At 44.9% G+C, this 244820-nt stretch overlaps 1 protein-coding gene across 1 annotated transcript; it reads left to right on the forward strand.

The window, feature by feature from the left end:
* Positions 1–73498: 73498 nt before the first annotated feature.
* On the forward strand, positions 73499–235017 carry TCTN2 (tectonic family member 2). Its single transcript, XM_069215013.1, has 18 exons — positions 73499–73659; positions 88735–88842; positions 91822–91901; positions 102986–103169; positions 109223–109323; positions 120591–120787; positions 126369–126492; positions 137510–137642; positions 141472–141540; positions 154793–154924; positions 160599–160679; positions 163034–163114; positions 166163–166274; positions 179278–179381; positions 221662–221812; positions 222591–222704; positions 225130–225218; positions 234617–235017. The coding sequence occupies exons 1-18, from the start codon at positions 73587–73589 to the stop codon at positions 234736–234738; spliced, it is 2055 nt and encodes a 684-aa protein (XP_069071114.1). The 5' UTR covers positions 73499–73586; the 3' UTR covers positions 234739–235017.
* Positions 235018–244820: the final 9803 nt, after the last annotated feature.

The following is a 244820-nucleotide window of genomic DNA, read 5'->3' on the forward strand; positions in this document are numbered from 1 at the left end:
AGCCCTCACTAAGTGTGGACTACTCTGCTATGACCCCAGAGAGATATCAACACCAACTATATGGAGGAAGGGGATTCCCCCTTCCCGTTCCAACTCCAACACAGACTTGGAAAAGGACAGCATGAAAATTAGGATGGCGGGATTAAGGTGACACTATGAACCCCACTCTGGGACTCAAACTTACTTCACGGGCTAAGAGACAATGAAGGACATTGAAAACGGGATCTGTTGGGAATTTCCCAAATGGGGGATGTCTTGGGGGGAAGTAGAAATAATATCTTTTGAAGAAATGCAAGCAGAATATGACTTATCCGGGAGCCAATTCCTCAGATAACAACAAATGAGATTCTAACTCACAAAGTGCACAGCATGACAAGGTGAGGTTGAGGAAGAAACCCCATTGGAATATAGAGTAATGGGTTCCCCCCGATGAGTCATGCAGTGTCGTGAATCTACTCCACATTATTGCAAAAGAGTCCTCCCTACATGGACCCATTGTGGGAAAAGTGGAAGGGGGATCTGGGCAGATTAGAGGATGATGAATGGACTCAGACATAAGGGTACTTTAGAGACGCTGCAATCCGAGCGGGTTTTCGACTGATCCAGTTAAAATCCTACATAAGGCATGTTATACCCAGACTCGCCTGTTTCACATGGGTCAGGCACAGAATGACTCAGGGGATGCCATATGAGAGGCACCCTAGTCCACACACTATGGGACTGTCCAAAACTGGTGACCTACTGGGAAAGGGTGAGTGAATGAATATCGGAGATATTGGGCAAAGAAGTGAAGCTTACACCCCAATCGGTCACACTTGGAATATGGAGCAACCAAGCAATGAATTTGATGGTGGCCCCTAGGGACTTATTGAAATGCTGGGGCCACCCAACCCACCCATACTACGGGAATGGGAGGAGTGTTTGAAATGGTACATGGGAGTTGAAAATGTTGCATAACAGGCAAGAGAGAGAATTTGAAAAAAATCCCGGGCCCATGGAGCGCTTGGAGGGAAGAGGCGGGTGGTGAAGGAGAAAGAGGTCTACTTGGATATGGGAATGGCCATATACCCCTCAAATATGAAGGGAACAGAGTATCAAACTTCGGGCCTCATACCAAAGGAGGAACAGTGTCTGATTTGCTGACGCCTGGTCCTGACCGGACCCGAAATAATTTTTTTAATATATGTGGTGTTTTTTCCTATACGCCCATGGATGGTGTAGGAAGTTTTCAAAGTTTTAAGTTTTTCAAAACAAATAAATAGATTTATATAAAATAAAGAAGATGTACCTCATCACAACATGCTCTGCCTCTCCACTAACTCTTAAGTGGCTCATTATCAAATCGACCTTTTATCACTTAGTGAGACCCTTCAAGAAATGTGTATGTTTCCCCTTTCTCAAATGAACTCTTACTTCTCCTGAAATATTTTACTGACCTAGGTATATCCAGGGATTTATGGCAACAACATGTTGCCTTGGAATTTGATACAAATCGAAAGCTGGTTGATGTGGAAAAGAACACGTATTTTAATAAAAAAACAATTTTCAACAGTAACAATGCCGTAGAAATTCTACAATTTATGTTGTTGATCTAAACTCTACAGACAGCAGGTAGTCATTAAAACAGGCTTGAGCCCACGATGAATGCATGTGTTTTTTCGTACGTTGAATTCGTATGTTGAATTTAACTTCCATATCTCAAAAAAATGCCATTCTTTTGTCTCAAATCACGCAAGATATTATTTCCAGTTGCGTAATTCCATCCAGTATTATGGCCTATATAAAATATTTCATTTCGCGTCTGTGACAGAACTGTTTGTAAAAGGGACTCTGATGACGCAGGGTGTTTTCGAAACAGTAAACCGGACACGCTCTAATGTGACTAGGAAAAGCATCAGGCAGCTTTCTCGCGCCAAAGAAGTCTCAGAACACGAGCTGGAGAACCGGGCATGGAGGGAATTTGAAAGTGAGGTCTTCGGACTATAACCCAGGAAAGCAGCTGACGCTTCTTGAGAGCAATTTGGTGGTTTGACCACACTCGCATTTCTTCTTGGCTACAGTGGCGGTGAAACAAGGGCGAGGCACCTAAAAACAAAATAAAGTTTTGTAAGATCAGTAATAATGCTATTTAGTGTATTCTCACAGCTGCAAACTTCACTCACATTTTTGTACTGAAGGGAATATGTACAACACACATTTTATTCTGCATGATGAACGACTTTTTTGTAAGAAATGCCCATACCCTGCCCAAAACTCCATTAGAGCAGCTGCAGATAGGGCAGAGCAATAAACACAGCTGCCTTTAGAATTCATATAATAAAGCAGATGGTCACCGATGGTGTCTGTGGAAAAAAAGATGAGTCGCTCAAGATACCACTAGCCGTCCCTAATGCCAATCTACATCTCTTTGGTCACCCACCAGGTACCGGTGCCATCAGCCGCAGCAATCATGCCTCTGTAGAAATCAAGGTTGAAAACAGCAAAATCCTGCAGAATTTAGTTCATAATAATCAGATCATCGGGCATCACCAACAAGGATCATTTAGAGATCTTTCATCTCCTACATAGTACTAATCACCTTGGGTCATTGGAAGTGCACTCCGTAACCCCAGGATTTCCCACCTTCTACTGCACAGGCGCAAGATCTACTCAAAGTGCCCCATGGAAAAAAATGAGCCTAATGTATATCTTTCGTGCATGCAGTGCAATAGCCGTATTAGTTTCTGAGCCGTCATTGGCTCTGACTCTTACGCATTCACTCATGCGATTTATGATATCAGTAATCAATGGAATCAAGCCTGAACCGTAAGATACAGTGGGCGTATTTCCTGGGGCGACTTAGTAGAAGTAGAATGTGTGACTAAAGACACTTATTCACAAAGGAAACAATAGCTTGAAAAGTTTATGATGCAAAATGCAACATACTGCAACACCTAAGTGCATTTATAGTAGCAATGCAGCTTAATTAAAATAAGCATCCATAATTATTATCAAAAACCTTGTGCTGAGGTGTGAGACTTTTGTGTGGCACACTGTAGAATTGAGTGTCTCTAAAATCACAGAGTAGTACACTGAGTGAGAGAGAGACGGATGAGTCTTGATTGAGAGCAAGTCATTGAAATGAAAACTTTGCACTTGTATAGTGCACTACTCACCCGTTAGGGTCTCAAGGCACTCTACGCATACCACTGTGGAACCCCTCCTGGCTTTTCCATGTGAGGCACCCACTCCTGGACAGCCCCAGGGTGAAGCCAGGCATCCAAGCACTGTGAGGGCCGTTGTGGAGATTAAGCAAGCTATTGCCCAGAGTTATAGAGTGGGACCCGTTAATTAGATTAGGCACCAAGGCGAGAATTATCTGGTCCAAGGGAATTGAACCCAAGACCCACTGTGGTAGGAATTGAACCCTGGTCCCGGGCCAGATCTCTGCACCAGGGTCTGCCGCTCTAACCATTGTGCCACACTTTCATTGAAATGAAACTCCAGATCATCTATTTTTATAGCCTCACTGAGGCTTAATCATTTGATTTGAATAAATATCTCTGGTCAGGTCACCATATTAAGCACTTTGTTTAGACCCATGATGGCGCTGAATGACAGCCCCTGGGCTGCCAGGTTTCCATCTCCATATTGTAGGGGATGATTGATGGTGAGCTCATTCACTGAAGCCCTCTGGTGCACCATCAGAATATATCCCGCTTTCAAGGAGATGGATGTGAGATGCTGTGTGTGGTACTTTATCCCTGGGTCAAAGCTGAAAGGTTGTGCTAAGGCTGGGTGGTGGGGGCAGAGGCATTTCTGAAGACCAGTCAACTTTTAACCAAGTGAGGTGGCGTAGGGCTTTTATGGGCAGGGCACTGTGCCAAGTACAGCCTGAGGCACTTCTACCTGCTTCTCACCCCTCCCCCCCCACCATACCAAAAAAAAAACAATAGGTTCTAAGGCTGCTGCCAATGTCCTGTGGAGGTTTCAAACTCTGTAATGAACATCAGCTGTGCAGTCTCAAAATAAGAGCTGGAAACCCACTCTCTTTACCCAGTGACAGTGTGAAGGGAGGCAAAATTAAGTGACACACAGTGACATCATGTGAGTTGAAAGGTCCACTCCTGACAGAAATATACAAACAAAACTCCAGAAATACAAATACATTATTCCCTATTAATACAAGAATCCAAAATTATCATTGGTTTGTCAAAAAATCAAGCCATGGTGAGAGCCCCATTCACTGGTGCAGCAAATGTGTCAAAAACCCTAGTGCAAGGATAGGACTGCCTCCCTGGATGTTGTTAAAACTATGAAACACAACAACAATCAGGAGTCAGAGGACCCCTCAGGTGCCTGGATCCTGGTGCCACTGCACCAGCTGCACCAATGGAAGCTACACCCCACATCATTCAGAATATTACTACTTTTTCGTACTGAGTACTATCGTGCAGACAGAATTGCCTCTTGCCTCTTTCATAACACGTATCCACTTTACTCAATAGCTCTAATTTTATCAGCCTTGGCAGGATGATCTCAGTGGGTGCTGTTGCATGTCTTACCTGTGATATGCAATCTACACATACATTTCAGGAGTAGTGGCTCACCTAAATGAGCTAGCTGATCCAATCAACAGTGTTTCTGCAGTTTGTGGCACATTAGCAAAGAAAGATATTGTGGCCCAGCTTCACTCAAGAGGGCTTGATTACGACCTCGGCAAATGGGATACTCTGTCACACACGTGACGGATACCCCGCATGCCATTTTACAAGTTCCATAGGATAGAATGTAACTTGTAATACACCGGACGGGATATCCGTCACATTTCTGACAGAGTATCCCATCCGCCAAGGTCGTAATCAGGCCCTAAGTCTGAGTGTCCACTATCACAGAACTGCTTACCTTTCCATGATTAGTTTTGGGAGCTGAGGATGTCATAGAAGATGCTGACTGGGTCTGTGGAACGGACTTTGTTGAAGTCCCTATGTCATAGCTCCTCATGCTACTTGTTGTAGACGTAAGACCTGAGAAGCTGGTCGCTGAGTAAGCTCTTCTGAATGGTTTGTCTCCAGTACAGGAAGAGGGCCTTATATTCCTCGGCACCAACTTTCTTTTCATCAGAAGAGCAAATTGCTTCTTCTCTTCATTCAGCTGCCTCATTCGACTCAGTTGCTGATGCTCCAATTTTTTTAGAGTCTGAAACAATATTAAAGATCACATTTTTACCAACTGAAGGAAAACTATTTAAAAATACGTCAAATTGGAGTAATGTTATTACGCAATACAGTTGATGCTGCATGATACATTTACATTCTAAGAATGAAAAGCACAAACAAAATATTATTACAAAACTGAAAGTACCTAACTAAGTGGGCTTTGCTGACTTCGTGGGGATTTTCCTATCACACAAGATCAACAGACCATAAGGTTTTACAATTAAATTTTTAAGGTTTTACAATTAAATTTCGGTCATGCATGTCTGAAAATGCATTGATCTAATGGGTGCTTATTGTTATACTGTGCTCACAAATTGTTGTGATATATCTCAGCGTTTGACATAATTACATTTAACCAAGGGAGGCAATGAAGTGTATATTTGGCATTCAAAAAATATTATCTTACTTTATAACTCAAGCGAAAGGAGTAGGGGAAATGCTGTATAAGAGAAAATACATTATTTCCTCAATAGTTACAGAACATGCAATGTGTCAAGAAATTTCGACCACTAAATTAATATGTTTTACATTCATCAGGAAATAAAATTGTTAGTTTACTCTCAGGTCAATTATATTCTGTTTAGCATTCGGTGGTATAATATTTATGTATTTTTACTTGTCTGTGTCAATATATCGTTGAATGCACAATTGATAGCTGAAAAATTATTTGAAAAGGCATGTGTTATTTTTCTATTCAAAAACAAATATCTGGAAAACCCACAGGAATCTCTATCATTTTATTATTATTAATGTGAGAAAGTGGATTATAATATGGTGTGGTTGTGCAACCTCACCTTGCAATAATGTCTGAATTATGTACCAGGTTCCAGTTAGGTGTGTTGTAAAACTAGATCAGTCCTGGGTAGCTGTGGCAGAGAGCAGTCAGGCTTTATCAAAGGAATGGTGTAAAGCAGTAGGAAGTACCAAAAAAGTAAATAAGAAAACATGTCACAATAAAAATCTGACAATAAATACATTCCTTGCAGGGCAACTTTAGTGCTCCAGCGTACTCGGGGGCACGTTGTGAGGGTCAGGACTCAGTCTTCCAGGCTGCGCTTTGGCCTTCAGCAGCAGTCAACGCTCTCGGTGCTGGGCTCACAAGAGTGCCTGCTTTTCAGCTTTTATGGCCAAATTTTGCTAAACATGGTGAGATCCTCTCATGGTGTACGGATCTTCCTAGCCCAACCCATTGGTGTGTCTCCAGGGGACTACACTCCCCTTCAAAAAACAGTTTGACAGAGGCCTTTTCCTCTCTGCTCGAGATGCCAGGCTGTCTGCTTAAAGAAAAAACCATCCCATCCTAGTGTGACTACCATTTGCCCATCAAGTGATGCTTCCACTTTGAAGGTCACCACCTGGGCTCACACCCACTCTGGCCATCCTGCCGGGAGGCGGTCATAACACTTCCCTCTGCAGGTCCTTTGTTTCTCTTTCTTCAAGCCATTGTCCCCTCTTCCTGGGTGAGCAGGAGGCTGTCTCTAGGAAAGCAGGTATTTGCAACAGAAAACGGCTACTGGAAAACTTGGGCAACAAAGTCGCCATTTTTTAAAGTTGTAATTTATAAAATAGTTACAATAAAATTGGTCTTGGGCAACAAGTTGGCTGTAATGCAACTATTCTTTTGCTACCTTGAAGTATCAGATTTAGTAGTCCCATCTGGAAGTTAGCACTGCTGAGTTGTCAGCGTGTAACTCCATACTAGCCAATGGGGCTCTTATCCTCACTACAGTAAACATGCCAATGTGTTTTTTTTCACTGTCAGGACATGTAAAGTCATTTGAACATATGTCCTTCTTTTTTATATAAAGCACCCTGCCTTTAGGGGATGTTAGGCCTACCTTAAGGGTGACTTGTAAACATTAAAAATTGAGTTTTGAAGTTAGACAAGGGTTTTAATGGCAAAGCCAAGGTAGCAATTTAAAACCCGGTCTACCAGTCTGCAATGAGAGCATGGGAGTCAGGCTCTACTTTGTCACAGTTTGTTGGAACAATAAGTGCTTCAGGCCATGAAGGGCACTTTATTTACAGGCCAAAGGTATGCCTGGTACCATATACTAGAGACTTATAAGCAAGTTAAGTCACTTGTAGCTCGCACTGGGGCCTGGCTGACAGGCCCTACTGCACTTTCAGAGTCGAAAAAACATTAGCATCAGTCCAAAAGTTTGGGTGTGATCATACACAAAAGTGGTAGTTGCTTGCAATTTACATTTACTGCTGGGCACACCTCATGCACTCCTTCAAGAGTATCCCCCTACTAGGGTCTCTTTACAGGAAAGCCCAATCTTTATAAAGTTGGGTTGGTGTCATTAACTCTTTGTTCACTGCCTTTGTGCATGCTGAAACGACTAAGGCTCTTAATTTGAAACCACCTATTTATTCCATGGTTACCAGACCCCAGAGGGTGCCCGTACATTTATGAGCTGCTCATTTAATTTCATTTTTTCATGTGTTCTCACTCTCTATTTGTTGCACACGTGGGCACCCCGTTCCCTTACCCTGTGCCCTGTGCTCAGAGATAGAAAATTCCTTGTGAGACTTGTCCTAAAATGTTTGCACCTGGTGCAGGTTTTGGATATGATATGGACAGAGAAGGAAGGGGGTGAAGATGTTCTATGGATAATCTCATTCCTATAAGAAGGTCCCATTAGTCACTGGTAAAGTCATCTGTGAAAGGCAGGTTACAATTTCAAATACATAGCCAGCGCCTACTTACATCAAAGTTGTGTTGTTAGTGGAAAGTACTTGTGGACAGGGGAATGCGCTTTTCGTTAACTCAAACAGGGCTCACAGTGGAGTACAGTTTGCCAACGTGAAATTCTGACTTCTCAATCCCTAAATACACCATGCACTTATAGGCAGTCTGTTTGTATATGTCTGGTACATTTTCTCTTCGTAAAAAGCACTCTTTTATTTTACATCCATTCACTTTGCCGGGGCATCCAGACAACGAAAGTGCCATGGGCTACAGGCAGTGCTTAATTAGTGCTTTTTGAGGGCGGAGCCAAGTGCCGAGGAAGATGGCGGCTCAATTCTAGAGCCGGACAGAACGGAGAGAAGGAAGGGGACTAAACATGCTTTTTCCCCGTCAAACTACATAAAAAAGCCAAAAATAGATCATCGGAACCCCACAGGAAACTACTGAAGCTGGAAAATTTAAATAAGACTCACCTTATCTTCACTTTGATCGAAGTCTGCATGCACAGCCTTTACTGCTGTGGAGTTTATTGACGCTCCCTTGGAAACAAAGATAAGGAAATCGGAGCACCAAGACAGGAGCACCAAGACAAAACGGTATTTCTTTCTTTGCATTCTTCAATAACAATAATGCTTGCCATCTAGCTATCATCGGTTGTGCACTCCACGCTAACCCCATAATGCAAAAAATCTTAAAATATACAGTGCACAGTATACAATAGGGGGAAATGTGGACTTGAACGACGCTCCCTTCAAATCGAAAGTCACGAAAGGAAATTCAGACATGCAATGTAACTTTCCGAGCCATAACTTTTGGATAATGCAACTACGATGCACCAGATATCGTTAAATAAGTAAGAAGCACACACTCTGAACTTGTTTATTTGTATGACAATACTACTTCACTTTTTTAAAAAAGGAAGGAGAAGAAGGAAGAAAGAAAAAAGAGAAAAACAAGGAGATGAGGATAGAAACGAAGGAACAAGGGGAAAAGATATAATTTAAAGCTTATAAAAACGAAACGAATAACGTGGACTTATATGCCTGAGACTTTCTCTCTCACCCTGGAAGGTTACTAAAATGTTCGGACATTGAATATAAGTGCTCTTCTTAATTTCAGCATCTGCAGTCGACATCTACTTGGGTGATTGTATAAAGGATTCAGTTTTTCCCATTTTTTTTTTTTTTTTCCTTCATTGATCTCTTCTCCAGAGAAAAAGTGTACTAAGACTGCATTAAAAATCAACAAAGTTACTTGTTCAGTTTCTACAATTTAAACAATACTACTGTAGTGTAGTAAATCATAAAATCTACATGACGATTAAACTTTGCAAAAATAAAATCCACTCCAGACTCGTTATCAACAAATGATATATCGGTTCTTTATTCAAACGTGACACAAAGCGTTGCCCAAGCAACCTCGTATTTTTTTTTTTTTTTCTCCCTTCCCAACAGTAATGCTCCGTCAAATATATGGGGCTACACATCAAAAGTACAACTCATATTGAACTTACAAACTCAATCTGGAAAAATCTTGCTCTCCTTTCTCATTGAAGACACTACACAGTGGGCTTTACCTTTTCAAGGCAACTTTGATACCAATCATAAATACGTTTCTGGAACGTAATAGTTATCATACATGTCAGACCCTAAAGTTGTGCGTCAACTATCATATAGCGCAGCCTTACAAGCTGTACCAGAGATTGCAAACTCACAGCACATAATGGCTGAACCCGCTGCTGCATCTACAACGAATATGGATGCTATCCTGAAAGAACTTCTAGCCATAAGATCGTCCATTTCCTCTTTGGAACACACAGTATCCACTAATACCATGGAAGTCCAAGGACTGAGGAATGAAGTTGTAAAATTCCAGATTAATATGCAATCAACGGATGCTCGCCTCTCGGCTGTTGAAAACCTCATCGACAAGATACCTGACAATAGTCAAGATATTGGATACCTGCAACAAAAAGTGATTGAGTTAGAAGACCGAAGCAGAAGGAATAATCTACGTATCATTGGTCTTCCGGAACAAATAGAAAAGGACAATATTTTGGACTTCTTGACCACTTTTCTTCCAACCTTAACGAAAATTACCTTTTCACAGCCACTTGACTTTCAAAGAGCGCACCGTGTACGTTCACGTGGAATCACATCATCTACGAGACCTAGACATGTTTTGGCATGCTGTTTACATTATCAACAGGCTCGTCAAATCATAATGGCCGCCAAAAAACATGGTCCTTATGAATATGACTCATCCCAGATAATAATTACAGCTGATTTTTCTGCACCTACAAATTTCAAAAGGAAACAATTTCTAAATTTACGTACTAGGTTAAAGAAAAGAGAGATCAAATATGGCCTTTTGGAACCTGCCACCATGATTGTGACTTTTCAAGGGAAAACTAAAGAATATTTTGACCCTCACGATCTAGAATCCTTTTTGAATGACCTTGATGATAAAGAAACTGAAATGGAACACAAATCTACCTCAAATACAGACATTATAGAACCTACACCTTCTATCTCTGCAGAGGATACAGATCAAGGTGAATGGATACCTGTGCAGCGACAGTGGACACATGGTGGTAAATTTAAGGCATGGAAAAAAAATCACCCAAGAGACAAATCCAGATCTCCCATCAAACCATGAGTAAAGTTCAGTATATTAATCGTAGAGGGGTGATATGCTATATCTATGACGTAGGAAAATATACTCTGTGTCCTAACAATAGTGTTCCCTCTCCTTTTTTCCTCTTCTCTATCTTCCCTTCACAGCTTCCAGGCTTCTATCCCCTGACTAAAGTTCAATCACTCAGTGTATATACTGTCTTATCTATTAAGTTGGACAGTTCAGTAATAAACAACTCTTCTGATAAGTGATACTTTCCTGTTACTACATTTTCAACGAATCCATATTGGGTTTAAGATTCAAATCTCATATAATTACATAACTATAATCCTAATATTCTAAAAAAAAATTCTTCTCTTCTCATATTCTGTTCTCTCAACTTTTCTACTTCTTTTATTCACTTTCATAGATTGGCATTATATATTTCAATTTTTTTTTATTTTATTTTTTTATATTTTTTGATATCGCTATAATATGTCTTCTAACAAGTTAAAACCTCTGAATGTTGTATCTTTAAATGTTAACAGTTTGACGCACTTTATTAAGAGAAAAAAAAAAAATTGTTACCTTGGCCAACAAAAAACAGATATTGCTTTATTACAAGAAACACATCTTACTGAATCAGAAAGTGAGAAACTGCAGAGAGAATGGATAGGTCAAGTAATACACGCCAATATAACTCATAAAAATCCTATGGATACCGCCACACCCATCCGGAAATGTGGAGTGGCTATCCTTTTCAATAAAAACCTACCATATAAAATCTTACAAACCTGGACAGATGATGAAGGCAGATATGCATTCGTTAAAATACGTGTCAGAAACTGCCATATGATTATAGGGTCAATATATGCACCTACTGATTCCAAAACGATATTTATTTCAAAAATTACTAGATTACTTTCATCTTTTGGACCCACCAAAGTACTGATTGGTGGAGACTGGAATGTTACAATAGACCCATTTATTGACAAATCTGGTAAACCAGATACCCATCATTCCACCGACAGATATATCCTGAAAGATCTTATGGTTGACTTTGCTCTACAAGAACCTTGGCGTTTACTGCATCCGCATGACAGAGACTATACTTTTACATCCAGTGCACACTCCATTCGTTCTAGAATAGATTATTTTTTAACATCACCAACATTGATACAGTCAATTTCACATGCAGGAATTACTCCTTGTAGTATATCTGATCATGATTTAATAGATCTGCACATCAATATTGGACTTACTCAATCACCTAGAACTCATTGGAGATTTAATACTTCAATGTATAAAACACCACAAGCTGAACTAGATCTATGTCAACACGTGGATCAGTTTCTAGATGAGAATAAAGATTCCGTCACAGATGCAAGCGTATTATCGGGTGCAGGCAAGGCTGTATTAGAGGAATGATTATGAGGGATTCTTATCTACTTAAAAAAAAATTGAACGCAGAGAGGATTTCATTGGAACAAGAAGCTCAATCGCTTACGAAAGATTATAATAAATCAGAATCACCTATCCTTCTAAAAAAATTATTATCAGTTAAGTTTAGACTTAATAATTTATATACCTCTCAAGCTGAAAAATGCTTATTCCTGATACGACAACGTCATTATGAAAGGGGGGAGAAAGCAGGACGTCTTTTAGCTTATCAATTACGCCAACAAGAATCGTCTAGAACGATTTCTGCGATTAGGAACTCTTCAAATGACTTACTTACCCTACCTACGGATATAATAACTTAATTTCAACAATACTATGAAACACTCTATACCTCCTTGAACTGTGAAGATACATTAGTGGAAGATGAATTCTTTAAAAAATTAAAAATCCCAAGATTGTCTCAAGAACAGAAGCAAAGATTAGAAGAACATATATCAATAGAAGAGATAGCTAAAGCTATTGAATGTCTAGCTACAAATAAAGCCCCGGGAGAAGATGGCTTCCCCATAGAATTCTATAAAATCACAAAAACTCAAATTATTCCAATTCTACACTCCTTTTTTAATGAATCTCTAATCAAAGGCCACTTCCCACCTGAATTTCTAAGAGCGCGCATTATAGTACTTCTTAAACCCGATAAAGACCCTTTGGAATGCTCCAGCTATAGACCCATATCTTTAATAAATTCTGATATTAAAATCTTGGCCAAAATATTAGCGACAAGATTAAATTCAGTCATCACGTCTCTCATACATCCCTCACAAGTAGGATTTGTTCCATCGCGTTCCTCCTCTAACCATCTACGAACCATCCTGCACCTGTTATGGCAACAACGTAATAAACTAGACAAAAATATCCTTTTATCCTTAGACGCTGAAAAGGCATTTGATAGAGTAGAATGGGGATATTTATTCCGTACCATGGATAGAATGGGTATAGGTCCAGATTTTATTACGCTTGCTAAAGGAATGTATAACTCCCCTACAGCTGCGATTACTTGCAATGGCTTCACTTCCCCCTACTTTAAAATCTCACGTGGAACCCGTCAAGGATGTCCTCTCTCTCCCTTGTTATTCCTCATAGCATTAGAACCCTTAGCTATTGCAATCAGGCAAAATATCAATATACACGGTATCGCTACTTTATCCGGTGAGATAAAAGCTTTTTATTATGCTGATGATATTCTACTCACATTATCCAACCCAAATACCTCAATTAACGCTCTGATTGATTTATTAACACACTTCTCGGCATTCTCTGGATATAAGATCAACTGGTCTAAATGTGAAGCTTTGCCAATGAACACCTGTACCACTTCAACAACTTTAGGGGATCTACCTTTCAATTGGAAATCATCTCAACTGAAATATCTTGGGATCCTTCTCAATACAGGACTAAAACATATTGCGATGGATAATTTGAACCCCATTATAGACAAACTTAAAAGAGACTTTGTTAGATGGTCTCAACTGAATCTGTCATTATGGGGAAGAGTGCAGATTATTAAAATGAACACAATTCCGAAATTTTATTATGTTTTTAACATGCTATCACTCCCCCTTACTTCATTTTTTTTTTAAGAATACAACCTCTCTAATAAGCCGTTTCATTTGGGGAGGGAAAACCCCCCGTATAAGTGGTGCGAAATTACACTCATCCTCCCTAAAAGGTGGTCTTAGACTCCCACACCTGGAAACTTACTGGATAGCACAACAATTATCTCACTCGACCTCCATGATATCTGAGAAAGATAAGATACCTATATGGGTCAAATTGGAACAACATTTATTGAAAACTACCACTTCTTTGGCGATTTATTATACTAAAAGTCCTAAATTCTCCCCATCCTCCAATCCAATTATATATTCATCCCAATTAGCATGGCAAAAAGCACATAAAATTATAAACTGTAATGTCCATATACATTTAAATGCTCCGTTATGGAATAACTCAGTGATTATACATAAAGGAAAAGAGCTAAATTGGTTTATCTGGAAAAAATGTAAAGTCAACAACATATCAGACTTATATAATCAAAACAATTCTTTGAAATCATTTACACAACTTCAAGAAACACATCGACTCCCGACCTCACAACTTCATAACTATATACTACTAACATCGATTTTAAACACTATAACATCCTTGAATTCAGACCTTTTGATTCACTCATCCATTGCACGCCATATTTATATATGGAGAAATTTTAAAGGCACGGTATCTGGCCTGTATTCTTTACTAATTGATAAATCTTTTTCAGATAATACATCCAAAGACCTACAATCTTGGTGGTCTACACGACTTAACATTACCTATACAGATAAAGATTGGGCTAAACTTTTAGAGAATTATAATAAAGGGATTCGTGATGCAAGGATGAAACTTAATTACTTCAAAATTTTACACAGATGGCATTGGTCACCTTCGAAACTCTACTCTGCTAAACTTAGTAATGATTCCAATTGCTGGAGATGTGACCAAACCAATTGTGATATCGTTCACATCCTATGGGACTGTACTGCACTCCAACCATTCTGGATACAAATATCACAATATTTAAGGAAAGTATTGCCCAATATCTCCCCACAATCACCTCGCCTATTTTTACTACATGATACCCAAGGTCTAGGTACACTTTCCTCACATCTATATAGATGGCTTTCTACTGCAATTAGTGTAGCCAAAGTTAATATATTGCGTTTTTGGAAATCTAATGTTTTACCATCTACTCAAATGTGGTTAAAGGATATGTTTGATATTGCACAGTTTGAAAGAATGCTATATAAATTAAACGATAACTTATATGGAATGTATTCTTGACTAGCTAATATTTTCACTTCTCTTGTGTATTTCTTTAAATGTTCAATAATTCACAAACAATATCTCATGCCATTATTATATTTTCAACATTATTGACAATAATTTTTTTCTATTTCTTCTCTAGTTAGGTTGTAGACAAGTGTAACTTTGTAATAATATATTTTATCGTTTTTACATAATATATATTTGCTTATTATTTCTCTGTCAGGAATATCAGATATAATATAATTAACAATGTTTTATTTATGGAAAATATCTAAACATCTCAATGTACACTGGAATCTCTTTAATGTGAATCTAAGTTCTTTCTTTATCTTTTTGTACAATCTATAATTATTTGTTCACTTATAAAAGTTTAATAAAGAATTGAAAAACAAAAAAAAAAATGAGTGCTTTTTGTTTCCGGTGCTTTGCACCGGAACTTATTTTTGAGGGCGGGGCTTATTCTTCTGCCTCAAGCATTTGCTGCGAGCAAAAGACACAAATGGGAAAGACGGATGAAGAGAAAAACGAAAAAGCTTCACAAAGAGTAGAAAGCTGCAAGAGTGAGCTGAAGAAGCAGGGAGTGGCTTTATATGGATTGAAGAGGCCCGCGATGGCTTCAGGATTGTGCCGCCTCAGTATTCCGTGTTCACACATTTAATTGCAGCAGCTGCGTGTTTAAGAGGAGGGCTTTGGGCACCGGCACCTTTTTATTTACAAATTAAGCACTGGCTACAGGGGTGGTAAAAGTGTGCAACGCTAAATACTAATTACACGTGATTGGAAAGATAATGAGAAAACGTGCCAAACCTACGTAATCGAGGTGTCTGGGATCGCTTACGTTCCCTTGCAGGCAAAACCTACCAGTTCGAGCTAGACTGTCCCTATTGAAGCAGGGCCACGGCTCATTTGCTTATAGCCATGTCTCGAGGGGAGCAAAAACGCTGGATTGGAATGCAGCCCAAAGTTCTTGCAGTTGTCTGACATTAATTCAAGGCTTCCATCCATCGCTGTTTGTTTGCCCTCTATAACCTGTCTGAAGCTTGTTTCTTGCGGTTCTTGTGGTTTCTCGATGACTACAGCCATAGTGTCAAGGGATCGTCAGTGTGTCTAGTGTGTAATGGTGGGATTGTTCAGTGAAGGTTTCTATTGGTTTAAAGCAGTGACCAGTGGTTACAGAGGTGTGACAAGAACAGCAGCTCTGTAAATAATCTCTGGGATGTCATAAATCTCTGGGCCTTCTCAGTCTGGGTGTTGCAGCGCATAGCAGGGTGGTGTGTTTCCTACCCCCTGCCAAGAAAGGGAGATTTGTTCCCACTTTAAAATAAACAGTTCTGGTCACGCTCCAGCGAGGACACCCTCTTTTGGCTTATAATTATACTCAAGTTTCACGCATCAGAATATCTATTAGGATTTCGAAAGCAGCCAGCAAATTGAGCAAAATTGAAAACATCCAAGGAAAGACTGAAATGGCGCAGAGAAACGTGCTGCTCTCCACAAAGCGCCTCGATGCCTCTTTAGGAGTAGTGAGCGCTATAAAAATGCAATCGCAATAACTGCTAAAGGCAAGAATAGCCTGCTATTGTGATCATAATCAGCAGAGGATGCCAGAGTGGCGAGCAGAGGACAGCTGGGTGTAGGCCAGCAAAAGCCTTGCACAGACTCACTTGATAAATATTGGGATTAATAAACAAAAGAAGCAGGTGATTATTTAAAAAGTAAATTTATTTAGGAAACAGAATCTCACTTTTAAAACATGAAAGGGAATGCAGTCAAAGATTCCTAGGTGACTGTGTAGGGGGAAGTAAATAAAACTGATTTCCCTACACTAACCCAGATTTGATCTTGCTGCAACAACATGAGGTCAGTTGTCAGCACAGCTCTTGCCCACCAGGCAACCCCTCCATCACAGCATCCTGTGAATCCTTGCAAGAGTCTCATGCTGCAGATTCTTGAAAGCATCTCCTAGCTCTTGACAACGCCATCCTTACCTCACTAGCCTAGCTGTCTATAGTAAGGGCTCTCAGTTTTTAACAGATAACAGTTAACAGATAAATACAGACAAATTCGGTAAATAGGCCTTCTTTGAATAATTTTTTGTACTGTCAGTCATGCGTGCTAGGTTTGTGGGTGTACAGACTGAGGCTAGGGGAGATGGAAAAAAAACAATAACTTTGCTAATTAAAATTAATTAAGTGCTTAGCTACAGTTATTTATGCTATTCTACAATACAAGTGTTTTCACATAAGGCTATTGCACTGTATACTGCTGAACCCTTTTGGAAATTCAAATGTGAGTATACATTTATCAGTTAAATGTGGAAAAATACCTAATGCTGTTTCAATTATACAATAAGCAAAAAATAAAATTGAATAAATACAGAAAAAAATGAGTAAACCATAAATATGGCTAAATTCAGACGGAAATGTTAGAAAAATAAATACCATAAAACCTGGAGCCCTGTGACTATAATTGATGCTGAACTCTTCCCAGGCAGATGGATCCTCGACCTCAGTGGTGCACCTGAGAGTCTTCAGTTTATACACTTGAATACCGTTTTCCTTTAGTTTATTTTTAATGTGGGTGATGTGTGAGAGTCTATTACAGACATTTTGCAGAAACATATTATGCTTGTGTTCCATACAACATCCAGAAAAAACTTAGATCAAAAAAGGACCTCACATATGAGACAGGGGAGGGTGTTGCAGAGATTATTTGCAGTCATATTAGTGAGCTGCTGCTGAGTTACAATATTAAAAACACATGCTTATCCCTGAATATTTGATGTAAACACATTTAGAATTTGGACAAGTGTGCTTATGCACTGTCAGTGAACTGACCAAAGAGGGCATGCCGAGATGAAATTGGAACATAAATTCAAAGCTGTTCCAAATATGGGACCCCAGAATACGTTTGGCCCAGGGCCCCTAAAATCCTTTAAGATGTCCCTGCAAACATGTGATCATTCGATGTACTTTTGAAATATAGAATAATCTCTGTCTATGCTTCATTAATTGCAATGGAAGCACTTGTGTGGAATGATACACCAATTGTATGGGGTGAGGTAGAAACACCTTTTTAGAAAAGTAACAACAAATACCTCTGGCAGACAGCTAAAGCTAACACTTACAACATTGAAAATAATTACATTTGGTTATTTATTTTTCGTCATAATCTTTAAGAACCGGTTGAGACCTTGGTTACAAGGGATGAGGGTTTAAAATAGGGTTAGCTTTGTGGCAACAGTGTCAGTTCACAGATACTAAAAACTAACACCTCTCAGCAGGAAACGTCATGTATAAGTCTATATATTGCAATAACAGTAAACCAAATAAAAGTTTATTCATGCTATGTAAGTTTGCAGGTTGGTTGATGGTGCTGGGTAGGCGCATACCTATGTATTCAGAAAATTGACGATTGACAAACTTTTTAGCATCAAGACGTAAAACTACATATTTCATACTGAACATAAGCTTACAGAGGAAGGAAATCACGAAGATGCACTGAATCCATTTTTCTTTTGCAGCCTACGCAAATATTGCTCGTGTCATATCCCCATGGGAGTGTCAGAAGAGTACTAGGGACATACACTGCAAATTTGGGGACCAGCTACACAACTGTCAATGTTCAGAAGGTTTGGGAGTGCACTTGCACTTATTGAAGCGGCTAACTTAGTTCCAAACGGTCTTTGCATTGTTGTACCACTGAAAATCGACACCAACAATATTGTGGTGCAGGGATATCGAGGACAGAATATCAAGGGAAAAAATATCAAGCGGTAAGTGCACATACGGAAGTATACGTTTACTATTCCTAACTCCACATGTATGTACCTTGAAGATATGCATACTTTGTACGTTCATAAATGTAGAGTTAGGTATAGAAAACTAGACTTACCTGTCCATATTTGTTTTCAACATTTTGTCCTCGATATTCTGTCCCACTGATATTGCAGTTTCAATATTCAGGGGGCAGCCCCTTGCGTAGGTTGTACAGGAAAGTGCAGCTAGCCATGCAGGTTTTGTAAGGTGCGACGAGGTAAAGGAAGAATGTGTTGAAAGTGTTATTTATTTATTTGTTTTAGGTCTTTGGTAAAGCACAACATATCTCCAAGGATAAGCATAGCGCTTTGTTGACAACATTTCTTTATTGAAGCAGAAACTTCTCAAAAGGGAAACACTCTAGCACTATTGTGTGGTTGGGCAGAAGCAGAATGTGGTTTGTGATAGGAAAAATATTAGACAATGCACCCCTTTTATCACTTTATACCTATATAACAGTACATATATTTACAATGTAAGGCATGAGGAATAAAATTGATTTGGACTGAACCTGGATATCTTTTCTCAAGTGCCTAAGGTAGGATTAGAACACATGTCTTTGAGGTGGGAGGCAAACAATTTACAAATGAAATACAATCTCCTGTCGAAAAATGATTATCCTAAAAAGAAATAATCAATTGCAAGGAAGTGGCACACCGTGGTGATGTGCCAAAATTGGCAGCGCTGTGCCACTTCAGAAACGCAGGAATGTGCCATATTTATGAAAATAAAGTTCACCCCTGTGTTTCCCCTAGCGCTGGTGCTAAAATTAGCTGCCTAGCACCAACGCAGGCACCCTTGCACCATAGTGCTAGGGTGCCTGTGCTACAGGGAATTATTGTGTGAAGGAAGGTGTCCCTTCCTGCACATAAACAATCAATAATGGTGATTTGTTACTTCGATGTGTGCTGCATTCTGCAGCACACATCGAAGTAACACATCATCATTATTTAATGATTGTTTATGTGCAGGAAGGGACCCCTTCCTGAACATAACCAAACATTCATGGCGTTTTGCTCTTTCTATGTGTGCTGCAAAATGTAGCACAAATAGAAAGAGCAAAAAAGGAGGAGAAATAAAAGTATTTTTCCGACTTATGCCATGCTAAAAACACCACCCCTGGGCTGTCGTTACTTTTTGGTGCTCCCTCAGATTTACAATTTATCGTACATCTGGTGCAGCATCAAAATGCAATGGGTGTTGCTAAGTGATGCATCTAAATGGGACAAATTTACAAGGAAGTGTTAAGCCACAAAAAGTGGCTTAATGCCACCTTGTAAATATGGTGCAGGGCATTGCACCACCGGAGTGTCGCTAAAAGTGGCGCTCGAGTGGCGCAAGTGCCTCGTAAATGAGGCCCAAAGTATCTGCTCCAGGATTACTGATTTTGCATAAAATATCTGCTCTAGGATTACTGACTACTCACACGGTTCTTGCTGTAGGATTTCTGACTAACCACAAAGTATCTGCTCCAGGATTACTGACAACACACACAGTATCTGCTCCAGGATTGCTGACAACACACACAGTATCTGCTCTAGGATTTCCGACTACACACAAAATATCTGCTCCAGGATTACTAACAACACACAAAGTATCTTCTCCAGAATTACTGACAACACACAAAGTATCTGCTTCAGGATTACTGACTACCCATACAGTATCTGTTCTAGGATTACTGACTACGCACACATTGCCTGCTCTAGAATTTCTGACTACACAACTAGTACCTGCTCTAGGATTTCTGACTACACACACAGTACCTGCTCTAGTATTACTGACTACACACAACGTATCTGCTCTAGGATTACAGACTATGCATATAGTGCCTGCTCTAAGACTACTAACTTGTTCTGGGGGTGATAAATGTCTGGTTTGGGTGTAATAGCAACAGGTCCACAACTTACTCTGTAGGTAGTGACCACATTGGCTCTGGGACAAATGATTTGGTCTAATGTCAGCATATACATAACTGGCTCTGTAGGTAGTGACTACAGGCGTCGTGCCTGCTCTGGGCCCAAATAATTCAGGACTAGCACCTGCCCTAAGTCTAAATCACAGTGAAGGTGTTTTTTTCAATTTCACACAGTGTTGGAAAAAGGGTATTTTGTATATGTAAAATTCTTCACATTCCAAAAGAAATACAAGCAAGCCTTGGGGATTACGAAATGATTAAGACAATGTTAAGCATTTTATATTAATGCATATTTGAATATGGCAAGCATGACTCGTGTACAAGGTCAAGAGGGTTTCCAAGTGGCCAGTTTTTCCGCATGCTAAAACCTTAAATTGCTATGATGGCATTCTGAGATATTTTGTGTAACAATTGCACGTTTTACCTCATCAATATTTTCAAAATCAGCTTCCCTGGACAAAATGCACATATTAGTCTAAACTCTACTAAACAAGCAAGAAATCAAGAGCATAAACCTAATAAAACGAATGCACAAAAGGAAAAAAAGTATTACTAATCTAATAACTATTAACCATTGACCTCTGACCTTGGGTTCCGGCGTAGCATGCTACTCGCTGCAAAGCGCTTTCATGTCTTGTCACGGGTGAAGCACTATATAAATACCATTTACAATTCTTATATTTTTTTATCTAATTATTTCAGAACCGGAAATATACTGTTTTTGAAGCGCTCACATGAGGACAATAAATTACCCTTACATTCATACCACAAAGAATTAAAGTGCTCACCGCTGTTAGATGCCTTTGTTCTTTCAGAAATTGATTAGTGACTGATTGTGATGCTGTCATCAGATCTGACATGCAGAGGCCGTAGAAAGGGTCACTCTTGTAGAGGAAGGACAGCGCGATTCCAGGACTGGCGTCCATCTTGGAAGAGAGATTGTCACCCATTACCACCTGAAGCCAAAGTGGAGCTGAAATTTGTTCCTACAGAGCATCCCACTCACGAATAAACACAGCAGGTCCTCCCCTTTTCTCCTTGGTTGACCAAACTGAGTGACTTTTGAACTGATGAACAAATGAGGTGTCTTCTCACGGAGAGATGGGCTTGAGACTTCCCCTCGGTTGGTTTGAGCCAGCTGGAGGGCCCAGCACCTCCCTGGGAAGTCCGCTGGGATTTCACAGTCGAGCTAAACATTTACCCACTCTTTGGGGGGTCGCGCTATCAAAGAAGCAATTGTCTAGAACAATGGTCTGATTGCATTAAACTTTCACATCAGTTCTTCAGTGCTTTCGAAAGTACCGATTGAGAAGGGGCTGCGCTCGTGAAATAGATTAGACGCACGTGCAAGCACTGTCTGCTTGTTTGTGAAGTGAGTAAACTTTGAAAACATGACAAGTGTCTTTCCATTAGCCTGAGTAAACATTAATCAGGCCTTACACACGGCTTCATCTCCGACGCTGGCTTAGCTACAGAAAACACAACATCACCTGGTTGCTATGGACACGGTATGATGCTGCCTGAAAGGGTGCACTGAGGATGCTTGGAAGGCGTGAGAATAATATTTTTGTAGTTTGACATTTTATCGAGAGTTCCTAGAGCAGCAATGTCATTGTACCAAAGCCAATTCTGAGTGCATCGGTGGCCGTGCAGACAGAAGTATTTCTCCTTTGTGCATTTGTCGCTGGACATCCAGAAGCGTTTCCTTCTGTGTACTAGCAGCAGTACAGACACAGATTGTGTCATATTTTGCATTAGTTGCAGCACATCCATAAGAAGTGCTCCTTTGTGCGTCAAAGTACACACACACACACATTGCTGTTTCGTGCATTAGCTGCAGTTTAGACATGTCATTTTGTGCATTAAATACTGTACAGCTACATAGTGAATCGTTCCGTGCATTTGTAATTGTAATTGTGTTAATATAGCGGTTACTACCCCTGACGAGGCGTTGAAGCGCTTTTCGGCGAGTAGCATGCTACTCTGAAACCCAAAGTAAATTAATGGTGGATTAATATAGGGAAATCCAAGTTGTTAATTCGAGCAGAGGACATGTGAGTCTTTTAGTTGGAGTGAACAGGATTAAGGAAGGATAGAGAAAGGAAGAGTCTGGCCCCTCCCACAGCCCTGGGGTCCATCACCTCCCTGGGGCATTTACTAAATTTGGTGTGTGGAGGCCACACAGCCCCCCTCGGGGACCACCATCCCCCCAGGGCAAAATGATTTTCTGTTGTGGGAGGCCCACTGGCCTCCCCCACCGCCCCATAGACAACCACCTCCCCCGGGATTTTAAGTAATATGGTGCAGGGGGCCGCACAGCCCCCCTGCAGCCCCAGAGACCTCCACTTCCCCGGGGCTTTTAAATAATATGATGCAGGGCCGGCTCTTGTTATGCCCAGGGTGCCCACCCCCAGGACAAACAGGTCCTGCTGTCAGAAAGCGGAGTTTGAACACATTGCTCCAGCAGGCAGGGAGCTGCTATTAAAAGCAGCTTCTTGCTTGCTGGAGCAATGCCTGCTCACACAGGAGGTGGGAGCCATCTGGGACCGTGAGGGAGGCCTTGAGGCTCCCCCCACAGTCCCAGATAGCCCGTAAAGGGCAAAAGATGAAAAAAACAATTAGGTGGGACCACAAGAGAGTGCTTGAGGGTCCCTTCCATGGTCCCAGTTAGCCCGTAAAGGGCAAATATATATATATATATATATAGTGAAGGTCCCAGACCTTCACACTGAGAGTTGAGGGTTCAACTCCAGATTTCTCTGTAGTTTAAGGCTCACACTGAAAGGTGATCTTTTTCTTTTTAATTGACAAATACATTTTTCTTTTTAATTTGTGCAGAAATATGTCATTCTAAGTGTTGCATAGGTTCTCAGTATCCTAATGAGACTACTGGATTTGGGGGGCAGAATCACCTGTGGGGTACTGAGTACAATTCCACACCATCTGACACCTGTCGGTCCAATCTGGGTTTTCCAGCCAACTAGCAGTGCCTCATGTCCACCCGAGAGCGGGGATGATTGTGGCGACCAGATGCATGACAGAGAGGACTCCTCAGGGGAATCGTGGTCGATAAGATCTCATCCCTTTCTCTCAGTTACATTAGTCTCACACAAGCAAAGACAAACAGAAGCAGAGTATAGTTCAATAAGATTTATTGAAGTAACTGAATCGTAGATAAAATGGCATGTAATGCAATACCTAAGATGATAAAAATGCTAGAAGCAAAATTGTGACAAGAAGAGTGAAACTCAAAAACAGTCCTACCATACTGTCACTCGGAATATGCTAATTTGAAAAACAAAAACAGAGCACAGCGTGATAAACCCTAATCTGCCCATCTGGTTTCTTCCCTGGGAAGACATCCCTCATACCTGAGCACGGAAGCCTGTTGTCTAAAAATACACCATCCCCATATAAGCCAGGAATCCAGCAGTCTAAGCAAGCAGCTGTAGCAATGACACTCAGTGGTTAGCATGCAGTCGTGGTCATCAGGCTGGAATTTCTCTCTAAGGTTTAGGGGACAGAGAAGTGTTTTTATTATAAAACAGCTGATGTTCTAAGAAAAGATCCCCACGTAAGGATATGTATGTTTCTGTGAATGTCGGTGACACAATGTACCATTTTTGCCAGCAACCCTATCTGACTGCATTCTTGAGGCAAGCACAAAGTGAAATGCTAAGAACGCAATGCTTTCCTAAGCAAAAGAACAACCAGATGGAGAAAATAAAATAACACCGCAAATGTGACCAATGCTGGAAAAACAAAGCAATGCTGAATAAAATGTAACTGGACTAAAGTGCACACCGGCAGGCCTAGTCTGCTAAAATAACGTGTCTAAAATATGGCTACAATAGCTATATAACACCCTCCCCTTGCCAGTTCGAAGGTGGTTAAAAAAGCCTAAAATAAAATAGAAAAGCTACTAAAACCTATTCAGAAAGGTATATAAACATGAATGTCAATAATGACAAGTTAAAAAGATAGCCAAGCATGGGTTAAAAGGGGGCAATTTAAAACACCATCATAGACAGCTTCCCGTAGCAAATGCACCCTCAACGCGCATGTCTGGTAATGAGCCCTCAGCAAGAACATCAACAGATCAGCATCCAATGAAAATAAACTCCGCATAGAAATAGGCACCGAAGGCATCGAAACACAGGATGCACATAATCCAAAACTGGTCTAAATGACTGAGACCAGTCGCACTCCAGTTCTTCCAGGAGTGGTGCTCCGAAATACTGCATCAAGCGTTCATGGCACATTTGCGCTGGTGGAATTGCTTTCAGTCCTCCTTGTTGTGAAGGGACAGCCATTATGCAGAAAAAATGGCAACAGCAGAATGCCACTTATTATAGCCAAAGTAATAAGAAATCCCCCGAAAATACTCAAAAATATTGAGTGTATGGCTGAAGGTATTAAGCCAAATATAGAGGAAAAGGTGTGAACGAAGCCAGAACCAAGAGCCCTAAGGAAATGTGTGACCCCAGTAGTACTGGATGCATTACATATTCGCCCAATGAGTTCACCAAAGTGTCTCTGAGAGTTTGTACTTAAAAGGGACTGAATCTCTGCAGATGACCTCGCAACTTGAAGCGCATAGGTCTCATGTGCAGATGTATGCACCACATGTTTCTGAAGCAATAAAGCCTTGAGTCTGCTCAACTTATCAAAATTCACATCTGAAGTAGCAATATGAGGCCAAATCTCTGCCACTTCCCTTTGCTGTGTAGGGGGAAAAAAGACATTCCCGCAATAGGTGACAATTTGGGAGACCGAAAACGACACAAGCTATTCAAGCTCCCATTCCACAACAACTCTCACTGTTAAGGAGCACATATCTTCCATTTGAGAGTACCTGGAACACAGGTCTAATGAAGGGGACTAGAAATCCCTTCAGATAGCAAGCCAAGTTTGCTGCCGAGGCATTACATGCCCTGTGCAAAGACTGCTGGTTACAAACCATCGAATGACTCACAGAAGTCTCTCATTTACTGCCGCTAAGAATGACCTCTTTCATGCCATTGAAACATTTGTACGAAAAGGGAAGCTCCCACACCTCGTGTATATCTCCCACCCTTTCATATCTGCCTGCTGGAAAGTGTCTCAAGCAGGATGTGAACTGAAGTGTTGAAATTGGCAGATTAATAACCCCGTGTATTAACTATTCAGCAGATGGCATTTCAGGCACAGTAAAAGGCAAATTTTCTAATTTCTCAATGTTTAGCATGACATAAGTTGCTTCCTTCTTAGCCATTATTTGTTGCTGCCACGTTAAGCTAAATGTTGAAAATATGCCCCTTGCGCTAACGAGTTGCCTGGGAACGCAACCTGCTTTCAATGTTTGTAGTGTCCAACCTAACTGCATAATTGACCTTAGTTGACTCTGGCCATGTTGTCAAGATGAAATGTCACTCTGTACCATGTCTATTGCAGAAGAGACAATGTTATTTAAAGTGTATATCCGGTCAGACAAGGTATTAATCTCATAATCTACAACGGCAAATGCTTTCTGTACATTTTCCTGATCTATTTGCCTTAACCGGGCAGCAGCTTCTAGTTGGGAAAGTTTTCAAGTTTCCTTATATACTGCATATAAGAAACACTTTCTGCGTTTTCTTCTGGTGCCTAACAGGAAATCCTGCAAATTGGTATCGTTAGACAGGAAACTGAGGTCTTCCTTAATAGCACCAAGTGAGGAACCTTTCAACAATTGCTGGCATAATTTCCCTACACTAGACGTTGCCACTATACCCAAGTGTTCCGATGACACATACAGAGGGTCTGGCATATTTGTTCTAAAAACCCCGGTGGAGTTTACAAAACATGTATGCACCCATTGGGGTCTACTGGCCACAATAACCTCCCACCAGGATGTGAAAGTGATGTGTTAAATGTTCCATTCTGGATCCATTCATCAAGCTGATCTTCAGTTGTATTTATGTACGTTTGCCATCTGTAAACTTTTGCAGGGGCAGGAATGCTGGGCACATTCAAATCCTCAATTTTTGCGTAGCCTAAACAACTTGTCTGTTGTACAGTTTCATTTAAAAATATAATTTGAACAGGTATGAGGCATGCTCTAAATAAAGCTCCCTTTCTCCTTATTTGCCAATTCTTAGTTCCCTACATACTTTGTAAGTCTATCGACATCAACCAATATTCATAGCCTTCTATAGCTAACCGGGAAACAAAGAAATCAGAATAAATCAATTTAGTATCATTCAGTAAAATGTGTTGACTTTCCATTACTGGCAATTTAAAATAATACGACTCAGCATTTTTAACATCGTGCCCAGAGAAATATGCAATCTTTTCAGTATACGTTTTGGAACTCCCCACTAGCAGAGTCAGACAGTGTTCCCACTGCGTATAATTAAGAATACTCTTTGGGGTACTTGCTCTGTGAATGAAATAATGTCCATAATAATTATAACAGAACATATCTCCATAATTTTCTTTGGATCGATAAACATCCTTACTTTCAAATACAGTGAAATATTGCATATCAGACATCATAGAATCAACTGTTTTCACAACTACTCTGGGTGTTATAACATCGTTCATGGAAAGTTTAACTAGTTCTGTGGCGCAGAAGTAATGGTTACGTCCCGCGGCACAGTGCTCCTTTGCTGAGGACCTAACCATTACGTCCGTGTACTGGAGCATGGAGGAAGCGTTAACACTCCCTCCCACCACCGCCAGGGCAGGGATGGAAGGGGAATCGCTTCCCCTTCCACCCCGATCCCCTCCCTGTACCCCCCTGACCTCATCAGAGGTCGCCTCCCATCGTGCACGAAATATGGCTTCCAGTGCGACCGAGAAGAAACAGATTAGTTTCTCCTTGGTACTGGGGCAGGGGAGGTCAGGGAGGCATGAAAAGGAAAGGCTTTTCCTTTCCTTTTCATGTCTCTCTGAGCATTCCTGCAGCACAATCACATAGCGATCGTGTTGCAGGAATGCCACTAGACACCAGGGATGTTTTTTTTTCAAATTGGCACAAGGGGAGCGACCCCTTTGGCAAGGGTTGCTCCCCAACGGGGAGCATTTTTTCTAAGGCCATTTCTGACCCCCTGGGGGCAGATCGGCCTATATTAATTAGGCCGATCTGCGGGGCAGAAGCCATTAGACACCAGGGATGTATTTTTTTGTAATTACGTTTCTGAGGGGAGCGACCCCTTAGGCAAGGGTCGCTTCCAGGGGGCAGTTTTATTATTAGGCCTTTTCTGGCCTCCCTGAGGGCAGATTGGCCTATATTAATTAGGCGGATCTGCCCCCAGGAGGGCAGAAGCCACTAAACACCAGGGATTATTTTATTTTTTAAATTGGTATAAGGGGAGCGACCCCTTTGGCAAGGGTCGCTCCCGAAGGGGGGACATTTTTTCCAAGGCCATTTTTGCCGCCCCTGGGGCAGATCGGCCTATTTTAATTAGGCCGATCTGCCCCCGGGGGCAAAAGCCTTTAGATACCAGGGATGTTTTGTTTTTTAAATAATGTTTATAAGGGGAGCGACCCCTTAGGCAAGGGTCGCTCCCCAGGGGCAATTTTATTATTAGGCCTTTTCCGGCCCCACTTGGGGGCAGATCAGCCTAGATTAATTAGGCCGGTCCGCCCCCAGGGGGGCAGAAATGGCCTTAGAAAAAATGCCCCCTTATGCCAATTCAAAAAAAAAGTCCCTGGTGTCTAGTGGCTATATTATTTAGACCAATCCACCCCAGGGGGAGGGGGGCACAAACCACTAGACACCGTGGATTTTTTGTGCAAATTTCACGCAAGGGGAGTGACCCCTTAGGCAAGGGTCACTCCCCTGGGGGCAAATTTATTTTAGGCCATTTCTGCCCCTCTTGTGGGCAGATCTGCCTATTTTTATAAGGCCCACCTGCCCCCAAGGGGGGCAGAAAGTCCATCAGAGACCAGGGAAGATTTTGTTTCAAAAGAAGACGGTGGGGTATGGCCAAACCCCCATCCCAAATCAATGGGGACAAAGGTGTTCTGCCCACCTGTGGGCAGATGGGGCAATTACCCCCGATCCACTCCCCGGAGGGGCCGAAAACCTACTAGATGCCAGGGAATTAAAAAAAATAAAAATAGTGGGGTGGTGGCTACCAACCAGTATGGGCATGGTAATGCCCCCACCACAACTGGAGGGGCTAACAATCATTCAGCTCTCCCCTGTACACTAAAACATCTTATCCCACGGCAAGCCATAGGGCATTTGATTATTTTGGGTTTTGATTTTACATTTGGGCCATGAGAGCTTGTCTAACTCTCAAAATCGTCCCACTTGGAATGGCGAAGGCTGCACTTTTTGGACTTTGGGACGCTGCCATCTAGAAAAATCTACAAGATATAGACACATCTGAAAATTAAACATCTGGGGGTGTCCAGGGTGGTGTGCTTCACATGCACCACACACCGTTTTCTTACCCACAATGCCCTGCAAACCTGTAAACCTGCAACTTTGCTTGACATCACACATTTTCCCCACATTTGTGTGATGGAACCGTCCGGAATCTGCAGGAATCCTCAAAATTCCGAACACCCAGCATTGTCGCATCTATAACGATAAAAATTCTGCCCCACTTGTCAGTCTAAAAATTTCTTTTTTCAAACTGCTCGTTTGGACCTACTTTGGATCCCCCTAATTTTCGACCTGTTTTTGTCTCTTCCCTGTCACAGGTACTTGGCCTACCTACACAAGTAAGGTATCAGTTTTATCGGGAGACTGGAGGGAACGTTTGTGGGAGGAAATTTGTGCCGGTGCAGTGATCCCACACAGAAATGTGAGAAAAATGTGATTTTGTTAGCTAAATTTGAGATTTGCTGAGGATTCTGGGCAAGAAAACCCTGGGGGATCCGCGCAAGTCACACCTCCCTGGACTCCCTCAGGTGTCTAGTTTTCAGAAATGTCTGGGTTTAGTAGGTTTCCTTACATGGCTGCTGAGCCCAGGACCAAAATTGCAGGTGTCCCTCCCTCCGCAAAAACAGGTAGAGTAAAAAAAAATTCTAGCTTACGCGTCTAGAATTTTCAATTCTATTAAGGACACGGAGGCGAGGATTATGCTTTCTCTTTCTTTTACTGAAATTCACAGCAGCCAATCAAACTACAATAAACTAAAGAACTACATTTCCCATGGTGCTAAAGTCCAGTATCACATGTACCAATCACTGCTTGTGACCTATTCCACAACCTGAATGAACTCACACGTTACTTCCTCTTTCTTTGCGAAAATAAAACGATAACCTTGAATCTTCTGCATCGAAAAAGTCCTAAAGAACTGAAGAACTCGACACCTTCCATTGTTCTCCAACATAACCGAACTCCATGGAAACTGGAAGATGAATAATATTCAAAGATCCATGGGAAAAGATATCTCCACTGATATCCAAAATCCAGATAATCAAGTATTCTTCTGATCAGAGCCTAAAAATAATAATAATAAAAGGTAATATCTTATAATTTTGATATATCTATACAAATATAAACATCTTATTTAATAACACAGGGTGGGCATCATAATAACATCTGAAATAACTTTACATTTATAATTATTCTATAACATGTCTAAAAACATTTCCAGGTGGGATAATCCTCGCCTCGGTGTCCTTAATAGAATTGAAAATTCTAGACGAGTAAGCTAGAATTTTTTTAATTCTATTTCAGGACCGGAGGCTCGGATTATGCTCGTTCAAAGCTGATCAATAACAACAGAATCAACATCCAGTACTGGTTTATGATAGAATATTTTAAAAGTAGACTCAGAAGACCAATCTGCCGCTTTCATAATGTCCTCTAGTCTCGAACCCAAAGCAAAGGTTTTTGATGCCATAGCTCCTCTAACAGAGTGAGCTCCAAAGATATTTATATATATACCCACTTCACTCATCAACCATCTCAACCACCTAGCAAGAGTGGCTGATGAAACAGGTTTAAAGGGTTTCTGTAAGGAAATGATTAGTTGACCATTTAAATTCTTTCTAAATTCTTCAGTAACTGCCTCATAATCTTTTAAGCATTGAACAACACACAATTTAGAATTGTCTGGAAATTTAGGATACGTTACTGACCTGCAATTTGTCTTAGTTCTTTTAGTAATGTTAAATGATACTCCGTCAGGAGAGTATACTCTACCTGCAAGGTCTAAGGCCTTAACATCTGAGACCCTCTTACAAGATATCAAACAAAGTAACATAGTTAATTTTGCAGAAATCTGTTTACGGGATAAATACCTATTGGATGGCCATTCTTCCAGGAACTTTAATATAATACTCACATCCCACAATTTGGAATATTTAGCCTGTGGAGGATTACTCAAGCGACTACCTCTCAAAAGTTTACACACTAATGGATGTTCACCCACTGGTTTACCATCAACATTGGAATGTCCAGCTGAAATAGCAGATCTAAACTTGTTGATGGTCCTGTAAGCTAAACCTGAAGAAGCCAACTCAGCCAGAAAGTTAACTATCAAGTCATTGCCCGACTCCACAGGATTACAATTTCTTCCACTGCACCAACTATTCCATCTACGCCAGGCTGACGTATATCTTTTGTGAGTGCTAGGGGCCCAAGCCTGTTTGATAAAATTCATAGCTTGTTGTGAAAGGCCTGAGGAATCCCATCTCGCCCTGAAACTAACCACGCCATCAACGTCAACTTCCCTGAAAGTATCAGTGGATGTTGATGGCCCTCTGGGCTCAAAAGAAGATTCAGACGAGGAGGAATGAGAAGGGGACTGGAACACGCCAGTTGTAGACCAATTGGGAACCAGGGTTGTGACCTCCAACATAGTGTCACTAGAATCAAATCTGTTTTCTGTCTCTGTATTTGGGCTAAAACTCTGGATATTAACAGAAACGGAGGAAACGCATAACTCTGAAACAGGGACCAATCCTGTAGGAAGGCATCTGTTGCTAGAGCAAGAGGGTCTGGACGCCAACTGAAGAAGTTTGGCATCTGAGAATTGAGTCGAGATGCAAATAGGTCAACATCGCAAGTACCTCATTCTTTGATTATCTGGGAAAAAATGACTGGGTCCACTTTCCAGTCGCTGGAATCCGTCAGGTATCTGGAGTTCCAATCCGCAATAGTGTTCAGAGTCCCCGGAAGGTACTCCGCCACCACCATTAATCGATGTTCCAGACAATAGTGCCAAAATTCCTTGGCTATCTCCGCTAGAACTCGTTTGTTGACATACCAAACTGCTGAAATATTGTCCATTCGCAGTAGTATGCAACAATTCGTCTTTTGAGGAGAAAGACTCCTTATAGCAAACGACCCTGCTAGGAGTTCCAGACAATTGATAGGGAGGGAACTTTCCGTCTATGACCATCTGCCCCCTGTCACTAGGGATCCGCACCGCGCTCCCCAACCCCATTGACTGGCATCCGATTCGATCACTACTTCCGGATGCGTCCCAAAAATGGCTCTTCCATTCCACAGGGTCTACTGGGAAGATGGACTCCTTTACACTGAGGCAAGAGATCCCAAACCTGGTGCCACTAGGAGAGTGGTAGTGCCTCAGGAGTTTAGGGAGTTCATTCTGACCTTAGCCCATGGTATTCCCCTTGCTGGGCATTTGGGACAAACCAAGACTTGGGAGAGATTAGTCAACCATTTCTATTGGCCCAATATGTCCCAGAAGATTAAGGAGTTTTGCACCTCCTGTGTCACCTATCGAGCCAGTGTTAATACAGGTGGCCATCCAAAGGCCCCCCTCATTCCACTTCTAGTGGTGTGGGTCCCCTTCGAGAGAGTGGGAGTGGATACAGTGGGTCCACTTGAATCTCCAACAACATCAGGGAACCAATATATCCTGGTAGTAGTGGATCATGCTACTAGGTACCCTGAGGCAATTCCCCTTAGTCCACTACTGCTCCTGCAATAGCTAAAGCACTCATTGGTATGTTTACCAGAGTGGGATTTCCTAAGGAGGTGGTTTCTGACAGAGGTACCAACTTCATGTCAGCTTACCTAAAACACATGCGGAATGAGTGTGGGGTGACTTACAAATTCACCACACCATACCATCCACAAACCAATGGTCTTGTAGAGAGATTTAACAAGACGTTGAAGGGCATGATCAGGGGACTCCCTGAAAAACTCGAAAGGAGATGGGATGTCCACTTACCATGCCTGCTTTTCGCCTACAGAGAAGTGCCACAGAAGGGAGTAGGGTTTTCCCCCTTTGAGTTTCTGTTTGGCCATCCTGTAAGGGGACCATTGGCACTTGTACAAGAAGGCTGGGAGAGACCTCTCCATGAGCCTAAACAAGATGTGGTGGACTATGTACTAGGCCTACGTTCAAGGATGGCAGAGTACATGGAAAAGGCAAGCAAAAACCTTGAGGCCAGCCAACAACTCCAGAAGTTGTGGTATGACCAAAAGGCTGCTATGGTTGAGTTTCAGCCAGGGCAGAAAGTCTGGGCTCTGGAGATTGTGGCTGCCAGGGCTCATCAGGATAAATGGAGTGGCCCTTACCCAGTGCTAGAGAAAGAGTCAGGTCACCTACCTGGTGGATCTGGGCACTAGCAGGAACCCCAAGAGGGTGATTCATGTTAATCGCCTTAAACTCTTTTATGATGGGGCAGAGGTAAACATGTTAATGGTTACAGATGAGGACCAGGAAGCAGAGAGTGAACCTCTCACTGATCTCCTCTCCACTGACCCTAAGGATGGCTCAGTGGATGGAGTGATCTATTCAGATGACCTCTCTGGCCAACAGCAGGTTGACTGCAGGGAAGTCCTCCAGCTGTTTGCTGAGCACTTTTCCTTGACCCCTGATCAGACACACCTCTGTACCCAAGATGTGGACACAGGAGACAGTATGTCTGTCAAGAATAAAATATTCAGACAGTGTGACCAAGTCAAAGAAAGCATCAAAGTGGAAGTCCACAAGATGCTGGAGTTGAGAGTGATTGACCACACGGACAGTCCCTGGGCTAGCCCAGTGGTCTTGGTCTCCAAACCTCACACCAAAGATGGCAAGAAAGAGATGAGGTTATGTGTGGACTATAGAGGGCTCAACTCTGTCACCAAGACAGATGCTCACCCCATCCCAAAGGCAGATGAGCTCATAGACAAATTAGGTGCAGCCACATTTTTAACTACCTTTGACTTGACAGCGGGGTACTGGCAAATCAGAATGGCACCTGGAGCAAAAGAAAAGACAGCATTCTCTACACCTGATGGGCATTATCAGTTTACTGTTATGCCCTTTGGCTTAAAGAATGCTCCTGCCACCTTCCAAAGGTTGGTGAATCAAGTCCTTGCTGTCTTGGAGTCCTTTAGTGAAGTATATCTAGATGATATTGGTGTCTTTAGCTCTAACTGGCAGGATCACCTGGTCCACATGAAGAAGGTTTTGCAGGCCCTGCAAGCAGCAGGCCTCTCTATCAAGGCATCTAAATGTCAGATAGGGCAGAGAACTGTGGTTGACTTGGGACACCTTGTAGGTGGATGCAAAGTTCAGCCACTTCAACCCAAGATCCAGACTATTCTGGACTGGGAAGCTCCAAAAACCCAGACTCAAGTCAGGGCATTCCTTGGCTTGACTGGGTACTACAGGAGGTTTGTGATGGGATATGGATCCATAGCGACACCCCTCACAGAACAGACCTCAAAGAAAATGCCCAAGAAAGTTAACTGGACCTTGGACTGTCAAAATGCCTTTGACACCCTGAAGCAAGCTATGTGTACAGCACCAGTTTTGAAGCTCCAGATTATTCAAAGCAGTTCATTGTGCAGACTGATGCCTCTGAGCATTGGATAGGAGCAGTCCTATCCCAAACAAATGATGATGGCCTTGACCAACCTGTTGCTTTTATTAGCAGGAAGTTACTCCCCAGGGAGCAGCGTTGGAGTGCCATTGAGAGGGAGGCCTTTGCTGTGGTTTGGTCCCTGAAGAAGTTGAGACCATACCTTTTTGGTACTCACTTCACAGTTCAAACTGACCACAGACCTCTCAGATGGCTGATGCAAATGAAAGGAGAAAACCCTAAACTGTTGAGGTGGTCCATATCCCTACAGGGAATGGACTGTGTAGTGGAACACAGACCTGGGACTGCCCATGCCAATGTCGATGGCCTTTCCAGGTTCTTCCACTTAGAAAATTAAGACTCTCTTGGGAAAGGTTAGTCTCATCCTCTTTAGTTTTTTTTTGGGGGGGGGGGTTGTGTAAGGAAATGCCTTCCTTGGCATGGTTACCACTTAACTTTTTGTCTTTTGTTGATGCCAGTTATGATTGAAAGTGTGCTGGGACCCTGCTACCCAGGCCCCAGCACCAGTGTTCTTTCCCTAAACTGTACCTTTGTTCCCACAATTGGCACAGCCCTAGCGCACAGATAAGTCCCTTGTAAATTGTACCCCTGGTACCAAGGGCCCTTGTAGTGCTTTCCTCTTAGCTAGTTTCTAAGCACATACATAAAACACCAGAAATGCACTTCTGAGGTCAAAGAAGACTTTTATTGTTGTTAATTCTTCCCCAACCACAATATTTATGAATGACCAATTAGTAGCTTTCAAGCCTGCGTTAATCAAACAAAATATATCAGTTTGCAATATACACAGCAGGTTATATTTATAAGATATTGAATGCAAAGCAAAACAAATACTTCACCGTGTGGGAAACTATTTACAGCTTCATCTTTCTAAGGTCTGCAAGCTGATGACCCCTGTCAGCCGCGAGAAAGAGATTCATCTACCCACACGGGATTGCTGGCAGCTGGCACCTAGCTCCAACACGAGGTCCGGCAGATTCGAATCTGAATCTCTGCAGCCTGTGTCATTCGTTACAAAGGTGTGCCCCCTCCTCTCAGACCTGGGAAACTGAGCCAGCCTTTTGGAGACTGGCCAGGTCTCCAAGACTACTCCTGTTCCCAAGCTCAAGCGAAGAAAAACAACACCCATGTACTCTGTAGGAAGTTGGCTCTGTATGTGCTATTTCAAAGTAAGGAATAGCATGCACAGAGTCCAAGGGTTCCCCTTAGAGGTAAAATAGTGGTAAAAATAGATAATACTAATGCTCTATTTTGTGGTAGTGTGGTCGAGCAGTAGGCTTATCCAAGGAGTAGTGTTAAGCATTTGTTGTACATACACATAGACAATAAATGAGGTACACACACTCAGAGACAAATCCAGCCAATAGGTTTTGTTATAGAAAAATATCTTTTCTTAGTTTATTTTAAGAACCACAGGTTCAAATTTAACATGTAATATCTTGTTTGAAAGGTATTGCAGGTAAGTACATTAGGAACTTTGAATCATTTCAATTGCATGTATACTTTTCAAGTTATTGACAAATAGCTATTTCAAAAGTGGACACAGTGCAATTTTCACAGTTCCTGGGGGAGGTAAGTTTTTGTTAGTTTTACCAGGTAAGTAAGACACTTACAGGGTTCAGTTCTTGGTCCAAGGTAGCCCACCGTTGGGGGTTCAGAGCAACCCCAAAGTCACCACACCAGCAGCTCAGGGCCGGTCAGGTGCAGAGTTCAAAGTGGTGTCCAAAACGCATAGGCTAGAATGGAGAGAAGGGGGTGCCCCGGTTCCGGTCTGCTTGTAGGTAAGTACCCGCGTCTTCGGAGGGCAGACCAGGGGGGTTTTGTAGGGCACCGGGGGGGACACAAGCCCACACAGAAATTTCACCCTCAGCAGCGCGGGGGCGGCCGGGTGCAGTGTAGAAACAAGCGTCGGGTTTGCAATGTTAGTCTATGAGAGATCAACGGATCTCTTCAGCGCTGCAGGCAGGCAAGGGGGGGCTTCCTCGGGGAAACCTCCACTTGGGCAAGGGAGAGGGACTCCTGGGGGTCACTTCTCCAGTGAAAGTCCGGTCCTTCAGGTCCTGGGGGCTGCGGGTGCAGGGTCTTTTCCAGGCGTCGGGACTTAGGTTTCAGAGAGTCGCGGTCAGGGGAAGCCTCGGGATTCCCTCTGCAGGCGGCGCTGTGGGGGCTCAGGGGGGACGGGTTTTGGTACTCACAGTCGGAGAGTAGTCCGGGGGTCCTCCCTGAGGTGTTGGTTCTCCACCAGCCGAGTCGGGGTCGCCGGGTGCAGTGTTGCAAGTCTCACGCTTCTTGCGGGGAGTTGCAGGGTTCTTTAAAGCTGCTTCTTGAAACAAAGTTGCAGTCTTTTTGGAGCAGGTCCGCTGTCCTCGGGAGTTTCTTGTCGTCGTCGAAGCAGGGCAGTCCTCAGAGGATTCAGAGGTCGCTGGTCCCTTTGGAAGGCGTCGCTGGAGCAGAGTTCTTTGGAAGGCAGGAGACAGGCCGGTGAGTTTCTGGAGCCAAGGCAGTTGTTGTCTTCTGGTCTTCCTCTGCAGGGGTTTTCAGCTAGGCAGTCCTTCTTCTTGTTGTTGCAGGAATCTAATTTTCTAGGGTTCAGGGTAGCCCTTAAATACTAAATTTAAGGGCGTGTTTAGGTCTGGGGGGTTAGTAGCCAATGGCTACTAGCCCTGAGGGTGGGTACACCCTCTTTGTGCCTCCTCCCAAGGGGAGGGGGTCACAATCCTAACCCTATTGGGGGAATCCTCCATCTGCAAGATGGAGGATTTCTAAAAGTTAGAGTCACCTCAGCTCAGGACACCTTAGGGGCTGTCCTGACTGGCCAGTGACTCCTCCTTGTTGCTTTCTTTGTTCCCTCCAGCCTTGCCGCCAAAAGTGGGGGCCGTGGCCGGAGGGGGCGGGCAACTCCATTAAGCTGGAGTGCCCTGCTGGGCTGTGACAAAGGGGTGAGCCTTTGAGGCTCACCGCCAGGTGTCACAGCTCCTGCCTGGGGGAGGTGTTAGCATCTCCACCCAGTGCAGGCTTTGTTACTGGCCTCAGAGTGACAAAGGCACTCTCCCCATGGGGCCAGCAACATGTCTCTGGTGTGGCAGGCTGCTGGAACTAGTCAGCCTACACAGACAGTCGGTTAAGTTTCAGGGGGCACCTCTAAGGTGCCCTCTGGGGTGTATTTTGCAATAAAATGCACACTGGCATCAGTGTGCATTTATTGTGCTGAGAAGTTTGATACCAAACTTCCCAGTTTTCAGTGTAGCCATTATGGTGCTGTGGAGTTCGTGTTTGACAGACTCCCAGACCATATACTCTTATGGCTACCCTGCACTTACAATGTCTAAGGTTTTGTTTAGACACTGTAGGGGTACCATGCTCATGCACTGGTACCCTCACCTATGGTATAGTGCACCCTGCCTTAGGGCTGTAAGGCCTGCTAGAGGGGTGTCTTACCTATACTGCATAGGCAGTGAGAGGCTGGCATGGCACCCTGAGGGGAGTGCCATGTCGACTTACTCGTTTTGTCCTCACTAGCACACACAAGCTGGCAAGCAGTGTGTCTGTGCTGAGTGAGAGGTCTCCAGGGTGGCATAAGACATGCTGCAGCCCTTAGAGACCTTCCTTGGCATCAGGGCCCTTGGTACTAGAAGTACCAGTTACAAGGGACTTATCTGGATGCCAGGGTCTGCCAATTGTGGATACAAAAGTACAGGTTAGGGAAAGAACACTGGTGCTGGGGCCTGGTTAGCAGGCCTCAGCACACTTTCAATTGTAAACATAGCATCAGCAAAGGCAAAAAGTCAGGGGGCAACCATGCCAAGGAGGCATTTCCTTACACAACCCCCCCCCCAAACGAAAGAGGATGAGACTAACCTTTCCCAAGAGAGTCTTCATTTTCTAAGTGGAAGAACCTGGAAAGGCCATCTGCATTGGCATGGGCAGTCCCAGGTCTGTGTTCCACTATAAAGTCCATTCCCTGTAGGGAGATGGACCACCTCAACAGTTTAGGATTTTCACCTTTCATTTGCATCAGCCATTTGAGAGGTCTGTGGTCAGTTTGAACTAGGAAGTGAGTCCCAAAGAGGTATGGTCTCAGCTTCTTCAGGGACCAAACCACAGCAAAGGCCTCCCTCTCAATGGCACTCCAACGCTGCTCCCTGGGGAGTAACCTCCTGCTAATGAAAGCAACAGGCTGGTCAAGGCCATCATCATTTGTTTGGGACAAAACTGCCCCTATCCCATGTTCAGAGGCATCTGTCTGCACAATGAACTGCTTAGAATAATCTGGAGCTTTTAGAACTGGTGCTGAGCACATTGCTTGTTTCAGGGTGTCAAAGGCCTGTTGGCATTCCACAGTCCAGTTCAATTTCTTGGGCATTTTCTTGGAGGTGAGTTCAGTGAGGGCTGTCACAATGGATCCATATCCCTTCACAAACCTCCTGTAATACCCAGTCAAGCCAAAGAATGCCCTGACTTGAGTCTGGGTTTTTGGAGCTACCCAGTCCAGAATAGTCTGGATCTTGGGTTGGAGTGGCTGAACTTGGCCTCCACCTACAAGGTGGCCCAAGTAAACCACAGTTCCCTGCCCTATCTGGCATTTGGATGCCTTGATAGAGAGGCCTGCAGATTGCAGAGCCTTCAAAACCTTCTTCAGGTGGACCAGGTGATCCTGCCAGGTGGAGCTAAAGACAGCAATATCATCAAGATAAGCTGTGCTAAAGGACTCCAAGCCAGCAAGGACTTGATTCACCAACCTTTGGAAGGTGGCAGGGGCATTCTTTAAACCAAAGGGCATAACAGTAAACTGATAATGCCCATCAGGTGTGGAGAATGCTGTTTTCTCTTTTGCTCCAGGTGCCATTTTTATTTGCCAGTACCCTGCTGTCAAGTCAAAGGTACTTAAGAATTTGGCAGCACCTAATTTATCTATGAGCTCATCAGCTCTAGGAATTGGATGAGCATCTGTCTTGGTGACAGAATTGAGCCCTCTGTAATCCACACAAAACCTCATCTCTTTCTTTCCATCTTTGGTGTGAGGTTTGGGGACTAAGACCACTGGGCTAGCCCAGGGGCTGTCAGAGCGCTCAATTACTCCCAATTCCAGCATCTTGTGGACTTCCACCTTGATGCTTTCCTTAACATGGTCAGACTGTCTAAAGATTTTGTTTTTGACAGGCATGCTGTCTCCTGTGTCCACATCATGGGTACACAGGTGTGTCTGACCAGGGGTTAAGGAGAAGAGTTCAGGAAACTGTTGTAGGACTCTCCTACAATCAGCTTGCTGTTGGCCAGAGAGGGTGTCTGAGTAGATCACTCCATCTACTGAGCCATCTTTTGGGTCTGATGACAGAAGATCAGGGAGAGGTTCACTCTCTGCCTCCTGATCCTCATCTGTTACCATCAACAGATTCACATCAGCCCTGTCGTGGAAGAGCTTAAGGCGGTTCACATGGATCACCCTCTTGGGGCTCCTGCTTGTGCCCAGGTCCACCAGGTAGGTGACCTGACTCTTCCTTTCTAGCACTGGGTAAGGGCCACTCCATTTGTCCTGGAGTGCCCTGGGAGCCACAGGCTCCAGAACCCAGACTTTCTGCCCTGGTTGGAACTCAACCAGTGCAGCCTTTTGGTCATACCAAAACTTCTGGAGCTGTTGGCTGGCCTCAAGGTTTTTGGTTGCCTTTTCCATGTACTCTGCCATTCTAGAGCGAAGGCCAAGTACATAGTCCACTATGTCTTGTTTAGGCTCATGAAGAGGTCTCTCCCAGCCTTCTTTAACAAGAGCAAGTGGTCCCCTTACAGGGTGGCCAAACAGAAGTTCAAAGGGTGAGAATCCTACTCCCTTCTGTGGCACCTCTCTGTAAGCAAAAAGCAGACATGGCAAGAGGACATCCCATCTCCTTTTGAGTTTTTCTGGGAGCCCCATGATCATGCCTTTTAATGTCTTGTTGAATCTCTCAACTAAGCCATTAGTTTGTGGATGGTATGGTGTAGTGAATTTGTAAGTCACCCCACACTCATTCCACATGTGTTTCAGGTATGCTGACATGAAGTTGGTACCTCTGTCAGACACCACCTCCTTAGGGAAACCCACTCTGGTAAAGATACCAATGAGGGCCTTGGCTACTGCAGGGGCAGTAGTCGACCTAAGGGGAATAGCTTCAGGATACCTAGTAGCATGATCCACTACTACTAGGATGTACATATTTCCTGAGGCTGTGGGAGGTTCCAGTGGACCAACTATGTCCACACCCACTCTTTCAAAGGGGACCCCCACCACTTGAAGTGGAATGAGGGGGGCCTTTGGGTGCCCACCTGTCTTACCACTGGATTGACAGGTGGGGCAGGAGAGGCAAAACTCCTTAACCTTCTGGGACATATTGGGCCAGTAGAAGTGGTTGACTAACCTCTCCCACATCTTGGTTTGTCCCAAATGCCCAGCAAGGGGAATGTCATGGGCTAAGGTCAGAATAAACTCTCTGAACGACTGAGGCACTACCACTCTCCTAGTGGCACCAGGTTTGGGGTCTCTGGCCTCAGTGTACAGGAGTCCATCTTCCCAATAGACCCTATGTGTTCCATTTTTCTTGCCCTTGGACTCTTCAGCAGCTTGCTGCCTAAGGCCTTCAAGAGAGGGACAGGTTTCTTGTCCCTTACACAGCTCCTCCCTTGAGGGTCCCCCTGGGCCTAAGAGCTCAACCTGATAAGGTTCAAGCTCCAAAGGCTCAGTTCCCTCAGAGGGCAGAACTTCTTCCTGAGAAGAGAGGTTCCCTTTTTCTGACTGTGTTGCAGTTGGTTTCCCAACTGACTTTCCTTTTCTCTTGGTAGGCTGGGCCATTTTTCCAGACTCCAGCTCTACTTTTTCACCCTGTGCCTTGCATTGTGCTCTTGTTTTTACACACACCAGTTCAGGGATACCCAGCATGGCTGCATGGGTTTTTAGTTCTACCTCAGCCCATGCTGAGGACTCCAGGTCATTTCCAAGCAGACAGTCTACTGGGATGTTTGAGGAGACCACCACCTGTTTCAGGCCATTGACCCCTCCCCATTCTAAAGTTACCATTGCCATGGGATGTGCTTTAGTTTGATTGTCAGCATTGGTGACTGTATAAGTTTTTCCAGTCAGGTATTGGCCAGGGGAAACCAGTTTCTCTGTCACCATGGTGACACTGGCACCTGTATCCCTCAGGCCTTCTACACTTGTCCCATTAATAAAGAGCTGCTGCCTGTATTTTTGCATGTTAGGAGGCCAGGCAGCTAGTGTGGCTAAATCCACCCCACCCTCAGAGACTAGAGTAGCTTCAGTGTGGACCCTGATTTGCTCTGGGCACACTGTTGATCCCACTTGGAGACTAGCCATTCCAGTGTTACCTGGATTGGAGTTTGGAGTGGAACCTTTCTTGGGACAGGCCTTGTCTCCAGTTTGGTGTCCAGACTGACTACAGTTTCGACACCAGGCCTTTTTGGGATCAAAGTTTTTACCCTTGTACCCAGGATTGTTTTGTGAAGAGGCTCTGGGCCCACCCTCCTGTGCAGGTTTTTGGGGGCCTTTAGAAGACTCTTGACTATTTTTATTTTTGGTTGTCTCACCACCCTTCCCCTGGGGAGGTTTTGTGACCCCTTTCTTTTGGTCACCCCCTGTGGAAGTTTTGGACACCCTTGTCTTGACCCAATGGTCCGCCTTCTTTCCCAATTCTTGGGGAGAAATTGGTCCTAGGTCTACCAGATGCTGATGCAGTTTATCATTGAAACAATTACTTAACAGGTGTTCTTTCACAAATAAATTGTACAGCCCATCATAATTACTTACACCACTGCCTTGAATCCAACCATCTAGTGTTTTTACTGAGTAGTCTACAAAGTCAACCCAGGTCTGGCTCGAGGATTTTTGAGCCCCCCTGAATCTAATCCTATACTCCTCAGTGGAGAATCCAAAGCCCTCAATCAGGGTACCCTTCATGAGGTCATAAGATTCTGCATCTTGTCCAGAGAGTGTGAGGAGTCTATCCCTACACTTTCCTGTGAACATTTCCCAAAGGAGAGCACCCCAGTGAGATTTGTTCACTTTTCTGGTTACACAAGCCCTCTCAAAAGCTGTGAACCATTTGGTGATGTCATCACCATCTTCATATTTAGTTACAATCCCTTTAGGGATTTTCAACATGTCAGGAGAATCTCTGACCCTATTTATGTTGCTGCCACCATTGATGGGTCCTAGGCCCATCTCTTGTCTTTCCCTCTCTATGGCTAGAATCTGTCTTTCCAAAGCCAATCTTTTGGCCATCCTGGCTAACTGGATGTCCTCTTCACTGGAGTTATCCTCAGTGATTTCAGAGGTGTTGGTCTCTCCTGTGAGGGAACCAGCATCTCTGACTATTATTTTTGGAGTCAGGGTTTGAGAGACCCTGTTCTCCCTAGATAGGACTGGTAGGGGGGAATTTTCCTCCAAGTCACTATCCTCTTCCTCTGAGTTGCCACCCTCAGAGGGGTTGGCCTTTTCAAACTCTGCCAAAAGCTCCTGGAGCTGTATTTTGGTAGGTTTGGGGCCCATTGTTATTTTCTTTATTTTACAGAGTGACCTTAGCTCCCTCATCTTAAGATGGAGGTAAGGTGTGGTGTCGAGTTCCACCACAGTCACATCTGTGCTAGACATTTTGCTTCTAAAAGTTGGAATACTTTTTAAGAATCTACAACTGGTTCTAGAATCTAATTCAAACTTTTACAAACTTTTAAACTCTAAAAGAAATGCTAAACAGGATCTAACACAAGGCCCTAGCAGGTCTTTTAAGAATTTAGAAAACTTTTCAAATAGCAAAAATCAATTTCTAATGACAATTTTGGAATTTGTCGTGTGATCAGGTATTGGCTGAGTAGTCCAGCAAATGCAAAGTCTTGTACCCCACCGCTGATCCACCAATGTAGGAAGTTGGCTCTGTATGTGCTATTTCAAAGTAAGGAATAGCATGCACAGAGTCCAAGGGTTCCCCTTAGAGGTAAAATAGTGGTAAAAATAGATAATACTAATGCTCTATTTTGTGGTAGTGTGGTCGAGCAGTAGGCTTATCCAAGGAGTAGTGTTAAGCATTTGTTGTACATACACATAGACAATAAATGAGGTACACACACTCAGAGACAAATCCAGCCAATAGGTTTTGTTATAGAAAAATATCTTTTCTTAGTTTATTTTAAGAACCACAGGTTCAAATTTAACATGTAATATCTTGTTTGAAAGGTATTGCAGGTAAGTACATTAGGAACTTTGAATCATTTCAATTGCATGTATACTTTTCAAGTTATTGACAAATAGCTATTTCAAAAGTGGACACAGTGCAATTTTCACAGTTCCTGGGGGAAGTTTTTGTTAGTTTTACCAGGTAAGTAAGACACTTACAGGGTTCAGTTCTTGGTCCAAGGTAGCCCACCGTTGGGGGTTCAGAGCAACCCCAAAGTCACCACACCAGCAGCTCAGGGCCGGTCAGGTGCAGAGTTCAAAGTGGTGTCCAAAACGCATAGGCTAGAATGGAGAGAAGGGGGTGCCCCGGTTCCGGTCTGCTTGTAGGTAAGTACCCGCGTCTTCGGAGGGCAGACCAGGGGGGTTTTGTAGGGCACCGGGGGGGACACAAGCCCACACAGAAATTTCACCCTCAGCAGCGCGGGGGCGGCCGGGTGCAGTGTAGAAACAAGCGTCGGGTTTGCAATGTTAGTCTATGAGAGATCAACGGATCTCTTCAGCGCTGCAGGCAGGCAAGGGGGGGCTTCCTCGGGGAAACCTCCACTTGGGCAAGGGAGAGGGACTCCTGGGGGTCACTTCTCCAGTGAAAGTCCGGTCCTTCAGGTCCTGGGGGCTGCGGGTGCAGGGTCTTTTCCAGGCGTCGGGACTTAGGTTTCAGAGAGTCGCGGTCAGGGGAAGCCTCGGGATTCCCTCTGCAGGCGGCGCTGTGGGGGCTCAGGGGGGACGGGTTTTGGTACTCACAGTCGGAGAGTAGTCCGGGGGTCCTCCCTGAGGTGTTGGTTCTCCACCAGCCGAGTCGGGGTCGCCGGGTGCAGTGTTGCAAGTCTCACGCTTCTTGCGGGGAGTTGCAGGGTTCTTTAAAGCTGCTTCTTGAAACAAAGTTGCAGTCTTTTTGGAGCAGGTCCGCTGTCCTCGGGAGTTTCTTGTCGTCGTCGAAGCAGGGCAGTCCTCAGAGGATTCAGAGGTCGCTGGTCCCTTTGGAAGGCGTCGCTGGAGCAGAGTTCTTTGGAAGGCAGGAGACAGGCCGGTGAGTTTCTGGAGCCAAGGCAGTTGTTGTCTTCTGGTCTTCCTCTGCAGGGGTTTTCAGCTAGGCAGTCCTTCTTCTTGTTGTTGCAGGAATCTAATTTTCTAGGGTTCAGGGTAGCCCTTAAATACTAAATTTAAGGGCGTGTTTAGGTCTGGGGGGTTAGTAGCCAATGGCTACTAGCCCTGAGGGTGGGTACACCCTCTTTGTGCCTCCTCCCAAGGGGAGGGGGTCACAATCCTAACCCTATTGGGGGAATCCTCCATCTGCAAGATGGAGGATTTCTAAAAGTTAGAGTCACCTCAGCTCAGGACACCTTAGGGGCTGTCCTGACTGGCCAGTGACTCCTCCTTGTTGCTTTCTTTGTTCCCTCCAGCCTTGCCGCCAAAAGTGGGGGCCGTGGCCGGAGGGGGCGGGCAACTCCATTAAGCTGGAGTGCCCTGCTGGGCTGTGACAAAGGGGTGAGCCTTTGAGGCTCACCGCCAGGTGTCACAGCTCCTGCCTGGGGGAGGTGTTAGCATCTCCACCCAGTGCAGGCTTTGTTACTGGCCTCAGAGTGACAAAGGCACTCTCCCCATGGGGCCAGCAACATGTCTCTGGTGTGGCAGGCTGCTGGAACTAGTCAGCCTACACAGACAGTCGGTTAAGTTTCAGGGGGCACCTCTAAGGTGCCCTCTGGGGTGTATTTTGCAATAAAATGCACACTGGCATCAGTGTGCATTTATTGTGCTGAGAAGTTTGATACCAAACTTCCCAGTTTTCAGTGTAGCCATTATGGTGCTGTGGAGTTCGTGTTTGACAGACTCCCAGACCATATACTCTTATGGCTACCCTGCACTTACAATGTCTAAGGTTTTGTTTAGACACTGTAGGGGTACCATGCTCATGCACTGGTACCCTCACCTATGGTATAGTGCACCCTGCCTTAGGGCTGTAAGGCCTGCTAGAGGGGTGTCTTACCTATACTGCATAGGCAGTGAGAGGCTGGCATGGCACCCTGAGGGGAGTGCCATGTCGACTTACTCGTTTTGTCCTCACTAGCACACACAAGCTGGCAAGCAGTGTGTCTGTGCTGAGTGAGAGGTCTCCAGGGTGGCATAAGACATGCTGCAGCCCTTAGAGACCTTCCTTGGCATCAGGGCCCTTGGTACTAGAAGTACCAGTTACAAGGGACTTATCTGGATGCCAGGGTCTGCCAATTGTGGATACAAAAGTACAGGTTAGGGAAAGAACACTGGTGCTGGGGCCTGGTTAGCAGGCCTCAGCACACTTTCAATTGTAAACATAGCATCAGCAAAGGCAAAAAGTCAGGGGGCAACCATGCCAAGGAGGCATTTCCTTACACAACCCCCCCCCCAAACGAAAGAGGATGAGACTAACCTTTCCCAAGAGAGTCTTCATTTTCTAAGTGGAAGAACCTGGAAAGGCCATCTGCATTGGCATGGGCAGTCCCAGGTCTGTGTTCCACTATAAAGTCCATTCCCTGTAGGGAGATGGACCACCTCAACAGTTTAGGATTTTCACCTTTCATTTGCATCAGCCATTTGAGAGGTCTGTGGTCAGTTTGAACTAGGAAGTGAGTCCCAAAGAGGTATGGTCTCAGCTTCTTCAGGGACCAAACCACAGCAAAGGCCTCCCTCTCAATGGCACTCCAACGCTGCTCCCTGGGGAGTAACCTCCTGCTAATGAAAGCAACAGGCTGGTCAAGGCCATCATCATTTGTTTGGGACAAAACTGCCCCTATCCCATGTTCAGAGGCATCTGTCTGCACAATGAACTGCTTAGAATAATCTGGAGCTTTTAGAACTGGTGCTGAGCACATTGCTTGTTTCAGGGTGTCAAAGGCCTGTTGGCATTCCACAGTCCAGTTCAATTTCTTGGGCATTTTCTTGGAGGTGAGTTCAGTGAGGGCTGTCACAATGGATCCATATCCCTTCACAAACCTCCTGTAATACCCAGTCAAGCCAAAGAATGCCCTGACTTGAGTCTGGGTTTTTGGAGCTACCCAGTCCAGAATAGTCTGGATCTTGGGTTGGAGTGGCTGAACTTGGCCTCCACCTACAAGGTGGCCCAAGTAAACCACAGTTCCCTGCCCTATCTGGCATTTGGATGCCTTGATAGAGAGGCCTGCAGATTGCAGAGCCTTCAAAACCTTCTTCAGGTGGACCAGGTGATCCTGCCAGGTGGAGCTAAAGACAGCAATATCATCAAGATAAGCTGTGCTAAAGGACTCCAAGCCAGCAAGGACTTGATTCACCAACCTTTGGAAGGTGGCAGGGGCATTCTTTAAACCAAAGGGCATAACAGTAAACTGATAATGCCCATCAGGTGTGGAGAATGCTGTTTTCTCTTTTGCTCCAGGTGCCATTTTTATTTGCCAGTACCCTGCTGTCAAGTCAAAGGTACTTAAGAATTTGGCAGCACCTAATTTATCTATGAGCTCATCAGCTCTAGGAATTGGATGAGCATCTGTCTTGGTGACAGAATTGAGCCCTCTGTAATCCACACAAAACCTCATCTCTTTCTTTCCATCTTTGGTGTGAGGTTTGGGGACTAAGACCACTGGGCTAGCCCAGGGGCTGTCAGAGCGCTCAATTACTCCCAATTCCAGCATCTTGTGGACTTCCACCTTGATGCTTTCCTTAACATGGTCAGACTGTCTAAAGATTTTGTTTTTGACAGGCATGCTGTCTCCTGTGTCCACATCATGGGTACACAGGTGTGTCTGACCAGGGGTTAAGGAGAAGAGTTCAGGAAACTGTTGTAGGACTCTCCTACAATCAGCTTGCTGTTGGCCAGAGAGGGTGTCTGAGTAGATCACTCCATCTACTGAGCCATCTTTTGGGTCTGATGACAGAAGATCAGGGAGAGGTTCACTCTCTGCCTCCTGATCCTCATCTGTTACCATCAACAGATTCACATCAGCCCTGTCGTGGAAGAGCTTAAGGCGGTTCACATGGATCACCCTCTTGGGGCTCCTGCTTGTGCCCAGGTCCACCAGGTAGGTGACCTGACTCTTCCTTTCTAGCACTGGGTAAGGGCCACTCCATTTGTCCTGGAGTGCCCTGGGAGCCACAGGCTCCAGAACCCAGACTTTCTGCCCTGGTTGGAACTCAACCAGTGCAGCCTTTTGGTCATACCAAATCTTCTGGAGCTGTTGGCTGGCCTCAAGGTTTTTGGTTGCCTTTTCCATGTACTCTGCCATTCTAGAGCGAAGGCCAAGTACATAGTCCACTATGTCTTGTTTAGGCTCATGAAGAGGTCTCTCCCAGCCTTCTTTAACAAGAGCAAGTGGTCCCCTTACAGGGTGGCCAAACAGAAGTTCAAAGGGTGAGAATCCTACTCCCTTCTGTGGCACCTCTCTGTAAGCAAAAAGCAGACATGGCAAGAGGACATCCCATCTCCTTTTGAGTTTTTCTGGGAGCCCCATGATCATGCCTTTTAATGTCTTGTTGAATCTCTCAACTAAGCCATTAGTTTGTGGATGGTATGGTGTAGTGAATTTGTAAGTCACCCCACACTCATTCCACATGTGTTTCAGGTATGCTGACATGAAGTTGGTACCTCTGTCAGACACCACCTCCTTAGGGAAACCCACTCTGGTAAAGATACCAATGAGGGCCTTGGCTACTGCAGGGGCAGTAGTCGACCTAAGGGGAATAGCTTCAGGATACCTAGTAGCATGATCCACTACTACTAGGATGTACATATTTCCTGAGGCTGTGGGAGGTTCCAGTGGACCAACTATGTCCACACCCACTCTTTCAAAGGGGACCCCCACCACTTGAAGTGGAATGAGGGGGGCCTTTGGGTGCCCACCTGTCTTACCACTGGATTGACAGGTGGGGCAGGAGAGGCAAAACTCCTTAACCTTCTGGGACATATTGGGCCAGTAGAAGTGGTTGACTAACCTCTCCCACATCTTGGTTTGTCCCAAATGCCCAGCAAGGGGAATGTCATGGGCTAAGGTCAGAATAAACTCTCTGAACGACTGAGGCACTACCACTCTCCTAGTGGCACCAGGTTTGGGGTCTCTGGCCTCAGTGTACAGGAGTCCATCTTCCCAATAGACCCTATGTGTTCCATTTTTCTTGCCCTTGGACTCTTCAGCAGCTTGCTGCCTAAGGCCTTCAAGAGAGGGACAGGTTTCTTGTCCCTTACACAGCTCCTCCCTTGAGGGTCCCCCTGGGCCTAAGAGCTCAACCTGATAAGGTTCAAGCTCCAAAGGCTCAGTTCCCTCAGAGGGCAGAACTTCTTCCTGAGAAGAGAGGTTCCCTTTTTCTGACTGTGTTGCAGTTGGTTTCCCAACTGACTTTCCTTTTCTCTTGGTAGGCTGGGCCATTTTTCCAGACTCCAGCTCTACTTTTTCACCCTGTGCCTTGCATTGTGCTCTTGTTTTTACACACACCAGTTCAGGGATACCCAGCATGGCTGCATGGGTTTTTAGTTCTACCTCAGCCCATGCTGAGGACTCCAGGTCATTTCCAAGCAGACAGTCTACTGGGATGTTTGAGGAGACCACCACCTGTTTCAGGCCATTGACCCCTCCCCATTCTAAAGTTACCATTGCCATGGGATGTGCTTTAGTTTGATTGTCAGCATTGGTGACTGTATAAGTTTTTCCAGTCAGGTATTGGCCAGGGGAAACCAGTTTCTCTGTCACCATGGTGACACTGGCACCTGTATCCCTCAGGCCTTCTACACTTGTCCCATTAATAAAGAGCTGCTGCCTGTATTTTTGCATGTTAGGAGGCCAGGCAGCTAGTGTGGCTAAATCCACCCCACCCTCAGAGACTAGAGTAGCTTCAGTGTGGACCCTGATTTGCTCTGGGCACACTGTTGATCCCACTTGGAGACTAGCCATTCCAGTGTTACCTGGATTGGAGTTTGGAGTGGAACCTTTCTTGGGACAGGCCTTGTCTCCAGTTTGGTGTCCAGACTGACTACAGTTTCGACACCAGGCCTTTTTGGGATCAAAGTTTTTACCCTTGTACCCAGGATTGTTTTGTGAAGAGGCTCTGGGCCCACCCTCCTGTGCAGGTTTTTGGGGGCCTTTAGAAGACTCTTGACTATTTTTATTTTTGGTTGTCTCACCACCCTTCCCCTGGGGAGGTTTTGTGACCCCTTTCTTTTGGTCACCCCCTGTGGAAGTTTTGGACACCCTTGTCTTGACCCAATGGTCCGCCTTCTTTCCCAATTCTTGGGGAGAAATTGGTCCTAGGTCTACCAGATGCTGATGCAGTTTATCATTGAAACAATTACTTAACAGGTGTTCTTTCACAAATAAATTGTACAGCCCATCATAATTACTTACACCACTGCCTTGAATCCAACCATCTAGTGTTTTTACTGAGTAGTCTACAAAGTCAACCCAGGTCTGGCTCGAGGATTTTTGAGCCCCCCTGAATCTAATCCTATACTCCTCAGTGGAGAATCCAAAGCCCTCAATCAGGGTACCCTTCATGAGGTCATAAGATTCTGCATCTTGTCCAGAGAGTGTGAGGAGTCTATCCCTACACTTTCCTGTGAACATTTCCCAAAGGAGAGCACCCCAGTGAGATTTGTTCACTTTTCTGGTTACACAAGCCCTCTCAAAAGCTGTGAACCATTTGGTGATGTCATCACCATCTTCATATTTAGTTACAATCCCTTTAGGGATTTTCAACATGTCAGGAGAATCTCTGACCCTATTTATGTTGCTGCCACCATTGATGGGTCCTAGGCCCATCTCTTGTCTTTCCCTCTCTATGGCTAGAATCTGTCTTTCCAAAGCCAATCTTTTGGCCATCCTGGCTAACTGGATGTCCTCTTCACTGGAGTTATCCTCAGTGATTTCAGAGGTGTTGGTCTCTCCTGTGAGGGAACCAGCATCTCTGACTATTATTTTTGGAGTCAGGGTTTGAGAGACCCTGTTCTCCCTAGATAGGACTGGTAGGGGGGAATTTTCCTCCAAGTCACTATCCTCTTCCTCTGAGTTGCCACCCTCAGAGGGGTTGGCCTTTTCAAACTCTGCCAAAAGCTCCTGGAGCTGTATTTTGGTAGGTTTGGGGCCCATTGTTATTTTCTTTATTTTACAGAGTGACCTTAGCTCCCTCATCTTAAGATGGAGGTAAGGTGTGGTGTCGAGTTCCACCACAGTCACATCTGTGCTAGACATTTTGCTTCTAAAAGTTGGAATACTTTTTAAGAATCTACAACTGGTTCTAGAATCTAATTCAAACTTTTACAAACTTTTAAACTCTAAAAGAAATGCTAAACAGGATCTAACACAAGGCCCTAGCAGGTCTTTTAAGAATTTAGAAAACTTTTCAAATAGCAAAAATCAATTTCTAATGACAATTTTGGAATTTGTCGTGTGATCAGGTATTGGCTGAGTAGTCCAGCAAATGCAAAGTCTTGTACCCCACCGCTGATCCACCAATGTAGGAAGTTGGCTCTGTATGTGCTATTTCAAAGTAAGGAATAGCATGCACAGAGTCCAAGGGTTCCCCTTAGAGGTAAAATAGTGGTAAAAATAGATAATACTAATGCTCTATTTTGTGGTAGTGTGGTCGAGCAGTAGGCTTATCCAAGGAGTAGTGTTAAGCATTTGTTGTACATACACATAGACAATAAATGAGGTACACACACTCAGAGACAAATCCAGCCAATAGGTTTTGTTATAGAAAAATATCTTTTCTTAGTTTATTTTAAGAACCACAGGTTCAAATTTAACATGTAATATCTTGTTTGAAAGGTATTGCAGGTAAGTACATTAGGAACTTTGAATCATTTCAATTGCATGTATACTTTTCAAGTTATTGACAAATAGCTATTTCAAAAGTGGACACAGTGCAATTTTCACAGTTCCTGGGGGAAGTTTTTGTTAGTTTTACCAGGTAAGTAAGACACTTACAGGGTTCAGTTCTTGGTCCAAGGTAGCCCACCGTTGGGGGTTCAGAGCAACCCCAAAGTCACCACACCAGCAGCTCAGGGCCGGTCAGGTGCAGAGTTCAAAGTGGTGTCCAAAACGCATAGGCTAGAATGGAGAGAAGGGGGTGCCCCGGTTCCGGTCTGCTTGTAGGTAAGTACCCGCGTCTTCGGAGGGCAGACCAGGGGGGTTTTGTAGGGCACCGGGGGGGACACAAGCCCACACAGAAATTTCACCCTCAGCAGCGCGGGGGCGGCCGGGTGCAGTGTAGAAACAAGCGTCGGGTTTGCAATGTTAGTCTATGAGAGATCAACGGATCTCTTCAGCGCTGCAGGCAGGCAAGGGGGGGCTTCCTCGGGGAAACCTCCACTTGGGCAAGGGAGAGGGACTCCTGGGGGTCACTTCTCCAGTGAAAGTCCGGTCCTTCAGGTCCTGGGGGCTGCGGGTGCAGGGTCTTTTCCAGGCGTCGGGACTTAGGTTTCAGAGAGTCGCGGTCAGGGGAAGCCTCGGGATTCCCTCTGCAGGCGGCGCTGTGGGGGCTCAGGGGGGACGGGTTTTGGTACTCACAGTCGGAGAGTAGTCCGGGGGTCCTCCCTGAGGTGTTGGTTCTCCACCAGCCGAGTCGGGGTCGCCGGGTGCAGTGTTGCAAGTCTCACGCTTCTTGCGGGGAGTTGCAGGGTTCTTTAAAGCTGCTTCTTGAAACAAAGTTGCAGTCTTTTTGGAGCAGGTCCGCTGTCCTCGGGAGTTTCTTGTCGTCGTCGAAGCAGGGCAGTCCTCAGAGGATTCAGAGGTCGCTGGTCCCTTTGGAAGGCGTCGCTGGAGCAGAGTTCTTTGGAAGGCAGGAGACAGGCCGGTGAGTTTCTGGAGCCAAGGCAGTTGTTGTCTTCTGGTCTTCCTCTGCAGGGGTTTTCAGCTAGGCAGTCCTTCTTCTTGTTGTTGCAGGAATCTAATTTTCTAGGGTTCAGGGTAGCCCTTAAATACTAAATTTAAGGGCGTGTTTAGGTCTGGGGGGTTAGTAGCCAATGGCTACTAGCCCTGAGGGTGGGTACACCCTCTTTGTGCCTCCTCCCAAGGGGAGGGGGTCACAATCCTAACCCTATTGGGGGAATCCTCCATCTGCAAGATGGAGGATTTCTAAAAGTTAGAGTCACCTCAGCTCAGGACACCTTAGGGGCTGTCCTGACTGGCCAGTGACTCCTCCTTGTTGCTTTCTTTGTTCCCTCCAGCCTTGCCGCCAAAAGTGGGGGCCGTGGCCGGAGGGGGCGGGCAACTCCATTAAGCTGGAGTGCCCTGCTGGGCTGTGACAAAGGGGTGAGCCTTTGAGGCTCACCGCCAGGTGTCACAGCTCCTGCCTGGGGGAGGTGTTAGCATCTCCACCCAGTGCAGGCTTTGTTACTGGCCTCAGAGTGACAAAGGCACTCTCCCCATGGGGCCAGCAACATGTCTCTGGTGTGGCAGGCTGCTGGAACTAGTCAGCCTACACAGACAGTCGGTTAAGTTTCAGGGGGCACCTCTAAGGTGCCCTCTGGGGTGTATTTTGCAATAAAATGCACACTGGCATCAGTGTGCATTTATTGTGCTGAGAAGTTTGATACCAAACTTCCCAGTTTTCAGTGTAGCCATTATGGTGCTGTGGAGTTCGTGTTTGACAGACTCCCAGACCATATACTCTTATGGCTACCCTGCACTTACAATGTCTAAGGTTTTGTTTAGACACTGTAGGGGTACCATGCTCATGCACTGGTACCCTCACCTATGGTATAGTGCACCCTGCCTTAGGGCTGTAAGGCCTGCTAGAGGGGTGTCTTACCTATACTGCATAGGCAGTGAGAGGCTGGCATGGCACCCTGAGGGGAGTGCCATGTCGACTTACTCGTTTTGTCCTCACTAGCACACACAAGCTGACAAGCAGTGTGTCTGTGCTGAGTGAGAGGTCTCCAGGGTGGCATAAGACATGCTGCAGCCCTTAGAGACCTTCCTTGGCATCAGGGCCCTTGGTACTAGAAGTACCAGTTACAAGGGACTTATCTGGATGCCAGGGTCTGCCAATTGTGGATACAAAAGTACAGGTTAGGGAAAGAACACTGGTGCTGGGGCCTGGTTAGCAGGCCTCAGCACACTTTCAATTGTAAACATAGCATCAGCAAAGGCAAAAAGTCAGGGGGCAACCATGCCAAGGAGGCATTTCCTTACATACTCTCTCTTATCATGTCTAGTCTACTGTGAGAAAAACATCTTGGTTCTCTGGTGCAAAAACACAGCTTGGAAAAATACAGCTTGGATTCTCAACTGCAATGTCTAACTCCACGTTAAAGGCAATGGGCAGCTAACCTAAATATCAAATGCAATGTCTAGTGTCATGTCAAAGCCAATAAGCATCTAAGCTGAATACAAAATGCAATGTCTTATATCATGTCAAAGCCCATAGGCAGCTGAGCTGAATACAAAATGCAATGTATAATATCATGTCAAAGCCAATAGGCAGCTGAGCTGAATATAAAATGCAATGTATAATATCATGTCAAAGCCAATAGGCAGCGGAGCTGAATACAAAATGTAATGTATAATATCATGTTAAAGCCAATAGGCAGTTAAGCTGAATACAAAATGCAATATATAATATCATGTCAAAGCCCATAGGCAGAATATCTAATAGCATGTCAAAGTCAATAGGCAGCTAAATTGAATACATCATGTCAAAGCCAATAGGAATGCAATGTCAAAGCCAATAGGCGGTTAGACTGGATACAGCATGTCAAAGCCAATAGGCAGAATACAGAATGTAATGGCTAATGCAATGTCAAAGCCCATAGGCGGCTCAACGGAATACAGAAAGTAATGGCTAATGCCATGTCAAAGCCAATAGGCAGAATACAGAATGTAATGACTAATGCAATGTCAAAGCCCATAGGCGGCTAAACTGAACAAAACATACCATGTGCTACTGGTGAACATTGAGCAACTAATATGCGCAGTGGTGAAACACAAAGTCATTGGTCAAAACAAAATTTAACAAATGGCAGTACATTCCGCCCTTTGACCAATGAATTTTTGTTTCACATATCTCTTGTTTCAAACAAAAAAAAAAAAACATCAGCACAAAAAAAAAAACATTATCAGCAAGTCAGATTTGAATGATCAAAGCAATCCCTGTAAAGCAATAGAAGTGAATTAACACATTGATTTCATAACCTTTCACATCAGATACATCTACACAGAAAAGACTGGGCAATTTTTATACTCTGAGTGAGTCTCTAATTCAACAGTGTTAGCAATTTGATGTGGCATGAGTTCTGCTCATGTAAAGGTGCACGGTCCACCTGAAAGGTTTTCTGGAAGATAAGCAAAAGTCAGAGTTCCATACGAGAAGGGAAAAAAAACCCACAGCTTTGTTCCAGTGGAAGAATGCAATCAAACAAGTTGAACTTGAACTGAAGGCGCAGTTTGCGCAAAATGGATCCATGGTGCTGGCACTTTACTCAGCCAGGTTCAGGTTGGGGGTTCGGACCCTTCCCCGACCCCACACGCACACACCGGAAGGGGGACCACACAGCACACTCAGGGACAGTGGCGAAACGTGGTAGGATCTGCAAAAGAAACAAGTATGACTTTTCTTGCAAATAACATTTTTCATTTAAACTGCACCCTTCCTCTTTCTTTCCCTGTTTTATAATCAGCAGGACGTTTTTGGGGCCCTTTGTTACATTCGCTGCAGGTTCTGGAGGATCACTTGGGGCTTCAGCCCACACATCAGCACTGAGGTTTTTATCTGCTGCACCACAGCTTCCCTTTTCTTGCACTGTCAGAAGGGCTGGGGCAGACTCCTTCTTTAACAAACCTCCATTCACTGCACTTTTGTCAATTTGGGCCATTCTGTCTCCAATTTGTTTGAATGAATCAGATTCTTTTCTAGGTATCAGCATAATTTCGATTTTTCCTTGGTAATTTGCAGCAATCACTTTCCCTAAAACCTGATCAATTTGCCATTTCTGTTCTGGTAACTTTCCTCTCCCCAACTGCTCTGTGACTGCTTGCATGACAGATTGCTTTTGTGCGTGCTGCACAGTTTTTATCAAAACTAGGGGAATGTGCATCTCTCTCATCTCTGCCCACCTGTAAGTGGCTTTTTCTCTCAGCTGTTCACATTTCTGGGGCACCCACTTAGCCATCCCCACTAAGGCAGAATTCTGGGTGAACACTTCTCTCTCAGAATTTTTCTCATTAACATCTGCAAGGTAATTGAACCAGTTAGGTGCTAAAACATTAGCAATGAACCAAAAATCAGCGTAAAAATTACACATCTCACGTAGCTCTTGCTTTAAAATCTGACACACATTATACAACGCTGTTCCTTCTACTGTGTCAGAAAACAACATTTCAGTCTATGAATCATTAGTAAAACAAACATGCTTTTTATCTTCAGTGGACACGAATTCAAATGGTGCACTCAACTTCATTGGTAACTCTTTTACCTGTGGTACTCTAGCCCTGTCTTGCAAGTACCAGATCCATTGTATGATTCTAGCTAGGGGCACTATTTTCTTTCCTTGTTCTTGATTTACATGTACATAAGTATTTCCTTCTTGCACTGCGCAGAAACCTGAAGTCTGCATTATTTCATTTGCCAAAACACAAGCGCGCAACTGCATATAATTTTTCACAGTGACCATATACAAAAGTGTTAGGATTTCACTCAAATGAGGGCTATTCTTTTTCCAAAAATCAAACAAGCTAATGAAAGTCGGGGTCTCTTCCTTTAAAACCTTTCTTTTTACTTCATTCTGCAACGGTAACTTGTAAATCACATTCTGGTCTCTCTCGTCCGTGTTATCAGTTAAGGAATGCATTTTGTCTGCCAAAAACCCTGGCTCACACGAAAACTCAGTGCAGCTCGGAGCTGTCTTAACCCCCTCATTACTGGAATGGGAAAAGAAAAATTCTTCTAAAACAGCCTTTTTATAACTTTCAGTCGGGCTAATTTGCTCACGTAAATTCCTATTTTCATGTTCCAACTTCCTACATTTCTCCTGCATTTCTCTGTAAGCAGATAAAGGTATCCAGACCTTTCTGTCATCATTACTTCCAAAAGACACGCTTTCTACATATGTACAACAGAAATTATTTCTCAAAACACTATCAGGCATTTTAGCTACACATGCATTTTCAGACATGGTCTGTCGTGCTTCTGTAATTCCCCAAACAGAAAACAATTCACAGTTTTTCCGAGCACCATCGGGCAGTTTAACAACACATGCATTCTCAGACATGGTCTGCCGTGCTACTGTGATTCTCCAAACAAAAAAAAACAATTTCTGTAATTCTCCAAACAACAAAAACAATTACACTTTTAAAGTGTGCACTTAGAAATCTACCAACTCGTCAACACCCTCTTAATCACCTCTTAATGACCGACCCCACTCCTGGTACCAATTGTAGTGCTTTCCTCTTAGCTAGTTTCTAAGCACATACATAAAACACCAGAAATGCACTTCTGAGGTCAAAGAAGACTTTTATTGTTGTTAATTCTTCCACAACCACAATATTTATGAATGACGAATTAGTAGCTTTCAAGCCCGCGTTAATCAAACAAAATATATCAGTTTGCAATATACACAGCAGGTTATATTTATAAGATATTGAATGCAAAGCAAAACAAATACTTCACCGTGTGGGAAACTATTTACAGCTTTATCTTTCTAAGGTCTGCAAGCTGATGACCCCTGTCAGCCGCGAGAAAGAGATTCATCTACCCACACGGGATTGCTGGCAGCTGGCGCCTAGCTCCAGCACGAGGTCCGGCAGATTCGAATCTGAATCTCTGCAGCCTGTGTCATTCGTTACAAAGGTGTGCCCCCTCCTCTCAGACCTGGGAAACTGAGCCAGCCTTTTGGAGACTGGCCAGGTCTCCAAGACTACTCCTGTTCCCAAGCTCAAGCGAAGAAAAACAACACCCATGTACTCTCTCTTATCATGTCTAGTCTACTGTGAGAAAAACATCTTGGTTCTCTGGTGCAAAAACACAGCTTGGAAAAATACAGCTTGGATTCTCAACTGCAATGTCTAACTCCACGTTAAAGGCAATGGGCAGCTAACCTAAATATCAAATGCAATGTCTAGTGTCATGTCAAAGCCAATAAGCATCTAAGCTGAATACAAAATGCAATGTCTTATATCATGTCAAAGCCCATAGGCAGCTGAGCTGAATACAAAATGCAATGTATAATATCATGTCAAAGCCAATAGGCAGCTGAGCTGAATATAAAATGCAATGTATAATATCATGTCAAAGCCAATAGGCAGCGGAGCTGAATACAAAATGTAATGTATAATATCATGTCAAAGCCAATAGGCAGTTAAGCTGAATACAAAATGCAATATATAATATCATGTCAAAGCCCATAGGCAGAATATCTAATAGCATGTCAAAGTCAATAGGCAGCTAAATTGAATACATCATGTCAAAGCCAATAGGAATGCAATGTCAAAGCCAATAGGCGGCTAGACTGGATACAGCATGTCAAAGCCAATAGGCAGAATACAGAATGTAATGGCTAATGCAATGTCAAAGCCCATAGGCGGCTCAACTGAATACAGAAAGTAATGGCTAATGCCATGTCAAAGCCAATAGGCAGAATACAGAATGTAATGACTAATGCAATGTCAAAGCCCATAGGCGGCTAAACTGAACAAAACATACCATGTGCTACTGGTGAACATTGAGCAACTAATATGCGCAGTGGTGAAACACAAAGTCATTGGTCAAAACAAAATTTAACAAATGGCAGTACAGCCCTGTGGCCAGGGAAGGACTCTAAGGGCTGCAGCATGTATTATGCCACCCCGGGGACCCCTCACTCAGCACATCCACACTGCCTCACAGCTTGTGTGTGCTGGTGGGGAGAAAATGACTAAGTCGACATGGCACTCCCCTCAGAGTGCCATGCCCCTACCCCACTACCTGTGGCATAAGCAAGTCGCCCCTCTAGCAGGCCTTACAGCCCTTAGGCAGGGTGCACTATATCACAGGTGAGGGCAAAGTTGCATGAGCACTATGCGCCTACAGTGTCTAAGCAAAACCTTAGACATTGTAAGTGCAGGGTAGCCATAAAGAGTATATGGTCTGGAAGTCTGTCAATTACGAAATCCACAGTTCCATAATGGCTACACTGAAATCTGGGAAGTTTGGTATCAAACTTCTCAGCACAATAAATGCACACTGATGCCAGTGTGGAATTTTTTGTAAAATACACCCAGAGGGCATCTTAGAGATGCCCCCTGAATACCAGTCCAACTCCTAGTGGTAGGCTGCCCAGTTTCTACCAGCCTGCCACAGCCAGACGAGTTTCTGGCCACCTGGGGTGAGTGCTTTTGTCACTCTGTGGCCAAGAACAAAGCCTGCACTGAGTGGAGGTGCTTCTCAACTCCCCTTGCAGGAAGTGTAACACCTGGCGGTAAACCTCAAAGGCTTCTGCCTGTTGTTACAGCACCCCAGGACATCCCAGCTAGTGAAGATACCCGCCCCTCCGGACACAGCCCCCACTTTTGGCGGCAAGTCTGGAGGAGATAATGAGAAAAACAAGGAGGAGTCACCTACCAGTCAGGACAGCCCCTAAGGTGCTTTGAGCTGAGGTGACCCCTGCCTTTAGAAATCTTCCATCTTGAGTTTGGAGGATTCCCCCAATAGGAATAGGGATGTGCCCCCCTCCCCTCAGGGAGGAGGCACAAAGAGGGTGTAGCCACCCTCAAGGACAGCAGCCATTGGCTACTACCCCCCTGACCTAAACACACCCCTAAATGTAGTACTTAGGGGCGACCCTGAACCCAGGAAATCAGATTCCTGCAAGCTGAAGAAAGAAGAAGGACTCCTGAGCTGAAAGCCCCGCAGAGACGATGGAGACCCCAACTGACTTGGCCCCAGCCTATTGGCCTGTCTCCAGACTCAAAGAACCTGCACAGCAACGCATCCAGCGGGACCAGCGACCTCTGAGGATGCAGAGGACTGCCCTGCACCTAAAGGACCAGGAAACTCCAGAGATTAGCGGCACTGTTTAGAAACTGCAACAACTTTGCAACTTTGAAACAACTCTTAAAGAGACTCTCACTTCCCGCCAGAAGTGTGAGTCTGCACACTCTGCATCCGACGCCCCAAGCTTGAGTCCAGGACAACAAATACCACAGAGAGGACTCACAGGCAACTCCAAAGACGTGGACACCCTGAGTCGACTCCCCTGCAGCCCCACAGCGATGCCTGCAGAGAGGATCCAGAGGCTCCCCCTGACCACGACTGCCTGGTAATAAAGGAACCCGACGCCTGGACCAAGCATTGCACCCCGCAGCCCCCAGGACTGAGAGGAACCACCTACCAGGACAGGAGTGACCAGCAGACGGCCCTTATGCGAGCCCAGTTGGTGGCTGGGCGAGAAGCCCCCCTGTGCCCTGTCTGCATCGCTTAAGTGACCCCCAGGTCCCTCCATTGCTTTCTATAGCAAACCCGGCTGCCCCTGTGCCGCCGAAGGTGTGTTTGTGGGCTTGTGTGTGTCCCCCCCAGTGCTCCTCAAACCCCCCCCGGTCTGCTCCCCGAGGACGCAGGTACTTACCTGTAATACTAGGACCGGAGCACCCCTGTTCTTCATAGGTGCCTATGTGTTTTTGGCCCTCCTTTGACCTCTGCACCTGACCGGCCCTGTGTTGCTGGTGCTGTGGATTTGGAGTTGCCTTGAACCCCCAACGGTGGGCTGCCTATGCCCAGGAGACTGACTGTGTAAGTGCTTTACTTACTTGAGAAACCTAACCAATCTTACCTCCCCCAGGAACTGTTGATTTTTGCACTCTGTCCAGTTTTAAAATAGCTTATTGACATTTTAACCAAAACTGTGTGTACTGCTGTTTTAAATCAAAGTTCTATATTTACCTTTGTGAAGTACCTGCCATTTTATGTACATACCTCAAAACTTGAATCTTGTGGTTCTAAAATGAATTAAGAAAATATATTTTTCTATATAATAACTATTGGCCTGGAGTTAAGTCTTTGAGTGTGTGTTCCTCATTTATTGCCTGTGTGTGTGTACAACAAATTCTTAACACCACCCTCTGATGAGCATACTGCCCGACCACACTACCACAAAATAGAGCATTAGTATTATCTAATTTTGCCACTATCAACCTCTAAGGGGAACCCTTGGACTCTGTGCACACTATCTCTCACTTTGAGATAGTATATAGAGTCAACTTCCTACACCCACCCACTCTAGTCTGCTGTGCTTCAAACCAAAGCAATCTGTCCAACTCCAATAAAGCAATCCAAACAATCTTCCCCACTCCAATCCAAAACAATCTGTCCCACTCCAGTCCAAAACAATCTTCTCCACTCCAAAACAATCTGCCCCACTCCAATACAACAATCCAAAACAATGTGCCCCACCCCAACCTCAAACAATCTACCCACTCCAATCCAAAACAATCTGCCTCTCCCCAAACTGCCCCACTCCAATCCAAAACAATCCACCCCACTTCAGTCCAAACAAATCTGCCCCACTCCAATCCAAAACAACCTACCACACTCCAATCTAGAACAATCTGCCCCACTCCAATGTAAAACAATCTGCCCGACACTATTCTGCCCCACTCCAATCTAAAAACAACCTGCCCCACTCTAATCCAAAACAATCGGCCCCACTCCAATCCAATCCACCCACTCCAATTTAGTCCAATTTACCTGGATCCACCCCACTCATCCCAATCTGACCCACTCAAATCTGCAGTACTTCAATGTGCCCCATTTCAGTCTGCCCCACTCCAATCCACAATAATGCGCCACACTCTGATCTGCCCCACTCCAATCTAAAAGAATCTGCACCACTCCAATCTGTTCCACTCCAATCCAAAACAATCTCCCCTACTCCAATCCCAAACAGTCTGCCCCACTCCAATCTGAAACAATCTGCCCTACTCCAATCTGTCCCACTCCAATCCAAAACATTCTGCCCCACTCTAGTCCAAAACAATATGCCCCACTCCAGTCTGCCCCACTACAATCACAATCAGCCCAACTACAATCCAAACAATCTGCTCCGCTTGAGTCTGTCCAGTACAACCCAAAACAATCTGCCCACTCTAATCTTCCCCACTCCAATCCAGAACACTCTGCCCCACTCCAATCTAAAACAATCAGCCCACTCCAACCCAAACCAATCTGCTCACTCCAAACCAAAACAATCTTCCCACTCCAATCCAAACCAATCTGCCCCACTCCAATCTAAAACAATCACCCCACTCCAGTCAAACACAATCTGCCCACTCCGGTGTAAAACAATCTGCACCACTTGAATCTACCCAATCAAATCAAATCAAATCATAAACATTTGTAAAGCACGCTACTCACCCGTGCGGGTCTCAAGGCGCTAGGGGGAAGGGGGTTACTGCTGCTCAAAGAGCCAGGTCTTGAGGAGTCTCCGGAATACGGAGTGGTCCTGGGTGGTCCTGAGGCTGGTGGGGAGGGTGTTCCAAGTCTTGGCCACCAGGTAGAAGAAGGACCTCCCACCCGCCGTGGAGCGGCGGATGCGAGGGACGGCGGCGAGAGCGAGGCCGGTGGAACGGAGGAGACGGGTGGGGGCGTAGAAGCTGAGGCGTCGGTTGAGGTATTCTGGTCCCTTGTCGTGGAGGGCTTTGTGTGCGTGGGTGAGAAGTCAGAAGGTGATCCTTTTGCTGACTGGGAGCCAATGCAGGTGTCTCAGGTGGGCGGAGATGTGGCTGTTGCGGGGTACGTCGAGGATGAGGCGGGAAGAGGCGTTTTGAATACGTTGCAGACATTTTTGGAGTTTAGCGGTGGTCCCAGCATACAGGGTGTTGCCGTAATCCAGGCGGCTAGTGACGAGGGCGTGGGTCACGGTTCTTCTGGTGTCGGCGGGGATCCAGCGGAAGATCTTGCGGAGCATGCGGAGGGTGAGGAAGCAGGCGGAGGACACGGCGTTGACTTGTTTGGTCATGGTGAGAAGAGGGTCCAAGATGAAGCTGAGGTTGCGGGTGTGGTCAGAGGGGGTCGGTGCGGTGCCAAGGGCCGTGGGCCACCAGGAGTCGTCCCATGCGGTCGGGGTGTTGTCGAGGATGAGGACTTCCGTTTTGTCTGAGTTCAGTTTCAGACGGCTGAGCCTCATCCAATCTGCGACGTCCTTAATACCATCTTGTAGGTTGGTCTTTGCGCTGGCGGGGTCCTTGGTGAGGGAGAGTATAAGTTGGGTGTCGTCGGCGTAGGAGGTGATGATGATGTTATGCTTGCGTACGATGTCGGCGAGGGGGCTCATGTAGACATTGAAGAGTGTCGGGCTGAGCGAGGAGCCTTGAGGGACGCCGCAGATGATCTCGGTGGGGTCTGAGCGAAAAGGTGGGAGGTAGACTCTTTGGGAGCGGTTGGAGAGGAAGGAGGCGATCCAGTCCAGGGCCTGGCCTTGGATCCCGGTGGAGCGGAGGCGGGTTATCAGGGTGCGGTGACAGACGGTGTCGAAGGCAGCCGAGAGGTCGAGGAGGATGAGGGCGACTGTTTCACTGTTGTCCATCAGGGTTCTGATGTCGTCTGTGACTGAGATGAGGGCGGTTTCAGTGCTGTGGTTGGCTCAGAATCCGGATTGTGAGGGGTCGAGAAGGTTGTTGACTTCCAGGAAGTTGGTAAGCTGTTTGTTGATGGTCTTCTCTATTACTTTGGCAGGGAACGGGAGGAGCGAGATGGGGCGGAAGTTCTTCAGGTCGCTTGAGTCAGCCGTAGGTTTCTTTAGTAGGGCGTTGACTTCGGCATGTTTCCAGCTTTCGGGGAAGGTAGCCGATGAAAAAGAGGAGTTGATGATGGTCTGGAGGTGCGGGGCGATGATGTCGTCGGCTTTATTGAAGATGAAGTGTGGGCAGGGGTCCGAAGGGGCGCCGGAGTGGATTGAGTTCATGGTGGTTTTGGTCTCTTCAGTGTTGACGTGGGTCCAGGCGTTGAGGGTGATGGCTGGGGGTGTGGGTTCCGTGTTGCTCGGCTGAGTCTGGTGTCCGAAGCTGTCGTGGAGGTCGGTGATCTTGCGATGGAAGAAGGTGGCGAGGGAGTAGCACAGGTCTTGTGAGGGCGTGATGGCGTTGGGGTTGGAGAACTCTTTAACGATGCTGAAGAGTTCTCTGCTGTTGTGGCTGTTTTTGTCCAGTCTATCAGTGAAGAAATTCAGTTTGGCTGCGCGGATCAGGTGGTGGTGTTCGCGGGTTGCGTTCTTGAGGGCGGTCATGTTGTCAGCGGTGTGGTCCTTGTGCCAGGCTTTCTCGAGGGCGCGACAGGTTTTCTTCTATTCCTTAAGGGTGTCAGAGAACCAGAGAGGTTTTTTGGTGTTGGCCTGTCGTGGAGGGCGTCTGAGGGGAGCAAGGTTGTCTGTGCAGTTGGTGATCCAGTTCGTGAGGTTGAGGGCTGCGTCGTTGGGGTCGGTGGTGAAGGTAGGTTGGTTGTCGATGAGCGTGGAGAAGAGCTGTTCTTCGGGGATTTTGTTCCACTGTCGACGAGGGATGGGTTGAGTGCGGAGGTGGCGGGTCTCGCGTTGGAAGGTGAAGTGGACACAACTGTGGTCGGTCCAGTGTAGAGCAGAGGCGTGGCTGAAGGAAACGTGTTTGTTGGCGGAGAAGAGGGGGTCAAGCGTGTGTCCGGCGATGTGGGTGGGGGTGTTCACCAGTTGCTTGAGGCTGAGGTTGGCGAGGTTGTCGAGCAGGGCGGTGGTGTTGGGGTCGTTGTTCTGTTCCAGATGGAAGTTGAGGTCGCCGAAGAGGATGTAGTCCGGCGAGGCGAGGGCGTGCGGGGAGACGAAGTCGGTGATGGAGTCGCTGAAAAGGGTGCGCCGTCCGGGGGGACGGTAGATGAGGGATCCTCTGAGGGTGGTCCTGGGGACGGTGCGAATCTGGAAGTGCAGGTGTTCTGCGGCGAGGGGGGTGTCTTCGGTGGAGGTGGTGACGCTGATGGAGTCTTTGAAGACCTACTTGCTTGGTGCGGTCTTTCCTGGAAATCTTGTAGCCAATCCAATCCAAAAGCATCTGCCCACTCCAACCCAAAACAATCTGCCCCACTCCAATCCATAATAATCTACTCCACTCCAGTCTGCCCCACTCCAATCCAAAACAATCTACCCTAGTCCAATCCACCTCACCCCACTCTGCCTCAGTTCACCCCACGCCACTCCCGTCCACCCACTACACTCCAATCCACCCTAATCCAAACCACACTGCCCCAGTTCAGTCCACCCTAGTGCAGTCCATTCCACTCCACTACAATACATCCTATTCCAGTCCAAATCACCTTAACCCACCCCACTCAAGTCTAATACAATCCACCTTAATCCACCCCACTCTTGTCCAATCCACCCCAATCTACCCCACTCCAAACCACCTTAATTTACCCACATTAATCAAATCCACACCACAGCAATCCAATCTACCACACACCAATCCAACCCACCCCACTCAATCCAATCCAAAACACGCAATCCAATCCAAGTTAAACTTGGTTCTATCTCAAAGCCTCATCTAAATAGGATCTTTCTGTGCAGATGTAGTTTGTTTGTTTCCTTCTGGAAAGAAGATTCAAGCTTGTGTACAGATTGTTAGATCTTTTACATAAGGACTTGACTTCAACAAGGGAATTCCGACTAGTCCGGGGGGATATGGTAGGACTATCTTGCTTGAGTCTTTAGAGGTTAAGGTTGATCTTTATATTCTAAGTGGAAATTTTATATTATTTTGTCTTATTTTTTAGGCAACATGTTTGTTTGTGGTCCCATAAGCTCAGTGACATCTGGGCCCTTTTTTCTCCAGTCAATGCAACACTGGGTCCCAGTTTCAAACAAATACAATTTCCACTTTCCAGTTTCATGTAGTTTGAAACATCTCCAGTTGTGGCTGGTTCCTGCCAGTCTGGTAAAGAAAGATCCCCTCTCGTCACAGGCTACTATAGTGGTAACTACAGATGCCAGCAGAATGGACTGGGGAGTGATGTTTAACTCAAGAACTGCTCAGGGACATTGATTAAGCCACGAGAGTGATCACTCCTCCAATTGGATAAAGCTCATGGCGGTTTGGAAGGCTCTTCAGGTGTTTTGCAGCAAGAGCCTACATTCAAGCGCAGTAGTAGGAATGGACAATTCACCAGAACCAGGCATTTGGAACAGGGTCATCTTCTCTATATCAACTGGTTTAGACAATAGTAAAATGGGTCAAACAAAATCTCTTGTCTCTCAGGGCAATACATATTAAATGAAGAAGCAATATATTGACAGACACCCTGAGCAGAGTGTTTCCTTCTTCACAGAATTTGAGGATTTCAGAGTAAACATTTCATAAAATGTATGCGATGTATAAGATTAGGAAAACTGTTCCACCTGTCAAGCATATGTTAATCGTTGGGCTTTGTTTTCAAGATGATGTAAGAATAATAGTTTTCTCTAGTTATTCGTACCCCAGAAAATATATTGCAATTTTTGCAGGATGGCTTTGATAAAGGTTGATCGGTCTCCACTTTGAAAATGCAATAGGCAGCTTTTAAGTCTTTTTGTCTTCTTGGGGTTCTCTGGTTGAAGGTGAAAACTGATTTCATAACTCTTTAAGGGCTTTGAACTTTTGAGATCTTGAGTAAGAATCATGTTTCCAGTTTGGGACCTTCTTTTGGTTTTGGAATCTTTACAAAAATCTCCTTTTGAGGTTTTGGAGGAGATTCCTCTTAAAGCTAAGCCTTTTAACATGGTTTAGTGGTAGCTAAAGTTACATCCAGGAGATTGGGAGAATTGACTACGTTGGTATCTAATGTTCCTTATCTCAGCAGTTTAATGACTGAATAGTTTTGAGATTTGGCCCCCTGTTTGTGCCATAGGTAAACTGATGCCAGAAAATAATCCTTCAAGTATTTTCCTGTTCTATTATTTCTGATGTAGTAACTCTCATGAATGGAGTAACAGCAGACAACATTTAACTTTCCTGGTCAGCTGATTAATTGAAAAGTAATGCACTCTTGTGAGTTTTTGGCCAAGCTAATAAAGGTGAGAAATCTTCCCTCTCTACCCAGGATGAAGGAGGTGATTTCATTTTCTTATACTAGTTCTGTACTTGGGCTAACAGGTGCTGTACAAGCATGTTTAGCAATGGGGATGGCAGTCTCTTGGGTAGAATGGAATGGAGTCTCTACTGATGATTTGTTCTGTAGAAACGTAGGCAGCGCAATCCACATTTGTTTATCATTTTAGGGTAAATGTATCCCAGGGTTCTGAGTGGAAATTTGATATGGCTGTTTTAAGCTCAAGAAGTGTAACATATGTTGCAGTAGATTGGACAGATTTCTGTGTCTTGCTATATTAAATGTTTTGTTTTGCATGAAAATTGCAAATAGGCTGCTCCTTCTAGAGACAACAGTGTCCCTGCTTCTGGACCTGTACTTGGCCCTGGATCCTCTGTGCCCACCTTGTCTGTGTACTCCACCACCACCACGCCACTGAAGCCTCACATCGTTACCACCTCTGTAAATGTAAGCTGCTCCCTACTGGATACAATCTGTGGGTCTGGGCTACTATCTTTGCTGCTGCCTCGAGTGTCTGTTTGGTGTTGCTGTATATACTTGCTGTAGAAGGAAAATAATTCAAGGCCAAAGTATACTGAACTTGTCCTTGCATGGGGTCACTTCTTCTCCTCTGGGAACTACTCCTATGTGCAGTTGCTGAAAAAGTACAAACAATTATTCTTTCTATTTGGTGGATTTGCATGCACTTACCTTTGGAAGTGGGGCATAGTTTCCCTTTGATTAATGCACTCATCATTTAAACTGGTATTTGCCTTTATCTCGTCTTCCTTGGGTATGGACTGCCAGAGTATGCCAGGATATTCCCCACTTCTTATCGGGCCATGAAAAGGCTAACACTCCTTTTAGCATAACATGCTAGATGTGACTCATCTTGCATTGACGGAGCCAGGATTTATTTATGGGTATCATGAAACAAATGTAGAGAACATTCCTTTCGAGCTGCCTCCTCATGAGATCTGTCTTCCTCATGGAGTGTTGTTTCACACGCGCCATCAGCAACGGGGTTATAAATACTTTATTTGTAGATTCCAAACCTATCCATAGCTGTCCTTAGATTGAACTGGGACTTGTCTGGGATATATTATTCCTTGTATGAGACACTTTGGTAACCAACCTTTGCAAAGGAGGAGAGGCAACTTATACTACTTCTAGTTTGTTCCCAACCTATGGAATAACAATTCCTTTAGATGAAATAAGAGGAAATACAGAGATCATGAAAGGGATTGCTAATTCCACCACATTAGCATTAGTTGTAGACCAACGAGATATCCATACCAAGACCCTGGTTTCGAACAGGGTGGTTTTAGATTACATTTTAGCAGGCATGGGGGTGTGGGCTTTGTGTTACTGGAGGTTCTGAAAGCTGCACTCCACATCCAAACACCTCCCTCAGCATAAGATCAGGGATAGTTCTGGAAAATGACACAAGTTACACAGCAGGCTAAATTCTAATCTCAGTGGCATCTGGATGTGGCTAGGTGGAAGATATGAACACTAGGGAATGAAAATATTTGAAATAATCATTGAAATTGCTTCAATTGTGGTGGTATTGATATTGATATTGAGCAAATAAACATAATTACTAACTACTCATTATGCCGACTTGGCATGTAGGGCAGCAACAAAGATCTTCAGCTTCTGTCTTCGCCACATTACTGTACTGTGCCCCAGCTGTGGTTCAGGGTCTTCATTTCTGTTTCCATAGTTCACCTCCAGGTGTTCTTTAGCTTGCATCTCTTCTGTTTGCCTTCTGGGGTCTAGTGGACATCTATCCTTGTGACAGAGACGTGTCTCTTCTGATAGTGTGTCCTATCCATCTCCATCTTTTTCTCATAATGAAAGTGTCCATGCTGTCTTGCTTAAATTGGGTCAGCAGTTCCAGTCTGGTGATGTTACTTTTTGTCATCCATCAGCAATCTGATACATATAAGAGTGTAGCCAGAATGCAGCTCTGGTAAATCCTCAATTTGGAGATTGGTGCTATACTGAGATTACCTTCATACATTGTTAAGCAACCTGAAGGCATTCCTGGCCTTATTCAGTCTGCCCTTGTTATTACCTGCCCCTCCATAATGTCTGACAGTACTGCCTAAGTAGATGAACTCTTCAGTCACAGCTCAGTCCTCTCCATCCACCTTGATTGGTGAAGGGTTTCGGATGTTGAGTGGAATGAGCTGTGAGTTTTTCATATTGATCTTCAAGCCTACTTGCTGTGGATAGCTATTGAGGCAAGTCATCTTTTCTTCCATATACCGGTGTGTGTTAGAGAGCAAAGCTATGTCATGTCCATAGTCAAGGCCTTCCAGTGTAGAGAATAAGGCCCATGTGATGCCTCTAGCTTGGTCTTCTGTTATGTGCTGCATCACCCAATCGATGACTAAGTTGAAAAGCAACACTGACATCACACATTCCTGCCTCACAACAGTCTTGACTTCGAAACTATATTCACTGTCTCCTAACTTGCACATAAAATTATCATAGATGCTCTTGATGAGGAGAACTGTAAGCTGCAGTATGCCATTAGCTCTTAGCTTACGCCATAGGCTGTCACTGTGGATATTGTCAAAGGCTTTCTCACAATCATTCAAGTTGATGTATAGCTGTCTCTGCCACTCCGTGCACTCCTATATTTTGCATAGCATAAGGGTCTTTATCAACACACCCTCTTCCCTTGCAGAACCTGGATGTTTTTTTCTTAATTGTTAAAACACTGCATCAGAAATGCGCTGTATAATGATTTTAGTCAAGAATTTACTCTGGATTAACAGAAGGGTGAATGCACGTCAGTGGTTATTGCTCCCTTCTTTGGAATCTTGACAATGATGGCCTGGTTCCAGTTGTCTGGTACTTTATTTCCCTCTCAAATCGATGGAAACAGTGGTTGGAGGACCCTGGTTTATATTTCAGGGTCTGCTTTTAACACTTCACCATTCAGGTTGACTTGGCCAGGAGCAAATAAAGGCACTTTCAGTACTTTCCTGCTTGCTACTTTGGAGGAGGATGGGGATAGTGACAATGAAGATGTGAAAGGAGATGTTTTGAGACTATTTGCGATTTAATTATTGTAAAGAAATGTTGTCTCCCAGCAAAACAGGGGGGTTATGAAAATCTTGTATTGCTATAGCTTGTCTATTACAATGTCCACTAATATTTTTTAATCAAATATGAATGTTGTTTTCTTAATAATTTGAAGTGCCATTTAGCCTCAATATGCTTGTGACGTTTCATAACTGTAGTAAGCCTAAAAGCCGTTTATTCAAAGTAGTTGATATGCACCTTACCTGGATCTCATAGTAAAGTGTAACCTTGTTTTCAATATTTGGCAACCATTAGCATGATTTCAAAACACAAATGAAGTCAACAGTGTGTTCATGTATTGTATCGCACATTTTCTCCATGAGACGATCTTCCCACCTGCTCATCAGATATATTTTGCTGAAAGTAACGTTTCTATCACGTTTTTGCTCCATACACTTGTATTTAGGGAACAATGTATAAAAAACGTTCAAATTTGCATGCGTGTTAACATTGTGTGCTGGCTATTTTAGGTGAGAGCTCTGGTCGGTTGAAATGACAATTGCCTCTTTTTTGTTGTGCTTCCCACTATTTTTGCATTAAACTGATTGGACGTTTGACTTCCTGATGTATTGTGTTTTTATTTTAACACTATAATCTCAGAGCATATCTTTAAACTCATAATAGGGCCTGAGAGGTCTGCACCTGCCAACTTCATTTCTTGCCATATCTGGGCTGCCTTGCTGCTGTTTTCTCCAGTCTGCCACTGCAATTCCAGCATTAAATAAAGTATTTTGGCCAGCTTGCTAACTGATACTTTTATAGCCAGAGTTAACAGCACGCAAAGGTCTTATCTCAAATCAATGCTACTTTATAAAACAAAACCTTGTCAGAACTGATGTTTATTTACTGTTGAAATGAACACAAAGAATAACTAACTCAGCAGTACCTGTAAAAAATGTTTATGAAATCCCAGTGAGCTCAAAAATGTAAAATAATGCCATTTGTGTGTACCAAAAAGAAAAAATAATCAGGAACCTCCCAATAAAGTGAGTAACGACATGCATGACACCATACCTTGAAATATCACCAGCAAAGAAGTTGCTTTTGTTAACTTTAGTTCTAAGTTAGGGTTCATTAGAGCAGCTGTAGAACATTTTAAAGGGTTTTCTTCTAACCTTTTCTGCTTGGAGTATGTACTGATAAGAGGAAAAATACCTGCTTTAGGCGATTTGTTTTACTTTTGTACTGGCAGAGAAATTACATTTCCAGCCATAATGGTATTAAACCAGCCAGGTGGCAACTTAGGGAGGCATGTGGCAATGTCTGAGAAGCAGAGAGTTCTTAAAGAACACAATATGATCCCTGCTCATGTCTTTATGAGACAAATCTTTTACCTTTTCTTTGCTTTTTTTTAATACAGTGCAAACTTAACCCAAAGTAACTGGAGCTATTTATATGAGTGCCAGTGATATCACACAAGGTCACATTCAATTTTCTAGTAATGGGGGATATGTGAATTGCCCAAAATCACAGGCTAAGCCAACGCAGAGACTCCAGCCTGGTTACGCATTTCTAAAGTCTGCAGCTCTGGCCATAACGCCACATCCTTTCCCCTTGCGGCGATGTCAGAAACTCTCTCATATGCATTACTCTAACCCGACACTTGATAAGACTAACTGCAGAATTTGGAAACACTACCGTTATAGGCTCAAAGCAATACAACACATTTCCATACGTGCCAACAGACCTGATTCAGGGCGGAGTCTTACTGTTTGAGGCCAAAAATGGCTTATTTTAGCGGTCTCCGGCCTGTAGTTGTCTCTGCTTCAATAGAAGTAAATGGGTAAAATTAATTGCCCTAATTTCTTTTCAGAATCCTACTTTCTTGTTTAGGTCGCACTCTACCAGAAAGCACAGATCTCTGGTTTGCTAAAGACATTTTGCAGGCATTCAGCAACTGACCTAGGAATGCATTATGCCAGTTGATTGCCATTGGCTTTTGGGTTTGTAACTCACATATACTTACTTTCCATTTGCTGGCTTTATTTGTTTAGTCTGTTGAGCTTGAGTTTGTACCTTCCGTTGGCCAACCCTTATTTACAGTATTCTCCTGAGTGCTACCTTTCTGTAAATTGTCCCGTAAGTCTTGTTCTTATGTCGTCCCATTTGGTTTGCATTCAAAGAATGAGGTCAAATGTCAGGCTCTGTCTTCCGAAGACACCTGTTTATTTTTCTTTCTCAGATTTCAAAGTGGGATGATTTATTTGATAACCATGCTGGATACAGGGGGGGAAGGGGTAGAAAAATAGTTTTTTCTAGCACACACCAACATTTAAATGAACTGTGTGAGCATTTCAGAATATAGTAAAATTAACAACAGAAATTAAGCACAATTTTTATTTCTGAATTATGTTGGAAACAAAAACTTTAATATGATCAATCGACTCTACCCTGTGCCACTCTGCACTGCACCACTCTATTCTGCATCACTCAACTCTGCACCACTGCACTCTACTATGCACCACTCTAATCTATGCCACTGCACTGTACGAGGCTGCATTGTCGGCCGTTGAATGTACTGCCACTACAATCTACGCCACTATACTGTGCAACACTGTATACCAGTCTACTCTGCTCAATGCCACTTGTTTATGCCGCTCTATACGACTCCACACTATCGGAATCCAATACACAACACTCTCTGCCACTCCACTCTTCAACACTCTACTTCACTCTTCGCCATTCCACTTTACCACACTCCACGCCATTCTCACCTGCACCACCAACTTTTAACCATGCTGGTCTACAACATCACTAAAGCACATTGGCAAAGCCAATAGTTCTTGCATAGGCGAGACCTATTGACTTTGCCAATGGTTGTCTAAAATATTGGCACGTACGTGCTTCCAAACATACACCCACACGTGTAACATGCTGAGAGCTGACCTCACTACTGCTGATGACTAAATGAGGCATCAGGTGCCTCTTTTGTCTTCAATCGACTGACATCAAATCAGTAACTGGCCTCTGAACACCAACATCTCTGCACCTCCCCCAACACAGCTGAAACACTTACTGTCCAAGTCCACCACACTGGTGCCAAGTCATTTGTTGAGGGTAGTGTTACTCTGTGGTGGAGGGCAGTGTGTGAAAGCGAATGAAAAGGGCTGATGGGGTGTTAAAAATATATATCTGTGGCACATTAACAAGTGAATCAAAAGCACGCTAGACTGCATCAACTGAGCCACTGGGCGCAGCTAATTGCACGATTTTAACGCTGACAGCTCTGTGCGCTGTCTGAAGATTGACGGCCTGTGCCCAGGTCGCCCATACCAAAAGCCGTCCCTAAGCATGCCATTTGGGCCGATTAAACGCGCCAGCACTCATACATAGTGATTTCTAAGAAAAATCTACTACTAAAAATTGTTCGAATCTATTTCCGGGTCGAACGGCCAAATTACGCCCTTTTCTGACACATTCACTGATGTAACCTAACGCTCTAGTTCTTTATCAGAACTCTGCCATTGCCAGCCAGACAAAAACCTACGGCAACGCATTACGTTCATAGTAAATATGGCGGCCGTTTCACCAAGAACAACATTCTTCAGTAAACTGAAGAAATAATTGCTTTGAACCCGCTGAAAAGCACCAAACGCTAATTGTTCAGCTAAACGTTGAACAATTTTTCTAAATTGCAAAATATTTTAAATAACGTTACCGGCTTAAAATGAGTAAGATTGCTAAATGATTACATCTGAAAATAAGTTAATTGGGAATACGTCTCCAGAAAAATTACTCAGCACAAACAAATCTTTAAATTACTTAATTTTAGACTGCTCACACTAGATTTAGGTTGTCGCTCCCATCCTTCAAGTGCTGCACCTTGGAAGATGGCCGTCAAATGCCATCAAATTCCGAACAGGCGACTATTTTAGTCCTATGTCGATGTCTCTTGATCGTTTGACCCCAGGAAATGAACGGTCCTTGGTGCGTTCAGCGTTCAAGTCAACACTGTATGGATACGGCGTCCTAGCAACGTGGCCTCCTCGAGGCTACAGCCTTCAGCATGGCCCCGGTTCTTGGACCGCAAGTGACACTGCTCTGGTCGGCTGTGCTCATAGCACTAACATGGGGGCAAGGTATGTATGAACTTTCTGTGTCCTGCCGTGCTGAGCTGTGCTTATTATGGGGGCATGGATAGTGCATACATGTCAACATTTCAGAACTGGAAAGTAGGAGATGAAAACAAAAAGTCGGTCGAATGCTCAGATTTCTTTAAAGTGTGTTAAACCCAGAAGAATCCATTGGTGCATTCCATTTGCAATACTATCCATATGGCGAAGTACAATAAACTAGTGTATTCTTCACCAGGTTTAGCACTTTGTTCAGGAAACTGAAGATTCTGCATTAATAGCCACCACTAAATCTTATTTCTATAATATTGGATCGCAACAGAGCTAAGGTGTGAGGCACAAGCTAGACCTCCCATTTTTGTTACCTTTAGGACTCTGTTAACATTAGCTCATCTGTCTCTTTTGGTCCCATCTTTCAATTTCCCATTCGTTCCTCTCTGTTTCTCTTCTTTTGTTGTCTCCCACCCTTCATCCTTCACTCTCACTCTACAAACCTCTCACTTTCCCCTAACCCCATACTCCTTCTTTCCTCTCACTTCTTCTCCCTCTTGTGTCTTCTTCATTCTCCCTGTATCCTTCCCCTTTCAGTCTTTCTGCTTATATAGCTTATGTTTGCTCTCTCTTTTCTTCTCCTGTTGTCTGTCCCTAGCTTCACATTTTATAACTCTTTCTTGTCTCCCTTCCCTTCTTTCCGTCTTCCTAATTACGGTGTCTCTTTTCTCCCATCATATTCCCCTCATTCCTCATTCTTCTATTTTCCTCTAACACGGTCCTTTTTGAACATTGAGAGTTTCCACGCAGTTTTTATCTCTCTCTTTCTCCAATCTCATACTTCATTTTTCTTCTGTCCTCACTCATCCCACCCTTCTTATGTATCTCATCACCCTATGCCTCCTCAGTGTGTCTATATCCTCTTCAGCAGTGTTTTCTTGCAAGGTTCTTTTTCAATAACTTCTTGTAACCCAAAAACTTTCACTGATTTTCTTTTTCCCTTACGGAAACCACAATATGTTAACGTTCCTGATAGCTGCATACGTGGCCAACAATTACCAGTTTAATCCATTGCCACTCTCAAGACCAAGAAAGTAACTGGATTGAGCTAAGAATGTCATTAAAGCTAAAAAAAAAATATGGCTTCTCACATCCCGAGCTACAGACGTTCGGGGAGCCACTGTGAACATATCTAATCAATTTGAATACACAACACTGAGTTATGATATGATACAGTGGATGGATTGTAAGGGAAATGAGGGCTTACAATAAACTGTCAATTGTGTATTCTGGTATTTGGGCCTGCGTGTATTATGCCTCGCCTCACTTTCTTGTCTGTATGCCTTGCCTCACTTTCTTATCTGTATGCCTTGTAAAAGAAGCAATCATGTCATTCAAAGCGTCACCTTGTTTACATTTTAAAACTATGAATACAAAATAAAAACAGATAATTATGTGGACAAACAAAGGATGAAGAATATACCTCAAATCAAACACAGTGCTGGTCTTTGGTATATGGTTAACTTTTACAAACCTGGTTATTAGTGCCCCAGGATGCCAGCTGTTCCCAGGGCTCACTTTTGCTGCTGGCGATGCTGAATGAGGATAGTGTGAAGTCTAACTTTTTCCATTTTGTGGATGGTAGGCAGTATGTGCATGGGACCTCCCCCTTTTTTTTTTTTTTTTTTAGGAACCATTTTTATTGAGAATGCGGTACTGTAACACATTACAGAAAACCGAACAGGGTCGTTATTTATATTGACATACATGAATCCCATCATTCATTATCAGGATGTACAGGAAGAATTGTAGGAATAAACGGTTCATATTTTTCACCCGCATAAACAACATAACAACAAATAAACCACCATGTGATAAGCTTTTGTCACGCGGTGTACAGTTACAATTACCCCTCATTCTGGTCTGGGTCACGGGCTTCGTCTAAGATCACGTTGTTACCTCAGCTTGCGGTGGTAGACAGGGTGGGTCCTAACATGCAGTGTTCTAGAGTATAGAGTGATCTATCAAACAATAAATGTCCCTCAGGAATCGTCCGGAGGGTCATCAGGCGTCGTTGGGCGAGTGTGTAGGTCGAGTAGCAGTGTTTCCCAGCCTGTGGCCATAGGTTATTTTCAAAGCACCCTAATCTCTTCTTGCCTTAAGGCTACAGTTTCCACTCGGCCCCACTCGGAAAATGCATTGCATCTCTTCTTGTGCCTCTACAGAGGTGAGAGGGCCTAATTCTTTCATTCATCGTCCCACCAACCAATATGTCAGCCACTGTAGCTGCGCTGCCAAATAGCAATATTTAAAGGTGGGAGTTGTAATTTACGGAGTTTACACAGCGTCTGCCCCTGTTCTAGACAAAGGACTCTAGGGTGGAATGCAAGGCATGGAAGGTAGATCTGGATATGCTGAGCAGTAGATTCTGGAAGAAATATAACGGGGGTGGGGGGGCAGCACAATTTTTTCCACAGCCACTCTACCTTGAACTGTGAGAGGTAATCTGCTCCAGATGGCCATTCGTGAAATTACCATCTAATAAATCCTTCTGGTCATGGTAGATGTTGATGCCCAAGTATCTGAACATGTGGATTTTCCATTTCATCTGATGCCCTCCTATAAGGAAGTCTGGTTGGGGGCAGTGTGGGTGCCGGGGAACAAGCAGGACTTTGCTCATCGCACCGTAGCCCATACACATGTGAGTAGTATAAGAAATCAATCATGTTCAGGTATAAGGATCTCCAGCAGTCTAGAAGTGACCAATGCTGAAGCCACTGGGAGAATAATGTAGCAGTCAACACGACTGGGGAACTTGGGAGTAGGGGGGTTGTGAGCAGTCCTATTGCGGATCAGGTGTGCAGTTAAAGTTGCCCCTAATATCCAAGTAATGTGAGCCCAGTGTGTTAATACTGCAGAGAGTTTAGAGAAGAATACTGCTTGTGCTGCATTAGGGGTGTATATACTGTCTCATAAAACTTCGTTACCGTCTAGGAGGCCTTCGATTAACACATATATGCCCTCAGGGTCAATGTTTGTTGACAGGAGATGGAAGGGGACTCCTGGACATATTCAGATTAGGGCGCAGTGTGCAAAGCCCAAATATGTGGTGCAATGGCATTGTCCCCTCCATCACTTCTGTAATCGTACTTCCTCAACTTTTGCCACATGTGTCTCCTGTAGGAAGGCTATTTGCACCCCTCTCCTTCTCAAGAATTGCCGCACTGAGTGCCTCTTCCTAATGGTACCCCCCACCTCGGACGTTCCATGTAATTATCTTGAACCTAGCCATCTGCCCAGTAAAAACAAGGGACGCCCGAGCCCACCCTTCTGCTTTGGCGACTTGCACCCACGCTGTAAAGCCCATGTAAGACCTGAGAAGAAAAGGGGCAGTTGTTAGCACATCACATAACATAACTGTTAGCATAACTTTAACTCCCACCCTAGGGCAACTCCCGAACATGGGGTCACCCAAACTAGTAAAAGTGTAACTCATAGATGGGGTGCTCCCGCGCCAGCCTCCAAGGGCATGGCTGAGACTAAGAGTCGAACTGTGAAGGGGGGTGTCCAGTTCCGCTATGAACGTGCATCACCGCAGTTATTGCAGGTTGCAGCTAACCAGCGAACTACCAGCCAAGGGACCCATGTTGTCAAGTTGTCCATTCATGCTAGGCTTATAATATTTCTCCACCCTAAGTATATTTCAATTTTGACACATTTGTAAACATAGCTGTCTCCACAGGCTGTGTATCACAGAATCTCATCTGCCATTTGGGGCGTCTCAATCGTGACTTGTTGTGAAACCATACTGTCCTCGGAGTTAATTGAGACAGATTCAGCTGCATTGTTGTCCATGGTAACATCCGATGGTAAGCATATATCTGCCTATATGGTGATCGCAGTGGTCAGCGATTGGGCCTTTTCTTCTTTGGCTTGCTCCGGTGTAGGAGCCTCCAGTAGTGGGGCTTTCAGGCATTGGTGTGGCACTTGTCTTTTTTTGTTTGAATCATTGTTGCCGCGTGTTAGCGCTCAGGGATGGAAGGCGATGAGGCCACATGACAGTGCTGCTTCACCCAATCCCAGGCATCTGTTTGTTCTGTAAAGAAGAAGGTCTTATTGCCAGCTATTACCTTCAACTTCGCTGGGAAGAGTAGTGAGTAGCGTAGGTCTGCTTGTTGTAATTTGCACTTCACTCCAAGGAAGGAGGCCCTATGGCACTGTACTGACAGGGTGTAATCTGGAAAGAAGTACACCCTGACATTGTCATGGTGGAGTCGAGCTGGCATCCTAGATGTTCGTAGGAGGGTCTCTTTGTCTATATAATTCTGAATGCATGCAACCCCAGATCTCGCAGCGGACTCCTGGGCGGGGGGTGAGGGTGTAGAGCTGATACTCTGTGGGCATGTTCCACTAGCAAGTATGTAGACAATTGGGCCATGGTTACCTTTTGTGATAGTCATTGCTCAAAGTAATATGTAGGGTCAGTGCCCTCTGCACCTTCCAGTAACCCCACAATGTGGATATTGTTTCGGCTGGACCTCCCTTCAAAGTCCTCAGCCCAGGCCTCCAGCTCCCACACTTAGGTTGTGAGGGAACGCACTTTTCCTTACAGTTCTTTAACAGTCTTCAGGTTTCTGCCACATCAAGTTCCACTTGGGTTTCTGTTAGTCAGCTTGCAAGAGTCCAAGTTCTATTGCTACTGCGTCCACCTTTGTATTCAGCTCTTTGCTGATGGTCGTTATGGCTCTTAGTATTTGGTCTAGCTTGTCTTCTGCGGTGGACACCATTCCCTGTACCGGGAGGTAAGGGCCAGTTGCTCCGAGTCCCAGGATGGTCACGCTGCCAAGTTGCTGTGATGGAGGCCCCTGTCCACCCCTATAACCCATCCTTGATGCAGCAGTCAGTACACTGCACTTCTGCTCAGTATCCTATTCCGCAATGATGCTGGTGTGTAGGATTCAGGGGCAGCTGGCACTACTTCTCGCCGTGGTTACTGTTGGGTCACGTAATGTCTGGGGGGATTGAGGGCAGTGCTATGTGGCTTTTATGCTTAAGCGGTTCCTGTGCGCTGCGTGCCCAACTCAACACTGTGAGGCGTAATGGCCTGGATCTGGTGCGGGACTGGCCACACCCCTGCTTCTGGGTGCGTAGGGGGTCCGAGCAGTCCCAGGCGCCTCTTTGGGTTGGTGGGGAGGACTCTCCCGACGCCCCCCAGTGCTGTGCACAGTGCTGAGGCAACACCAGTGTTAGCGTGGTGTGCAGGCCTCTAGAACCATGCAGTAGTCATGCAGTGCCGTTAATCCGGGGTGTCCCTATTGGAGTTACAGGTATGACATTTATTTTCTTGGTCACTGTGCAGAGGGGAGGGGGACGAAATAAGTAATGCCTCCCCGTGACGTCGCTTCTCAGGAGAGCACTGACTGCATTAGTCACAATGAGGGGGGAAGGAGGAGGAAGGCCCCCCCGCCCACCTCCTGGGCTCTGGAGACTGTCCACTACACAGTGTGGAGGCTCAGGCGGAAGGTCCAAGGAGGGAAAGCAAGTTGTCTGGGGGTGAGGGGCGAGTTAAAGATGATGAAGTGGATTGTAAAGCGTCCCTCTTGTTTGCATGTGGCACCTTCACCCACGTGTTTCGGCCGATATTGATGCCACGTTCGGCAGCCATACCTCCATCCCCTGGGCCCCATTCTCCCCTTTACCATCCTCAGTCGCTGCTCACCGAGCTATCCAGGCTCCAGCTATTGTCCGGCCCTCTGGTGCGTAGATTTGCGTTGGCAGACTAGCTTACTGTCACAGGGTCCTGTACTGTGCGGCTCAAAATATTGTGTCTAGGTTTGCTTTAGTTAGCACGATTAGGCCATACTAGGCAGTGGCATTTTAAAGAGCGCTTGTTTATTTGTGTGCACGAGCCCTTCGCATTCATTCTTTTTCAGAAAATCAGCTGCAGTTTATGGTGTTTTTCTCTCTGCTTCCAAATGCAACATTCCTCCAGCTTCTCTGGTTGAAAGGGGAACTTTGCAACATGCATGGTTATGTTTGTTGTTATGAAACGTTTAGAAGCAGCATATTGTGTGAAATTTCAAATTTGTGCTTATTTCGTATTAGAAGAAAGAGTGCATTTCATATGGAAGAAAGTGTTAATAATAGTTTAATTGGTTGCTGTGCAAGTAACATTTCAGTACTCCCCAGTCCCATAGCGTCATGCTATGCAAATTTTGTGCTTTCTTTGTCCAGATTTCCATAAGTAAGATGTGCAGTTTGGGGAGCAGCCTGATTTGTCGGAGACTCTATAAAACTATTTTTCATTCTGCTCCGTTCATGCATTGCATGCAGTTGATTAGCTTTCGATTACAGTTACGTAGAGATTCTGTCAGATCCTTTTAGAGGAGCCAAACTTTTCATGCATTTTACTTTTATATTCAGAGCAGTGAGGCTTGTAGCTTAGATGTCCTTAGCTTTGAAATTTAAATGAGGTTGATATTAGGTAAGTCTGCATAATAGGGGCTATCAACTGGTAGGACCACTGCCTGCTCTTTAAAAAATGTTTGCACCCCCATTCGCAAAGGGGAAGGGGTCCCTTGGGGACCACTTGCCGTTTGAGAATAGGTTACCATCATCTTGAAGTTGGTAGTAACTGAGATTGTTTTGTGTCTGCATTCATGGTCGGAAAATAATCATACATTTCACTGCTACTCGCAATTAGGAAGGGACCCCTTAGCACGCCCCTTCCTAATTGTGACTTCCTAATTGTGACTCGCAAATCTCTTTTCCGATTCAGTAAATAGATTACTGAATTGCAAAAAAGCATTTATACATACCAAAATGCTTTTTTTTCTGTGTTTAAATGGCCAGATTCTGCAAATTGGGCCTTTTGCGCACAGAAAAAACCTTTGTACAGCTGATCCAAAGTCACTAACCTATTATGTCAAAGCAAAATGTTCACTAATTTAAACCTTAGCACAACCCCTGGTGTCTACAGCACAAAGCAGACATGCTTAACTTAAAATGTTTAAAGTATTTAGAAGTACCAAAACAGCTATAAGATACAAAACACAACAAAATAAAAATCTGACTCCAATTTATACAAATGGAGAAGAATTTAATAAACAAAATAACAGAAATCAAGTAAGGGGGATTGGAGGTATGAATTTTGAAATATGTAAGATAAAAAGCACCAAGACCAAGAAAAAGTGTAGAGGCAATAACAAAATACTGTTATACTGTTGAATAGGTCCTTCTTATCACCAGAAAAGCGTCCAGGATCTCAGAGACAGCAGGTAAGGGTCAGTACTCACTCCAGCAGAGCCCAACAGTAGGGTCCAGTTTTCTTCCATTTGTAACTGGTCACTGGTCGCTTCAGGAAAAATGCTTCTTGCAGCTTGTGATGTCCCTATAGCCACCCATGAGTTCAGGCAACTGATCCTTGGAGTCCACTTCTTTGTCCTGGGACATGTCTCAAACAGCAGGTGCAGCCCTTCTGTTCTTCTACAGGTCCAAAAAGTGCTTCTAGGGAGCTGTGGGTGAAGTACTAGCTTTGTAGGTTTCCCTAGTCAACCTGTGGGGGTAAGGGGAATGACTCCTGTACACTCTCTACCCGATGCAGAAAAAGTTAAAAGGGGCAACCCTACCTATGTTTGTAGCACATCCTGTTTGTTTTACTGCAAACTGCCCCAGAATGTACTGTTCTGGGGAAATCCAAAATGGCACAGGCCTTTTGCCCTTGCTGATGCTTGTGTGCCAGGCAGGGGTGTGTCTATGGACATGAGCAGTCCCTTCCGCCTAAACCACACAAAACTGATTCTGGGGACCACCTCATTGTGACATGGTCACAAATATGTTATGTCATGCCCAACACCAAGTTTGTAGGAGAAGCAAGAGTAAGGGGCATTACACAAGAGTTTGCAAAGCTCAGTGGCAGAGAGGGGATATGACTGGTAGTATTGCATGTGTAAGTGATGTATAGAATAGTGATGAACAAGATGAAGTGTTTATAGTTGAAGTTCTAGAAAAGTGGGGACTACAGGTAAAAAGGCCGTTATGAACTTATGAAATACATGATGTTTACGTACCAGTCATGACAGATTCACGGGCAGGATATACACTCATATGATATTATCAAATGGTAAAATTGGGTAATGGAAAATAATATAGTTGGATATATCCACTATATAAAGCTAAGAGGATGTGACAAAAAAGCATTTGGTGTACCCAACCGATGTACCCAGTTATTTCAACCTTAGAATATAGAAGGAAAAGCATCCAATCCAAAATTTACACAGCTAAGCTGGGAGTCACGTCTATTGGATTGGCCTTATCAAGGAGACTTAATGATCAGGGTAGACCACAAGCATTCCAAACATGTGTGGGGATACGAAGATAACTTAAAATTAGTCTGGAAAAACTAGAGTATGGGTGAATGGCAAAAAGAATATCCAGAGATATTTAATGATGTTTTGGTCTGCTAGGAGGTTTTTCTCTTAAAATTGTACTTAAGGATGGAGTTGTTCCCAAAATTCATAAGGCTCAAAGTGTTCCTTTACTAATAACGAGGGAACGTCTAAGGGTGCTGCTGGATTTAATATGTAGAGATGGTGTCATAGAAGCAACAGTGTCACCAGAATTATCATCTCTAAAAGTTTAAGCCTATGAACCGTGTAAAAAAATCAGACTTTGTGTTGCTCTGCACAACTTAAATAAGTGTCTGTACTGATCGTCACCCGTTGCCACACATTGGTTAAAACAAGTGGTGTGAAGATTTATAGTACCTGAGACCTATTATCTGCATACCATCGGCTAGGTCTCCTTGAGGAATCAAAAGCTTTTACATCATTCATCAAGCCAGAAGGTGATTATAGATACAGGCAGCAGATGCCCTTTAGTTTGATTTTGGCATCTATCATATTTCAAAGGGTAATGTACCAGTTGTTGTGAGATGTATGTAATGTAACATTTTCAGGATGACCTTTTGGTCTACAGGAAGAACGGAGAAGTGCTTAATGTCACTTTGAATAAAGTGTTACACATTTTGGGTGAGAAAGGTTTAAGGATTAAGAAGGATAAATGTAAGATAGAAACAGATTGTGTAGAATACCTGGGACACACACTCATTGGTAAGGGAGTGGCTCCAAAAGCAAGTTTGATTGAAGTGACTGTAGAGGTGCCTAGTCCCAAAAATAAGGATCAGCTAAAGTCTGCCATAGGACTAGAGGAATAATATGTGAAATACGTTTCAAAGATTGCAAATAAAACTCAGAAAATCAGGAGGTTACTAAAAAAAAGTGCGGTTTGTGTGGGGCAAGTTATGTAAGGAGTAATTCGGTGTAGTTAAATGAGAAATAGTGAATGCACCTGCTTTAAAGTGGTAGAATACTCATTGTAAAAGTGTAATTAAGACAGATGCCAGTAATGTTGGGCTTGAAGCTGTTTTGTTGCAAAATCATGAAGGGCGTTTGGAAACTCTAGCTTATGCGTCAAGACCACTGACAGGAGCAGAGCAAATGTGCCCCCCCCCCATCCAAAAAGAGACACTGATGTTATTGTGGTTGGAATATTATCCCCATTTAGTCAGTATTTTATTGCTCTTTGACTCTTGTTTGGAGAGCATTTGAGTCGGACTGGCGACATGGAGCACTGTTTTATGTAACCTTACCGCTAGCGCCGGGACACCTCTTCAAAGTCAGCGGTGCACTTTACAAATGGCTTTGTATTGTTTTGTAAGTGGCTATGTGTCTGAAATAGCGCTAAGATGCTCTGTTCTAAGTAGCAGTGCTAGTTATAGGAAACATAGCATTCATTAATTCAGTGAGTGCAGCACCCAGTTTCTGTGCATACAGATCTTAGGCCATTAGTAGAGCTTTTGGGGTAGAGCAACTCTGAGATTTGCTAAATGACAATTTAACTTGCAAGACTATAATTTTGACTTGCAGTACCTGCCCAGATGCAAGAATGTGATAGCAGATTGTTTACCACAGTTGCCTGTAATTATAGAGACTGAGAGAAGTGGAGAGGATGAATTGTATTTCATGGTTGCATGTTTTTCCAAGGTGACTTCAAACGGTATTTCTAGAGAAGAGAATGAGGTTCTCAAAACCGTGGTGTCTTACATTGAGAAGGGATGGCCAAGTATGAGATGTTTACATGAAGAGGCTAGTAAATTCCATAGACTAATACATACGTTAAATAAGTTAAATATTCATAATGGTATATTGTGTAGAGGGGAATTATTAGTAGTGACTACTGTATTGAGACTGCTGCATTGAGGAAAAAAAGTGTTTAATTTGGTTCATAAGGGGCATCCTAGACTGAGTGATGGGAAATGTATACTGTAGATTGATTTTTGATGGCTAGGGTTAGACAGGAGTTCAGGGGGAAAGGTTTGTGTGTGGAGTGATAAGTGGCAACAGACAACTGTATATCCCAAAAAGGAAGTGCCGAGAACTATCAAAGTCCTTTGATATTTCTTGCCCTTATCAAGTGAAGGGAAGTAGTAATGGGCATGCTGCAGAATTACTGGACCACTATTCACAGTGGCCTGAAATTAAATTTGTAAGTCAAGCAACTACAAGTGAGGTTATACCACTTTAAAATAAAGTGTTTAATAAAGGATGAGTTAGCCAGTGGATTGGCAACAAATTGCTGCGTACAACTAGTATGTAATTACATGAAACAGTTCTTGGAGAGATTGGGGATCACGCTTAAATGTACATTGGTTATTTTCCACAGAGTAATGGTGGAATAGAATGTTAAAAGATGTTAAAAGAGAATCCAATTGGCATTGAATGAAGAGAGAAATTGGAAAGAAGCAACTGAAGATTTGTTATGAATATAAAGGGTAATACCTCTTAAGGATGATGGAAAATCCATGTTTGGAAACATGAAAGATGAAAATCGTGCACTTTATGTGAGTTATGGCAACCATGGATATCTGAGAGCAAAGATAAGAAGGCTGGAAAAGGTGTACTATGTGAAGAATGATTTCTATGATAGAGAAAAAATGATGGGTGGAGTGAGTAAGAAAATAGGAAGGGATTCAAAGTGGGTGATGTAAGAGTAAAAGGGAGTAAACCAAGGAAGATAGATTTGTTCTGATTTTCAGATTGTTTGATAATATGAGTAGATAGATTCATTGTGGAATTGAGCTCTGGAAACTTATGGAATAAAGGTAGGGTATTGTTGGTTCCTGAATGTGTGATTAGACAGTGGCCCCGTGGGGTCTGAAGCTGGTGAAAGTTGAGAAGAAAGCAAGTGGTGTGTCTAGTAAAAGAACTAGGAACAAAGCTATTTGGTTGAAAGAATGTGTAGATTAGTGTAAGGATTTTTTCCTATGGGTGCACTTTTGTTACAGAATTCAACTGTTATTTGACACATAATCAATTGCAATACAACATATTGGCTCATGAATTATACATAAATCTGTTGTTTTATATTGTATTGTGTATATTTTCAACTCTGACCTACTTGTTTATTTGAGTATTATTACTATCCAGAGGAGACACACTGTATTGTATTCTTCAAGTATTACTAACAGAAGAAATCTATATCATGTCACCTATACCGTCTGTATGTGTTTACCTCAGGGGAAGTTTCAATTTGGAAATAGTTGCCTAATGGTCCCTTTCCAGTATAGATGCAACATATAATGTTCTTCATTAAACAACTTTCATCTCGCCTGGATATATGGAAATTATTCAGTCCAGTTTTGCAATGGTGTTGCTCCTCTGCTGGGATCTGTCTGGCACTATTGCATGTTTTTTTTATTTTTTTAAAATAAAAGTACAGAAGTGCCCTTATGTCTAAATATTGGTCATCTTAATTGTTCTAAAAATCTTGAAACATTTCCAGAAGATATGATTTTGTTTGTGTAGTATATAATACTTGCAGTTACACCAGCAGACTTGCATGTTATCAACGTTTGTAAATCGAATTTCCACCATTTGTATGGCTTTGTAGACTTTCAGATTCTAGACACATTTTCGATGCAGCTCTGCTGTTTCTTATTGACCAGAGTCAAGCTGGTCTGGTGCCATGTTGGGAAATGAAGATTGATCTGTCCAGTTCATAGTTCTGTAATGGTTAGTAGTGTTATTTGGTCTTGCCAGTGTAGTGTTTCTAGTGTCTTAGGACTTTGCCATTAATTTTGTTCTGCGTGGTGAACAGTTGTCTACTGCCTCTTTCATTAGTGTGCTTTGTACAATTAGTTGAAAAAATCATTGTGTTTTTGGCTCAAAGGTTATAGAAAATTTGCACTGTTCAGACACTGGCTACCTTCATTCTTAGTTGAAGTATTTTACCTAAGTATTAGAGAAAAATTGAAATGGCACTACTGTGTTCTGAAAGGCAACTATAATTCAACTTCAGGTTGCAAGATAGTAAGGGCCAAATGCATCAACATTAGGAATACGATTTCCTCATTGTGGTTATCTTGAATCTCAATTAGGAAATCTGCATTTTGTAATGTGTGAACCTTTTTATTTCCAAATAGTGAGTTTTAGTAGGTTGCAAATAGGATTACCTCATGAATATTAATGGAGTGGGTCACGATTTGCAAGCCATTAGTAATCGCAGCCATCACAGGGATGGTTAGCCTGCTGTGGTCAGCAGATCACCATGGCTGTGATTGTTTTTTAATAAAGCAATCTTTTTTTAATGCAGCATGTCTTCCTTAAAGAATAACTTGTTGCATTTAAACAGAAAACATTGACATTTTAATGTTTCATTGTTTTAAGAGTAGACAGTGGTCCATGGGAGGACTGCTTGTTCTTAAAAACATTTTTTTGTAACATTCTGAAAGGGGTATGGGTCTCAAGACCTCTTCCATTTGCGAATGGGTTACCACCACTTTTAAAATAGTGATAAAGTGTTACTGTTTTGCGACCTTAATTCTGTTGCAAAATAATAATACCATATTGATCATGTATTTGGAAGGGATGCCCAAAACATGCCCCTTCCAAATACCATAATCACAAATGTGAATTGCGATTCAGTATTGTGTTACAGAACCACATTTGAAAAAGCATTTTTCCGGTCGCAAACGACCCATTTGCAACCGGAAAAATGCTTTGTACACCTTCCTGTAGATTTACATACTACTCCATTTCTTGTGTGTGAGTACATACTGTTATGTATGGGGAGGGGGGTATCTGCTTCATGAGTAAGCAGCAACTCCATCATGTCACAGAACACACAATACTCTTACATTCCCGATAAAATCCATGTCCCTCTTATAAACTCTTTGTACTACATATACTCTTTACTACAAGATAAAATATATTTTGATGCTAACAACCTATATTAGCAAGTGTATCTATGTAACCGCTACTAAATCAGATATTTCCACCTGGATGACTTTTATATTTTTGTCATTCCCATGTTTAACTGTTATGTCTCCTTTGAAGCTATACTCTTTATTTTGGCTCCACTGGAATAGTGATTATGTCTAACTTTTTTTTCTTACCAAACCTCCCACTTGAAGATTTAGAACAGTGATACACAAAGTATGGTCCAGGAGCTGCATAGAGCCCTCCTGACCTTTCCATACCGCCCTCTGGTGAACAGCAGCACCGGGTTGCTGCGTACTGGACTCAGCACTAACATTGAAAAGAAGTTAAACAGGCACGCATTTGTTTAAAGGTTAATTGAAGATAAATAAAGGAGGCAACTAGGCTATCCTGCATCACTTAACTTTACAAACACCTTCAGTTGTAAAGACATTTTGCAGCAAAAGTTTAACAATATGATAACATCTCGTAAAAATTCAAAAAGTGTGTTTCATTACTATGCAGAAGAACCATTTCACCTTAGTACATCAGATTATATCAGTGCACTGAGAAGTATTTTTTGAAAGTGATAGTTTTCAGACATGAATGTAGAAACATATCTTCCCCACCCTGAAAACAATGCCAGCAGTGAACTAAGAGGCACGTTAGTTGTTATTTGCACTCTTTGGGTGGCCTGGGGTCCTATAATGCACAAGCAGTTTATTAAATGTATTTTTTTATTACTAATCAAACACAGAAAAAGGTTTTTTAGAGTACGCATCCTGAAGTCATGCATATTGAGATCCTCTTAGATATGATAATAAAGAAAAGGGAGGGGAGGTGAAATAAAACGATTGCCTAAAATCATACAATTGGGTAAAGTGGGAAAGCCGGGATTAATCACATTGTGCAATTCAGCCACTAGATGCATATGCTTTGCTTCCCTTACACTCACCTTACTGCCAACCCCCCTTCACCCAACCACCACCCTGCTGGCATCAAAGCCCCCCTCTGTCACATTACAGACTAAACATTTTGACCCTTGCAAAATTGTTTACGAGTACCCATGGTTTAAAATATTGGGTGGTATGCCTGATTTATGGGTAACCCTTTAAATCTTTCCTTTTGGAAAGTTTTGTTGACTTCTCCCTTTCGTTGCCATATAAGTCCCTCTTTATTTTCTTTTACATTTTAATTTATATAGGCACATTGATTTTTTTTTTTTTTAATGTTACTTTTTAAGCTGCCTTCTCTCCCTACTTGACCTATGCTTTAGTCCCTCGCTCTGTTACCAGTTGTACCTATGTATAAGTGTCTTCTTGCTTGTTTTACTTGCAGCATTTTAATATTATTTTCTGTTTATTGAAAGTCATAATTTGTCTCTCAAATTTGCCATCTTATGAATTGGTTTGTTTTATTGGAAAACATAACCATTAAAATTATAGTATGGTGGATGGTCAGTCCGTTGTTAATTTTAGAGTAGTCTCTCCCACTTTGTAGCCCAACACATTTTGTTAGTTAGTTTGCGCAACTTAAATATTTATTATACTTGCTTGAGATGTGTCTGTCAACATGTGGCTTAATCTCCTGAGTGCTTCTGGTTAATTTAGTTCTGGGTGGCGTTTCTCAACCAAGACCAAATATGGGAGAAAGGTTTTTTTTCTGTCCTATTACGCTAAATGTGGTTTTGGTTCAAGGTCATGTGTCTGCTAAACGTGGTTGCCGCTGATAGTTCTGCCTCTTCATGTTGGTGAAATGCACCTTTCTTTATGTTTTGCAAAGCTAGTCGGTATTCAAAGCAAACTGTTTTTTTTTTTAAATGTTCTCCTTTTAGTTTTTCAGCCTTCTTTCATCCTAATGACCAGCCGCACAGCAAGTTCATTTCTTGTAGCAAAAGAATTTAACATCACTCATTTCACTGCGATTGAGGTGGATAATGCAGGTAAGCCTATTCGTTTTTCTTCATTGTAATCTACTTTGATAGGGACGGTGCAACAGCTGTTGAGGATTATGCAGAAGATAGAAAATACTGTGCAATCTTAGCATGGCGACCATAAAAACAAAAATATATAAATAAATAAATATTAAATAAATATGTTGCCTTTATCATAGCAGACAGTGGCATTATCCTTTAGGTTACTTTGGCAATCAGGTTTTCAGGTTAGTCCGTACTCTGATGTAGCCCCTTGTAACTGTGGGTTAAATAAGTATAATTGTTTTCTCTCTTTTGTGGTGCACCCATTTTCAACATACCAGCCAATAGTATGTTGTTGAGCTTTTGCCTTTCTTTTCAGTTGAAAGAAGCTCTGTTCGTGTTTGCATTATCATTACTGAGGGCAGTTATGTCAGTATTGGTTAGATATTGGGTCTCTAGTTGGCAGAGGTACACACCCTGACAAGTAGGGACCACAATCCCAGTCTGGGTAAGTCAATTACATGACCTAAATTAACCAGTGGTCACCCTCTGGTAGCTTGGTGCAGAGCAGGCAAGCTTAACTTAGAAGGCAGTGTGTAAAGTATATGTGCAACACACACACAGTAATCACAGTGAAAAAAACACAAAAAGACTCCACACAGGTTTATAAGAATAGAGATTATTTATCTAAGTCAATCAAGACCACAACGACAAAAAATCCAATCAATAATTGTGCCATTAGAAATAATTTAGGTCAGAAAGCAGAATTAGACTAAAACGTCAAAAATCAAATCTATACTTCTGATTTAATATTTTGTGGAGTCCTTCAGATAGTAGAGGAATGATTGATCTTGTGAGGTTCAAGTTAGCAGCGCTAGCGTGTGCAAAAGCTTCCCTTACTCGGTCCCATGCTGTGCTTCTATAATATCGGTGCCTGGGAAAACAAGAATGTGGACAGGTTTACGGACTGAGGAGTCGCTGTATGTTGGAAGAGCCTGTGCACATCTACACAAAGTCTAATGGTGGTGACGTCACATACTTGGGTTGAGTTGTGCTGATGCTCAGCTCCCTGAGCTGTGGACGAAGCTGACGACTCGAGTCTGGGATATCAGTGGCTGCGCACACAGAACCCCGCACCTCTGAGTGAGTTGCGCTGGCGCACGGTTCCCCCCAAGGGAGGTGAACAGAAGGTGTGGCAATGTTGGGCAGCTCCTTATTCGTGGAAAGAGGACTTGGCAAGTGTGCACCCAGTGCGCTGGCAATATTGACGCAAGAAAAGGAAGCCGTCGTAGCACCTCAGGACCCCAGCGTGTCTCACCATATCAGTGCAGCACTCTTGCCCCCAGGACAGGCTCACAGTAGCAGGAATCATGATATAAACCCCACACGCAGTCTGTTAGAAATGTGAGGTTCCGATGGTGATCTCACGGGGTGACAAGGTTTTTGATGTCCATGAGACCTTGGAGAAGAACAGGGGCAAGCCCTTTGAGAGACTCGGGAGGTGGTTTTTAGTCCTTGGGATGCAACGCAGAGATCAGCATAAAGAAGGGTAGAGCAGCAGTTCCTGAGAACAGTCAGGTCTGGCAGAGTGTTGATCCTGGCACACAGAAGTCTTTACTCCAGCAGAGTATCCTTGAGTCCAGAAGTGTAGTGATTTGAGTGGGTCAGAGACCCAGTACTTATGTGAGGGATTACTTCAAAAGATGTCTGTGAAGTGCACAGGTCCCCCTTTCAGCTTAGCCCTGGCTCTAGACTATTAGTGGGAGATAATCAGCCCCTTTGTGTAGACTCTGGTCACTACCCTTTGAAGTGTAAGTGTGAGCCCTTCCCAACCTTCGCCCCAGGAAGACCCATCAGTTTGCAGATGCAGTTGAATATCCTGTGTTGTGGGTGTCTTGAGGGAATGCATAAGTGTAGCTGTCACCTAGCCCAGGTCAGATGTGTATTGAATACAGGCTGTAGACACACTGGGCAGTGAGAGCAGAGAAATTCCCACTTTCTAAAAGTGGCATTTCTAGAATTGTAATAATAAATCTGATTTTGTCAGTAAAGAGGATTTATCATTACAATTCTAATGATACTAAACATAATGCGGCTACTCCTCTTAGATCAGGAATTACAGCTTAAAAGTTTTTTTGTTTTTTTTAGGAATTCCCAATATTGGCCTATTAGAGAGGCAGGCCTCCCAGTAATGACAAACGACTTTGGGACATGAAAAACTTAAAAGTACATGTCCTGCCTTTCACTCACATGGCACCTTGCCCCATAGTCTACAAAGGTCCTAGTTTAGGGGGGTGACATATGTAAGAAAAGTGGAGTCGAAAGCTTGGCAAGAGGTTTTAAATGTCAAGTCGGGGTGGGAGTGAGACTGCACACACCGGCTTTGCAGTGGCAAGCCTGAGACATGTCTGTAGGGCTACTTGAGTAGGTGGTACAATCAGTGCTGCAGGCCCGCAAGCAGGATTTAATTTTTAGGCCCTGGGTATATGGCATACCATTTTAAAAGGGACTTACATGTAAATTAAATGTGCCATCAACGTTACCATGTTTAGGGGAGAAGCACATGAACTTTCGCACTGGTTAGCAGTGGTAAAGTGCACAGAGTTCTAAGGCCAAAACAATAATAGAGCATCAAAACAGCAGGTAAAAGGCAGAAAGTCCGGGGTAAGACCACTCTAAGGATGCCAGGTCTAACAGTATTCTTGACCATTTACATTAAATCCTCCTAGTGGTGCTCTAGAACTCATTACAAACCTAATTAATTTGTCACCAAAACACATTGGCGCTATCCAATAAGTAAATAGTTGGGGGGTATACCATAGTCCTATTTTATATAATGGAACTATACCCAACTTTTGATTTTGATGAAGTTGTAAGCATGTTGTTGTAAGTTATCCTGTGCAAAATGTACAAAGGTGCTACAATACTTAAATAATTGTTTAATGAGACACTTGTTTTTCTTGATATTTTATTTCCTGCTTTTTGTGCCTATGTTGATGTTTGCAGTTGGATTACCATCCCCAAATTGCAGTGGTATTAATCAAACGAAGGACTGGCATTTGGACTCAAATAAACTTCAAACCGAGGTAGGCAAGAGTTTATTAAGCCTATCATGTATTTGTTCAGCGGAAGGTTAGCTGTGTAGCAGTGGAGTATTGTCCTACTCCCCGTGCAGCGGTCTTCTGTTAGACTGTAAGAAGGAAGTGTTTTTTTATTTTTATTGTTGGACTGTTGGCTGTCATCTGTGCAATTTTGAGATCTGAAATTCATCAGAATGTGCCACTTGCTCGAGAAAAGGATATGCCTCAATTTGTTCAGCAGCTTATTTAGGACTAGTTGTTATATATTCCTTAATAGTGGTTTTTGGTATCTCTCTAAAAACTACAGGTAAAAGGACTTAGGTCCATGGATTTCAAGGGATTTTCCAGGCTCACCCAATATAATTAAATGTGGACAGCAGAGACTGAAAATCAGAGCTCCTTGTTCCACAGGCAACATCTGTCCATAAAATAGTCATATGTGAAACAAAAGTCATGTTCCGTTTATTTGATCTTTTTATTGTAAATCTTCGTAACCTTTAACATTCTTAAACAGTAACTATGCACCAAACTTAGTAAATTCAGCTGTTCCATGCTGGAATGTTTTAACTTGAAATATATTAGATGCATTAAAAAAGGCTACAAGAAAATGAACTGCATCATGTAATATAAGAATCCATTTGTAAATTAGCAAATCTTCTTCCAAACTATATTAGTATCTTAATAACACAGCAGTAGGCAGAGGCCAAATATTAGGGAGCCAGGCATAGTAAGGCATCAATAAGTAAGTGCACCACACTATCAGACTTACTGAACCCTTAGTTTTAGAAAGTTTTCCTTATTCATTTGAAGATCTACTTATTGTTTCAAAGTGTATGAGATTTGTTCCTGTAACATTCACACCAATCAGGAATCTATTTAAAGATTAAAACACTTCTCCCAGTTAAATATATGAATTGTTTTGCAATTCTAAATCATAGGCAATTCAAATTTAGTTTATCGTACTTGGCAAGTTTAGGACAAACTGAATTGTGATAGAATCAAATAGAATGTTTTGTGAGTTTCACTCACTTTGTATTGGTCCCTAAAACTCTTAATATTTTTGCAGTTTGCAAACATTTGCAGTAAGTCTACTTTTAGTGCTGAGCATCACCAAGAAATTCAGTACACTTTTAGATTCAGATTCTTAATTTTGAATGGGTGAGAGTTCAGTTGAAGTAGCTTTTGTTGTGTGTACACTGTTCACAGATATGTAGGTCTCTTTTCTTAGATCTTTCAACCACTGATGATCGGTAGTGGAAACACTAGCTCTATTTTCCTACTCATTTAAAAAAATCTTTTTATTGGCTTTTCAAAGTATCATAACTTTAATAACATACCATAGATATCACTTCTAAAAAGCTCAAAAGTGAGCTGCCTTTTGATCAGCCACCAAATTTGTTGTGACCTAGAACTATCACCCCAGGAACAGTCCTCACATTGGTCTCTTTCATTTCAAATAACTGTTTCATGGGGTATCAAGTGTATCCTACAGGAGAATGTTTTCTTAATTATTTCCTCCCTCTTGACATTACCTCCAACACCAGCAAGGAGGTTGTAGGTAGTCAGAATGTGCTGGATAGCTTTACATCTTTCACTAAGGAGAGAACCATCGGATTTCTTGAGACGACTAAATCAGGCTCCCCAGCCGACCTATGTCCATCTTTTGTTTTACATATGGTCTCTAAGATAGTCGCTAGGCAACTTATGCACTCCTCAATAGGATATTGTCCATAAGTCAATATCCAGCAGAATGGAAGAGGGTATCCATTTGCCCACTACAGAAAAACCATCTTTGGATCCTGAGGACACTAAAAGCTATCGCCCTGTATCCAGACTACCTTTTCCCGCTAATCGTCTGGGGAAGGTGCTCAGTGAGGATCTTATATTATTCTTAGATACCCATAATATTCTTGATCCCTCTCAGCATGGATTCAGGCTGCTGCACTGCACAGATTCTGAATTAGTAGTGGCCACTGAAGAGATTCATAGGCAGGTGGACTCGGGGGTTAGGGCTGCGCTGATTCTTTTCGATCTCTGTGCTGCGTTTGACACAGTGAACCATTCTCTGCGTGTCATCGGGCTAGAGAGTATCTGGATTGGGAGTGCAGCCCTTACCACCCTCAGTTCTTTTCTCTCAGGTAGAGAACAAAGGGTGGCTCTTGGAGATTTTGTCTCAAATCCTTTCTTTCCACCTTGTGGGATGTCCCAGGGTTCATCATTGTTCCCCACCTTATTTAACATTTATGTCATGTCTTTGGATAAACTTATCAGGTCCTATGGCTTTGAGGCAGTGGCCTATGCTGCCTACGGCACACAAATAGTGGTATCAATCTCATCAGTTGTGGCCGAAGTAGCTAGTAAATTTAGAAGCTGTCAAGCTAATATTGTTCTTTGGATGCAAGATAATTGTTTAAAACTAAACTCGGAAAAGACAGAGGTCATCTTTTGGCTGCGTACCTCGTTTCGAAGCATGTCTTGGTGTCCCTCTAACATCGGACCTCTTCCATGTCCTGTGCAGAAAGTAAAAAACGTAGGAGTGTTGTTCGATGGACAGCTCTGTTTCTCCAATCAAATAAATAAGGTTACATCTTCCTGTTTCCATCTTCTTAGAGTACTAAGGAAAGTGTTTCAATTCATCCCCTTTGAAATGCAAAAAAGGTAATTGTAGATTTAGTATTATCTGGAATAAACTGTTGCAGTTCACTCTATCTGGGGATTCAGAAACAAATTAAATTAAAGCTCCAATCCCTTCAAAATTTGGCTGCTCGTTTGTGCTTAAAGTACCCAAATATAATTCGATATCTAAAGATTTGCAGGACTTACATTGGTTGCCAAACAGTGAACATGTGAAATTTAAGGCCCTCTGCCTTCCCCATGCAGAGCCTTACGGACCATACATTCTTACTTCCAAAAAATCTTTATTGGCATGTATCCTCTTGTAAATTAAGGTCAAGCACCGCCAGTCTGGTGGCTATTCCCAAAATAAAGAGAGCTAGATGGGAAGGGAGAAGTTTCTCTTTTTTTAACATGCAGACTCTGGCACACCATGCCCTTTGCTCTCATATCTTAATCTAATAGAGCATCTTTAAGAAAAATGCTTAAAACATGGCTTTTTTTCTAAGTTCAGTAATAAGTTAACTGCTCACTACATGGAGAACGCTAGCACTAAGATGTCTCAGCAATTGCACGCTTTTTAAGAGTTTTTCTTATTTACTATATTACATATTTGCATTCTTTGTCAAACAGTCTGAAAGCCCTAAGCCTCAGTGGACAAGTCACTTTCAGTTTTTCCTGACCACATAGGTTACCAGTGGCTGCCACAGATCAAAGAACTTTGCTCACAAGTTGTGTTTCCCAGTAGTACTTTATTACATTTTAAGAGTTTGTAGGGTACACTACGCAATGACAGAGCCCTAGACATGTTTATACAATATGACTAAGTACTTACAGCCCGTTTAACACATTGTGTAAGTATGGGTTGCTCTACATCTCACAGGGCTCTTGGTAGGTAATATTATATACAAATTTAACATGGTCATAGAATGGTAATAGCCATAACAAGCAAGCACAGTCAGTTATCATGTAGTTTAGGCAGTGTATATGGGCCACAGGTACCTTGCACCAACCTTATATTATGTCTACCTCTTTTAAGAACCCATGCACTCAAGTCTTTATTACAGGTCAGCGCAGGATCATTCATATCTGAGGATCTTCCACGGCATCCACAGGGGAATAGTTTACATCACTACAGCAATACCTACAAGATATGTCTCAAGGAGGTCTCTCATCCATTTTAGCTTCCAGCTTTGGTAAAAAGTCATCCTATTTTTGAGAGTGAGTGCTTCCCCCACTTGCCAAATTTGTTCCAGATAGTAAGGTCACCCCTGCATACGCCCATTTCCTCAAGTTCCGCAGCCACTCCATTATAGCTGGGGCAGACAGAGACGTCCGTAGCACGGTAATGCGCATCTTCTCTAACATCATGGCCAGATCCATAAATTTAAATACATGTTTTGTTTTCTTTGTGCAGGTGGGTCAGATTCAGAAGACATTGACATGGCTCCCAAGGTAGCAGTCTACTGGTCACATCTACCAAATTTCCCAGGACGCCCTCCCAAAACTGAGACACAACAGGCCACAACCACACCATATAACAGTCTGCCTCATTTTTCATGCACCTGAGGCAAACTTCCTGGGCTCCATGGAACATATTTCCAATCTGCTTAGGGGACAGATATGTGCGGTGCAGATAACTGAATTGGGTGTATTTCAACCTAGTGCTCCAGGAAATCAATATCACTGTGTCTAAACACTTTGCCCACAAGTGTCTGTCAGCTCCTGCCCAAAGCGGACCTGCAACTATTCTCTAAGGTCACCCAGCTTTGTGCTCCTTGTTTGAGCAGAGTGTTATATAAACATGTGATTGCTTTCCTGTCATACCCGTGAGTCAATAAATTGTGCACAAGCAGAGAATCAATGGGCATCTCATGGACAGTGCCCCATATGTGGGATAGTTTCCTGACCAAGGAAAGGCACATAAGGTCCTAATGTATAAATCTCCCTCAGAGTATCAGAGGGTCTAAGAGTCCCATTTTTTAATATATCACCCCATACCGTGATCAGCCATACCCCCCAAAAGCCACTCAAGTAGAGTGTGTCATTCTAGCTTTGTAAGGACAGCCTTACATTTAGGGTATGGATTAACATCCAACCAGCATTAGCCACTGTAATTTTGTTGCCGTGTATAATTAGGAGCCCACCTTCAAACAAGGGAGCATATACATTTGTAATTACCACTGTTTGACTGCCCGAGCCCCTTATCAAGGAGTAAAGGAATGACTGTTTGTTCCTGAAGACTGACCTTGCTATCACCACCGGAACAACCACGAAAAGTAGAAAAAGCCAGGGGCGCCACCATCTTAAAAATACTTACTGTTCATGAAAGCAGCAGCACGCACCAAAAGAGGAGAGATTGTCATGTTGCTGTCAGTGCTCTCCCCAAATTCCCTTTCACCAGATCTTTTTCAGTTAGTTAAATATTTGCGCCACGGTATTTAATAGTGTCCAGTTGCCACTGCAGTCTTACAGTAGGCTGTGCTACCCTATGATCTTCAGGTAATTTACCCATAGGTAACAGACAGGACTTTTCCTAATTCACTTTCAATCATTATGTCTTCCCTAACTCATTCAGCTCAGCAGCTCTATCAGACCTTGAACAATGGTACTATCTGCCTGGAGAAAGACCAGCCCGTCATCAGCATATATAGACATAATATGTCACCTTCTTTCTACATTTATCCCCCTTTCCAGTCCCTTAGTTTGCAATAAGCACACCAGTGGCTCAATGGCGAGTGCAAATATAATATGTGACAAGGGGCACCTGTATTATGTCAAGTATCCTACGAGTATGAACCATGGCCACGGGTGCCGCATATAGTAATCAAACCCACCACAGACTTTTTCCGGTCCTAGGCCCATTTTGCGGAAGACAGCGAACTGGTAAGACCACCCCTGGCTGTTTCCCTTCTAAAGCGACCCAATGCCTCCGGCTGGACTTTTGACCCTCGATGAGCACTGAGAATGTGAAAGTAGCTCGAGTTGTGCGCTATCTGGGGGTTTATGTGGATGACAAGCTCACCATGGAAGTACACATCAACACAACAGCAAGCACCAGCTTCGGTCTCTGACTCAGGAAGATTCTTCCGCTATTACCCCATCCTGCAAAGAAACTAGTGGTTTATTGTGCGATTCTAAGCAGAATCGATTATTGTAATGCGCTTTTCCTTGGAACCCTGGCGTATCTAATCAGAAGACGATAGCGGCAAAGTTGGCATTGAATAAATCCCTGTATGATTCTTCCTCGGGAGTTCTGAAAGAACTTCATTGGCTCTCAGTTAAAGAGAGGCTAATGTTCAAATCTACGGTTATGGTCTACAAGGTCTTAAAGAGGACAAGTCCATTTGCATTGCAAAAACTCTTTGAACACTACTGACTGCAGAGACACTTACGATCTGCCTCTGCTAACAAGGTTGGCATTCCAAAATTTGGGAAAGTAAGATCAGGAGGGAGAACAAACGGACCCATTATATATATAATAGAATCATGACATGGTCACAGATTACAGGATATGCTGTTGGGAACAGGAACTATGTGTAGACCTATTGATATCTATAGAGTCTGATTGGTTGGATGGAACCTCTCTTTTTATATACTTTTAACTACCTTTGGATACTACATTCGTGCCCTGAGGAAGGTGTGTGGCCTTCTGGCCACTGGACACTGAAACGTACGTCGGCATGGGTGGCAAGGATGAAGAACTTGATTCTCTGAATGGAGATTAACAGCACTTGATGTCTATGACTGATTTAATTAAAGACTGTCCAAGGAGGATTTATCATTATATATTTTTTCCAACTATTTGTTTGATCTAGAGAACTATTTTTGACATTACAAGTAAATAGATTGAGTAGGAACTGATTTTATGTAACATTGACGTGATCAATACAATATGTACAAAGAATGACTATATGGATAGAGACCTGTACTGTATTCAATTATTGGTCCTTGCTATTTATTTATTTTTTATTGTTCTTTGTATGGTTGAGTGAGGTATATCTGAGTATGAGTGGTGTTTGAAAGAGAGATCTCCAGTCTGTACTGAACATGTATATTAATATTTATATATTTACATATGTTATCATTTAAGAGATATTATAATAAAGGGATATTGTTTCATATCATAGATAGACTGGAATTTTTTGTTGCAGCTCAACTGTAGATTAATCGTTATTTGGATTCCTGTTGGAACCAAGGAAGGAGGTGGGTTTTTCGTGTTTCTTTTGGCCATTAATGTATCAATCACCTTCAGGAGGCGGTTGGCCAGGGCTTTTGCCAGAATTTTCAAATCAACCTTCAGGAGTGATAGGAGGTGGTAAGTGCCTCACTTGTCTCTAGGCTTCTCCTGTTTGCCTTCCTTGGTGCCAGCTTCATATCATTCTACCTGCCTTTTCCGGTAGAGTGCCCTAGCATCCTGGTGGTGTAGGCGTCTCCGCTCCTCCCTCCCTGTCTATCTGGCGCACCTTGGCTTGACTGGGAACCTGGATGTAATCCTTCTCCCATTGAGCCAGTTTTGCCTCTAGAGCCGACACCTCCTTATCCCTATCTTTCCTTTTGCCTGTCATGTGTGTTATAAGGGAGCCCTTGTAAGCTTCCCAAAGATTAATTTCTGAGTTGACTGACCTTGAGTTTTCAGTAAAGTACTGGGTTGTGGTCTCCATCACTAACTTTCCGGTCTCCCAGGCCGTCAAGTCCCAAGGGTACAATTTCCATTACCCCCTAGTTCGTGGTATGTCTGTATGTATTGTATTATATTGTAATAGTATTTATATAGCGCTTACTACCCCTGATGAGGTACGAATATTGTCTGTGGTGAGTGTTCAGAGATTCCCTGTGCATGTATCTCTGAATACTGAAATCTTCCCACTTGGTGTTTCGGGGTGATGAGATAATCTAGTCGGGACCCGGAGCGCAACTGATTGGTGGAATATGTGTACTGGCGAGCCTCTGGGTGTTCCGCCGCCATAGGGCTACCCACCCCAATGTATTAGAAAGATCTCTAGATGCAGGTCCCGTCTAGGTCTGTTCTCAGATATTGTTGTTCTGTCCCAGTCGCTGTGGCATGTTAAGTTGATCAACAGGAGTGATTCAGGCACTTCCGCCAACCATGCTCCCATCTTTTACAGGGACTAATTCCAAGTGGCGATTGTTGGGGACTTCCCATTCCACTGTCTGCTCAGTGCGACTTGGCATCCCATTTCAGCTGTCCACTTATCAGTCACCCTAAGGGGAAGTGATTGGTGAGCCAGGATGCCCACCCCTCATGGCCCCGTTGAGTAGCCTGCATGTACCAGTGGAGGTACCTGCCATGATGCAGTATTCCACAAGTGTTTCCTGTGAGATGTGTCTCTTGGAGTAGAACAATATCTTGGTTCAGTCGCGTCAGGTCCTTCCACATTAACCCCACTCTTCAGTTTGCATCCTAGCCCACTTATGTTCCAGGATAGTACTTTAAAGGCAAGACCCAGGTGCGTTAGGTGGTGTGTGGCCATTGTTCATGTTGTTGTGGCTGTGCCTGTGGTGTGACGTCCTGTGGGTTTTTCAATATACCTCTAGCTGTTTCTCGAATTCCACCCTAACCCCACCCAACCTCCTTGCCATGCGGATTCAAAACTACCCTCCTCCCCAATGCCTGCTGTGTCTGTAGCCCTCCCACAACAACCCAGGCATTCTTCTTATACCTTACAAGTTTGAGCTCAGGAAATTAGTCCAAGACAGTAGAAAGGGCAGGCAAGCCTGGCCCCGTGGTATGTTTACTTTCACTGTCTTACCAGTCGGAAGCCTTTTCCATGTCTAACAAGGCCACCAAATGCTGGATTTCTGTACCCAGTCCATGACCCGGAACAGTCTTTGTAGATTCCAAAAAGTGTTTCTGCCTGGTATAAATCTATTTTGATCTGGATCCACCACTGCGTGCACTACAGTTGAGAGAAGACATGCAAAGACATCGCCAAGCACTTTGTAATCAAGGTTTAAGAGACAAAGGACAATAAAAGCCCACGTTCCAAGGGTCCCTGCCATGTTTTGGAAGGACCACCAGTAAAACCTCCCTCATGGAGGATGGCAGGGTCCCCTTTTCCCTATCCACATTATATACCTCTAGAAGGCAGAGAGCTAGGCAGAAGCTGAAGGTGGAGAAACAGTTGCGGGTGAAGCTCTCTGTGCCAGGGGTTTTGCCTCTTGCTAATTAAGTGCTAATTTAATCTCCTCCAGCGTTATTGTATCTCCCAGTTCCTGACACTGTAATGCATCACTATGTGACATCAGGATATGTCGTAGGTAAGTCACAATTCAGAGCTTTGGAATGCCAATATGCTCTGTATAGCTCTTTGTAGTATTCCTCAAATGCCTGAATAATCCAACTTTGAATATTCACTACATCGATAGGTTATCATTTGTTGGCTTTCTTGTCAGTCTCGTTTGCTTGCTTCTTATTCAGTGTCTTTCATTTCCCTTCTTGCGTTTACCACTCCAGTGGAGCATACCTTCTCCCCTCCTATGTTCTTTATCTATCCTCACCCTCTGTTTTCCGTGTTACTTACAAGCTTGTCCTAAAAAGCAAAGCAGCTGGTAAATATTTTCCAGGTTTGGCTTACAAGCAGACTTTATTGGGTTATCACGTGACTTCCACATGTTGCATGAAATCTCAGGGATGGCACACAAATGCAGCATTTCTGGTGCTGGGAGGAGGAAAATGCTGCACGCAGGCAGTCTGCATTTGAGACGGAAGGTTTACTTACGATGCTTATCCGTATTTATCCCGGAGACCCATACATCTGATCTCAGAGCTGCTGCAGAGAGCCAAATGACATCTGTGCCAGTACCAATTTGTGGGGAAAGGACATGGCAAGCATTTTTCTTTAAATACTGACACTTCATCTTACTTCTGTTATGTTCTTTCAAATACCTACTACTAGTCCCCTGTATTATTTTTAAGCTGGGTCATTTGCAACAGGCTTTTTAAATTCTGTTTGGAGTGTCCTATGTTAAATTTGAAAAATAAACTATGCTGTTTATAAAGATTGAAAATACTGAATTCATTGTTCACTTTTGAGATACCTTAAGACACATCCTTATTTCACCCCCAGAGTTTTCAATGTTTTTCTTTAACTTTTGTTTGTAATCAATAGGTATTGGCAAAGGCAGTAGCTAAGCACACAGGGTTTAAACGTGGCACCCATTGCCTTTTGTTTATTATTCAGTTTTTTAAACCGCTTATCTATACCACAACTTGGCCAGCCCTGCAACAGAAATTATTTTTGGTACTGCCACCATAGATGCAGAAAGTTGCTCAATCTGTTGAATTTTATGCAGTTCTGTTGAACACAAACTGCTCCAGAAAAACAGATAAAGGTAGCCTTGCATATTGGGTTGTTGTGATACTTCTTCACGTGTGCCAGTACAATTTCATTAGAGTAAGTCAAATATCAGGTTGGACACCGAATTGGAGCAGACTAGGGTGGAGCTTCCCAAATAGTGTGTGAATTAAACGACATAGCTAGCAGTTGCGGCTCGCAGGGATTGCCGCACCTCTCCTTCGTCGCTGGATGCTGCAGGCACAGGCTCCCAGCCTGCCCTGTGGCCAATCCTGAGGCTGCTCAAAGCAGTGTCAGGATTGGCCGGGCACGCCCAGCTAGGGAGCACCTAGGCAGACTGGGAGCCTGTGCAGACTCTCTCCACCCCTGCAACTGTGTTGCTGGGCTGGAGAGAGCCCTGTGCGCATGTGTCTTTGGCGGGCCCGAGACGGCCGACCAAACACACGTGCTCTGAGGGGAGTGCACAGTGCACTCCCCTCTGCTAGTCACCTCCAATGCCCCACCCCTTTCACAAGGAAGGGATAATAAACACAGTTTATCATCCCTTTTTTGTGAAAGGATTTGCAGCGGTTGCTGCTGACGGGGGCGACGCTCCTCTGCCCTTATGGAGGAGCCGCCCCTGATAGCTAGGCTAGACAGGCTAGCATGGAGCTTCTAAAATAGTGTGTGAATTAAATGAGATACATGTCTGCTTATTCAAGTTCAATATTCTGAACATGAGTGAGTCAAGGACAGCAAGGAGAGAGGTAAACCTTTCACGTAGACTGTCCTCTTCATGAAGGTAATAAACATTTTACTATGTTCTGAAACGTTTTTCAGTGGAAGCACACTCTGAGATCTGAGATGTAGAATGGCAGACTGTGGGAAGAGCTGCTTGGAAGGAACACCGGAATATACTTTTTCTGAGAAAAAGTACAGAGAGCGTTGAAACCTAAAATGGCAAATGAAACTACAGTGAATTAGTGGGAATGGAAAATTCAAGAGTAAAATGACAGATAATAAAGTGATTTTAGTGTTGAGAAAAGGCACAGATCTGGTCTGACTGCAGGAGCCTTGTGATCCTAATCTGACTTCAAGTTATACGCTTCATTTTACAGTCCTATGCAAAGGATTTTGACATTTCCAAACTAAACAATGTTCCTTTTTCCCCTCACTTAGAATATCTTCAAAGTGACATTGACGTGGAGTAGCCCCCTATGCTCCATCAATGAGACGAACTGCTGCACGCTCTGTGTGGTCCGAACCTTTCTTCTCGTGGCTTGCCAGAGTTCTACAGTTGTTGCAAGTCTGGTAATTCAAGCAGAGATCTATTCCAATTCCACTTTCACAGGGACAGTGTCAGGTAAGAGAGTTAGATAAGAGTCACAACACATATTTTTTTCATTTCAGTATATATGGGTTCCATTATCTCATGTTACCATCTGTGCACAGAACATCAATTATGAAAAAAAAACACTGCTGTATGCTAGTACAGGAATTTTGTAAACTGTTTCAGTTATTTAAGTATGTCATTTATGGGTATAAATTAGTAAATGCTTACTTCTTGTCTTTGTATTCAGATTGATGATATTAGTTAGACATTCATGGCAACAGTCAATTACATTTACATTTCTATGGGTTCTATCCATGCTCATGTTTATGTAATCGGGCATAGTTATTAAACTGTTTTTTAACGTCAAGGTTGTTCCATCCAGTGTAAAGTACATGAGGCTCAGCCTCACGCAGCCCCTATTTCCTTACATAATCCAATGAATATCAGTTAACTGTAGTTATGTAAGATGTACCATTGTTTATTTTGAGCAAACAGCCACCCAAAAAGTGTGCTCTTTTACAGGTAAACATTTAGGAGGTGCTTACAATTTTGGCGGTCCGACTGTAGGACCTCCAGTACGGCAGTTGGGACGACGCTGCCAAGCTGGCGGCCTCCCGACCGCTGTATTACGATGCTCCTGCGAGGCTAGGCCAATGCCCTGCACTGTCTGCGCCGCCAGCACAGTTGGAATGCGCACTGGTCCCATTGCAAACAGTGCACATTCCGATTTTGCTGACAGAGGGGCCACTGCACTGCCCATGACATGGGCATGGGCGGCGCAGGGGCCCCATCCCTGCCTGCCCGCCGACCTTTTAATGGTGGTGTCCCTGCCATAAAAAGGTCGGCAGAAAGGTAAGTCCTGATCAGCACTGCTGTGCCAACATTGGCACCGCCGTGATTGACCACGGCTTTTAGCACCGCGGTAACCGCGGGATCTCTGAACCTGCCGGTTGCGGTGGTCTTGTGGCGGTCTGACCGCCATCCTCCAAAACTTGTGGTTAGACCGCCACTGTGGGTACTGTGGTCCCACACCGCTGTATTCGTAATCAGGCCCTTAATCTACTTGCATGACAGCTTTCCAGGTATGTTATTCTGGACAGTTGTACATTGTGCAGTATGAAACATGTTTGATTTGTCCTGGCAGTTCATCAAGTTTGAGTGTGCCTCCGACATAAAAAGTAAACACTTATGGCATTTATGGTTTGGAGTTAAAAGGGGTTCACAAGAAACACCTTCCCACTGCACTGTTTGTCCATTAGTTGCAGTGCGAAGAGTAATAACCTCTACAGAATGCAAGGCAGAGGTGAACTTTCCAGATTTCAACCTGTAACTTGCAGGTTACAGAAATTTCCCAGCCGCTAGCATTTAAATCACTAAACTATGTCCCCCATGTCTCTATTTTCAATGCTTGTTCTGCTGATAATCAGTGGTGGCTGCTGTGTTATATTAATGCATTTTATGGTCATAATAGATGAATGATCCCCCAGCCCAGCTGACTGAGGTGCCCAGCTAAACGGCCTGTAGATGGGACTGCGTTCATCATGCAGGCTGCACCCTGCCATCTGTGCCTTGTAACTCTCTGCAACTTTCTGGTCAGCAGGGCCTTTGTGGTGGAGGTCCTTCAACAATTATTGGCCGTCCACAGCCAATCATAATGGATGAAACTGAGGACACATATTATCTAAAATACCAGTTTGTTTAAGCCAGTATGATTGCCAACCTTATGACCAGTCAGATCTGACCCCGGTGTTTAAGCGATTCTAAGGACCACCCAGCATATTAGACGCACAATGCTCTTTCCTACATCCCCGTGAAATTCAGACAGGCAAATGTTGTCTTCCCAAAAGGAGTAAGGCAGTAGGGCACTGGAAAAACATTTGTGGTCATTATCCCAGAGCAAGACTCTGCCTGCCATGGTGCCTATCCCTGTATTAACATCTTGAAAATGAGTGGCCTATCTGGCAATCCACAACCACGATTCACTGACAGGCAACACATTTTTCCACCCACCAGTATTAGTACATATGAGAAAGAGCACCAAAATTCAAGATTTTCTCAGATATTTGTGGGAGGAAAGCTAAATGACTGAAAATCATTTGCTAACAAAAGGAGAAAAGGACAGACATATTTTCACCATATTTCTAATTTCCTAACCCAAAGCAAAGCTTTAGAAAATTAGAGATACAGAAATATATTTGTTCCTTGTTTCGTTTCATGGATGATAGTTTTCCATTGAAATCCTTTTTATCTTTTAAACCTCCTGTGATATTGGTGATTTTTTTGTGCTTTTCCCACTCTTTCCTGCGCCACTTAAACACAAACTTGGGAGTAAAGGGTAAATGCGAAAAATGCATTGTAAATGCCTGTGACCACCATCAAAATTACAGCTACATTTGCTAGGACCTCTCATCTCTCCCGTGCCTTGGAATACCCACGATATATCCCATATACAAATTTCTGCACCCCTGCAAAGTTGAATTTGCGGAACTGTACGGACACTGGTTTTGTGAATTAAATTCTGTAATTTACAGAGAGAGATTACACTTTTTATGTGCAAAAATGTGGTTTGTTTGTAGAGACATTGTGAAATAGGTTCACTATTGGCACAAAGGTCCTTTGCTAAAATACACCTGTAATGCGCTATGATGAGTTGTTTAGCTGCCCTCATAAGTTAACTAGAGGAGTGCAAAATGTTATCTTCTCTGGCCAAGGTTTGTGTAAATCCGAATTACTTAGTTACATTTGAACTTTTCAACATGTTTGTATTCATTTTTTTTGGGACGTTTGTCTTTGCAGGTTAATCTCCTGTATATATGTGCCTAAAACCTGATTACTTTGGGAAACTATTTGCAAATGTATTTTATGGCTAAATTGCAGTCATCCAATAAGTGCATTTTTTCAAAGAAAATAATTCTATAATTGTTTTAATTTTTGGGGGCTACTTATGAAAAATAATCTAGCATAAGAATGTCGCTCAAATCTTCTGTTTTTGTTATTTTTTCTGCTCGATACATTTTCAGTCATTTCTTCAGCCGTAAAACATTTTATTTTTGTGAATATTTGATTTTTGCAAAAACATAAAGAACACAATGTGGTACAACAGCGCACCTGTACCAGTGACAGTATAACTCTAGGAAGAGGAAAGGCCATCAACCGTCTATTACAGCTCGCAATATAGCCCAGCCAGCGGTACACCAGACACCATCTAAAGATCCACACCAAGCAGTACATCACCGAGGCATTATTGTATAGATGAGTGCAGTTCATTTCCCATATCCCCATCCAGCAGTCCAAGATCAAATTATTCATCAATTTTCCCCACACTTTATAGAATTTCTGGGGGGCATTCTCTGCTTTTATAGGTCACTTTTTCTGCTGCCATACGCATGTCCATTCCATTTCTCTACATCTGCACTGTCAGAATCACCAGATTCGTGAAACCTCTCTCTTAAGCCATAAAACATTTTTGTGCCCTTTATACAATCAAATTCTGAAGTTTCGAACAGTTTTTGAGAGCACCAGAGCTCATAACAGAGCAAGGTCTATGAATACAGCTGTATAAGATTTTTTTTTGTCCTCTTCTTGTAGTTTATTTATTCCCTTCTCCCTTCATTGATTGAAAACAGACAGAGATAGTTAGGATAGATTTGAGATATAGATTTGAAGCAAATTGTATTAAGGCCAACTTTCCCCAGTGATGTGTGATTGCGGGTATAGCCACTTGAGGACTGCAGCAGGCGCACTGCCTCCTGAGCATCAGGCAAGCCTATGCGGGTGCTGGGGAGGAAGCTGAATTGTAGCACCTCCAGAAAGGTGGTATGTTGATAAAGATAAGAAGGTAATGGGAACTTGGTTGACTGCAGGGTAGAGTTGTCATTAGAGTAGCTGGCCATTTGTATATGAGAGAGAGGTTTTTCTTTTCCGAAGTTAGGAGTTTACGATTTAGAACCTTGAGAGAGGGTCTCTGAGAGAATAGAGTGAGACTGCCTAGCACTGTTTGTTCAGGAACCCTGCTAGATCGCTGCCCTGCTTTACATGGGCACCACTGACGTATCAGTATCCCTGGAGGGCAGGACCCTGACAGACCAGGGCACGCTACCTAACAGAATTGGCTGGAACCATAGGTTTGATAGCCAGTTACTATTTCATCTCAAGCCACCAATGGACAGATAACCTAAGGCCCTCCATGTTGAGGAGCTTATCCTTGTCAAAAATGGAGATATGTTGGAGGATCCAGACCTGCAGTTACTTTGTGGGGGACTCAAAGTGAATCTTGAAACTGTTTCTTCCCACAGGCATGGGCCCATAGCCATTGTCACTCACTATCCCTGCCAGAGGGCATAGGCACAGCCCGGTACTTATGTTGGATTGATAAAGACACAGGAAAGATTGGACCCACACCAGCTAAAGATCATTGTTGCTTCACAGTTTATTGAGTCACTACTCAGAGTAGTGACTCAAGCCCTGATTGAGTTTGGCAAGTGGAAAAGCCCGCCCGCCATATTCCTGTGGTCGGGTTACCACCTATGCGGCAGCCCTCCCATGGCACCTATTCTGAGTTTCCGCTCGCTGGCCCAGCGGGAAACAGCCCACAACATTGATGCAGGTTCGTAATCGAGCCGGCAGAAAAGTTGCGGTGCGTCGGGTGCAATAGCACCCGCCACGCTTTTCACTGTCTGCTAAGCAGACCGTGGAAAGCGCAATGGGGTTGTCCATGGGGGCCCCTGCCCATGCCCAGTGCATGGGCAATGCAGGGGCCTTTTTGGGGCCCCTGGCACTCCATCTCTGCCAGCTTTTACATGGCGGTACAATCGCCATGTAGAAGCCGGTGGAGAGGGGACTTGTAATCCCAGGCCCTGACAGATTAAGACCACCAGCACCACCAGGCTGTCGGCTGGTGAAAAAGTGGCGATGATAGCGGTCCAACTGTGGCGCGTTCGCCATGAGAAGGCCAGACCGCCGCATTGGCGGCAGTCCAACTGCCACCGCGAGTCTGGCAGTCCTAGGACCGCCAGACCCGTAATGAGGGCCTCAGTGCTGACATCATGGAGGGAATAATGTCACCTGCCCACCATTACACAGAAGAGACAGTACGTCACTACTGTGTGTCAGCCATTACGGCTAAGAGAGTGAGGGACAGTTTAATTGCATATTTGTACTCTGAATGGATTCTTCACCCATCTCTCCTTAGAGAGGATTTATTCTCTTACATTTTCTCCCTTCTGCGAACATCCACTGTGAATAAACTCTCTCGAGTATGTCACTCAATTTGTGAGTTTGGTTCTTTCATGGAGTAATTGACAGATCTGCAACAAGAACAGAGGCACTTCTTTGTACAAAGCATGGTATTTCCCTGTATGTGGACTATGAAGGGTGCCTGTATGTTTTTTTGTTGGTTCTGCAAAAGTACCATCTTTGCTTCAAGAGTCCGGTTGGAATTTTGAAAAGGTTTTCAGGTGCTCAAGTAGTGGATAGAGTGGAATGGGTTTTACCCAGGTGAATTAGCAACCTTGGCTTTTGATAGTTTGGTGGAAGGGTCATCTTCTTTGCACCATGGACGTGGCCTGGAAGCTGAGAGTTGTATCCACTGCATTACTAGGTGAATAAGACTGGTGGTATGGTTTGTTTCTTCCTTCATCTCAATCAAGTTCAGATTTTCCTTGATTAATCCCTCTAGATCTGATTGGATCCACTCAATGCTGGGTGTTGCTTGATTACCCTTATAGGTGGTGTTGTATATGTATGTATTTTGTGGCTTGTTCGTGTCTACCTTGGGTCAGTTAATCATCTAGCCCTGACAATATTGCTTGCGCAGCAAGCTCCTGAAGCTAGCATATATGATTGAGCCACTGTAAGGTGTTTTTGTATGGCCAGTGTGTAACTGATTCGGACACACACAACCTCAGATATTTTCACTGGCAAGTGTATTATTGCATACAAATTGTAACATTTGAATAGTTAAAGACTTTGTGAGGCTTAGCTGGTTTGTAAGTTGACTAATGCTTTGAAGAATGTGTGTGTGCTATTAATTTAGTTAATAGTCTAATGATTTTATAAACACACTTTGGTCTACATTGTTACAGAAAACGCAACAGTGATTCCTAACCAAGTGTACCACCCTCTTGGAGCTTGTCCTTGTAACCTGACAGCTGGAGCATGTGACATCGGTTGCTGCTGTGATCAGGTATTTGAGCACTGTTTACATTGCTTTGTTGTCTTCCAGCCAAGCAGTTTATTTGTTTGGAAAGAGCTGCCTTATTCAAGAGCTTAACATGTCTTTTTCTTGTTATGTTCGAGCATGGTTTATACAATATTTCTTCACTTTGTCTAAACTGAAAAAACAACAGTACATTAATTACATTTGTTGAATGCTCATTGAAGCCATTTGTGTGTACAGACCATATAACAGACTATGTTGGTAGCAGTTCAACCGAGTGCTTTGTTCCTCTGAGGTCTGTGAACTAAGTACCATTTAGCTTGGCATTGTAACATGGATTGTTACACGAGCTAAAAAAGTAGTTTTTTTTTTTTTTTTTTTTTAGTGTTCAGCCACATCCATTTGTGACTTATCCCATTTCGGACTTATCCCATTTCCCAGTCACATAAAGTTCTCATGTAGGAGCCGGTGACGTTGATAGCCACATCCTTTATAATCTCTTTCTTGCCAGAGGATACTTTTAGAAGCATCCATTTCCACTTGTCAAATATGCTAGGTGTCTTGTTTATTCTAACATCCATCTGGTTTGCAAGTGAGATATGTTACCCTGGAATCACGATTAAACAGTAGCACCAGTTGTGAATCCATGGCAGTAGATCACCTAATGTAATATTTAGGCTTAGATCCTTTTTTTTAAATTAAGGATAAACACAAATACCACTATGGAATAAAACACGATGCACATAGAACTACAGGTACTACTTCTGTCATACAAAACATAACCCCATTATCAACATTTCTAAATGAAAAAGAAAAAAAATACTTTCAAACCAGGCCTAAGTGGATTGAAGAAGCAGAGGGGCCAATACAGGCCAGAAAAAGAAAGGTGAGTCCACGGCCACTGCCATTGGAGAAAGTAATATATGGTCTGCTCACTGATGACACAATCGCTCCACCTTGTGCGTTAAACCACCCCTGCCCCTACAGGATAGTCCCTACGCACACCATGCGGACCAGGAATGTTCATCCTCAACCCCACTGCTAGTAAAACAAACCTCAGAGGAACAGTTCAAGGCTTGTACTGCGACCCAGACAGGCTGACGACTCACGGATAAAACTAAGCACTAACCATGATAATCTATTTCTTGTGGGGAGATGAATGGTAGCTCTGACACCAAGAAAATCCATATAGCAGGGTCTGCACTGAGACGGTTACCACTGACACTGGTGCCACTTCTCTGACATATCCATCAAAGCAGCAGACCTACTGCTCGTCTGTTTTTCTCCTTTGCCAACTTCCTCGCCAGAGGTCTGCTGAGCAGCAAATAAAGGAGCTGAGGTTGGGAGTATGCGAGAAAAGCTGCTATCACAGTCTCCACCCAGCTCTGCCCCATTAGTATTTTTTTTTGTGGTCAGGCAAATTAAGAACAATGTGAGTATATGTTTTTCAATAGAGAACCCAATAAAACAGTAACAATATAAATTATATATCAGGGAAGATAGTAATCTGCTCCATGATGTACCTCTTGTGCCTCATATGAATATTGCTTTCCCTCTTTTTTAATGAACACCTCAAAAGGAGCCTGTTCAGTTCTCTAAGGCTGTGCCTCCTGTGCTGCACATCTTCTTAAATTGTGATAAAATGCTATTTGTTGTAGTAAGACACACACTTTAGAAAAAGCAATGTTCCTATGTTTTGAAAAAAATAACATCTGCGTCCCAGCTTCAAACATGGCTGTCTTATTCCACTGTTTATATTCAATATCTGTTGACCATTTGCCATCATGACTGTTTTTTTTTTGTCACCCATGTCAAACTGTGCTGTTCAGATCCTCCAGCCCTCCCAACCCCTGCCCCAGTTGCTTTTCTCTCAACTAATGATCCTTGCAGAAACATTACCCACATATATTACTTGGACTTGACCCAGTGTACTTGTTTAACAGAGGCATGGCTAAAGGATTCTTCCGCAAACAAAAACCATCCTGGCTATACCCTTAGGCACCAGGGCTGACTACATAAGCAATGCATCTTTCTGGAATCGACTGAATTCTGAAACTCAGAATGCCTACTTTTTCCCCTTAAGACTAGTCTTACTTTTATCTTCCCAGAGGCACTTATATATCATCATCATCATCACCTTCCAGCCCCCCACCCCTTCCCCTCTCCAGAACCAGTTTTGGTATGGAACTGGAGGGCAGTCTAGGCCCTTACATACTTAACATTGCCAAATTAACCATAATAGGATACTTTAATTTTCATCTGGATAATTTGGGAGACTTAGACTCGTTCACACTAATAGATTCATGAGATGCTCGAAATATGGAAAGTCACATCACCTGTTCACCTGACTTGCCACATTCTGGACCCTATTTTTAAGAACATAGAAGCGCTCTCCATAGGTGTTCCTATACCTCTAATCTGTACTGACCCTTTATTTGTCTCATTTCTATTACCTTCTCCCTGCCCCGAAGGCTTTCCAAGGCTATTCTCACTCCTCTGGCCTCCCGGCCTTAGTTCAGAGTTAAGCAAGAGAACCTTTTGGCTATACTAGAAGCAGCACCTTCATGACTCACTGACAACATTTTGTGCACTACAGAGAATGTAAATTACTGGATCTCGTCTACTCTTGATCTTACAGCCCCATCAAACATCCTATTGCCCAATGATTTTCTACCACATTGCGTGAAGCTAAGTAACACTGCATAACCTCAGAACAGGCCTGCAAGAAATCCTATATCCCCAATACAGTAATACAATAAATAGCTGCAGAGCTAAAATGGCTTATACACAAAGTTCACGTTTCCTATTATTCCTGTAGAAATTGATACTACCAAGAACTCTTCAAAACAAAATGCTTTTTATTGATAAAGATGTTTTAAAATCCAAGGCTTGCAGCAACTATATTGTGTAATTGCAGGAACTCTGTGATAACTAACACAACCTTCTTCCAGGTCAAAATCTCAAGTTCAGTCTGGTTTCGTGAAACAACTTTCCCTAAATTCTTTAGATATTTATGAACATTTGTGTCTCTCCAACCCTGCTCCCTCTTTCTCGACTTTTTACTGCTCTCCAATGAAATGAGTACATCTGTCCTCTTTTCTACAAAATTGGATTTGCCTTTAGACCCTTGCCCTTTTTATATCTAGTCCTAAGCAGAGGACATCTGACCTCCAATAGTCATTGAACTTTGTAATCTTTCTGTATCCACCACACAGGGGCCTTCCAGTGGGAAGTGCACAATGTTTCTGCTACTTCTAAAGAAGCCCACAACTGGCCCCAGTCCACATCTCCCTTCTTTTGCTGCCTTCTAGGATTTTAGAAAAAGAGGGCAACCTTGAACTCTTACATTTTTATAGAGATACAAAGTTTACTTAATTGTATACAATCAGGCTTTTGACCACATTACAGAAGAGAAACTGTGCTTCTATTGGTGCCTGAGAATTTCAGAGCCATCTTAGATCATAGTAACTCAGGCTGTCTGGTATACTCAACCTTTCTGTATCCTTTTATACCATCTCACACTATCCACATCAAGCATCCTTTTGAAAAAGATCTGTCTAAGGTCCTCAGTTTTTGAGTTTATTCATTTATAACACATAGTTTACTGTGCTTCTCTCTCCTTTCTATTCCACCTCATCTGCAGGAAACGTAGGTGCACCCAAGGATCTTCAGTTAGCCCACCACTATTTAATATCTACATTACTCCATTTTTCACTTTGTTTAGATCCTATGGGTTGGAAATTATGTCATATGCCAACAATACACAAATCGTGATATCTATTCCTGGTAGTTCCGCACTCACTAAAAATCACTTTTGTGATTCTGTGTCAACTGTGGCAATTTGGATGAGTACAAATTATCTCAAACTCTGTAATGACAAATTAGAAATTCTAATGTTTGGCAACCAATCCTTAATTTGGTCTTCTTCCTGGTGCCTATCTGTACTATGAACTCGCCCTGCACCAACCACTGCTGCAACAATCTTGGTTTTGATTTTGCTGGCAACCTTTCTCATTTGAGGTCAGTCCAGGTGAGGACACCTGCATTCTGATACTACACATATTTAGAAAGAGTATTCTTTTTTATTTTACCCACTGATTCTTGCAAAACAGTAACTCATTCCCTTATTAGTCATGCCTTGATTAAGCCCCGTCCCCCACCACCCTCACTTTCTCATCAGTTGCTGAGGTGCAAAATGCTTCAGCCAGCCTCATTTTAAATTGGCTACATCACTAATCAGTATTGACCGACTTCAAAAACCTATATTGCCTTCCCATCTGTAAGCCATCCATCTCAAAAACAATTTGCTTGGTCCACATAGCCTTAGAAAATTGTTGTTTCTCCTACTTAAAGAACAGATTCCAGAAACCTCCTGTAGCCCATTTCAAGACACCACTTAAAACGTGACAATGTTTATGAATCTAGCTTTGCTACACAATATTCTGATCTCTGTGCCAGGATGCCCTTTTTGGGTAACAATTTAGGCGTTTCAACAAACGTTAATAATTACTACAACAACAATAATAATAGGTTGATTGTATTACTATTAGAGAAAGGTACTAATTGTAGTCACTAGATCTGCAAGTGTGGCAACATTTTAAAGATTTTCTAAGGACTACAGGAATTAGCATACTCCGCATTGATCACTATAAGTATAGAATGGTTAGCGAGCATGTGCCCTAAGTGTTAACTATAATTTTCAATCTTTTTATTCAGTGAATCAACAATACTGGAAGCATACTGTAGCACTGACTCAAGTAAAGAGCCATAGATACAGCCTTTCCCCGGTAGATGAACGAAATATTACATCACAAACTGAACAATATTCATACTGTTGACCATCTTGGGTATATACAAGAAAAACAGGCATTTGCAATGCAACGGGTCTCGCATTTCCAAGTTAGAGCTCTTAGCAGTTGTAAACTCCCAACCGGATTATTCTTGCTTCATTAAATGGAAAAAAAATAGCAAGATCGCGCTGCTACAGTTTACTCGTAGTGAAACCTATCGGCAAAAGTGCAATTATCTACGTAACCAGCAAAAGTGCAATTAACTATGTAACAGGGTCGATGTCATGCAAAGCGCTCAACTTCTGCCAAGCGAGATCGGGCTGTGAGAAAAGATTAAGAAGTAGTCCACAGACCGGACGGAAAACAGCAAGCCTCATATGTTTTCAGTACCACCAGAAAAGGCATGACATATGCATGCCTTCCACTAATGAAAGGAAGCAGAATTTAAATGGCAAGCGAACCAATAAAAGACACTGATGTGTCATGGATGGGGCTCCGAGCCCTTTTCTAACTACTAAAGCGTCTCGCAAGTGATGCGCGTGCGACGCAGACTCAACCCTAAAAAGGGGAACATACAGAGACTGCATCAAAATCAGAACATCTCAAATACTACAAACCTAACATCAATTAATATTTGTGCTGTTTTCACATGATAAATCCCCAGGATGCACCTGACATTGTTCTTATACAGGATACTAAATCAGACAAGACAGGGCTGTTAAAGCATAGTAACTGACTGATATAAACAACATTTTTGGCCTCAACCCAGGTGTGCCACTCTCCTTTGGGGTGACGTTTTCTTTTATAAAGTAAAAAACATTTTTTTTTTACCCCTCAACTTACTTGTAGTCTGGCTGGACACCAAAGGGAAGCACCCATTCCCTGGGTGAGCAAATTTGTTTTCACAATCTTAATTGTATATCTTCTCACCAAGGTCTCTAGTCATAAGCTTGGGAAATTGTGGAACTTTGAGATCTTGAACTGCAGATTTTTCTTCTTCCCTGCAACTCTGAAAATAAGTTCACGTTGTTTAGAGAGAGAAAAGCGCATTTCTTGAAACTGTGCAAACTCTGGAGACTTTCTTCTGTTAACTATGTGTACCAAAAGTGGTTCTGTCCATTTAACCTGCCCGGATTTTTCAGTTTTAGATCACCTGAATTTAGACTGTTTACTGTGGGTGAGGCTCACAACTGGTGACTCACCCACAGCAAACGGACTGTACTTGTTAATCACCAATGTCCACCTTTTTAGATAAAGCCGCTGTGATGCAGCAAGAGTAAGGGGCACTTGGCTGGTTAAATGTGAGCATGTGTGCACACGTGAGGGCTGCACATGTAAGACTAACAGTGTGCGATGGCTCAGTATCTGCACATGCGTAGTCTGGTGCAGAGGGTTAAATATTGATCTGGGCAGGCCTTATAGTATTACTGGACACTGATAGGGAATGTCATTGTGGTTTACTGTCTTTTTGCAGTGATACTTTATTATATACATGGGAGTAATCTGCCTCCGAGTGCAGTTTTGCTTCCCTTTGGCCTACAAAGTCCAGTGAGGTATCGAAGTGTGGTGAAAGATATACACCAAGATCAAATCTGCAACTTCCAATGAGGTATCTGTACATCTTATGAGTCCTCCAGAATTGTCATATTTCTCTGACAAAGCTCAGGATCAGAGCCCAGTCCTTTTGTCACCCTTCTGGGCCAGGTTAATTACACTGCTCTCCAGCAGAAGGAACAAAGACCTCCCCACACAAAGGGAGCTATTTCCAGTGCCTCACTCAGCTTCTGAGGAGGAAGGGGTTGGGAAGAAAATCTAAAGCCATTAATTAGATGTCACATTGCAACAGGGTTGGGACAGACCAAGCCTACTAAACAAAGGAGGGAACCCAGACCCCTGGAGGGTGCTCCTCTTTGAGGTTATGGTGGGAAAGGCCCTGGCACTGATGTCAGCAAGGTGTGGAGCTGAGGCACCTCAAGAAGATGAGACCAGTAACTCCTGAGTTGCGCCATCTGGAATTGTCCCAACATGCTGTGCAGTGGGTTGGAACAGAAGTGGAAAGGTGATTTGACACCATAGGTTTGGCCAGGGGTGCCTGGCTTCTAGAACGTCCCACCCCCACTAAAAACTCTTGCACAAGGGGGAGAGAGTGCTTTTTGTTGGAGCTGGAGACTGGGACTGGACTGCAGCAGCCATGGGCAACTGGAAGGAGGAACCCCCCCGACGCCCTTTTGGACTAACAACTTTGACTACAGTTGACCCCAGGGCCAATGGATCTCACTCCAGGACCAGGGAAGCTGGTCTCCCTAGAGTCCTTAAGGACTAGTTGGGGGTAGAACTGGACTTTTGCACCTAGGAGAGAAGCACCAGAGGTTAATAAGGAGAATGGCTGGTGCAGGGAGCCAGTGGAGTCAATGGCACTAGCTCCCTTCAAAGTGTGCCACCAAAGATGCCAGGAGGCCTAAGGTAAAGGATTCAGGTGGCTAGGAAGTGGCACAGAAGCAACATGAGCCAAAGATTGTGAGAACCAGCCCAACGGGGCTCGACATATTGAAGGGAGAAGGAATTTACATTTAACACGCGTCTCCCCCAACCCAGTCCATCCGCCAACGAGGGCACAGAGTGCCTGGAGCTACGCTGCATGCCCAGTAAAACCCCTGGCCGGGCCAGTGCCTGGGTGTGGAGGCAAGAAGCCTTCTTATAAATTACTATCCCTCAGAGGAGGTGTCCGTGGGGCTCCCTCTTCAGAGCTCTGGAGGCCTGGGTACCCCAACCCCTGGGCCAGTTCATGTTCTGGGGGTCTGTGACCTAATCTTTGGTCCCTGGCCATCAAGCAATCATGGGAACGCTGTTGCGCCCCTAACCCCCTCCACTCCCCCCAAGAAAAGGAAGGAAGAGGAGCATCCCGCACTCTATGGAGTCAGGGTAGTGCTGCAGTGCACCCCCACCCATCCCTCATTCCCCCCCCCCCCCCTCCCACCCCCCAGTGGAAGTGGGCTGGTCCCCCACTCTCTGGTGCCTGACACCATGAAGACACTGTGCCCCCAGGAGCAGGGAGGGGAGAAGAGCTGTCTGCTTCTGTGGCAGCAAGGAAGAGGCTGCTTGGGCAGGTAACCAGCTGGAGGTGGGCTTCCCATGGTGTCCCCCAACTAAGGGAGCATGTGTGGTGCCTGGGTGGGACTAGGCACAACCAGGAAGAAAAGAAAAGAAAAGAAAAGGAAAAAGGAAAGCTACACGGCATCCACAAAAGAATGCACCCGGAGCTGCTAATTATTCATGCACGGTAGCAGGGGAGGGTGCCTAATAATGCACTGCGGGCTGTTTTCAGCCCAAAGGTTCAGCACCTTTAGCAAGAGATCATGTGGGAGGCTGCAGGAGAGCAGCACCTCTTCCCCCCGCCTCCTCCCCATAGAAAGTTACAAGAAGCACCAACCATACGTTAAAAGGGTTAGAGGAAGAACGACCACCCTAGACTTGACATGAAGTTTTAAGCATTCTCTAGGCTGAAGCTTTAGGTACACAACTGGTAGTGCAGCGTCCTTTGGGGCTGATTCTATGGCTGCAGTGTGTGGCCTAAGGCTGTTTCACAAAGGCACAGACAGATGCTTTATGTTTGAAAAATGCTTTATGTACAAATAATATTCACAGTTCTTTTAACGTGTATAGATAGCTGAGTTCTGGTTGCAATACCACCCTCCCCACTTTTTGCCTGGTTTTTAGATGCAACTTCGACCGAAGTGCACTGGGTTCTTGCTAGTGTTCAGTGCCAGTGTTCCTTCCCTAAAACAAGATACCGGGGGGCCAGATGTAAGAAGCGTTTTGCATGGCGCAAACTGCGAAAATTGCAGTTTGCGCCATGCAAAATGCGCATTGCGATGCACAATCCCATTTTGCGAGTCTGTTCCGACTCGCAAAATGGGAATGTGACTCGCAAATAGGAAGGGGTGTTCCCTTCCTATTTGCGACTCCCACCGCGATGCAGAATTGCTTTGTGACCACGAAAGCGGTCGCAAAGCAGTTCGCACTTAGCACCCACGTGAAGTGGGTGCTAACTCATTCGCAAAAGGGAAGGGGTCCCCATGGGACCCCTTCCCCTTTGTGAATGTCACAAAAAATATTTTTTCAGAGCAGGCAGTGGTCAAATGGACCACTGCCTACTCTGAAAAAACGAAACCAAATGGTTTAATTTTTTAGTTTGTATTGCAACTCGTTTTTCCTTTAAGGAAAACGTTGCCATACAAAAAAAAAAAAAAAAACTGCTTTATTGAAAAAGCAGTCACAGACCTGGAGGTCTGCAGTCTCTAGCAGGCCACCATCCCTGTGAGTGCAGGGAATCGCAAGGGGGTCGCAAATTGCGACCCACCTCATTAATATTAATGAGGTGGGTCTTTGCAACCCCCTCGCGATTCGCAGAAGGTGTCTGAAACACCATTCTGGATATGATTTTGCGAATCGGAAATTGCGAGTTGCACAGACTCGCAATTTCCGATTCACAAAATCCTTTCTTGCTACGTCTGGCCCCTAGTCACTAGATCCCCAAATGACCAGGCCCTTCAGCCCCTCTATATGTTCTTAGTAAATGGTACACCTGGTACCTAGAGCATGAGTACTTAAGAGGGCCCCTCAGAGTTGCAGCACAACTTGTGCCACTCTGAGGGACCCAGCACCAACCTTGTGCAGACTGCCATTGCAGGCTGCATGACAAGGTCCTCCCAAAAATGAAAACACGCCATGGCACACACTTTAAATACATGAGCTGGTCACTAGGTGTTCCCCAGCTACTTGATGGCTTTGAACCTAGGTATGTTTGGTATCAAACATCTCATATTAATAAACCCTCACCAAGTCCAGTGATGGATTTATTAATACATGTACCCATAGGGCCCCTTAGAGGTGTCCCCTGAAAAACCTACCAACTGCTGATGAGCTCACTGACCGGTTCTGGCCAGCCTGCCACCAACAGATGGGAATCTGGGGCCAGATGTAGCAAAGTATTTGCATGTCGCAAACGGCGTAAATCGCCGTTTGCGAGGTGCAAATGCCTCTTTGCTATGCAGAAATGCATATTGCGATTCGGTACCGACTCGCAATATGCATTTCCGACTCGCAAATAGGAAGGGGTGTTCCCTTCCTATTTGCGAGTCTGAGTGGTATGCAATACCATTTGCGACCGCGTACGCGGTCGCAAATGGCATCGCAGTTACCATCCACTTCAAGTGGATGGTAACCCACTCGCAAATTGGAAGGGGTCCCCATGGGACCCCTTCCAGTTTGTGACTGGACCCACAAATATTTTTTCAGGGCAGGGAGTGGTCCAAGGGACCACTCCCTGCCCTGAAAAAATACCGAAACTAAAGGTTTCGTTTTTTTTTTTTTAAGTGCAGCTCGTTTTCCTGTAAGGAAAACGGGCTACACTAAAAAAAAAAAAAAAAACTGCTTTATTTAAAAGCAGTCACGAACATGGAGGTCTGCTGACGACAGCAGGCCTCCATGTTTGCGAGTGCCTATACTCGCTATGGGCCGCAATTTGCGACCCACCTCATGAATATTCATGAGGTGGGTCATTGCGACCCCATAGCGAGTTGCAGTCGGTGTCTGAGACACCGTACTGCATACCAATTTGCGAGGTGCAAAGTGCGAGTCGCATGGACTCGCACTTTGCACCTCGCAAATTTTAAATTTGCTACATCTGGCCCCTGATCTCTTAGGGGGAGAGCCTCTGCTCTCGAGAGGTCAGACACAAAAGCCTGTCCGGTCTGGGGTGTTACTCACCCCTCCCTAAAGGATGACCTGCATTCCAAGGCAGGAGCTTCCAAGAAGCCCCCCGCCTTTGATATGCCGAATTGGCCTTCCTCAGAGGAAGATGCCAACCTCCCTGCCCCGTGGCCTATCTGGCCCCTGGACAGGCGGGAAAATTAGCTATGCAGGAAACGTGTCACACTTCCAGACTGGGAACACCCCTAAGGTAGCCAGCCTGAAGTGGACACCACTTTAGAAATTCTGCCATCTTGCGTATTGTAGAATTTAGGAACTCTAGTTAGGCTGATGCCCACTCCCCACAGGAAGTGGTCATCTAAGTGGTGAATGACCCCAAGAGTAAGTAGCCCATTGGCTACTACCCTTCACTCCCTGTGTGGGTACCTCGGCTGCAAAAAGCCCGTCAGTCTCTGAGTTAAGAAAACATAATCGGAAACATGTGGGGGAACTGACACAGAAACAGATTCCTGTGAAGTATGCCCCAAAAACATGGAATAAGGAGTGTTTCCACCCCTCCCAGAATTACCAACGCCCTCTTTATCGTTAACTTCAGTGTAAAGGGAACATAACCATCCTAACTCTGTCCAACTTTTAATCTGACCTGTGTCTCTCAACTTCCAGTGCGATTCATTAAAAAACGCTGGTCTTTTCCTTGTATTTTAGTGATGATCATATTAGGGCATTGTGAAGAAGTATTGTAAACATAGAAGTAAATATGTACTGAAACAACTGCTTCTTTTTTTCTTTTAGGAATGCAAAAATTTATCGAGGTTGTTCAATGGATTCTGCTACGCTGGAGTTTTTGGTGGGAACGTAACTCCATCGTTTGACCAGCTGTGCACTGTTCAGACTGACAACAACTCTCCTGATTGGTTCCCCTTCTTGTGTGTACAGTCCACTTTGGAAAACTCTCCTTTTTTGGGTTATTTCTATCAAGGTTCTACAGTGTAAGTTTAAAACTGTCCAACATCTGTAGAGAATCGCACATTTATGTTCTGAGATATAAGAATTTTGTCTCATGCTGTAAGGCTCTGAAATTATTATCTAGCTAATCCATGCAATGTATCGCAATGGTTTCTAGCTTAATCCATGTTGTGTATCATGATGATTTCAAGGTGTTCAGCAGGAGAAACAAAGCTTCCACTGAAGAGTAGTGCAGGCTTCAGCCTTCGAGATACTTTGCCATCATTTTACCTGTTAGATCTGTCAGCTCTTGGTGTGGTTCACCCTTTCTCTTTGGCTTCTGACCTTCTGTTTTTGATCCTATGCGGAATTTAGTTTTAGTTGGCTTTAGTACTCTGGGCACTTAATCACTGCTGACCAGTGCTAAAGTGCAAGTGCTCTCTATACGGTATTGGTTTATCCATGATTGGCATGTTTGATTTACTAGTAAGTCCCTAGTATACAGGGAGTGCAGAATTATTAGGCAAGTTGTATTTTTGAGGATTAATTTTATTATTGAACAACAACCATGTTCTCAATGAACCCAAAAAACTCATTAATATCAAAGCTGAATATTTTTGGAAGTAGTTTTTAGTTTGTTTTTAGTTTTAGCTATGTTAGGGGGATATCTGTGTGTGCAGGTGACTATTACTGTGCATAATTATTAGGCAACTTAACAAAAAAAAAATATATACCCATTTCAATTATTTATTATTACCAGTGAAACCAATATAACATCTCAACATTCACAAATATACATTTCTGACATTCAAAAACAAAACAAAAACAAATCAGTGACCAATATAGCCACCTTTCTTTGCAAGGACACTCAAAAGCCTGCCATCCATGGATTCTGTCAGTGTTTTGATCTGTTCACCATCAACATTGCGTGCAGCAGCAACCACAGCCTCCCAGACACTGTTCAGAGAGGTGTACTGTTTTCCCTCCTTGTAAATCTCACATTTGATGATGGACCACAGGTTCTCAATGGGGTTCAGATCAGGTGAACAAGGAGGCCATGTCATTAGATTTCCTTCTTTTATACCCTTTCTTGCCAGCCACGCTGTGGAGTACTTGGACGCGTGTGATGGAGCATTGTCCTGCATGAAAATCATGTTTTTCTTGAAGGATGCAGACTTCTTCCTGTACCACTGCTTGAAGAAGGTGTCTTCCAGGAACTGGCAGTAGGACTGGGAGTTGAGCTTGACTCCATCCTCAACCCGAAAAGGCCCCACAAGCTCATCTTTGATGATACCAGCCCAAACCGGTACTCCACCTCCACCTTGCTGGCGTCTGAGTCGGACTGGAGCTCTCTGCCCTTTACCAATCCAGCCACGGGCCCATCCATCTGGCCCATCAAGACTCACTCTCATTTCATCAGTCCATAAAACCTTAGAAAAATCAGTCTTGAGATATTTCTTGGCCCAGTCTTGACGTTTCAGCTTGTGTGTCTTGTTCAGTGGTGGTCGTCTTTCAGCCTTTCTTACCTTGGCCATGTCTCTGAGTATTGCACACCTTGTGCTTTTGGGCACTCCAGTGATGTTGCAGCTCTGAAATATGGCCAAACTGGTGGCAAGTGGCATCGTGGCAGCTGCACGCTTGACTTTTCTCAGTTCATGGGCAGTTATTTTGCGCCTTGGTTTTTCCACACGCTTCTTGCGACCCTGTTGACTATTTTGAATGAAACGCTTGATTGTTCGATGATCACGCTTCAGAAGCTTTGCAATTTTAAGAGTGCTGCATCCCTCTGCAAGATATCTCACTATTTTTGACTTTTCTGAGCCTGTCAAGTCCTTCTTTTGACCCATTTTGCCAAAGGAAAGGAAGTTGCCTAATAATTATGCACACCTGATATAGGGTGTTGATGTCATTAGACCACACCCCTTCTCATTACAGAGATGCACATCACCTAATATGCTTAATTGGTAGTAGGCTTTCGAGCCTATACAGCTTGGAGTAAGACAACATGCATAAAGAGGATGATGTGGTCAAAATACTCATTTGCCTAATAATTCTGCACTCCCTGTAGTGCACCATGTGTGCCCAGGGCCTGTAAACCAAATGCTAATAGTGGGCCTGCAACACTGATTGTGCCACCCACATGAGTAGTCTGGTAAACATGTCTCAGACCTTACACTGCAGCGTCTGTATGGGAAGTTTTAAACTGCCATTTTGACCTGGCAAGCACACCCACTTGCCAAGCCCAAACCTTCCCTTTTATTACATGTAAGTCACCCCTAAGGAAGGCCAAAGGTAGCCCCATGGGCAGGATGCAGTGTGTTTAAAAGGTAGGACATGAACTGGTGTGGTTTACATGTCCTGATAGTGAAATACTGCTAAATTCAGTTTCCTCTATTGCAAGGACTAGAAATATCTTAAGTGTAATTTCCCATTGGGTGCAGATAGAGATATGGAGTTTGGGGGTCTCTAAACTCCAATTTAAAAATACATCTGTTGATGGAGTTGTTTTTTAAATTGTAGTTTGAAAATGGCACTTAGAAAGTGGGCATTTTCTTGCTTAACCATTCTGTGCCTCTGCTTATCCATGGAATACACGTCTGGGTCAGGATGGCAGTTCGGCTGTTTGTGAATTCACTCTAGACAGTCACACAAAGGGAGCTGAGGTGTGCCCTGCATATCCTGATGGGTCTTCCGGGGCTAGAGTGGTGAGCGGAGGTGCCACTTGAATAGGGCTGTGCCTGTCCTTATACAAAGCAGTCTCCAACCCTTGGAGTGTGTCTGGGGCCAGGGCAGGAAAAGCAGGGTCTTGTGCACTACAAAAGACTTCTTTTTGAAGTTTGCCTACTTCAAAGACAGAAATGGTTATAAGTACTGGACCTCTGACCCCACAAAGTTAGAATCCTTCAGGACTGAGGACATTCTGCCAGGAAAAGGAGCTGGATGCTGTTGGAGGGACTGCCACTGTGCCTGTTGCTTTGCTGTGCTGGCTTGCTGCTTCTGTCCTGGGAGTGAAAGGACTGGACTTTGCTTTCTACATCCTGCTTTTGAAGGTTCTTCAAAGGTTTGAACTGAGCTTACCACCTGTTAAGAAGTCCCCGGGACATCAAAGACCTCATCTGCCAGCACCTGGGTTCTCTTTCTGAGAGTCCTGACTTGCCAAGTCGTACTAAATCCAGTTCCTGGGCCCTTGGGAGTCAGGTATGGTGTAACCGAGAAGAATCAAGCACATTGACTCCAGAGCGATTTTGGAACCGTCCTGAGTGCTGTGTCACGACATCCGTGACACCCGACTCCGCTACAGCACCTGTGGTGTGATTGCGACACCGAGAAATCGATGCCCCGCTTCTTAGCCTGCTGAATTCATTAACCGGATCGGAAGGAACCGTTCCTTACCTCCCCTGCTTCGCTGTAAGGAACCAATGCCTCACCTCCCTGATAGTACTGACACTGCACTGGCTCTCGCGGCGCCTCACCTCCCAGACTTCGTTCACCGTCTTTGTTTCCTCATTTTCAAGGTACTGTACCTGAGGTTCGTGCGACTCCGTGACTGGGCCGCACACCCTCGCAAGTGGCGTCAGACTGGTGGAAACGACTCTTTCAAGACTTCGTGATAGTCCCAGTTGGAGCTATTGTGTTTCTAAGCACTACACTAAGATTACATCTTTAAACATTCGTATCTTTGCATGTGTATGTTGGATTGTTGTCATTTTAGTCTTCCTGTATTCAGATAAATATTGGCTATTTGTCTAAACTGGTGTGGAGTACTTTTGTCTTTTTTTCCATGTGTTACTGTGTATGTGTGTACAAATACTTTACACATTGCCTCTGAGATAAGCCTGACTGCGGCTAAGTGTATCATGACTTGCTTTATTCCAGAACAATGTGGTGCCCAAACAAGGTATACACTAGAGTCTCGGTGCAAGTCATCTCACAGTTCAGAATTTGTGGAGGAGAGCTGCATGTCCTTCACAAGGTCAATTCTGCATGTGGAAGTATCACCTTAACATTAACACATTTTACTACTCCTCCAAAATTTGTGCTTTGGTTGTTGTGGATTTTCACACTGGTTTGGCAAGGTGCATCTGGAAAGTAGAATGCCAACATGATGAACAGCTCTACAACTGCATCTAAATCTGCACATTCAAATCGGGCCATCCTCATACATGTTACATGGTACTGCAAAGATGGGAAAGTGCACTAGTATTTTCTATTATCTCAGGGGATGTGAAAAGAAGGAAAGAAGTTTGAAGGAAACTAACTTTTATAGACAAATGAAAAAATATATTTAATTCCCTAACTTGATTCATGTGGAATCACTGCAGTGCAGTCACCCTCCATGCATAAAGCCTTGATTCTGAGTGTGTTGTAGGCGTAGGCTCTTTTTCGCCCCTGATAACATTGAACACCATTGGGTTTGGAATTTATCAGGTGTGATAAATGACACCTATTACAAGTTTTCGGGCAATAAAATTCTGATTTTGGTACTTAACGCACCAAAACCCGCATGCTATATTAAATACCATATTTAGTTTTCCTGCTGAATTTCGGTAGGTTTGACCTTCGGAAATCTAACGAAGGGTTGAAGTATTTAACACACTTAGGAATTATCAGCTTTGGTGAATATCACCAAACTCAGTAGTCTGCTAGAGGGTCAGTAATCTCCCACCAACTCAGAATTAGGGCCATAATGGGAGGAAAAATAGGCAATTTCCAGAAATGTATGTGAAAGGCATAGATTACAAGTGTTTGTTTAGTATCTCTTAGGGAATGGTCCTGAGTCTGTTCTTTGTGAGTCAAGGCCAATTTAAGACTAGAAACACAACTTCAGATTATTTTAACACAGCATGGTCCGTGTGAGGCACCAATTACTGATAGTCCTTCTAGGAACTACATGATATCTTCATAGATCACAATTTGGGACCCGTCATAAAATGGTATGAATTATAATGGAGCACTAACTGGTGGCAAAAATCTGGATAGCTGCCCCCATTGATAACAAAAGAATCGTCGGATTGCTTCCAGAGGAACCAGATGGAAGTTTTTATTTCCCATCTGAGTTTGTTTTACTTACCTAATTTGTACAGTGTGGTTATTTGTATATATGCCCCTTTGCCTGGGTGTATTGATGCATGGTAGTGTTGATCTTCAGTTTATATATTTGGCTCAAGTTATAACATTGACGGGAAGGTTAATTGACCCTTCACATAAACTTGTATTCCTTGAATGAATGTGACTGCTTTGCTGTACAAAAATCTTGTTTACTACTCTTATGCCAGCATCTTACTCCTCTCCCACTCCTTAGCGAGTTCGTTTTCTGTCCAGTCTATAGATCTCCTGTTTTTTGCCATGACAAAGCTCCATCAGTAATATATTTTGCTATGTTTTGAAACCTAATACAACATGTTTTTAAATATTAGAGATGTTTTCTTTAATTTGTGTTTTTTTGTGTGTGAAATGTTTTGTGTATTCTGCAGTGTTCAATGCTTGTGCAGAGTTTGTAATAACCTGCTGTATGCTTCCTTTTCTTTTATTGATTCTGCTTGAGCAGTATTGCTTCTTGAAGTAACTACATTTTGGTATGCACTTTATTTAGTTTACAATTACCTATACTGTATGTGTTTGCAGATCTCCTTCACAGCTTTCCTCATTTAAGGCTCCTTTCCAAGCGAACATACAAGAATCCACTGTTGGCTATAGACAAGGAGACCCAATTTTAACGGACACCAATGAGTATTTTACAATTCCACAGGTGATAGTTTTTGTTTCTAATTAATACTCTATATGCAAGTCATATTATTTGCTGCTTCCTTCTTGTTTGATAAAATGTGTTTCTTTCTGATTACCACCTATGTATCTTGCTTCAGTTGGTCTTTAACAAACTTCCATCCTTTGGTCACTTAAAAGTTGTTGTCAGAGTAGCTTACCTTGCTGTCTTACATAGTATGTTCTTGCACGCTCCTACAGAAATGCTATATGGTTTCCTTCAAGATCATCATCAAGAAGCATGTGGTTTGGTTCTGAAAATTCAGTGGGTCGTAAGAAAGGTCCCCTTGAAGCATAACTGCAGTAATGCACACTTTGGAGGGTATATTGATGTTGTACCGCACTTGCTAGCTTCATCCGCAGCAGGATTTTGATGGCTGTCTCTGGAAGTGGGGAGATCACTGGGAGGCTAAGATACCCTGCTAAGTGTCCACTGGAAAGGAATTAAAGCTCCATGTATGACTTATAAGAACTTCACTGAGCTTCGTCCATTACAGGTATATAGCCGTCTTCTAGCCGTATTGCTGAAATTTGAAATCTGGCCTAAAGTCATATGTTACTTTGCAAATCACTTTAGGTCTGTCCCTCGTATTGTAAAAATATGTAAAGCTCCATAATATGCTAATACAAGCAATTGCATGTTCCCATCACTCGTCATCCCTCCAGCACATCCTGTTTTCTGAATTATGTCTCTACTGGTCAACACTCACGGAAGACGTGCTCTATGTATGCTGCGTGTACCTCATGCTTGAGTTGCTTTTCTATAATTATATTCTCAAAAACAGCGTTCCCTGCTTCTTGGAGCTAATCTGCCCTACACTAACTTCTAAAAAATAAATAAAATAATTTAAGCCAACTAAATTGGCAATCCTTGCATAATGATGTTTAGACCTCAAGATTGATCTTCTCCGAAAGAGATTATAAAAAGGGTACCATCCTCTGGTTTCATGAGACTTTGTTGGTGTTATTTCAAATTTTGCTTGCAGTATTTAACTAGAAAGTGAGTTTTAGAGTTTTGTTTGCATTTGAAACTGTGAGCTTAATGTGTCTGGTAAAATGCACAGGACTTGGAACATAGTGTTCGTCCTCTCACCCACGGGAACACTTTGGGGGTCATTCTGACCTCGGCGGTAAAAGGCTCTTACCGCCGGTCAGAAGACCGCCATAACACCGCCGCGGCCGCGGGAAACCGCCACGGTCATTCTGACCCGCAACAGGCAAACCGCCAAAAACCCGACATTCACAAAAGTCCGCCACACCAACGGCCAGCGAAAAACTGGCGATGACCCAAACCTCCACCGTCACGCCAACAGAAATACGCCCATTCCATTCCGACCCACGAATCCACGCGGCGGTCTTTCAACCGCGGTATTCCATTGCCGGTACACACCGCCGCGGTCAAAATACACACACAGCTCCAAAACACTGCCACATTGGACATTTTGAAATACACACACCTGATACACATACAAACACCACTCCCTCACACCCAACACAATATAAAACACACCCCCACATCACCCACAAACCCCTACGACCACCATTTATTGACTAAGGCCAGAGAGAGACACCACCAGCTAGTACAGAGCATTCACAGGCACATAACACCATCACTCACACAACATCCACGCACAAAACACCACACACCACCACACTCACCACACTCATCACCACAAACACCACCCCACACCTCATCCACACCACCCCATGGCACCCCAAAGACACCCCAGGTTTTCAGACGCTGAACTCAGGGTCATGGTGGAGGAAATAGTTCGGGTAGAGCCCCAGCTCTTCGGGACACAGGTGCAGCACACCACCATTGCCAGGAAGATGGAGCTATGGCAAAGAATAGTGGACAGGGTCAGCGCTGTGGGTCAGCATCCACGAAATCGGGACGACATCAGGAAGCGGTTGAACGACCTACGGGGGAAGGTGCGTTCCATGGTATCCAGACACAACATCGCGGTGCAGAAGACTGGCGGCGGACCCCCACCTCAACCCCCAGAATTTACAACATGGGAGGAACAGGTCTTGGCGATCCTGCATCCTGAGGGCCTCGCAGGAGTAGGCAGAGGAATGGACTCTGGTAAGTCTAATCTCAACTACTTCATCCCCCCCCCCCACCCACCGGCATGCCAAATCATACCCCCACCCTCCCCCCACACCCCCATCACACATCCTCCTTGCTAATGTCTCACCATCACAACCCACCCATCCCAACACCAAGCCCTGCATGCGACCACAAACCGTGGACACCCATCACCTAAGCATGCCCACTGCACATACCCATCCCCCCCAAACCACCGTCACAACAGCCCCCACAAGGGAATGCCAGCACTGGGGTACACGGGCAGCCACCCATTGCACGCTATGGCACACACAGAAGCAATAACCATACTCTTATACCCCGGCAGGACCCGAACGCCACAACACCGCCCAGGAGGGTCCAGAAATGTCCATTCCAACCCCAGAAGAGGCCCACAGTGATGACAGCAGCTCTGTCTCCCTGGACCCAGATGACCAGCCCGGCCCATCGGGGACCTCGGGACAGTCGGTTCCCCTCAGACAGCCACAGGCCACAGCAGACCTACCCCCCTCTGGGAACACCAGCACAGTACAGCACCCACCCAGCGGGCCCATGCCTCTGTCTCCAGGACACGTCAAGCAGCGCTGTGTCCACCACTACAGGGCACCCAGGTTAACCCACCACCCCAACAACAACAGGGACCTGGGGGCAGTGGTAGTGGGCACACGGTCCAGGGGACAGAGGCCCAGGGAAACAGGGGAACTGGGAGGGCTACTGTGCAACAGGGGGGGGACAGGCCCAGGGAACCTTTCCTCCATCATTGGAGCATACCACCACTCCCAGGAGACGATGGTGACGGTCCTGGCCAGGTTCCAGGAGATCCAGGTACTGCAGGAGGAACAGTTTATGGGGTTCAGGGAAGAACTCAGAAACATCAGTTCCGCAATGGGCACCATCGTTGTGGCTCTCAATCAGATTGTCAGCACATTGCAGGACCATGTGGCACCACAAAGGGCCCCTGTCACTAGCATGGACCAAGAACAGGCTACCACCTCCGCCGGCGCTAGTGGACAGGAGGCCCTGACACAAGAACAACAGGCCACCAGAACCCCACCCCCTGCAGAAGGAGAACCACCCCGCAAGCGGGGCCTGAGATCTAGGAAGAAGACAGAGTAAGATGCCAAGACCCCAAGACCCCCGCCAGGAAAGGATACCCCATGATTGTCATCCCACTGTCCAACATTGTCACCCTGTCCAACCTTAAACTGCCCCTGCTCCACCTTCCACAGGCATATGGACAATGCACCTGTGAGACTGAAAATATGGACTCTGCCATGGACATTCCTCCACCATCACCCATCACCGAATTGCAACCATTACCCAAAATTGAGCACTTTAATAAACACACTTATTGCACAAAAATAATCTGGAGTCTGCCTGTATTTTTGAACAAATGTATTACACAGAACCGTGCCAAAATGTCCAGTTACATTGTGATAACAACATACCACTGTCACACAGCTGTAGTCCATGGGGAAACAAAGCAGAGGTCACGGAGTGGGGCCCACATCTCTGAAATTGGAAGGGAAAGTCACAACTCAGTTAAAATACACTGGGGGGAAACTCAGACAGTAGAGAGTCAGGAGACTTTAAGTAAATGTAAAATGCCGGTGTTGATTCTTACCTGTATGTCATTGAAAATACTGCTGTATTACTCTGTCCCTGTTGTCTGTGTCGTCCTCTTCGTCTTCCTCCTCTTCACTCTCCGCAGGCTCCACAGCTGCCACAACACCACCATCTGGACCATCCTCCTGCAGGAAAGGCACCTGGCGTCGCAAAGCCAGGTTGTGAAGCATACAGCAGGCCACGATGATATGGCACACCTTCTTTGGTGAGTACATTAGGGATCCACCTGTCATATGGAGGCACCTAAACCTGGCCTTCAGGAGGCCGAAGGTCCGCTCGATCACCCTCCTAGTACGCCCAAGGGCCTCATTGTACCGTTCCTCTGCCCTGGTCCTGGGATTCCTCACTGGGGTCAATAGCCAGGACAGGTTGGGGTAACCAGAGTCACCAATTAGCCACACACGGTGTCTCTGAAGTAGTTCCATCACGTAAGGGATGCTGCTATTTCGCATGATGTACGCGTCATGCACTGACCCAGGGAACTTGGCATTTACATGGGAGATGTACTGGTCAGCCAAATAGACCACCTGGACATTCATGGAATGATAACTTTTTCTGTTCCTGTACACCTGTTCACTCGTGCTGGGGGGGACCAAAGCAACATGTGTCCCATCAGTTGCACCAATGATGTTGGGAATATGTCCAAGCGCATAGAAATCACCCTTCACTGTAGCCAAATCGCCCACCTCAGGGAAAACAATGTAGCTCCGCATGTATTTCAGCAGGGCAGACAACACTCTGGACAACACTCTGGACAACACCTTGGAAAACATAGGCTGAGACCTCCCTGATGAAATGGCCACTGTTGTTTGAAATGACCCACTTGCCAGAAAATGGAGTAGTGACAGAACCTGCACTAGAGGGGGGATCCCTGTGGGTTGGTGGATGGGTGACATCAGGTCTGGCTCCAGCTGGGCACACAGTTCCTGTATAGTGGCTCTGTCAAGCCTGTATGTCAGTATGACATGTCTTTCTTCCATTGTCGACAGGTCCACCAGCGGTCTGTACACGGGAAGAATTCTCCATCTCCTCGCAAGTCCCAGCGGACGGTGCCTAGGAAGGACAACATGGAGCACAGAGTCAATCAACCCACAGGTACGTTTCCACAGCTTGCACAGTACACGATTCTCAATGCATTGAATGGCTTGTATGAGTGTTGATGCAAGGCCTAGGCATGTGTGACGCAGTAGAAATTAAGATATGGGGGCCCTTGAAATGGCGGCTGCCTGCCCTGTGAAGTGCGACAGTGGGATGTGAGGTCAATGCGCTAGCGTGGCACACCGTGGCGGTAGGCGGTCGAAGACCGCGGCACAAAGCCGCATTGGTTAACATTGAACCCTATGGGTTTCAGGAGCCAATGACGATGTCGATGTACGCTGGCGGTCGCGGTACGCACCGCCGCGGGCGTGACCGCCATTTTCTATCTGCTTAATCACTCGATACCTGATCATCCACAGGAGAGGACCTATACTGCAAGTGCTGCTGTGACCTCGGTCTGGAAGAGACAATGGCTGCTGCGACTGGGGAAAGGGCCCCTGCCTTCACTTCTGAAGAATTGGAGAAACTCGTGGATGGGGTCCTCCCACAGTATGCGCTACTCTACGGTCCTCCAGACCAACAGGTAAGTACACTGGGAGCATGCTTTGTGGGCAATGCCTGGGTTGAGTGCGGTGAATGAAAGATGGTGGGGAGGGGAGCGAATGAGGCATGCATCAAACGACAGATGAGAGCATGTGCCACATGGCAAGGGTGGGGATGGGGGGGCCACTCACATCGAGCATGCAGAAGGTGATGATTTTTTATTTTCTCCCCCTGTACATGTCACATGTCCACAACAGACGGGGCACCCACTGCCGGAAGAGGTGGGAGGACATCCGCCGCGGGAGCAGGAAGACCGCGGAGGCTCTGCTGGGGATGGCCTCCCAACGTAGGAGGGGTGCCAGTCGTACTTTGACCCCCCTGATGTCCCGGATCCTGGCGGTGGCCTACCCCGATTTGGATGGGCGCGTGAGGATATCACAGCAGACACAAGGGGGTGAGTACAAGCACATTCTGCTGATTTTGCGCACATTGGAGGTGTCTGGGTGGGGGAGGAGGGCTGTGGGTATCCCTAGGCCAGGGTGATTTCTGTAGGCTAGGCCCCTCCGTTAGGCATGGCCCTGTGCCCCCGCCCCCCACCTCTGTAGGTTGCCAAGTACAGCTATTCATGGCCCTGTGTCACCTATGTGTGGAGTTGTCGTCCATAGGCTTGTAGGCCATATCCCAAGGATTGAATAGTGTACCCCAAGTGTGCGGCGTAGTGCAGGGGGCTTCTGTGTCTGTCCTCTCCGCCAACGGTGTCGCCAATGCATGCACTCAACATGTCTTTGTTTCTCCACCCCCCCCCCTTTTTTGGTGGTCTTCCTGTTCATGTGTGCATTAACATCATCAGGCGGAGGAGAAGTGGCATCAGAGCACGAGGGAGCTGCATCTCACATGGCCATGCAACTGACTCGGATTTCACCAGTGAGACGGAGGGCGAGGGGAGCTCCACAGCGGGGACACGTGGTGACACCAGCGACACAGACACGTCCTCGGAAGGGAGCTCCCTTGTGGTGGCGGCAACATCCGTGCCCACCGCAACAACAGGTACAGCCGCCACCCAGCGCACCAGCTCCGCCCTCCCAGCAGCCCCTCAGCTTTCGCCCCGTGCCCGCTCACCCAGGAAGGTGGGCATCTCCTTCGCCCCAGGCACCTCAGGCCCTGCCCCAGTTACCCCTGCTGCCCTCAGTGAGGTCACTGAGGACGCTCATTGTTGGGCAGTCTACCCTTTTGAATGCCATCCAGGGTGTAGAAAGGGAGGTGCACCGGAGTAATGCATACCTGGAGGGCATTCATTCGGGTCAGGCTGCCCATCAGTGATCGTTCAATGCACTGGCCTCAGCACTGACTGCAGCCATTGTCCCTGTCTCCTGCCTCCCTCCTCCAACTTCCTCAACCCAGTCCCACTCCCCTGTACCTCTGCCTATCCCAGACACACCTACAGACCAGCCTGCACACACCTCAACACCCAAGGGAAGCTCATCCAGACATAAGCACCACACATCACACAAGCATTCACCCAAGCAACATCCACATGCAGACATGCCAACAGCCACTGCCTCCTCTGTGTCCCCCTCCTCCTCGTCTCCCTCCTCCTCGTCTCCCTCCTCCCTTCCTGTGACGTCTCCACTCACACTTGCATGCACAACATCTTCAGCCACTACATCCATCACCAGCACACCCACCAGAACACTCCGCACACGTGCAGTCACCACCCCCACTACCATTTACACGTCCCCTGTGTCCTCTCCCAGTGTGTCTGTCACCCCCTCTTCCAAACCACACAAACACAGGCAGCCACCCACCCAACAGCCATCCACCTCACGACAGCCTCCCGCACAAGCACCTGCACCCAAAGACACCAGACTTCACTCTCCTACAACCACATCCTCTTCCTCCACTCCCATACCCACTACAACACCCGTCCCTGTCTTTCTAAATTGATTTTCCTTTCCAACCTTGACCTCCTTCCAACAACTGACCCACCCCCTCCATCTCATAAGACTCCAATCAGCACCTCAGCCACCACAAAACCTGGACCTACAAAGACAATAGTCAAAGGATTTTGGAGTCCACCACCTTCAAGGCCAGCTACTTCGGCTAGGAGTAAAGAGACGGCCAGCCCACCCCCTGAAAAAAAAGCCAAGAATGCCAGTGCCCGGCGCGAGAGGCCAAAGACAGCAGGCTCCAAAAGCACTACCCTGGCACTGTCAGGGAGTGGGGTGCCACCTGGCACACCGCCAAAGGGAGGAAAGAGCCACAGACGAGCAGGGAAGGGTGGCAAGGGCAACACGCCCGACAAGTCCGGCAGCAGGCGAGCTGCCCATGAGGGCCCCACCAGCCCCATTCCAGGTGTGCAGGAGGACACCCACGGGCCCGGGACGGCAGCACAGGAGGGCCCCGCAAGCGAGAAGACAGATGTGCACGAAGGGCCCGGCAGCCACATGTCAGGTGGCGAGTGAAATCCATGTAATGGCCGGATCTGGTGACCTGGACACACATGTCAAGCACCGCTGAACAGGGCCCTTCAAGTCAAGCACCGCTGAACAGGGCCCTTCAAGTCAAGAACCGCTGAACAGGGCACCGCCGTCTCAAGAACCGCTGAACAGGGCCCTTCAAGTCAAGCACCGCTGAACAGGGCCCTTCAAGTCAAGCACCGCTGAACAGGGCCCTTCAAGTCAAGCACCGCTGAATAGGGCACCGCCGTGTCAAGAACCGCTGAACAGGGCCCTTCAAGTCAAGCACCGCTGAACAGGGCCCTTCAAGTCAAGAACCGCTGAACAGGGCACCGCCGTCTCAAGAACCGCTGAACAGGGCCCTTCAAGTCAAGCACCGCTGAACAGGGCCCTTCAAGTCAAGCACCGCTGAACAGGGCCCTTCAAGTCAAGCACCGCTGAACAGGGCCCTTCAAGTCCAGAACCGCTGAACAGGGCACCGCCGTCTCAAGCACCGCTGAACAGGGCCCTTCAAGTCAAGCACCGCTGAATAGGGCCCTTCAAGTCAAGAAGCGCTGAACAGGGCCCTTCAAGTCAAGAACTGCTGAACAGGGCACCTCCGTCTCAAGAACCGCTGAACAGGGCCCTTCAAGTCGAGAACCGCTCCGCTGGGCACCGCCGTCTCTGCACCGCTCCGCTGGGCCCTTCATCTCAAGCACCGCTCCGCTGGGCACCGCCGTCTCTGCACCGCTCCGCTGGGCCCTTCATCTCAAGCCCCGCTCCGCTGGGCCCTTCATCTCAAGCACCGCTCCGCTGGGCCCTTCAACTCAAGCACCGCTCCGCTGGGCCCTTCAACTCAAGCACCGCTCCGCTGGGCACCGCCGTCTCTGCACCGCTCCGCTGGGCACTTCATGTCAAGCACCGCTCCGCTGGGCACCGCCGTCTCTGCACCGCTCCGCTGGGCCCTTCATCTCAAGCACCGCTCCGCTGGGCCCTTCAACTCAAGCACCACTCCGCTGGGCACCGCCGTCTCTGCACCGCTCCGCTGGGCCCTTCATTTCAAGCACCGCTCCGCTGGGCCCTTCATTTCAAGCACCGCCCCGCTGGGCCCTTCATTTCAAGCACCGCTCCGCTGGGCCCTTCAACTCAAGCACCACTCCGCTGGGCACCGCCGTCTCAGCACCGCTCCGCTGGGCCCTTCAACTCAAGCACCGCTCCAGTGGGCACCGCCGTCTCTGCACCGCTCCGCTGGGCCCTTCATTTCAAGCACCGCTCCGCTGGGCCCTTCATTTCAAGCACCGCTCCGCTGGGCCCTTCAACTCAAGCACCACTCCGCTGGGCACTGCCGTCTTTGCACCGCTCTGCTGGGCACTGCCGTCTTTGCACCGCTCTGCTGGGCACTGCCGTCTTTGCACCGCTCTGCTGGGCACTGCCGTCTCTGCACCGCTCTGCTGGGCACCGCCGTCTCTGCACCGCTCCGCTGGGCCCTTCATCTCAAGCACCGCTCCGCTGGGCCCTTCAACTTAAGCACCGCTCCGCTGGGCACCACCGTCTCTGCACCGCTCCGCTGGGCACCGCCGTCTCAAGCACCGCTGGCCCATTGGCAGAAGGGGCAGGCCCGCATCTGTGTCGGGCAGGGCTGCACGAAGCACTCTGGGCACCATGCCTCCTCCAGAACCAGTGGAGTCTGTAATCCACTTGTGAGACTGTGGCTTTGCACTCCCCAGGATGGCACAGTGGCCAATCCACCCACTGTAGAGACTCGTGAGACTGTGGTTTTGCACTCCCCAGGTTGGCACAGTGGACAATCCACCCACTGTAGAGACTTGAGAGACTGTGGCTTTGCACTCCCCAGGATGGCACAGTGGGCAATCCACCCACTGTAGAGACTTGTGAGACTGTGGCTTTGCACTCCCCAGGATGGCACAGTTGCCATGGACGCCCCTCGTGGATCTGGCGTCGTGGACTCATCTGGCTGAGGTGCCCCCCTTCCCTTCCCCCTGAGGTGCCTGTAGTTTTGCTATCTGATGCCCCTGCAGTGTTCTCTCCATTGGAGTCTGGTATCCTGTGTGGGCTTTGCCCATGTGTTTAGGCCCATTGGCCCACGAACAATGGCTGATACCCAATTTGGACAGGACAATTTACATATGTATATATAGTTATAGATGGTTAATATATTTTTTTACTTAGCCGTACAATATACTTCAAATTTCATGATCATTTTATTTTGTCTTTGCATTCTTCCGGGAGGTTTGGGGGTGTCACTCTGAGTTGTTGCTCTGCATTGATGTGTATGTAGTTTTGGGTGAGGGTGAGGGTGGGTGTGTCGCATATGTGTGTCCCCGTAATTTTTTGCCTCCCCCCTCCCCTGTGTCGTAGGTGCAGTACTCACCGTTGTCTTCTGCGCCGGCGTTCGTGCTCCTGGTAGAGGAGCAGGAAGACAATAGCTGGTGGATGTGTAGTTTGGGTTCCATGCTGTCCAGATTCCTCGCGGAGTGTGTAGAGGTGAGCGTTTTCCGTTTGTAATGGTTGTTTCCGCCGTGTTTTTATCAGCGGGGCTACCGCCCCGGAAAAGGTGGCGGATTGGTGGGTTGTGATAGGGTGGGCGGTACATTGTCTCCCGCCTGTCTGTTGGCGGTGACCGCCGCGCTATTTGTTTGTCCCGCCGTGGCGGTCGGAGTGTTAAAGTGGCGGTCTCTGTTGGCGGATTCCGCCAGGGTCAGAATTCCATTTTTTTTACCGCCTGCCTGTTGGCGGGTTGGCCGCCGCTTTAACACTGACCGCCAGGGTTGGAATGACCCCCTTTGTCTTGTATTTTCAACAGTGCAATGATTTGGGAAAACAACCTTGAAGAACCTTTTTGTACCTGTTGGGTCACGTGTCTCTTGATTGTTACAAGTTTAGACATTAATATTTGTTATTTCTTCTTGATATATTATATTTTAAAGAAAGCATGTAAAGAAAGACACACAACTTTGCATACCACAATTCCATATAAGTTTTATAATAACGAATTGAAAACCCCAGGAATGGCAGAATTTTAGAAATTAAACATTTTATTAAAGCTTCAGAATGTGACATCAAAACCTTTGATGAGAAATCAAACCAGCACATGCTTTCTTTGCTACCCACAAGTCCCCAAACAGTTTACAAATGCAACCACTTAAATAGGCCACAAGTGGATGCCAATACATACACGTAGGACTGTTAGCAGTTTTGTTTGGGTAATCAAATGTTTTCCACACTGAACTGAAAATGTTGGCTTTCTATTACAGCCAATGGGTGAACATTGCATCAACAACGCTCCAGTGGCATACCTTCAGAACTTTGATGTCAGCTGTGTTCGCCCCCTTACATCTGAAAATATCGCAGCTGTCACTGCATCGAAAATTCGTTCTGGCAGTGGAGGTACGTGGTGCATGCTTTTCAAAGGTAATATGTAAAATGGGGTCACTGTTTACTTTGATTGCACCGCTAGCACGACTCTAGTAATTTATTACACATGTGACAAATCTGTCTTCTTCCCAAAGGCATTTGTTTTGTCTACTAACAAGCGAAAAGGCAGGGGTTATTTGAGCATCAAATGGGCTTCATTCTCAGGTCTAGCTATTTAGCCTTGAATCTGCACTTTGGAATATACGTTTTATATCTCCAGCGACACTTTACAGAAATCTTGACGCTAAAGTAACTATTCGGCCACAGAGAGTGGAGTAGGAGCTGGATACGACACATTGTAACTTGCATGTAGGTATTATGTTGGGATACCTTCTGTTTATATCAAGAAAGGGCTAGGCAGTGGCCATTACAAAGGAAGACTGGAACAAGGATGGTGTCTACCCTGGGAAATGGAGATTTTAGAGAACAAAGACACTGGGATGGAAGAGCACTGACACCATGGTAGCAAGACACTGACATGGGCATGTGGATGTCCCAGAAGTCCCAGGAGATAGGGACCCCAGGATAAGGAGACACTGACTTGGGAAAAATGACAAAGGAAGTCTGGCAGTGTGACACAAAGAATGACTGTACTCACCACAGATAAGCATGCTTACACAGCTTTCAAAATCATCAGGGAAAGTGGATTCCACAATGACTGAGCATGTTACATAGCACATACTTAGACAGGGAAGGGTGGAAGTTGAAACAAACTATAGGTCGGACCGTAAGGAAACCCAAATTCTACAGATGTTTTGAAGCCTAGCCTTGTAAGGGCAATAGTTTGCTATCTACAGTGATCAGGGCCACTGGAATTATGCAGCAGAAGAGGGCTAAACTATGCAGCGGTTTTGAGTAAATTAAGTGGCAAGAAAAGGAAAATTATGTGGCATAAAGCGGCACATTTTAGTATGCATTACCTCATTATTTGGTCATTTTAAAACTTGGTAATACTGTCTAGGCCTTGGTTGCACCTCATTAGTACCAATTTAACTCCCAAACTTAACAATAAGGAACAGAAAGGTGACCAGTCAGGCTTTGCGAAGGGCCTTCCACCACGCAACAATACATGTCACTGCATTTTTTTTTAATACCTTTTGAACCGTTTGAGCTAGAAACAAAAAATATTTTTGTAATAAAATCTGCAGATTACGCGGCAGATGATGGATTATGTGGCAAATGCGGCAAATATCTAATTATGCGAAAATCTCCACGGCTGAACAATCACATAATTCCAGTGACTCTGACAATGATATATTAGAATGTATTACTGCCTGTCAATGGAGTTACTGTGTCATTTTTTTTCTTTGGAGCTGGGAGTTTCTGTGATAGGGAAAGGGACTGCCTTTCAGGTCTGATATGAACCCATCTATGTAAATTGGAATTTAAGCAGGACAATCTTGTCTAATTAAAAAGCTCTACACATCATCCATAAGGGTTTTAGCATATTGGAAAGGAGATACTGTTTGAGAAGTGGCAGCTAGTTTACGAGGCTATTCATTTTCAAATAGCAAAGTAAACCCATCTGGATGACCCTTCTTTGGTCTCTTATTCTGCGGGAAATGTTGTCCAAGATCACCATGTTCTCACACCCCTCTTGCAGTTTTTGCCTGCAGAGAAGCATTGGTCAGTTGATGTTAAATACTTAAAAGCCTGTTGAGTTTGTAAAGCTTCTTGTTCAGACTTCCTCAGTTTCCCAAATCAGTGGAATTCACCCTCCTCACCCCAAGTGAACCATGCAGATGGTTGTTTCTCCAGAGCCAGTGCTAAAATATTGCATGAAGTTATATTGACCAACAAGCACAACTTGCATCATACTCTAGCCATTAAATACCACAGTGTGTATAAAAAATAATTCTGTTCCCTAGCCTAAAGTGTTACATTGCGTGTCATATTTGTGATGCTCAAACTTACCAGTTAATTACATTATTGACTTCTGCCACAACTTTGTCAAATTTCAAAAAGAATCTGCTCTCTGGCAAGTAAACTGAAGACTGAAAATGAGGTGTTTCTGCAGGCAGTCCCTTGAGGAAGGCATCGCTCTGTCAGACTTACAGCTCTACCACTGGGAAGTACAGCTGCAAGTGATAAACGGCTGGGCTTTTTTCGGGGCAGCAAGAATCCTCCTTGTTGGCTGACAAATGAGCAACGAACCCAGAGGGCTATGTTAGATGTCTTTATAGCCAAAGGGGACTAACATCACTACCAGCCCTGACTGTGATCAGTATATGGCATTGGGCCACTCAAAAGACTGGCTGGCTGGGATGTTGACTTTGAAAACCCCTCTTTGGGAGTCAGACATCCTGAAACGGTTACGGTGAATAAAGGGTCATAAAAAATGGAGCCTACTTGGCATCCAAGCTGGGGGATATGTGGCGGGATAATAGCATAATTCTGTAGTCAAACGGCAAGTGTAATACAAATCAACATGGAGTCAATACACTTAGTATCTAACAACTTGTGCACTTGCTGCGAAATCACCCTGCCCTTCCACTGAAGTCCTAGATAAGTCCCCACTGGAGTGTTGGGTGCTAGGAACCCCATTGACACATCATGCACTGTCCTACATATACTCAACACTTCTGTATAAGTCTATAACATTCTCCCCCCGCTTGACCACCTCAGGGACTAATGAGAAAGAGACCTTGGTCATCTGGAGGATAATAATGGGGGTGGCATGGTGACACCCCCGGGAGGTGGCTATACTGGTCGATTTCCAACTCATTCAGTTAAATGTAATCCACAGGGCATACATCACAAGGATAAGGTTGTACTCTATGAGGCGAGCTGATGACTGTTTCTGCCAAAGAGGTTTCCGGCACATGGAGACTCTGCTTCACACTCTCTAGGCCTCCCCAGGATCTAGGTCTTCTGGAGGGCTGTGGGTGACCAGATATCAAAAGTCCTTGACTTCACCCTAGAACTCGTGCCACAGCTGGTGACTCTGGGGATTTAGGGGGAGCAGATGTTAGATCGGTATACACTTTTGTTCTGCAGTGTTGCGCTGATGGTTGCCCGCTGAAATTAGGTTCGGCACTGGGGGTGGGATCGGATCCCGTCTCCGCAAGCTTGGGAAGCAAACTTAGGGCCTGATTTCGATGGTGGAGATACTCCATCACAACAGTGACGGATATCCCGTCTGCCAAAACCTAAATCCCACAGGAAATAATGGGATTTAAATTTCGGCAGACAGGATAGCCATCACCGTTGTAACAGAGTAACCCCTCAGCTGAAATCTAAATCAGACCCTTTGATTGGTGTATGAGGGCAGAGAAATTGGTGTAGCAGGCCGGGGAGTGTCCTCGTAAGTTCAAAAAGGTGTGGGGCCTGTGGAGAACTGCAGAGGTCACAGAGCCCTGAGTTCAGGGGAAGGACGGGGAGTGCACCTCGGGTGAACCACGTGGTCGGTGTTCTAGGGCCAGAAGATTTGTGGAATGTTGGGGTGAGCGTGTCACCAATATACAACTGTGATCCTGAAAGTATAATGTCCGTTCCTCTCTGGTGTGCCTTAATCTCCTGAATCCAGGGTATAGTTGTTCGTTGAGTTCATAAATAAGGGTTTAAAAAAAATGAGACGTGGTTCTAGCTGGTATGGTATATGTGGGAGATGAGGGAACTGTTAATGTCTATTTGAGTAGCCATTCTGCAGAAAGGACTGCATTCATTCTCTTGCTCCGCTGTTTAGCAGGAATCATTAAAAGCATTTATCATGGTCCCAGTAACAAAGGACTCTGTTCATAGGTTTATTTAAATAAAATGAGTGGTTTATCTGTTCATTATTTTCTTCTTTTTTTTCCTATAGGTTTTGTGACACTTAATGTAACTAGTTCACTAGTTGATCCCAACAATTTCATCATGTCGACAGATGCAGGTACCCTCTATATTTTGGTGCATGAAGTGCAAGACATGAAAGCATGAAAACACATCTGTTCTTTCCGTGAACTCTGAGGTTTTATTTACAGTTGTAACATTCTGTTTTTTAAGTCCCAGAAAAGAAATGCTCACTCCCTAAACCAACTGCAATAGAAAACATGAAGTTGCAGCCTGGCTGCTGGTGTCTTTAAAGAAACATTTTCCCCTGTTGTGGCTTCTACTGAACTCCGTCAAGCTTTGGTGTACTGTCAGAGTGTTATTATACTTTCTCAATGCCCTCTTTACTAAACACAGATTGCCTTGAGAAAATATTTTTCTCATCCCTAAGCCCATCCACACTCCAAACTGCTCCTAATTATTGTTAATGCACACTCATGAATACCTGAACCTTCTCTAGCACAGGTCCAACCTGTAGAATGGCCTGCGAACCCCAGCAAGAATTCGAGTTGTCCAGCTACATTAAATTAATCCTGCTGCAAAGTCATGAATGTTTGAAATTAAGCCCTCTCTAGAGCAGCTGTCAGACTGCACAGCTGCCCTGTGGAAAGGAGTAATTCCAAAGCAAGGTTTTCAGGCAAGTACTTATACTGTTCTGCTTGTTGATACAAGAACCTTACCTGCTTTACTTAAGGTACCTTCCATCAACACATTAAGATCCTCTTGACTAAAGTGTTGTCATTCTCTAGAGTTGAACAAGGCGTGAAAATAACCAGGACACCTCTGTGTCCAGCCCATTTGTCAGTAGTATTCTTAATTACCATTTCTAAAGCGTACTGATTACCCAACATGCCATCATGTTTAGGTTTCAATAACTTTTTAATTAAAGTTTGTGTTTCTTACAACAAAGAGTAGCAACCCACTTTAAATCCCCTTAAAACACCCTCATGCCAAAACAGATCCCACTTGCACCTGTCGCATCATTCTATTGTCTGCTATTCCGTCCTGCGAACAACTGACCAGCTTCCTAAAACTAGGATAATGAGTATCATCCACCAAGCCTAAGACCCTCAGCCTCTGAGGACACGTAAGCCCATTTGGGCATTGTTGAAGAATTCCAATACTGGCTTCCATATTTTATAAGATAAGACCCCTTTGTTAAGTATTTCATAGGCTAAATGTTCGTAGACCGAGAGCCTCCCTAGTAACTGAAGCCAGTTGTGGTAAGACAGGAGTTCTCTCGTAGGGGATTTACAGGTATAGTCATAAGCGTTGAATAGTTCTGCCCGCCTACAGGTACCCCACAGCACTTTTTCCAATCCAACTTCTTAAGTGTTCATGTTCACCTTACTTCCGGAAGGCCTGCAAAGTCACTTAAAGTCTATATGCAGACTAAAGGAAAGGCTACAGTGTCCACAATTCTTCATTCAGTTTGCTTTAAAAAGGACAAAGCTAAGGCACATGCATTCAAATGCATGAGCGAGTTGAAAATTTAGCAGAAAAAATTGTTCACAAACCTTTTTGTAATGCAAAACAATAATGGAGTGCAGGGCAGTGTAGCCCATAGGCGGCAATTAAAATTGAATTAAAAGGAGACTGTGAGTTTAAGAACAGCCAGTCCTCCAGTATCCCATCATGCCTGGATAGAGGCAGTTACCTCTGTTCTTTTTTCTGGTCCTGCTGACAGGACCCTGGAGCATTAAGCTCTACCATTTTATGTTTTTACTTCAAAAAGTGAGTGAAAATCACAATGACAACTGTTTCACCTGACACCTTTAGTCTTTCTTTCTTTCTTGATTTGTGTCTTTTTCTGACATAAAATAAGGCATTTTCCCAGAAACAATGCCTTCTCTATTTGACAAATGCCCAAGATGTGGCAGAAAAAAGGCCAAAACAGACTCACATGATGCTTGTATCATCTGCCTGCCGTCTTCAGACCTTCCTGCCTCCTGTAACATCTGCAAGTCCTTTTCCAGACCTACCCTGCGTTACAGGGAGAAGTTTCATCTTCAAGAGGGAGCAGAGAGACCATGCTAGCAAGAAGCCAATTGGACCTCTGAGCGAGGGGAAGGCCAGTCTTCCACCAGAGCTCTTCCCTCAGCCTCCAGTGGACGTGGAAGGTCTGAGAGGTGTTTTTCTGGCAAAAAACGCTTTCAGTCCCGGTCGACATTGAGATGAGGTACGGCGTCGACATGTTCGCCGTCGAAATCACGCTCGACATCGCACAAACGTTGCCGCTTGACGTCAAGATGTCGCATGATGTTGAGGACTCCAGCTACTCAGCACACGACGTTGAGGAGTGTAGCGACATCGTTGGAATGAACGTCGAGGCGAAGGAAGCGCCAATGTCGCAGTTCGATGTTGAGGTCCCGCTCAACGTTGACACCTAGATGTTGGAGAGAAAGATCGACGTTGAGGAGGCAGAAATGGAGAATGATCTATCCTTCATCAGAATCGCACCATTCTAGAGATGTCTCTCCTTCTCTGGTGCTTCTTCCTTTGTCAGCTTCTCCTCACACCTCTCTTCCACCGGCGGCTACTCCTCCTCCTCCTGAACCTTCACCTTGAAGTCTGACTCCGCTGCGGCCGGCTGCTCCGGTTCTCACGGCATCTGTACCATCTCCGGTGCCTCAAGTGCCTAGCACCGCCCCAGCTCCCAGACTGCGCTCAAGATCGTGCCACCATTCTCGTCATGGTCATCAGTCATGTGGCCGTTCAAGGCCACTACAGATCTCGACAAAGATCAAGATTGCGTGCCTACAGTCATAGAGATTCCTCGTCCTCCACCAGAGACTATTCATGTACACTAACAGATTCACCTCAACCTCGCTCCTCTCCTATTGATGATATCAACACCTTTCATGAAGTTCTAGTACGAGGTGCAGTGAAACTGAACATTCCGATGGCTGGCCCAACAACATCAACTTCGATCAAATTTGAGACTTTCCAGCAGCGCATAGATGCCAGACCTTTGCTACCACTAGTGCCTGGTCTTCTGGAACCTGCCATGGAAGTCTTCCTTACGCTGGCTAGGTCTAAGTCTGCTCCTTCAAGACTACTATAAAAGTATTGTCCTCCGGAGCAAGGCCCTTGTTTCTGCACTCCGATCCTCCACCTGCTTCGGTGGTAATACTGGCTGCCTGCAAATCTTACGCTATGTGTCCGTCTACTACCTCTTTTCCTGACAAAGAGAGTAAAAAGGTGGATTTGACAGGTCGCAAAGTCTGTAGTTCGACTGCAACCTCCACGAAGGCAGCAAGCGCAACAGCCCTCATGGGCATATACGATAGGACCCTGTGGGACTCCCTACTACAATTTGCTGACCACCTCCTGAGAACTCAGAAGGAAGATTTTTTAGAGTTCGTCCAAGAAGGTGCCATCGTCTCTAACCAGATCATTAGTGCAGCGGCGGACTCATCCTTGCTCTCTGCACATGCATACTGCCATGGGGTAACGCTAAGGAGGCATTCCTGGCTGCGTCTAACGTCATTGAAACTGTACACTCAGCAACGCATTCAGAACTTGCCATTTTCTGGCTCCACTCTGTTCAGCTCTCCTGCCATGGCAAGGATGAAGGCTGAGGTAGGCACATTGAAGGCAGTAGGCGTTGAAAAACCTGAAGAGCAACGAAGACCCTTCTGACCTTTCCAATGTTGCTATTATACTCAGAGGGTTCAAACCCCTCAGTGGCTTCCTGTAAGAACTGTAAGAGGACGAACAACACATCAACCCAATCAGGGATCTCGACAACCTTCAGCCTCAAAACCCTGAAAGCATTCTTCCCCTGCGTCCGTTACCCACCCCCTTAGGGGGATGCGTCACCAATTGCCTGGCAGAGTGGCAACGAATTACAACAGACATTTGAGTCTTGAACATTGTACAAAATGGGTATTGTCTCAGGTTTTCTACCTCACCACCAAGTATTCCGCCGAAGTCAACCACTTCTCATCTCAGCCTTCTAAAGGTGGAAGTTTCCATCCTGCTGGAAAAGAAAGCAGTAGAACCTGTTCCCCTCAACCAGCATGGAAAAGGCATTTACTCGAGGTACTTCCTCATTCCAAAAAAGGACAAGAAAGAGTTCAGACCCATTCTAGACCTGAAGACTGCCAACAAATGGATCTGAAAGGAAAAGTTCAGGATGCTGGCCTTGCACCATATATACCCCCAGATCCTCCAAGGGGACTGGCTTTGCTCAGTAGAGCTACATGATGCCTACTTCCATATCCCCATCGTAAAAAAGCACTGGAAGTTCCTGAGATTTGTTGTGGGACAAGATCATTTCCAATACACCGTCCTACCGTTTGGTCTACAGTCAGCACCCAGAACTTTGTCCAAATGCATGGCTGTGATGGCAGCACATCTTCGAAGGCACTGAATCTTCGTCTACTCATATCTGGATGACTGGCTAATCAAGGCATCCACCTTTGCGGAAGCCCAACTACATTTCAAATGGACACGCGATCTCCTTTATCGGCTAGGGCTTCACATCAACTTTCTCAAGTCCACAACAGTACCTGTCCAGATATTGCACTACTTAGGAGCTACCATAAACACACTACAGGCAAAAGTGTGTCCTTCGGAGGAACGACACTTATTCATTCTCCAGAAGTGTCATGCATTCAAAGCTATGCATTGCCCAAAAGTGCCCACAGTCTCCTCACTTCTAGGCTTCATGGCCTCCTGCATCTTTCTGACACCCAACGCTCACCTCCACATGCGACCTCTTCAGGAGTGCCTGGAGGACCACTGGAATCCAATGTCTGGAAGCCGGGAAGACAGAATCTTTCTGTCCACCCACGCAATCAGATCCCTCAGTTGGTGGTGTTCTCCAGCCAATCTCCTACAAGGGATGTCTTTTCGTCCAAAGCCTCCATCACAGACGTGACAGATGCCTCTCTCCTCATATGGGGAGCCCATATGGTTCACCTACAAACACAAGGCCTCCGGTCTCCCAAGGAGTCGTCATATCACATCAGTCTCCTCGAGCTCCTTGCGGTGTATCTGACTCTCAAGGCATTTCTCCTGTCCTTCAACACCGACACCCTGCTTGTCCAGACAGACAATACAACCACCATGTATTACCTGAACACGCAGGAGGGAACCAGATCCAGAGTCTTGTCTCAAGAGGCCCAGTCGATATGGCACTGGCTCCTGGCCAGAAGGTTGAAGATAGTATTAACTCACCTTCCAGGCACTCAGAATGTACAAGCGGATGCCCTCAGCAGACTTCTCGAAGAGAACCACGAGTGAGTGCTGAACGAAGACGTTGTTCAATATATCTTCCATTTGTGGGGCACACCTTCTACCAACCTTTTTGCCACAGCAGCAAACAAAAAATGCTGCGACTTTGCCGCCAGGTTTTGCCATCCAGAATCCTTGGGGAATGCTCTGTGGATAGACTAGTCCAACAAATTTTTGTTTGCCTTTCCACCAATTCCCCTGATCCCAGCAGTCCTCCTCAAACTCTCAACAACTTAAGCCAGAATGATCCTCATTGCACCAGAGTGGCCGAGGCAGTGGTGGTTCCCGAACCTCCTTCACCAGTCGCTCCAACCACATCTCAGGCTGCCATGCAGGCCAGACCTCCTAACAAAATTGGGAGGGCAGATGAGACACTTCAATCTCTCCTCCTTGAGTTTGGCAGCATGGCTCCTGAGTTAGTAAAGTATGGGCACCTAAATCTTCCACAGGATTGTATGGAAATTCTAAAAGAGGTGAAACGGCCATCCACCCATGCAGCATATTCCTTCGAATGGAAGAGATTCTACATCTGGTGTGTCAACAAAATGATAGACCCTACATCTTGCCAGGAAGATGTCATTCTTCCATACTTGTTACACCTGGCTAAATCTGGTCTGCAACTGGCAGCTCTGACTGCAAACAGAAAAGGTCCTTCGCAATCCTCTTTCTTTAGGATACCAGTCATCAAAGATTTCCTAGAAGGATTAAAGAAGGTCTTTCCTCCAGTTAGGCGCCCTTCTCCACCATGGGAGCTTAATGTGGTCCTTTTGCGCCTCATACAAAATCCATTTGAGCCCATACACAAGGCATCTCTCCAACACCTAACTTGGAAAACTGCTTTCCTTGCTGCAATTACATCAACACTCAGGGTTAGCAAGATTCAGGCTCTCAGGTGCTCACAAGCCCTAAACAGTATTATACTCCTCCAAGGTAGTGATGTGAACACATCCTAAATTCCTACCCAAGGTTATCTCTGACTTTCATGTCAACCAGTCGATTTCCTTGCCAACTTTCTTTCAAAACCCATCTACTCTAGCAGAGAGGGCTCTCCATTCTTTAGACCTAAAGAGGGGTTTAAAATTCTACTTAGAACCAGATCTATTAAAAAATCTCCACAATTGTTGTTAATTATGATCCGGTTCGCACCGGTCTGGCGACTTCCAAACAATCAATCTCTAGATGGATTGTCTCCTGTATTCAATTTTGCTACCATCTAGCTAACAAAACCCTAGCTGGCAGACCAAGAGCACGTTCTACCAGAGGCAAGTCTGCCACGACTGCCTTTATGAGGAATATTCCCTTAGCAGACATCTGTAGAGCTGCGACCTGGAGGTCTGTCCACACGTTCACTAAACATTACTGTCTTGACTCTGATGCCAGGGCAGATGCTCAGGTAGGACAGGCTTCTCTCAGGAACCTCTTTGTTTGATAGCGTATTTAATTATTGTTATGTCTACTCCTCCTCTGTTAATGGGATGGGCTTGCTATTCTGTTTAACGCTTATGACTTTACATGGAAATCCCCTACGAGAGAAGGAACAGTTTCTTACTTGTAACTCCAGTTCTCCCGTAGGGGTATTTCCATGATAGTCATAAGCAACCCTCCCTCCTCCCTGATGGAGTAGACAAAATAATATCTCAGTTATATCATTACTCTCAGCTAAGACTGCCTACAAAAATAACTGCGGTAACTGCCTCTCTCTAGGCATGATGGGATACTGGAGGACTGGCTGTTCTTAAAGTCACAGTCTCCTTTTTCTTCATTTATAATGGCAGCCTATGGGCTACACTCCATCATTGTTTTGCATTACAAAAAGGTATGTAAAAGATTTTTTCAGCTACATTTTCAACTCATTCATGCATTTGAATGCATGTGCCTTAGCTTTGTTCTTTTCAAAGCAAACAGGATGACGAAATTTGGACAATGTAGCCTTTCCTTTAGGCTGCATATTGACATTCTTAAGTGACTTTGCAGCCCTTCCTGAAGTAAGGTGAACATGAACACTTAAGAAGTTAGATTGGAAAAAGTGCTTAGGGGTCCCCGCAGGCAGATGAACTATTCAACACTTATGACTATAATGGAAATACCCCTACGAGAGAACTGGAGTTACAGGTAAACTATTCCTTCCTGCTGACCCCAACAGGTCAGTACTACTTGCTTTGCCACCAAGAGAAACTGAGAAATAATTGTATCTCTCCTTAAGTGCAGAGGGTGTACCTCTTCAGAGGGTCTGCCTAATAATGTTGTATTAGCAGTCTTAGCTAAGTCTCCTCATCCCCCAACAAAATTTGAGAAATGCCCAACAAGACCTCACCCCAGAATTGGCTCAGTTTGGGGCAAGACAAAGGAGGTGGGTGATCAAGCCTTTCTCTTTGCACATCCCACAACAAGCTTGGGTTCTTGAGAGGTTGGAGGCAAGTAGATGACCCAGGGTGTAATGCCATTTATATAAAATCTTGTACATTGTCTCTTTCCTGGTGCATGATGCGCAAAGTTATTGGTTAAAAAGATTTCCCTCAAGTATTTATGATCCAGTGTAATGTCTAGCTCTTTTTCCCGTTACTTCTGGTATGGTTATTTCTGCTGGGGACTCTTGCATTTAGGGTGATGTTGGGGTGAGGTTAGTGTTTTGAGAAACCTTTCAAAAGTGACCATCTCACAGGTAGCTTCCTCCCTCATCCCTGTGCCTTATCTAAACATAGCAGAACCATTTTGACTCTGGAATATTATATTCACATTTTATGCCTTAAAAGAATTTGAGTAGCATCTGATTAACCTCCAGTGGAAGTAATCCTGAAGTTTCCGGCACCTCATGGCTCTCTATTTAGCAAATGCTGCCACGTCCATGCCTGGAGTAAAATCTATAATCTTAAGAACTGGAGTTGGTGGTGAACGGTAGGTGTCTACTGACTAGTATCCCATATTGACAGAGTTATTTGTGATATGTAAAGATTCTTTCCCCTGCTGGTGTTTTTTTAATCCTGTGACCTCCCCTGTCAGTCTAATAGCCAGGTTTTGGTCTACATAGCAACAAGCCTCATCTGTCTCTCCTTTGAGCCATTCAGTCATGTCGTGTGATTATGCAGCTTGGCAATACAGAAGGTGGTTTGGTACACTGAGCCCTTGACAACCCTTCCCCATGACCCCTCTTTACCCTGCACTACCCTGCCTAGGAAACCCACTACACACCCTCCAACCCAAGCGATGTTTCCTCCCAGCCCAAATGTAATTATTGCATAAAAGTAGTAGAGATAATCCTTTCTTCCTGATGGGTAACAGTGGTACATGAACGAGGTAAAATATCTTAGGGAACAGTTTGATTTTCTATGCTGCTATTCTGCATAATCAAGACAGCATATAGGGGACGTGACCTGCGCAGCAAGATGGCGGCCACAATTTTGTAGGCTCTGTGCCACCAGCCCCGGTATTCTGCATTTCTCCTGCCCCTCTGGGCCCATCCACAGGAGGTGGCTTGCAGAAAGCATGGTCCACACAGAGGGGATTCCAGCAAGCCATTTTTTGGCTGTATCCAACCGGTGCAGTACTACCCTGGAGTGACTCATCCTAGGTGTGTGATCTACCCCTGCAGTGGGACCAAGGCTGGACCACGGCAAAAGCCTGTGGACTGTACTGAGTTGAATGGGGCAGGTTGGGCCCACGCACCCCTTTTTTCACTCCTTCTCCTTCATGTTCTTTATGTATTGTCTCTTTTGGGATTGTATAGTAGAGGTTGTGTGGGTTTGGATGTGTTGTGTGTGTTTGGTGCAACTAGGTCTGGTGTCTGCAGCTAACGCAATTGTAAGTCTCTTGCTCCCCATTTATATTACTGTGGTTGTGATTTGATTTAACATTGTGTGTTGTTTGGGTGCTATGATCTTTAGAGTGGAGTGAATTAAAATTCGGTAGGTGTAGCGGGTTTGGGGTGATTAGGAAGACACATATTGTTCTAGAGTGTCTACCCAGTGGGAGGGATGGGTTATTTCTGTTGAAATAGTTTTTTTATTTTGCAGCGATGGCACGGCAGTGGGTGGTGGGGTGTGGCGGTAGAAAGAGGCACAAAGGTTTACAAGACACTGTGACTACACACTTTAAAGTTGTGGCTTGGAATGTGCGGGGACTTAACTTCTATGTTAAGCGATATAGAGTCCACACATACCTCAGACGGCAGGGTATACAGATTGTTCTGCTGCACAGAAATTCATTTCTTGGAGAGCAAGGCCCAGAAGGTGCAGAGGAGGTGAAGGGTGCAGTTCTACTCTGGTACTTACTCTAATTATGCCCATGGCGTCTCCGTTTGGGTCACACCTCCGGTCCCTTTCTGGATGTGAAGTTTTAAGGCAGATGTGGAGGGGAAAATTACCTTTTGTTGTGTGGTCTACTGGACGCACGCAAAGTGTGTTTATGGAATGTGTATGCGCCTAACACAGATGGTAGGGCGTTATATCTTGATCTAGAAAAATAACTCTGCCCCTACCTTGAAACCCTGCTACACTGGGCTGGGGATTTTAACTTGGTGCCAGTCAGTGATTGGGATCATCACCCTCCCAGGTTAGGTACAAAGCCCAATATGGTAGCTGCACTGCGTGAGGTGATGGACTGGACAGGTTGTCTGGATGTCTGGTGCATGACGCGCCCAGACAACAAGGAATACACATGCTGTGTCCCGACACATAACACATATAGCCACCTAGACAGATTCTTAGCATGGTGGATATAGCCAGTCAAGTGGTATGGACACAGAGACTGGGTAGGTTCTTTTCAGATTATGCACCACTGCTACTAGAGAGGGAGGTGGGTCGTGAGAGACCTTTGGTGCCCTTGTGGAGACTTTGCCCAGAGGTGCGTATGGACTCCGTGCTTCATAAGGAGCTCAGGTTGGTGACAGCTGGATATTTTGACTTCAACTGGCCAACGTCGACCTATAGGGGTATAGAGTGGGACATGCTGAAAGCATTGGCACGAGGGGAGTTCTCTTCACGTATTGGTGGCTCCATGCTTCGCTTGGAGGTGCAAATGCTAGAGGAAGAAAGACAGCTGACGGCCCTCCAACTGGACGCTCCTGTGCTGGGAGCCCAGAGTAGGCCACTATTGACAGCCCAGAGGGCGGTGGAGGGGATCTGGGATAGGCTGGACCGATTGGTTTGGCAAGACTATCAACAGTTACTACATCATGAGGGTGATAAATTGGGATGTCTGCTGGCGTGGTTGGTTAGGAGGGAACAACCACCCCCAGTGCTTCTTTCCTGAGACTCTGAGACAGGCCACAGGAAACCTCCTTCTGCGTGACCACCTTGCGTCAGCTTATGACGCACAGGGAGTTAATGGATTAGAGAGAGCATTCAACTACCTAGATCAGTTGCCACTCCCTTGCCTCATGGCTGAAAGTCTTGTGGGAGAGCTCTCATCGGAGGAGTAGGATGAGGCATTTCAGGGTATGGCGCATTGAAAGGCGCCAGTGTAGTATTACCAAATATATTCAGAGTTGTTCCTCCCCTACCTGTGAATAAACGTTCTTTGAGGTGCATGAGTGTGGTATACTGCCGCAGACCATGCATGAAGCGCAGATATTTCTGCTCCTTAAACCGAATAGGGACCCTTTGGATCCCAGCTCCCATCGTTCCTTGTCCATGCTGGGGGTTGATGTGAATTTTTTTTGCAAAAGCTCTTGCTACGAGACTGTAGCATGGTCACTCATCTAGTACACGATGAGCAGTGTGGTTTATGCCGGGGCCCCACATGAATTGCGGCGGTTGTCCCAAGTCTTACACTAAGTCACTGATAGTGAGATAGAAGCGGCTTTAGATGTCGAAAATGCATTCGGCACCTTCAATAGGAAGTACCTCTGGGAGGTTCTTCAGAGAATGGGGCTTGGACCAATATTTCTGTCTTGGGTGAAGTTGCTTGATGCAGGTCCAGTTGCAAGGGTTCGAACCGGCCCGCAGTGTCAGAACGTTTCCCCATCGAGAGGGGTATTGGACAGGGATGCCCCCTGTTGCTGCGCCATTTCGCTTTATCAATGGAGCCTCTGGTGATACGCCTTCTCCACGACATGGCCGACTGGGGGATCGAAGTGGTGGGCAACAGCCACATTGTCTCACTCTACACAGATGACGCACTAGTGTATGTCACCCGCCTGGAGCAGTCTGTTAGTATACTGTTGCACATCATTTCTGAATTCAGAGCAGCGTAGGGCCTTCAGATCAATAAACAGAACACTGTACTATTCCCATTGGCTGCACTAGCACGGAAGCGATCAGCTGAGCTTCCTGTGATTGAGCTTCACTGGGAGAGGGCTCATTTTCGTTATCTGGGGATCAAGATACCGACTAATCCGGTAGCCCGCTATAACATTAACATGGGCAAGGTCCTTTGGGGACTGAAAGACTCCTCTATTTCTGGGTACGCCTGCCGCTGTCGGTGATGGGCAGGGTCGCACTGAATAAAATGTTTTTCCTCCCCCGCTGTTTATATGCCCTGCAAAATGCCATATACAAATTTCCACTATCCACCTTCGCTAAACTCAATAAACTCCTAGTGCCCCTAGTGTGTGCAGGCAAGCACAGCGGAGTTAAGCTGGATATCCTAAAGTCAGACACTCACCTAGGGGGTCTGGAATTGCCGGACCTCCATCTGCACTACTTTGTGAGCCTTTTGCAATATGCTGCTCGGTGGTGTTCTGATGTCGTGAACATGGAGAAAACTCTGTTGGGTGTGTGGGCTGCAGTGGCAGACCTCCTGCACTGCCTTGTGCTGGTGCGGGTATACCCAAAGACCACCCCACCCCTTCATTGTCCAGCAGGTGGCTGTAGCATGGGATCAGGTGGCGACCCGGGTGTTACGTTGGTCCCCCTATGCTAGACTCTTGTCTCTTCCACGGCTGAAACCCATGCGTGAAATCTAGTCGGTGATGGGCCTGACACAGTAGTTTGCAGGCAGTTGCAATATCGTTATTGACCTCTACCTTAACAGCATATTCCTCATGACGGCGGAAGCTCACGATGTGTTTAACCTTCACCAAGGGCAGTTCCTACAATGCGCCAAGGTATCATGTAGAAGAGAGGCGTTGGTGAACTGTACTCACGGACAAGAATGCCAAGCGGGATCTAGAAATGTGGGAGACTAGTCAGTCGAAGGTTAATTTACGGATTCTCGCTTTACACCCTGTTTCAGGGTGGGTGTTTCGGTTGAGCTGCTGTTTCTTTTGGTGTAAGATGTCCAAGTATACATTGCATTTTCTTGCTGTAATGCTTACGTGCAGGTGATACGTTGATCATTCTTTATTCTGTTGTCTGATAAACTGGGCATATGGTCGCCCTGCGTGACGCCTTGGTACCCATGCTATCTTTAAGTGCCTTGATTTTGAACCAACGCTAATGAAAACATGTTTACAGAAAAAAGACAGGATACAACTTCTCCAGCTACTCAGGGTTGCCTTTCAGAACATAGATTCACAATTATGACACACACTGGCATAAATAATCTAATCTATTGTCTCCCCCTCCCAAAAGGGAGACACTTATGTTCTCATGCTTGTTCTTTAAACTCTTCCTTCTCTAACTCCCCTTTGACCCCTCCACCACCACCAAAATAAAAATTGTGTTGTCATAGGGACATCAAATTGTACTGACCTGAAGAGTTTACATTTCAGATCCTGTTTACTTTACATTTATGTTTAAAAAAAAATTAAAGTCCTTGACTGGGGAAGTCCATCTTTGTTGTAATTACCTCGGTTATTTATTTTCATATGGTTTAGTATTCAGTTTGTTGTTTAATGTCAATATTTATGTTTAAAAAATGTAAACTTAGTGCTCTTAAAATCACAAGGGCTTAAAAGAAGCTAACTTTAGTTGTGAGCTTAATTTGAAGATCAGCATGTTCGAAAATTGTCTGTCTTGAATGTGAACATAATGTCTTATGGATGTAAATTCTTTAGCAGTAAATGAATAGTTGTGTTATGGTGTAATTTTTGCCCTGCATCCTTGTTCTCATTAAAAATGTAGAATGCATTGTTTTGAAAACTAGTTATACACCTGCAAGTAAAATACTAAAAGAAAGAATTTCTGTCTTTACAGGAGGTGGCACGCTCACAAATTCTTGTGTGAATGTGACTGTGGAGGCCAGTTACACATTTATCTGGGAGAGGAATAAAATAAATGCTATAAACGTGGCAGTCAGCTTGATTAATATCTGCTTGAATAAAAGTGGTAATTATTTTATTACAAAAAACACATTTGCATGTGGTGAGACAAATGCACATTGTTATAGTACATCTTAGACCTGGTTAGTCTTTACTAAGGAGATTGAGGAAATCTGGAAATGCTAGATTTGGAACCTCTTTCTCTGAATCGCGACTGGTATTTTAGTCTTCCAGTTCAGGAGAAATGAGTGTGTTTTGGTGCCTGGACCTGTGTTAAGTTCAATATTTTGTTCTCTTGGACCTGACGGAATTGTGTTTTGGGTGGGTAATGCATTCCCTATGAAATCTACTCCATTCTTGATCTGCTTTGCAGGACACAATCCGATGGCATTTCCAATATGAGAATTGTATTTCACAAACCTAACATGCATGCATTTGTTGCCATCAATTGTAACATCATCACATGAACTCTGGCTAGTTCAAAAGACTAACATGGTTCCTGCCTACTAGCACGAAGCCTATTTAGGTCTGTTTGTGCCTTGAGCAATTGGCAGTGGACAGCTTCATCCTTTTAACTCCTGAAGTGATAATTAAAATATTGGTTACTGTGTACGTTCCAAACCTATTTTCTTGAAGAAATGATAAGCAAATAGGAACATTTAGGTGCCTACTTATTACACTGTTTGTTTATTTATTTATGCAAAATGTGCCATCCTTGTTTGCAAGAGTGCAACAAAGTATTGTTGTCTTTATATGACCACCATGGAATTATTCCCCATAGAACCTTACAGAACTAATTCATGCTAATGATCACAGGAATGTCAAATTAAAATCTTACTTGCTAACCAGTCTTAAACCACTCTCTCCTGTTAACTGATCAATGCTCATTCTACCCCAAGTGAATATTTTGTTGAAGCCCTTAATCAGACTGAAAAAAGCAGGCAGGTGTCTGACAGTTTTTCAAAGGAATTATGTAAATATATATGGTTTTGTTTCCTTGCAAACAAGATTTACTGCGTGGGGAATTTTTGAGGGTGAAAAAATACCTTCTCTCCGCAGTATTTAATGTTCTCTATCCAGGAAACTAGGTACATGGGGCTTGGACCCTTCCCATGTTCTATTGATTAGTGATTTTAGAATATACAATTCCCAGATACACTTGAGTATCGTAGATGATTTGATATTTATAGCACCATATTATTAATTTAGTGATGAGACACATTTTTTACAATAGTGTACACTTTGTAAGTATAGCCTGTCATTGTTAGTGATGAATATTTACATGATAGACTTCACCTCATAAAACTGATTTAGGTTATTGCAATGATATAGAAAAAAAGACACCTCTTGGTCGTATTATTAAGTACAATCTTAATCCTAGTAGTACCTTCTAATAGGGTCAAAGATGATACTAACAAGGGCAATGTAATGCTCAGATCAAAAATGAAGCCCAATATGGGGTTGCTACGTGCTTTATTAATAGCAGTTCATTTAATCACGCTATCCTCAGTGATGTATGTATGGTCACAGATAAAATGTAAAAATTGAGAAGATGAATGAATGAAATAAATTAATGAAATATTGATAAAGCACGAAGGCTGAATGTCCCAACACTGAGAAGCTTTATCAGAGAGAAATTAAGAACAGTTATTGAGATTGTAGAAATATCCAGGTTTTTTGTAGCTTTCTAAATAAGGAGGGGGAATGGAGTTGTTCTGACAAGTGGAAGAGAGTTTCAAAGTTTTGGTGTGAAGAAAGTAAAGGATCCACTTCCTTGTCTAACGAGTTAAATTTTGGGAATGACTAAAGGTGATCGAGAGAAAGCCTCTGAGATTGCTAGTAGGATAACAGAGGAGATGTTTTTCTATGTGGAAAGGGGCCACTGTTGTGAAGGACTTTGTGAACAAGACAAAGATCTTTGAAGTTGGAACACTTTCTTACAGGCAGCCAAAGTAAAGATTTCAGATATGCTCCAATTGAGCATCTTCTGGGGAGGTTAAGAATAGTTAATGCAGCTTTTTGTGGACTATCTGATGTCATTGCATGAAATGGGAAGGAAGACCAAGATATAATGAATTACTATAATGTATCCTCAATGTTACAAACTACAGTATTCGTGATGCTACAGGTAATAAATTAAAGATATTTCTCAAGAGTCCTTAAGATCTCAAAGCATAATGCAGCAACTCAAGGAATTTGGGTAGAGATGGTTATATGTCAAATATGAAACTCATATTTCTTGCTGTAGTCAAAGGAACGGAGCAAGCAGGATTACAATCTTTCTTGCCTTGAACTACTTCCTTGGTCTCCTTGAGGGGAAGGTAGATTCACTATGCTTGAACACATTGGCCCCACGCATGTTTACATGCATAAATTGGACCTAAGTGCACAGATGACGTGTTCTGCAGGTTACAAGTATGAATTCAAGGTTTGTTACACTTTCAGTGTAAAAGGGGGAGAAGCCCTGGAGCCTCTATGGGATAAAGTTGAAAACACACTAACACTGGTTGCAGCTCAAATGGACAAAATCCAATGTAGGAATGCTTACATCTCTCTGAATGGATCCATGGTTAATTTATAAGAAGGCCGTTAACCAACCAAGACGTTACTTTTAGATTATTCACTGTACCACAGGGCTCACTTGCTCAGACCACCCCAGGTTCCTTCTGTCGAACAGTATGTAGCCTTTCATCACTTCAAAAATTGCAAAATATCAAAGCATCAATTGGTTTCAAAGCTGGAGTTGTGGCAGAGCGGCATAACCGGGACGTTGAGTAGAAGTTCACAAACTGTTTATCCTTTAGCCAAATGAGGGAAATAAGCTATTACTCTAATATCTTCTCTAAATTCAACTTGTTCTCAGGGAGTGCTCTCTGAGTTAACAAGATAAAGTGCCTTATCACAATGGTAGACATTTTTGTTACCAATTCATAAACTTGTCCCTCATTTGAGAGTATAATGTAGAAGTATCTTTAAGCTACATCCTGCCACCATTGAGCGCAACCCAAGTGTTCTTGATAACGATTGATCTATTGTTAGGCTCCAGTAGAACTTAAACATTGCTAAACACCGTATGCTGTTTTCCACGCCTTTTATCCACTTTAGCCTGTTGGTTACAGAAGTTGCTCAGTCTGATGATTACCTCCTGCAATATACAAAATTAATATTCTCATGTCATGCTCTGGTGGAACAAGTGAACGCAACTGTTGCCTATTGGTGGCCACTACCTATCTTATTGTCATCTAGCCCTGTCCTAGTAGGCTCTGGAACTAATCCTGCTAAAAAGGCATCCTTTTAGGGCCCATGACCTTTGGCACTGCTGAATCATCATGGTTCATTTTGGACGTTTGAAGTGAATTTGGGAAAATAAATTGGTCCAAAGCTGACTTCTTTAGCTGAAAGCAGTCTTACTTGTCTTGGAGTACTGCCTGTCACTCTCCACGGGACTTTACTTTTGGTCTACATTGTAAACATCATTAGAGCGCTGACACACCCAGACCAGCTGTGCTTACTATTCATAGATATTTAAAACTGGGCACACAGCCAATTTGCATTACCGTTGTCGCCACTGATGTGATAAGAGTCTGGAACATGGAGTTAGAAACCAAGATGACTCAGTCACTTGAACCTGTAGATTGTAGTAATGATATCATGTGTGGCATACAAAAAATGTGTGTTAATTGGTCTTGACTGGACATGGCTTCCTGTTTGTTTACTTATTGTTTATTTTCATTTAATTGGTTATAGTGTCCTATTTGGAATCGTCTGGATGGTCTCTGTATGCCTCTAATGGGGTCCCAATGTACAAAGCCATTTTGAGTGTGTAAATCCAGTGAATTGCAAACTCACAGGGCTTGTGACTGTTTTTCTGTTTACTAAACTTAATTTTGTTTTGGCGAAACCTTTGTGACTTGCAAAATAATGTTTTGCTATACATAGTGAACTGTAGGTAGGAGGGGGCATGAAGGAGGCGTTAATTCCTAAATCATTGATAAGTAACTAGTATATCAAAGGAGGTGTAATGGATTGACAATGATTCCCCTTTGTGAATTGTGATGGGAGACCTCTGAGGAAGCAGTCAGTTTTAGGAGCTGCTGCTTTAAAAAAGATTAAGGGGGTCATTATGACCCCAGCGGTAAGATGGAGAAAAGTATTGTCAACAGACTGGTGGTACTTTTCCCCATATTATGACATTGGCAAACCGCCAATGTATTAGAGTGTCCGCCATGGTGGTAACGGCCGTCACTAGCCAACCTGCGGGATTATGACCCCACCTGCTGCCATGGTTTTCGTGGCTTCCTTACCACCGCGAAAACCATGGCGGTAGGCACTATCAATGACAGGGAACTCCTTCCCTGTCACTGATAGGGGTCTTCCCCACCTCCAACCCCCACCCCTGGTTTCCCCCCACTCCCCTCGCCTCTCCAGACCCCCCCTTCATACATGCACACACATACAACATGCAACACACACCCGCATTCACGCATGCACAACACTCCCCTCCCCTGTTGGGGCACCCGACTTACCTTTTGTGAGGGGGTCCTCCGGCAGGAGACGGGACGCGGTGCTGCTGCCAGCAGCAGCGTCCACCAGTAGAACACTGCTGGGCCGTATCATGGGTCATGATACACTCTGCGGCGGTCTACTGGCGTGGCGCTGCTGCTGGCAGCAGCGCCACCTTACCGCCATCTGCCAGCATGACCACAGCTGGACTTCCGCCATCCTTCTGGTGGAAATCTGGCTGTGGTCATAGTACGGCTGGTAGCCGCGGCGATGGTCATTTGCCAGCTGTCGTCCCATCGGTAGGCGGTATATACCGCCAATGTTATAATGAGGGCCTAAGTTTCCGGTTTGGGAAATCAAACACAGAAATGGTGATCAGCTGTTACTTGCAGGCCATCATGCTTGTGTTTGTAGCCAGTTGCCGAGTGTTACAAATAGCAACCTGCATAATTATTTTTCATAATCTTCACCGGGGATTTTTCTACACAGCTCATCAGGTACATAGGTTACATTGCAAAATTAGAGACGAGATGCAAATAGTTGTTGCACAATTTGCAAATGCTTTTCACTGCATGTTTCTTAGTACATCAGGCCCTTAGTCCTGCAGGATGTGTTTATTAATGTATCCCTTCTCTGCTTTGAGAATCCCCAAGAAGCTCAGTGATGAAGCAAGAATTTGTTATTGGTTAAATGTGTAAGCTATAGACTTTTAGCATTTTAAAAACAATATTAAACACTATGCTGGACTTGCTCCTGATTGATCCCTATGGTGTTTTTTCTTTCTCAATAAATCAGGCCCTAGTCTTCTACATGTCATGCCTTATACCCATGCTTTCAAGGCAATTGTATTGAAATGCTATGTATCTCCAAAGTCATCAATGTTACAGCAATGGCTGCTCCAGTCACTTTATGGCCGACATGCACCTATCTCTTTTGGCACAAAGCAGCTTCATGGGCAAATTTGTGTATTTTAACCCTTCTCCATGAAGGATTTTTCCTTGACCACCTCTGAGTTCAGGCTGTTAATTTTACCTAAATCCGTATTGGTTTGTATTGCTTCCTACTTAACATTGTACCCTACATCAAGATCTATGTGCATTCTAAAACTTCATTGTTATACTCTTATCCCCTAAGTGCCTTCATTTTAAAACCTCCAAGCACTACAGCTGGCATAAGTATTCATTTCTGTTTTTGGTACAGTTGCTGAAGACAAGCCCATACTGTTATTTTTTTTACAGCAATAGTGATACAGAGATTTGTAGCAAATTTTGTAAGCGTGAACAGCAGCCTTCCTTTAAGAACATTGTCTGGAAACCCTGGTAAGTATTAAATATATGTGTAAAGAATCTGCATGTACCGATTTATCTGTTACAATCTAGGAAATGAATTGTTTTTTAAACAAAGGCCAAAAAATGTAAAGCGAGCAGAAAAGGGTGAGTATTTGCCACGCTCTGTTTTTTGTGCCATTCTCTCACCCCTTTCTATCTAACTCTGCTTGATCCCCATGATTTTCCCTATCTAAATATGTGTTCTGAGATTTCATTAAAGACCATGCCATCTACCACTGATTAAAATTGATGGATTTTTTTTTAACGTAGGCCCCGAAAAGACACAAGAGGTTCACAGTGCGGAAAGATAAAAATGTGATTTACTTCCAAATGGGCAGTCTTTTTCAATGGTAAATTGTGTTGTATGTAAGAAACAGAAAATAAAAAAGTAAAATGTATTCAAAAGAAAAATGTAGCTGATTTTTGGATACTCATTCAGTGACCATGTTGTCTCAGGTTACTACAGCCCGACCCCCACCAACCCCCCCACACCATTCCCCCAAGATATTTGCTGATAGGACACTATTACTGATTTACGCAATTTCAGAAATGTTCAAAGTAGTGGATACAGTTTACAGCCCTCAGAGATCATTTTGTTAGACTGCAGTCCAATCAAAGAGTAGCTATAAAGATCATTTAAGGGGATGGGAATGTGGGTATCATTCTATAATAAAACAGCTTGAAAGTCCTTAACAGTAACTAAATTGTCTATTCATAAAAGTGATCCTTGATTAGCACAGAATAAATGTTGAAGTATTATTTATCATGACCATGCTCCCAAACTGTACAGCTCAGTTATGTTTTCTTTCTTTGTGTAAGAATTTGTAGCTTGAATAATTATTTTTGGAACTAATTTTAAGCAGTTGAAAATGCACAGCACGCATCTGTTCCACACTTTCCTTCCATACCTCCCGCCTTTAAACAGTTTAAGTAAGGTTGGAGATGCATGCAGACCTACATGTGCCTTGGAGCCATGACACCCAAAAATCTTGATTTGAAATGGGGGCACCTGTTGGTGCACTTGGATTTGCCAAAATGTTATTTTTGTTGAAAATTGGAAATCTGAGTAATATGTACAAGATAATGGTAGAAGATTAAACGCTGTAATAACTAAAAATGACTAATGCAGATCTAGCATGCTCATGAGAGGAATTTCACACAACAAATACATGACAGTGCACCCGATGTTTCCATGTACCACACTATGGCGAGAGGTATTTTAGATTTAAGTTGTCGAGTCCTAGCAAATTGCTTGATAAAACAGACCACAGTGCAAGGAAGGATGGGGTAGGTAGACAATACAGTGAGTTGATCATTCTGCTTAAGTTAGTCAGTAAAAAGATTTGTAAAGTGATTGGTGGTGGATAAAAACATGGACAAAAACATCTCTTTGGCAAATGATAGGTCAATGTGTTGTGTTTAGAATGACGTTCTAATTTTACCCTAGTTATTCTGAAAACGGATACTTTTCTGAGGCCAGCTGCCCTGAGATCGTTCTAGCCAATTTGTAACAATTACACATATTTACATGAAAAAAGAAGTGGTCAATTGAGTATTTTTTTTGCCAAAAATATACCACCACTAAGCAGAGCATAATTTTGCAAAATCAGACAGTGACTGCTGGTCAGCCATGGCATGGTGAACCCATTGCAAATTTTTGGCAGATTCCCTTCTAGTACCACCTGGTAGATGAACCCCTCAGATATTAAAATGAAACCCCAACACCGACTGCAACTTATGAGCAAATGTCTTTTTGATAAAGCCTACATCATCTGGGAAGAATTTTAACTTTGTGAGCTCCTTGTTCTTCCCCACAAATTGTTTCAATTTGTGCTTGCAAGTATATTTCACCAGAATGGATCTTTTAAGCATATGGGGGATGTGGGGAGACTTGGCACTGATGACAATGTCCCAGTCCCTCCCTTGGTACTTCATTCTATTATGTCTAAACTAGGAGTTCACAATGGTGTTCAGCTATCCTTTGAAATCCAGTCAGTGAGCCTCCCCCAGTTGTGTGCGCCTACACCAGAGGTACCCCCACATAGCCAAAAAGGGTGAATCCATGAAAAATCTGCAGGATAACCACTCACATTTAAGGATAACTTCTGACATTTAAGATTGATTTATGCAGATATCTAGAATGTCTTCATGGATACAACCCTTCTGCGCCTGCAGATAATAGGGTTCTTAGAACCATTTTGCATTATTCAGCAGCTTATACCGCCCTCTTTTAAGATGTTATATAACATGCTGTGCTTCACCTCAGCTCATCCTTAATCATTGTGCATCACCTTAATTCATTCTTTAGTACTTTTGTTGTCTGATTTATACTTTCTCATCTCTAGGTTACCACTTGGGAAAGCCTGTTCTCGCTCTTGGTGCAAATGCCTCTCGTAACATTGGCACCCTTAATCTTTGGACAACAGGTATTGTGTTTTGAGTGATGCAAATTGTTTATTTTTAAGAGCGGCAACACAGCCTGTATATATTTACAGCAACATTGTCATTTGGATTGGATATACTGTCCTCTACTTTTTGACTTTTAAATGAAAGAGAAATCAATATATTTTGGGATTTTTCCACTGCAAGCTTTACAGTATCACAAAACGCCGGACTACCTTGTGCCACTATAATGATAATATTCTGTATGTCACTCTTCAAACCTCACTTTTTCTGTTTCAAAACACTGTACTTAAAAGTTGTTAATAGTGCCCATTTTGTAATATTAGCTAATAGAAACCCTCATGTTCATATTTTTAACCCATCTTTTTAATTCAGTGATTTTTATTCTTTTACATTTTATTGAATCACATAAACAATGAGTAGAATCAACTACATTGATCTGTAATAAAGTACTGTAGATTAGTTAATACCCTAAATCATAAAGTCATGTGCAGAGATACCAAGATATACTTTTTTAGGAAGAGGTGTAGGGTCAAAAAAGATCGGTAGACATCAACTTCCTTGATTGAACAACCTCATAGGAAATACAGTTCATAACAAAGTGGGGTGATAATGCTGTTTAAGCAGAGCCTTTAGTATCTTTAGTCATGAGTATGCAGGTAAATCACGAAGGGAGTAGTGGCATATAGACAAACAGTCAGTCACTAGTGAAATGCATGTACAACATAGCAACACATTAATTGTTCCATTTTAGTGATATTATAGAGGCTTGAAGTCTTCTTCCTCTTCCAGTGAAGCATCTGCTGGAATCATCTTCTTTGAGCTGATTTATTGAGAAAGTGTTCAAGTTGGGATCAAGTGTATTGGAAGGCTGAGTTGTTACTGAGGCCGATGTCATGAGGCATTCCACCACTGCTATTATGATGGTCGTACTGCTTCCTTCCGTTTGTTTGTTACCGTCTGTATAGCAGCATCCATCCATAAAAACGGGCACATTTTAAGAACATATTAACAACCCTGTGATGGTCTCAAATATTTACCATCCACCAACCTTTCAAACTCTTAGTCTATTTAGAAGCATTGTTGGTTAGTCAACAATATGAATTCTCAGCTTCACCTCATACAAACTTAAGAATATTGAAAATCCTTATTAAAAATATAATTGTGCATCAGAAGGATTCTGAAAGTTAGAAAGAAAGAGCTGGCCCAGTTACAAGATATCAAGTTTGCTTCAACTGGTGATGTGACACAACTGGGAACTCAATCTTATTAGTCAATATATTTATTTTTATGTCAAACAAGCATTTTGAACTGAAGTATTTTATCTCACAACATGATGGTACATGGAATTGAGTTACAAACTGGGATTGAGTTACACTTGCAATTCATTGTTTGGAGTAGGGTTGGCGACTGAGACAAATTCTGAATTGTCAGAGCAGGTGTGATCTAATGTTGCTAGCTTGGGTTACTTTTCTAACTTCAGAAACCTGACCAACATTCATGTGTGGCTGGGGAAATCACTTTATCTCCCCTTGTCTTCAGTTGTACATATTTATAACAAACTTATAACCTTCCCCATCTTTGTAACCATTTTGCAGTCAGTACTCTAACGTACCACCTTATTACTGTGTATTGCATTTGTGGTAGAAACTAGTCATTCATAAATAAATACAAATTAATAAGATCATTTTTATATGAGCCAATGTTGAAGGATCTTATGGTTTGAGGAACTGGTGTCTTGGGAAAACTCGATAGAGTTTTTTGTGAGCTTGGGAGGGAGCATTAGATTGCTTTATAGACCAATGTTACAAATTTGTAAAGGACCCTGTTGTAGGCTGACAGCCACACATCTTATCAGTAGGAAGATGTGGGAGTCTGTCTTTCGGGGTTAAAGAGAGTTCTTGTGGAGAAGTTGACAACCTTAACAAATAGGAAGTGGAATACCAAACAAGAGACTTCCTGAAAATACGTACACTGAGTGCCAATGAGCATATCAGAGATTTTAATGTTTAGAATGGAACATGTGGACAGATCTTTCTGATTGAGAGTACTTGTTATCAGGCTACTAGGGATCTTGTTTGACCTTTTCCTATTTATTTTATTGTACCGGATGAATTCCTCTAAACACACATTTGAGTTGAAAAGCACACTGAGGTTCTTGGCAGACGGGTTAGAGTTATGGTATATATGGAGACAGAAGGAGGGCTAATATGGTGATGGGGCAGAAGAAGCAGGGAAATGATTATTAGATTAAGAGGTATTAGGCTTGATAGAGCATTAGCGTACAGGAGAAAAGTAGTGGGTAGTTTTTTTACGTTGTTGATTAAAGAAAAATAGATTGTTGAATGGGATTTTCCTGTGCCTCTATTTAAATGTTTTTGTGGTATGAAAAGTAATTTTTTATTTTTGTCTGCCAGAATAAACATCATCCATTATCCACCAATGACATTCGAAATTACCGCTAAAATGTTTTTTTATCTTGGCTCAATTTTATGTATTCTGATTAATAAAGTACAGTCCACACCAAGCCAGAAATTAACTTACAGTTCAGGAAAAATATTTTCAGCTTTTGGACTGGTAAAATATCTTACCCACTAGGGAAGGGGTAATTCCTGGTACATGTTTCACACTGCAGCTTGTCCAAACTTTGAGCCAGTCTACCAGCACAGGTTATTCATGAATTATGCAAAGTAAAGGAAGGAACTCTGATATGTTCTCAATACTAAGTAGATGAATTGTCACCTTCCAGGATCCTTGATTTGGAATCCTTAAGATTTAGAGTAGTAGTTGAAATGGTGGTAAAATTTTTACTGTACTGCGCCAAATAGTGAACCTCATCAGAAAGAAATCAGCCTCCAGAAATTGCATTGGTTACAAGAAGAACATTTGAAAGGGAAGAAGAAAACCTAAGGTAGAATGTTGCTTTATGGTCTATGAGCAGGTGGTGTTCATTTTGTACTGTGTTGGGTGCTTACATATTGGTAGGATGTGATTATTTTCACAATATTATTATTGTTTTTATTTCAACATTAAAACATTTTAAAGATTTAAGAGCTGTTTCTTCTCTTTAGCTGGCCGTGGATTCTGCTCCTCTTCTACCCCCACACCTATTTTGTTTGGTGAGGACTCAACACGTGGCTGCCTGTTGAACATGAATTTGAATGGAAACTGCTCCCACTTAGGGTATGGTGAGCTTCATTTGTGGGTGTTCTGTTCCTAATTGTGACATATATACTTTGTATATGTAGTAGATTTTTAAAATTCAGTTGCCAAAACTGCTATGTTGTCAAAATAACAATTAGAAGCATTCGACAGATCTGTACCTCAGGGTGCAGTGTATCATTATCTTTTGCTGTTAAATGCTTCATATCTCAGTGTGGTTTGTTGGGCAAGATAGCCAGATTTTTTCTTATGGTTAGTTCTACCTGCAGACTCTTCACCTGTATAATAAACCCAGTAATCAGTCTGGGTAGGGGGTGCCGGCATCATATCAACCTGCCATTACCAAAGCCTAATAGTGCACATGCTGGTGCAACGACGTCAGTTCCCTTTTTTATGTGCCTTTGATGCTCTCCAGAGCTGTGAGTATTATTCAAAAGATCTTACTAGCACAGTATGATGTCTCCATCCAAGCGTTCAGGGTTTAGGCCCTGCAGGACTGTGAGGATTAGATGTTGGTCACTGACCCACAATCTATTTGCCTCTGGTGCCTTGGCTCGGACCGGTACTCACGCTCTTCTGAATCCGGTCAAAGTATGCAGCCCAGGGCCATCAAAGAACGTGAGGTCAAGTTCTTCATGATTTGCACTAGGTATGAAATAGAAAGTCATCGACCCTCCAGCCTACGCTCAAGGTCCCCTTCTTCCCACTCATCAGGGGCTAAATAGAGGAAACACAGAAAGCACAAGAAGCATGGGAAGAGTAAGTTGCTCAGATGCCACCTGTCTCCTACAGGATATTCATCCTTTGAACTGATGTTAGTCGTTGCAAAGCTGGTTCATCCTCCTCTGAGCTGCTGTGCACTGATGACTCCACTGGATCCTGCCCTGGAGACGCTTCGATCTCCCCCCAGCTTCTCCACAATTTTTCTTGGGCCTTTCGGCAGCTCTACCAGAAAATCCAATGCTGGCTCACACTTTCCCTGAATTCCCAGCTCCATGCTTGAGCCCTGTAGAGGCATTCTTCAACTCCATGTACTCTATTTTCCCCAGAGCTCTGGCGTCACTCTGTGCACCTTCAACCCCTATTGCTCCATGGTATCCTGGTGTTCATGCCTCTTTCCAGCTCCGACGATGATTGGCTCCACCCCACCTGGACCAACGCCGGACCCACTGTCTTTTGACCAGGCTTTGAGATGCACCATGCCGTTAACCATCTGTACCACGGATTGTACCGCATCCAACTCCTGTGCCGCATACAGCGCCTCTTCCTGAGACAGCACCATAAAATAGGTCAAGGAGAGACTCTTAGAGGCACAAACACTCTTTGAGGAAGAGGAGTATAGAAAGAAAATCTATGACCTGTTTGGAGCAGATTTGAACACCTTAAATCCAAATCCTTTTGGAGATAATGATGACAACTGCCAGAGTTAGGAGCTAGCAGGAGGGCATCGGTCAGTGAAGCCCGAGAAGGTGATGGAATTTTCGGACTGTAATCCCCTTTCCAGAAGTGATCTCCTTAAGTACAGTCATGAAGAAGGCAGCTAAGGTGCTGAATCGCCCCACAGTATAGGGTAAGACCAATGTTCTCACTGAGGTCCAACTACCAGCAGGTCCAACAGCCGAACCTTAACTGCCATTTAAATATGCCCTCATGGACCCGGTCCTGGCAGCCTGTGATAAGCCCACTACTGCTCCTCTGGTTAACAGACTGATGGCGTAACACTATTGCCCTGCTCTGGAACATCCACCCTTTCTCTCTCCCCACCCTTCGCCGAAAACCTCATCATATAGGCATCAGGTTCTTCAGGACTTCCATTTGATGGTTCGTGCCTGTTAAGTGATGAGGCTGATGCAGCACTTGAGTGGTTCAAGACAACTAAGGCTATAACCCACTCCTTGGGCTTGCTACTACCACCTCCTACAAAGGATTCGTGCTAGTTCAAGTATTTTCAGGGATTCTCATGATGCTTTTCTTTTTGCCAACCTCAGGCCTACCAACCTTAGATCCAGCATCTGCAACAAAATCTGTTTGTCAGAGAACACAGGTACAGAGTACGGGGTTGGAATCATATTTCCACCCCGCAAGCCTCCTTGTCTTCCTCCCCTGCACCATCAGGCAAGCAGGCCTGGTTCATTTACCCAGACCCCCTTGGAGCCTTTTGGAGGGTAGGTGTTGTTCTTTCTTCTGACCTGGAAGGCTATTATTGTGACCCAGTGGGTCCTTCAAATTGTGGAATTGTGTACACTCTTCGCTTCCTTCAGAATCCACCCACCTAATGCCCTCCCCCCCCAACACACACAACCACCACACCTTTCCTGTGCTTCTTTACTCCTCCTTCCATGCCACTGTTTTATCCTGAAACAAGAAGAACACTGATAAGGAAAGGACCTGTGGAGATAATGCCAGAGTACCAAAAGGGCCAGGGATACATTTTCTGCTACTTCCTGGTCTCCAAGACGGACAATGTTTTGCATTCAATCCTGGATCCCAAAGAGTTGGATTTCTTCCTCACAAAGGAACTGTACATGATGCTGACCCTAGCTCAGTTTTTACTGGCTTTGAGAGCTGGAGACTTGATGGCGTCTCTGCTCTTGCAGAATGCGTATCTCCATATCCCCATTCTGAAGTTGCATCGAAAATATTTGCATTTTGTAGAGAGTTCTACGCGCTACCAAGCTTAATTTCTCCTGTTTGATTGTCATTGATGCCTTACATCTTCATGAAGGTGATGGCAGTGGTTGGGCCCATTTCAAGCAGTGGAGCATTCCTGTTGCCCATACCTGGACTACTTGCTTATCAAAGCCAGATCACCAGAGGTGGTGGTGTTCCTTCTGCAGTATACATTATCCCTGCTGATGATGTGGGCTTTTACATCAATGAGCACAAATCTCACCCAAGGCCCTCCCAAAGACTCCAGTTCATAGGATTAGTATTGGACACCATCCTTATCTATGCTTTTCCTCCACCTCAGAGAATTGCTGCCAAGAAATGGTCCTATCCTTTTAACAAGGCATGCAAGTTCCACTCCTGATTCCTAGGTCTGCTAGCTTCCTGCATTCTCCTAGTCACACAACTGTTGGCACATGAGGGCCCTGCAGTGGTGTCTCTGGAAGCAAAGGCTACATTACAGGCTACATTACATCCGTTCGGACGTCATTGCAATCTCCCCTAGCATGGCAGTGGCTTGGTGGGAGAAGGAGGCAAAGTTCAGCTGCGGGATGACATTTACTTCCCCTCCAACCGTGGCTACATTAGTGATGGATTCCCCACCTTAGGGTGTGGTGCTAACATGGAGGATCTGAAGATAAGAAACCTATGGTCTCTGAAAGAACAGGTTCTTCACATCAATTTTTAGAACTGCAGGCTATTCAGCTGGCACTCAAAGCCTTTATCCCCTCCATTCAGTGTTGATTCATACAGATTTTGATTTACAACATGACAGAGATATGCTGCGTCAAGAAGCCAGGGGGAGTATCGTCTCGCCTCCTTTTTCTGGAGGCATTGGTATGGTGGTCTTGGGCATACTGCCAAGAGATTTGGTTAACTGCCTATTGCCTAGCTGGGTCGAGAATGTCAGAGCCAGCAGAGCGAGCTAGCTCTATCTTGCCGATCTCAAGTGGGGATTCTGCCATCTTCTCTCAGTGGGGCACTCTGGTGGAAGTATTTGCCTCATCGAACAAGACTCAATGTCAACACTTTTGTGCCCTCCAGTATCCATTGAGGGGAGTTATTGGGGGATGCATTTTAGTTGAAATTGAACTTTCAGCTGCACTATGCTTTTTCCCCTGCCCATACTCTTGATTCCTCGAGTTCTAAGGAAGATACACCAAGACTGGGCCCAAGTTATTCCCATTGCCCGGTTTGGCCAAGGAGGGTGTGGTATGCAGACCTTACCTTCTGTGTTTCTCCACATGTCCCCTGCTGAAGATGTCATTCAAACTGGACTGCCTCTCTGCGTCTGAGGAGATAGTGCTGCACCCCAATCTCCGAGGCCTCCACTTGTATTCCTGGAGATTGAGCAGGCGTATCCGAGTTCCTTCCAGCTGCCATCAGAGGTAGTTGAAGTTATTCTTTCAGTGCATCATCCCTCCATCAAATCAGCTTACTCTGGCAGATAGAGCAACTTTGTTGCATCATGCGTGGACAACAACATGGGCCTTTGCAGGCTAAGTTGTCCCAGGTTCTGCAAATCGTGTTTTACCTTGCACAGAAGGGTTGTGCGACTGTTATTGTAAGAGGTACTTGGCTGTATTGTCTATGTTCCTCTGACTGCCAGATCAGCTGTCCTTTTTCAAATTCCCCATTGTAATCCGGTTTCTGAGGAATTCTGAAGAGGTTTCTGAAGCGGTTGATGAATATGTATACTCATCTCCCCCGCTTTTGTTGAGCCTGAGTGGGAACTTAATGGAGTTTTTACTTTTTTAATGGGGACTTCATTTGAGGCCCCACATAGTTGTTCCTTGGGGATATTGACTATGAAGACTTTTTTTCTTTTTCTTTTTTTTTTAAACAGACCTAATCGTTTGTCAGCATCGTACCATTGCGAGCGCTTCCTAGCTAGCTCAGTTTGTGTAATCTCGCCCCTAGCGAAGTTACTCTCGAAAGAGTGTACTTCCTTTTCCAGTTTGCCGAGCTCACGTACCAGTGTTTGACATGCACCGACTGTTGCTGAGATGCATGCTCCTCTGATGACTGCTTTGTGTGCATCCCATTCTATTGATCTGGAACTCGTTGACACCTTATTTTGGGTAAAGTAAGAGGAAATGTGTGTGGCTAATTCTGCCCGAAATGGGGGATCTTGTAGTGCTTGGGTCTGGAGGCGCCAAGTTGGTATGCATGCGCGCGGTCTGCCCCATCTGATATGAGCGACTAGAGGGGAATGGTCGGAGATTACCCTGGCGGCATACTCCACACTTGTGATCCTATGGGTAATGTCTTGAGAGGTGAGGATAAGATCTATGCGGGTGTGAAGGAGATGTACCGGGGAGTAGTAGGAGTATACGCGGTTGTGAGGGTGTATATGTCTCCAAATGTCTGTGAGGCGGCGATCTGACATCCATTGGCGTAACATCTGCAAGTTTTTGGTTATTGGAGAGGCTGCTATGGGGGGGTGCGATCTATCCAAGTCTATTTGTGGAACGCAGTTCATGTCTCCGCCCCAGATGCATGTAGAGGGAAGGTCATTCAATAAGTGTGAGATCGTTTTTTGTAGGAATTCACTCTGTCCGGCGTTCAGGACGTACAGTCCGTTTAGCGACACTAGTTCCCCGTCCAAGCGGCCTATTAAATGTATGTACCTGCCCTCTACATCGGTGACGCAGTGTTGTGTAATATATGGGACCCCCGGGGCTATCCATATCAGGACCCCTCTGGAGAATGATGAATTCCCCGATCCATAAATCTGTCCGCCCCACCTCCTTTCCAGCCAGGGGACATCTCCGGGGGTGATGTGTGTTTCTTGGAGAATGGCTATGTGGATATGATGACGTTTTAGGTGTGCGTGTATCCTATTGCGTTTTCTTAAGCCCGCCATTCCCTTAACGTTCCAAGTCATTATATTGTATATTGGCTCCTTGTTTATCATGTTGGGTTAGGTTGTAGCGCGCCTGCTTTTGTGAACAGAGGGACCCAGTCCAAGGCGCGTCTGCTAATTGCCGCTAGTCTAGTATGCGCATCCTCTCCACGAGTCCCCCCCGCCACTCGCCCCGGCCGGGCAGCCCCCTCTGGTCTAAAAGAAAACTTTATAAAAAGAGAATAGAGAAAGTGAAGAGGGAAAAGATAACAAGCAAAGGGATATTTCGGGTAAAGCCCGGAGGTGAACGTAGTGGCACAACCGGTGCCTAAACTGCAGTCTGTAAGATTAAGTTCCATTCGGGAGTGGTTGGGGTGTCGGGGAGCATGGGTTTATGGTAGCCGGGCGTCGAAAGGCCCATCTCCAGGATAGTTCTGTCCCTGCGTGGTCCGGGTTGTGGTCTTGTCTGCTTTAGTTATTCCTTAATTCTCGGCCGAGGAGGCAGGCGGTCAGGCCCCGTGCCGGGGAAACTGCCAAGCTCCCCGTGTGGCCACAGGGGAGGGGGGGGCCGCGTGACCCTCCACCAGGGTCGCGTTGGTGGCACAGCTCGAATACGCACTTGGGGTCTAGGGTTCGTCCGCAGAGCGCGGGGTGAAGTCAGGACCGGCCAGAAGGGAGGAGAAGGATGCACTGGATTCCCCTCCAGGGGATCCGCTGTCAGTAGCGTCTGTCTCGCTTCGGGTATCGGTTTGTGATCGGGTGAAGGTGCTGGTCTCCTTTAGTATTTGTACTTGGTCAGCTTCCATTTGCGATTTCGTTGGGCGCGATGTTGCCTTGTTTTGTTTTTTCCTCCTGGCGCTGGGGGTTATCCACTCCTCAGTTGTTGCCTTTTCCGTTGGAGGGCTGATCAGGCCTTTGGCGTGAAACCACGTCCATGCATCCTCTGGGGTAGGGAACATAAGCGTTTTCTCGTCTATGATGATACGCAGGCGGGCTGGAAACATAAGAGAGTAGGTAATGTTATTTTGTCGCAGGAGTTGTTTAATTTTTACGAAATGTGCTCTTCTGCGTTGTACTTCCAGCGTATAGTCCGGGTAGGCAGATACGTTGTTGTTTTCCAAGCTGATTTGATTAGAGGTTCTAAAGTGTTGAAGGACAGAATCTCTGTCTCTATGGTTAAGGAACTGAGCTATCATGGGTCGAGGTGGAGCTCCGGGCCATGGGGGCCTCCCCAGGATTCTGTGGGCTCTCTCTATCATTGGCATTTTCGTGGCATCCTGTATTTTCATTATTTCTTTCAGCCAGGTTTCTAGGAAATCCTCGGCATTTGGTAGTTCCAATCGTTCTGGGATGCCGATGAATCTGATGTTGTTGCGTCTTGAGCGTCCCTCAGCCACTTCAGCCCTGCGCTGCAGCTGCGCCAGTTCAGTTTCCATTTGTTTGAATTTATTTTTCATGTCTGCCATCTCCGGTTGGACAGTTTTTAGCGACAATTCAGTGTTGTGCACTCTGTCAGCTTGCGGTGGTCAGCACGGAGTAGGGAGACCTCCAGCGCCGCGGCATCGATTTTCCCTTCTAGCGAGGTTTTGGTTTCCAATATTGCCTGCATGATTTTGTCGAACTGCAAAGAGTGCGTGCGTAGTGTTTCGTTCAGTTGGAGCAGAGTTTCAGATTGCATGTCCGAGTGGCCTGCGGAAGGGGGGAGTTCTCCCTCCGTGGAGGTCCCCGTTTTGGGGTGCTTAGGTTTGACCATGGTGCTCCTTTTGTGGCCGGGGAGAGTTAGGCCGCGAGAAGCCAGCTACGTGCACTGGAAGGGCGAGGCAGGGGGCCTTGCACACTAAGAGTGGGTGATTTTAGAGTGTCCGGTAGTACAAACGTGATTGCGTTCTTTTTTAGCGCTGTTCAAAGTCTAGTGTGGTTGTTTGCTGCTTGAGGCCCACTTGTAACTATTCCTTCGGCCCAATCCTCAATGTCAAGTTGAGAGCTGGCCACCTTTGGCCTGGAACAGGTGCGGTAGACTCTTCTTTTACTTGCTTGTGGCTTGCTATTATGACGGACTGATGCAATCATTTTTAGCCTTTAATTTATTATTGTCTTATTTCCTGCACATCGCTCCGTTCTCTTGCATTTATTTGTTTTAAATTTTTCTTCTTTTTTTTCCCCCCTTTGTTGAACCAGGCCTGGTTCCCTAGCACCACTGCGGCTCCGGTCCGAAGCACATGGCTGGTTGATTCTCTGAGGGCCTAGCGCTTTACTGCTTTGTTTCTCAGTACGGGGGAGGGGCGGTCGCACGTTGTTTATTGACCCCCACGGCAGGCCCCAGCCGACAACGGGGGGGCCAAGGAGAAGTGTCATGGTCCCAGTCCCCCTCAGGTGCGTGCACGCTCTCTGTAACCGAAGGCTAGGGGCAAAACGATGTGGTAGGATCAGCGCCCGGTCCTGGTGCCGGCGCGCTCGAAGATTGAGCCTGCGAGGGATGGGGCCCAGCACGCGCGCCACAGTGGCTCCGGGTGGAATTAATGTCCTGGCGAGGTGTCCGGGGCGCCAAACACTGGCAGGAGGGCCGCGCTCTTCCTCCGCGCGTCCTGCTGATTAAAGGCCGCTCCGTCGGGCCGCGGCCAAGCCGGGTGTCGCGGTGCTCCCGCAGCCGCTTCCCAACCAGCAAGCTCACTGCTTGGTTGCGCCGCAGCCCGGGCTCACCTGCCCTGGAATCCCCGGCGATCCCACGGGGAAGCCGAACGGAGCCGCTCCGCCGCAGCGTGCGCGCCTCACGAGCCTCGGACGGGCCGGTTCGTCTCCCGGTCCGGGGCGCCAGATGCGCCTCGCTCCATCAGTCCCGTTAGTCCGCTACAGGGCAAACTGCGGCCAGATCTGGTTTCTTGAGGGCCACCCCCGGTTTGGGGGGGGGGGGGCCTCGTCGATATAATGCCAGGCAGAGACCAGGATAATCAACAAGAAGGTGGGCCGCGAGCGGAGCTCTTTGCTCAAGCGTCCGCTCCGGCCGCCATCTTGGCCACGCCCCCGACTATGAAGACTCTTTTTATTATTATTTTTTGGACAAATTGGGGTTGTGAACCAGGGCTGCTTTCCTGCGAAAATTGATGATACCTTTCCATCTGAGGCAGTCCATCACCATTTCAACTTTTTACCTCCTTTTCATCCTACTAAGCAAGAGGAGCAGTTGCGTAGTTTGGACTCTAGGCAAGTGGTTACCTAGTTCCTGGATGTCAACAAGAACATAAAACTAGATGACTAGCTCTTCATAGGGTACTGTGGTGCCAAGAGGGGCAACACAGTGCGGAATAGGACCCTTTCTAGGTGGATCATCTTCTGCATAAAAACCTGCTGTGCTTTGACCAGAAAGGGACCTCCAGAAGGGATTAGAGCCTGTTCCACCGGAGTCAAATCCACTTCTTCTGCCCTTGCCAGAGGTGTTCCCATAGCAGAGATTTCGGGGACAGCAACATGAGTGACTCTGTACACATTCACCCAGAATTACCGTTTGGATTCTGAAATGCGTAAGGACTGCCACTTTACGTGACCAGTTTTGCGTTAACCATCCATGAACCATTCTCCGTGGTAGGGTATTCCTCTGGTATCTATTATACAGGTGATGAATCTCCAGGTAAAAGTATCCACCTTAAGAAAAAGTACTTGCCTGTATTATCGATCATCTGGTGGATATTCTTTCTACCTGCTGTTTCCTCACCGACTGCTCCCTTTGATGGATGTGTTATACGAGACAGATCCTAAAATCTGTTTCAGTATAGTACTATTCTGTCGATTTTAGTAATTCACTCACCTCTAAGGCTGGGGGAAAAAATGGATGGAAACTGACGTTGTTGCTCCATAGAGGAGGCTATATTGCATTGGTGTCATTACCTTACACCACTTCCAGCATTGATACGAAGCTAGCGATCGCTACTACCAGCGACGTGACAGCCTTGAAATTTCTCGATCTAGTCTGACACCAGGGTTTATTCTGTAGGTAAGAAATCTGCAGGTAGATAGAGTATCCACAAGAAAGGCTGTTACCCCAAGTAAATAACTTTTTCAACTGCATAAAATGTTTTTGACATTTAGCAGTCTCTGATTATCAGCAGTTATTTTCTGTTTCTCTGCTACTTCAAGCAAATCTGCATCTTGCTTACATCTCCAGGTTTTTTTTCCTAATAAAAACGTTCATATTGGCTGTCAAAAACATTTTCACCTACCCCGAACTGTAAGAGGCAGATTGTTTAAGGGCATGTAGGGCAATTGGACTACCGTTAAAACTCAGTCTTAGTTATTGATTAGATTCTGTGAAACCTATATAATTATGCTATGCGGTCTGACCAGCATTAGTGTAGGGCACCTTTGCCATTACTTTAGTTATGTGGTACTTATTAAAGTCTGGTTGCTGCTTCCGCACAGTTGAGGGATTTCTTGTTGACTAGAGTGATGGTGGTCTGTTATTGTGTTTGGTCAGTGAGGTCAGTATTTTATTTTTGTGTTTTTTTTTTTTTTTTTTGTGGTTTGTATTTAGTCAGTCAGACAAATCTGATGTATTGTATCCTGCCAGAGATCATTGTAGTGTACTTTGTATATACGTTAAGGGCATTTATTTTGTTCCATGAGGGAGAACAGTTGTCCATTTCCCAACATGAGCTGTCTGTGCTATTGGACATCTTGCTACTGTTACCCCAAAAAGATATTTAAACAAACTTGGGGCCTGATTTAGATATTCTCGGACAAGTTACTCCGTCACAATGGTGGCTGATATCCCATCTACCGAAAATCTAAATCCCATTATATCCTATGAGACATATAGGCGGATGGGAGATCCATCACCATTGTGACGGACTAACCCTTTCTGTCAATATCTAAATCAGGCCCTTAGTCCTTAATGTACTCAAAGGCTGCTGATATATATCTTGATACATGATGTGTTCAAAACTGCTGACACAAAACCGAATACTACAGACCCGAAACTGTTTGCATGATGGGGCCCTAGATGTAATACTTTCTACAAAAAGATGGTGCCCATGACTGCCTCCTGCAGAGCTGGTTATATGATCGTTCTATGACCTTTTATCGTAATCAGCACACACGTGGATGCCAGCCTTACTGAATGTTCTACTTGTTTTCAAGTTAGAAATCAGTATTTGGCTCCTGTATTCTGTCCCACATAGTTTTAATGAATTGATTAGCCACACCAATAATTAGGAAGTTAATCTTAGAAATCATCCTGTGTCCAAACTCAAACCCGGATGAAGGGGATTAGCAGCAGAACTCGACTGCAGAAAAGGCCGGAGCTGTAATTTACATTTATGTTTCCTCTTAAAAAAAAAATACGCGCTCTCAGTCCTTCGGCTGCAGCAGCTGCAGGCATTTATGAAATGCAGTGTTCCAGCTACACTAGCTCAGCCGGGTGTCGAGTATTACCACTGTTTTCAGCTTTTCCACTCAGTTTCTGTTATTGAAGAGGGAGTCCATAACTGTTGGTAGTTGAGGATTCATGGCAAACATCCGACAGCTGCAGTGCGGAGCTTAGTTTTTTCAGACCTGTTCTCTGCTCCTGGTGCCACTGATGAGCTAGTAATGTTGGAATGCTTTGGGACAATTAGTTTTTAGGCAATGTTACTGTGGATCCACAGGAATCTCACAGAACACTTCCAAAGCTAAGAACTTTCACCCATCTCACCCACTTAACTCCGTGGAGAATATATAACATTTGCCAAGAATTTAAGGCCTCCAAAACAGAGTTTTTTTTTCTTTTTTCTAGGGACCAGGGAAGATCTGTGGATTGCAGACTTTGGCCACAACCTACTATACGTCTCTTTCCCTCATCATGAACTAAGCATCTCTAAGCTTTCTGCTTGACAGCAAGCTAGAAGCATGCTAGACCCCTAACCAATTACCACTGGGATTTCTGCAGCTACGACTTGGCTCTATGCCCTAAACTATACGCTGCCTTCAGAGCCAGCAAGCCACCTAGGCTTGATATTTTCAGAGTGATAAGCATTATGGGCTTGTGTATTGTGATATTGTCACTGACAGGGCTCAAAACAAGTGGCTGTCCTTATTATGCAATTAGACTAAACTCCTATCCAGAATAACCAGAGTAATAAGCATTATGGGCTTGTATATTGTAATGCTGACACTGGCAGGGCTCAAAACAAGTGGCTGTCCTTTTTACGGAATTAGACTAAAGTCATATATACTGATCTGTAGCATTAACAGTCTTCTCCCACTGATGGGTGGTGAGGTTCTCCATTACTGTGCTAAGGATAAAGGTGTTATTCCCATGGCTCAAATAGGCAACCACTTAAACGTCTCAAAAAAAGTCTGGTACTCATGCAGGAACCCAAGACACCTGCCACCACATTGCGGTGTGGAGTGATTGGTCATGTTAGAAGTGTTGGACTCAGAAGAATATGTCATCTCCTGCCACTTATGTCTTAGTTCATTTATCATAGTTTAAAAAAAAGCAGAAGAGCAAGGATAAGTGGTAATGGAAATGGAAAGTTGATAACATTTGCTATCTTAGTTATTGTTTTTTGCCATTCATAGGCACACGCGACTTTTAAGGAATGGGTAGTGGTGAGAGGTAAGGAGTGCCCCTCAAGCATTTTGGGTTTATTCACTGTGTCTGTGGTTCGCTTTCGAATATGTTCCACCACCTAGCAGTGGTCCCAGACATTGTGAATGGAGGGGACTTAGGATTAAGACTGACATGTCAAACATAGATCCAGGAGGATAGAGCCATGCTAGATTCTTCGTATAACCATAGGTGATAAATGTACATCAAATGAAACTCATTTACAATAAGTGGCAAACCTGGACATCTGACATAAATCCTATACTCTAGGACCTACAGTGGTTACTCCCAAGTGTCAAAATGTTACAAGTGCATTTTATTCTCTTCTCCACCCCTTCGAAGATCCTCCATTTTCTCTGCGTTCCTTCTTTTCCTTTCATTTTCTTCTTGTTTCACTTCAACTTTCATTTATTCTTATTATTACTATTCATTATTCCCACCAGTGCCTTCTCTTTAGTTACCTTCAGCTCTGAATGTTACTTGTTCTTCTGCGGTAATTGTGGTTCTTTCTTATGTTGCTTAATACTTGTCATCTTGTGCTTCTCGTTTTCAACTTGGTAACTTTAAGTTGTTTCTCATTATATTCACTTTAACCATTTAAGTGGACAGATGCTGCTTCGGCTTATACATTTTCCTCTAAATTCATTACATGGGTGATCTCTGGCTCAGAGGAAATTTAATTAAATAGGGAATACATTGGTGACTCTTCTCTTGTAATTCTCCAAATAGAGCTTAACATTTTGTAATGTAATTTATGCATCTAGACCACTGTATCTTATTTTCTGGCTATTAAATACCCAATCATGCTATGCTCTCTCAATTTCTAGTGTTTGCTAGCTATTCATGTGCTCTAAGCTAACGTTGCAGCTTGGCAGTCTTCTTACCTTCAAATCACTTGTAATATTTATGTATGTTTATTTTATGTTTTGCAGTGAAGAAATTGTGAGGTTCTTAAAATCGTTTACACAAGTTAAATATGTTGCAATGAGAGGCAACTCGAACGCCACTGATCTAACTGAATGGGTTGAAATTATATGTGAGTATGCAATGTACAGACGGTACAGATGGTAAAGTTATGTATAAAATGTAAATGTTAATGTCAGTAGTCAGAATATATTAATATTTATTTATTTTAATGTAAAGTGGATAGTGGGTCTGTGCCCGCGCCATGCACTGCTAATCACCCCACATATTACATTACTTATGACATCTTTGATAACATCATTCATAATATTAATGTAACATTTGCAGTAAAATTATTGAGGGCAAAACTGCATGGCGGGGGCACGAGTTACAGTTACTTCAGCTAACCATAACTATTACTGCTGCACTGCATTTCCATGGTTTTGTGCAAGTAAATTCAGAACCTTACTATAACGTCCCTGTAACCTTTGTTTTTTAAGTGAAGTTGCAAATTTTTTTAAATTCTATTTCCTAACCTTTTGTTTCTTTCAGTGGAAAAAAAAAAAATATATATATATATATATATATATACATACACACACACATATTCTGATGTAAATGTAAAAGAATACATATAAAACAAGAGTCCTATTTATAAGCAGGTTATAGTATTGAATCATGAGATGGTGAACAACGTAATTAGATGAGAGGACAGCTATGAATTTGGCATTGCAGTTCAAAAAGAAGGAAAATAGCCTAAACAGAATTCTGTATACCGTTCATATAGTATCTCAAGATGTTCCAACAGTACTTTTAGAACTGAAGCTATATAAATTGTGTTGCTTTTTTAGATGCGTTTTTGTATATGTGGGTCATCTTGTGTTGGCATATCCGTTTTATGTGCATGTCAAATGTTTTTTTTTTTGTCTTGGTCCCTTTTTGTCCAGCCCTAGCAAGATATTTTGCTTTTTTTGGCTGGGGGCTGAATGACAGCGGACAACTACCAGGCACAGCTAGTAGGAGCATTTTTGCCCCTCTGGCCAAAGTGCAATTTTGCTATTGTTTGAACTTCCTTCCCTACCCTGTCACTTAGATTTTGATCCCAGCTGACCCTTTTAACAGTTGAGCCATATTGCATATTCATATGGACAATCAGGCACCTTCCTCGCTTCCTTCTAGAATCGTCTTTTCTTAATGCTGTCTACCATCTTGCCTCAGAGACCAGAATAAGGCCATGGTGATTTGGGAATGCATGGCAGGGATCTGTTTCTAGTACAAGGCAACACTAAGTAGCACCTAAGTGCTCCACCAGCAGGAGTGTACCAAATTGTCCCTACAAACTTTAAAGCTCGGTAGTTGGGCATTAGGAAGTAAGGGTTGTCAACATGCTACTTCAACTAAAGGAGTAGAAATCCTTGAACTGACAAAAGTGTGTTCAAGGGGCAGGGAATCGACTGACACACCCCTTATGGTTGACTTCGTTGGCGCGAAGGAAACATGAAACAGCTTTCTAGTGGTTGAATGAGATACGCCCGAGCCGAGCCCATTTGTAGGAGGACCGAGGAGGCAGGGTGTGCAGCAGGAGCAAGGAATGGAAGTGCGACCAGAGGAGGAAGAAGGATAAAGTATGGAGGAAGAGGAACAAGAGGAGGAATGCGGACAGAGTCACCTCATCAAGGGGAGGGCCACCAGATAGCGGGCAGCGGCAGTGGATGGTGAGAGGACACAATGCGACCCACCACTGAGGCTGAAAGAGGATGAAGTGATCGCGGAGGAAGGAAGCAGAGCCATCCCAACCCTGAAGAAAGGCGCTACAGACCAGGCTGCGGAGGCTTTGGTGGCTGTGGTGCAGAGCAAGGGCCTCAGACAAGTGCCAGGACGGGGCATCCAAGCATTTGTCTGGTGGATGGGAGAACAGGGAATATTTGCTGGGTTTGTGAAGAGAATTAAGCAATATGCTTACAGGGGGTTATGTTCTGCACAGCAGCATAATTTGCTCAAGTACAGCACATGCCCGGAGATTGGATACTAACCACATTGAAAGTTGGGGGCAGTACAAAAGGGTAACTCAAGGTGAGAGTCTCACCTGGTGTAGGGTTGTCTAGCAGGCCAAACCCAGGGCGGCTTCTGGCAATTGATTGTCACACAGTTGTAGGTGATGCAATATGTTGTCTAAGTTGCCTGATTCCCTAAGGCCCGCTTTAATTTCCTCAAGGGCCTACCTGTGCAAGAAAGCAGAGGAAGGACAAGGGAAGACGTCCTGAAGTAATTCCCTACCAGATTGTACATGACCAGTTAGAAAAAGTGTACTTCTGGTGTATGCATCGTTTTTTTTTTTCCTTATAATAATTTCACAGAAAAGAACCACGCAGTTTCAGAGACCTATGTGACAACCTCTTACAACCGGTTTTAAAACAAAACGTGGGTGTGGTTTTTTTTTTTCCACATCTTAAATGTAGAGATTGATCATATTGGTTACATATGTCTTTTGTGTATTTGTTTGGCAGAATTAAAGCTATTTTTACTTCAAATTAACGATGTAGGTAAAGCAGGTGAAAGCACAATCAAAATATTTCATTGTTTAAGCAACAGCTGTGTTAGTGACTAAGTCCAGTCAAACTTCCTTCCCACCCACTGTTGGGCAGGATTTGCTTACTATTCAAACTCCAGTACAAGCACATTTCAGGACAAGTTTTGATTTTGCATATTGGTATATGTCAACATTAGTGTTTGTAAATGTTTTGACAGTCAGTGTTTTTGAGTTTGTTTTTGCAATCTCTTTTCACATGTCATCCACCAGTGCAATCCTTTATTCCTCTCTTCTCCTCACTCACACACAAGTGTTGCAAGCTGGCTGATACATGTTAAGTTAGCACTGATAAATACAGCAGGTCTGTCTTTTTGTTAGGGTAGGTGTTCGGCAATTGTAATTGTGAAGTAATTTTGTGTTGCCATAGCTGCCTTAGAAATAAAATCCTATAATAAAGCAACATTTTTATGGACATAGGGGGTGAAGGCCATTGTTGCAAAGATTATATAGGCTGCATCGCAAAGGAAAAGTGTAAGGCAATGGAGTCAATAGATGAAGTTTGTTTTCTAAACGGTGAAAATAAATGCATTCACTGCAAAAATGTTGTACAGTAGATATTTTTGACAAAGGTCCTACATTTTTGTTGCATTTTTAAGGTCTATATGCATACATGCCTTTACTCTTGAATAAAATTGTGTAAATCAAGGAACCTTCTTATTACAGGGAAAAAAAAACAAAGATACAAATTGTAACATAACATACAGCATTTTACTTCAAGACTGTTTTGATATTAGATCTGATAGAGACTTATAGCTGCAGCTTCCTTACCTTAGAATTCCCTGGCGTCAGCTTCGAAGCCGGAGTTTTTTCTGAGCAGTACCCTGCGCGCGTGCTGTCGGACGGCGTCGTTCGGATCCGCATGCGCCGACCAGCTCCGCGTGCGTCGTCAGCGTCATTGGAGTCGGCTATGACGTCACGGTTGTCTATATAGACGCCGTCTCGGCGCGCGTACGACAGTTCTTTTCCTTCTGTGACGGTTAAGCGCAGTTTTGGAAAGAGCTACCCTGCTTCGACGGTTTGTCGATGCTTTTTGGACTGTTTGGAGTCATGACTTCGAGAAAGACAGGATTCAAGCCGTGTAATGTGTGTCATCACACCATGTCGGTGACGGATCTGCACCGAGTTTGTCTTTGGTGCCAGGACAAGGACCACGATTCCACCTTGTGCTCCGATTGTCGGGCCATGGCGCGGAAGGCCTTGAGGGAGAAATCCCTTAAGCTTCTTGCGGCCCGACATTCGTCTTCGGTCGGTGCGACTCCGTGGAGGTCACGGTCTCGCAGTAGGAGGAGGTCGCGGCACCGCTCCCGGAGCCCCAAGTCCTCTTCCTCGCATTCGAGGTCATCGGAAGGTAAGAGGCACAAAAAGAAGAAGAAGTCCAAGTGGACTTCGTCTTCGCCACGCCCGTCGACTGACGAGGCGTCTAGGGAACATCGACGTTCCGAGTGCGGTTCTGCGGAGCCATCGCCAGGGTCGACTCTGTGTCTTCCCCCCTTTCCGGGGACCGGATCGACCCCCGCTCAAATTAAAGAATTCTACGAGGCCATGCGTCTCGTCTTTGAGCGGGCTGTACCCTGGGGTGGGTCTTCGGGCCCCGCGGGGTCAGCAGGGGCCCCTTCGGACTCGACACCGGCGGCTTCGGCCTCGGCGCCGTTGGGGACCTCAGGATCCGATAACGGATCTGGACCGGCGCCGGTCTCTCACAGTCGACCTCCTTCGGCGCCGGGTCCGACGTCGACGATTCCACCACCGGCGGCAGCCCCATCCTTATTCCGGATGATCCAGAGCCGAAGCGACAACGTCGACTCCGACTTCAACTGAGCCGATTCGGCCCAGATCATTGTCTGAGCATTATTTGGAACAGCCAGACGCACGAGAGGAATGGGAGGGGTCTGAGGACCCTCTAGAATCAGGATTGCAGCAGGACTGGTATGAGGATCTAGGGGAGGCCAGTGGACTGGACACATCTCCAGATACTGGTATGCTCTCTCCTCCTAATGTGGCTACGGAGGAGGGGGCTTCTTTCGCTATTGTGGTGCATAGGGCAGCTGAGGTCTTGGACCTAGATTTGCCTACGGACAAATATCCTGACAGAAGTGCTTCAGCCGGGGGTGTCAACATCGGAACTGTTGTTGCCCTTCAATGAGGCTCTTACAGACGTCCTTCTGGGTACGTGGTCCAAACCCAGCACAGGGGCTCCTGTGAATAGGACGGTCGGCCGCCGCCATAGACCCGCTCCCAGCGACCCTAGTTTCCTGACACAACACCCCACTCCTGAGAGCTTGGTTGTCCAAGCCTCTACTTCACGTGGTGCCTTCCCTTCCGCTCCCCCGGATAGGGAATCCAAGAGGCTGGATCAGCTTGGGAAGAAGATGTTTTCTTCCTCCAGCCTGGCATTGAGGTCTGTAAACACCTCTTGCCTATTGGGCCGTTATTTCCATACTTTATGGGATACGGTGGCGCAAGTGCTGCCCCAGGTCCCGGAGGGCATACGGGACACTCTCACCCAGGCTGTAAAGGATGGGAGAGATGCAGCCAAATTTACAATCCGGTGTGGCTTGGACACGACCGACTCGCTAGGCAGAGCGATTTCATCGTCAGTGGCCCTTCGTCACCACGCCTGGCTACATTCTACTGGTTTTTCAGGGGATGTCCAGTCCAGCTTGATGGACATGCCCTTTGATGGCTCTCGCCTTTTTGGTGAAAAGGCAGACTCCGCGCTTGAGAGGTTCAAGGATTCTCGAGCCACGGCCAGATCCTTGGGCCTTTCAACGCCGGCACGACAGCAGTCTGTCTTTCGCCCCTTCCGAGGCTTCGGGAGGTGCGGGGTACCACGCCAGCCACAGTTTAGCCACCGTCCTCAGGCTTCACAGCATCCCGGAAGAGGACGTGGTCGTGGTACCATCAGACCCAAAGGGTCTGGCCAGAGGTCGACCGCCACACAGCCCCCCTCCACTGCGCCCAAGCCCTCCTAGTGTGGTTCTGCGGGATCACGTCCGTCCAGTTGGAGGGAGGATTCTTTTTCATCTCCCTCACTGGCTTTCCATCACCACGGACAAGTGGGTCCTGCAGATCATACGGAAGGGCTACTCCCTTCCCTTCCAGTCTTTTCCTCCTTCTATCCCTCCAACAAAGGAATGGCTGATGGAGGACCATTTAGCTTTGCTCCGCGAGGAAGTTACAGCTCTTTTTGCAAAGGGAGCCATAGAAAGAGTCCCGATATCAGAAGTAGACAGTGGTTGTTATTCCCGCTACTTTCTGATTCCCAAAAAGAAAAAAGGCCTTCGCCCTATTTTGGATTTAAGGGACGTCAATCTCTTCCTCAAGAAGGAGAAATTCAAGATGCTCACTCTTGCTCAGGTTTTGTCTGCCCTAGACCAAGAAGACTGGATGGTAGCGTTGGATTTGCAGGATGCGTATTTCCATATTCCTATCCTGCCAAGCCACAGGCGTTACCTGCGGTTCAAGGTGGGCCACGAGTACTTTCAGTTTACCGTGCTTCCTTTCGGTCTCACCAGTGCCCCTCGGGTGTTCACAAAGGTGATGGCTGTGGTGGCAGCTCATTTGCGCAGATCAGGGATTTCAGTCTTCCCCTACCTGGACGATTGGCTGTTGAAGGCTCCTACGCCCCAGGCTCTCGTCACCCACCTCCAGACGACGGCGGACCTCTTGCATTCGCTGGGGTTCACTATAAATGTACCGAAGTCACACCTGACTCCCTCTCAGAAGCTCTCTTTCATCGGAGCTGTTCTGGACACAGTGCAGTATCGGGCTTATCCTCCCGATCAGCAGGTCCAGGTTATTCAGGTTATGATTCTGATGTTTCGGCCTCTATCCTGGATCTCGGTGACACAGACTCTGAGGCTGCTGGGACTCATGGCTTCCTGCATCCTGTTGGTCAAGCATGCCAGATGGCGCATGAGGGCTCTGCAGTGGGACCTGAAGTTTCAATGGGCACAGCATCGAGGAAATCTTACCGATCCCGGAGAGGACTGCGGAAGATCTGCAGTGGTGGTTAGTGAACTGCGAGTGGGTCAAGGGCAGACCCCTTTCCCTTCCCCAACCAGATCTAACGGTAGTGACAGATGCGTCACTTCTGGGATGGGGCAGCCATCTGGGGGAGGTGGAGATCAGAGGTCACTGGTCTCCGGCGGAATCTGGGCTCCACATCAACTTGTTGGAGCTTCGGGCGATCCGACTAGCATTAAAAGCATTCCTTCCTGTTGTGAAAGGGAAGGTGGTGAAGGTGTTCACGAACAACACTACCGCAATGTGGTACTGCAACAAGCAGGGCGGTGTGGGGTCGTGGACCCTTTGTCAAGAGGCTTTACGCCTCTGGACATGGCTGGAACAGCAGGGCATGACCCTGGTGGTTCAACATCTGGCAGGTTCTCTGAGCGCCAGAGCAGACAAACTCAGCCGAAAATGCTTAGAGGATCACGAATGGTGTCTCCATCCAGAGGTGGCGCAAGGACTTTTTCAGCAGTGGGGAGAGCCTTGGTTAGATCTGTACGCCTCCGCAGAGAACGCGCAATGTCAGCAGTTTTGCGTGTTGGAGTTTCCAAGGGGGCTATAGCTAGGCGGTGCTTTTCGTCGCAAGTGGAGTTCAGGCCTCCTGTACGCTTTTCCGCCCATACCACTTCTGCCCAGAGTTCTCAAGAAAATCAAGAACAACCGGGCCCAAGTAATCCTTGTGGCTCCGGATTGGGCATGGAGAGTTTGGTATCCAGAGCTTCTCAAAATGAGCATCAGTCCTCCAATCAGGCTGCCTCTTCGGGAGGATCTTCTGACGCACAGCAGGGGAAGGTTCTCCACCCGAACCTGTCAACTCTGCGCCTTCATGCGTGGAGATTGAGCGGCGACAGTTGATGGTTTATGACCTCCCTCCCGAGGTCTGCGATGTCATTCTGGCAGCCAGGCGTCCCTCAACTAAGTCGATCTACGCCTGCCGTTGGAAACTTTTTTTTTTCTTATTGTTCAGAGAGGCCTATTGATCCTCTTTCTTCTTCTCTATCTAACATCCTTTTGTTTATTTTGTCTCTCGCCCAGCAGGGTTCCTCCTTGGGGACTCTCAAGGGCTATCTTGCAGCCTTATCGGCTTTTCTTCAGTTGCCTGATCAACCATCTCTGTTTAAATCACCTATAGTACAGAGGTTTTTGAAAGGGCTTGTACATCTGTTCCCGCATGTGCCTTTCGTTATGCCCCAGTGGGATCTTAATCTGGTTCTTACCTTCCTTATGTGTGCTCCTTTCGAGCCCTTGCATAACTGTCCTCTCCGGCTGCTCACTATTAAGACAGCCTTTTTGGTGGCAATTACATCTGCCAGGAGAGTGAGTGAGCTGCAGGCTTTATCTCCTAAACCTCCTTATCTAATGATATATCCTGACAAGGTGGTGTTAAGAACTCGTGCCTCTTTTCTCCCCAAGGTGGTGACCCCTTTCCATCTGGGTCAAAATATCACCCTTCTCACCTTCTTTGCACCACCGCATCCCTCTAAGGAAGAGGAGCGTCTCCATCGACTGGACCCAAAAAGAGCGTTATCGTTCTACCTTGACCGCACTAAACAGTTCCGGTTGGACAACCAACTCTTTGTGGGGTACGTTGGTGCAAAGAAGGGTCGGGCAGTACAGAAACGATCCATTTCACGCTGGGTCGTTCTCTGTATAAAAATATGCTATGCTTTGGCGAAGAATCAGCCTCCCGAGGACTTGACAGCTCATTCCACTAGGGGTAAAGCTGCTACCACTGCGTTAGCACGTGGCGTACCGGTGGTGGACATATGTCAGGCCGCAACGTGGGCTTCTTTACACACGTTTGCGAAGCACTACTGCCTGGATAGCCAGGTGAGAAGAGAGGGGCATTTTGCCCGTTCTGTCTTGCAGGACTTCCTAGTTAAAAAAAAAAAAAAAAAAAATCTCCTTCAGACCCACCACCATGGGTTATAGCTTGGGTATCTATTCTAAGGTAAGGAAGCTGCAGCTAGAAGTCTCTATCAGATGAACAAGTTACTTACCTTCGGTAATGAGGTATCTGGTAGAGACTCTATCTAGCTGCAGATTCCTTACACCCACCCAAGCCTCCCCGCTCTGGGGAAATTTTTTCTCATGTGCATATGTGTATATGTTTCTATGTGAACATATGTATATGTTTCATTTTGGCAACTTTTGCCTTTCTTACAGGCATGAAAGTGTTTTTCTCCAAACAGTCAAAGAGGTTAAAAGTATATTGGTCGGTTCTTCCATGACTCTGTGCTTCTGGCGCGGAAAGTTGTGGAAAAGAACTGACGTATGCGTGCCGAGACGGCGTCTATATAGACAACCGTGACGTCATAGATGACTCCAACGACGCTGACGACGCACGCGGAGCTGGTCAACGCATGCGGATCCGAACGACTCCATCCGACGGCGCGCGCGCAGGATACTGCTCAGAAAAAACTCCGGATTCGAAGCTGACGCCAGGGAATTCTAAGGTAAGGAATCTGCAACTAGATAGAGTCTCTACCAGATACCTCGTTACCAAAGGTAAGTAACTTGTTCATTACTGCAAAAAATTATGTGTACCTTTTATTACAAAATTGCTGTGTGTGTGTGTGTGTGTGTGTGTATATATATATATATATATATGTGTGTGTGTATATATATATATATATTCTCAAGCTGATTAATTCCAGATCCTGTTATTTAAACATCAGTGCGTAGTAGTAAAGATCATATTCATCTTGTTTCTGTCCCAAATATGGTTTCAAAACAGCCTTCCTAAATGGCTCAGACAACATCCAAGAAACATCTGTCCAGGGATCACTTTGCATGCTGATTGTCAACAACCTGCTTTTAATATGATACATATAACATTTTTCTGCATAGATTCACATCACAGCCAAAACGTTTGAATGGTTCAAATCCATCCTTAAAGACAGGACACACAAAGTCAGACTTGGGAGGCTGACTCCGGGAACCACTTTGGTCCCTACTGGCATTCCTTTTTTCAACATGTATGTAAAGCATCTTACAGACCTCATTTGCCCCACACCATTATTTCTCTCCTAGGCAGATGAAACAAATATATCTGTGTGTCACAGGCTCAGAGATCAAATTCAGAGATGTCTCCACTAGCCAAAAGGAAGGTGAAGTCTGAATGAGTCCGTACCAAGACGGAAGTCCTCATGTTACGTCCTCCCTACCTCTTGAAGGGAATTGAGACCATATGCCTCACTCAAGTCTAACTCTGGGGAAAATGTGCCCATTGCAACTAAGGCCAGATACGTGGAAATCACTTGGTGTGCTGACCTTAGCCTCAACTTCAAAATTGAGAATTGGTAAATTCACTGTTCCACCAATAAAAATTGTTCACAAACGGGTGCCATTCATACCCAGACTATCAGTACCCGAACTACTGGAACTCCAATTTACTGGCCTGCCTGTTTACCAAATAAACTCACTTCAAAAGGACCAACATGCCTCTCTAAGTCTTACAAATGGCCTGGACAAAACCCAGAACATAACCCGGCATCCCAGAAACCTCCAGTGGCTGATGGTACAAGACTAGGTCACCTTTAAAACACTGCTTAACATTCAAATGCCTTGATGGCCTAGCACCCAGTTACTTAAAGCACAAAATCAAGAGCTACACCCAGTCCTGAACCCTCTTCTCTAACAACCCCAACCTTCTCTTGATCATTAAAACACGTTGCAAGTCCAGAGGAGTCAAACTCTCATAAGTGGCTGAGCCTCACCTGTGGAACAACCTGCCACAGCACTTGCATAACTCCAAAACACACCTGACACTCATAAAAACAACTGGAAACCTTTCAACTCTAATCTCTGCTTCTCTGTGGTCCTTTTCACCCCTCTTTCTCTCTCTCCCCAGAGCTTAGTGTCTATTCAGTTATGCAGAGTTCCTATACAAAAAAACACAAATAAATAAAAAAGATGTCTACTTTTGCAGGCCTGCTCCTAGGCATTCTCCTTTCACTTATATACCTAGAGAGCTGACTTACAGGATCCTGCTGGGCTTTCACTGTCTCCCAGCCTTTCGGATATCTAGATCCAGGCTTTTATGCACATAATCTGGTTTTTAGGTTTCTACTTTTCATAAATATGTGAATGAAGCACAAATCCTGCTACTGCTTAGTAGAAGTCTGGGTTCGTATACAACAACCTTCCAAAATTCTGTGGTGGAGGTCAGGGACTTGGTGTGCACCAATTATATGATCTGTAAGAAAACAGAGAGCATGCCATGATAGTGAGGAAACTTGTAGTCCGGCACAAACAACAGGGTGATTTCCCCATGAACAGTTGCCACAGTTAAGAATGTGGTTTTCGTGCTGAATATGGTCATGGCGTTTTGATCACAAATATTGATGGATTGTTCAGTATGTATCGTGCAATTGAAACTACTATATAAGATCATACTACATCCATTCAGATGTCTGCTAACTAGGTTTATAGTGTACATTTTGGGGACTCCCTTTTCTCCAGTCTTTCCCCAAGGGTCCATATCCTGGCTTCAATTTGGTCAAAATAATGTAGTTTTCAAGTTGATCTTTTATTTTTAAATAGCTCTTTATTTTTCAGTTTATTGCACAAGAAGCTCCAAATACAGTTCTCAACAGTATTATTTCTTTTAGGGCCTGATTTAGATCTTGGCAGATTAGTTACTCCAGGATCCAATGGGATTTAGGTTTCGGTGGCTGGGTTGTCTGTCACCTTTTTGACGGAGTAACTTGTCCACCAAGATCTAAATCAGGCCCTTAGTCGTCTCTCCATCAGTTAGCTTAATTGTCTGCATTTATCTGGTACATGACCTTTGTTACAGTAGAACATTAAAACATAAACATGTAAACTTGTCAACCGCAATCATTCCAATGTCTATTACAGTTATCACTATTCAAGGCTATTCACATACAATTCTCCATGGTTAGCTACTCTTTCGCTTCCCACTCTTATGTACCCACAGCTAGTATCCTCATAACCTGTGGCCACGTGGTTGTGTCCCTACACTCCTTGATCCTTGTAATAGCTCCAGTCAGCTGTCATTTCTGCTAATGGTATATTCAGGTGTATATCTGAATCAGAATCTCTAAGAATTGTGACCCAGCGTGCAGATGTAGCATATATCCCACGCTGCTTTGCCTGTTGGTGTTCAAGGAAGGAGGTCTTCAGATTTAGCTTTGTCACCAACATTTGGGCATCCTATTCAGAGGTGGTTGTCTCTCTAAGCCAGTGCGCCACTGTGGTGTGGCCGGGGGGGTCGATGCCTTCAACTCCATGGTTATGTTTAGTTTCCCCAGGAGCAGAGTCCGATCTAAAAACATAGAGATGCGTCTGGCTTTTGCTGGTCTCAAAAATTGCTCCAACAGCTACACCGCCGCAGTGGAAGGCAGTGTGCGTCCCGATAGATCAGTCAACAATCCCATAAGGGTCGACCAGTAAGTGTTAATATAGGGGCAATCCCAGACCATATGAAAGAAATCTGCATGTGCAGCCTGGCACCTAGGGCAGTCGGATGTGAGTCCTAGGTATACATTTGCCAGATGCGCTGTTAACATGTAACTAAAGTGTAAATAATTGAGTTGTGTGTATTTGAAACAGGGATTTTGATTCACGTTTCATTTATTGTAGTGTCTGCCTCCATTATTTGTCAGATTTGTACTTGTCTAACTTCTGATCCCACTTGGCCCTCAAAGCAGTTGTAGACAGGGGCCAAGGTGCAGTGCATATTGGTTACTGCCTTGTGTTGTACCCCATGTGTCAGTAGTATAGTCAAGATCTCTGTCAATCATCAGTGCCCTTTCCTCAATTCTCATTGATCGCGCACTTCAACGCTTAGTATGTCAGATATTGGACTTAGTGGAGGCTGAAGCCCTCCAGTATCTTATCTAATGTAAGAAACGTGTTGTTTGCATATCAGTCACCCATTGTGGTCATCCCAGCATGACCCTACGCCTGTGTGGCATAACTGTTGGCTACTGTCACTTGGCTGGGCATCACCCACATTGGCAGTGCTGGGGGGTACAATACATTAGTACCCAATCTCTTGGAGTATTTGTCCCTGCAGACTTTAATGACTTTGTGCCCAAAGTTAGGGGTGACTGGGTCTGCCTCTAACGTATAACATGTGTAGGAAGCTGCTGTCACCTAGAATGTGTTCAGTGTCATGTCTTTCAGGGTCTATCTCTACTATGAACCACACTGCCATCCATACGAATTGGGTGGCCATATGGTAGTGCTTTCCAATTGGTAACCCCCATGCCACCCTCGTCCAAAGGACACATTGCTTTGTTTGTCACTAAGCATCAATGCTGGGTTCTCCATATCAGTTCGGAGAACAACGATTTCCGGTCCTGAAGGGCATGTGCAGGGCCACAAAAATGTATAAAAGTTGCATCAGAAAGATGATTTTTATAGTAGCCACACAGCTGACAGGCAAAAGTAGTAAGTGTTGCCAGAACAGTAGGATGTTGTGTTTTGTTGACACATTTATCCAGATTACCATTCCCTAGATTCAGATCCACATGATAAATCTGGACTCCTAAATATCTGACAGTTGTATTTTCCCCACCTCAGGCAATCTCCGATGTAAGATGGGCAGTCAGGTGTCTGTATGTTTGTAAACGTAATAATAAACAGGATTTCTCCCAATTGACCTTGAGCCCTGACAATTCGCCAAACTGTGGCAGCACAACCTTCCCCAGCTTGAACAGTTACTAAGAGTCTTGCAGAAAACGCATTGTGGCTTCTGCTTGCCATGCTGATGCATGCTACGTGTCCCTTATCTTAATTTTCCACATTTGGCCTCGGTCAAACCGCCTCAGACAGACCTAGGGCTTGAGGGCTAGGACAAACAATATAGGGGACATCTCAGTAGGGTGTTTCTGTACAGCCACCACCTTCTGAGGACACCTTCCCGGTGCACACCAGAGTTTGGGGTTCTGTGTATAGGAGGCATATGCACTTCAGGAGATTTCCCTTGATACCCATGGTGCTCATCACTTCCAACAAGTATGGCCACATTAGGGTGTCGAAGGCCTTGTCAGTGTCCGGAGAAACCTCAGATGGGGCTCCTCGTTGATTCTTGAGCTGATCCATGATATGCAGTAGTCTGCAGATATTAATGTGTATGTTATAGCTGAGGATGAAACCACATTGATCCGGATGTGTCAGTCCCGTTATGTCAGTGAGCAGCCGATTTGCTCTAGTTTTCCCCGATACTTTTGGTGAGTAGAAGACGTTTGATCTCTTTTCTATGCAAAGGGTTTTGTGAATATGTTCCTTATGGTGTATTACCAGTACAGGCTAAGTGGCAGGATGTGCTGGGCGAACAAATTACAGGTATAGAGTGGGGCTCCGTACACCACGGCCAATGCAAGGTTTCAGTTGATTCAGTATAATGTCATTCACCAAGTATATTTGACCCCGCTATATTACATGTCATTTACCCAGAATTGACTTCTGCTTCTCCCCAATGTCTAGTTAAACACGTGGACTTTCTGCATATGTTAAGGTGATGATGGACTTTAAATCCTTATTGGCAGACAATGATAGACTGGTTGGATTTAGCAACGGGTTGGGTGCTCTTGAGGGATCCCAAGCATTGCCTTTTTTGGTTTGCTTCCCCTCCACAAGAAAAAGGCTCTGAGCATGAAATTCTGTGTATGTGGGTTAGTCTTAGACAAAAAATGGGTTGCTATTCACTGGCTTTCCCTGACTTCCACTCAACCCCCCCCCCCCCCTCCCCCAGGTGCGAGCGTTGGTGGAAGATGTGGCAGAATGGGCAGTGGCTGGAGAGAGCTGTGTGCGTAAATGTAAGAGGGATACAAAATTGGCAGATGATCTACAGTTATTGGCTGCTATGCTAGCTGACTTACTAGAACCCCTGATGCTAGACCACCTTAGATGATCTGACTTTGATCGCGGACACATTGTTGATATAATGCAATAGAAGCCTAGGAACCTAGGCTGCCTATAAAAAAAAAGATGTTTACCTACATAAAGTTGCGTAATTGAAATTTGGTATGTTCTCAAACACCTTCTTAGTGCTCCAAAAATCAAATTGTATATTGATGTGGTAGATCAGGGGTGGGAGAAGCGTGGGAGTTTACACTTTATTTCTAACATGCCTGCTTCATGCTGATATTGTATGTTGATATGGCAATAAATAATTTCCCAAAAATCCCCAATACATTGTTGTCTGTGGTCAAAAGAGAGAGTGGTGTGTTTGATTGGACATAGGTAAACTGTCGTGTCTGGGGAGATGTGTATAGGGTTTTGTAATATTCTCCAAAAGATGCTTTGATTTCCGACTGCATTGTGACGATTTGGCTCACTGGCAGTCGTATAGAGCCAATGGGTTTCTGTGCATTGTCCAACTCCACCAGCTAAGCCAACCAGCGACCCCTCCTCTCCTTGCCCATGCTACTGTGTAAGGAATTCCATGTAGTGCAGACACCTGAAGCGTTCTCTCAGTAGTTGATAAGATTAGATTTTTTTCTATAAGGCGTGGTCTATCAGTCGGGTCAGAGTGAATCTAGAAACTACAATTGCTTGGTTTTGAGTGCATAATTCTAGCTATGGACATTGAAATCCCATCCAATGTCCCATCTAGAATTGCGCAGGAAGGCATACAGTCTGATGTGTCAACAAAGTGCCCAATCCCTCAATGTTCCATGTGATAATGTTATATCTCTGAGCCATGCTAGTAGGCTATAGTGGAGGAGGGGGAAGCTCAAGCTTACGCTTCCACAGTGCGCATGCTGTGTAGCTACTAAGTGCAGAATGTAGGGGGTGTAATGCGCGCCCTAAGTAATATGCAGTGCCAGAATGCGGTTGGTCCTCAGTGCACCGGTCAAAACGAAACGCCCTCGACCATTCAAACTGAAACCAACACAGACAAAAGCAAAAATTTGCATTGCAATAGGTCTTGCATTTGCTTGAGTTAAATGGTATTGCCATTTTAAATTCATAACTGGACATTTCTTTCCACATAACTTGGTCATGCTGCCTCATAATTTCAGCTTTTCATGCCATATAATTCAGTGGCCATAAAGCACTTCCATTTACCTTCTTTCTTAATCTGCAGCAAAAATGACAATGTTGCCATTTAGCATCCTAAATTACATTTTCCATGCTAATTCCAGTAGAATACCACTTTCACCACCCACCATCAAAGTTTGTGGCTGGCTAACATAATTCCCCCAAAAAAGACACAAGACAGCCACAGAGGAGAAATAATCTAGAAGGGTCACCCAAACGTATCAAGAGTGTTCAAACAGCCATAGTGTAATAAGGATGTTAAGTTAGCCTGAATCATGGTCATACTTGAAATAAGGAGAGATTATTAAAACATATACAATTATTATATAAATCTTTATCTGAAATAAACCTTTGGCATTAGACTAATGCTCAAAACAGCCCCTAGAGGGCACCATAACAAAAATATAATTTGTAAGAAACATGGTCATGTAACCATATTGTTAGCCCCTAGACTGCATAATCCCATGAAAAAAACTGGAGAAAGTAATGCAGTGTAACCATATAGTTAGCCCCTAGAGGGTGTTTTTAGGGCTAGCAGGCTTACTACAATGATATTACAATCAAGGCCTTTAGAATAAATCTTCTCCCAGCTATAAAACAAACCGTCTAGCCGTTAGAAAGGTTAAAAGACACTGAATAGTAGGAGGGGGGATTATTTTGGGGTCCCCACTAACCTAGTGTGGGGACCCAGAGATGATGTAGACGGAAAGAGTATTTTGAAGGTGGTCCGATTTCCCTAGGACCACTACAGGCTGAGTTATGAGCAAAAATGTTTTGTAAAAGTAATGTCCTGCAAAGCACTATGTGGTGAGTTTTCATGCCATGAATATTATAGTATGTTTACTGCAATGGCTAGAACAGCCACTAGAGGACACCACAATAAAAATAGCATTTGGAAGAAACATGGTCATATAACCATACAGTCAGCCTTTAAAGAGCATAACCACATGAAAAAAGAATGGGAGAAAGTAATGCAGTGTAACCATATATTCAGCTCCTAGAGAGCATAGTGTATTACACATTTTCAAGGCTAGTAGGCCTAGTGCAATATTACTATAAATAAGGTCAATAAAACATAACTTTTGCCAGCTGTAAAACAAACGTTCTAGCCATGACAGAGCTTAAAAATATATTGAATGGTGGTAGGGGTTATTATTTTGGAGTCCCCACTAACATAGTTTGGAGACCCAGAGATGATGTAGGCGGACAGAATACATTGTGGTCAATATTTTGAAGGTGGTCCCCGCTAACCTAGTGTGTGGACCCAGAGATGATGTAGACAGAAAGAGCATGTCATGCAAACGTTTTGTAGGTGGTCCCATTGTCCTAGGACTACCGCAGGCTGAGTTAAAGGCAAAAATGTTTGGTAAAAGTAATGCCCTACAAAGCATTATAAGGCGAGTTTCCAGGGCACAGTGAACATTGTAGTATCGGCTCTCCCACTGTGCCGGGAGAGCTGCTTTCCCCTTGAGGATTTCTGCTTTGCATAAAGCATTTACCAATTTCAAGTGTTTTAAGGGGTGAGCCTCAAGAAATTACTCTAATTAGGTAATTGTGAACAATATGACCAGCGCTCCAATACCGCCCATCAAATTCAAGCTGTTGTGCCTGTTCGCGCTGTGAGTGCCATGGCCACCATGTAGCATGAAGGGGAGAGACAACAGAAAAAAAAAAATAGTTCGCCCACGCTGAAGTATATCGGCAATCGTGCAATAATCTATATAACAGGGGCAAGGCATGACAAAAACAGCCTCAAGGCGTGTCAAACATAAAGCATTTACCATTGACATCAAGTGATTTTTGAAACGCAAGCCTAGGAACGAACGAACAAATGAATGTGATGGGCATAGTTAAAAACCCACAATATTTATAAAAGGTCAAAGCGCTTGCGCACTCGTCCTAAAAGAACACAACATTAATCTATGAATACTTGCACATCTGCCGTGGTCTGAGGTGTGCTATCTTGAATTCCTGCTGTGCACCCCCACCTGGTGTGGGTTGGGTCAGATCAGTTCATCTGCCGATCTGGGAGTAACTAGGATACCATCACTCACGCATTTCTCCGTTCGTAGTCACTGTCCAAGTCTTTTATTATGTGGGTTGCCATACGCACCATGCCAAGGGAGCAACGGGTCCCCATTCTCACAATTTTGAGGCACTGCCTCAGTCCCTCTCACCCCCAGCACAGGCACATGGGCCCCTCAGAGCAGCGCTGACACCATTCAGCCACCACTGTTTCCTTGGCTTCCTCTTTGCATCCACCAAGCAGGCAGCTTGTCGGTGCGGGCCATGCTTTCAGCAACCGCCCAGGCCTCATGCTATTGCTGCCTTGCCGTGGGCCTCCGACTTGGTCCCCAGCACCAATCGGCTCCAGTCTTAGGAGCCATACGGGATCTTCAGAGGGCAGAACACCTGAATGCCAACGTAGGAGTCCGCCCGGGGCTGCTTCATGGTGCAGGATTAATGTGGTGGAATGGGAGCTGTGCTCTCAAGCGTTTGATGTCTTCCCATGTCAAGCCACGTCACTCAAGTTGATTGACATACTTACATGTGACTCTCCCTTTTTTTGTGTGTTCCACTGACTTCTGTTATCTGCCCTCTTCATTTTCATATCATCACAAGTTACCCGTTGAGTGGTTTATACAAATGCCCATAGTTTCTTAAGCACTCTCTTCAGTGATACACATCTGCAGTGGCTTGGATCCTCTGATCAGATTATTTTGGTGGTTCATCAGTTTAGGTATCAAAGGAAGGGAGACCAGGATATTTTGTTGTACCCTGCTTGTGAAATGGCATTAAGAATCTTGTCTCTTTTTGTTTGTTTTATTGGGATCCAGCTTTGCTGCTAAAGCTTTTAACCAGCATCAAGAAACAGTTAAGGGTGAGGAAGGGGGCACTAGAGAACAAGAACCCTTAAGGCTGCTACCAAAAAAAAGCATTTGCAATGCTACCGGTCTCGCATTTCTGAGAGTTAGAGCTATTGGCATTGTAAATGACAATGGCCTTCATTATGACTTTGGCGGTCTCTAAGCGGGACCGCCAAAGCCACGGGCACCAGAAGACCGCCAGTGCTGGCGGTCTTTCACCCACCATATAATGGGTACTGCCGGATTTCAGCCACACTGTGGGCAGATATCCGGCAGTAGCCATGTTGGTGGGAGCTGGCGCTCTGGCATTGCTACCACCTGCACCGCCCCGCCAGTAGGATGCCACCAGTCGTATTAAGACCATTATTATGGCCTGGTGGTGTCCTGCTGGTGGGGCGCTGCTGGTGGTGGCAGCGCCCCTTCCCTACTGACGACCTCCTCGCCGGGCAATGTAAGTCGGGCGTCCAACAGGGGAGAGGAGTGTTGTGTGTGGTGTCTGCATGTCTGTATGAATGTGTGTCCGTGTGTGAATGCGACTGTGATTGTTGTGATGTATGCATGGTTGTATGCATGTGAGTAAATGCGTGTATGAATGTTTAAGTGAGTGCGTGTCTGCATGTCAGTTTGTATGCGTGTGAGTATGCGTGTTTGGATGTTTGTGTATATGCGTGAGTGAATGTGTGTATGGATGCGTGTGAGTGAATGCATGTATAGATGCGTGTGAGTGAATGTGTATATGGATGCGTGTTAGTGGATGTGTGTCAAGAAGTGTAGGTGAATGGGTGTATGTGTGGTGCATGTGAGTGTGTGCATGTTAGCAGGGTGAGGGACGCTATGTGAGTGAGGGGGTAGTGGGCGCTGTGACGGTAGGAGGAGTGGGGTCAGGTGCTTGCTGGTGGGGAGCCGCCTACCGATGACAGGGAATGAATTCCTTGTCACTGGTAGCCTTACCGCCATGGTTTTCGTGGCGGTGCTACCGCTGCGGAAACCATGGTGGTAGGTCGGCTCCTAATACCACCGACGGTCCTCTGTGGACCGCAGGGTCGGAGATGAACATCTCCGGCCCGGCAACTCATACTGCGATGGCGGTATGGGTGGATATGTGGCGAATATGGCGGTCTTCACCACCAGCCTGTTGGGGGTGATACGACCACATTAACCCTGGCAGTCGGAAAACCACCAGGGTCATAATGACCACCAATGTCTTTTACTCATGTCTTTTTGTTTGGACTGGATATATGTGGTGTGGAGTGGAATTATGTGGGTTGGATTGGAATTGTTAGTTGTGCAATTGTGTGGGGTGGAATGGCGTGGTGTGGAGTGGATTTGTGTTGTGGAATTATGTATCATGGTGTGCAGTGGAAGTATGTGGATAGTAATTATGTTGTATTGGGTGCACTGGAATTATGTGGAGTGGGATTATGTGTTATGGAGTGTAATTGTGTTACGGAGTGTAATTATGTAGAATGCCATTTTGTGTTGTAGAGTGGTATGTAGTGGAGTTCAATTATGTGGTATGCTGCTGAATTTTGTGGCATGATGTGGAATTTTGTGGTGTGGATTTGATGTAAGTGGTGTGTTGTGTAATTGTGTTGGCGAGTTGAATTATGTTGTTTGCTGTCAAATTGTGTGGTGTGGAAAATGTGTAGAGTTGAATTGTATGTTGTGGAAGTTTGTGGTGTTGAGTGAAATTATGCTGGTTGGGATTATGTGGCATGGTGTGGGGGTGTGGCCAAGATAGCGACCGGTGCGGACACTAGCTGCATAGCCCCGCTCCAGGCCCAGAAGTTATCCTGCTGGAGAGCCCCACCCGGACCCCCCAAAACGTTGGTCCTGATTGACCCGGGCAGACGGAGTAGCGCTGTACGGACTTGTTCCGCCCGCTGGTGACGGCCTGTACATCCGGCAGCCGTACGGCCTGTGAGGCCAACTCGGAGGAGGAGGCGGGGCCATACCGCAGCCTGTTTGAGTCCTGTGCTGTCGGCAAGGTGCCGCATCACCTTAAGGAGAAGGAGGGAAGAGTCATGGAGTGTAGGCGCACATATCGGAGGAAAGGCTGTGCTTGACGATGCCAAAAGTTTGAGGTGTGAATGCATCTGGAGTTGCGGGCCACCCCCTGGGAGCCGGGAGGGGGCCCCCTTCGAAATTCAGCATAGTCCTTAGTAGCTGCATGGATGGAGTACATATAAGCAGCGAAGCCCCGTAGGTGGAAAACCACGCACTGACTGACATCAGGGGCCATAATTATAGATCATAGGAGGGGGCTGAGATGGGCTCCTGATTCCGTCAGCTGCGCTGGGTGAGGAGGCTAAGCTGGGAAAGGAACTATGGTGGGGAATTGACCTGGGGTAAGATCTGCCCTGGTGGCCCCGCCTCAGCAAGATACCGAGGACTGGCAAAATATGGCCCAGCCCTCGTGAACTCAGGGTGTTTATTTCTTTACAACTCACTTGGACAGTAATATGAGACGAGTGAGGGGCCACAACAGGGGGGGGGGGCTTTGACCCCCTGCTACAGCAACGCTACAGGACTTTACCTCTAACATCTGTGGTTGTTGACAGAGGGGGGGGTTGGAGAGTTGCACGCCAGTCTCCCAATCGGCTGCACTCATGGTTAAACCAAAGGCACGGTTGCTGCCATCTTCTGAGGGAGCAATGACACTCTTGCCCACTACCACTAAAGACAGTGCAGCAACTCTCCAACAGATGAATGCGACTCTACAGGCTCATTCCACTCATTTCGATAAGCTCCTACAGGCAGTATTGGACACAAAAACGACGTTGGAAGTAAAAATTTACTCTGTGGCCCAGGAGGTCAACCTGCTCCGAGTAGATCACCACAGACTAGCAGAAAAGGTGTCTGAGAAAGAAACTACACTGCAATGGTACAACCAGAAATTAAGGACCTTCAGAAACAGTTGACATAGCTGACGGGTAGGTCTCTTCTCTGCAACGCAGAGCAGAGGATGCAGAGGGACACTCACGGAGAAATAACGTTCATTTTCTGGGGTTTCTGGAGCGCGCAGAGATGCCTACTGCTGAACTATTCCTTGAACAATGGTTGAAGGCCACAGTGTTGGCAAATGACTTACCGCCTTTCTTCTCAATAGAATGTGCACACTGGATTCCGGGCACACCGCCACGACCTGGAGCCCCGCCTCAGCTACTGATAGCCCGTCTCCTCAATTTCCAGGACCGTGATTTGATTCTCCAAAGCTTGCGGACACAAGGCCCCTGGAAGTTTGATAATATCGCCATCACGGCTTACCCCAACTACACTGTGGAGGTGCAACACAAGCAAACTTCATACATGAAAGACAAACGGCTTCTTCGTGAATGTAACATCACCTACTCCTTGTTGTTCCCGGCACGACTATGGGTGGTGGACAAGGGGAAAACTCATATTTTCCCTTCACCTGAAGATGCATGGACATAGTTACACGCCAGGGCCTGGTTAAACCGCACCTTGAGGACCCCCAAGTGGAAGATTGGCTGATGCCCCAACCGAAGCGCAAAAGAGGTCTGGTATCAAGATGCGCTCCTCCAAGGCTCAAGCAGCTGAGGGCCAAGCACAGGCACTAATTGAGGCAACCCAACTCACATTGAATCAGTATGCTGCCCTCCGTGAATGCAAAACATCGTACTTCAACTCGTTGATGGGCCGCTCGAGCGGGTCCACAATTCCCTCAATGCTAGGTCCGGCTGTAACTCCACGCACAGCGGATTACCTCCAATACTACGCATTAACTTTGTATGATGACATTCCATTTCCAAGCTGGAAGTAATAGCGAACTTGCCATCAGATGCATGGACGCCTGAGCTCAGGGTTTGCCTCATTGTGTCGCTCAGAGAAGTTCAGTTCTTCAGCCTACTGACCATACTTGATCGCTTGCACTACATCTCCCTGAGGGGCCTGGTATTCTGGATTCAGGCATAATTAACTGGCAAATAAGGGAGTTCGGGAGGGAGAGGAATCTACAGAACTTGGGCTGGAAGAGACATGACGTCACTTTTCCTACAGTCCCTTATCATTGCTTAACTTAGATTGTAAGTTATTGGGCAAGGTCCTTGCGAACCGGTTGCTTCCGCTGATGACACACTTGGTATCGACGACCAATCGGGTTTCATTCCAGGATGGTACACTTTCCTAAATGTCAGACGACTCTTGTGGTTAATGACAGATACTCCAGAGGGGCAACATGATAGAATTGCGGTGTCGTTAGACATTGAGAATGTCTTTGACACCCTTGGGTGGCCTTTATTTAAGAGGCTTTACGCAATATGGGATTTGGTCAGGGATTTTTAAGTTAGATTGGTATCTTGTACTCTAACCCCATTGCCTGTGTCAAAACAGGCCAGGTCATTTCTGAACGCTTCCCCATTTGTCGGGGCACCAGACAAGGGTGTCCCTTATCACCGCTGTTATTTGCGTTAGCGATTGAGCCATTAGCGGCTCAGCTCAAACTACAGGCGCAAGAATGGGGGATACCTGACTTCAGCAAACAACATAGAGTATCCATTTATGCCGATGATGCTTTAATATACTTACAGAAATGTGTGTTCTCCCTTCTGGAGCTTTTACAATTATTAGATTCCTTTGGGGGTTTATCCGGCCTGCATATAAATTAGTTGAAATCTTGCTTGTTCCCGTTGACTCCGGTACTGGAGAGTTTGCAGCCTACTCTTCCAATCCATAGAGTACAATGTTGCCACTTTACTTTCAAGTATCTTGGCATCCAAATATACCACACGAAAGAGGACCTACTAGAGGGCAATCTGGGATGTGCGGTCCATTAGATTCGGGGATCCTTACCGTTTTGGGGGTCATTGCCATTGTCGCCTTTGGGACCAGTGGCAATTGTGAAAATGATAATACTCCCCAGACTGCTATATTATTTGACTGTACTTCCATTAGTAGTACCTCGCTCATTCCTCAGAACCCTGAATGGCTTGATGCTAGGATTAATATGGGAGAATGGCCGTCGGCGAGTTGCGCTCACTGAAACATATCACCCGCTTGTGAAGGGGGGGGCATGGCTTGCCAAACTACTAGCTGTATTATGCGGCAGCACAACTCCAGGGGCCGCTTCAGTGGTTACAGAACTCCCCCAATATGGAGACAATGCTAGTACATAACAGTCTGGGCAGGACAAACACACTAACATGGTTACAGGACCACATAATCCCTCCCATGTGTTGAAACAAGCCAATGGATGTGGCTTGCACATGCTGGAGCTGTTACATACGTGGTAGGGACTTAATCCCACCTTACTCGCCCAAGATTCCGCTGCTAGATATCTAGGACGCAGGGAAACTACATACACATCACACCTTAGAACCATGGCTAGAGTTCTGAATACACACCACAAGTGACCTATTTAAGGAAGGTTTCATTATGACATACATGGAATTAGATGACACTTATGGCATAGGTCCAGGGCGATTTATAACCTACTGCGCACTGAAACAACTTATACATAAAATCTGGCGAGGCAAAGATGCAGAACCCCTGACTTCATCTATTTTACCTAATGTATTATCTGTCAAAGGTCCTAAACACATCATATCCCAGTTGTATAGCACTCTTCTTGGGAACCTCGACACAGATCAAGCGGGAGCACGGGCAAGATAGAATGGGGTCTTCCATGAACCACTAGCGCAGTCTGCATGGACTGCAGCGCTTCGAATGATAAAGGAGGTATCACGTAACCCAAGATTCCATTTCACTCAATTTAATTATTTGCACCAAACCTACCTATCCTCCCACCGGCTCCACTGCATGTTCCCTCACACTAATTATGACTGCCCGCCCTGTGGAGAACTAGATGCTACATTTTATCACATGACATGGACTTGCCCACTTGTACAGCGGACCTGTCATGAAATTACCTCCCTGACAGGGGAATTGGTTGGTCATTCATTACTCCCTACACCTGAATCCTGCCTGCTAGGCATACGTACCAGGTCGAAGAAAGATAAACAAGTACACAGGTGTATAGATTTGGCATTTGTATTATTCAAACGCCTCATAGCAATGCAGTAGAAAGCACCAGGTGCACCAGATACGTGCCGCTGGCTGGGTAACTTGTTGAAGTGGGCGAGGGCGGAAGCACAGCACTTCTTTTTCTCAATGATAGGGGTGTGATGATTAAAGGACTGGGGCTCTGGGACAACTTCATAATCGGAATTGAGGCCAAAAATGACATTCGCCCCCCTGAGCTAGTTGTTGCAGTCCTGCATATGTCAACTGCAACACCAAGCACTACTGGCACAGTCAAACTCACTAGTTGAAGGTGGGCGCGCGGCTCTGGCCATGAGATGACATACCAGGCACTATAGGCTGATACAGAAACATGATGCCATAGACCTGGAGGTGAACACAGCCCCCACAGTGTTATTGGGGAAGGCCTATTGCTTAACACCTGGACATACAAGAAGAAATCGGTGCATTAAGCGCTACCACTACCCTCACCAGACAAGACGCTGATTAATAGATATCTTACATACACATTAGGCATTCAAAAAAAATGTCTTCTTTGATATTTTATTTTTATAAGTGGATGTTATACATTACATTGTCAATACCTGTCATGGTGCTCGGATCTCCCTTTGTCAGAGACCGTCCCCTTTCCATACTGTATTCTTATTTTATCAATGAATATATGCTTACAGTAGCTCAAGTCAGATGTCGGTTGTACGTGTTGCACTTAAAACTAATAAAGAGGGGCCATATGTACGAACACATTTTCCCATTGACACAGAATGGGAAAAACCCTTTGCTACATCTGGCCTGAGATTAAAAAAAAAAAAATATGGGATGGTGTGGAGTGTATTACCAAGTTTAACACAAAGAAATAGTAAAACAGATACCTGAAGTCAGTTACTACTTTTCTATGGTAAGAGAAAAACAGCCATCGTTTCCAAGTGCCATGCATGACTAACTCATCCAAACCAATTTTACATGCATTTTGGCGTTTGTAGGCACTTTATCCCAATTAAAACCAGAGATCGAAATGGGTGGCTTCCTACAGGCATGATGTGCCCACACATTTTGTATTTTAATAAAAACTGTTTGCCCAACATTTTGAAAACAAACAGTGACAAGCAAATAGGACACAGATGAGGCAACAGTATAAACAATTGAAGCAAAATACCTATTAGCCTTTGAACAAAGCCAGTTTAAGCAGGAAGAAAATGCCCAAGTACCCCAAGGATTTTATGCAAACAAACTAAAGTCAGGTAAAGTGTCAGGTCCTGGCACTACGTGGAGCTGTACCACCAAATAAAAGGAACCCACACAAGGAGCAGGAGGGGGGATTACTTTCCATGAAATTACACAAACTGCACAACTTACACTTGGATGAGTGTCTATGCGCAGAGACTTGCACCAGAAAGTGTGCTTCACACCCAAATTTCACAACTCTATTCGCTGCCCTGTGTGCTACAGCGCAATGCTAAACTGTGTTGGGAGCCACAAAACTGGGCACTTTTAGCAGGAGTGTGGCCAGTGACGTAATTAGGGCACCGTGTGTCCGTTTCACACAACACAAGGCGCAGACTCCTATGTGGTAGTCGTACAGCATGCAGTGTGTTGTAGACATCAGGGCCTGGTGTTATGTGGAGTAGTGTTGTAATACCACTCCTGCGCCTGTAGGGGCAGTAACACTGCTTCTTTTTACATTAACACAAGGTTGCTGCTAAGAAGTGCAGTTAAACATTCAATAAACCTGCTGTGGTGTTGATAAAGGTTTATTATGGATTTCCACAGCTGATGTCCCCTGATCAGGCCAGTGTGGGGGCACTGGGCGCTTCCTTGAGAGTTTGGAAACATAGAGTACAGCTGGTGCGGTGGAAGATTACAACTGTCATTAACCAACATTTGCTCAGCGCCCTCGTCAGTCGCAGTAAAATAAAATGAAAACGCTGCCATGTAACCGCAATTAACCCACCTTTGTTCTGCAGCACCAGTGGTGCAGTGCAGTGCATCGTTACCCAAACTGGGTTTTCGCCACCAGCAGCCAATGTAAACTAAAACTAGACGGGAGGAGTGGCAGTGTACGCCTCCGGCCCACTGTACGTCAGTTCCAAAAGATTAGTAAACCAGACATGAGGAGGGTCCATCACACGCTGTAACAGGAGGAAGCATGACGTAGTGTGATGGCCAACAAAAATCTTCTCTTAGTGAAATCCCTTGGGCGGTGTTGAAAATGGCCCTTTTGCAGGGTTATCCCCAAACTTGATGCCTTCTTCCTCTTATTTTTTCAGGTCTGTTTTTGCTGGTTTATTGTATCTGCACACTTTACCACTGTTAATCCGTGCTAAAGTGGAAGTGCTCCCTATAGAAATTGTACTGTTGATTAGTTTATCCATGATTGGCATATTTGATTTACTGGTAAGTCCCTAGTAAAATGCACTAGAGGTGCCCAGGGCCTGTAAATCAAATGCTACTAGTGGGCCTGCAGCACTGGTTGTGTCATCCACATTAGTAGCCCTGTAACCATGGCTCAGACCTGCCACTGCAGTGTCTGTGTGTGCAGTTATAAACTGCCAATTCGACTTGGCAAGTGTACCCACTTGCCAGGCCTAAACCTTCCCTTTTACTACATGGCAGGCACCTCTAAGGTAGGCCCTAGGCAGCCCCAGGGGCAGGGTGCAGTGTATGTTTAAGGTAGGACATACACTACTGTGTTTTATATGTCCTAACAGTGAAATACTGCCAAATTCGGTTTTCACTGTGCAAGACCTATCTCTCTCAGAGGTTAACATGGGGGCTGCCTTTAAATATCCTTAAAGCACATATTCCCCTTGAGATCAGATTAAAATGTGGAGTTTAGGGTCTCTAAACTCACAATGTAAAAATACATATTTTATTGAAGTTGGTTTTTAAATTGTCTGTTTGAAAATGCCACTTTTAGAAATGAGGCATTTTCTTGCTTAAACCATTCTGTGACTGCCTGTTTGTGGATTCCCCGTCAGGGTCAGTTTGACAGTTGGGCTGTTCACACCTCTTCTCTAGATAGTGACACAAAAGGGGGTGGGGGTGTAGCCTGCATATCCTGATGAGCCATCTGAGCTAGAGGGGAGGGAGGAGTGGTTGTTCACACCTGAAAGGACTGCCTGCCCTCACACAATGCAGACTCCGACCCCCTGGGGCCTGGCCTGGACACGGAAGGATCTTGCAAACACTTGAGACTTTACTTTAAAGTTTACCAACTTCAAAGGCAGAACACTGTATAAGAAGACCCAAAACCCCAGAATTTTGGAATCTTTCTGGAACAAGAGGAACCTCTGCCCAGGAGAAGAGCTGAAGGAGGAGTACTGTCCCTTTGCTGTGTTGCTTTGTTGAACTGGCCTGCAGTTGCTGCTTCTTCCTGAAAAGAGTACAAAGGGTGAACTTTGCTGTGTGTCCGGCTTGAGAAAGTTCTCCAAGGGCTTGGAGTAGAGCTTGCCTCCTGTTGGAAGTCTCAGGGACACCAAAGACGTCAGTTTCCTCGACCTGCAGCACTGGGAACTGTGTGTTTTGCGCTGTTCAAGAGGAGAAATCACTGCGCCACCGCCAGTGAAGCCGCTGGCCGCACCATGACCTGCCGCCGCCACATGGAGTCTCATTACCCTGCTTCGCACTGCAACCCTGGTCTCACCAATGCAATCATCAGATGACTTCACTGAGCCGCTGCTCTGTGGGCCCCGCACTCCGGCATCGCCTGCTCACCCGCACCTTGGGCCTCCCCGCCGCTCTTGCTGACACTGGCGTCGCTGCCTGCACCGTGGCCTGTGGACACCGCTCGTGAGGAGCACGAGGCACCATCCCGTCCCACACTGCAGCCCCAGTCTACCGACGCCAGCACCATCGACTTCAGTGTCATCACCAGGAATCCCTGCCTGCACCACCGTGGCCTGTAGGCACCGTCCCGTCCCACACCGCTGGCTTGGGCCTAACAACGACAGTGCTTCTGCAACAACTACGCCACTGCCTGCCATGTCACCTGTAGACACCGCACATTGCACCGCCACGATTCACACCGCCACCCTGGTCTTACCGACGCCGTCACAGAGCCGCTGCCTGCACGTGGCTTGTGGACACCGTACGTTGCACCGCCCTGCTTCACACCTCAGCCCTCGTCCGGCTTCGCTTAGCACTCCTGACTTCATCAGCCCGGAGTTCGATCGCAACGCATGTGACTTCAAGGGCCCGACGACTCCTGCACCGACTCTGGAACCGAGACCGCGACGTCAGCAACGCCACTCTCCCGAACTCGCCGCGAGGATCACAATGCCCTACAAATCCAAGGTACTGTTTGTGGGTCTTCCCGACACTGTAGCTGGCCCGCGACGCCACGGCCGGCCTGAACTGTTGGTTTTGTTGATCACGACGCCATGATAGCCCCAGGTGGAGCTATTGACTTCAAGGAACTGTATTTTTGAGTAAATCTTGCAGAATTCCTGTTTTTATTACTGTATGTTGGATTTTTATCGTATTTGGTCTTGTTTTAAATAGATAAATATTGGCTCTTTCTCTAAAATTGGTGTGGTGTCCTTTTGTACTGTTTTCACTGTGTTACTGTGTGTTATGTGCAAATGCTTTACACTTTGCTTCTGAGTTAGGCCTGACTGCTCATGCCAAGCTACCAAGGGGGTGAGCAGGGGTTATCTGAGCAGGTATCTCCCTTATCCTGACTAGAGTGAGGGTCCCTACATGGACAGGGTGCAAACTGACTACCACCTAGAGACCCCGTATCTAACAGGGGGGAACTTGGCATGCAAAAAGAGGGACATTTAGCAAAATGCACCAATAAAAGTGAAGCATTTAAGATAAACACAACAAAGAATGTATGACAAGGGTAGGGGTGGTTAAAAGCCCATATTGAATACAAGAAGTCTGGCAGACAGCGCTGCGTGCTGCCAAGCTCGACCTACAAATCAGTGTGCAAGGCTATGCTGGTGGTTACTGTTATTGGTGAATTCTGTGGTGGGACAGTGCTGCTCGCAACTGGCAAGGTGACAGACCTAGGATGAAAGGGGTGTGTCTGAAACCTGGGAGTAAACTGATCTGAGGCTTACCGGCAGTATTACCTAGGTTTGGCGGCCTCGGCATGAGGCTGCGTGGCTCTATGCTACAGATGCCGGCAGTCACACTAAGGCAGCCTAATGAGGTGAAATGAGAGATGTACGGGGAGGCAATCTTCTTCCGAGTTGAAGGATGATTCAGTTAGAAAACGAAGTTAACAGTGCGTTACTTCATAGTATCGAAGCTTTGCAATCATGAACATTAAATAATATAGACAACTAGACCGCAAAAGACAACGTTCTGCCATCTTTTGCAGTCTAGTTGTCCATATCATTTCATGGCTTGATTGAGAGCTTGGATACTATGAATTAACACATTCTCAGCTTCTCACTCTGCATTTCACCATCTTTTTCTTTCTAGTTCTCTATATTTTTTCATGCCATGGTTGTGCAGCTTGGATTCAATGAAGTAACACACTCTCAGCTTCATTTTCTGACTGTTATCATGGATTAGCCTCCAAAGATTTTGCTTCCAAAGACTCCCCAGTAATAAACGGTATGATGCAATCATTTTTACAATATGCTATTCAGTATTTTTCACTAGATTTAGTCATCTAATACACAAATATTTATATAGTCACAATCAATCTTGTACCTCCTAATACGGCCGCTGTCACTCACGGTCCAGTGGTCATTAGCAATTCCTAGCACAAACACACAGCGCAAATATGAGACAGTTACATGCTAATTCCCTTAATCAGCATTCCGGTTTCTTCCTCCAAGTGAGCCAGTTCTCTGTTTACTCTTTACACAAGTAAATGTACCCAACAATTGTTTGAACTTGGCCTTCTTTTTTTTTTTTTTTTTTAAATATAGCGAACCATATTGATGATCACTTCTTTTTTATTTTTTTTTATTTTTATACAGATTGTTCAGTTGATGATGTGCATTAAAACTTTTACCTAGAGGTAAATCTCTTCTCTAAAGTACCCGAGTTATACCAGCCTCAAATGCCATAATTTAATGATTATTTCCTTATCTTATTTCCGATTTTCCATAGTATCGTCTGCACTCACTGATTCAAATTTGCATCTACATTGTAAAAAACTCACCATTGCAAGCTTATGCCAAATTGCTTTTCGTTTCCAATACAATGGTTGCATGTATAACCCTATCTCAACCAAGGGGTTTATCCTTTTCTATGATGAGTTCTCTTTTATCCGGTACTTGCAGTTCAGCGTTTTCAGATACAATTTGCTTGGTTTTTATCTTCTGCAACAGTGTTTTTATGGTCACCTTTGCTCACATTAAGTGTGGCTTTCACGAGTGTCACAAGATTGGCCTTATGTTAAAGACAGGTGTATATGTCTCTGACTTTGTTGTTTTTCAAATGCAAATTAGTTCTTGTGGGGACATTATTGCAGCTCCTCACAAATCAGGTGGTTCCGGGAATGGTCTCGCAGATTCATTATACTTGAGACTAAAATGTCAACGTCAAGCCCATCTCTCTATTTTTCTGTAAGTTAAACCTCTGTATCTGTGGACGGTTAATTCTGCATTGAGGTTCATTCATTCTTCAAGAGTGGCTTTTCAATGCATTGACTGATGTGTTTATAGAACTTATTGCTTGACTGGGACAATAAATTGTTGATGTCTGTATGGAGCCTTTACATGGTAAATTGCCAATATAATGTTTTTTTTTTGTTTTTTTTTACAATTTAATCACTTTATGCGCCTATCGTGTATTATTTTGAATCCCTGTAGTCTGGTCCATCCCAAAATTGTGAAATGAATGTCTAAGATTGAGTTTCCTTGTTTCTAGTTGGGCATACAATTCCATTTGAAGCGTTTGTTATTCTTGTTTAAATGATTTGCGTCCTATGTGTGGCCTGGGGTAACCATGGACAACGGTTATAACAAACAAATACAAATCCTTCAGCCTCCAGCGTCTGCATTGTATGGGAGGCTTTTAGGGCATGTATCAGAGGAGTGTACATCTCAGACTGGATCGCATAAGCAGGAGACACTAGTGGAAATAAAATAAAAAAAGTTTAGATTTTCGGGAATAAGCTGACTGGTAGGACAAGTACCTAGGTAAATATGCCAGTGAAAGTAGTTGGACTACCCCTGAAATACTGATAGTCTTCAATAAATACTGTATATTCTTACACACTGCACTGTGTGGAAGGGTCACACATTGGGAGCGAAGTCAACCAATAACAAGAATGGGTACCAATGGTCTGGTTGGAGGCTTGTGAAAGAGACCGGCTGATGCAGCTTTTGTCTGTAGAGGCCATACAATTGAAGGTGAGGAGCAAAGTGCCGGATGGGATGGACTGCCAGCAGAATTTTATATAGAATATCGATGGCCTAGCTCTGCATTTGCTAAATATGTCTGAGGAGGCCAAAAAGCTGGGTGTTTTTCCTCCCACCTTAAGAGAGATTGTCATAATTACTTTGCAACAGGCAGGTAAGCCACCATTGTTGTGCATCCTATTGAAGCCAATCACTAATGAACGTTGATACTAATAAACTTGCAAAAGTAGTAGTGATTTAATTAATGCCATATATTTAAGGGCTTGTGCTGCAAAGGCAGTCTGGTTTCATCACTGGTCACTTAGTGTTGGATAACCTGCATACTTTATTTTCCCCTTTTACGCCAGAATAATCCTGATCTCCTGGGAGGGGTACCGGTGCTTGACACAGAAAAAAAACATTTGATTCCTTGGAGTCACTTTTCATGGTGACATAGAAACTGGGACAAGTGGAATGTATATGTCTCCTCTAAACGACACCTAGTGCCAGAGTGAGACTCAGTGGGAATATGCCAATGCCCAAGTTGCTTACAAGGGGCACTAGACAATGGTGTCTGTTGTACCTGCTCCTATCTGCTATCTCGGTGGAGCCACTGGCTTGTGGGTTTAGAGAACATTATGCTGACAGGTGCTTTTTGCCCATAAACTGATGGTATATAATTATAAATCAGGAAACAAGTGGGTAACATCGCTGCTGTAGAGAGGGAGATTATCACATTTGGAGGGTGTTTAGGCATATCAGAGGCATTTCCCAAATGGCATCCACAACTAGGTCTGCCCTGGAGTTCCTGTTGCTGTGGAGGAAGGACTGTAGGAAAGCACCCTTTTTGGCATGGTTAGCCCCCACTTTTTGCCTGGTATCTGATGTAATTTCGAGTGCTAACCACTTCCCCAGTGCCAGATCACTTTCCCCTAAAACTGCACAGTTGTTTCCCCAATTGGAAAAACCTTTAGCACCCTCTGTAAGTCCCTAGAAGATGGTACCCCCTGGTACCTAGGGCCTGGGGTTCAAACGAGGGTATCAGCACAATTATGCCACCCTAAGAGACCCCTCTTCAAACACATGAAAGGCTGCCATTGCAGGCTGTGTGTCATGGTGCAGACAAAAGTGAAATAATGACCTGGCACGCAGCCTGTGTGCCAAATCCCCTAATTCTGCATTTAATATATGTAATATAAGTCACCCCTCTAGCAGCCCTTACAGCCCTAAGGTGGGGTGCATTATATTACATGTGAGGGCCTGCTATGTCTTTGTCGATTCTCAGACATAGTAAGTGACCATTTTAATACATCTGCTGTGCATTGGTCACGATGAGTGCACCAGGACAGCTTCACTGAAGATATGGATGTTTGGTATAAAACTTCTCGTATTGGTGAACCCACACTAATGCCAGTGTTGGAGTTAACAATATATGCACCCAGAGGGCACCTTAGAGGTGCCGCCTGAAGAACTACCAGCTACTAGTGTGTTAACTGACTGGTCCTGGCCAATTCAGCCCCTTTAGCCACATTTCTGACCTCCTAAGGTGAGAGCCAGCGCACTTGGTGTCCAGAGACAAAAGCCTGCACTGGACAGGGTGTTGACACCTCCTCCAGGCAGTATGGATATTCCAGAGCAGAAAGCTTCAAAAGCCTTTGCAGTGTGTCCCAAGTCTCTCCAAATGGTGGAGATAACCCCCCCCCCGTCCTGACCCCACTTTAGGCAGTCTGACACAGTGATGGAGCCCAGGAGCGGCATTTAGCAGCACTTGGTGAGCCGCTCTGGGGCCCAGTGCAAGACGCATAAAATGGCGGCGCTGGGAAAGAGTGTATTGGGTGCTCCCGTAACAGAATAGTAAGCTTTTCTGCTGAGGTGGCAACCCCAATGCATTACCGGGCACCTCACAGATGTGGCAGACACCCCTTTTGCAGAGCATAACAGTGGCGGACCGGACAGACACCAGAGAGAGCCCTGAGACCACTGGGAGTGAATAACACAAATCAGGTGCTATGTGATGGCGGCTTGAGTAGCTGCAGATGAATAAAGAACCCACTACAAGTGCTAACGTTCCTGCACGAGGGTGAAGAGCAAGGTGGGGGTGCACGCAGCTTGTCTCACGACTAGTAGAAGAGCTGAGCACCTCGTCGGATGAACAGGTACTGGTGTGGGGCTGGCCCCCGGGGATGGAGAAAAGCTACACCAGAGGAGTTGGCTTGTTTTTAATTAAGGCGCAGGAGCACCGCTGGACCTCGGGAGTCTGTCAGGGCGGCCGGGCGGAGCAACGCCCACCTGTAGACAATGACCTACCACTGAAATGACACCTCAGGTCTACCGACCAGTGCATATAGCCCTGCACCCAGCCTTGGCATCAATTCGAAGCCCTGTAGAGGCCTGCTGGACCAGTAACGGTCCTACCACAGACCCAACACCAGATTAGAGCGCCCCCTTAGGACACAAGAGGGGAGCCTGATCCAACTGTGCACCATCCTGAAACCTGGGCCTGCTCCCACTTGCAAGCTGGCAGGTGCGGGGCTGACAGAAGGCCCGACAAAGGACATGCTCCTAAACCCCATGCATACAGGCTCAGTGGATATTGTGAGGCCTAAGGGCCCCCCTATGGCGACCGAGCTCCTTATATAGAGACTCCTATCGCACCTTTATCTATCACTTGAGGGGGCACTCTGCAAAGGAGTTCCGCAGCTGTAGTGGGGGTGAAGGGTAACCTGAAGAGTCCCTGTGACTCTAGCGAAGGTCTTACCCTTCCAAATCAGTCACAATCAGAGTTCTGATCACCCTGGAGTGACGACTACCGCTACCTGGTGACAGTCACGAGAACTAGCAGTGAAGGCAAACTCCAGTGACTCCCCAGGCGCCCTTCTCAACCTGCCACGCACAGCCCTGCACTAACCTCTATGAGATTGCAAACTTTTTGCACCTGAACTGTACCTATCATAGCAAAGATTATTCACTAGCCCTCGGAGCCCCCATAGTCGCTCCCCTCAGACTAGCAGACATGGGCAAGATGGTTAGAAAGCAAGATATGAATGTGGGGGGCCTGACCTTGGTCAGACCCTCTGAGAGTCTCTTGGCGGGACTCCAGGAAGGGCCCCAGGAAGAACCATCTCTCCAGGTTATCTTGCAAGCAATCACTGCCTCCCATGAGGTGCTAGAGACCTAGATTGATACACTGGGGGCAGATCTACTTTTCCTGAGGGACGGTCATCAGCACCTTGCTGAGAGAGTCACAACTATAGAGAGAACAATGGCTGAGATGCACCAGAAGATTGCAACCTTGAGAAAGCACCTAGCTACTATGGGGACCAAAATACAAACAGTGGAAGGCCTTGCAGAAGATAGTGAGAACAGATCAAGAAGCAATAATATTTGCAATACTGGGCTTCCAGAACGCATGGAGGGGAGTAACACATTGCTGTATCTGGAGCGCTGGCTATGAGATGCAGTGGCCCCGGAGGGCCATTCACTGCACTATGCCTTAGAGCGAGCACACAGGATTCCTGCCTGCCGCCTCTCCCAGGTGCCCTGCAACGGCCAATAGTGGCTAGACTGTTCCATTACATAGATTGAGATCATAAGTCCTGACCTAAGGAGCACCAGAACCAAAGGGGACATAAAAGTGGATAATCATGGGATCATGATCTTCCCGGATTTCACCAAAGAAGTACAGAAGCAGAGCTCAACGTTCGCTGATGTCAAGCACCGGCTCCGACAAATGGGGATGCAATACACCATGCTGTTCCCAGACCGATTGCGAGTAACAACTCCAGACGGAGTAGTTTTTTCACACCCCACAAGACAATGAAACTGGATAGAGGCGCAACCGGTAAGAGGGCCCAAGCCGGAAGGAGCATCATATGGAGTCCCAAAATAGAAAAGGAGAAAGCAAAGTGAAAGGGGACGAAAAATAGATGCAGAAATGCAAAAGGAACAACAGCGGACACTAGCAATGGTGGTGGTGATGAGTGGAGGAGAATCAGGATCACCCTCGTCGTCAGGGAGGTAACAGGACTGTGACTCAGTTGGATCTACCTGCCTTAGCTCCCCTAATAGTTGCCTGAAATTACTGCCTATACGGCGGATTACATTTTTGGAAGCTGCCAGTGAAATGCAAGGCTCACTGGAACTGCACTGATGGAAATGGGGGTGTATATATTACTGATCTGTGTATCCTTTATGGGGGTTATTACATATTTAGGGCTTTGAGATTTCCTCTTCCATTATAGTTGGGTAGGGGGAGCCAGGCGGGGTGCAGCGGATGGGCCACTATCCTAGTAAATTTCTGGTTTTAGTGGGTACTCCCAAGAAAGCATGTTACTGATTTCTTGTTTTTGGAAACTTTTCAAACACTCATCCCCAGTCACAGATCTAGGTTTAATCCATTGTTCTCTTGCTCACCATGCCACCCCAGTTTGGACCCAGCTATATGCAAATCAGTCTTGACCCTCAGCCCGAACCACCAGGCCGGGTCCTCCCTGGCCCCGGAAACAAGCATCCTGGGAACAGGTCTCAGGGTATCACCTGTCATCAGCCAGGCTAGCTTAAATCCAGTGACACAGTGACCATGTCTGGGCATACCCTGATCAATTAGGGCAACTTTAGCAACACAAAAGGATGAGGAGTGATGACCCAGCGGTGAGAGTGGAGACGGGTCGTATCATATCGGATAGTCACAGGATTTAACGGGGCACCAGCTGGGTTGTCCCCTTTTGCCCCTGTTATTTACCCTCGCTATGGAGCCGTTGACCTACCTCACTAGAAGTGGAATTGCCTATCAGAGCATCAGCGTGGAAGCCCAAATCCACTATATGGTATGGACGCAGATGATCTCCTCAAGGATGCAGGACCGAGTCTGGCAGGTGCCCGAGAACTCTTGGAGCAATTTGGTGCCCTCTCAGGCCTTCAGGTCAACTGGCAGAAATCCTCTATCTTCCCAACGCAAGCTTCCAGAACTCCACTGGAGACGGTTAGAGAGCTACCATGGGAGCCAAGCTGCTTGACCTACCTCGGAGTCTGAGTTTACTATGCCCCTTCAGATGTGCTTGAAGGAAATATAAATAAGGCTGTACGCACTCTACGGGCCAGCGCAGACTTCTGGGGAACTCTCCCGTTGTCGGTGGCTGGGAAAGCAGTACTCTAGAAGATGTTCGCCCTCCCTAGGCTGCTATACTTTTTTGTAACATTTTGCGTACCTAAGCGGCATTTTAGAGACCATGTTAAGATCACCACGAGTTTCCTTTGGGGATCAGGTCAGAGGAGAGTAACCTTATATACCCTTCAGCGATCTACGCTGGAGTGAGGCCTGGCTGTGCCCGTTTTTGAAACATACTACGTGGCCGCGCAGCTCCAGGTCTTCACCCAGTGGGTGGTGGGTAGGCTTACCGTGGGATGGTGAATACCGCCCTGTGCTCCAGACTAGTATGCTCTAGCCAATGCGTTATTGAGCATCCTGGGCGCTAGTGCAGATGAGAACCCTGAATTTCACATCTTCCGTTGCTTTTGGACTAGAAGTCTGCAGAAAACACAGCTGCGAGCCCCCTATTCCCCTGATCTTCCAATGAAATTCCTGTTAGAGCTTCCCCACAGAGGAGATTGGCGAGGCCTTTCGGAGTGGATAGCAGCAGGGGCAACAACAGTGGGGTCCCTTTTCAAAGACAATGAGCTTCTCCTGTTCGAGAGGTTCTGGCACCGACATGAACTCCCTCAGGGTCATTTCCTCTTACATGGGGCAGTAACAGTGGCTATTACACAACATTGGTGAGCGGGAACAGCGGAGCCGACACACATGGAATGCTGCCAATAGATAGTTACATCTTCAGGGACTTACAAGTCGTTGACATGCTTATATAGGCGATTGCAGAGAGATATCACCTTACCCCTAGAAGCTCTGAGGGTCAGGTGGGAGTTAGACTTGGAGGTTATACTGGAGCACATCCCCAAATGCTAGGTTTAAACCTATTAATTTGTATGTGCTACACAGGGCATACCTACCATCAGGGAGAATTAATAGGTCTTACAATATAGCAACTGCACACTGTCCCAGGTGCTGAGAAATAGGGGCTGAATTCTGTCATATGTTTTGGAGGTGCCCCGCATTGCATACTTATTGGGAGGCGATAATGAGTACGTTAGCCGAGGTCATTGTGAGAGAAATGTCGTGCACTCCGGCACACTGCTTGCAGAGTTGGTTTCCACATACTGCAAATACCAAAGCTTAAGAGTAAGTTCCAGGATTGGGCGCTCGTACTCGCTAAATGTGAAATTACCAGACACTGGAAATCACCAGGAGGGCCCTGGGTGGTTGTTTGGAGAAGAGAAGTCCTTCAGTGGGTGGGATATGAGGGTGACATAAGACTCTAAGAGGTCAGGGCACCATTGAAATGGCCAGAGCATGGGAGGCATTAGTAGATACCTTGCATCACCCATACCACCCCACCCCCAAATGCCAGATAAGACTTAGCTCATCCCCCAGATACCTTTATGAAGCTGAGATGAGATGAATAACAAGCACCTTCTCTGGGGGTTATACTCGGGGACGAACCCATGCACCTGACCATGTACCCATTGAACTACACAGAGGAACTTCCATATGGCTGGATACATGATGGCACTATATAGGAAATGAATAGCACGGGGCACACAGTGGGGAGGGAAAGGTGGGAATCAAGTTCACGAGCAAATGAACTTGGTGTTAGACGAGCGGGGCGCACCCTAATACACCACACGGAGCACTGTCAGAGAAAACATGATGCATAATTGCTGTCTTATTCCACAGGACTAATTAATACTCTTCTGTACTATTCATATAATGTTTGGTGGCGAAGATGTGCCCCACACGGGGTAGAGTTGTATGACAGCTTTAATACAGTTTGTTTAAAAAAAAATGCGATGCAGTTCTGAACTCTGGCCCATTTTCAAATGCTAGCAGATACAACGGTATTAGATGTTTCATTATTTTTACAATTAATCACATTCCACAGAAAAAGTACACCTTCCTAGAGGAGCATAAGTACTTGTTGGCTTCCACGCGTGTTATAGTGGCATACACTTCGAGGCGTGCTGTTGGGCTGGGGCTATGTGAACACTGAAACATAGACCCAGGGATGTCCTAAACGGGTGAGAAATTACATTGTTGTTCCCAAATAAGGCATATCTCCTTAAATAAGAGGCAAGAATCACAACTCAGTAAATAGCCACATAGACTATACTACAGCTTCACAACTTTGTACTGGAGGTGGACCCAAGCTGCTCCCTAGGCCACCACTTTGAAGCAGATTTCTTGCATGTGGCTATAATCATTCTGATGTTGACTGCCATGGTGGGTATGAACATTGCCCCATCCCCTTTATTGCCACTGTTGAGATTTGTTGAGAATACCCTAACCTCTACGAGGTGATTTGTTGCTATTTCCCGGTCAGTGGCTAAGAGAAGAATAGTTCCTTGTTGTGGTAAAGGGCCAATTCACATAACTAATGTCTGTCCGATATTACATCTATTGCACTAATTCATTGGAATGATTTGATACAATATTGTCCCGAATATTGAGGCCAAGAGGCATATGGGACCCACTTCAAGGATACCTTTTGGCTGCAGATGCCTCTGGAGCACTACTCTACCAAAAGAACGTTAAGTGTATGGATTTGCTTGTGGGACAATGGGGCCCGAGGGAAGGTTATAGGATCTATTAAGTATAGTGACCCGGACAATATCATATGACACGTAATGCAGCAAAGCTGGGCTTGTCAAAGGTTAAGATAGATGGTGGCCCGACTCGTGTGGGATATCCCGTAGTCTTAGATGCCTCACCTAATACTGTGTATTGGGCCAGAAGCTTTGAACTGAGTAGAATGCCTTTTATGCAGTAGATACACGTGCATCATGTTGTCATCATTGAGAACTCCAAATAAAGTTGTTTTTTTTTAAGCGCAGTTAGTGGTGGCTGCATGCTCTGTAGGAGATACATCTACCCAAATGCCCTTCCAGCAGGAGAGCGACCTCCAAAGCAGGAAGCATTCATTTGTGGGCATGAGATGTGTGTTAGATACCTTTTCAGCTTTGAGTCGACTCATCTGCTACAGCCCCTGGTGCTATAATTGGAAACTACAGAGATAGCTCGTCTCTGGTAGGCAGCTTCGGCTGACTCAACTGCATTTATTTCAACCGTAGGAAGATGTGAACCAGGACCCTCACTGGGCACGAAGGCGTTTGCACAACTTTATTTAAATTAAAAGCAGACCTTTATATATCACCTGTCATTAGGATTTAGGAATGGTTCAGCCATGAGTGTGGTGCACATAGTGCTCTTTACTTCACGTTTTCCTCTATCACAATGCAAGTACAAATCCTAAATCAACATTATTGTAGAATTCCCTGTTCGCACATCTGTTTGGACAATTTTCAGACAAATTTGAAATAGATCCCTGTTCAATCCGTGCCATCCGTGCTTTTTAAAAACTGTAAAAGGCTCGAAGGACTACTACCTTAGAATTATGCCTTAAGTTTAGCTACGTTTTAAAAAGAGAATAAGTTACACGGCTTTGAACAGTGAGTCTGTCACCTAACTTTAATTTTTGTGCAGTCAGAGTTCGCTGTTTGGTGGCCTTCGTGTGCTTTAACATCTAAGTTGCTTCCACTGTAAACCCACAGTGCCCTGGGAATCGGTGAAATGTGAAGAATGTAAAGATCCCACTGATAACCTGGCAGCAATGCTGAACACGGCCTTGGGAGGAGTCACACTGGACTTGGCCAACTCCAGAGAGCAGGGTGTTCCATTACCCAACCATGACAGTAACGTTAGCTGCACAACCACAGAAACATTTCAGATTGTTATCATGTTCCTTTTCTACACCAAAGGAACAATGGTTGACATTTTTATTTTTACTGTTCTTCCTTTTCACTGAGCCCTAGGGCTGAATTGTGTCTCTATGGTAGTTCCACTCCACTGCCCACCACTTGGAGAGGTCTTTTTTCCATTTTTCTTACCCAAACATCCTTGAAGGACATTCCCGGCAAAATAACTCAGAAGTACCATTCTTTCCTTGTCGACCTTAGTTTTCTTCAAATGTGGCATCTATCCTAAATGTCACCTGGCTTATGGCGAGCACATGGAGGAGGTAACCTTGCCCTTCATGTCTATGGTAGAGAACTGTGTTTTTCATTGACATTGTGTGCAATGGGAAATGCAGGCAGGTGTTTTTCGAAGTGGCTAGATAGCTTCAGTGGGGGGTGTATGTGTCGGTGTCCACGCTATTGTATTGTTGATGGCTGAATCCAATTTCATTAATTAAAATTGATTACACATGTACATACAATCTAGAGGACACAAATTGAAAACGTTAACCCTTGAAGACTGAGATAGTCAGATAATGGCATTTGTTCATTACGATGACTCTTTTATCATATATATTTTATATAAAAAGTATATATATTTCATTTTTTATTTTTCTTATATATTTTAATATAACAAATGAAAAAAGTTCTCACTCAGGATGGTTTGCATTGAATAGACGTTTAATCTGATACAACTTGATACTCTTGAGCCTGTGATCAAGGTGGATAGACCTAAACGCGTTTGATGGAATCGGACTAAACACCTATTTACTGCAAATCTTCCTGAGTGAGTGTTTTTTTCATTTTTTGGCTTTTGGAACTTTGTGACAGGCACGCTCCTTCAGAGAAGCGCTTCACCTCCGCAGCAGTGACGGTGCATTGCCAGCTTGTTTTCTGAATATATTTTTATATACACATATAGTCCATATAAGTATGTATAAAGGCATTGGATAAAGATATGCTTCCTTTCTCATTCTGAACATATATATGTGTTTATATGTACATAAAAAGAAAGATGCATACTTAAAATTAAATGCAGTCATCAAACAGAATATTTTTTCATGTTTTAAAGACCATGCTGGGTTCCCCAGCCACTAATTATCTCCGTCATGTGCTGTCTTAAAAGTCGCACGAGCAGGGAGATTTTAGCAAGTTTATTTAAAATTAAAAGCGATATAAGATTTTAAATGTCTATTTTGAAACGCTATAACGTTTGTAAATTACATTCTCATAAAGGTGCACTTGGATATGTATATATTAAATTTAGACTGATGGTGACTGAGAAGCCAACAGCTGACTTAGCCATGTGTGAGAATTTTTGGTTGCAAGGAAACAAACTTGGGAATATATTTAAAATGGAAAGATGATAAAGGAGCAAGTGAGTTTAGAGATATGTGGTGAAGAAGACCACCATGGCTTACTGTGATTCGTACATTGATAGTGAAGAACTTTAAGAATGAGGAGTTGAATTGGGGGTGTTTATTTTATCCTCAAAATCTTATTCTTAAGTTTTATGGTGTCAAGAGAGAAATTGCCAAAGGCTTAGGCCAGTCATTCAGGGATGAATGTGCGTGATAAAGTCCGTCAGTGAATCCTTCAGTACTGAGGGTGTGTGTAGGACTTAGCCAGTTATGGAATAGCACCAGATTTAATACGCGAAACGTTAATGATTTGAGATTTTAGTTATAATGTATTTATGAAATTGAAATGGGAGTGCTAAATATTGTTCTACATATTATCACAAATGAAATATAATCACTAACATAATACTTTTACACTCAGACGCAGAGCCCAATAAAACAGGCATGAATTTTGGGCGTGTCAATGGTCTCTGTTTGAGGGTTCCTGCCAACATGAATATACAAATCATCATTGGTAATATTGGTGCAGTAGAAGGGATTCCACAGCAAGCAATACTTGGAGCAAAAATCAAGTAGGTATATAAATAAGAATCTTCAACTTTTGATAGAACCCGCCCATGAACCTTCCACCTCCCTAGTCAGAGTCAGTACTTTATTTATTAAGACTGGCTTTCCCTCAAAATACTAATGAAATCCTACCCTTTCCTGTTTTAAAATATTTACAGAGTGTCACCTGAGCTTTCCTTGCTCTCAGAATGCATTATACGAATGTGTTTGGTTTCCCCAGTGGCATTTACAGGTTATTCTAATTGGGGATACTGTAGCTACTTTGTGGCAGCATGTACTACGAGCATACCTTAAGTTTGCCCATTTCAGATCTCCTGCATGCCTCACTTCTTGGTTGTGTTTAGTTCTGATTTCATCAGCTGCAGGTGGAAATAGTTTTTTGACCTAGAAGACAGGCACAAGACAAGGCCTGTGCTCACAGTACTGCAATAAAGCCAAATTTGCCAAAGTATACAGGGAATTGGCTATCACAATTTGTTGATTTGCTGAACTTCATATTTAGAAAGGTGGAAGACAAAATCCTATGATTTTTAGTTAGAGAATATCTTATTTATGGTTTCAGCATCTTATAATTTAGTAGAAACAAGGTCATATATTTCAGTTTTTATTTTCACGAAACTCTGAAGTACCAATGTCTGTTTAAAGAAAATGAAAGGGAGAAAGGTCCACAAACAGACTTGGTAATGAGACGCCATCAGCTCACTTTTAATGCGTTTTAGGGCTGTGCATGATACCAGGTTTGCCTAACATTCATTCCTAACATTTAAAAACGTTTTATTTCAGTTTTTCAACAGTTACTTTCAACTGTGAAGATTCCTGTTCAAATTTTTCTTTTCCAATCAGCGCTTCTGTCCAGTTCATCAAAGTACCTGCAGCGCAACAGTCTGCATTAACAAGGTAAAAATACATTTCCCCGTAATCAGAAACATTATTGCACTAGGGAAAGCTATGTTTGCTATCATGAATGTCTGGCTTTTTTTTAGTGTCTACATTTGTTTCCTTGCGTATTACACAAAACACAGCACCTAACAGTATACTGATACAGTAAATATTTTATAAGAGAGCTAGTAAATTAAGGGAAATACTGTAAGCTGTGACCACATTAGTTATCATAGAGTTGCAAATACTGAGAGATGCTTTTCAAAAGTACCTCTCCTACAGTAGACTGCATGATTGTCATTTGGTGGCCTCTTTCGAAATCAAAGGACCTTTTTGTGTACCACCCAATGGGTGTGAAAAAATGGGTTGTGGATATGTCAAGGTTTTGCCTTGTCCTGCATTCTGCAATCTGTACTGTGTTGGCTGGATGGTTGTCTGCACCACTCCTCTCAGGGGTCATAGATGAGCTACAGAGGAACTGGTTGAGAAGAAAGAGTGCTTCTTGAGATTGCAAAGTCACAAGTTGCGGATCAGGGAGCATTGTGGGTAAAGGAGTTTTATATGGCTTAATAAGGTGATCGTAACCCCTACCCCCCACAAGCCAGGCATGTCCATTCACTAAACAAGATTTCCATAATGCTGGAGAAATGTATTTGTGTAATTCAGGAAAGCCACGTATGAAGTGAAGAAAAGTAAAATACTTAAAAGAGCTTAACCTCCCCTCCCCCATCCGTCCCGTCCCCGCTGTCCCTGATGCTGTAAGTAAGGAGGGACATCAGAGGCAATGCTTTTGAGTTCATTGACTTACTGATTCAGGGCAGAGCAGTGAGTGTGGTTTACTCACACTTCTTAGATTGTTTAAGACTGAAGCCTGACCAACAAGTTGAACATTCTTCAGATGAGATGCAAGTTGGGAACTGTGAGGAGCTCGTTGAGCGATTGGTAGTGCAGGTTCCTTGGGAATAGATTTGTATGTGTAGTTCTAGGCATTTATAAGTGGCATAGTGGTTAAAGCAGGTCTGTTTGTTGATGATAAGATGTTTATGGTTGTCGCTCCAGCAGGAGTAAACAGGGTACAGTAATAAAGCACCTGTTTTTTGTATGGCACACAGCAAATTGAACCTATATGGATTTAGCATGTGGATGTTGAGTTTGAGAGAGATACTAGCTCACATTTTCTCCAGATGCTTTCTACCAAGAAGGTTAAGGCTACATGCAGAGACCATCTTTGGTCTCTTATCAAATATCTAACTGGATGTCCCCTATATACCCACTACAGTGGTGGCTTTAACAACAGCAAAATGTTGGAGTAAACACACATGTAGATCAAAGGTAGGGCAAATCAACAAAAGGTAACTAGGGCGAATGAGTGCAGGGATCGTGAATGGAGACACCATGTTAGGGTTAAGGGAGAGCCTCTGTTGTTTATTGGATATATTGTCTGAGACCCATCAGCTGCATGAGGGTCTGGGCATCTGGGGGCCACTTACAGTTCGGTGGTAGATCGAAAACAGCTCAGAAGAATTCGGTTGCCAAATTTAAAGAGCATTTTAGGCTATATTTTGACTATAGAAAGTTGGAGGTGTGTACGCATAATTGGAAGCACTCATTCTGTACCAATGTGCACAATCAGTGCTGATAAGCTATACAGGGTGGAGAGTGTACTCTGAACGGTATTAAATAAGGAGAAGGAATTTGTATTTAATAAACTTGATTACTTCAAAGTAGCTACAAATGGGGTCTGTTTTGGTCCACGAGGAATAGATTCATAGCAGATTTCTGGGATAAACAATGACTGTAATTGACTCCCTTTTAGATTACTTGTGTGCTCACATCTACCAGTAGATATGATAAATCTGGCTTGGACCCATTTATAGTGAAGTGGACATCTGACTACTCACAGTGACTAATGCGGGAAGACAGAGAGTGAGATGGGATAAAGTGATATGTGCATATGCAGGATAAAGAGAGAGGTGGTGGCTCGAGTGTGAACATCATTAGTAATGTCCTGTGTCACTTGGAGCAGGGTGTCCAGTTCTGGAGAACGAGCTCGTCAGCAGGGCTGTCCTGTCACGGGTCCAACAAAGCTTTATCCCTGTTTGGTGTTCAAGATTTACAAATGTATACGATATAGAAATCTACAGCTTCTAGAATCTAAGAACACCCCCCTAAATCAATATTTGTTGATCAGTTTTCTGTCAAGGTTCCCTGACTGCCTATTGGTTCACACAGATAATCCAAACTCTAACACGCTCGTTCGTGAAAGAAATTTAGGGAGCAGTCCCAGTGGCTTAACTGTTGAGACTCGACTAAGATATTCCAATAGAATGACACCTTATTACTATTGTAACCATTTCACCTGTTGAAAAACGGAGCTTGTCTGTTATTTATTGTATCAGTGCCAACAAGACATGTAGCCCACCTCTCGTGTTTTTGTTTACAGTTTTCAGCTAAACTACACAGAATATGACTGTGATCGGAACGAGGTGTGCTGGCCACAACTTGCTTATCCTATGACGCAGTATTACACAGGTAACAGACTCGGCATTGGCATCCTTGCGCTTTCATAATCAGAAGTAGAAGCATGGGCTAAATAGTTTAATAAATCTGTAAACACATGAAAGTTGACGCTTTGTCCAATATAGTAACGACCTTCAACTGGTGACCAACTGGTGACCTGCTGCTGTGTAATGCAAGCCATATAGTGCTATATCACTGCAGTTGTATCCTGCAAGCCTTTTCCTTTCATACCCACACCCCATGCCAGCACAGGTGCCAGTACTTCCGGCGGCAACTGGCTGACCACAAAATTAACACTCTTGGTGAAATTAGAATTAATAAAAGGCCCTTAGTAGGACAGGTTTTCACATCTCTTAATTTACTCTGTATGAAATTTCACGGGCTGGCCCCAGGGTCGGCAACATTATCTTTGCTGACTTCTACCTTATTTCTGATTAATTTCCAATGAGTGTTTGAGCAGTGCTCTTTTAAGTTGATAGCGAATCATTTTGCTGAACCCAACAATTACAAGAAGCATTGCCAAAGCCAATAGGTCTTGCTTACAAGAGAGCAATAGGCTTTGTCGATGTTTTTATAGCCATATATAGCTGTGCAGCAGGGCTGAAAGTAAAAGAAATTTAAAAAAACTTTGTGGCGCAGCCAGCACTGGACCGTGTTAGCGTTTTCTTTTCTTTTTTTTTTCTTTTTCTTTTTTTTTTTATCGCTGGAGGGGCAGGCGAGCAGAAGGCAACATGGAGAGAGGGAAGGAGGGAGCACTATTGGGGGGGCACAGAAGACCAATGGTATGGAAAAAAAGTGCTGGCCACAAATAGTGCTTTTTGTGTTTATTGCGGAGCAGGAGGCAACACCGAGGGAGGGAGGGAGGTAGCAGGAGGCAACATGGATGTAGGGAGGGAAGAAGAGGGGTGTGGGGCAACAGAGAAAGGATGGAGTGGGAGAGAGGGTGAGTTAGGGGGACAAAGGCAAAGGAGTGTGGGAAGGAGGGGCTCAGGGCAAGCAGGCACACAGTGGAGGGGAGACTGGTGGAAGGAAAATGGAGGTGGGCAAGTAAATGGGAGAGAGAGCTCAAAAAGACGCACTCTTGTGGAGTACTTATAGACGAAGAAAAGGGTAGCACCCGAAAAAATGAGCAATGGAACGACACAAGTAACATGCCCATGCTTCATGAGAGGGAAAGACACGCAAACAGGACGGAAGCACTTTTTCTTGCAAGCAATTTAATTAATTTGTGCAAAAGCCACAAATTAAAAAAAATAGTGATCAAAATAGAAGTACTCTCGGATTCAGGGGCTATTGTATACAGAGTTAGAGTTGACAACAGCTTTTATGTCAAGAGTTTGCAAAATTCTAATTTCACCAGCTCTGTTGTGTAATATTGACAAACTGCACACTTCCGAATGACTTGACAGACTTTCACCTGCATTCAAACATTTCCGCTTAAGAATTTTCTTGTAAATTTTCTTCTCCTACTATTTTTTTGTAGATATATTTATTGGCCTTTTTAATTTTTGTAAGTTACATGCATTGCACGCATCAGTTAGAATTATACAATGTTGTCTATCGCTCCCATCTCATTTTAACATCCCAGTAACCAATGGTTTAACATTATCACAGCTGTTATACGATAGGTGGTGTTCGTTAACGTGAGCACCTTATACAGGAGGTGATGATGTGCAATTGAACAAACAATATAAGAAGAACAACAGTAGTCAGACCCAAGTGTAGCCAGAATACGTGGTTGCACACCATCAGATTCTCTGGTACTTTTAACCAGTGTGCTCTTGTGGCATGTTGTATGATCCAGTTCTTAATTTGTAAATAAAGAGGTGCCGGTGCTCAAAGCCCTTCTCTTAAAAACGAGGCTGCTGTAATTAAATCTGCCAGCACTGAATACTGAGGCAGCGTAATCCTGAAGCCATCTCGGGCCTCTTCAGTCCATTTACGGCCACCCCTGTCCCTTCAGCTCATCCTGCAACTTTCTACTTTCTCCCTCTATGACGCTTTTAAGTTTTTCCTTACTCCGTCTTTCCCATATGTGTCTTTTGCTCGCAGCAAACGCTTGAGGCATAAGAATAAGCCCCGGCCCTTACAAATAAGTGCCGGTGCTCAGCATCGGAAACAACAAGCACAAATTAAGCACTGGTATGATCTCAATCTTTGGTGAGTTCCTCGTGCAGTCCACTGCATGTGGCTGATACGTGGGCACCAAGCCATCAGTTTATCTTGTTTCCCTCTTTCTGGTATTTCACTGATAGTGAGATAGTCTCTGGGGAATTGAAGGGAGAGGGGTGGGTCTGTCATCTCTTTCGGCCTGCACCGCTGACCGCATTTTCGCCCATCTGTCAAGCCCAGTAGTATTCTGTCTACCTCATTCGGAACCACGGGCATCGCCTCAATCCTTCTCTCTGCATCAACCGACCCTTTCTAATGCCCGAGGGTTGCTGCGCCGTCCATGACATGGCACATTTAGCTAAGATAAGTCCCAGGTCCATAAACCTAGCTGCATGTTTGTTTTTTTGGGCGTGCTAATAAGCCCACGATATCAGGAATTCTCTTTCTGCCTGTGAGTTCCCATACTGTTGTGATGTGTACCTAGCATTGTACCATCGCAGTGCATGTCCACACCACGCGCATGAAATCCACGCCTCTCACCTGGCGATGTGGGCAAGCTTCTAGAGAGCTGAGCTACATTTCCGTCACCCGTCTCGGCGTCAAGTACGTTTGTTGCAAGCAATTAAATTGGGTGTTCTTAGAGTGGGGTTCTCGTCACAGGTTTAGTGTATCGTAAATTATTCTCCCAATTGTTATGTCCTCAGCCCTTATAAGGGCTGGGACGTCCGGCGAGTATAGCGCGCACCCGCGGCAATAAAGAGATTAACGCCGGCTTGTAAATTGCAGAGGCGCGGCCGAGTGCGTACACGCTGTGAAGCAAACCCGTCCGCACGGGTCTTGCTCTTGCAGCGTGTCTCCGTGCGTATCTGGCCGCACCCAGCCACGCCCTTCTTTATTATATAGCTCCCGGCCGGCGGCCGAGGAGCAAACCAAACAACACGAATAACGAGGTGAAATTCCCCGTAAACATCCGGGGATTTCACCCAACTAAAATGATCACCCCTACAGTGTTACACTAATCTGCTAGCCAGTTACGTCACTCGCCAGCGACATTACATTCCTCCCCAAAATGCAAAAACACACAACAAGAGAAGTACTATTCGGAAACGTAAATCAATAATCACACACATAATCCCGGAGACGGGATGAAGGACAAGGATTGCCCCGCAAACCATATCTGGCAGACCCAGATCGCTGAGAAAATAATTCAGTGGAGGAACCACCAGTCTTGGGTTCAAACGGGATCAACACTTGACCATCTCCACTGCCAATCAGCGATCCGCTTATTGGGATGCCCACCTCGGGCCCTTCACACACAGGAATACTGGCCTCAGCATCTTCCACAACTTCCTCCCGAATGTCACTCTCACCATGAAATTTTTTAAACAACGACACATTTCGGGTCACTGTGTAATTTCCACGCTGCGCAACCACAGCAGATCCATGTCGTTGAACAATTCTCCACGGGACTGTCGAAAAAGGCGTACGAAACTTGCTACCAGGCAGAGTCTGCTTGAGCAATACCTGATCACCAACCTTCAAATTAGAATTCGTGGCTTTCCTCGCACGGCTGACCCTTTGATTTGACATCCGTCTCTTCTCTTGGACCACACCCCGAGCCATTTCAGGAGGACACCATGAAGGATGATGGGGAATCGCGTCCACAGACGCCCTTCCAAACGCCACATGACCCGGAGCCAAACTAGTGGTGGAGTGAGGTGTTTGGCGATAGTTCAGTAAAAACGAAAAAATCGTATACTCCACAGACTGGCCACCGGCCACCGCAATCCGGATTACCTTGTTTAAAGTCCTCATGAACCGTTCCACCTCACCGTTGGCCTGAGGCCAGCGCGGAGTGATCCGGCGGTGGCGGGTGCCAGTAATCTTCATGTACTCAGAAAGTTCATGGCTCTGATTCGGCGGTCCATTGTCAGTCTTTATCTCGGCAATAAGACCATGAGTAGCCATCATTTTGTCCAATCTAGCAATCACCACATCAGCGGTGAGGGCCGGAATGATTTCAACCTCAGGATACTTTGAAAAATCATCGATGACCACCATGGTGTGGCGACCATCGGGCAAACTACCAAAATCCAGACTCGCCGATACCCATGGACCGGTAGCGGTTGGTTCAGTTTCAATAGGAACGGGCCTAGCTGACTCACCAGTGGCCTGACACCAACGGCATAACCTGACCACACGCTCAACCTTTTCGTCCATGAGAGGAAACCACACCTTGGATCTGAGTCGGCTCTTGGTCTTGACCATACCCTGGTGGCCATTGTGTGCCAAGTCAATCGCTTTGTTGGTGAGGGTGGAGGGGATGACCAGACGACTTCCCCTTAACAAACAGCCTTGAGAGTCAATGGTAAGCTCACCCTTCACGCCAGAAAGGCTTTCAATGATACGTTGGGCTTCAGAGTTCAATAAGGGTAACTGACTTTTGATTCGGTACCACTGACCGGTCTGGACAGCCTTCATGACTTTCTGCAGACACTCATCCGATTTGGTTGCTTGTATGATTTCCTCCATGGTCATAGGTAAAGGCCGGGATCGATCAGCCACGTATCGGACATATTCTTCAGTTTCTCTGGCTTCTTCGACCTCTACTTCTGAGGCACTTCTGGGATGCCTCGATAGATAGTCAGCCGGATTCTCGGATCCCGGGCGATACTCCAACTGGCACCTATAATCTTGCAATTGTAGCATCCACTTCTCTATTCTTGGTGGGGGTTTGGAAGCAGTTCCGTTGAACAATGGAAGCAGAGGCTTGTGGTCCGTAGTAACCACAAACGGGCGGCCATACACATAAATGTGGAAATGCTTGCACCCCCAATGGACCGCAATGGCTTCCTTCTCAATCTGCGAATAACGCTGTTCAGTGTCAGTCAGCGAACGGCTGGCATATGCGACAGGAGCCCACATTCCTTCGCGTTGCTCCTGCAACAACACAGCTCCTAGACCTTTGGGTCCCGCATCAACAGCAATTTTGGTATTTCTTTTCGGGTCAAAGTATTTCAGTACAGTGTCACTGGATAATGCCTCTTTGATTTTTTCAAACGCTGTTTGTTCAGCAGACCCCCACTGCCACGACTCAGACGTTTTGAGAAGATTCCTCAGGGGTTGGGTCAGATTGGATAGATCTTTTATGAATCGACCACAGTAATTAACCATTCCTAAGAAACTTCTGACTTCCGTGACAGTGGTGGGCGGTGACGCATCCTTAATGTCGTTGACTTTCGCAGGATCAGGGGCCACTCCATTTTCCGAGAACATGTAACCAAAGAACTGTATCCGGTCTCTCAGAAACTCACACTTTTGTCGGTGCAAGGTCAGTCCAGAGTCCTGGATGCGTTGTAGGACCTTTTGTAACCTGGCGTTGTGTTCCGCCACGGTGGGAGCATGTACCAGGATGTCGTCACTGACATTTATGGTTCCCGGCAAACCCACCAACAGCTCCTGTATCACGTTTTGGAATACTTCCGCCGCACTTGATATCCCAAAACTTAGACGCTTGTACCTCCTGAGCCCCACGTGAGTCGAGAACGTTGTTATGTAGCGGGATTCCTGGGCCAATACCAGCTGGTGGTACCCCGACCGGAGATCCAGCTTCGAGAACCACCTCGAATCACTGAGCTCGCCCAGAATGTCATCGATCGTAGGCGTCAAATGTCTTTCTCTTTTGATGGCCGCATTTGGGAGATGCATGTCCACACAGATTCTCACCTCGCCTGGTTGTTTAGGCTTCCGAGCTACCACAATGGGCGACACCCAGGGGGTAGGCCCAGACACCTTCTCAATGATCCCAGCTTTTTCCAGATTATCTAATTCTTTCTCCACCTGGGGCCTGAGATGGAACGCCACTCGCCGATGGCGGAGAGCTATCGGTTGGATGGTGTGATCAATATGGAGCTTGATCTCCCGTCCTCGTAGACACCCTATGCCATTAAAGACTCCCTCGTACCTGGCAACCAATTCCGTCACCGATTCTTGGTGAATGCTGAGCGCGAACATCACTATTTGTAACTCCTCCGCCGCCTGACAACCTAACAGCATGCCAGTCCCTCCTTCGGTCACGTAGACCTTTGCTGATATTGAGTGTTGTCCATGAGTAATAGTAGTGTGGAACATACCCCTCAGGGAGAGGGCGGTGTTTTGTCCATAGGCATACACCTTGACATTTGTCTTGGTCAAAGGTGGGGTCGGGGACATCTGGCGATGTTCTTCAGCCGCTAATAAATTTATGGATGCTCCTGTATCCACGACAGCTAACACCTCATGATGATCCATCAGTATCTGGCACTTCGGAAGTTGTGCTTGGCGATAATTGGTAGGTGTGGCCGCAAATAAGGAGTGAACGACATGAATGACTGTTTCATCATCATCCATGTCACTCCCTCGCTCTGATTTTTCACGAGGGGCGTCTTCCAGCGCAACATTCACAGTTGCTGTTCGGGCGTCTTTGGACCTGCATACCTTTGCGAAATTATTCATCTTTCCGCAGCTCGCACAAATCTTTCCCCTCGCTGGGCACTCAGAGGCTCTGTGTGGCACTCCCCCACAGTACCCACATTGCCTGGGTCCCGGACTACTCACTTTTTGTGGAGTTTTCTTCCGGGGTGTCACAACTGCGTTGATGACCTCTTCTTTTATAGGACGTTGTAAAACCGCCTCCATGTGGGAAGCCCTGGCTTTTGAGAGCTCCTTTGTTCGGCCCAGTTGTAGAATGTCCGGTAGTGATTTCCCCGATTCTTCTAGGATGCGTTCCCTGAGGGGAAGGGAAGCACACCCTTGTATTAATTGTCCTCGGACTTCTTCAGTCTCATCATTAAATCTACACATGCCTGCTAGCTCTCTTAGTCTTAGGTGAAAAGCATCCAGCGACTCATCCGTCCGTTGTCTCGCCTGTCTAAATATGAACCTTTCATAATCAGTATTGACCATTGGCTCAAAATGGCGGTTGAGGGCAGCTATGAGTGTTGTATGTGTCTTGGGTGCATCTTCCACGATGTTTTTCACAATCTTGTATATGTCCTTGCCTCCTATGTGAATGAGCAGGGCACGTTTCTGGTCATTCGCTACTTTTGTGGCTTCAAAGAACAACAATACTCTTTCCACCCATTCTCTCCACTTGGGCGCTTGTGTCGAGGGAGCCCCTTCCACTACAAAAAGCTCTACTGGCGGTATTGCTGACATTGTGGTTGGGGTGGTGTTGGGCTGGATACTTGCACTTATGCTGGCGCTGAGAGTATTATTATTATTTTTATTTTTTATTTTTTGATTGCCCTATTTGGGGGTTCTTACTCACTGTGTCCTGCTATTTTCTCTTCCTTCCACGTTTTGGCGATGATGCCCTTCCTCAGATGTGCCTTAGTGCACTGGCTATTTACTGTCGGTACTTTGCTTTTTTTTTTTTGTTGAAGATGTCTGTCCAAAATCCTTCCTGGTTTCCTGCCCTGCCGCACGAGCACCGCGGTAGACACGTGGCCGCAGCAGGGTTCGACCCTCGAGGCGGGGTTCGTTTCCCCTCGTCGCCAATTGTTATGTCCTCAGCCCTTATAAGGGCTGGGACGTCCGGCGAGTATAGCGCGCACCCGTGGCAATAAAGAGATTAACGCCGGCTTGTAAATTGCAGAGGCGCGGCCGAGTGCGTACACGCTGTGAAGCAAACCCGTCCGCACGGGTCTTGCTCTTGCAGCGTGTCTCCGTGAGTATCTGGCCGCACCCAGCCACGCCCTTCTTTATTATATAGCTCCCGGCCGGCGGCCGAGGAGCAAACCAAACAACACGAATAACGAGGTGAAATTCCCCGTAAACATCCGGGGATTTCACCCAACTAAAATGATCACCCCTACAGTGTTACACTAATCTGCTGGCCAGTTACGTCACTGGCCAGCGACATTACACCAATCACCATCAGTTATCTCGCTGTTTAGGGATTCCTCCCACTTTCGCTTGACAGGGCCTTGGTTCTTAAATAGTGATGCTGAAATCGCCACGTGCAGGATTTGTTGCCCTTGGATCTCGTGTGTAAGGGGTGCATGCAGAGTGGCTTCTGTAGGGGACTCAACCTCACCTTAAGTGTCCCTGATTTCTGCCAACAGCACATTGTACGTGAGAAACCGACCGGTACCTTGGTCCCAGTTATTAGCCAGGGTGTCATAAGTGTTGAGGATGCCATTAGAGAAAAGATCTCCCACAGAGAGCACCCCTGCATCCAGGCCCAGCTTTAGCGCTGGTGGTGCCCGGTGCAGCAAATGTTTGGCTTTGGCGCCCCCTACCCCATGACCACCTCTTCAGAGTCTCTTACTACCACCCGGCAAAAGTGCCCCTCATCTCTCCATAACCCCTCTCACATACATTTCATTTGTTTTAAAGCGCTGGTAAAGGCGGATTTTGCTAATCCACATAAAATATAGTTATGTTCTTTGCATCAGGCATATTAACCCTCCGTGCTACTTTATGCCCAGTCAAAACTGCCTCTGGACAAATGCCTTTCTCCCTCTCTGGCAAGAACATTAATCACAAGAGTTATCTTGGCATTTTAATTGCTTCCTGAAGGCTGGAACACAAGGAACTTTTCAGCAGGTGCTTTTAAATCGCACGTTTCGTAAGTTATGGCTAAACACAGTGCCCCCATGAGGTCAGCGCCCCCCCATCGTGGTCAGCACCCGGTGCGGTCGCACCGGTTGCACCGCCCTAAAGCCGGCCCTGCCCGCATCCACGGCCCGTGATAGTGGTGCGTTGTCAATAATTTAAATCTCGGTGTGAGCAAAAGTGAGGTCTCCGGAGCGTACACCACATGCAGGTCTGCTTGTTTCATAAACCGTTGCCAGCACCACCTCGCCACACACACCTTGCCCAAATGTCTCAATGACTAAAAGTGCATAACGACAATGCAATGCAAATAAAAGTAATTACAGAAACATGCAGTACAAACAAGAGTAACAATACAAATATGCGTAGAAGTACAAATTATGTGATAAAAATGTGATAACCCTTAAATTGCAGCTCCCTCCTCTCCATTTGCCCTCCCCCCTCCCCCCAAAAAAGTAACGCCAAACCTCAAAGCAGGTCTTGCAGAAATGCAAAGGCAAATAGCTACTAAATGCTTAGCCTGCTCACGAAGATGAACTTCAGTTCGTCACAAGCAGTATAAAAGGAAGGTTTTCAATTTTTCATAAACCTCAGTAAAGAGGGGGCAGGATCAGGTCTTGGAAGAAGGAAGTTTAGAAAACAGGGCTGCAGCTAAACTGGGAGATATTACCTGGTATATTTAAACTTGTATTCTTTTTCAGGAGAGCCGTATGCGGATGCTCTTGGTAAAGGAATGGTACTGGTCGGTTTCTTCATACTGGCTGCAGTTCTGGGGGGACCCTGGAATAAGATCCGTCAAGCTTGGAACAAAACTACATTTTAATGTATGGTTGTTAAAGCAAAAACTGTTTCGGCATCTGGATGTTTCAAAGAATTTACACAGTTTGTGTCCATGTTATACTAATTTATACTTTCAGATATTTATGCCATATTGTAAAAAGTGTATGCACTTGAATGACATTTTCAGAGCTAATATGTATATAACATTTTGTGGAAATCAAATGTCAAATTATGTTTTTTAAGAATTCTTAGTCTGTTTTGATACATTTTATTGAAAATGTGATAAAGCAATGTTTGACAATAAAAATAAGACTTTTTGTAATTAATTTTTGATTTTCCATTTGCTGTGAAAATATGTGATGCATATCCTGAACATGAAAAAAGTTGGTCTTCGGGCTCCAATTTAATTTACGTGCACATTTTTCCCTGTGTTCATGGTATGAGCTGTAGCAGGGGAAAAAATCAGCGACGGCTGGTCAGCGACATGGTGGATCTGTCATCATTTGTGTTATCCCTGAAGACAGAACCTGAAAGCTGTAGTCCATCTTCAGGAATAATATAAGTGTTATAAAGACGACACAGCAGAAATGATAAAACACTGCTCTCTATTGTGCATCTCCTCTCTCCACCAACACCACAGCTCTGTCAACTCCTTGACAGAGTAGAACCTTCAGGTCACAACACTCCAAGGCTGTCTGCATTGTCCAACTATAGGAGTACACCACTTAGTGATAAAGGGAAGGTGTATGTTATATCCACTCTTTATCCTCCCCCTAACCAACAGGGAAAGAAGTTGATGCTGTTTTTTCTTCTTTTAAGGGATGAGAATGGTGATACCCAAGGCGTGGCTAAGCCAGCAATGGAGTCGGATGCGTAGTCCGGAGCTCCTGCTGCTGTGTCCCAAACAGAGGGGCAAATATCCTGTAGGGGGTACAGATCCGACCCCACAGGAATGATCCTGAACCCCTGAGGACCGCGGGAGAGCCGGAGGCGTGAGCAGAAATGGGTACGTGGCAGAGGGAGGAGAACCAGCAGGCGTCGTGGAGGGCCGTGCGGTGATGGCCCTTGGGCCGTGTCTCCCGCGGCATACGCTGTACCTGTGTTGCCCAAGGGGAAGGAGAGAAGACACATGGCACTGCAGAGTCTGTCCCCCCCCCCAACCTCTGGATCAAGATCGGGGGGGCCATGAGAACCGTCGGGGGGACGGTGAGTCTGGGGACGTGAGGAGGGAGCGGCCGCTGTTTCCAGAGACCCGGAGGACGGGCCCGGAAGGATCCCCCGGGGGGAGAAGGCAAATCACACCAAACAAACAGGGCCCACCCCCTGCCCTCCAGATGCAGTTTGAAGAGGGCCCGCGAAGACTTTGAGACCTGGTCCATAAAGACCCTGTAAACACCGGCACTGCCCCGCAATGGCAGGGATTCGAAGGCGGGAGGTGGAGGAAACTACCACCGTGTCCCGGAGAGTGTGGGGGGGAACGCCGTGGGGCCCGAAGACACCGGAAGGAGTGGGGCAAAACCCGGAGATGCAACAGCGCACTTGAGGAGATATAGAAAAGGAGGTCCCCGAGCTAGTGCACAAGACAGAAATGAACAGAGACAGAAGGGGACCTGACGCAGGTAGGAAGAAGATACCACCGCCACCTATCGCAGGGCCCATTAGGTGAAACAAGCAAAGAAGGAATCCTGGGACACCAAACAGTGAAGTGGTGTGACAAGCCCAAGGCGAAGCTGCGCAGGGCCCAGAAGCTGGGGACACAGCCCACGACCCATAAAGTCTCCTGACACCAGAGGGTGGAGGGGAGATGTACAACTGGAGGGGCATGGATAGCCGAAGACGCCAAAACGGCACATGAGAAACTGAGGCCTTCTTTACCCAGACGGCAAGTTGACGGCCGAGAAGAGCGGTAGTCAAGACTGCAGAAGTGAAGCACTGCAAGAGGACATGGGGGTACACACACAGCGTACTGCAGCTGAAATGGTAAAGATAAGTGACCGAGAAGCAACAACTGATAGATTGTGAAAATTGAGAACGGAGACCCCAGGGTGATCACTGGCCCCCTCAGCCCCCCAGTGAAGATGGGAAAACAAAGGACTGGTAAAGATGTGTCAACCGGGCCCTCCCCAAGGGATACTACAAGAGTGACGGCCGGAGAGGCTGAAGCGCTAATGCAACACACCAAGGTGATCTTGGCGGCTATACAGGAATCCAAGAAGGCCTTGGAGAATCAATTTGCAATGCTTGCGGGGGAAGTAGGTCTCTTGCGTGATGATCATTCCAAGTTGAAAGATCGCGTTAAAGCAACAGAAGATGTGATGGGCGAGACGGCCCCGCAGGTGAAAGCACTCAGGCAGAAACTTGCATACATGAACAATGAAATTAGAACACTGGCCATCATAGTGGAGGATGCTGAAAGCCTGTCTCGGCAACACAATATATGCCTGGTGGGAGTCCCAGAAAGGACAGAGGGCCCATCACTAGATCTCTACATAGAAACATGGCTGAGGGACGTGGTGCTGGGGGGCACACCCACCAAATTCTTCTCGGTGCACAGGCCCACAGGATTCCGGCGAGTCCTCCGCTGCCAGGGGCATTTCCAAGACTGATAATAGTATGATTAATGAATTTCAAGGACAGAGATGTGATCCTCCAGGAGACCAGAAAAAGGGGCCTCTGGAAAATTGAAGGAAAATAGATAAACATCTACCCAGACTACACGAATATGGTGCAGAAACAACAGGCAGCATTTGCGGCAGTCAAAAAGGTCCTTCACCGCAGTGACATAAAATATGCACTGCTATACCCGGTGAAACTTCAGATCGAACATGAGAAAAAAAACACATTTCCAGGGATCCCCTTCAGAGGCCTGGGAATGGATAGAGATGCAAGGTCTTCGACATGGCAGTGGAATCGGAAAAGAGGGCTTCAAGACATGGATCACGGATAAAAAGAAACGCAGAGGGGCAGGGGCTCGGAAGGGACCCGCTTCAGTACCGACACAGGAACAAATCAAGGCTGCGCAAATAAAGGCTCTCCGGGACCTTAGTGGGACAACTGAGATTCGGTTGAGTGACAGATGGCGGGAACTAGCAATGAACACCGGAGGAACTGGTACAGAACAATCTGGGTCAGCAACAGAATCTGAGACGGATCAGCTGCCTCAGGTGACCCCAATGACAGCAGACCTGCTGGGCTAACAGATCATTTTTCCAAAACCTAATCAGTAAAATTAAGACCATGGCCCAGTGGGGACGGATGGAGAGGGGGTAGGGGAGGGCATCAACGAGGCTTCCGGGCCTCCCTTGCCCTTTCTCTCCCCCTATATACCTCTCAGAGATGGGACGGCAGAAAACGAACAATGAACAAAGAAAGACAAACTACAATAATGGCAATGTTCCACGCCTCAGAAGGATACACAAGGGGGAACGAGTGTCTCCAATCGGGGGTTCGGGCAACACATACCGTGAATTGAGGGGTGGTTAGTCCTACAATCGCAGCACGGTAAGGAAGGGGTGAGGGGGTAGTTGGGGTGAATGGTTTATAGTTCAGTTTAAACTGAGGGGGGAACGAGAATTCGATGTCGGTACAAAGGACATGGGGAATACACGTGAGGACAATCCCATAAACAAGAACAGACTACCCTTGATAGCAAGAAATTATCCTTCCTCACATGGAATGTAAATGGATTAGGAAATACACGTAAGCAGGACCTAGTACATAAAGCTGTATCTAGATATAAATCAGACGTAATATTCTTGCAAGAAACTCACCTTGTAGACACACAACATAAAGCTATTGAGAGGGGAAAATACAAATTAGTGGGCCACACACAATTCACATCCAGTTCCAGAGGGGCAATGGTACTTATTAAAAAAGCCCTTCCATTCCACACCACCCGCACATGGGCAGACCCACACAGCTGTTACATAGTAATACTAGGGACATATAAAAATACACATATACTATTAGTTAATGTGTACCTACCCCCGGTCTGCAGGGAGAGGTGCTCCAAAAAATTGGTACAATAACCACAACTTCCCCACCAGCATCAATACTAATGGGAGGTGATTTAAATTTGGTGATGGATACAGAAGTGGATAGGGCTAGGACATAGAGGACAGGATGCCCAACCAGGGGGAAACTGGAGGGCTTCAACCATGCAATTGGCCTATGTGATGCATGGAGAACTCTCCACAGACAGGAAAAGGGATACTCATTATTCAGCTGTCATGACACTCACTCCAGATTGGACTATTTCTTAGTCACGGCAGGCTTGCTACCAAGAATTAAAGCAGTGAAATATTTGACGAGGGAAGATTAGTGATCATGCCCCACTACAACTGATGTTGTTTCTGGGCCTCTGACCACCAGGAAAAGGATGGCGGATGCAAACACGGCGACTACAAAATATGAAAGTGGTTGAGAACCTAGAACAAGCCACCCAGCACAATTTTACTGAAAATGAGGGGTCGGTATGAAGCCCGATAATCATGTGGGAGGCCTATAAAGCTACTATCAGAGGGGCGATCATAGCAGTAGAGGTAGGTGAAAGACAGCAAAGAGAGAAAAGAATGGTAACACTAGAAACTGAACTTATAACTTTGGAACAGAGATATACAACACATCCGACACAAGACATCAAAATAAAGATGAAACAAAAAAGGGAGGAATCCAATATAGTAACACGAGATGAAGTATGACAACAATACCTATTACAAAGTAAACGACTATATGAGGCTGGGAATAAAGCAGGCAAACTGTTAGCATGGTTGGGAAAGAAGGAACAAAGTGATTCCTTCACTGGGGAAATGTGGACAGCACAAGGGGAGCTAATAAGGGATCCCAAAGAGATAATGGAGGATTTTTATACATCTTGCATAACCATCCCAGAGGCAGAAATAGATAGCTTTGTAACTGACTGTCCTATGACACACCTATCTCCGCAACAAACTGTGGAACTGGAAGAGGAGATTACAGAAGAAGAAATTATGGTAGCGCTAGGGCAACTACAGAAAGGGAAATCACCGGGACCCAATGGATTCCCCATCAAGTTTTTTAGAAGCTCGGAAAGGGCCAGATACCACACCTACATGCACCATTACATCAAGCTTTTGAAATCGGAGAGCTCCCACCTGATATTGGAATAGCGACGATTATCCTTCTACCCAAACCAAACAACCCCTGAGACCGGGTGCCCCCCCCTAAGATTGGGGGGATTCCTATCGCCCGATCTTGCTGTTAAATGTCGATGCCAAAATACTGGCAAAGACACTGGCAATCAGATTGAGAAGGTTAATGACAACCTTGATTAATCCGGATCAAACTGGATTCATACCTGGCCACTCTACAGCCCTGAACCTCCGAATGCTTCATAATAATTTAGCCTTGATAACACATTCGACTAAAGGGAGAGCAATTCTCTCCCTAGATGCCAATAAGGCATTTGATTTGGTAGAGTGGAGATATATGTTTGGTATACTGGCCAAGATGCGTTTTGGCCCGGAATTCCAGAGATGGATTGCACTACTATTCAAAAGGCCCACTAAGAGTAAATGGATACACATCACAAGAGTTCGACCTTCACAGGGGACTAGGCAGAGATGTCCTCTGTCACTGATGCTTTCTGCTTTTGGCGATCAAGGGACTGGCCAACTGGATAAGAACAGATTAGGGAATAGCCCACCAATAGTGATGAGGAGGAACGGATCCCCTTGTATGCAGATGACATCTTAATATACTTGACTCAGACATCCTCTTCACTGTGCCGCCTGGGAGACATTTTTCAGGCCTTCGGGGAGGTATCGGGATTTGGCATAAACTGGGGTAAATCTTTACTGTTCCCAGTAGTGACATGGGAGATAGATGAAACAACAACACTACCAGTTAGAGTGAAACCAGAGAAGTTCAAATATCTAGGGTTTTGGCTATCCGGTAAACCCCACCTTCATTACAACACTAATGTGCAACCCCTACTGCAAATGGAGGTTAAGCATTGGCAAACCCTCCCAATTTCACTGATGGGTAGGGCAGCACTCTTCAAGATGGTGGCCCTGCCTTGTTTCCTCTACGTTTTATACAACTCCCCATACCCGATTCCGGATGCCGCCTTCTTCCAGCCGTTTGTATTGTGTGTGTTTTTTTTGTTGTTGTTTTTTAAGTTCTCTATGATTACATGTTCAGCTGGTAAAATTGTTTACATATTTTGTTAAGTATTCAGCAATTCATAGGAATGACTTGAGCTTGTCTTTGGTTTCAGGGGCAGGAGCTTTTTTAATGGCTTCTAGTAAGCATATCTTGGGTTTGAATCCATTTTCAGAAATAGTGTGTCCCAGGTATTCAACTGTACTGACACCAATTTGACATTTGTTTTTTAAATTAGCCTTGCATCCTTGAGTTTGGTAAGGACAGTTCTTAATAAGTTGTTGTGTTCCTCCACATTGGCAAAGGAAGTCATTTTGGAAACATAATGTTGTAGGTACCCCTTCCAAAATTTGTTGCATTATCTTTTGGAAAACTGCATCTGCCAAGTCTAGTCTGAACGGCATCCTGCGGAACATAAATGTGTCCATAGGTCTAGTAAATGCTGTTAACCATCTGGATTCCACATAGGCCCAGAACAGTAAAACATGTTGCCTCTCCCGTAGTGCTTAGCGTTTCGTGGACGCAGGGTAAAAGGCGCCTTTCAATCCACATATTATCATTAAGATCCCGTAAATCTACGCATAATCCTCCTCATGCGCTTTCTTAACTATAATTGGAGGAGTTAACCAAGCCAAGCAGGCAATGGATTGCATGATGAATCTTGCGAGTTCTCTCTCTAATGATTCTCTCATCAGGTGTGGTATGGGTCTTGTTTTATGCACATCAGGTTTTGCTTTAGCTTTCAATTTAATCTTATGCTGGAAATCTTTTAGGGCACTTAATCTCTCTGGAAAATGTTCTGGGAATTCCTCACCTATTTGGTCACCTGTGATAGACTGGTTTACCGTTAAGAACCGTTCTGGATTATTGGGGTCCAGTTTGTTCCCTAATTTCTTTTGATGCTACAATCCCAAGAAATTGGCCCCTTCTTCCACTACATACACCTTTCCTACCACTGAACGATTTTTGGAAGTAATGCGTGTTTTAACCATAACTTTGAGGAGAATGGGATCTTTAGTGTATCCACTAAGTGATTTATCAATAGTTTGTAGATTTGTATCTTGACTGTTTGTCATAGTTTTAAAATCCGAAAAGTTCATCACTTTGAATGGGGAGCGTGAATCTTTAAACATTTTTATGAGCTTACCGTCTATATAAACATTGCATTCAGGGTATCTGATGTGATTGATGGAGTTCCTGTCTTTTATTTGGAGGATTATGTGGCAGTTTTTTTTATTTCTTTTAAACACATGACTGTGCTCTATGGACCTTGCAATTTCAATGGCCCACGTAAGATAGGTTGTTTTTTGTAATAAGTTCTCAGGTATCTGAGTGTTGTGTGTGCATTACACTAGTTGATCTCTTATTAGGGATTCATTTAAATTCCCAAACTCGCGCAACTTGCTTAACCTCCTCTAAGTACTGCTACATAATTGGTCACACTTTCTTGTTTACCTTGGGTACGGCTAAAGAATTTATGACGCTCTAGTACAATGTTGATTTTGTGCCCAAATCGATTTTCTAAATTTAATAAAGTTATTTTGTACTTGTCTATCATCCTCATCATCTTGCTCTTCTTGAGAAATCTCTGGTTCTGGTAACGTTTTAAAAAGTTTCCTGCCATTTGTACCTAAATTGTGTAGTAATAGGTGTTGCTTCCTTACAGGGGTGGGCTTTTCCCCCCAATGTCTGTAAGGTAGGAATTAAAGATATTTACCCATTCCTTCCATGGTACATTAAGCTCTTTTAATTCATTTTAAAATGTTGCACGTTGTGACACACTAGCAGCTGCCATCATGAGGAAGTTTTAGTAACGATATACTTGGAATCATACTTTAATCTCTCCTAATGACTGCTAGAACCTGAAAACAGTGAATAATGATAATAGAGTAACACTATATAAGTATAATTGACATTTTGGAATGCTAAACACTATTTGTCTATACTTATACAGTGAAAAATAAATGTGACTTAGTACTTTGAAATTTACAGTTTTAAACTAGAAAGCAATTTATGTCAGACAAGCAACTGACCGCAAGAATCTAGTCTGTACTGTGTAAAGAGCTAGGTAAAAGCAATACCAATTACTATCTAGGTTCTACAATGAAAGACATACATAAAAAACACTTCATTAGATGTAAAATTGGACTATTCTATAAATAATTATACTTTTCTGTAAATATAATACGCTATACACATACTCATGGATTTGGATATATTTTGATAATTATCATACAAGATAAGAAAATAAGGTATACTCCTGAATTTATGGTGGGTCACAATAGTATCTGAATGGAAGTAACATATAGGGCCTCATTATGACCCTGGCGGGCGGCGGAGGCCGCCCGCCAGGATGCCGCCCTCCAAAATACCGCGCCGCGGTCAAAAGACCGCGGCGGGTATTACAAGTTTTCCCCTGGGCTGGCGGGCGGTTGCTGAAAAACCGCCCGCCAGCCCAGGGGAAAACGACCTTCCCACGAGGATGCCGGCTCGTAATCGAGCCGGCGGAGTGGGAAGGTGCGACGGGTGCAGTGACACCCGTCGCGTATTTCAGTGTCTGCAAGGCAGACACTGAAATACTTTGCGGGGCCCTCTTACGGGGGCCCCTGCCGTGCCCATGCCATTGGCATGGGCACGGCAGGGGCCCCCAGGGGCCCCGCGACCCCCCCTACCGCCATCCTGTTCATGGCGGCTTTCCCGCCATGAACAGGATGGCGGTAGGGGGGGTCAGAATCCTCATGGCTGCGGAGCGCACTCCGCAGCCATGGAGGATTCACACGAGCAGCGGAAAGTCAGCGGGAGACCGCTGACTTTCCGCTTCTGACCGCGGCTGAACCGCCGCGGTCAGAATGCTCGTTGGAGCACCGCCAGCCTGTTGGCGGTGCTCCCGTGGTCGGTGGCCCTGGCGGCCACCGGCCGCCAGGGTCAGAATGACCCTCATAGTGTACTTATGATAAAATTTGGTATTTTACTACTTCTTTCCTACACTTGATCCTTTCAGTGAGCTGTCACTGTTAAATTTCCTGATATGATACATAAAGGTATGCGTGTCACCGTAAAGAGCAAAATCCAGGACACACTGTGGGAAATGTATTGATGTGTGCATTACCGTCAGTAAAAATGTGCGTGCCACTGCTGACACTAGATTTATTTATTCCTTTGTGTGCGCATTGCCCTCAGTTAATAGTTTGTGTTTCAGTGCTGAAAATAAGTTTATAGATTCTAGAAATATTAAGCTTTAAGCTGTAGATGTCACCGCAATAATTTAGACTTTTGGCTTGGAACATGCTTAGACACTATCTCTGTGCTAGTATCACAGCTGGCACCACCAAGCCGCCTGGAGACACTTTGTTAAAGGTGTGCATGTTACTGCAGCAGACACAGTGATGACATGCCACAAGACGCCAAAGGTGTGAGTGTCACCGCAGCAGACACAGCAAAGACATGCCCGAAGACACCTCGTCAGCTCCTGTGCCTCGATGTTGAAGTCTGACAGCCACGCCTGGAAGGCCGGCCCAAGCAGTAACACACACCGATGTGTGCTGTTCCCAGACACCGCAATCAGAACCCTTGAGATGACGGCTGAGGGAGGGAGAAGAAGGCACCACAGCCACGACGTTGAGGAAACACTTGAAGAGTGCGAGCAAGATTGCAGCAGTTTGCCAGAGCACCAACAGTAGGAATCGTCAGGTAAGGTGCTTCCAGTTAATTTGAATGACTAACTAAAGTGAAATGCACGGTGCCAGAGGGATGCTCTAAATACTTATGTTGAGAACCCAACCATGGGTCACAGCGACATGACAACCAGAACTGGTGTAATGCTGATGAGAGCTAACAATACCTTAAAGGAGAATAGATATTCTATTGAAAAACAATTAGTTGCAGTACCTTATGCCACATTTGCTCTCACTGAGAAGGGAGCTCCCCAAGACTTCAGTCGGATCCCAAATTGAACAAAATTCACAAACTTGGAGTAAGTGGAGG

The sequence above is a fragment of the Pleurodeles waltl genome, chromosome 11 (assembly GCF_031143425.1).
Source record: "Pleurodeles waltl isolate 20211129_DDA chromosome 11, aPleWal1.hap1.20221129, whole genome shotgun sequence".
In the NCBI taxonomy this organism is placed as follows: domain Eukaryota; kingdom Metazoa; phylum Chordata; class Amphibia; order Caudata; family Salamandridae; genus Pleurodeles; species Pleurodeles waltl.

Excerpts from the sequence above, each read along its gene's own strand:
- TCTN2 (XM_069215013.1), top strand. The coding sequence starts at position 73,587 with ATGGCCCCGGTTCTTGGACCGCAAGTGACACTGCTCTGGTCGGCTGTG. Across the intron at positions 120,788-126,368 it reads TTCTATCAAGGTTCTACAGT|ATCTCCTTCACAGCTTTCCT; the intron begins GTAAGTTTAAAA and ends ATGTGTTTGCAG. Across the intron at positions 141,541-154,792 it reads CATCATGTCGACAGATGCAG|GAGGTGGCACGCTCACAAAT; the intron begins GTACCCTCTATA and ends CTGTCTTTACAG.